The sequence below is a fragment of the Taudactylus pleione genome, unplaced genomic scaffold (assembly GCF_031769625.1).
Source record: "Taudactylus pleione unplaced genomic scaffold, aTauple2 ptg000007l, whole genome shotgun sequence".
NCBI classification, from domain to species: domain Eukaryota; kingdom Metazoa; phylum Chordata; class Amphibia; order Anura; family Myobatrachidae; genus Taudactylus; species Taudactylus pleione.
In genome coordinates this window covers 15,200,105-15,488,462 of record NW_028284410.1, presented here as the reverse complement: position 1 = coordinate 15,488,462, position 288,358 = coordinate 15,200,105, and the positions used below count along the sequence as shown (strand labels likewise).

Sequence of the window (288,358 nt, the reverse complement as noted above, 5' to 3'; positions counted from 1 at the left end):
CATCAACATCTTCTATCTTGTTATCTTCAGACGTCCAAGGGTCTCCACCCCTGATAGTACTTTATCTTGTCTACTCCAGACTGTATGGTGAACAACATGTTTTTCTGAAACTTCAACCTTATGTAACTTTTAAAATCACTCTTAAAGCGACATACACATAGATAGAGCATTTAATAACCTAATTAAGCATCCTACGCTAACATCACCAAGCACCCCGAGAACAGGCCCTGGTAAGAGACATCACCTATCGCCTCTCATCCTGGTGGTCACCCTCTGTACATGTGATTAGGTGTTGCATGCTGTGGGGACAGGGACATATAGATGTGTTACATGTTCTGTGAGATGGGGATGCATGGAATTAACAAGTGATTGAGGCATGTAGAGATGGGGTACATAGTAAATAAGACAAATAAAGGGGATTGAAGATTGTGGGCATGGGGTAGATATAGAGATCGATGAGGGTACAAGGACATATGGGGAGAAATCAGTGGTGTAGAGATGGGATTCATGTTCTGTGAGATTGGGGTGCATGAAATTATAGGGTGAACACAGTGAGTAAGTTGGGAGATGTGACATAAAATGGGGGAATCAGGGATATAGAGTTAGGGTATGTGTGACTAAAATGCAGATGCAGGGACATAGGAGGTTAAAGGTACGTTGAGATAGGGTCATAGTAAGTAAGACGGGAGCAGGGATGTAAGAGGAGATACAAGAGCGTAGAGATGGGAGACACGGCGAATAGGAAGGGAGTGTAGGAACTAGAGATGTGCGCTGATCCCCGTGTTTTGGTTTTGGATCTGAATCTCCCCTGATTTTGGATCTGGATTGGTTTTGCCAAAACCTCACTTTCGTGTTTTGTTTTCGGGTTTTGGATCTGGATTTTTTCTTAAAAAATAAAATAAATAGCTAAAATCACATAATTTTTTTTTTTTTGTTCCTACGCTATTAATAACCTCAATAACATTAATTTCTACTCATTTCCAGTCTATTCTGAACACCTCACAATATTGTTTTTAGGCCAAAAGGTTGCACCGAGGTAGCTGGATGACTATGCTAAGCGACACAAGTGGGCGGCACAAACATGTGGCCCATCTAGGAGTTTCACTGCAGTGGTAGACAGGAAGCCAATCAGTGTTATGGTGCCCATTTGCATGTAGCATGGACTCGGGAGATCCATGCTACATGCATCTGTGTGATTGACACAGACCTCGGATGGGTCAGTGAGACCCATCTGTGCTGCTGTGTATTTCATTTACACAGATGCACGCACGGACCAGGAGATCCATGCTACTTGCATCTGTGTCACTTGACACACAGCACTGACGGGTCCGTGAGACCCATCTGTGCTGCCTCGGTAAAAAAAAACCAAAAAACTGTGTTCAAAAGAAGAAAAAAATGGAGTGTCCCCCTCCAAAAAAAGAGCAACCAGCCCCGAGCTTTAGTGACCCAGTGCTGGGTGTGCTTAAATACAGGGGACAAGAGACGTAGGGGTCCCCCGTACTTAAGCACAATCAGCACCGGGCTAGTCAGAACCAGCCCTGGTTGCCAAAATACGGGGGACAAAAAAAGGAGGTGTCCCTCGTATTCTGCGCAGCCAGCACTGGGCTCTGATCCAGTCCTGGTTCTGGAAATACACGGGAAAAAATGAGTAGGGTTCCCCTGTATCTTCCAGAACCAGCACCTAACTTTTACTAGTGGGGGGCTGATGCCAGAGCCAGGGGAGCTCTTTCACCGGGCCCCCCAGCCGCAGCATCAGCCCTGACCACTAGTCAGCCCAGGCTGGGGATCCCTAGAGAGCTGGAGTCCCCCCCAATAAAGGGGTCCCCCTCCAAGGCACCCCAGGCCCAGGCTGATAGCCCGGGGCTATCCCCGCTGCCCCTGGTGGCAGTGGGTGGCAGGTTGATTGTGTGGTGTGTAATTTGGGAGTGCTGGGACATAAGCCTGGATACAAGGATGCAGAGATGTGGCTCATGGTAAGATCGGGTTGCAAGAACATAAGGGAATTTCTGGGTGTATAAATGGGATTTATAATGAGGGACAGATTGAAGAGGCAGTGACATGGGATTTATCCCAGGAATAGTCAGTTGCAGGAGGAGATAAGGACAGAGGGAAATAAGGCAGGGCTGTGACGTAAAACACATTGTGACAGTGAAATTAGCATGGCGCAGATGATGTTTCATTGTGTGATTCTCCAGCCATCTCTTAAAACAAATCAACTACATTTTCAGTGCCACAGGTTACAATGTTACTCTGCTGCTCTCTTCATGGAATATAGCCTTGTGTTGTATTCCATGGCAATAATATTAAACAACTCTGTCTATTGTTATAAAGACAGGTCTGAAAATCACAGCTGGGTGCGAGAAATAAAATAAATAACATTTATGACAAAAGATGCAAGAAGCCACGTACAAACCAATAATACAAGTAATCAGAAGGTGAGAAGGTGGAAAGCTACCCTTTATAGGCAATGCCCATTATTCAGACCTCCTCCAAGGCTAAGGAGGAGATCTAAAGCTGCAGATAAACATCTCTAGCAAAGGTGACCTATTGTAGAACAAGACAATGACCGCCTATTGTGCTCAGCTAAAACACCTGTCCAACAACATTCAGTATGAAAATGTAATAAAATAAGTCACAATGAGCTTATGTATGAGGATCATCATAATCAACTTCAACCTAAACCAACGCCATGTGTGAGCTGGTACTTGTGGTATTAAAATTGGGAGCTCAGAGTAATATACAATTAAATAGTGAGCCATTTGTTGGATACCAAACGAAAGAGTCCTTAAGGCTGAGTAAGTCAATGGATTATATATTGATTTATAGCTCAACCTGTTATATTTTCTTTCCATCATCTAATGGCTAACATAACTAACGTGTATAGAACATTAATGGTAGGAAGCTAGAATGCAAAAATCACTTTGTAACTGAGAGAAGCAATCGCCAGCTCTGAAGGGATGTGTATTTAATATGATACTACTGATTGAACTCTGTTTCACAGTTACAGAAAAACCTGTATAAATATCCCTCTAGCAATGCGATCTTTAATGAAAACCCAATTATGATTTACAAGAAGCAGTTCTCGTGTCAAAATAATGCTGAAGTAATATCTTCCACATCCAGAGGAAATGACAATAAATAAGATGGCAAATTTTTATCTTCTAATGGTACGTATCCACGTCCCGAATGTGAAATAAGAGCACGATTACAACATTCAACATTGTAATCGTGCTGTCATTTCACAGTCTGTGATGTGCCTACACTGAACGTTCAGTCGTTCCCTGTAGGCACATCCATCATCCCTGTAGATGCTGAACCTGACGTGATCGTCAGGTTGACCAGCATGTACGGGCAATGATAGATGTAAAAAATGACCAGCGGGCGCGCGCATCGCTGGTCGTTTTTGACATTTTCATGGCCAATTTGCGGATGATTAGCAAGCGATTGAACAATAACGATATCGTTATCGTTCAAACGGCCTGTTAAATCGCCTAGAGGATACACACCATTATGGTGCGTACACACTGGGCGATTTTACTGAGCTCAGTAATCATGCACAATTTGTGCACTATAATGTCGGAAACAACCAGCGATGTGCGCTCCCGCTGGTTGTTCCCGACATTGTCCATCGCCTGAACATGTAGGCCAATCTGCCGATAACAACAGATTGGCCATGTTCAGGAATGATGGAGGGTGCCTACGATTGAGGATCAGGAACGATGTCGTAATCGTACTGTTTTTCCTAATTGCCCAGAGTGTACGCACCATAAGTCTCAGTAGATATGCTTTAAAGGGCGGTGAGACCTTGACTATAAGTTAAAGAAACATAAAACCTTGTGTATGTATGTACCTGTGTATGTATGTGTGTGTATATATTAGGGGTGAGCGGGTTCGGTTTTACTCGGATTTACTCGGATCTTTAAACGGCATTTTATTGGCTATCGCCTATCATGTGTTTTGGATAGCCAATATAATAAATCCGAATTTGCGGTAAAGTGGCGATAAGAACCGAGTAAATCCGAGTAAAACCGAGCCTGCACATCCCTAGTATATATATATATATACCCTTTTATCAACGAGTTTTATCATAACGAGTGATAAAATTCTTTGCGTATGATAAACGGTGCTCCAGCCAATCAGCTCCCAACTGTCATTTTTCAAACATGAGAGTTGTAGCTGATTGGCTGGAGCACCACTTATCATATGCAATGAGTTTTAAAACTCGTTATGTATGATAACACTCATTGATAAATAGGCCTCTTAAAGGGATGTCCATCCACCTCGGTGCCTCCACTATAATAACAAATATTCAATCCGGTATAATGTAATGCACGTGGCGCTCAGAGGATTTATAAAATGAATACAGTTATATTTCAAAACATGGCAATATGTGTCATCCTAAAACATCAACTTATTATATAGATGTAGGAATAGGGTATTGATTAGCACTACAGCGCTACACCTAGAAAGTTTGTGAATTGTAATTTTGTTTTCTAATTTAAACAATTTTCAATGTCCTAGAAAACCTTCAGACAGACACGCGGCTGCTAATTTTCTCCTTATGGACTATTGTTCCGGTCTTGAAATATAAGTTATTGCAAAATGTGAAAAAAAGCACCATCTAGCGTACTACTTTAAGACAAATAAATATTGTGCTCATATAGGGGAAGATGTACTAAACCTTGGAGAGAGATAAAATGGAGAGAGATAAAGTACCAACCTATCAGCTTCTGTTATTTTTCAAACACAGCCTGTAAACTGACAGGAGCTGATTGGTTAGTACTTTATCTCTCTCCACTTTATATCTCTCCCATGCTTAGTACATCTACCCCATATACTGTTAAAACAGATACAACTGGTAATCAGTTAGCACACAAAAACACAAGGTACCGCAAGCCCCAAGGAATGAAGAAGTTTTCAACATACATCTACAGTAGGTTCATAAAGATTCCTTGACGATGTCGCTCTTCTTGTTAAAATTATACATTGACCAGTGCCCAACGTCACACCAACAGAGCATACCGTAATGCCGGAGATATAATTTTCTACCACCATCAACTTGGGAGTGGCCGGGGCACCTTTGTTATACCTGTTTAATGTGCTTGGAGTCACTTACCATCTGTAAAGGATCCTTTTAAAGGATAAGTAGCACATTATAGCCTCTAAGGAGGTAATTATTATTGACATGGGTGACCATCATTCAACCATTATTGAAATGGTTAAACACTACAAGCTGTCTTTTAACTATTTGTTATTGACTGTACATGACTCATCAGTCTCAATAACACCACATGTTTGAGCTTTGAGTCACCAAACTTAAAGGTCAGGGTGTTTAGACTGCAGGAGCAAGGCTTGTTTACTTGGCTTTATAAAAGGGTCATGTGCCCAAACCTGTCACTGTGTTATTGGAATGTCACAGTGCTGTACAGCTGTACAGTACTTAGCCCAAAAGAGATTGATACCTTATAATATTGACTGCTGCATATCTTCTATCACCTGTATCCAGTTATCTTTAATAAAGCCTACTCTGGATTGGAATCAATATGTGGACTAATTTTGCTCACATCAGCTATGTACCTACCAACGTGTATGCATCTACCAATGGTTATAACATCTAAAGGGAGGTTTCTGGTGATTGGGCATATTTCAATTTCATCCAAAAAATATAAATAATCATAGTGCAACTCTGCAAAACTGGTAAATAGTGCACAAATCTTTCAACAATATCACCATGTGCAAAAAATGTTGCGTATCATAATGTTTTGTAATTACAATAGTTGGAATTAGTTGCGTTTGAATAATTGAAATTAAAAATGAAACTGCTTACCTATGCTACTGGATATATTGACATCATTCCCGAAGTCTGGTACACCTCCCACTTTAAAAGAAGCGACACAAGTGTATGTCCCAAAGTCCATAAATTTTAAGTCAATTATATCCAAGCTTGTGGTGCCTGAGAGACATCAGGGTCTGTCTGAGTAATGACCATTCGTTCAGAACTTCGCAATGGCCTCCCATTTTTAAACCAACTGAATGAAAGCTCTTCTGATGGATCAGCTTCCACTTGGCATGATATTTTCACCTTTCGGCCAATCTGGATGTTGTCATCCTTATGGTGGGGCACCAGAGTTATCCAAATAACAACCTTTTTTTAAAGCTAAAAAAAAAAACATAAATCAATTAAATTAGAAAAGTGAAGCAATTAATCTCCTCAGTAAAGCTAAAAAAAGGCTTTATGGTGACTTATTTAATAACATATAGCTGTAAACAGTAGCAACCTATCAGATAATAGCTGCCATTTTTGAGGCAGAGATTAGAAAATCAAGGCTAATATCTGATTGGTTCTTAAGGTTAATAGCACAAATGTGCCTTATTCAGAGATGTATCCCGATGGTTAGCACACATCTCCGATTGTTAGAGGACTGTGCATGCGCAGCCCTCTAACTGTGATTCCGCTCACAGTGACTCCCAGCTCCAGTCTGATTGACAGGCTGCAGAGTTTGGGAGGCGGAGTGGGGGTGTTCCTGGGCAGCGTTCCCGGAAATGGGAATGTGTCATCCCCATTTTCCGGGAGAGACGAAGCCAGGGTCTGCGTTGGTGGACAAAGATTTTCTGGCCTCACAAGCTGCCAGGACCCGGTCAGGTTGAGGTAAGCTCCAGCAACCGCAGCCTGGCAAAAGGAGCAACCATCACAACCGATTGTCGCAATTGGTTGCGATGCTAATCTCAGACTGCAACCTCTCTCTCTGGGATCGCAGATGCAGAAAGGAGGTGTCCGTTTCCAACAGACACCTTCTGCTGTATTTGCATTTTAGATGGATGCAATTGCAGAGCCGCTTGTATGTGGCTCTGTAATTCAGTCCATCTCTGAATCATGTCTTAAGTTTGTAAATAATCAACAATAATATAATATTCCCAATGCAAACAAATGCAATAGTTTTCAAAAACCTGTACAATTCTATCTCAGTAGTCCCTTTAAGGCAACAGTAGCTTAAATGGAGTTTAAAATAATTTAGGAAATGTGCTCAGTAATTGCTGACCCTGCATGTTGCCTAATATACAGTCAGGGGCATTTTAAGAGAGGAGGTGGCCCGTGTGCACTCCTCATGCGGGGCCCCCTCCTCTCTCCCCAGTGGCTGGCAGCCGACTAATGCGGCTGGCCAGCCACCGGAGCACTAATAAACTCCGGGCACTAGAGTGTGCCTGGAGTCTACTGCGCATGCGCAGAACACCAGAAAAATGGCAGCGGTGGCCATTTTCCGGCGTTCTGTGCATGTTCAATAGACTCCGGGCACACTCTAGTGCACGGAGTCTACTGCGCATGCGCAGAACACCGGAGAAAGGCCGCGGCAGCCATTTTTCCAGTGTTATGAGCAGCAGTGACACCCGATGGGGTACCTCGGACAGGTAAGTTTAAAAAAAATATGGCTGCAGTGTGTGTGGTGCGGGGCCCCCCTGGACCCGGGGGCCCGTGTGCCCCGCACACACTGCACCCATTATAGATACGCCACTGTATAGAGTGCATCCGGAAAGTATTCACAGCGCTTCACTTTTTCCACATTTTGTTATGTTACAGCCTTATTCCAAAAATGGAATAAATAATTTTTTGTCCTCAAAATTCTAAACACAATACCCCATAATGATAACGTGTTAAAAGTTTTTTTGAGATGTTTGCAAATTTAATAAAGAAAAAAAAAAAGAAATCACATGTACATAAGTATTCACAGCCTTTGCTCAATACTTTGTTGATGCACCTTTGGCAGCAATTACAGTCTCAAGTCTTTTTGAATATGATGCCACAAGCTTGGCACACCTATATTTGGGCAGTGTCGCCCATTCTTGTTTGCTGCAACTCTCAAGCTCCATCAGGTTGGATGGGAAGCGTCAGTGCACAGCCATTTTCAGATCTCTCCAGAGATGTTCAATCAGATTCAAGTCTGGGCTCTAGCTGGGCCACTCAAGGACATTCACAGAGTTGTCCTGAAGCCACTTCTTTGATATCTTGGCTGTGTGCTTAGGGTCGTAATCCTGCTGAAAGATGAACCGTCATCCCAGTCTGAGGTCAAGAGCGCTCTGGAGCAGGTTTTCATCCAGGATGTCTCTGCACATTGCTGCATTGATCTTTCCCTCTATCCTGACTAGTCTCCCAGTTCCTGCTGCTAAAAAACATCCCTACAGCATGATGCTGCCACCACCATGCTTCACTGCAGGGATGGTATTGGCCTGGTGATGAGTGGTGCCTGGTTTCCTCCAAACATAACACCTGGCATTCACACCAAAGAGTTCAATCTTTGTCTCATCAGACCAGAGAATTTTGTTTCTCATGGTCTGAGAGTCCTTCAGGTGCATTTTGGCAAAGTCCAGGCGGGCTGCCATGTGCTTTTTACCAAAGAGTGGCTTCAGTCTGGCCACTCTACCTTACAGGCCTGATTGGTGCTTTGCTGCAGAGATGCTTGTCCTTCTGGAAGATTCTCCTCTCTCCACAGAGGAATGCTGTAGCTCTGACAGAGTGACCATCGGGTTCTTGGTCACCTCCCTGTCTAGGGCCTTCTCCCCCGATCGCTCAGTTTAGACGGCCAGCCAACTCTAGGAAGATTCCTGGTGGTTATGAACTTCTTCTATTTACATATGATGGAGGCCACTGTGCTCATTGGGACCTTCAAAGCAGCAGATATTTTCTGTACCCTTCCCCAGATTTGTGCCTGGAGACAATCCTGTCTCGTAGGTCTACAGACAATTCCTTGGACTTCATGCTCTGACACGCACTGTCAAGTGTGGGACATTACATAGACAGGTGTATGCCTTTCAAATTCATGTCCAATCAACTGAGTTTACCACAGGTGGACTCCAATTAAGCTGTAGGAACATCTCAAGGATGATCAGTGGAAAGAGGATGCACCTGAGCTCAATTTTGAGCTTCATGGCAAAGGCTGTGAATACTTATGTACATGTGATTTCTTAGTTTTTTTTAATTAAATTTGCAAAAATCTCAAAAAAACTTTTTACACGTTGTCATTATGGGGTATTGTGTGTAGAATGTTGAGGACAAAAATGAATTTATTCATTTTTGGAATAAGGCTGTAACATAACAAAATGTGGAAAAAGTGAAGCGCTGTGAATATTTTCCAGATGCACTGTAATTGCTGCTTTGGTGCTCATACAATTCAGGGAAATATGACTGTACTCTAGGGTTATTTTTCTAAAAAATTTCATATTTCAATAACCATTATTAGAAATAACAGTTTCTTTTCTTGCCAAATGCAAATAGTATTTTTAGATTCTATCAAGTACCCAAGCTCAGTATTCACTTGCATCATCTATTCATTCCAATAAGCAGACTAGCACAATTGCTTGATTCAACCCAGAATGATGCTTGATTTGAAAATACTAGGGGCTCTATTTACTAAAATCCGCATATTGAATGCAGATTGTAGTGTGATATTACCGACTGAATTCGCATTGCGAATTCAGGCAATATCACAGGGATATACTACAAATCCCTTGCAGGGACAGAGCTTGTGATAAAGCTCTGTGCCTGCGAATCCCATCCGCACACTAGTCACGGTATTTTCGTAAAAAATGCCGCCGCTGCTACCCCCCCCGGCGCTAAGCCCAGCCCCCTGGCACTAATCCCCACCCCCGTGATCGCAGACCCCCCTCCCCCCTTAATTACACTTACCTGTATGACCCGGGCCTCTGGTGATGTCCTCCATGCCTCCGGTCAGCTGATATCCCATACTGCACTGGTTCATGGAGTCAGGTAAGTAAATTTTTTTTTTACAGTGTATCAGCTTATGGTCTATTTAGACCACACAGCTGATTACTGGGACCGACTCACGGCTCTGCTCTACCCATTAGAGCACAGTAGGAGTCCGGTAACCGGGGCAGACCCTGGATAACGCCACCTCCAGGTGGCGTTATTATCAAAGGGCCTCCCTAGGTATTTTTTCACAATTTATTTTTAGTAACTACCAGACAGATCACATTTCCCATTACAATTATGGGAAATGCGATCTGTTTACTAAAAATAAGTGATACTTAGGGGTTGGAGTAGAATTTTATGAATTCTACTCAAATTGCCCTGTAATAACTGTAGGTGATACTAAAATAATGTGAAATGGGTGTGAAAACACCCTTTTTCACTTTATTTTAGTAAAAATAATGTTAATAAATAGAGCCCTAGGAGTACACAATCCATACAACTTACATTTATTTAAAAGTGGTTTTCACTAAAGGAGGAACAGTTCAAACATATAAATTTAGTAGATACAGTATGTTAGAGGTACATTTACTAGGCGTCAGCTTTGCGTTTCTGTATATCTAATAAAGCTCAAACCAATGGACAACCACAGAGAAACCATACTTTAGAATAGAAATGAAAATCGAATGACCATCAATGTTTTTACTGATACAGAAATAGGCACCCTGGATTTACAGTACTAAGGGTCGGGTTTTGAACTGCTGCATAACTACCACATAGTGGTTCCCTAAGGATTCCTGCCCTGAGCTGATCAGTCTAAAGGTGCCTACACACATAGCAATATTTTACATGATCTGGTCGATTCCGATGCATCGGAACGCTAGACTGTGTAAAATATGCCCAAATCATGAGTAAATAGTGAGTCCCCACTCAAGATGCGATGCGCGTCCCCGCAGGTCGCACATGGCATCTTCAGATCTGCCGTGCTGTAGGGCAGATCCGAAAATTTAAGTCACGATGCACTGGATAGTTTAGGAGGCACGATAGATTGTGTGCCAAATTGGCAGCTTTTCAGACCAAATTGTGCCCAAGACTGCCGGGGAGCTCCCGGGGAGAGTTCAGTGGGAATCGTACACATCTTGGGATCGTGAGCACATTGCCATGTGTGTAGGCACCATAAGGCTGGTTGACATTATCGCAGAGAGGGACCCTACACTACGTGTTTAGCTACTAAAGTATGACCAGCCCCAGCTGATTTAGCCTAGTGTTAGTTAGTAAAATATAGGTAGGCCCCATGCTGTCCCCCTTTCCCTATTTTATCAATACCAGCCTAGGCTTATAGGCTGAGGGGTATATTTACTATAGTGCAGGTTTTTAGAAGTGGAGTTGTTGCTCATAGCAACCAATCAGATACTACTTCATTTATCTAGCATATTCTAGAAATAATATCTACAATCTGATTGGTTGCTATGGGCACAACTCCACTTCTAAAAACCTGCACTGTAGTAAATATACCCTTTAGGGTTGGTTATCAATTTTTAGTTTTTTACATTTATATTTCAATTTTTTTTTACATAACACTAGGGGTGTGCACCGGCCACTTTTCGTGTTTTGTGTTTTGGATTTGGATCTTTCTTCGTGTTTTGGATCTAGATCGGTTTTGCCAAAACCATCCTTCCGTGTTTTTGTGTTCTGGGTTTTGTGTAGAGATGTGCGCCCGCCGACCCCCGTGTTTTGGTTCTGAATCTCCCCTGGTTTTGGATCTGGATTGGTTTTGTCAAAACCTCACCTCCGTATTAGACAAAATAAAGATACTTTATTTATTTATTTTTTTCATGTCCAGAACTTGGGCCCAGAGCACAGATTGATGATGACTGGAGTCGGGCAGCATTAGGTTGCGTTGCCGACTTGCTGTATCTTGTTCGGCTAAGCCTAACACGCACAGACACACAGACAATTATTAGAAAAAAAGAGACAAGATTTATGCATCGACATCACAACTGGAGTCGGGCAGCACTAAGTTGGCTGGATCTTGTGCGGTTAAGCCTAATACGCCCACACACACAGAAAAATATTACACAAAGACACTTTTATTGTTTTTTTTTTTATTTTATTTTTTTTAGTCCAGAACATGGGCCCAGATGGACGCAGCAGAGCCCAGATGTATTCTGCACCAGCCCAGATGGACACAGCAGACAGCACAGCCCGGAATGGATCAGCAGCACCAGCCCAGGACACAGCAGACAGCACAGCACCACCAGCCCAGGACACAGCAGACAGCACCATCCCAGAATGGATCAGCAGCACCAGCCCAGGACACAGCAGACAGCACAGCACCACCAGCCCAGGACACAGCAGACAGCACCAGCCCAGAATGGATCAGCAGTGCACCAGCCCAGGACACAGACAGCACAATACCAGCAACTCTCCCAGCCCTACACTACCCACCCTCACTGTTCAGTCTCCACACCCGGAGTGAAATGGCATCCGCTGCGTGGTCCCTATATACTACATTGATGATAGAGATGTAAGCTCGTGAACCGCGAGATTTCCGACTCTATGGTTTTGAGATCCGAGTCAGGTGGGAAACCCAGAGTCTGCTTGGATCCGACTCGGATCTGCTAAATTCGGGTGGGTTCGGATCTCTGAAATCCGAACCTGCTCATCTCTAGTTTTGTTTGGATCTGTATTGTTTTGGAAAAAAGCATAAAAACAGCTAAAATTACAGAATTTGTAGTTTTTTTGTTCCTATGCTATTAATAACCTCAATAACATTAATTTCCACTCATTTCCAGTCTATTCTGAACACCTCACAATATTGTTTTTAGGCCAAAAGGTTGCACCGAGGTAGCTGGATGACTATGCTAAGCGACACAAGTGGGCGGCACAAACATGTGGCCCATCTAGGAGTGACACTGCAGTGGCAGACAGGATGGCAGTTTGAAAAACTAGGCCCCAAACAGTACGTAATGCGAAGAAAAGAGGTGCAAATGGAATTGTCCTTGGGCCCTCCCACCCACCTTATGTTGTATAAACAGGACATGCACACTTTAACAAACCAATCATTTCAGCGCCAGGGTCTGCCACACGACTGTGGCTGAAATGATTGGCTTGTTTGGGCCCCCACAAAATAAGCTGCCAATTAATCTGCCCCTGCACAAACTGGCTCTACGGAGACAAGATGTTGTCCTCATCCTCCTCATTCACCGATTCCTCAACCTCTACAGTGTTGTGTATATCCTCATCCTCACAGAGTATTAATTCGTCCCCACTGGAATCCACCTCCACAGGTCCCTCTGTACTTTCTGGAGGCTGGTCTCCCTGGAAGTGTTGATAATTCAGTTTGATGAACATCACCTTCTCCACATTTTGTGGAAGCAACCTCCTACGGCTTTCGCTGACAAGGTTCCCGGCTGCACTAAACACTCTTTCGGAGTACACACTGGAGGGGCCTCCAAATTGCCTCTTTTTCCTGCCAGTACAAGTACGGACTGTCTGACATGCCTACTTGGATGCTGTCACCGATGTAATCCTCCACCATTCTGTCATTGGTGACAGTATCATATGCAGTGACAGTAGACATGTCAGAAATTATTGCCAGGTCCTTCAATTCGGACCAGATGTCCAAACTTCGTACTGTCTGCCCTGCATCACCACCAGCGGGTTGCTTAGGATACCTAAGTTGTTTCCTGGCAGCCCCAATTGCGGGAGAAAATGAAGGAGCTATTGATGTGTCACGTTCCGCTTCAGCTGACAGTGTTTTCACCAGCAGGACTTTGCACCTCTGCAGGCTTGTGTCGGCCGGAAAGAGAGACACGACATAGGCTTTAAACCTAGGATCGAGCATGGTGGCCAAAATGTAGTGGTCTAATTTCAACAGATTGACTACCCTCGAATCCTGGCAAAGCGAAAGAAGGGCTTCATCCACAAGTCCTACATACCGAGCAGAATCGCTCCATCTTAGCTCCTCCACTTTCTCCAGCTGCTTCTGAAAAAGACTGATGAGGGGAATGACCTGACAAGCTGGCAGTGTCTGAACTGACTTCACGTGTGGCAAGTTCGAAGGGCTGGAGAACTTGCACAAGCACGGAAATCATTCTCCACTGTGCTTGAGTCAGGTGCATACCCCCTCCTTTGCCTATGTCATAGGTGGATGTATAGGCTTGAATGGCCTTTTGCTGCTCCTCCATCCTCTGAAGTGCATAGAGGGTTTTGTTCCACCACGTCACAACCTCTTGCTTCAGGTGATGGCAGGGCAGGTTCAAGAGTTTGCTGGCGCTCCAGTCTTCGGCACGCAGTTGCTGAATGGTGAAAGTGGCCAGAAATTTTTCAGGCCACCCAAAGCGTCTCCTGCACGCCCCTGTTATTTTTCAGAAAATTCTGCGCCACCAAATTTATTGCGTGAGCAAAACATGGGACGTGCTGGAATTTGCCCAGATGTAATGCCCACACAGTATTGCTGGCGTTGTCAGATATCACAAACACCTCTTCATCCTGACTGTCGGTACCTATTCACTTTTACATACAGGGGTGTACAATATACATGGACACAATTGCCCCAGGGTTTCATAGACAGCCCCAGTATCTTCTCCCAGGCCTTACATGACTGATTACAATCTTTTCAACCTGCCAATGGATCTGTTCTAATACAATATGTATACGATTTATTGTTATGTTCTGATTCATTTATGTCATGTTTAAATTAGGGATGTGCAGGCTCGGATAGGTTCGAGTTTGCACGTGGAGTTCGGATTTTTGCCTCCAAAAAAACGGAACTCAGAACGAGGCAATACGTCATCTTACATGGACGAACATCATCATTCCTGGTCTTTTGTCCAGGAATGATGATGTTCGTCCATGTAAGATGACGTTTTGCCTCGTTCTGAGTTCCGTTTTTTTGGAGGCAAAAATCCGAACTCCACGTGCAAACTCGAACCTATCCGAGCCTGCACATCCCTAGTTTAAATGATACTAAACTTTTATTGCTTCATCTCTCGCAAACAGGACAGAAGGTTGCTAAGGACAAACTACAGCCATGCCAGTCCAGGGTTAAATACTTGGGACACTGCCTAAACCAGGGGTTACAACATCTGACAAATGACAGAATCCAAGCCATACAGAACATGACATTGTCGCAGAATCAACAGCAAATTTGTACCTTCTTGGGAATGTGTAGATACTGCAGAATGTGGATCCCAGGTTTTTCTCTTTTGGCCTTGCCATTACAGGACTTAGGCCCTCATTCAGAGCCTTTCTTTAAGAGCAGTACGCTCGTTGCGTTCCGATGTTGTGACACAGCGCATGCATCGGTGTTACACTGCGCATGTGCGTACGGCAGATTGCAAATTTTTTTTGTCTTGTTCGTCAAATAGCGTACAGGAAGTGACATGTCAAATGTGATTGACAGAACAGGGAGTTTTTGGGTGTTGACGGGGGTGGAGATGGAAAAACGCAGGCGTGGCGAGGCGCTTTTGGGGCGTACATACATTAACAAATGCGAACGTCAAATGTGTTCGTACCAACTCATACGTCACTGGATGATCCTCTTTCCCTTCAAAATGCTCGCACAGCTTAGGGTCTGGATTACTCGACCACATTGGCAATGGCCTTCTCCTCCGTCCCGGCACTCCACGATGTAGCATCGATTAATCACGGCTTGTCAGAAAAACAATTAGTGTTGGATTGAAAACCGGCTTGGTATGTGTTTGGAAATCAGTTTTTTGGGTTAGCACAAAACCGAACGCAGGTGGAAATCATAGCTGCTAATGTCAGGATTACACAATCAATTTGCATACATTTGTGGGGGTTTATTTTGGGCTCATTTTTTGGATTTTCCACTATTGTAACAATAATGCCATCATGTTTAGGTTTTTTGGCCCATTTTGTTTTTGCCAGGTGAATTTGCATCCTTAGGTCAAATTTTAAACGTTCCTTAAAGAGCCCTTTTTTTTCACCATGTAAAATGTTGTTGTTGAACGTTGTTGCCTTGTGGGCCCGGATTAAATGTAACCCATTTGGACAATAATGTCAGAATACAAAGTCGTACATTTGATGTAAATTTATTGCTATCCAAGTAAAAAATCATGCACATATTTTACACAAACATTTTTTGCAGTGTTCATTCCACAATATTTATTAATTGTGCAAACAAAAAATTTTAGGGAAACGTAAAGCAAAAAATTAAAAACAATTCACAAGAAAGGAGAGGGAAGTTTTGGCCAGAAAGGAATATGAGGCAAACACAGAAGGAGTGTGGGAAAAGTAGCCAATGCTGTCAACGTTTTTTCGCCCGTTTGGCTGGGGGAGGGAGGGTGCCAGACCGGGTCCGGGATGTCATCGGGCTGGCCTGTCCAGAGGCAGATGTTGTGGCCTCTGGACTAGGCACAGGGCTAGGCACATTTTGAGGATTGGCTGATGTTGTGCCAGAGGTGGAGGATCCTGATGTTCCGGCAGGAAGGGAGGTCGGCTCCACCATGTGCTGGCGAACGAGCTGCTCCAGGGCATTGGCGATGCGGATGTTGGCCCTGGTATTTTCCGCCAGGGCCTGACCAATGGTCACATTGGCCGCAGCATTTTGCTCCAGGGCCTCAGCCACCCGTACCAGACTGGCGTCCATCCTCTGCAGAATCTCCGTATGGAAATCCGATTTAAAATTGAGTTCTGTGAGGAGGGACACTGCCTGCGAGGGGGATTGCCCTGGACTGGCTTCTGCAGGGTCCTCAGCCGGATGTACTGGTTCCTCCCCTGCAGAGCCAGCAGAAATTCTGCGCCCAAGGCTCCCCTCTGGAGCAGACTCATCCGCCTGTGTCTCTGTTGGAAAAATGAGAAAAGAGGAACATTACAATCTACATATTGGCACAATAACATTTCAGAGTTGGTTACATCACAATATTTACCTGGGACAACATGAGGAGCCGCAAAGTCTGGCATGTCCGTATCCATGTTGGACACGATAAACACCTCCACAGCCTGCACACACCCCTGTGCCAGCTCTTCTAAATCATTTAACTCCAATGACACAGGGGTGGGACCCCCACCTGTCCCCCTTGCATGCCTAGCCCTGTCCACCATTTTTTGTTTCAGGCGATATTTGAAGACTTGCCATCTGTGGGTGAAAAAGGAACCATTATTTTTTATTTTATTTGGTTTTTGTTTTTAGGGTGGTCAAGTTTTTACTTACCGCCATTTGACAACCCGGGCTAGACGGACATAATCACCCACCCTATTGACAGCAACGGCTACCTCTTCCCACATTCTCCACTTCTGGCTTGCACTCATATTCCTGTCTGCCTGTGGCAGGATGTCCACACACTTCTGAACCAAAACCTCCATCTCCTTTCTTGTGAATTGTGGCTGCCTTTTCTTTTTGCCAGCTTTGCCCGGAATACTGGGCCCGGCAGCCTCTTCCATGTCATCCTCCTCACCTATTTGTGTAAATTTGGTGAATTGTCAACTTCACAACTTGCACAATATTATGTTTCTAATTAATCATTGAGTCTAAATGCCTGAAATACTTACCGCCAGACTGTTGTCCATTGTTTCCCTGGTCTGTAGCCATGTCTGAGCTCAAAACAAGAAATACACCAGAATATTTGGTTTGGCTCGTGACGTATTTATACATGCATCCTTATTTTTCGTCCGCATCATTGATTGTGCGTTCCTATGATCCCTCCTTAATTTGTGCGGGAAACTAAACACTATTTATGGCTTGGGGAGTCTCGAGTCGAGGTGGCGTTTTTTGATTGTTGGAGGTTACGTTGGTTGGAGTTGATTGTTGGCGGGTTTTGGAGTTTGCATTGGTTGAAGTAGTTTAGTTTTTTTATACTTGCATTTTTTATTTCCGTTCGCATTTTTCCTTTTGGATTTCTTTTTGGCGTTTCTTGTTTTGGTAAGTTTTTGGAAGTCTAACTTGGGTTGAATTTGTGTCTCCTTCTGTTTTTGAATTTTCTAACGTTTTTTTGGCGTCATTTCATCTCTCTTAGGTTTTTTTTGGGCTCTGCCCCAAAGACATTTTGATCGGGAATCGTATATATTATCTCTTGGTAAGTTCATTTGTTTAATTGTTTTGTAAATGTTCATGTTTGTCTTTACGCAACTTTGGGTGGCCTTACACTTGTACCCTTTGTTTTTCTAACTCAGAAATCTTTTTTTTTTTTTTTTTTTTGTAGCTGCGTATTTTTTAACTTGTATTTGCGAACTAATTAGCGCATTTTTATTCGTTTCTATTGTGACTTGTATTTGCGAACTAATTAGCGCATTTTTATTAGTTTCTATTGTGACTTGTATTTTCGAACTAATTAGCGCATTTTTATTAGTTTCTATTGTGACTTGTATTTGCGAACTAATTAGCGCATTTTGAAATGCTTATTCATCCCGTTAAATTGTTTGTGTTTTCTCTTTAGCATTTGTTGCTTACATTTGGCCAAAATTTGACGTAGTGTGCGCAATGTCGTTTTGCTCTTTGGGCAAATGTGTGTTTCTCCCCTTTAATGTTTTGTCTTGCACAAAATTTTGAAACAGAAATGCCCAGCATAAAATGATGTATATTTATGTTGTGATTATTTCCAGTTTGCACGTATCATGACAATACCCCGGCATGTAAGCATCAATGGATGGTATCATCAAGCTAAGTTATATTTTTTTTGGGGGGGGGGTTAAAAATCCTTACATTAAAATCTTGCCATTTCAGGTTGATCTGGGTCGGATTGTTCTGGCCATGCTCCAGGAAGCCGACCAACCTCAATCTCGTCCCAGGCGTAGGCATCTTAGGCATGCAAGGCCCCAGATATTTCGAACACGTGTCACCCTTTTTGGAATGCCCGATGATGAGGTTTTAAGATGCTACAGTCTTCCTCCCCAAATCATCATAGACACTCTCTCATTAATAGAGAGTGATCTTGAGCGGCAAATTGACAGTCCTACATCAATACCACCACTTACGCAATTTATGGCGGTGTTACATTTCTGTGCCTCAGGATCGTTTCAAACAACGGTGGGAATAGTGGCGGGCATCTCCCAATCCTCCTTTTCCAGGCACTTTTCAAGCACCTCCATCATTTTATTCAAATGCCTTTGGATATGGGTGCCCTTAGTATGGCCAAGGCCAATTTTTACCAAATAGCTGGCTTCCCACACATCATAGGGGTTGTGGATGGTACTCACATACCACTTCAGCCTCCAGCACGGCTGGAGGCAATATTTAGAAACCGGAAACACTATCACTCCCTGAATGTAATGGTGGTATTTGATGCCTCCCTCCAGATCCTGTCCCTGAATGCAAAATTACCAGGTAGTGCACATGACTCCTTCGTCATCCGGCAATCAGGGATCTGGCACAAATTAAACAACCTACAAGCTGGTGATGCGTGGCTTCTGGGTAAGTGGAGACCTTTAGTACATAACAATGTTACGCTTCATACAGAGTGATCCTGATGCTGTCTATTCTTTTTCACAGGAGACAGTGGCTACCCTTGCACGCCCTGGCTGCTCACTCCTTATTTGGCTCCCACACCAGGGCCACAAAGTGAGTTTAATGCCGCACTTACAGCCACCAGGCAAGTGGTGGAGCGCTGTATCGGCCTTTTAAAAGGCCGATTCAGATGCCTCCACCGCTCTGGTGGCGAGCTCATGTATTTGCCGGATATGGTTTCGAAAATTGTGGTCCTGTGTGGGATATTTCACAACATCGCCATAAGGAGTGGTGTCCCAATGCAGCCAGAGGATGCCTTACCTGAGGATGGCCCCCCCGAGGTTGGTCGGAGGTCAGTATGTGGGGGGGCCATACGCGATGATGTGGTGGCCAGATATTTTAGGTAATTATTGTCCAAACAACAGTGTTTAGACCCAATGTGGTACGGTTTGTTTGAGAACATCTAATTAATTTTTTATATTTTCTCCATCTTCTCCATCTTCTGTTTTTTTCCATAATCTTTGGCACTCCAACGATGACTACCTGTATGTGGAAATTTTGGGGATATATTATGGAACCCATATTGCAATGCCATATTTGGGGAATCATGTTGGCATGGTCCTTCATCAACCAGTTCTTGATTTGTTTTTTTTTTTTTTTTTTTTGGTATGTGTTGTATTTGTGATTATCACTGTGTGTTTTGTTTGTGAGTGACCACTTTGATTTTGGAGTTATGTTGTGAATAAATGTCTTGAGAGTGTAATTTTGTACCTTTTTTTGAATGTTACAAGCAAGTGTAACCAGGTTCACACACGTTACATTTGCCTAAGGGGTAATCCAGTAATGATGCAAGTTGAGCTAAAATGTAATATGTTTTCAGGGTCCAAACCAACACCCAAAGGAATCCTGTACAATCAGTTGGCTTCGTAATATCGGCCTAAGCAGTTTGCACCCCAACTAGGAACCTGTAAAATGTAGTAATATCTAATTGTGACTACACCAAAAAAGGGAAATGAGATTGTTACTGTTAGGTGTTTCTTGTGCCTGTTTTACATAAAAATACAACACACAATCTTAGTGACAAAAATTGCAAATCCTTGCAGGAAGAGTCTACTTATGTCAGGGTAAACAATCTCTGATTTTGAAATAACGAATGAGACAGAACGTTAATTTGTAAATATTAATTTATTTAAATATAGCAAAAAAAAAACTAGTCCCTAAGGAGGACCGACATATGGTCAAGGACCACCAGCAGACCGATTATATTGTCCCGCATACGGGCCACACAGGCGGCTAATTCAGCCCTACGCCTCTGTTCCTCTGTGGGTTAGAAAAGTGTGGGGATTAATACAACAATAATGAAACCACATTAAAAAACAAGCCAAAACAAACAAAACAACACAAATATTTCGAAACAAAGCATAATTACACCATTAAAACCCATCCCCCCAAAATGGTGTAGGCCAAAAATACAAGGCCAATAAACAAAATCCGACAGGTGTGATATGTGTATGGTGAAATCAGCAGGAACAGGTAAAGGCAATCTGAAAAATCACCAAAAGTATACCCAAAAACTCAAAAAAAGGGAACGACACATGATTACATACAAACAGTTTGTGGCGAAAAAGAAACAAAAACAAAAACATACCGGTAGAAAAAATGGCAGCTCCAGAAGGCCCTCCCTCGTCCTCCTCGGAGATGCCTCCATTCCCCAACGATCTGGGCGGGGTAATTTCAGAATCCGGGGAGGGGGTAATTTGAAGAGGGGTGGTTGGAGGAGAGGGGGAATTGGGACGGAGGGGAAGGAGCCCCGAAATTTCCGCCAAAGGGTCTTGGCAGGCTGGGGAGGAGTGGGAAATAGGGGAATTTGGGGTTGTGGAGGGTTGGCTGGGGGTTGGGGAGAGTGGGCGTGAGCGCCGTCTGGGATGACGATGACGCCGTAGTCTTCGCTGTGCCCCTAAAAGATGTGAAACAAATTGTGGTTAGTTTCAAGCCAAATCCGAGAAAAACACTATTTTATGACCCAAAAATACGAAAAACATGGCCATGCAGATATGAGTACAATGAATAAATAGGACATACATGAAAACATGGCCATGCAGATATGAGTACAATGCATAAATATGACATACATGAAAACATAGCCATGCAGATATGAGTACAATGAATAAATATGACATACATGAAAACATGGCCATGCAGATATGAGTACAATTAATAAATAGGACATACATGAAAAACATGGCCATGCAGATATGAGTACAATGAATAAATAGGACATACATGAAAACATGCACACGCAGTTAGAGCCACAAAGATAAACATGAAAACCACAGTCCCTAAAACTTACTTTCTGCGATCTGCATGCGAAAGCATGCCAGCAAGCGGGGCGTCCGCCGTTGCAGGTCTGACCACCTGCGCTCCAGCTGCCCGATCTGGCGGCGTGAGCCGAAGGAGCGCAGGCGGCCCCGTACCTCCGCATATGCGGAACGCTTTTCGTGATGGGTGGAGGCTGGCTGGTGATCCGCCTATCCATCACCTCCGTTAGCACCAGCAGCTCACGCCTGGTGAATGCGGAGGCTCTCATGATGGCAATGGTGTATTTGTTAAAAATCTTTCTTAATAAAGTGCCAAAAATAAATTTGATTGGCTAATGTATTTGGATAATTAACAGTACCAATTCTATTGGTTAGTGTATGAGTCATGTGTTCGACAGGGCCAGAAATCTCTGGAGAGTTATGATAGGCTTGATGCAGTGACATGCGTAAGCAAATTTAAATAAAGAAATGAACCCCGGGAAATATGCAGGGATAAAAACAAATAGAACAATTGTTTAATTGGGGCTAACATGTATTTTGACAAATAAAAGCGAATGTTTAAGCCGTACGTATTCAGCGGGTAAACACAAACACGGACAAGATTAAAGTTTATTGCATTGTGTTAAAAACAAAAAAAACACCAGTTAAGCTAATTGATACATTGATTGCCATGATACGATTGAGGGAGGTAGGCAGAATAAACGAGCAGTTAATCGAAATCTGACAGTCCCACTTCAGGGTTGTACTTGTGCGTGCGTTCCCTTCAAGCCATTTCGGGGATGTACGCTCGCTATTTGGCACGCTCGTTAGTTAGAGGAGGGGTCGGTTGAGTTTGGGGAGGATGTTTGGCTGCGTTCGAAAATACGAGCGAGTGCTTGAATTTACATATTTTTTTACGTACGCCGAACGTATGAACAGCCACTTGCGTCCGGGTCTGAATGAGGGCCTTAGTCTCTTCCTCAAAGCCCGATCGTGTCATACACACAGAGGAATCAGAGCAGGCTTTCCTTAATCTTAAGGATAGTCTGACAAGAGCACCTGCATTGGGAATACCCGATTATGAAAAACCTTTTGATTTGTATTGTACGGAAGCTGATGGTTGTGCAGCAGGTGTCCTCACACAAAAACCTGGTGATGCCAGTAGGCCCGTAGCATACTACAGTGCACAATTGGACACTGTGGGCCTGATTCAGAGCCGAACGCTCTGACTAGAGCGCTCGCTCTGAATCAGGGCCCTCCGCCATGAAAATGGAGTGTCCTCCTGGATGCTCGCATAGCTGTGGGTGACAACCCACAGCTTATGCGAGCGTCCATGATGATGGTCGCAATGGTCAAGACCATCGCGACCATCGTGCTTGCGACAGAGACCCTGCGGTAGGGTCTCCCTGCCGCAAGCCCAGGAGTGATTTTGGCTCTATCAGAGCCAAAATCACTCCCACTGACATCACTAGTGATGTCAGTGGGGCCGGCTTCAGACGATAGGCGTTCCCATGGGAACGCCTCCGTCTGGCAGCCACACCCCTGGCACGCCCACCAAAGGGGGCGTGCTGTCAATCAACATCGACAGCACGCCCCCTTTGGTGCGAGACCTGGAGCGATGGAGAGCCCGTCGCTATCTGGGTCTCACACATGCGCATGACGGAGCTCCCTCCATCGTGCGCATGCGCAGTGGGGCAACATCGACCACTTGCGAGTGTCCTGCGCTCGCAAGCGGGTCTGAATGACCACCTCTGGCAAGATCACTCCCAACGTGTTTAAGAAGTGTAGCAGCAACTGCTCTATTGGTCAGTAAGAGTGAGGATGTGGTACTAGGCCATGATATGATTGTCTATACTCCCCATGCTGTATCTGCTTTGCTAAATTCTGCCCAAACCAGACATGTCTCCTCAGCTAGATTCACAAAATGGGAACTAGCCTTAATAGCACCTGCAAACATCACCATCAAAAGGTGCAGTAGGGTAAATCCAGCTATGTATTTACCATATGTGCAACATGATGCACAAAGGGTGGAGAGAGGTGAGTCGCTGGCGAAAGGTGAGTTCTGCAGGTATAGTGATGCACATGATTGTATGGAATATCTGAATCAAACCTTTACTGCAAGACCTGACATACAGGATACACCTTTAGAAAATGTAGATGTGACATTTTACATGGATGGGAGTTGTCATAGACAAACTGACACTGGAGAGTTATGTACAGGTTATGCTGTGGTAAATGACGAGGTCGTCATGGAGGTCGAACCTTTAGGCGCACCATACTCAGCCCAAGTGGTGGAACTGGTGGCACTAAAGAGGGCGTGTGAATTAGCGGAAGGTAAATCTGCTAATGTCTACACTGACTCTAGGTACGCCTTCGGGGTAGTACACGATTTCGGTGCTCTATGGCGTCTGAGAAAATTTATGACAGCAGCAGGCACACCAGTTGCACATTCCAGACATATAAAAGGACTATTGACAGCAATCCAATTGCTGTCAAGACAGTGGCGGTAATTAAATGTAAAGCCCATACATGTGAGGATGATCCGGTGTCACTGGGCAACAACAGGGCAGACAAAGCTGCAAAATGGGCAGCAGGGTTAAAAATGAATGTACCAACTGAACAAATGATGACTTTTCAAACGATTGACATGCTGAAATTAATTGAGATGCAAAATATGTGTTCCGTTCAGGAAAAGGCAGTCTGGAAGTCCAAAGGATGTGGGCAAGAGTCTTCTGGACTCTGGAGAGATGGACAAGGTAAGTCAGTGGCTCCCAAGGTGTATTACCCAAGCCTGGCGGAGGCAGCGCATGGTTTGACTCATTTGGGAAAGCAAGGTATATGCAAATTGGTGAGAGCATACTGGTGCGCACCAGGTTTTTCTTCTCAAGCAGAGAAGAGAGCAATGTCCTGTCTGACCTGCTTGAGGAAAAACATTAGGAAAACGATCCCTACTGAACCATCCCACATTCCTCCGACTGAAGGACCTTTTCAGGTAATACAAATTAATTTCATCCAATTACCACCCTGCAGGAATCTCAAGTATGTATTAGTGTGCACTGATGTGTTTTCTAATTGGGTTGAGGCATACCCAGCTGCCACTAATACTGCTTTGTTTACTGCCAAGAAAATTTTTCAGGAGTTTGTATGCAGATACGGTATCCCTAAAATTATTGAGAGTGATAGGAATACTCATTTCACAAGTGATGTTTTCCAAAATATGTTGAAGCTGATGGGTATGAATAGTAGACTTCATACCCTCTACCGACCACAAGCCAGTGCCAAGGTAGAGAGGATGAACGGGACTATTAAAAACAAATTAAGTAAAATCATGTCGGAAACTGGACTAGGTTGGCCAGAAGCACTACCACTTGTCCTCCATAGTATCAGGACAACTGCTAGGCCTCCTCTTAATCTGTCCCCCTTTGAAATACTGTTTGGTAGACAACCTCATTTGATTATAAGTCCGAAGGAAGATTTGAAAGGTAACAACGAGGTAACTGTAAGGTATCTTATAACAATGAGTAACAGTTAAAACAGCAACAGCAGAAACGGGAAAAAGAGAAAGTAATATAGCGTAGTATGTTTTTATATAGAAGTAGTGAGACAGGACTACAAATAGCTGCGTACCATATTTTGCAGTAAAACAAGCATGTAGTAAATGTCACCAAAGTATCTCCCAGTATTCTTTTTCCTCATCAATATTCCTTGGAGGAGTAGAAACTGTGCACAGGCTTTGGGATGGACATATAATAGGTCCCCCGTCAGTGCATTTTATCAAAAGATTTATTTAACATCAGGAAACAGTTTAAAAGGGGATACAGCAAATGGGGAAAAAAGTAAATAAATAAATGCTTATCTTTCAAAATGGTACCCAGTCCTCATGGATATGAGTGTCCACTATCTAGAGAGCCTGGGTCAGGGTGCCTCAACGTGTTTCGTCCAGCATGGACTTCTTCAGGAGTGGTGTAGTGGCTGGGCATTGCCTGCTATTTATACTCTAGGCAAAGAGAAGTATGCCCTGCCAAACTGCGCCAAAAAACGGGACTTCTGCGCATGCGCAGTGTCCGGTGGCCATCTTGAATGACATCATAAATGATGTCAGTGCTAACTCGTTTTTAGCACTGTCCATGGAGCCACAAATAAGAAAAAGTGCTTTAATACACACACCAGCGGCTAATCTACTGGTCCAGCCGCGTGTGTGTATTTAATAACAGCTGCAGCGATGTATGGAAAAATCGCTGTTTAAAGCTGGCGGCGGCCATTTTGTTGGTTTGAAAAAACCTTGTACCAGCATGGTGAACGGTGTAGGAATTACAACAGTTTCTATATGTGCCTCCCACTTTTTAAGGGGACAAAAGTAATGGGACAAACTAAACAATCCTAAATTTAAATTTTCACTTTTTAATATTTTGTTGCAAATCCTTTGCAGGCAATTACGCCTGAAGTCTGGAACGCATAGACATCACCAGACGCTGGGTTTCATCCCTGGTGATGCTCTGCACAGCCTCTACTGCAAATGTCTTCAGTTCCTGCTTGTTCTTGGGGTATTTTCCCTTCAGTTTTGTCTTCATCAAGTGAAATGCATGCTCAATCGGATTCAGGTCAGGGGATTGACTTGGCCATTGCATAACATCCCACTTTTTAGCCTTAAAAAACTCTTTGGTTGCTTTTGCAGTATGCTTCAGGTCATTGTCCATCTGCACTGTGAAGCGCCATCAAATGAGTTCTGAAGCATTTGACTGAATATGAGCATATAATATTACCCGAAACACTTCAGAATTCATTCTGCTGGTTTTGTCAGCAGTCACATCATCAGTAAATACAAGGAAACCAGTTCCATTGGCAGCCATACATGCCCACGCTATGACACTACCACCACCGTGCTTCACTGATGAGGTGGTATGTTTTGGATCATGAGCAGTTCCTTTCCTTCTCCATACTCTTCTCTTCCCATCACTCTGGTACAAGTTGATCTTTGTCTCATCTGTCCATAGGATGTTGTTCCAGAAATGTAATGGCTTTTTTAGATGTTGTTTGGCAAACTCTAATCTGGTCTTCCTGTTTTTGTGGCTCATCAATGGTTTACATCTTGTGGTGAACCCTCTATATTCACTCTTGTGAAGTCTTCTCTTGATTGTTGACTTTGACACATATACACCTACCTCCTGGAGAGTGTTCTTGATTTGGCCTGGGTTTTTTTTTTTAATAAGCAAAGTCTCTTGTTTTATTTTAATAAGCAAGGCCTGGGGAATTTTTGTTTTAAGGCAGGTGGCTATTTACAAATTAAATACACCTGATGCCTAGGCCAAGCCCATGAAAAGTGGGCAGAGATATCTAAGACTGTTACAAGTGCAGGCCCACTATCTTCTTTACCATGGCAAAGAAACAGATAGAGAGGAATTAAGACTCCATGGGGTCCTGGACAAGATACCAGTCTGGGGTCCCCCTCCTCCAATACATCCTGATTACAATATATATATATGTGGAATTGTTGTATCCCAGAACTACCCCAATAAATCTGACAACCCCTCATACTCCCTCAATTAAAATCATGTTCCAGAATGACCCTCCTAAATCTGGCAGCCCCCCTTTTACCTTAATCATGTCCCATAACTGCCCTATACCTAACAACACCCCTATAGACCCTATACAACCCCCCCACACCCTTCTCCTTCAATTAATATCATGTTCCAACTGCCCTCCACATGATCGGTTCCCAGTCCCGTCCATCTTAGTTAAATTTATTTCAATGGCAACTATTGTTCTGGGCACACAGTGCCCCCTTCACCTAATCACATCATACACTGCCCCTTCCCCTAATCACATCCCACACAGTGCCCCCTCACCCTATTTATATCCCACACAGTGCCCCTTACCCTATTCACATCCCACACAGTGCATATTCCTCTATTCACATCATGCACAGTTCCCCCTTCCCCTATTCACATCATACACAGTGCCTCTTCCCCTATTCACATCACACACAGTGCCTCTTCCCCTATTCACATCATACACAGTGCCCCCTTCTATTCACGTCATACAGTGTCCCTTCCCCTATTCACATCCAACACAGTACCTCTTCCTCATTCACATCCCACACAGTGCCCCTTCCCCTATTCACATACCACAGTGCCCCTTCCCCCATTCACATCCCACATAGTGCCCCTTACCCTATTCACATCATACACAGTGCCCCTTATCCTATTCACATCATACACAGTGCCCCTTACTCTAGTCACATCATACACAGTGCCCTTCCCCTATTCACATCATACACAGTGCCCATTCTTCTATTCACATCTCACAGTACCCCTTCCCCTCTTCACATCCCACACAGTGCCCCTTCCCTATTCATATCCCACAGTGTCCCTTCCCCTATTAACATCAAACACAGTGCCATTTCCCCTATTTACATACCACACAGTGCCCCTTCCCCTAGCTATATCCAGCACTGTGCTCCCTCCCCCCGTGTTGTACTGCTCTGCCTCTCCACCTAACCCAGCAGCTCAAAGTAACCCCTCCCCACTGGTGGCTATGATGGTGCAGTGTGCACTGCACTAACCTTACTAGAACATCATCGGCTACCACTGGAAAGGTAAATTTCAAGTTCCCCTGATGTGCTGCTGGCTGCTGCTGCTCGGCAGTACTCGTGAGGCTGGCTGAGCATTGAGCACTTGGGTAGAGGCGTGGCTCTGAGCACTGGGGTGGGGGCGTGGCTGCTTGATGACACCGCACATGCTGCAGCAGCATGGAGAAATCTGGATCTAGACTTTACTTTTAGGGGGGGTCGGTTTCTGTGCACCAGACCCCCCCCACGGACCCCGCCAATAATATACCCCACAGAGGAGGCTCCCCCTAGCCCCCCATGTGCACCAGATCCTCCTCCTGACCCCTAATGATATGCCAATGACTTACGGCACTCTGCAAAAAATAGTGACAGACAGGAAAAGATGAGTATGCAACTCTTCAATTATCCAACCACACTGTCTGCCAGCTCAGCCCACACTCAGGCCAGTGTGCTCTTTAGCGTCACTTCTCACTGTCCTCACAGCGCATGACAAAAGCAGGATTGTTAGTGGGTGGTTTATATATATATATATATATATAAAAAAGAGGGGGACAAGGACGAGTGCCTGATAGTGTGGTAATTTTGACAATTGGTGATTAGAGGTATGGGGGTAGTAGCGGTGGTCGGTCGGCGCATGCTCTTAGTCGCGGTATTTTTTCTGAAAATACCGCGACTAGAGTGCGGATGGGATCCGCAGGGACAGAGCTTTATCGCAAGCTCTGTCCCTGCAAGGGATTTATAGTAAATCCCTGTGATATTACCTGAATTCGCAATGCGAATTCACTCGGTAATATCACACTACAATCCGCATTCAATATGCGGATTGTAGTAAATAGAGCCCATAGCATTCACAAAGCATACTTACAAACACACACAGAGCATACTTACACAGCCTGTGGGCTCTGCTGCTTGGACCTCCTCCTAGGTGCCGGGCTGCCGTGATTCGCCTTCTCCCATGTCGAACAGTTTTTTGAAGCTTTGCCCTCTCTGCAGGGAGACGCTGCTCAGCGTTGCCCTGGAAATTTGGGTGTGGTTACAGGGCAGGATGGGTCACACCCACTTCCCTGGGAGCTGTCACTCAACCTCAGCAGCGCAGAGGTTTCAGATTCCTTCCATGCTGGGGGGAAATTGCACAGTACAGTATAGTAACAGCAGCAGCTGTAAGTTCCCTGCCTGGATGTGATCGGTGCACGCAGACATCAGCTCCTGTGCACTTTAGTCGCATTTTTAAAAAGAAAAATAAGTCACAGGCTTTGCAAATAACTGGTAGATGCCCAGTAACACCACCCTGGCAATGGCTGGTGAAAGGATATGTGTTCAATGTAAGCATTATTTTGAAGCAAAGTTTTATAGATGACCCCTGATTTACTAATAAGTGACACCTCCCAGTGCCCTGCTCAGCAGGTGCAGAGATTTACCAATGCCGTCATGCATGCCCTCTGAAAGGACTTTAATTGCAGCACAAGCGCTGCCCGGACCCTGCCGGTAAAGCTGTCAGCGCTTCCGCTTCAGGTGGTATGACGTGGAAGTGCTGACAGTCTAACAGGCATTGGCCGGGCAGCTCTGATTATGGTGGGTTGCCTGTGGTCGGTGGAGAGACGGAGACAAGACTGTCTCATTCTCCAAGAAAAAAAATGTGGTCTGTCAGGGGAGAGAAACCCCCCTGGGCCCTGCATGTGCTCGGTATGCATAAAGGAGGACATGGGGGCCAGCCGCTGAAGAGACTATTACCTCAGTTGGCCCTCCCTCCCAACCCGGCGGCCGTGGAGTCTCACTAGCGCTGCGGGCACGGACTGCTGACAGGCAGCAGCACCAGCTGAGCCGGCTGAAACTGCTGTCAATAAGTGGATGGGGATTTTAGGAATCGGGGTTGTTTTTACTGGGGGCGATTGTCCTTATCACCCCCCCCCCCGGATCCGCCACTGTGTGGAGGCACGGAGCACTGACCTGGCCGGTGGCGACCTCCTGTGCCGGGCTTGCTACGGCACCCAGGGCACGTCCCACATTATGCCACTGCAAACAATTCCAAGAAACTTGTATCATTATGGGGGGAATTCAATAGTTTATTTGACCATGATCTCCCATCTACAGTGACGGTAGATCGGGGCACGATATTCAATTGTTTTGGGCACCCATGACTTTTCGCGTGAAACACCCAAATGCACCAGGTTACTTTATCCTCATAAAGCGTCTAAATCTGTCTAAAGTCCCGGTTTGGGTGCCCAAACTACAGATTTTCACACATTGTTGCTCGCCATCTCTGGAGGTTGTGTGCAGAAATGTGTGCTTTTGTGGCTCTTGCACCCGAATGGGGCAACAATTGAATTGCTCCGTTGGGTCACCATTATTTAAAGCCACGTTAAAATAAATTGTATTCCCCTATGATTTTAAGAACAGCAGAAGCAAAGAATCTGGGCCTGATTCAGAGCCGCTCGTAAGCGCGCACTCGTTCGCTCTGAGCGATGTTTGCACAACTGCACATGCGTATGGGTCGTAATGCACATGCACAAACCAGTCATTGCGGTCGGAAATTGAGGCTCGCAAAACAGCGAGCCGCTGCTAATTTGATCGACAGAATGTACCGTTTGTGGGTGGTAACAGGGGAAGGTGCTTGAAAACGGGGGAGTGGAGATCCGAACGCAGGCGTGCCGAACGGTCAAAAGGGCGTTTAATGGGAGTGCATAATTAGTAAAGGAGCGTCATCGACCACGTCACTTGGTTGTCTTTTAGCCTGAACTGCTCGCAGTGATTGCAGTAGGAAAAACATACCACAAGCACTGCGAGCAGTTCAGATGCCTTTCGATGTACCCGATTAATCTAATAAATACCGGAGATGACGTGTCATGCGAACGGCAAAGGGGCGTCTTTACAAAATAGCGAGCACATTTTTCGTTCGCTCGCTCAGACATAGAAGCGTCAACAAACAGCAATGAGCGAGCGCACAATTTAAATAGCCGGCCCCTTTTTTGGAACGACCGTCCGCATATAGCGTCCGGGTCTGAATCAGGCCCTCTACTACTCTGTGGCATAATGGAGTACTACTGTGTTGCATAACGTGAATGGGCTCTTTGTGGCATAACGTGAATGGGCTCGCACCCTGCGTATGCAAATCCAGCGCATGCCCAGCAAGGCAGGTGATCGCACGGCAAGGCATTATCATGCCCACTATGTCTTGGTGTGCGATCACTTAATGTATGCAGACGCCCACTTGCCATTCTTAAGACACCCACTTGCGCATGTCATCTTCTGGAAGTGCATGAAAACATTGGTACATCGAACACCATTGGATGCGATCGCATCGCTTTAGGTTGACTATACCCTCCCGCAAGCACTGCGATCACTTCAGAGTGAAATCCCACCAAGTGACGTGTACTATGACGCTGCCTTTTAATTATGCACACCTCTGAAATGACGTTGAAACACTCAGGTACGCCTGTGTTCACACCTCCACTCCCTCGTATCCAGTGGCCTGCCCCGTTACCACCCACAAACGGCTTCTCCTGTCACTCACTCTGCTGGGCAGTCTATGCGCAGCGACTGAATGCATCCCTATCTCTCGCACTGGTTCACGCACGTGCATTGCGATGCGTACGCATGCACAGAAAGCGACTATGGGCCAGATACGAGCGTTCACATTATAGGGAGCGAGTCTGAATCAGCTTCTCTGTGTGGCATAATGTGAATGGGACCTGTGTGGAATAACGTGAATGGGCTCTGTGTGGCATAACGTGAATGGGCTTTACTGTGTGGTATAATGTGAATAAAGGGCACTACTGTGTGACGTAATGTAAATAAGGTACACTGCTGTGCAGTGTAATGTGAAGACCATACCTGTATTTTTTGGAGCGTGCAGTCTCCCTGCTACACTTATGGGTGGCAGTGTCAAAATGTGTAGTTACGGCTCCTGGCACAGACTCCTCCCCTTACTATTCCTGACTCCTCCCACTTTTAAGTCTATGCTCTTACAAATATAATTAATATTAGAACAACACAGCAGTTGTAGAGGATTAGATAGCGTTCACTGTAGGTATTTTTTAGAGCAGGCGTGCTGAACACAGAGTGTGACACATCTGTGCACACCAAAGCAGAGCCGTAACTACACATTTTGACACTGCAACCCATAAGTGTAGCAGGGAGACTGCACGCTCCAAAAAATACAGGTATGGTCTTCACATTACACTGCACAGCAGTGTACCTTATTTACATTACGTCACACAGTAGTGCCCTTTATTCACATTATACCACACAGTAAAGCCCATTCACGTTATGCTACACAGAGCCCATTCACGTTATTCCACACAGGTCCCATTCACATTATGCCACACAGAGAAGCTGATTCAGACTCGCTCGCTATGATGTGAACGCTCGTATCTGGCCGATAGTCGCTTTCTGTGCATGCGTACGCATCGCAATGCACGTGCGTGAACCAGTGCGAGAGATAGGGATGCATTCAGTCGCTGTGCATAGACTGCCCAGCAGAGTGAGTGACAGGAGAAGCCGTTTGTGGGTGGTAACGGGGCAGGCCACTGGATACGAGGGAGTGGAGGTGTGAACACAGGCGTGCCTGAGTGCTTCAACGTCATTTCAGAGGTGTGCATAATTAAAAGGCAGCGTCATAGTACACGTCACTTGGTGGGATTTCACTCTGAAGTGATCGCAGTGCTTGCGCAAGGGTATAGTCAACCTCAAGCGATGCGATCGCATTTGATGGTGTTCGATGTACCAATGTTTTCATGCACTTCCAGAAGATGACATGCGCAAGTGGGTGTCTGAAGAATGGCAAGTGGGCATCTGCATACATTAAGTGATTGCACGCCAAGACATAGTGGGCATGCTAATGCCTTGCCGTGCGATCGTCTGCCTTGCTGGGCATGCGCTGGATTTGCATACGCAGGGTGCAAGCCCATTCACGTTATGCCACAAAGAGCCCATTCACATTATGCAACACAGTAGTACTCCATTATGCCATAGAGTAGTAGTACTCCTTCTAACACATTATGCCACTATGACACACACAGTAATGCGCCTAACACATTATGCCACACAGATTAATGCCCCTTCTAACACATTATTCCACACACATTAATGCCTCTTATAACATCTATGTCACACACAGTAATGCCCCTTCTAACACATTATGCCACACAGTACAGCCCCATGTACATTAGGCCATGCATAGTAATTCCTCTTATAACATTATCCCACAAAATAACATTATGCCACGTCCCCCTCCCTCGGTGTCCCGCCTCCAGCCGCTTGCCTCTCTCTTTTTACGCTTAGCAGCCTCAGTCTGTGCTTCCCTTGCATGCTAGATCAACAGGTCGCCAGGTGTTGGCCCGACATGCAGGTGTTGGCCCCAATATGCAGAATCCAGACACAACCGCTGTCATTCAAATTCGGTGCCGGTCACATGCCAATCAGAGCATGCGGACTGGCAGGTGCTGTTGATTGACTGCCAGTGCGGAAGCTCTGATTGGCTCGCGACTGGAGCCAGATTATAATGAAGGCTGTGCTGTGTTAAAAGGCGGCTGCATGCCCACTAAATTCATACTGATCCAGGAGCCCCCCCTTGGCGGCACTGGCTGGACTGGCCCATCTGCCTTTGGCCCTTCTGGCATTTGCCAGAACTGCCAGATGGCCAGTCCGGCCCTGCTGGTCATGTATTCCAAACGCTGAACCCACCAGACCCTGTTAATGGCTGATTGTAGGGAGGGAGGCATTAACTGTTTCCAATCCGCTGCAAGCTGACAGGTAGCAGCCGAAAGTATGTGCCTGATTAATTTGTTTTGATGATAAGTGGCAGCCGGAAAAGTTAGGGGTAGAAGAAAGAATTTGGGGTCTAGAGGGATCGGGACATGAATAATTGAGATGATCAAATTCTTAATATTTAGGCAAAAATTTGTGAGTTTTGGAAAGCTCCGCCAAATGTGGAAAAACGTGCCTTCTGACAAGCACCCACGCCAACATCTATCGGATGCGTCAGGGAACATCTTTTTTAGTCGGGAGGGGACCAAATACATCTGTAAAGATTTTATAGACTTTCTCTTTTATTCTGACGCATATGGAACTGGAGGCGGCTCTCTCCCCAATCTCCATCCAATCATCAGGGTTCAGGGTTTCACTCAGGTCCCGTTCCCAAGCCGCTTCGTGTGGGTCACGTGTGGAGTATAAAGGTGTAGAGAGTTCTAAATATAGAGCCGATATTAGGCCAGCAATCGGAGTCGGAGAACGATGAACAATGCGGTGTTTAACTATGTTATGAAAATTCCGTAATTTCAAATATTGGAAAAAATATTTTGATGGAATATGAAATTTAGACTGGAGTTCGGCAAATGAGGGAAAGGAGGAGTCACGGGTCAAATCATTGAGATATCTAATACCAGCCGTTTGCCAGGGAAGAAAAGCTAATGGAGTCATGCCAGGAGGAAACTCTGAGGAGTTAAATAGTGGGTTGATTGGGGTGGGAGAAGGAGAGAGGCTAAATTTACGGGTGACTGTGGGCCTGATTCAGAGCCGCTCGTAAGCGGCCGTTCGCTCGTTCCGAGCGATGTTCGCACATCTGCGCATGCGTACGGTTTGTAATACGCATGCGCGAACCAGTCAGTGCGGCCGAAAAACGTTTGTTCGCTATATAGCGAATGCCTGCTATTTTGAGTGACAGAGGAAGGCGTATGTGGGTGGTAACAGGGGATGGTGCTTGAAAACGGGGAGTGGAATTCAGAACGCAGGCGTGCTTAAAGATCAAAACGGGCGTTTTATGGGTGTGCGTAATTAATACAGCAGCGTCACTGACCACGTCACTTGCTTGTTTTAAAGTCAGAACTGCTCGCAATATAGCGGTAGGAAAAACCAGCCACAAGAATAGCGAGCAGTTCATACGCTGTTCGATGTACTCGATTAATCAAATAAATAGCGGACATGACGTATGGTGCGAGCGGCCAGGAGGCATCTTTTTCAAAATTACGACCGCAAGTTTTGTTCGGTCGGTCAGACTTATAGGCGTGAACAGACCGCAAAGAGCGAACGGATAATTTGAATAGCCACCCCTTTTTTGAGAACGAACGACCGCAAATAGCGTCCGGCTCTGAATCAAGGCCTGTGTCCCATATTGACAGCAAATGAGAGATAATAAGGTGGTCACGGACTCCTTTAGAGAATATATATCTTTTCAAGTCTGAGATTACTGGAGTGTACCATTTTTTCCCTTTTTCCACAACTGCATTTGGTATTTTTGCACAGCATTCTTTTGCACAGACACTATTGCACGTTCTTTAAAGTTTTGTGGAATTTCGCTGTACACACCATGGATCCCATGTCCTTTGTTAATATGGAGTTACCTAAAGGAGAGACCCTGAGTTTCACGGATGCACAAATTACAGCTATTCTATTTAACAATATATAAATGGGGTAACCAGGCGCTATTTGGTATATATAAACTAAGTTGTTTGTAAATAAAAATATACTAAAAAGCTGCTACCCTATAAATAGCTCTAATATTACTATTTGGCGGTAAACAGATGATATATGAGGTGAATCCTAGAATAATTCACCTCAGGGTGCGCTCATACGAACATCAGAAACAATATAATACTGTACATTAATATTTTTTATTTAAAATTAAATACATTAAAAAACATAAGAAATGTTGTTTATATATCAGAAAGATTGGTATATAAGACAATTAGCTCATATGCAACACAATTTATATCCTTTGTACTATATATAAGCAATCAAAATGTTCATTTGTGCAAATGGTTAAATTATCTCCTTCTAATGATACATTTATCCAGGGTAAACAAAGAGTCTCTAGTCCCAGCAAGGGTGAAGAAATTCCCAATTTTAAAGGGATTAAGTAGCCTCCATACAAATTTGACTTGTTAGTATATCCACTCCAGTAGTATGCACAATCTCCAACCCACACTATCTGCAGCTGGCCGAATACAGTCTGTGGCCGCTATTTCAAAAGACGGTGGTGGTATAGAAAACTCAGTCACAGTATAATTACCCAGTTCTCCTGATATTTGTTAAATGCAGGAGCGGTGCCGGTCCAAGTAGACACAAACACCTACTTGGCACCACTCCTATCACCTAGCTCAACTAAAATGTATCATAATTTGTCCCCCAATAAGCAAAAAGCCCTTAAATCACTATTGCAATATACAGATATAATCAACCGCCCTGCGGATAAGGTCGGAGCAATGGTGATTCAAAATATTGGCGATTACAAAATTGAATTGGATTTATAATTACAGGATGCTGATACATATGAAAAACGGTCACAGGACCCCACGCAAATATATCAGAAATAATTGGATATTATGTTTCGGAAGGCAGTATTAGATGGACAGTTAAGCCCTCATATTGTCAAAAAATTGGAACAACTTTTTCCGAAGGTCCCTGTGATATACACTGTCCCAAAAATCCACAAAAATTCAGAAAAACCTCCGGGCAGGCCCATAATATCGGCTAATGATTCTTTGTACCAGCCCATAGCGCAATATTTGGAACACCTCATCCAACCATACATAGTCATACAACCTACTTATCTAAAAGATACCACCATTTTGCTAAAATTAATCAACAACTTAAGTAGGGCACCAGACAAGGTAATCTTGTGTACATTAGACACTCAAAGTCTTTATACAGTTAAACCACATCAGGAAGGTTTGGATACGGTGGATACCTTTTTGCGCAATTGTTCCTTTGACAAATTGGACATAGATTTATTCATCAAACTGTTGGAACTAACTCTGAGGAGGAACTATTCAATAAACAAGTGGACGCACTATGGGTTCGAACGTGTCACCAGCTTTTGCTAATATTTACATGTTTGCACAAGAACAAAAATTATTTTTTTCTGACGCTTATATATATCAAGACATTCTACTATGCACTCGTTATATATAGACGATTTGTTGATCATTTGGAAAGGTGGGGTAGATAAACTAGTATCCATTATTTATAACATCAATACTAAACATTCCATCATTAAATTTACCTTTTAGTGTAGTGATCTCAATGTTCACTTTTTGGATGTTAATCTTACTGTCACCAATAACTACATAGTGACTTCAGTATACACTAAGGATACAGATAGGAATTCCCTTCTTGATTCCAGCAGTTTTCATCCGCCTGCTCTTAAAAGGGGCCTAGCCAAGTCTCAGATGATTCGAGTGGCCCGCATCACTAGTGACATTGAGAAAGTGGAGTCTGAGATTGACAAAATCATTCACAAATTTATAGAAAGAGGTTATGACCATACATTATTGTCCAAACAAAAAGCAGAAGTATTAAAATTACCGAGGAGTCAATTACTAGAGTCCCATAAAAAAACAGGCCTTAAGGTGCCCACACACTAGGCTATATTTTTACACGATCAGCCCGATTCCGACACTTCAGGACGACAGATCGTGTAAAATATGTTCTAATCGTGAGTGTCCACGCCGGTCATACATCGCATCTTTAGATCTTGCCTGCTGCAGGCGATATTCGCCAATCTCGGATCCGATGTGGTGCGGATCGTACTTGTGTTTGTACTCACGATACAATGCACGATCTATCGTCCAGTCAGTCACTTGACTGACATACCCCTGTACACGCCCAGTCTCCATTTTGTGGGGCATCGTGACTTCAAGGAGACGGACGTGATCATGGAAGCTGGAATTTGGTAAGTATATTTGTACAGAGCATCAATGTATATGCAGACCCTGTCCACCAAAGAATATGTGACCCACTGGCCACCTATGTGTTTAATGCATCGCCCACCCACTCTGCACCTATATGTGTTTAATGCATCGCCCACCCACTCTGCAACTATATGTGTTTAATGCATTGTCCACCCACTCAGCACCTATATGTGTTTAATGCATCACCCACCCACTCTGCACCTATATGTGTTTAATGCATTGCCCACCCACTTTGCACCTATATGTGTTTAATGCATCGCCCACCCACTCTGCACCTATATGTGTTTAATGCATCGCCCACCCACTCTGCACCTATGTGTTTAATGCATCGCCCACCCATCCACTGACCACCAATGTGTTTAATGCATCGCCCACCCACTCTGCACCTATACGTGTTTAATGCATCGCCAACCCACTCAGTACCTACATGTGTTTAATGCATCGCCCACCCACTCTGCACCTATGTGTTTAATGCATCGCCCCCCCACTCTGCACCAATATGTGTTTAATGCATCACCCACCCACTCTGCACCTATATGTGTTTAATGCATTGGCCACCCACCCACTGACCACCAATGTGATTAATGCATCGCCTACCCACTCAGCACCTATATGTGTTTAATGCATCACCCACCCACTCAGCAACTATATGTGTTTAATGCATCGCCCACCCACTCAGCACCTAAAGTCAGGTGCAAAAATAATGGGACATTGACAGAATTTTCATATTTTGACCTCTATTCACCACCACAATGGCTTTGAAATGAAACAAACAAGATGTGATTTAACTGCAGACTTTCAGATTTAATTTGAATGTAATTACATCCAAATAGCGTGAACGGTGTAGGAATTACAACGGTTTCTATATGTGCCTCCCACTTTTTAAGGGGCCAAAAGTAATGGAACAAACTAAATAATCCTAAATCTAACTTTCACTTTTTAATACTTTGTTGCAAATCCTTTGCAGGCAATTACAGCCTGAAGTCTGGAAGCATATACATCACCAGATGCTTGGTTTCATCCCTGGTGATGCTCTGCCAGGCCTCTACTGCAAATGTCTTCAGTTCCTGCTTGTTCTTAGGGCATTTTCCCTTCAGTTTTGTCTTCATCAAGTGAAATGCATGCTCAATCGGATTCAGGTCAGGGGATTGACTTGGCCATTGCATAACACTTCACTATTTAGCCTTAAAAAACTCTTTGGTTGCTTTTGCAGTATGCTTCGGGTTATTGTCCATCTGCACTATGAAGCGCCATCCAATGAGTTCTGAAGCATTTGACTGAATATGAGCATATAATATTGCCCGAAACACTTCAGAATTCATTCAGCTGCTTTTGTCAGCAGTCACATCATCAATAAATACAAGGGAACCAGTTCCATTAGCAGCCATACATGTCCACGCCATGACACTACCACCACCATGCTTCACTGATGAGGTGGTATGTTTTGGATCATGAGCAGTTCCTTTCCTTCTCCATACTCTTCCCATCACTCTGGTACAAGTTGATCTTTGTCTCATCTGTCCATAGGATGTTGTTCCAGAACTGTAAATGCTTTTTTAGATGTTGTTTGGCAAACTCTAATCTGGTCTTCATGTTTTTGTGGCTCACCAATGGTTTACATCTTGTGGTGAACCCTCTATATTCACTCTTGTGAAGTCTTCTCTTGATTGTTGACTTTGACACATATACACCTACCTCCTGGAGAGTGTTCTTGATTTGGCCAACTGTTGTGAAGGGGTTTTTCTTCACCAGGGAAATAAGTCTTCCGGGTCTTTTGGTGTTGCTGAGCTCTCCGGTGCGTAATTTCTTTTTAAGAATGTTCCAAACAGTTGATTTGGCCACACCTAAAGTTTTTGCTATCTCTCTGATGGGTTTGTTTTGATTTTTCAGCCTAATGATGGTTTGCTTCACTGATAGTGACAGCTCTTTGGATCTCATATTGAGAGTCGACAGCAACTGATTCCAAATGCAAATGTCACACCTAGAAACAACTCCAGACCTTTTACCTGCTTAATTGATAATGAAATAACGAGGGAATAGCCCACACCTGTCCATGAAATAGCTTTTGAGTTGATAGTCCCATTACTTTTGGCCCCTTAAAAAGTGGGAGGCACATATAGAAACCGTTGTAATTCCTACACCGTTCACCTGATTTGGATGTAATTACCCTCAAATTAAATCTGAAAGTCTGCAGTTAAAGGACATCTTGTTTGTTTCATTTCAAAGCCATTGTGGTGGTGAATAGAGGCCAAAATATGAAAATTCTGTCAATGTCCTAATATTTATGCACCTGACTGTATGTGTTTAATGCATTGCCCACCCACTCTGCACCTATATGTGCTTAATGCATCGCCCACCCACTCAGCACCTATGTGTTTAACTCTGCACCTATGTGTTTAATGCATCGCCCACCCACTCTGCACCTATATGTGTTTAATGTATCGCCCACCCACTCTGCACTATTTGTGTTTAATGCATTGCCCACTCTGCACCTATATGTGTTTAATGCATTGCACACCCACTCTGTACCTATATGTGTTTAATGCATTGCCCACCCACTCTGCACCTATATGTGTTTAATGCATCGCCCACCCACACAGCACCTATATGTGTTTAATGCATCGCCCACCCACTCAGCACCTATATGTGTTTAATGCATCGCCCACCCACTCTGCACCTATGTGTTTAATGCATCGCCCACCCACTCTGCACCTATATGTGTTTAATGCATCACCCACCAACTCAGCACCTATATGTGTTTAATGCATCGCCCACCCACTCTGCACCTATATGTGTTTAATGCATCGCCCACCCACTCTGCACCTATGTGTTTAATGCATCACCCACTCTGCACCTATATTTGTTTAATGCATCGCCCACCCACTCAGCACCAATGCGTTTTATGCATCGCCCACCCACTCAGCACCTATATGTGTTTAATGCATCGCCCACCCACTCTGCACCTATATGTGTTTAATGCATCGCCCACCCACTCTGCACCTATAAGTGTTTAATGCATCGCCCACCCACTCTGCACCTATATGTGTTTAATGCATCGCCCACCCACTCAGCACCTATATGTGTTTAATGCATCGCCCACCCACTCTGCACCTATATGTGTTTAATGCATTGCACACCCACTCTGCACCTATATGTGTTTAATGCATTGGCCACCCACTCTGCACCTATATGTGTTTAATGCATCGCCCACCCACTCAGCACCTATGTGTTTAATGCATCGCCCACCCACTCTGCACCTATATGTGTTTAATGCATCGCCCACCCTCTCAGCACTTATATGTATTTAATGCATCGTCCACCCACTCTGCACCTATATGTGTTTAATGCATCGCCCACCCACTCTGCACCTATATGTGTTTAATGCATCACCCACCCACTCTGCACCTGTATTTGTTTAATGCATTGCCCACCCACTGACCACCAATGCGTTTAATGCATTGCCCACCCACTCTGCACCTATGTGTTTAATGCATCGCCCACCCACTCAGCACCTATGTGTTTAATGCATCGCCCACCCACTCTGCACCTATATGTATTTAATGCATCGCCCACCCACTCTGCACCTATATGTGTTAAATGCATCGCCCACCCACTCTGCACCTATATGTGTTAAATGCATTGCCCACCCACTCTGCACCTATGTGTTTAATGCATCGCCCACCCACTGAGCACCTATATGTGTTTAATGCATCGCCCACCCACTCAGCACCCATGTGTTTAATGCATCGCCCACCCACTCTGCACCTATATGTGTTTAATGCATCGCCCACTCTGCACCTATATGTGTTTAATGCATTGCACACCCACTCTGCACCTATGTGTTTAATGCATCGCCCACCCACTCTGCACCTATATGTGTTTAATCCATTGCCCACCCACTCTGCACCTATGTGTGTTTAATGCATCGCCCACCGACTTTGCACCTATATGTGTTTAATGCATCGCCCACCCAATTTGCACCTATATGTGTATAATGCATCGCCCACCCACTCTGCACCTATATGTGTTTAATGCATCGCCCACTCTGCACCTATATGTGTTTAAAGCATTGCACACCCACTCTGCACCTATATGTGTTTAATGCATTGCCCACCCACTCTGCACCTATATGTGTGTTTAATGCATCGCCCACCCACTCACCACCTATATGTGTTTAATGCATCGCCCACCCACTTTGCACCTATATGTGTATAATGCATCGCATACCCACCCACTCAGCACCACTGACTCAAGTCAATTATTGGGTTTTTAAAAAAATATATATTTTAAAAAGCAAACAGGATTACCAAAATTTAAAACACCATAACAACATAACCAAACAACTTTTAAAATGTATATATATATATATATTTATATTAAAACATTGTATACGTCCATATTTTTACTTATTTTATTTTCCCAAACAGAAATGTCTATGAATCAGGAACGCGAGTTCATCACAGGCTTCCTGGGACGTTGGGAGGCAAAGGAGTGCCTATGGAGGATTAATAGTCGTGACTACTCCAATATTGCAAAGAAACTTATCGCGTTGGAGGAATTGGTTGAATACAGCCGGCAATTGTACCATGATGCAACACAGAAGTCAGTGCGCCTCAAAATCCAAAACCGTCGCACTGTGTTTATAAAAGAGCTGAAAAAGGTTGAGGATTCCAAGCGATCCGGAGCATCTGCTGATGATGTCTATCGCCCCACCCTATGATACTATTCTTTGATATCATTTTTAAAGGAGCAGGAACCACAACGTCAGTCCATTGTACTGATGGCTGAGGGAGAGAGAGAAGAGGAGGCGGAAGATGGTCCGAGTGCTTCGTCCCAGGCTGGTTTGGTAAGTAGTGTTTTTTCAATTTATCTGAGACATTCCTCCTGCCATGGCACTGCTCCTGGGCCATTAAAATAGGCCATATACTCCTCTCTCACCTATTTTGCTCGTGCAGTGCCTGTAGATTGCATTGTTGGTGCTGCCAATGATGAAATCAGGCCAATCACCTCCGGAAGCTCTGGGTCTTCTCGCATAGCTGTGCCTGATGCCATTTGTAGGGTGATTTTGTGGTGTAAAAAGTTATGGAGAACACAGCATGCCATTACAACCCAGTCTATCTTCTCCATACTCAGGTTATGCTGGTGTGTAACATGCATAACCGGTTACTGAGTATTCCAAAGGTATTTTCCACAATCCTGCATTCCCGAGAAAGCTGATAGTTATATATGCGCTTCTCAGATGTCAAGCCCCTTTGCGCATATGGCTTGATCATATTTTCATGTAATGCGAAGGCTTCGTCAGCCACAAAAACAAAGTTTAGCCAGTGCTCTGTTTCCTCCACTGACGGCAAGTTGAGAGTTTTGGAGGTGAGCCTCTCATAGAATGCAGTTTGCTTGAACGACCCACCATCCGAAGCATGGCCATTCTTGCCAACATCTACAAAAACAAACTGATAGTTGGCATTCACCACCACCATGAGAACGATACTGAAGTACCCCTTGTAGTTAAAATATTGTGATCCGCTGTTGGCAGGTTGGTTGATGTGGATGTGTTTGCCATCAATTGCACCCCCGCAGTTAGGGAAATTCTAGCGCTGTTCGAAGTCTTCAGCTATGGTTTTCCACTCCTCAACTGTATTAGGAAACTATGGGAAAATGAAAACAAAAACAAATGTTAAAACATTCACTTTTTTTATCTTTTTTCTTTCAATACAGACTCCAACTACATTTGGGGTCTACGCCCGATTTAAGCTGCATTGCGGACAGTGAGGGGGATGTGTGTTTATCCCAATGCACACCACCAACCACAACACCCCCAGAACGTACCCAGCAAAAAAGAAAACGCCCTGCGAAAAGGACACAAAACAAAGATAATGTGGACACATTTCTGCAACAAGCAGAAGAGCTGTTAAGAAGGCCCCAGATCATCTTGATAATTTTACCACTCATATTAATAGCACCATGCAGAAGATGAGTGATGAAACGCAAAATCAATTCCAGCGGCTCATGTATGAGTTGCTCATCAGGGCTTTGGGTAACAACCTATACCCAGCGACCTATATTGCCGACTCTGTACCCTTCCCACCTACCCCATCTGCCTCTGAGATGCCTCCATCCCAGGCGCAGCCTACTCCACCATCAGCTAACCCTCCCACCACAAGACAGACTATATATAGTGCCCTTTTAGAGGTGGATGATGACAATACAGGGTTTTACCAAATGTAATCTTTGATTTTTGTTGTTGTTGTTGCCTGCATTATCCACAAATTTTAACACTCCCAATACCTGCCCTATGGTATACGGTGGGGATTATGCTGATTGGTGGACATGGTCAATACCCACATGGCGCAAGGACAGACTGTTGGAAGACGGGGCCACAAACTGTCCTTGCGCCATGTGGGTATTGGCCTATTCAATCCGGCATCTGACCAACTGTTTATCCTAGAACACGCTAGGTGTTGGGACTGTTAAAATTTGGGGATAATGCAGTTTTTACATTATAAATGCTTTTACATTTTAAATTCATATAGCGACTTTCTTCAAAAGCACAATTGCTATGTTATGTAAGTTTATACTGCTGTCATAAAGACAGTTTTATCGCTTGCAGCCATAATGGCTGAAATTTTGACCCAGTTTTACACTGTTTATTCAGTCTTATTCTACATATGCAAAAAAATTAAAATAAAGTTTTTTTTCTTTCACAAGAAACAAATGTGTAGTGTTCTTTTTCCTTACCTTGCAATAGTGGTACTACAGCACTTTCACTACAGCCTTGCAGGTCTCCGGAATGATGACGCCCAAAGCCTGAGGGGATATGAGGGTCCCAAACTTCAAATCTTCCAGTGACCGACCTGTAGCCAGGTACCTCAGGGTAGCCACCAGTCTCTCCTTAGCAGGGATAGCCCTCCGCAGCCTTGTGTCCTGCTTCTGGATAAACGGGGTCACCAGACGCAGCGACTCCTGGAATGTGGCATCATCCATGTGCAGGTAGTTGCGATAATCATCCGGATTGTTCTCCCGAATCTCCATCAGCAGTGACATGTGAGAGTGACTCTCCCTCTGCAGCAGCCACTCATTAGTCCAGCATGCTCTCCTCCTATGCTGGGCCCTCTCCTTCATTGCCTTCAACCCAGCATAAGCAACCATCACTCTATACCAAGAGGGATCCATCAGCACAGTATACAGGATAGAATATATAGAATGCAGCAAAGAAAACACTTTGTAGAGCAAAGCAAAACAAAGTATAGCACAATAGCATTGTACAGTAGGAGTTATACACCAAGCCTCACTAGTCACAGAGCTGAAGTGCACTGACCTAAAATGGCGCCTGCATTATATACCCCTGACTTAAGCACGCCCATTATTAAAATTTTTGAGCAATCTCACCATTCATCGTGGTGTGCACACGATTTATCGTGTACGATCTCACAATTTAGTCATTGGACACGATAGCTCGTGAGATCGTTTGACAATTTGGAGAGTTTTTGGACAAAATCAGGTCCACGACTGCCGGGGAGAGTTCAAGGGAAATCGGACACGAGATTGGATCGTCACCAGATCTCCCTAGTGTGTGGGCACCTTTACAGTCACAAATTCCTTTTGTGTCGGAATACACTTTAACCAGCCCTGTTATCTCTAGAGCCACCAAATCCCTTTGGCCCATAGTGGCCACTGACAGTGACCTTCCTATCTTCCGCAATTGTAAACCCCTGATTAGCTTTAAAACACACATATACAGTATACATACAAAAGACACATATATACACACTAACACAAATATAAACACATACCTACAGTATACACATACATACACACTAACACATATACACACACATATACAGTATACACACTCATAAACACACACTAACACATTTACAGTATACACACACAAACACATATATACACACTAACATATATACACACATATACAGTATACGCACATAAACACATACATATACAGTATACACACATAAACACATACATACACACTAACACATACATACACATATACACTAACACTGTAACACATACACAGCATACACACACTAACACATACTGTATATACAATAACACGTACACATATACACATAAACACATACATACACATATATACACAATTAAACAGTACATATACAAACTTACTTTTATTCAGCTGTTGCTCAAATCCTTAGGCACTGTCCCCTCACGCCATAATGTCGCGATTCGCAGGTCATTTGGGGGCGGGGCTTGCCTATTTGGCTCCGCCCCTTTGGCTACGGTAGTAGCAGGGGGAATTGGCCCATCAGGGCGGGTTTCTAGCTACTCAGAACCCCCCCCCCCTGCGTGCTCTAGAGGTGGGGACCCCTCGTGTGTGGGGACCCCGGTACGACCTCCCCTGTTGCCCCTCCCCTTAATCCAGCCCTGGTTGCAGATAGAATCAAGATCATACAACCTACTTATCTAAAAGATACCACCACTTTGCTAAAATTAATCAACAACTTAGGTAGGGTATCAGACAACATAATCCTGTGTACATTAGATATTCAAAGTCTTTACACAGTTATACCACATCAGGAAGGTTTGGATATGGTGGATACCTATTTGCGCAGTTGTTCCTTTGACAAATTGGACATAGATTTATTCATCAAACTATTTCATACACAATTGTGTCTATTATCAACAAACAAGTGGATGCGCTATGGGTTCGAACTTGTTATCAGCATTTGCTAATATTTGCATGTTTGCACAAGAACAACATTTTTTTTTTCTGACCCTGATATATATCAAGACATTCTACTATACACTCGTTATATCAGGGATGGGGAACCTCAGGCCAGGGGCCGTATAAGGCCCCCGGAATCATTTGGTCTGGCCCTCCGAGCTTTTTTCTGCTAGTCTCATCTGGATAGCAGGGTGCCTAGAATTGCACCCTGCAGCCAGAACCTATGCAGTAGTGCCGCCTGGAGCATCCTTAGGACACTTCAGAAGGTCACACCGCTGCCATTACAGCTCCTCGGAGCATCCTCAGGATGCTCCGGGCATTGCTGTAATCACCAGCTATTGTGGCCCCGCCCCTTGTGACATCGCATGGAGGGGGCGTGGCCTGCATCAGGCCCGCAAATAATAATATATATATATATCAAAATGGCCCTCGACAGAAAAAAGGTTCACCACCCCTGCGTTATATAGACGATTTGTTGATCATTTGGAAAGGTGGGGTAGATAAACTAGTATCCATTATTAATAACATCAATACCAAACCTTCCACCATTAAATTTACCTTTCAGTGTAGTGATCTCAATGTTCACTTTTTGGATATTAATCTTACTGTCACCAATAACTACATAGTGACTTCAGTATACACTAAGGATACAGATAGGAATTCCCTTCTTGATTCTAGCAGTTTTCATCCGCCTGCTCTTAAAAGGGGCCTAGCCAAGTCTCAGATGATTCGAGTGGCCCGCATCACTAGTGACATTGAGAAAGTGGAGTCTGAGATTGACAAAATCATTCACAAATTTATAGAAAGAGGTTATGACCATACATTATTGTCCAAACAAAAAGCAGAAGTATTAAAATTACCGAGGAGTCAATTACTAGAGTCCCATAAAAAACAGGCCTTACAGTCACAAATTCCTTTTGTGTCGGAATATACTTTAGCCAGCCCAGTTATCTCTAGAGCCACCAAATCCCTTTGGCCCATAGTGGCCACTGACAGTGACCTTCCTATCTACCGCAATTGTAAACCCCTGATTAGATTTAAAAGAGGCTGAAATTTGAAGGATATGCTTGTCAAAACAAACACTACCCCACTTTTACTCAATAAGAAGGACACTATGTACAAAAAAAAGGCTGTTACAAATGTGTCAACTGCGGGTATCTAGAGGTGGGTTCCACCTTTAACCATCCTCATACAGGTAAAAAATACCAAACTAAACATGTGGTCTCGTGTTCCTCCAAATATGTTGTATACCTAATTACATGCCCGTGTGGCCTCAGTTACGTCGGTCAGACAACACGCATGTTCAAGGAGCGTATGGCCATGCATCGTTCCTCTATTAGGGCCGCAGTGTCTGGTAAGGAGTCTGACCAACCAGTAGCCAGACACTTTAGGGAGGCTCGTCACCCTCTTTCTTGTCTGCGGTATAATATAATAGACCATGTTCCACCATTTACTAGAGGAGGAGACCGGGCAAAAAGATTGTTGCAGGTAGAATCAAGGTGGATACACCTTTTAGATACTATCTCCCCCAAAGGTTTAAACGACAAAATTTCTTGGAATGCTTTTATTTAATGTGTCTTTTTTGTGATTCTATTAATATGTTTTGTTGGCAGTAGGTATTTATCTTTATCTTTATCAGGGGAAAGTTTCCCCTGCCAGTTCTTTCTGCTCTCTTCTTCTTCTTCCCTTTTGTTTAAAGAGTAGAGGCTGCCATGTTACTTATTTGTGTATGCAAATTTACTTTGAGCTATGGATCATGAATATAATTAGACTGATATATTGATTGTGTATAATGTTTCTTTGATGTATGTTTGTGCCTGTATATTATTCATATTATTCATTTTTACACATTGCATTGTATTTGATTGTACAGATGCCTTATGTACTTTTATGGCTATGTTCCTTCTCCTCCAGGGTGCCGCGCTGTATACGTTTGTCAGCTTTTTGATCCCCACTTGGCATTGTATTAGAAAACATCCAGGGTTCCCATGGTTACCCGCTCTCTGCCATAAGCCACAGCGCCGCGCCCTATGATGTCATACTTCGTGCGCCACTCTACAGGAGGAGGAAGCAACACCTGTAATAGTTCACTATGAGATTTTGTCTCCTTATTTAAGGTAAGCACATGCACCACTTATACGATTACACCCTGATGACAAGGCTTGCCGGGCCTTGAAACGTTGGCTAAATAAAGAATACTTGTTTATGAAGTCCGTGTGAGTGCCGCCTGTTCCGATTTGTATGGACATTGGATTAATATATGTATATATATATTTATATATATATATACATACATACATATAATATACACACAGTACATATACACATACATATATATACCCCAATAAACCGGCACTCGTCCCACTCAAAACAAGAGGGGGCTCCGGTGCCCTTAGACATAAATGGATATGCTAAACATGAGAGATACTGAAGCACTCGGAGACTTAAAAAAATGATTAAGTATTTTTAAATCATGTCAAATAATAAATCCGATGTTTTGGGGCACATACGTCCCTTTGTCAAGGTGCACCTTGACAAAGGAGCGTATGTGCCCCAAAACATTGGATCTATTTATTGACATGATTTAAATATACTTAATCATTTTTTTCAAGTCTCGGAGTGCCGCAGTATCTCTCATGTTCAGTGTATATATGTACTTAAGTAGAGATGTGCTGTGCGGTTCTCCAGAAACCCTAATCCACCCGAATTTATTGAATCTGGACAGATCCCTGTCTCGGTTTTGATCTTCTGAGGTGATCCGGACAGATCTGAGTCGCGGTTCTGATCTTCCCTTGGTTCAGAATTCAGTTTTTAAATCCAAATTTTGGATTTTGGGTTGCAAAATTACATGATGTTAGCCTTTTTAAAAACTTTTTCCAAAACCCTTGAGGACGGTTTTGCAAAACCAAACCAAGAAGATGAATCCAGATCCAAAACCAAAATACACGGGTCAGCGCACATCTGTAATATTAAGTCTCTGATCTATTATCATCAGCCCCCATGTGTAGGTAGTTTTTTTTTTTTTTTACACAAATGACATGAATTGTTCCATGCTGAGCACATGAGATATAATATATCTATATTATATAATATATACCCAAGTGCCGGTCGCTCCTGCGACTTCCACTTCCGTTTTGACCGCCTGACTCTACGGCAGTGCCACGAGAAGCCCAGGCAGCCTCCACTTGCCAGCCCCGCTTCCACCACACCAGGCCAGCCTGCACCCTGCACCCACAGATGGCCCTGCCCACAGGAACGCAGCGGACATTTTGGACGGCCCTCAATCGCCTCATGGTGGCCAGCGCAGTCCCTCCGGCCCCTCCCCTACCTGCACTGCTTTAAGAGCAAGGGGCCCCCTTCCTGCACTACAGGCCTCCCCACTGCTTTTTAGTCCCAGTGACTCCCCCTTAGTGTATTGTCCCCTGGGGGTCCCACATCACCGGGGCCGCAAGTGCACCACCCCCAACTTGCTCCCCACTGTTTCCCCCACACCTATGAGTGGGGGTTATACCACCTTGCCTTTGGGGGCATTTGGCAAGCAGCCTATTAATCCGGCCCCGCTTAATATTATTGTTTCACATCAGCTTGGCTGGTCTCTTTATTTCCCTGCCACCGGTCCGTCGCCCACACTTTGCAATTTTCTGCCCCTTACCGTTCGGCCCCCCCTCTGTACCACCAGCCACCATTCCCCACTCCTGTGCAATACGTCACGGCCGCCGCATACCCCGAATCTGACTCATATTTACAGGGGATGGCGGCTCACTACCAGTCATATCAGCTGTTTCTTCCCCGGCCACCCATCCCCATAGCTGTATATTCCCAAACCCCTCACATGCTTCAACCCCTTCTTACCCTTCCTTTCCCCCTTACCCCCGCAGCCACCAGTACCTGCTCCCCTTCCCCCACTGGCTACAGCATCCCCTGCTCCATCTCCTGCGGAGGGACTTTCTGTTCCACTTGTCTCACAAGATATTCCATCGAGCCCCCAGGTCACAGTTTCTGAGCATTCCAGGCCCGTTGATGATGTCAAGCGGGTAGAAGGTGTGGTGCCGATGTCAGGTTAAGTTGCGGTTGGTGCACCGCACAGCAAGGGCAGTTTATGGACACACAGGAGGCAGTGGCTGGTCCTTTGGTGTCTGGATCTGGTGAGCATGGTGTTATCCCATCACGCAGCACGCATTCCCCATCCTCGGATGATTCCAGCAATTCTTCCAGCTCATCTGAAAGGTCGCACAAGCTCATGTTTTATTTAGCACACAAAATTAAGTAAAAGCGGGGGGAGCCCTAAGAGATCTAGGACAGCGTCAGCCGCAAAAACGGCTATCCTTAGGGGTTTTACAATCTAAAGTTAGAGCGGATCAAGAAGGGTACATTTGTGGATAGGTTTGCAATTATGGCTGACGCAAAAAAAGCTTTTGATCTGGGGTAGTTGTGGAGGAAGCCCGTGGCAGTGGGTATGTATGTTTTTGCAGCATGCTACCTTGAGTCCAGACCCAGGGAGTATATGAATGTGCTGAAATATATGCACATGGCAGAGCTGTAACTAGACTTTTTGGTACCCTGTGCCAGAGAGAGCATTGGCGCCCCCCATTTTTTAAAAGGGACATAAGATAGCCACCTGAAAAAGGGGCATGGCCTCATGGGGAAGGGCCAGGGAAGAGATAGGGGAGGCTAGGAGATGCTGGGGATAAATGAAGAGGAAGCTATAAGTGAAAATTAAAATAAATAGGAAAATTGACAGGCCCAAACAGCGCTCCCTGCCCTGCGGTGCCCTGTACCAAGGCACTGGTCACACTACCCTAGTTACGGCCCTGGTACATGGCATCCACTCGTCAGCTAAAGGTACCGCTTGACGGCAATACGACAAGACATTTCAGAAAAAGCATTTAATAACTCACAGTGTAATAAAGGGGCAGGCTGTCGGTACAGACACATCTGCATGCTCTGTGGGAGCGGTCACCCAGCCAAAGAATGTTGCCGAGTTGGTGGTGCAGGAACAGCACAACGAGCAGCGTGGAGGTGTTAAGTAAAGTGCCTTTGCTGGCTGACTTAAGGGTGTTGAAGAGCTGGTTGAGACATAGGCCCTCATTCAGAGCCGCTCGTAAGCGGCCGTACGCTCGTAGTCATCCGATGTTGTTAAACCACGCATGCGTCGGTGTAACAGTGCACATGTGCATACGGCTGATTGCGATCATTTTTTCAGTCGTTCGTCGAATAGCGAACAGGAAGTGACATGTCAAATGTGATTGACAGAACTGTCCGTTTTGGGGCGGTGACGGGGGTGGAGATGGGAAAACGCAGGCGTGTCGAGGCGTTTTTTTGGCGTACATAAATTATCTGATGCGAACGGCCAATGTGAACGGAAAAAGTGTTACGTCACTGTCTGATCCACTTTCCATTAAAAGTGCTCGCTCAGCTTGTGGTCTGGTATTCTCTACCGCAATGACGATGGTCTCTTCGTTCTTCCCGTGGCTCATCGATGGTTTCCCGATTTATCAATTGAGGCCTCAAAAACAATCAGTTTTGAATTGCAAAAATGCTTGTAAGTTTGTTTAGCAAATAGGCTTTTTTTAGTAGCAAAAAACCGTACGCAGGTGAACTACTCAGCTGCTAATTTCTGTGTTAGACAATCAATTAGCTTACAAATTTATTTTCAATTTGCATGTTCTTGCCAAATTTGTTTTCTTCTTTTTTTAGGGCAACAATATTGTACGCATGTTTGTTGTTTTTCTTCATTTTTTAGGGGCCAAGAAAACAATCGTCCTTTGGTTTTTTGCTAAGTGTTAATTAAAACTCATAAATTGTTTTTAACCCTTGTTTTTTTTTTTCAAAAATAATGTTTACATTTCCGTTGTATTGTTTGTAATTTTGTTTGCGGGATTACCTTTTAACCAGTTTTGTAATAAATTAACAATAGAATTGTGCAGATTTTCAACATGAGTTTTTTTGCTCTTTTTAAAAAAAAAAATTTTTTTGGGAAATAATAAAAACTTGATAACGTAAAAAGAAATAACAAATGATTTTAGAAACACACAAACAAAATAAGTGGCATTTGAAATCCACAAACAAACACAATTAATAAAAAATTCACAAGAAAGGAGAGGGAGGTTTTCGGCATTAAGGAATATGGGGCAAACACAGAGAAGGATTGTGGGAAAATTAGCTAGTGCTGTCATCGCCTTTTGGCCCGTTTGGCCGGGGTAGGGAGGGAACCTGAACGGGTCCGGGATGTCCTTCTGCTGGCCTGGCCAGAGGCAGATGTTGTGGCCTCTGGACTAGGCATAGGGCTAGGCACATTTGGAGGGATGGCTGTTGTTGTGCCAGAGGTAGAGGGTCCTGATGTTCCGGCAGGAAGGGAGGCCGGCTCCAACATGTGCTGGCGAACGAGCTGCTCCAGGGCATTTGCTATTCGCACGTTGGCCCCAGTATTTTCCGCCAGGGCCTTAGCAATGGTCACGTTGGCCGCAGCACTTTGCTCCAGGGCGTCCACCACCCGTAGCAGATTGGCGTCCATCCTCACCAGAATCTCGGTCTGCTGATCTGTTTTAATATTGAGATCAGTGAGGAGGCCCACTGCCTGCGAGGGGGAATGCCCTGGATCTGTCTTCCACAGGGTCCCCAGCCGGATCTACTGCTTCCTCCCCTGCACAGCCAGCAGAAATTCTGCGGCCAAAGCTCCCCTCTGGAGCAGACTCATCCGCCTGTGTCTCTGTGAGAAAAAAGAGAAAAGAGTAACATTATAATCTAGATATTGTCCCAAACACATTTCTGAGTTGTTAACATTACAACATTTACCTGGGTCAACATGAGGAGCCGCAAAGTCTGGCATGTCGGTATCCATGTTCGACACGCCAAACACCTCCTCATCCTGCACACACCCCTGGGCCATCTCCTCCAAATCTGTGAGCTCCAGTGACACAGGGGTGGGACCCCCACCTGTCCCCCCTGCATGCCTAGCCCTATCAGCCATTTTTTGCTTAAGACGATATTTGAAGTCGCTCCATCTGTGGGGTAAAAAGATGGCATTATTCCTGCAGTATTTGGACCTTTACTAAAATGTAGTTTTTACGTACCGGCGTTTGACTTCCCGGGTTGAACGTTCAAACTCACCCACCCTATTGACACCACTGGCTATGTCATCCCACATTTTCCATTTCTGGCTTGCACCCATATTCCTTACTGCCTGTGGCAGGTTGTCATTGCACATTTGCACCAAAACCTCCATCTCCTTTCTTGTGAATTGTGGCTGCCTTTTTTTTTTTTGTTTAGTTGGCCTACTAGGCCCAGCAGCCTCTTCCATGGCATCCTGAACACCTTTTTTTAAAATGGGATTAAAATTTATAATGTAAAATGTTCCCAAAATTATTGTTACACATAATCCTTTTGCCCAAAAAAGAGAAATACTTACCTGGCGACCTCTTGGCCAGTGCTTTGCTGCTCTGTAGTCATTTTGGACTTTCAGGTCTCACTACAGCAGACCGATTTGGGTTTTCAGTGACGTTTTTATACATGCGTCAGCATTATTCGGCCGCATCATTGACTGTACGCTCCTATTGTCCATCCTTAAATTGAGCGGGAAAATAAAGACTATTTATGGCTTGCAGGTTTGGCGTTGGAGTGGTTTTGAAGTTTAGTGAGTAGAAGGAGGACATTTTCGGAGCATTTTTTTGTTTTTTTTCTAGCTTCTTTCTTTTCCGTTGGTTATTTTTAGGATTGTTTGGCTATTTTTTTGTGATTTGTTGAGTAAGTATTTTTAAAAACCACCGTAAAAAATCATAGTAAATAGTTTACAAATGTTTTTAATATTTTTTTTTTTGGTTTACAGTTATTTTGGCATTGCCCCAGTGAAGTTTTTGAACTTTGGGATATTTGACTGTTTTTGGTAAGTGTTTTTGTTTTCATGATTTTACAAATTAGATGTGTTGTTCTTAGCATATGTTTGGCAAAGTAATGTTGTTTATTTTCTGGGAACAATCATGTCTTACCACTAAATGTAGCGTACTATTTTGCAAACTAATGTGTCTTGATTTAACTGTAAAAGTAGCGTACTATTTTGTGAACTAATGTGTCTTGATTTAACTGTAAAAGTAGCGTACTATTTTGCATACTAATGTGTCTTGATTTAACTGTAAAAGTAGCGTACTATTTTGCGCAGGAATGTGTCTTGATTTAACTGTAAAAGTAGCGTACTATTTTGCGCAGTAATGTTTTTTTAATTTTTTCTTGTAAAATCATCTCTTACCACTAAATGTAGCATACTAGTTTCTTCACTAATTTATTTATTTATTTATTAACAGTTTCTTATATAGCGCAGCATATTCCGTTGCGCTTTACAATTGGAAACATTGATAGAACAAAACAGGGTAAGAACTGACAGACATAGAGGTAAGAGGGCCCTGCTTGCAAGCTTACAATCTATAGGGAAAATGTGTGCTCCCTTCTCTATTTTTTCTCCAAAATAATTTGTTTACAATCCTATTTTATAAAATTAATCTAAAACATATTTTCTACTTTGGAAATGTAGGTTGGTCTGCACATGACACGGCCCAGGCCTGTAAGCATCTTTGGATATCTTAGAAAAGATAAGTATATTTTTCTTAAGACATTTGTCTAAAACAATAACTACCTGGCTTACCATTTCAGGTTGATGTTGGTCGTATTATATTGGCCATGGTTCCAGAACCCGACCAACCTCAACTTCGTCCCAGGCGTAGGCCTCGTAGGCGTGCAATGCCCCAGATATATAGAACATGTGTCACCCTTTTTGGAATGCCAGATGATGAGGTATTAAGGCGATACCGTCTGCCGCCCCAAATCATCATAGACACTCTCTCATTAATAGAGAGTGATCTTGAACGGCAAATTGACAGTCCTACAGCAATACCACCACTTACTATCCCAATCCTCCTTTTCAAGGATCCTGAGGGCAGTGATGGAGGCCCTTTTCAAGCACCTCTATAATTTTATTCAAATGCCATTGGATATAGGTACCCTTAATGTGGCAAAGGCCAATTTTTACCAAATAGCTGGCTTCCCACACATCATAGGGGCACGCACATACCACTTCATCCTCCAGCAAGGCTGGAGGCTATTTTTAGGAACCGCAAGCACTTTCATTCACTGAATGTAATGGTGGTATGTGATGCCTCCCTCCAGATCCTGTCCCTGAATGCCAAATTCCCCGGCAGTGCACACGATTCCTTCGTCATCCGGCAATCAGGGATTTGGCACAAATTAAACAACCTACAAGCTGGTGATGCGTGGCTTCTGGGTAAGTTGACACCTTCTGTTGCAACCAATGCAAAGCTTGTTACACAATGGTCCTGATGTTTGTTTTCGTTTTTTCACAGGAGACAGTGGTTACCCTTGCACGCCCTGGCTGCTCACTCCTTATTTGGTTCCCACATCAGGGCCACAAAGTGAGTATAATTCCGCACTTACAGCCACCATGCAGGTGGTGGAGCGCTGTATCGGCCTTTTAAAAGGCCGATTCAGATGCCTCCACCGCTCTGGTGGCGAGCTCATGTATTTGCCGGCTATGGTTTCGAAAATTGTCGTCATGTGTGGGATATTTCACAACATCGCCATAAGGAGTGGTGTCCCAATGCAGCCAGAGGATGCCTTGCCTGAGGATGGCCCCCCCGAGGTTGGTCGGAGGTCAGTATGTGGGGGGGCCATACGCGATGACATTGTGGACAGATTTTTTAGGTAATTATTTTCAAAAATTCAGTTAATTGACACAATGTAAGCATGTAAGATTTTAATGGCCAATTTTAATTTGTGTTTAATATTTTTTTGTCTTTTATTCCATAAAATTAACCTAAAAAACGATGCCTACTACCTGATCCAAAAAATTTACTTCATGTGGACACATTGGATATAACTTATTTCTTCGCCTCATTTGTGGATTCATGTTGGCATGCTACTTCTTCAAACAGTTCTTGATTGTTGTTATTTTGTTCTTTTTGGTGTTGGTTGGATTTTTGTGTGTGTTTTCACTGTGTGAAATGATTGTGCAAATTCACTTTGTGTTTATTATTTGTGTGCATTAAATTTATTTTTAACGTTAAACAAACATTTCCTTGTTAAATTACAAGCAAGTGTAACCTGGTCCAAAAAAGGCAAACTTGCTTAATGGCTAATCCTGTAATGTGTTAAATTGTAAAGTATTTTACCCTGCTTTGTGGCTAAAAACAAACACCAAAGGTATTATGGTGAATCAGTATGTTTTCTAATCTAGCCCTAAGCAGGTTTTATTTAATTTTTACATTACCCACAAAAAAATTAAAAAAACATTTGCAGTTAATTCTACAAACCTATTGGTATTGTTAGGTGTTTAATGTGCCAGCTTACATACTTACTTGAGCTTTCTACAATCTAATTTACATCACTTAAAAACTCATGCTACAATAGTCGACTTATGTAAGGTTCAACAATCTAATATTTCCAGACAAGGAATGAGACTTTAATAAATCAAAATATATTTTATTTTAGAAAACATTTTTTTGGGGGAAAAACAAAAAATTAGTGGCGCAGGAGCACCAACATATGATCCAGGACCACTAGCATGCCTACTACATGGCCCCTCAACCTCTGCAAGCCAGCAAACATTTCTTGCATCCGCCTCTGGTCCTCTGTGGGTTAAAAAAATGTGTGGATTACTAAAATGACACCTTAATTTATATGTTACCAAACAACTTAAAGATCAGACTATACAAAAACAAAAGAAAAAAAAAAATAAGGACTACTACGCAAAAATACTACATTTGTTGGTACCGTAAACAAGAAAGACACAAGTATGAGTGTTTGGACATGTGTCATATGTGTAAGGGGAAAACATCCTAGACATTGTTTCACAAAGATAGATATCCAAAACATTAGAAAAACTTGACAATTTTGAACAGCACAGGCAAAAGGACAACATCAACCAAATACCAAAAATTTCTAAAGCAACCATAGTTTAAAAGGGAAACATACCGGTCATTATGCTGACTGGGCCAGGAGCCCCGAAATCGTCCTCCTCAGAGGTGGGCCAGTGCTGGTCGGATGGAGGAGGGGTGATTTGGGAGGAGGTTGAGGGTGAGGAAAAGAGAGGGGTGGGTGGAGGGGAGGGTGATGAAAAGAATTTGGAGGGATGGAAATGTGATGAGAGGGAGGGGCATCACGGTCTGCCAGGTCTGGGGTGGAGGGGGAATTTGCGGAAGGTTGGGGAAAGGATGTTTGGGAGGGGGTGGGGGATAGGGGACGAGCCCGACGTCATATACTTTGTTGACGTCGACGTCTGCGCTCAGCCCCTAAATGAGGTTGAAAAATGTAAAATATTACATATTTAATATTTTTAAAACAAAATTTACACACCAAAAAAAAAAGGGCTATATGGAAAACATGCACACGCAAGTATGTCCAAAATAAAGAAACAGGGCTATATGGAAAACATGCACACGCAGGTATGCTTACATTTTAAATATTAAAAAAAAAAAACACTTACTTTCCATTATTTGCTCCCGCAAATTGTCCAACAGGCGTGGGGATCGGCGCCAGAGATCGGACCACCGCCTTTCTAACTGTCCGATATTTCTGCGGAATCCGATCCTACGCAGGCGGCGCCGCACCTCCGCATAGGCGAGCCGCTTGCGGAGGTTAGTGATGGGGGCCGGATGCTCCGTGATTCTCCGGTCCATCACATCTGTGAGGACCAGGAGTTCGCGGCAACAAAAAGCTGTGGCTATCATGATGGCAATGATTTTTTTAACAAAAAACAGTTTTAATAAAGGTCCTAGAAAAAATTTGATTGGCTAATGTACTTTGTAAATGAACAGAAAGCATTGTATTGGTTATTGTATGAGTCATGTGACCTACACCCTCACAAATATAATGTGAGTTATGATAGGCTTGATGCAGTGACATGCGTAAGCTAATTTAAATATTAATAAAAAAGATGAAAAATCTGCACATAAAAAACGCAAAACAATAGTAGCATTCAAACAAACTTTTAATTTTGAACAACCGTCCCCTTGGTCCAACCGTACGCATTCTGCGGGGGCATTGACACATACTAACATTAAAAAAGTATATTGACATTGAAAAAAAAAAAAGATTGCAAAGATTTGAATACCAATTAAGCTAATTAATATAGTGATTGCCATTAATCGATTCAAGTATGTTTGCTGAATGAAATAGCAGGCAATCGAAAACTGACAAGGCCACTTCCGGAAGAGACTTGTGCGAGCGTTCCCTGCAACCAAAGAGGAGACGGACGGTCGCTATTATGAACGTTCGCTAGCTAGAGGAGGGGTTGGGAGACTATGGGGCGGAAGATTAGCTGCGAGCGAACATACGAGCGAGCGCTTGAATTTACATTTTCCCGCTCGTACGCCGAACGAGCGAACGGCCACTTGCGTCCGGGTCTGAATCAGGCCCATAATCTTATTAGGGAGGAAGCGGCCTTTTTGTTACATGGTTTTAGTGAGGGCTCTTGTTTACCTTTGACGCAACAGATCTCACTGGTATCTAAGAGGAATCTTTAATCGGCGTTGTAAGATTGAGGTTAGGTTGGGACAGCATCTCTCTTACACGGATGGAGGGTTGGTCAACGACACATTAGATCCGTCAGATTGCTGCGTTGATTACCAATCTTTTAAACAAACCCTGGAAATAGTACAAGGTTTCGGAAGAAGGGCTTTATTAGCTAAGGTGGATATCAATATGCCTTTCGGCTGTTGCCCCTTCACAATTACAGGAGGCACTACTTAAAAGGGTACAACTACAGGGGGCACAACTTGAAGGGGCACAACTACAGGGGCATTACATGAAGGGGCACAACTACAGGGGGCACAACTCATCGGGCACAACTACAGGGGGCACTACTTGAAGGGGCACAACTACACAGGGGCACTACTTGAAGGGGCACAACTACAGGAGGCACTACTTAAAAGGGTACAACTACAAGGGGCACTACTTGAAGGGGCACAACTACAGGGGCACTACATGAAGGGGCACAACTATAAGGGGCACTGCATATGGGCACAGCTACAGGGGGCACTGCATATTGGCACTACTTTAAGGAGCATTGCATAAGGGGTTCAACTACAGGGGGCACTACTTTAAGGGGCACAACTACAGGGGGCACTACTTTACTGCTACATCGGGCATTGCATAAAGGGCACTACTACAGGTGGCATTGCACAAGGGGCACTAGTATATGGGGCATTGCGTAAGGGGCACTGCTACAAGGGGCCCTGCATAAGGGGCACTGCTACAGGGGGCCCTGCATAATGGGCACTGCATAAGGGGGCCCTGCATAATGCCCTACAGGGGGCATTGCATAAGGGGATCTATTACAGGGGGCATTACATAAGGGGCACTAGTACAGGAGGAATTGCATACAACTACAGAGGACACTGTATAATGGGCACTAACTTGCTATACACAGTTTACAGGTTATAAACTATGGACCTGATTCAGAGCCGAACGCTCTGACCAGAGTGCTCGCTCTGATTCAGTGCCCTCCTACCTGAAAATGGAGCGGCCTCCTGGCCGCTCGCATAGCTGTGGGTGACCACCCACAGCATATGCGAGCGGCCAAAAAGATGGTCGCGATGGTCAAGACCATCTCGACCATCGGGCTTGCGACGAGACCCTGCGGTAGGGTCTCGTTGCCGCAAGCCCAGGAGTGATTTTGGCTCTATCAGAGCCAAAATCACTCCCACTGACATCATTACTGATGTCAGTGGGGCCGGCTTCAGATGGTAGGCGTTCCCATGGGAACGCCTCCGTCTGGCAGCCATGCCCCCGGCACGCCCACCAAAGGGGGCGTGCTGTCACTCACCATCGACAGCACGCCCCCTTTGGTGCAAGACCCCGAGCGACGGATTCCTCGTCGCTCGCCGGGTCTCGCGCATGCGCACGACGGAGCTCCCTCCGTTGTGCGCATGCGCATTCGCACAACATCGACCCGCTTGCGAGCGTCCTTTGCTCGCGAGCGGGTCTGAATGACCCCCTATGTTCCCAATAATCTGGTTCTGCACTGACATAAAAACTGCAACGTGTCTTGAGCTGAGGTAACAGACTGGCAGGAGTTTAGAGAAGGGTTGGTGAAGTAGATCTGTCAGGGTGGGATGTAATGGGCATTACTGTGTGGCATAATGTGCAATGGGCATTACTGTGTACACAATTTGCTATTAGGGGTATTACTTAGTGTGGCATGCTGTGTGGAATTATTGTTATAAGGGGCATAATGTATAAGGGGCATTACTGTGTGGCATAATGTATTGTATGTGGCATTACGGTGTTGCATAATGTGAAATAGGGGCATTACAGCGTGGCATAATTTGTTATAAGTGCATTACTGTGTGTCATTATGTGTTATACGTGGCATTATTGTGTGGCATTTGTAAAGGGCATTGCTGTGTGGCATAATGTGTTGTAAGCGGCATTCCAGTGTGGCATAATGTTTTATAGGGGCATTCCGGTGTGGCATAATGTGTTATATAGTGGCATTACTTAGTGTGTCATAATGTGTAAGGCAGAGGCTCAAGGCTTCCCAACAGTTCATGTTCTAGTGATATCCATGGTTGAGCACAGGTGGCTTCATTAGTACTCATTCAATTTGATTTAACCACATGTGCTTAACCATGTATATCACTAAAACCTGAACTGTTGGGGAGCCTTGAGGACCGCGTTTGGGAACCTCTGATATAAGGCACATTACTGTATCTTGAAACCAACACCTTAAATGTCGTCTTTGGGTGTGTTTGTATTTCGGGCTGGGGAAGGGGGGCGCCTCAAACTTTTTTGGCATGGGGGAGCATAATTTATAGTTACACCACTGCCGAGGGCGGAGTTTCGGACGGCCCCAGGGCAGTGGCAAAATGCAGGATTTCTAGAGGGTGGTTTCCAAATGCTTGATTTTAGAGCGAGTGCGGCCAGTCCATGAAGAGGGCAGAATTAGTACTCAACCAGTTTTAACATGCGTCATACAAAGTGTATTGTGTATCATAATTCAAGCATATACAGGACCAGCGATCACAATAAGCCATTAGATGCGTCAGCTCCTTCCTGAGCTGGATGTTTTTATTTTAGATGTGTGCACCATTCCAGACTATTAGAGCAAGTCCGGGAGCCTGGAGGACCAGCAGAAGAACCTAGCACTGCCCTGGACATATATGTACATACTGGGCTCTATAGTAGTGCATCCCTAATAGTGCATGTTTTCCAGATCTCCTAGTTGCTGCACAGTTTATTTATTACTGTCTGATATATGTTAAAAGATCCACAGGTGGTGCTAATTATTTCATTTGTGATACTGAGAAGAACATACAGCACTAGCAAAATTCTATTATATTACTATTTCTACTGTGGTCATGTGTGTGCTGGGGATGGGGGTTTCCAGGCAGACGGAAACCCACACTGCGTTTACCTATGCAGGGGTTGTGCGGGTTGGCGGGTAGGAAGAGTGGAGCAAATAGGCGATGCTGAGGGTGGCCGAATGGTTAAAGTGCTGGGCTTCAGAAAGCTGTCGGTGGTAACAGGAAAACGTTTTTTTTTCCTGTCAAAACTACTGCACTGCAGGATATCCTGTGGGCCTATTTTCAATGGGTAGCCTGGAACTACAGCTCCACCCGCCCCATTGTTAATCCGGCCCTGCGTGTGGGCCGATGTTGCTCAATGTTACCAATGTATGCGCAGGATTACGTATGTGCGAAAGCTGTAGTGGGCGTCTCCATGCTGGCTTTGGTCGTCTCTATACTAGCTTTGCGATTGCAGTCATTAGCAAATGTTCGCTGCAGACCTGCGTGCGTAATCGCAGCTGCGATCGCAATAGCAATCCGAAGTTAATCAGGCCCATAGATAGATAGATAGACACATATGTATAGTTAGCTTGAGAAAGGAGGAGGATTTCTCTAAAATGTCATTGCTGAGCCCTTTGTTCATAAGAGATTCATAAAATGAGTCTAATGGGCTGATTTATCAAGCTGGTTTTCACAAAATTCAATTGTAGTTTCTGCATAATTGTATCCCAACTTTGTACTAACAGCATAGTGCCAGAGATTTTCAAAGAAATCTCCTATAGAGGGCTAACTATTGCTACAGACCACAGTGTCCATTAATGTCAATGGGGACTACAGTCTGATCCCTATGTACTAAAGACTGAAAAATTAAGCTTTTATTTAAGCCATCTAAGGTGTAAACCATTTTTGCCTATGGAGGTGCATTTGCAGGAAGGGGATCTTACAATCTCTCCCTCGTAGCCTCCGTCCAGCTTCTGAATATGACAATGTGCACATGCTTGCACTTTTGTCCCTGGTGCATGCAATGCAGAATGTCGTTTGCACGGCATTCTGGGATGTTATTCCGGCAGTGATGTTGGTGGTCACAGACTGACACATCACTGCAGGGAGGACAGACATACATGAGAAAATCCATTTTACACATGTGCAGAAAGAATTTCCTATATAAATACCAGGGGACACAGCAGGATGGCACGTTGCATGGAATTTGACCGTGTCAGCTGAAGCCATGCGATGGCACAAGTAAAGTGTTTAATAAATAGGTCTTGATGACTACTTGTTTTCATTTGGCTTTCTCTCCTCCAGCCTCCCTCTATATAGATTTTCTATAAGATTATATGCATACAGTAATACAGTATATATATATGTTTTTTGACAAATTTCTGCTCGTCCGTGAGACTTTTCTCTCTCTCCCTAATATCTCTCCCACACACCATAAGATCACCCACACACCCACTAAGTAGAAGCATACAGATAAAAGACCATTCACTATACCTCCACATAACCACAAGACACATGTTACAACAATAAAAGGTGAAATGTTTGGACTTTGGTGGCTGGGGGTGCACCTTTAGGTGTGATATCATAGTTTTGGTGGGCTAGAGGGAGTGGGCATGGCTTTTGTGGGTGGGGCATGGTTTCAAACAGGTGCGCATGAGTGGATCTTTGACTGAATGGGGGCGGGGCTTAAAGGGCAGACGGCTGCAGAGCTTCAGATACCCTGTGGGGTGGTGAAGCTTTGAATTGGGGTGAAATGAGTGTGCTGGGCTCCAGACCGCATGGTGACAGGAACAATTTTTTTTTCCTGTCAACACTGTCTGTAGTGATCCTATGGGCCTATTTTCTTGGAGGAACCGGGAGCTGCAGCTCCACTCACCCCATTGTTAATCCGGCTCTTCCTTTAAGAAGGACATATGATATGATGCAGAGAGCTGTGGTGCTGTGTTATACTGCAGAATGTTTCAGTATAACTTTTTATTGGACCTACAGTACATTGGTGTCTAACAGTTAGGTGCAGGTGCACAGGTATTGTGGGTTTTCCATTGCAAATCCCATTCTTCCAATCTTCGGGAACAGTGGCAGATTTGCAATAGGCCATTAGGCACATAGTGGTGCTACATGCTTGGGGCAGCACAGCAGGCCGTGTCCTCCCACTTCCGAATTAGAGCAGTTGGGTGTATTTTTTTTGTAGACCTTATTATCTCACAGTCCACCTGATTTGGATGAGACGGATATTTCATGTAGGGGTGAAGCCAGCAGTGTTGTGATCATTATGTTTTTAAATTGAAAAGAAGGACAGCACAAATTTAGGTTTTGTTGGACGGCACCAGTCACCCCCGCCCCAGTCCTGTGTGTACTTACACTAAATTGCTGCATAAAGCTTGCCTCCCTCACCTGTGCAGAAAATGTGGCAGTGCCCTCTGCCAGTTTTCCTACCTGTGGTTAGATTACTCTCCAGAGGAACCCTCAGGATGTGCACAAATCTACATGCATATGGCGTTAATAAATGCCACTATGCATTCGATAAGTGTGCGGGATGTATCACAATCAAAATGTGGTGTTTGATACATCCTGCCCTAAATGCCATAGAAACACAATTACAGCCAGTACAGGGAGCAGGTGGCTGGTCTCACGGCCACTGACATCACAGGGTTCCATGAGTGACAGTTGGTGGTGAGTGACTGGAGCTGAGCAGCCAGAAGATGGAGCCCAATCACAGAGAGCGAGGAGACCAAAAAGAGGAGGAGGAGAAGGAGGTGATGAGAGGAGAGAAGAGGAGGAGAGATCCTGTGGCATCCAGCCAGCTCCTGTATCCCATTGCAGAAAATGTCACAGAGTTGAATATTGTTACCATCAATGAGCTTGGCGAGTATGAAGAAGTTACACCTGGTGGAGGAGAGGACAGGAGCAATGTCACCCCAGAGGGTCACCAGCGCAAAAGGGAGAAGACGAGTTCCCATCAGGCCGTGTCTGGCAAGAAGAAGAGGAAGCATCAGAGGAATGGAGAGACAGGACAGCGGAAGAAGAAGAAGGAGAAACATCATGAGGAGGATGCGCATGGGAAGAGGAAGAGATTACACCAAGATGTGGCCGAGGTCCAAGAGAAGAAGAAGGTCAGGAAGGACGGCGATTCCCCCCATGCATTGGACACACCAGGTAATGAGGGATACGTGGTTTTAAAAGAAAAGGTTCCTCCATAGTTTAGAACCTGCTCTCCTACTGCTACTAGTTATAGATCACACTGTAGCTGCTTATCTGTCATATTTTACTTAATATTTCCCTGGGCCACATTGTACTCACATAGAGGGAGGTATCGTGGCCGCCATAACTTGGATGAGGGATTGAAGCACATTGATTTAATGTGATTCAATGTCCCTATCAAACGGGCCTTAGAGGCCTGTAATCTCTAACAGAGACATTTAACTTATTAAACTAAATCCAGCACTAATTCTAAATTTTTGGAAGGTCATATTTATCTCTTAGAATTTACATAACCCATTTTAATGTTAATTTGTATGTATGATGTCCCTTTACTAATAGGCAGGTTCTCATGTACCTTATCACTGATAGCTCCTCGTCATCATTTTACCACAGTGTTGAATTCCTAAAATGGTTATTTATACTATAGCGTTATATACAGTTACTTATATCACTCAGGTAAATTAAATTGACATTTCCTGTTTTACTTTGCATGATAAAACCCAGCAATACCAGTAATAATATATTGGGTAACAAACGTTAACAGCAGAATATCAGTGAACAACATGGAGAAAGGGAGTGTGGGCTGTATTATATGTATATTACCGTCCTGATAATGTTTATTAATTGGGAGCACATTCAGTGGCGTAAGTTCATCCCAGAAGCCCGGATGCAAGTTATCATTCAGTGCCCCCCCCCCCTGAATATGTGACTATGGCTGCCGCCGGGGAGGAGTGTGATGGAGAGTTGTCGGTGAGGGGCAGTGTCAGATTGGGGCATGAAGGGCCACCAGGAGAATGCAGTCATAGGGGCCCACTAAGGAATTTGCAACTCTCTGAAAGGGGTGTGGCTAACCACCAGAGAGGAGTGGCCGGCCAGTAGTGTCATAGAATACTATATAATCAAACAATGGACAAATAATAAGCAGTAAAGGCCTGATTCTGAGTCACACACGATGCAGATGACATAGTTGAGCGATTATTTGATACTGTGCGTGCATGAAAATTTCAGAAAACCCATAAGGCGCATGTGTAACCCTGAGTGTACGCCCAAAGGTGCTATTGCAATCTGGACAAATTTCATAATTTAAAAGTCAAAATGTTTGAACTTTACATTTAGAATGCTATAGGGGACACTGATGGCTCTATTCATCATCACTTCATTTATGCAAAGCAGATGAAAATGATTATTCTCACCAACTTTTATATAACTTGTCAGTGCTATTCATTATAAGGTAATGCAGGAGATGATTACCTTTCACTACCAATCTGTCCCGCTGTACCCATATACTAATATGGGGACCTAAATTCATCAAGCTCCGAAAATACAAAATTTTCAGAGCTTGACTGCGGGAGCATTGACCGTCTTCAGATGGTGTTTGTTCCCATACTGCAGCTGCTTCACTATGGGAAGGATTCTAAGAAGTGAAGAGGGATCCATTCGCATCCCTCCGCCACTGCTCAGCTCCTACCACCGGAAATTGCGCAGGCGTAAACCCAAGTTCACACATGCACAGTAGCACTGCCAAATCAGACTCGGCAGTGCTAAGTATCACCTCTACTAAAGGGGACAGCTGATTTTCGGACCAGCTGCCTCCGCACCATGGTGCAATGTTGAATTGCTGACACTAGCATCGATATTTAACATAATGAATAGGTCCCTGAGAGAGGTGTAGGTGATAGTGACATATATAAGGGACACTGAGAGGTATAGAGGACAGTGATAGACAGTGGCGTAACTAGGGTCTTCGGAGCCCAGGGCAAGTTTCAGATTGGAGCACCCCACTACTAAGACAAGTATATCTTGCGCGCCTGTGGTGTGCGCCAAAAATATGGGTGTGTTCACCTACCAGAAGGGGCGTGGCTACTGAAAATGGGGCATGCCAACATGACACGGCACCCATATTTTGGCACATTCCTTTACATTCCATATGCACCTTACCTCTGCGGTGGTTTCTCACAATGTGGAACCTCTGAAGAAATGTATCCTCCCTGAGACGATGGCTTCTTCAGTCGGTATTCACTATTCATGTTGGTCACATCATCCGGAAGATGCCTGTTCGTGTGGGAATAATAACAAAGTCATCATCATACAACAGCGGTTCAACCAGACTCGTGCCTCCTGTGTAACTTCCTTTCCCCTGTGTCTCTCAGCCACACCATCATCTCACTGCATCATCTGTCAGCCACACCATAGCCTCCCCTCTGTGTCGTCTCTCAGCACACCATCACCGCCACCCTGTGTCAACTCTCACCACACCATCATCTCCCCCCTGCCTCATCTCTCAAAATACTGTCACCCCCCCGTGTCGTCTCTCAGTCACACCACCATCTTCCCCCCGCATTGTCTCTCAGCACAGACACACAGATACACACACACACTGACATATATATATATATATACACACACATTGATATATATATACATTGACACTTATTACACACACACACTGGCATATATATATATATATATATATATCTATACACATACACACGCACTGACATATACACACTGACACATATACACACACACACTGACATACACACACTGACTTATACACATACACACACACTGACATATACACATACAGTACATACTGATACATAAACACACACTCAGGGCCGTAGGGAGGGTGGTGCGGCCGGTGCCTTCGCACAGGGCGGAATCCTCTAGCGGCACTGGCCACGAACTGCCCGACTCCGGAGAGGTCTGCAGGAAGAGACCTGCAGTGCTGCGCGGCGCACACCAGCAATGCCGGTGAAGATCCCCGCCCTCCACCCACCTCCGAGAGGAAAAGGTAAGCGCTCAGGGGGAGGAGGGGGGCGGGGGGGAGCGAGAGGAGCGGAAGTGTAGCACAGGGCGCACTGCCGTCCTGCGACGGCGCTGCACATACTGACATATACACATACACACACTGACATATATTCGCACTGACACATATACACATACAATGACATATACACACTGACATATACACATACAGTACATACTGACACATATACACACACTGACACATATATACACACACACTAACATATACACAAACATACACACTGACATATAAACATACATACACACTGACATATACACATACAGTACATACTGACAATTAAACACACATTGACACACACACTGACATATACACATACACACACTGACATATATTCGCACTGACACATATACACATACACTGACATATACACACTGACATATACACATACAGTACATACTGACACATATACACACACTGACACATATATACACACACACTAACATATACACAAACATACACACTGACATATAAACATACATACACACTGACATATACACATACACACACATGCTGACACAGATACACACATACTGACACAGATACACACACTCAGTGACACAGATACGCACACACACGGTGACACAGATATACCCACGTTGACACAGATACACACACACGGTGACACAGATACACCCATGCTGACACAGATACACACATGCTGACACAGATACATATATGCTAACACAGATACACACGCTGACACATATATACACACGCTGATGCATATACACACATGCTGACACAGATATATACATGCTGACACAGATACACACATGCTGACACAGATACATACATGCTGACAATATACACACATGATGACAAAGATACATACATGGTGACACAGATACACACATGCTGACACAGATACATGCATGCTGACACAGATACACATGCTTACAGATATATATATATATATATATATATATATATATATACACGCTGATGCATATACACACATGCTGACACAGATACATACATGCTGACAGTGACACATATACACACATGGTGACACAGATACACACATGCTGACACAGATACACACATGGTAACACAGATACACACATGCTGACACAGATACACACATGCTGACAGATACATACATGCTGACACATATACACACATGCTGACAAAGATACATACATGGTGACACAGATACACACATGCTGACACAGATACACACATGCTGACAGATACATGCATGCTGACACAGATACACACGCTTACAGATATATATATATATATATACACACGCTGATGCATATACACACATGCTGACACAGATACATACATGCTGACAGTGACACATATACACACATGGTGACACAGATACACACATGCTGACACAGATACATATATGCTAACACAGATACACACGCTGACACATATATACACACGCTGATGCATATACACACATGCTGACACAGATATATACATGCTGACACAGATACATACATGCTGACACATATACACACATGCTGACAAAGATACATACATGGTGACACAGATACACACATGCTGACACAGATACATGCATGCTGACACAGATACACATGCTTACAGATATATATATATATATATATATATATATATATATATATATACACACGCTGATGCATATACACACATGCTGACACAGATACATACATGCTGACACAGATACACACATGCTGACACAGATACACACATGGTGACACAGATACACACATGCTGACACAGATACACACATGCTGACAGATACATACATGCTGACACATATACACACATGCTGACAAAGATACATACATGGTGACACAGATACACACATGCTGACAGATACATACATGCTGACACATATACACACACGCTGATGCATATCCACACATGCTGACACAGATACATACATGCTGACAGTGACACATATACACACATGGTGACACAGATACACACATGCTGACACAGATACACACATGCTGACACAGATACATACATGCTGACACATGTACACACATGCTGACACATATACACATGCTGATACAGATACACACACCCTGGCAAAGCCTAGTACACAGACACACACATACACCTTTTTCAAATGCAGCCAGCCTGAGACAAATACTGTAAATACTACAGATGGAAAAGTCTGAAAGTCATCCCCTCCCCCAATCCTCCCCGCAGCTTTCACTCTTCACCTGCGCCCGCGGCACCTTCCACTCCCTCCTTCTAACCCTCCCCCCCACCAATACTTACCAGTGGTGAAGTTGCAGAGCGCTGGGGAAGGAGAACTTTCACTATTCGTGTCACCCGGCGCCGGTAGCAGCTCTCAGCCTCTCAGGATCAGCATGCTGCAGAATGCCAGGTGGACTGCCTTGGAGGGGCTGCACGCTTCGGCTGCAGCTCCCCCTACAGTCAGCACCAGCAGCTTGCTGCTCTAGTCATTCACTACACTGTACTGTGTACAGTAGATTTCGTCAGACAAAGCGCAATTGTGGGGGGAAGCGGGGAGTGGGTGGTGCGGGTAACAATGCCCTGGCTGGCGTCCCCGTCTGCTGGCCTGCCACGGCACCCAGGGCACAAGCCCCGCTTGACCCCCCATAGTTACGCCACAGGTGATAGATACAGAAGGCACAGAATGATGTATATGGGACACAAGAGATATAGAGGGGGGTGATAGAAAATTTAAGACACAAAAAAACCCTTGACATTGAAAGAGTGATAGGTAACATAGAGGACACAGAGAGAGGTATATGGGACACTGAAAAAAATATAGGGGACACAGAGAGGTTTAGGGGACACTGACAAAAATATAAAGGACACAGAAAGGTATAGGGGACACTGAAAAAGGTATAGGGAACACTGAAAGTGGTATAATGGACACAGGCATAGGGAACATTGAGATATGTAAAGGGAACATAGAGATATGTATAGGAGACACAGGTATAAAGGACACAGGTATAGGAGACACTGATATATGTATAGGGGACAGATATGTATAGGGAACACAGAGGTATAAGGGACATAAGGAGGCATAAGGGATACAGGGCCTGATTCAGACCCGCTCGAGAGCGCCGAGCGCTCGCAAGCGGGTCGATGTTGCCCAAGTGCGCATGCGCACGATGGACCCGGGTCCGTCGTGCGCATGCGCGAGACCCGAATAACGACGGCCAAGCCGTCGTTATGGGTCTCACAACAAAGGGGGCTTGCTGTCGATGGTGATTGACAGCACGCCCCCTTTGGTGGGTGTGCCGGGGCGTGGCTGCCCAGACGGAGGTGTTCCCATGGGAACACCTACCGTCTGGGGCCGGCCCTACTGACATCACTAGTGATGTCAGTGGGAGTGCTTTTGGCTCTGATAGAGCCAAAAGCACTCTAGGGCTTGCGGCAGCGAGACCCTACCGCAGGGTCTTGTCGCAAGCACGATGGTCGCGATGGTCTTGACCATCGCGTCCATCATTTTGGCCACTCGCTATAGCTGCGGGTGGTCACCCACAGATATGCGAACGGCCAAGAGGCAGCTCCAAAACGGAGAAGGGACGGCCCTGATTCAGAGCGAGTGCTCTGTCAGAGCGTCCGGCTCTGAATCAGGGCCACAGAACACTGAGAGAAGTATAGGGGACACACAGGTATAGAGGATACAGATGCATACAGTACACTGAGATATGTATAGGGGAGACACAAATATAGAGGACACAGAGAGGTATAGGGACACTAAAATATGTATTGGGGAAATACAGGTATAGAGAATACAGATAGGCATAGGGTACACTGAGATAAGTATAGGGGATATATAGAGGCATATGGGATACTGATATAGTGGGCACAGAGAGATAAAAGAGACACTGAGGGGTATAGGGGACCCTGAAGGCATTATATTTATACAGGGGAGTCCGGGGCCAATGATGGGTTACAGTTGGATCAGTACTCACTGTAGTCAGCCAGGAAAACCACAGCCTCAGTCAGCTGGAAGCGCAGCAGACACAGCCCCACAAAGAATGAATAACTCCCATGAGGCTGCACTGCTGATGATCACCATGGGGCAGAGGAGCATGTGATGAACTCCTCCAATCAGAGCTTAGCACATGCTCCTTTCACCCACCTGCATTGCCCCGGTCCTCATTAGTAGGGATGGGCAGAACGATTCAGTACACTGAGTTGAGCCACAGGGCTCAACTCAGTGAAGTGTCTTGAGTCAGTGTCTCGAGACACGACTCTTTAGGTAGTGCAGTGCTGTAGCCAGCAGGGGAGCCAGCGACTCAGAGTGAGTCGCTGACAGCTCTGCCCCCTGCAGCCCAGCACTACAGCTCAGGGCTCTCACTGACTCTCCGCCCCCTACACTGCTGATCTGACTCAGAGGAGAAGTATAATCAGGTCGGATCAGCAGTGTAGGGGCGGAGCTGCCATTCACTAGCTACCACTGACAGAGAGGCTAGGGGAGGTGAGTGTCTCGACTCACCAAACACTGAGTGACTCGAATCATTCACTCATCTGAATGATTTGAGTCAGTGTGTTGAGACACTCACTCACTAGCCATCTCTACTCATTAGCCCACCTGCCACCTGTAGCCACCAGGTCAGGCAGACAGTACACAGGCAGCCTCTGACCTAGCCCCTCAGTCACTGGATGCGTCTCCTGCAGCAACCTGGGCTAAGCTCCTCCCCCCACTGACATCACCACTGATTCTGCTAAATGGAATCAGTGATGATGGAGCCTGCAGTATGCAACCCCCCCCCCCGCTTTAGAGCTGAAGTATCCACAGAGCCTGGCATGTAACGGAGCCACTGCTTACCTCTCCCGAGTCTCAGGCCATTCTCCCCGCATTGACAGTCAGTGACAGCCGCCGGTGCCTTGCAGTATCTGAGAGAACTGAGACAGTCTCGGCACTCGGCTCCTCAGGCGGGCAGGCACAGGGTCAGGGGCGGTCACATTCTACGTGACGTCCGTGACCTGAGACCACAGAGTACAGATGTGGAGGAGGAGCGCCGCTGATGCTGATCGGCGCTCTGCTCAGCCGCGGCTCCTCTGTTTTGGAAGTTGGAACTAACTACTCAGTAGGACATGGAAAGGCTGGGACTCGGGTGACAATGGAGGAGGTGCCCCCTTCAGCAGCAACTGACTCCATTGTCTCTGGGAGTTTGGCCACTGAGCACATTACACATCACAATGACAATTGATATGTTTCTGTAAGTTACTGTGAAATGGGGAGTTTTGTTTTTAGCATTAATATTATAGCACCACTAAACCTAAAATACAACTACTACTAATACCTTTAACTTATGTATATATTATGTATATATGAATATATATGTGTGTGTAAATGATATACGTAGAAACAAATCAAGCCTTGGAGAGAGATAAAGTGGATGGAGAGAAAGTACCAACCAACCAGCTCCTAACTGTCACTTTACAGGCTGTGTTGAAAAATGACAGTTATGAGCTGATTGGTTAGTACTTTGTGTATACACTTACCAATTGTCAGATAGGTCGGCGGACCCGTCGACCTAGTGTGTACCCAGCTTTAGTCTTAAATATTCTTTATAATGGGGCCTAAAATACAAAATGCTATAGGGCCCCTATGTCACAGCTGGTTACTGATTTGTATAATGTTAACTATCTGACTCTGCATTTATATAAAGAAAAAAATAATAACCTATTGTTATGTTACCCCATTAGGAGGAAGCGGAGTCTCCTCAGCCTGCCCTGGCAACAGAACCCCATTATCCATCAGGAGGTTCATTTTCCACAAAGAGCTCGGCCAGGGCAGCTTTGGGAAGGTAAGATTTGTGTCTTCTGTCTGGTTTGTCCTTATGTAACCATTATGCCTAACTATATATACACACAGCTATATTTACATATAACAAACCTGCCACCTTGACATTAGGTACATAATAGTCATTTATAAAAGTTTGTGTCCAAATCCCATTTGTGTCTATGTGAGCAGCCTATTTTATCGAAGTGAACAGTGAAAATGGTGTTTGCGAGGAGTGATATAGTTGTATTTTCTGCAGAAAGGACTTGGGCAGATTGGGGCCCCGTACTGACATCCCTGATGACATACCTATAGGACAAAGGTTGAACCAAACAGTACTTTAGGAGAATACAATTTAGTTGATGAAGGGGTAGTAGGTAGGCAGCTGAAGTGACACTATTACATTTTCCACATGCCTATTGTCAGTTCTGTATAAGTAGCCACCAGAGCCGGCCCTAGCCAATTCGGTGCCCTAGGCAAAATTTTGGCTGATGCCCCCTAGCATATATATATATATATATATATATATATATAAATATATATATACACACACGTAATAAAAGGCCGGCACCCCACCTTGCAGTTCCACCAGCCCCATTCCCCCAGACCTAGTGATTGTCTCAGCCCCATTCCCCCAGACCCAGTGTGTCTCTCGGCACCATTTCCCCACTGTGTCAGCCTCATTCTCCCCACAGCCCAGGGTATGTCAGCATCATTCTACCCTCCAGCATGTTTCCCAGCCCCAGTGTGTCAGCCTCTTTCCCCCCACCCCCAGCGTGTCTGCCTCTTTCTCCCCCCAAGCCCCAGAGTGTGTCTAAGCCTTGCCTTCCCCCTCCAGCCCCAGTGTATCTCAGCCTTCTCCCCTCAGCCCCAGTGCGTATCTCAGCCTCCCCCCCAGCCCCAGTACGTGTCTCAGCCTCCCCCCCAGCCCCAGTGCATGTCTCAGCCTCCCCCCCATCCCCAGTGCCTGTCTCAGCTTCCCCCCATCCCCAGTGCGTGTCAGCCTTCCCCCCCAGCTCCAGTGCATGTCTCAGCTTTCCCCTCCCCCAGCCCCAGTGCATGTCTCAACCTCCCCCCCAGCCCCAGTGCATGTCTCAGCCTCCCCCCCCCAGCCCCAGTGCATGTCTCAGCCTCCCCCCCATCCCCAGTGTGTGTCTCAGCCTTCTCCCCCCAGCCCCAGTACTTGTCTCAGCCTTCCCCCCCAGCCCCAGTGCATGTCTCAGCCTCCCCCCCATCCCCAGTGCGTGTCTCAACCTCCCCCCCAGCTCCAGTGCGTGTCTCAGCTTCCCCCCAAGCCCCAGTGCGTGTCTCAGCCTTCCCCCTCCCAGCCCCAGTGCATCTCAGCCTCCCCGCCCCAGAGCCGCCACTTACCTTGGCTGCTTCTTTTCAGCGGCTCCTCTCGATCCTCTCCTTCCAGCAGCCCGGCCCCTTGTTATGACACGGCGCGCATGACGTCACACGCGCCGTGTCATAACAAGGGACCGGGCCGCGGCGGGGGGTGGCTGTTATGTTGGTGGAGCCGGAGCGGCCGAAGCGGGTCCGCTCCGACTTCAACTATTTAAATAATGGGGACCGGGTCGGAATGAGCTTCTGTGCAGAAGCTCATTCTGACCGGCTGACAGGTACGCTGCCAGGTCGGAGCGGAGCTCCGATCGCGGCAGCGGCAGAGCCTTGAATGCCCCTAGGCATTCAAGTCGCCCTTAGGCATAAGCTTATTATGCCTATGCCTAGGGCTGGCTCTGCCTCCCCCATCCCCAGTGCATGTCTCTGCCACCCCCCCATTCCCAGTGCGTGTCTCAACCTCCCCCCCCAGCCCCAGTGCATGTCTCAGCCTCCCCCCCCAGCCCCAGTGCGTGTCTCAGCCTTCCCCCTCCCAGCCCCAGTGCGTCTCAGCCTCCCCGCCCCAGAGCCGCCACTTACCTTGGCTGCTTCTTTTCAGCGGCTCCTCTCGATCCTCTCCTTCCAGCAGCCCGGCCCCTTGTTATGACACGGCGCACATGATGTCACGCGCGCCGTGTCATAACAAGGGACCGGGCCGCGGTGGGGGGTGGCTGTTATGTTGGTGGAGCCGGAGTGGCCGAAGCGGGTCCGCTCCGACTTCAACTATTTAAATAATGGGGACCGGGTCAGAATGAGCTTCTGTGCAGAAGCTCATTCTGACCGGCTGACAGGTACGCTGCCAGGTCGGAGCGGAGCTCCGATCGTGGCAGCGGCAGAGCCTTGAATGCCCCTAGGCATTCAAGTCACCCTTAGGCATAAGCTTATTATGCCTATGCCTAGGGCCGGCTCTGCCTCCCCCATCCCCAGTGCATGTCTCTGCCTCCCCCAGCCCCAGTGCATGTCTCAGCCTCCCCCCCAGCCCCAGTGCATGCCTCAGCCTCCCCCCCAGCCCCAGTGCATGTCTCAGCCTTCCCCCCTCAGCCCCAGTGCATGTCTCAGCCTCCCCCCCCATCCCCAGTGCATGTCTCAGCCTCCCCCCCATCCCCAGTGTGTGTCTCAGCCTCCCCCCCATCCCCAGTGTGTGTCTCAGCCTTCTCCCCCAGCCCCAGTGCATGTCTCAGCCTCCCCCCCCAGCCCGAGGGCATGTCTCAGCCTCCCCCCCATCCCCAGTGCATGTCTCAGCCTTCCCCCCATCCCCAGTGTATGTCTCAGCCTCCCCCCCCAGCTCCAGAGCATGTCTCAGCTTCCCCCCCCAGCCCCAGTGCATGTCTCAGCCTCCCCCCCAGCCCCAGTGCATGTCTCAGCCTTCCCCCCAGCCCCAGTGCATGTCTCAGCCTCCCCCCATCCCCAGTGTGTGTCTCTGCCTTCTCCCCCCAGCCCCAGTGCGTGTCTCAGCCTCCCCCCCAGCCCCAGTGCATGTCTCAGCCTCCCCCCCATCCCCAGTGCGTGTCTCAGCCTTCCCTCCATCCCCAGTGCGTGTCTCAGCCTTCCCCCCCAGCTCCAGAGCGTGTCTCAGCTTCCCCCCCAGCCCCAGTGCATGTCTCAGCCTCCCCCCCAGCCCCAGTGCATGTCTCAGCCTTCCTCCCCAGCCCCAGTGCATGTCTCAGCCTCCCCATCCCCAGTGCATGTCTCAGCCTCTCCCCCATCCCCAGTGTGTGTCTCGGCCTTTTCTCCCCAGCCCCAGTGCGTGTCTCAGCCTCCCCCCCATCCCCAGTGCGTGTCTCAACCGTTCACCCCCATGCCCAGTGCGTGTCTCAGCCTTCCCATTCCCAGCCCCAGTGCGTCTCAGCCTCCCTGCCCCAGAGCCGCCACTTACCTTGGCTGCTACTTTTCCGCGGCTCCTCTCGATCCTCTCCTTCCAGCAGCCCGGCCCCTTGTTATGACACGGCGCGCATGACGTCACGCGCACCGTGTCATAACAAGGGGCCAGGCCGCGGTGGGGGGTGGCTGTTATGTTGGTGGAGCCAGAGCTGCCGAAGCGGGTCCGCTCCGACTTCAACTATTTAAATAATGGGGACCGGGTCGGAATGAGCTTCTGTGCAGAAGCTCATTCTGACCGGCTGACAGGTACGCTGCCAGGTCGGAGCGGAGCTCCGATCGCAGCAGCGGCAGAGCCTTGAATGCCCCTTGGCATTCAAGTCGCCCTTAAGCATAAGCTTATTATGCCTATGCCTAGGGCCGGCTCTGGTAGCCGCACTACAGAGACAGTTCCAGGACAAGGAAGCGGCAGCACCTGGCAAGTCACTGCCCAGAACAATTTGCACATTTACATTATGTAATCTAGTACTATGGAGAAAAATAATGCATTCATTGGAGTATCTATAAGGGGTGTAGGGCATACTTGCCTATTTTTGACAAAGCATTTCAGGGAGATTGTGAAAGCAACACCTATGAGTGCAGGGGTAAAGTGGACGTGTACTGTTATATCTGAGCGGCGTACCATAAAATTGACTTACATCCAAATGTAAACGAGCCTAAGATCTACTTGTTGATGAAAACACACTAAAGCTGCATACACACATAAAGATTTTCTGTCCAACCATCCAACTAGTTGATTGATTGGAATGAAAATCTGGTAATGTATGGGAGTAAACGATGATCAGCAATTTGCTCCTAAATGCCAGAAAACAGATAAATGGTCGTCAGACAAGTTTGTTAAATGTTTGATCTAAACAATTTGTTCAAACAACAGTTTTTGTCCATTTTCCGGCGTTTGGGAGCAAATTGCTGATTGTCATTTGCTGTCATACCTTACAAGATTTTCATTCCAAATAATCAACTACTTGGATGGTTGGACAGAAAATCTTTACATGTGTATGCACCTTAATACTTTTCAGAAAATTCATGAAGCCATAGGGATCATTGTGCCTTATAACCAAAGCAGGGAAATGATACTAATGATCCCATTTGAAATCTATTTCTGTTTTTTTCCCCAATATAACTACATAATGGGGGTAGGTGCAATCAGGGAGATTGCCTGACTCTTCAGGGAGACAGGGAGATTACTACTATTTCAGGGAGTCTCCCTGACAATGAGGGAGAGTTGGCAAGAATGGTATAGGGTGTGCAGTGCACACAGGGCCTGATTCAGACCCAGTCGCAAGCGCTGAGCGCTCGCAACTGGGTCTATGGTGGCCCAGAGCGCATGAGCACGACGGAGCTCCGGGTCTCATTCCAAAGGGGGCGTGCTGTCGATGTTGAGTGACAGCACGCCCCCTGTGGTGGGCGGGCCGGGGGAGTGGCTGCCCAAATGGAGGTGTTCCCATGTGAACGCCTCCGTCTGGGGCCGGCCCCACTGACATCATGAGTGATGTCAGTGGGAGAGATTTCGGCTCTGTTAGAGCCGAAATCTATCTGGGGCTTGCGGCAACGAAACCCTATCACAAGGGTCTCGTTGCAAGCCCAATGGTCGTGATGGTCTTGACCATCGCAACCATCTTCCTGGCCGCTCGCTATAGCTGTGGGTGGTCACCCACAGCTATGTGAGTGGCCAGGAGGCCGTTCTGAAAAAAAAAAAAAAGACCGTCCCTGATTCAGAGCGAGCACTCTGTCAGAGCGACCGGCTCTGAATCAGGGCCACAGGCCCTTGGGAACAGGGGGACCCATGCCGCACACCCTACACTCATATAATATTAATTATGTGGAAAAAGTTAGGAGAAAAAATGGCGCTGCCAAAAGATTTCAGGCTATCTGCACCTGAATGACCTCCCTCTAGGTCTAGCAGAAAATCATACAAAATACGGTAGGTGTCTTAGGGGCGCTATCTTTTGTGTGACAAGGGAAGTATTCAAGGCAAAATACTTATCTCCTGATGTTTTTAGACAGTATTTTATCCTTGTACTGTGGATGTTCTACTTGATGTCTCTCTTTATTTTCCTCTGACCCAGGTTGTTCATACATTTATGGAAATAGACATAATACAAGAAATATTGTTTTTTCAGACAAAATCTCAGACTTTTTTAACCAAATAATCTAAGAGGAAATATAATCCTTTTGTCCCCTTAAGGAATAGATATATCCCAAAATTATATATATGTTATTCAATTCGAGAGGGGTGAGTGAGTCATTTGTTCCCCTATTGATAATGGGGGATGCACCTAACTCACATATAAGAGGTGCGACCTCAAACTCGTACTGGTATCTTTAAGGGGAAAATACTGGTATATAGCCCATGAAATCTTCCAAACGGCAAAATGACACACCTACCTTACACATATATGGTGTAAGCAAAAGCTTGTAAAGGTTTCTTTACTTATATAGGTGTTGATACTATAACACAGGTGAAGAACTTGGTCTATGTAGGACAAGGTATTTACATGTACGTACCCATACTCACACTTTGTGCTGCATAGTAATTCCCATCTGGGTATCTTTACATTCCAACCAAAAAAATCTTGCAATCTGGACTCATATGCGTGACAAATACATTTATTATCTCATAAAAGTTCCAATAGAACACCACATAAAATGGATAAAAAATTATATCAAATATATAAAAGGTAATGGACATTTGCCAAAAAAATGCAGCAATGTGGAAAGGAATGGGAGCTGCACTTAGACAAAATAACAGAGAGGTATGTGCAAAAGTATATAGGTCCCGGCTCCTGTATATCGCATGGTGGTAGCAAAAAAAGGGCACATAGGCATTTTGAGATAAATAATCTCTTTATCAATCTGTTTTTTTGTCTAAGTGCAGCTCCCATTCCTTTGTACATTGCTGCATTTTTTGGCAAGTGGCCAGTACCTTTTATATATTTGATATAATTTTGTATCCATTTTATGTGGTGTTCTATGGAACTTTTATGAGATAATAAATGTATTTGTCACACATATGAGTCCGTTTTGAAGGTTTTTTTCCAGTTGGAATGTAAGGATACCCGGATGGGAATTACTATGCAGCACAAAGTGTGAGTATGGGTACACACATGCAAATACCTTGTCTTACTAAATTCCAGCTCTGCTCGTATGAGAGTGTTAGTCATATGTCTTTCCTCCTGACTCTCTAATGCCTCTCTGTCCTGCACAGGTGATACTGGCATCTGACACCGTGACCAGGAGACAGCTTGCAGTGAAGGTCATCAGGAAGAGGGAGGTGCTGCAAGAGGATGTGGTGAGAGAGGTGCTGGTGGAGCGAGAGGCCCTGCACGACGTCTCTGGATCGGCCTTTGTCATCCGAGGGCTTTTTGCCTTCCAGACTGAGGTACTTTCATGAATATTTCTATTAACCTTCTTGGTCTGGGAAATGGTGATGCTGTTCCTGGGCATCCTTATATGCTGGAGCGGATGCTATTCCTGCGCTTCCTGTCATCTATAATAATATGATGACTTTTATGTGCAAAACAATGTTATGTAGTACTTTTACAATGGTATCATACCACTACTATCTTACACACTGCATGAGCAATACACCACATTTGCTGGCCCTAATAAAACATCCAAACCTGTTTTATTAAGTTATATCTGATGCACACAATGCACAACCCACAGAAAATTTATATATTCTGTCTCTATCCATCTCATCAAGTGATTTACTAATTGTCATACCCAGTCATTATTACTGTGACAGTGAGCTATGTGCTATCTGTAGATGCTGATAAGCGGGAACAATAATATATTATATTATATTGGACTTGTGTCTGTTACTGACAGGAGCTTCTCTTCCTGGGGATGGAGTTTGCCTATGGAGGAGACCTGTTTGACCTTCTGGAGAGAAGAGGGTCCTTGGACCTACACACGGCAACGTAAGAGCTATAAATGGGGTGAAAGAAGACTGAATAGATGAGGGTCTGACTCACATAATGATATATAGAAGGTCCAGGGTTACAGGGCTTGGTGGATGCATTTTCTGATGTGTCTTTGGCAGCTGGGTCAGTTATCACCCACCCTGGAACATTGGGCCAGATTCAGAGGTGTTGGGAGTTGCATTTGTTATTGTGATTTGGTGTTTGGGTATGTGGCTGTGATAATATGCAAATTCCATTTTCTGCCTTCCCCTTGTGCACCAGCGTGTGACAGAGAGTAAATGTACTGAGGCGCCCACTTATAGTGTTTGTGGCCAGTGTAACTGCATCAGTAGTTCTGAGCCCTCTACCATCAGCTCACCATCACACCCACCATCGGCTCAACATCACACTCACCATCAGCTTACCATCGCACTCACCATCGGCTCACCATTGCATTCACCATCGGCTCACCATCGCACTCATCATCGGCTCACCATCTCATTCTCCATCGACACTTGCAGCAACCTATGGCCTGCTCAGTGTTTTCTTCTCATATTTCCTACACATGGCCCCTGTGGCTGTGGATGTACATTTGGGAACACAGCTGTGGTCACTGACATGCCCGTGTCACTCCCATATCACACCATAAGATGCTTTTATTATTTTACAAACACTTCAGGCCGTCTCCCATTCACCGCCCATGAACGCTCATGGTTGTGCGCCACCGGCTCTACTGCAAGCAACTCCATACACAACAGCGGTCTCTGTGAACGGGTTTTCAGGACTTTCCGTGCATGTGCAGTAGCAAATAATCACTAATTTCAGCAAACAACGGTATTGCGTCCACCTGTGAATCCGGCCTATTGTGAGGAAACAGCCATAGCTGACAGCTCTGTGACTAAAGTTGGTTACAGATTAGATGATGTGTACCCAGCACGACAATGCCGGCGATGGGACCCGGCATGTGGCAGGTGCATACACACTTGCCAATGCCAGGTCTGATGGGGGAGGGACGTGTCATGTTGCATTCTGCAGCATGGCACCTTTAGTGACATCCCCTGTCGGCCCTGCAGTAGGGCAGAAGGGTGATGTCGCTAACAACCCGCGAGAGCGCGCATATTATGGGTACACACTAGAAGATGTACCCGATATGTCGCTCTGATCCGTGGGATCGGACAACATATCATCTAGTGTGTACCCAGCATAATACACATTACAAAATGCAGTCACAGAAATAGCACCTGTACATTTTTCTTTATCATTTTTTGGTATTTGGTATTCTAGTCCCTAGTAGCCGGGGGCTTGTGCACAAGCCTCTTTCTTTTCTTCCCCTACATCACGGTGCTGCTCAGGTGGGCAGGGGAGTGGCAGTCCCCCTCAAGACAACTGGTAGGAGCCATCACTGGTTACCAGTGCTTTATGTGTTTATGTAGTGAGTCTAGTTACATAAGAATAGATACAGGTGTAATTCTGTAAGTAAACGCTTTCTGAGGTTGTTACATATGTTCCCTTTCTTTCTCTACCAGTTTCTATGCGGCTGAAATGGTTTGCGGATTGGAACATCTGCACTTTAAGGGCTTCATCCATCGGTAAGTACATTTCTTTTGTCATTGTAGTAGATAATTGTTCTCAATTCTGCCATTTTTATTATATTTCTTTGTACACTTGTATCACATGTACAATGGTGAGTACAGTAGACTGACCATACACGGATAGGGCCTGGTGCTGAGTTGGATGAAAATCTCCCGTATTTTGCTCTCTAAGGGGCCTATTATACAATTCATGATTTGTGGATACTTTATTACTGGAGCAATTCAGTATAGCTCCTGTGCACGGACAGCTGCTTTGAAAATCAGCTTTTCCCATGACCCCTAACACTTATATAGAGGTAGATGTTACTTATTGGAGGTGTCCAGGCCAACTGCACATGCGTGACCTGAGTTCCTGCTTGTACATAGTTCTTGCAGACAAACTTTCAGGCCCCTAATAATGAATGAATAAATAAAGAAAAAAACCTAGCGCCAATAGAATAGAAAAATCTGACAATAATTCAGCAGTCAAATAAGGTTATGTCAACCTTATTAATTGGAGTAGAGCAAAGAGAAAGACTGCACTCTAGAGTCTATGCCGGGACATCAGTTCAAAACATACAATAGAATAAAAACAGCATTTTATTGTAATAAGGCTATACGCCAATTCAAAAATTGTATACACAATAAATTACATGCAAGAGAGTTGATCAGACTCTCAGTATTAAGACAATAAATATATACACGAATGACACAAAGAGGTATAGTTAACCAATCTATATTGGAGTGTACCAATATAGAAACACTGAAAATGATGATACTAGTGACCCTGGAGATCCTTAGTAGTGAGAAAGGTCTCGTATATAAATGACCAGATAAGGTATGTCCAACCTTCTAAGGAAAGTCTCGTATAGAATTCAATACAGGGAGTATATCAAAGTAATAATAAAGATTCTTTCTCCTGAAGGTACTTTCTCAATATCTCAATGCTGTATATATCGCAGCTGATTGAAACACATTTATAATAAAAATATCAACATTCAGCCTCCTCCAACATATATATATATATATATACACACGGCTGTGTCTCTGTAAGCACAGCAATAGCCGTGGGGATGTAGAACTAGAGCCGTAGGTAGCAGGACAAGTTAATATAGGCCAGGTATGTACCATCGACGTGAGGTGATACCAGCTACCAGCCCACTCCAGAGTATGCCAAATACCTCATAGCAAATTCTCAGCAGCCGGGACACTGTAAGGTGAAAGACGTGAATGATGTTTTACACCTGTAGATGTTGCGCCAGATGACATCCGTCTCAGTGCAGCGCTGATGCAGACAATGCCAGACTGTGAGGTCCCTCGGCTCTAAATAGCAGCCGGGTGATGGTCGTGTCAGTGAAGTAGTGGTCATACAATGAATACGGAGGTGAGCAGGAGGTGAGCGTCCCAGCGGCTCAGTTAGTAGATACAATCTCCGCTATTTAAGCAGTAGGACTCCCGATGGACCGGAGGTTGGTCAGAGTAAGTTGCCAGCTTGTCTTTTTGGAGGCGTGCAGACGGACGCTGAATGTAGATAGCAGGTAAGGTCTCCAGGCACCGACAGGGAATGACAACGCGTTTCGGCTACTACTGTAGCCTTTTTCAAGTCAAGTGTTCCCCAGTGTCCAGAACTCAGGTAAAAATTAATTTCTATATTATCTTTTTATGTAGCGATATATTTTTTTATATTTATTTAATAATTATAATTTATCTTTATGCCTGGAGACCTTACCTGCTATCTACATTCAGCGTCCGTCTGCACGCCTCCAAAAAGACAAGCTGGCAACTGTTACTCTGACCAACCTCCGGTCCATCGGGAGTCCTACTGCTTAAATAGCGGAGATTGTATCTACTAACTGAGCCGCTGGGACGCTCACCTCCTGCTCACCTCCGTATTCATTGTATGACCGCTACTTCACTGACACGACCATCACCCGGCTGCTATTTAGAGCCGAGGGACCTCACGGTCTGGCATTGTCTGCATCAGCGCCGCACTGAGACGGATGTCATCTGGCGCAACATCTACAGGTGTAAAACATCATTCATGTCTTTCACCTTACAGTGTCCCGGCTGCTGAGAATTTGCTATGAGGTATTTGGCATACTCTGGAGTGGACTGGTAGCTGGTATCACCTCACGTCGATGGTACATACCTGGCCTATATTAACTTATCCTGCTACCTACGGCTCTAGTTCTACATCCCCACGGCTATTGCTGTGCTTACAGAGACACAGCCGTGTGTATATATATATATATATATATATATATGTTGGAGGAGGCTGAATGTTGATATTTTTATTATAAATGTGTTTCAATCAGCTGCAATATATACAGCATTGAGATATTGAGAAAGTACCTTCAGGAGAAAGAATCTTTATTATTACTTTGATATACTCCCTATATTTAATTCTATACGAGACTTTCCTTAGAAGGTTGGACATACCTTATCTGGTCATTTATATACGAGACCTTTCTCACTACTAAGGATCTCCAGGGTCACTAGTATCATCATTTTCAGTGTTTCTATATTGGTACACTCCAATATAGATTGGTTAACTATACCTCTTTGTGTCATTCGTGTATATATTTATTGTCTTAATACTGAGAGTCTGATCAACTCTCTTGCATGTAATTTATTGTGTATACAATTTTTGAATTGGCGTATAGCCTTATTACAATAAAATGTTGTTTTTATTCTATTGTATGTTTTGAACTGATGTCCCGGCATAGACTCTAGAGCGCAGTCTTTCTCTTTGCTCTACTCCAATTAATAAGGTTGACATAACCTTATTTGACTGCTGAATTATTGTCAGATTTTTCTATTCTATTGGCGCTAGGTTTTTTTCTTTATTTGTTCATATTAATTTGTCATCCTAGCTGCCTGTTTGATAGGAGGATCAATATGACTGAACTATCATGGGTAAAAGAGAGGAGGAATAGGAGAGAGGATTTTCTATCTAAATTTGATGTGGAAATTGATGTTATTGTGGATGATACTAAACCAGATATGAATCGTTGTTTTTTAGAATTGGAATCCCTGCTATTGATTGAAAGTAGGCATTGGTTAGACAGTGTTTTTCTATCCAAATATATAGAATTGGATAGAATACCTAAAGGTCTACAAATAAATAAATATCTTTCTATTAATGATGACCCTGAACTAACCAAGGAATGGGAATCTGCTCTCAAACAATGCTCTGTCTCCTTAATTAAATCACTAATAAACTATAGAGAAAGGAAAATAGAAAAAGTTACAAAAGAGATTGAACAGAGTCAGAAAGATTTACTAATTTTTAGGGATGACCCAGATTTCAATAGGAGAGAATCAGAACTGAGTCAAACACTAATATCATTTGAGAAAGAGCTTATAATAAAGAAAAAGAAAAAATTGTCGAGAGATGAAAATCATTTACAGCCATACCCAAGGAGATTTCCTAATAGATCATATCCTAGACAGAGGTTACCCTCTAATCATAGACCAAAATCACCACAAATACCTTCCTTTAGATCCAGATTCAATAGAAACAATACCAATACTAATTCTATTAATGATCCCATAGATTCAGATAGGAATGTCGCTGCTCCGTATAGATCACCTAAATCTGATCTAGGAGCAAGACCTAAAAATAGAACAGACCAAATACATCAACGGGATTTTCCCAATCGAGACAAAGATTGGAGGACATTTCCTTACCGCAACCGTTATCTACCCCTTCAAGAAAAAACCCCAAAAAGAACAAGAGAGTTAGGGGAAAGAGGGGAATGGGAAGGAGGAGATCTAAGACGCCCAAGGTTCCAGTAACACAAGCTGGTGCGTTTAATCTGTCGAATAGGACATTAAATGATAATGAAATATCCTTACTCTCCAAAGGTCTGAGTTTTGCCCCGAGTACGAATCCCAATCTATTCAATTTATTTTCTGAACTTAATCGTTATGTCAGGTCTTTATGTAAACAGCGCTATTTTTTCTCCAAGACTAAGAAAGTTAGATTGGAGGCAAGTGACAGTCCAATTCTCCTGGATACAAGTGACTTAGAATGTCTATCTATTTTGGAAATGTTACAAGTTGAGGGAGGATCAAGAGATGAAGAAATTGCAATATTTAATATAAAAGATACTCTACCCTCTATAGATAGGAATAAATTTAAAAATAAATCTAATTTTTTCCCACTTAGCCATAAAAGCTCTAATATACAACTATTCTACAAAAATACTCTTAAAGATTTTCAAACTTTATGTAACTCTAACTCAAATAGGGACCTTGGTAAGAGGAACCTGTCATAAGGTGAGAGATTAGCTTTGAGGACTCTTCAGGATGACGACTCCATTATTATCAAGCCCGCCAATAAGGGCGGTGGGGTCGTCATCCTGAATACTGAAGACTATATTAAAGAAGCCCTAACCCAACTTCAAGATGCTTGTTTCTATCAGATTTTGGGAAAGGATCCCACTTTAGGGTTCCAGAAAGAACTAAAAATTCTATTGGATGATGCCAAAGAGAGAGGTGTTATAAATAAAGATGAATTTTATTTTTTGTTTAATAATCACCCTATTACACCGGTGTTTTATTATTTACCCAAAATTCACAAGTCTTTAATTTCTCCACCAGGGCGTCCTATTATTTCAGGGATTAATTCACTTACTTCTAATTTATCATTTTTTGTTGACCATTTTTACAAAAGTATGTGGTTACTCAGAGGTCACATATCCGAGATACCTCTGACTTATTAAATAAATTAAGCACTATTACCTGGCGCCCAGGGTATGCCTTTCTTACCCTTGACGTCCAGGCTCTTTATACCAATATTCCACATGAAGCTGGGATTCTGGCAGTTGGAGAAATGTTCAACAAAGATAATACCATTTCCTATGCTCAACGAGATTTTTTGGTGAATTGTATTCGTTTTATTTTAACGCACAATAATTTTATGTTTGACTCCACCCACTATTTACAGATTCATGGAACGGCCATGGGCACCAGATTCGCTCTGAGCTTTGCCAACATATATATGGGTACATTTGAGGATAAATACATTTGGGATGGATCAGCCGGAGCGGGTCTGGTGTTCTATGGCCGTTACATCGATGATTTATTTTTGATTTGGGATGGGGATATTTTTTCTGCCACTGATTTCACCTCAGTTTTGAACACTAACACTTTTAATTTACGGTTCACCTCGCACTTTAGTCATGCTTCCATTGATTTCCTAGACGTCACGTTGTCGGTTGCAGATGATAAAATCATCTCTACTCTCTATACTAAACCAGTAGACTCAAGCTCTTATCTTCATTACCAGAGTGGACATTATCGTCCATGGATTGATAATATTCCTAAGAGTCAAATGGGGAGAGTTAGACGTAACTGTACGAGAGATGAGGATTTTCATCTTCATGCCGACAAATTAACTGAAAATTTTGTGATGAGAGGTTATCCTCTTGAACTAGTGGAGAATGCTAAAACTCATGCTGAAATGACCCATAAGTCTAGGTTGAAGGAGACTGGCCTTATGCTAATAATACTATTGTACCAACTAATACCTTGGACAATATAGCCGATATCTCTCTACCCTTAGAAACTAAATCTATGAAGAAAGATGTTCCTTTGGCCTTTATATCTCAATTCAATAATAAATCAAATAAAATTAAGTCAATCATTAATAAAAATTATAAAATATTATTGTGTGACTCAGTTCTCTCATCCAATATTGCCTCAAAACCCACTGTCATTTTTAAAAAGAATAGGAATTTAAAAAGTTTTTTAGCTCCAAGTACTTTTTCTAGAAATATCAAAGAGAATATACATATTAATACTTGGCTTCCGTTGAGACCAAATGGATGTTTTCCCTGCAATCGTATGAGATGTCTTACGTGTAAACATATTAATAAAAATAAGCAAATTGTATCAGCCATAACAGATATTACATTTGATATTACTAGTCACATTAATTGTGAATCTAGCTATATTATATATGCACTTAGTTGTGCTTGCTCTTTACAATATGTAGGCCGAACAACTAGGGCTCTCAAAGAACGGTTTCGTGAACATAGACTTAATGTCATTAAAGGTTTGGCGACACATAGTGTTTCCAGACATTTTTCTGAGGTCCATCAGAATAATCCAGCCTGTCTCAAGATTGCGGGGATAGAACACATAGGAATTACCAATAGGGGTGGTGATAGATTCAAAAGACTATGTGAAGCTGAATCCAAGTGGATTTTCAGACTTCAAACACTTTCTCCACATGGCCTCAACGAAGCACTTGAATTTTATGATTAGTATGTTTGTGTTTGTGTATGTACATGCATCTATATATATGTATACATGTTCTATATGTGGGTGCGGGTTAGACCGTAGCTGCTTTCTATGTACTGTCTGGTCAACCAAGCGACCATGGCCTACCCCCCACCCCCTTCCCCACTTGTTTTTGGTTCATTTGTTCTTGGTCTATTTACTAGACCTTGTTTGTGTATGAGTGGGCTATCATCTGTCCAACTTTCCTATTGGTATTTATCCATGTATTCATACACGCACATATATGTTTTTACATGTATGTGTGTATGTATGTATGTATTAATTTATATACGTTCGTTTGGGTCAGGTTGATTTTAGGATTGAGTTATTCCTATTTAATTATTCTTCTTTGACATCCGTCCAAGGATCTTTCCTCTCTTGCTATTTATTCTATTTTGTTTTATTTTATTTATTTTCTTTAATAGGTTTATATTGTATTAGTTCTAATTATCTTAATTATTGATTCTATTTTTATTATTATGATTATGATTATTATTATTATTATCATTATTATCACTATTTATTTATATTAGTTGTTTATTATTAATACCTAGATTCTTCAAGTCATATTTATGCCGGGACATCAGATCAACTTTAATACTATATAATATTATTATTAAAATATATAATTTCTATATTATCTTTTTATGTAGCGATATATTTTTTAATATTTATTTAATAATTATAATTTATCTTTATGTGTGTATATGTATGTACATATATATATATACATATGTATATGTGTATATATACGTTTATATCAATTCAATATTATAATATTGTATTAACTATTGGTATAGTAGAACTATATATTAGTCGGTTTGTGGTTTAATGGTTAATTTTTACCTGAGTTCTTTAGAAGCTGCTAATGATAGTATGAAATCCACTGGGAGTAACTACAAACCTGCAGAATTGAACTCTTAATGAGCTCTATGGACAAAACAGACCAGACTGAACTAATTAACTAATCAATTAGCTGTGTTCTAGGGCTATTTATACCATGTAATGGACACTGGGGAACACTTGACTTGAAAAAGGCTACAGTAGTAGCCGAAACGCGTTGTCATTCCCTGTCGGTGCCTGGAGACCTTACCTGCTATCTACATTCAGCGTCCGTCTGCACGCCTCCAAAAAGACAAGCTGGCAACTGTTACTCTGACCAACCTCCGGTCCATCGGGAGTCCTACTGCTTAAATAGCGGAGATTGTATCTACTAACTGAGCCGCTGGGACGCTCACCTCCTGCTCACCTCCGTATTCATTGTATGACCGCTACTTCACTGACACGACCATCACCCGGCTGCTATTTAGAGCCGAGGGACCTCACGGTCTGGCATTGTCTGCATCAGCGCCGCACTGAGACGGATGTCATCTGGCGCAACATCTACAGGTGTAAAACATCATTCACGTCTTTCACCTTACAGTGTCCCGGCTGCTGAGAATTTGCTATGAGGTATTTGGCATACTCTGGAGTGGGCTGGTAGCTGGTATCACCTCACGTCGATGGTACATACCTGGCCTATATTAACTTATCCTGCTACCTACGGCTCTAGTTCTACATCCCCACGGCTATTGCTGTGCTTACAGAGACACAGCCGTGTGTATATATATATATATATATATATATATATATATGTTGGAGGAGGCTGAATGTTGATATTTTTATTATAAATGTGTTTCAATCAGCTGCGATATATACAGCATTGAGATATTGAGAAAGTACCTTCAGGAGAAAGAATCTTTATTATTACTTTGATATACTCCCTATATTGAATTCTATACGAGACTTTCCTTAGAAGGTTGGACATACCTTATCTGGTCATTTATATACGAGACCTTTCTCACTACTAAGGATCTCCAGGGTCACTAGCATCATCATTTTCAGTGTTTCTATATTGGTACACTCCAATATAGATTGGTTAACTATACCTCTTTGTGTCATTCGTGTATATATTTATTGTCTTAATACTGAGAGTCTGATCAACTCTCTTGCATGTAATTTATTGTGTATACAATTTTTGAATTGGCGTATAGCCTTATTACAATAAAATGCTGTTTTTATTCTATTGTATGTTTTGAACTGATGTCCCGGCATAGACTCTAGTCTTTCTCTTTGCTCTACCCTAATAATGAATGGGCCTATAGAAAAAAATAAGTGGAAACTAGCGTTTATACATATGTAACTGGCCTGTTAGTAATGATGACCATATTCCCCATATGCAGAGTTATACTCATCTTGTGCTGTGTCCGCCTCCTGTGTGTGTGTATGTTTGCTTTGCTTCTAGTCACCATCATCAGTGCACACTTATACCTACCCTATACCAGGTGTAATAGATATGCCTGGAAACAGCCATCTATACGCTCATGTCTAGAGTAGCCTACAGCTGTAGTGACGCACCTTCTCTGAGCTTTGTCAGTATGAGAGCACCAGCTACAGCCACTTGCAGCTCTTCAGTCATAAGTGTAGATGCGATGGGAATGCATAGACTTTGCACTGCATGTACTTATGTATGCTCAGTATCAGAACATACACAGTGCATACCTATGTAAGATACAGATTTGTCCAGCTACTTCTTTGCTGCTTACGCGTGGTGCAAGGTGTGTGCCCGAGAGCAGATACGTGCAATGTGTTTGCACCCGCACTGCCTTAGGAATGCATGGTGTGATCGCAGTACACGCCATAGCGTAGCATAGCGAATGCAGCTGCAGATAATTGCATGGTGCATTGCGTGGGCACATTTGTAGCATGATCAGCAAAGATGTAGCAGGACACATCTGTATGCTCCACCAACAAGTGCTTATTAGCATTGCGGAATATTTGTGCGCTATATAAATATATAGATATCTGGTAATAAATAAATAAAATAAATAAATTATTCTCTGTATCAGCCCAATAACCCCTTTTATTCCTCTGATATGTTACATTGGTTTCAAATAAACCTATGCATCTATTGATAATGAGTAGGGATGTGCACCGGACTATTTTCACGGATTTGGATTTGGTTCTAATTCGTTGTCTGGATTTGGATTTGCCAACCCTGCAGTGACTGGTTTTGGATTTGAATTTGGATTTTTTTAGAAAAATGTACAAAAAAAATCTAAAATCACATAATTTGGGCTTTTTTTTGTTCCTGGAGTATTATTAACCTCAATAACATTAATTTACTGTCATTTATATAGATAGAGTTCACCTATAGGTACTGTAGCAGATAAATTATGGAATTAATCAATGGATTTTATAGTACCAGTGTAATTTGATTTGTCAATAATGAGCAGCTCTTATACCTCAGGCACAATACAATATACTGGTGGTTACTACAAATGAAAAGTAAGGACAATACTGGTGTAGATGGGTGATATGCAAAAATAACAATAATAATAATAATAATATATTTGATGCAACTACTGTAGTATACAAATTATAAACAAACAAGGTGGGGGAGTCAGATTGCCAAATGCAATAGAAATAGTTAACCAATTATACAGTCCTAAGTGAGTGTTTGAATCTAAGGTAAGTGAGTCCAGGTACTTACCAATGTAGGATCCTGTTTCTTGACGTGGGGGATTCCAAAAAGTTTTTAATGTTGTCACCCATATGGCTCTGCAGAAGCCATGTGGACCCCTACAGCGTGCACAGCACTCCAGACCGGTCAGCAGGGTCTGGTGCCTGCAGCCAGCGATGATAAGCTGTCCGGGCTCTATCCGCATTGTTAGCATGAGGCTGGTGGACAGGGGTCAAGTGAGCTAGCGGCACCCACCGCTAGCTGCAGCAAGGGTCAGCAGTCGCCAGCGGCCGGTCACTAACAGGAGCTGTCTGAAGCCGCACCTTGGAACCTTAAGTGGCTGGTTTGGCTTAGCGGGACTCGGCTAACTACCAGCGGTCTGCAGCAGGAGAAGCCGGCAAGGTCAGGGCAAAATTTGCAGCAGTGTGTCGGGGCCAGAGGGTAGGGGGCAGTGACAGCACTTAGATTCTGCAAGATTCAATCAGCGGCTGCCAGCATGCTAACAGGCCGCTGGTTGGCTGAGAGACTGCCATTCTCAGCCTACCAGCAGCCTGTTACCATGGTAGCGGCCGCTGATTGGATCCGATAGAGGAAGCTTTCCAAACCAAAACACAGCGATCCGACGACGGGATCTCTGTGTTCTGGCTTGTTTTCGGATCCCCTAAATTTGGAGGGGTTCGGATTTCCTATAATCCGAACCGCTCATCTCTAATAATAAGTTTGGCAAACACTGTGTAGTATCTATGTTTACAAATGGGGACATTTATTAAACACTACACATTAATAAAACAATAAATTAGAAGGGAGGAGAGGGACCGGGTTGGAAGAGAGAGGAGAGAGTAAGGAGACAGTAATGGAGTGATGGACAAGGAAAGGATTGCTACTAATTGGTGGCTGGTTTCACAGGAGGGGCCAGTCACCATGGAGCACATAAATGGCATGGACAGCCACAGCACCAATAATCCTGAATCAAGGTAACCAGATCCCAGGTCTCTTATAGGCACAGGTCTCTCTACAGCTCCAAAACTGGGGCCCCACTTGAAACAAGTGAGGGCCTCAACAGATTATAAAAACACTAATGGGCCAGTCTGACACTGCATCCGACCAGGAAAGCCAAGGGGAGAGCGGGTACTTTTTAACCGGGCACGGGCTTATTGGAGGAGCATAGTCGCAGCTCCATGATTTGGCCACACCCCCTCCCAGTACCCAACAATGCTGTCAGCAGCCCTGCATCTGAAATGCTTTCTATAATTCAAAGCCGCAGAGGCACCTGACAGAAGTCAACTACATCGGTGGGACTTCCAAGGAATGGACTCCCACTAAAGTACTTGCAAAAAAGTATATCTGGAACAATTGTTCGGCGCTGGCTTAATTAATTGTATATACACAACGATACTTAGACTCCTTGTGTCGTCTTGATACAAAAGTGTAGGTGTCCACTTTTAGGTCCCTTGTTCTGAACAAATGTTGTTAGTCAATATGTAGGTCACAAAGTCCGTATATGATGGATTGCTAGAGCATACCCCACTCACATGTGGTAGAAGTTAGAAAGGCATATAAAGGTATCTTTGCTTTTCCCTTTCATCCAAATATTACCCCAACAGGTACTTCAAAAGATAACAGGGTAGTAGTGTGTACCCCACTTACAAGTAGTTTAGATTCTATTTTCTTATCAAGGTTTCTTTTTCTTTTCAAAAGAAATCTTCTTAAAATTTTCCACCATCAAAAGTTCATCCTCCTCTCACATAGACATCAGATATGTAAAGAATAAGGAACGGACCATATGTCAGAATAAAAGTATATGATTTATTGAAAAAATATTATTAAAAAAGTGACAGGGAATTATTTCATTCTTGCAAAGCAAATGCTGGACAAAAGCTGGTATATATGGATTCAGGTACAGTATAGTGTAATATCCGAATTCTCCACCCAAACCGACTCAAATCAAATCAGTCCAGAACAAAAGAATTACAAGAAAAATCACTACATACCGTGTCCAAAAGGTCCCTCCACCAATGCGTTTTGATCAGCAAACGTGATCTTTTTCAAGGTGCATGGGACCTCACTAACCTAAATACCCTCTCCAATAAGGCTAATCATTAACAGCTGTGTAAAAAGACCATCCTATAACCTGTATAGGTCATCTCTATACTGGTTCCCTCTGTGTATGTATATAGTTCATCCAGATCGCAGACGCGATTCCCCACGTGCTTCCAGCACTGCCAATTTCCGGATTCGCTTCCGGAAGTGACGTCGCCGGCATCTTAAAGAACGGCATTACTTTCATCAAAACTGTCCCTCGTTCTCCTCCTGCGTCCGGTCACGCAATGCTTCCCCGTTCATCAGGAAAAAAGTCCTCGTTTGCTACAACAAAATGGCTGACTGCAATGTTCATATCACAGATCTTTTGTGGAATGGTCCCAAAATTTAATAGTCCGCCATTTGTTGTTGATATAAATATTGAGATTCCAATATTAGAGTTTGGTGATCTAAACAAAAAACCACCATGAGTAGCCATACATGTAAACAAATAATAAATTACTATAAATGAATTATAATAAATATAGTACAAATTATCAAAATAGATGTACAATACTAATGGATAAAATTATAAACAATTATAAAACAAAAGAGCAACATTACCAATGTACAATGTATTCATATATAAAAATGATGAAGATGTATATAAAAACAAATAGATACACACTAAAATATTAACATGGGATATGCAAACTACCTCAATTAAAATATAACTGCATTGAGACACATAGATAAAATAATAAAACACAATCCTCATAGTAAAAAAAAACATATAAAAGGCACAATATAAAATCTCATATGATTCAAAGGAACCATTTTACCTCAAAATCTTCATTGAGACCCCTGGGTGAAAGTATTTGGCAATTAAATATGTATTTAATTTCCTCTTTTGCCAAAAGAGACTTAGTATATTTGTATCTTTTTGAATTCTTTACTACTTTCATCCCATAAAAGTTTTTTATACCCTCTGTAGAGCACTGGTGTTCTTTTTTAAAATGTGCAGAGAGGGAGTGAGACTCAAGGCCCTTTCGTATATTTCGCAAATGTTCTCCAATTCTCACTTTTAAATGTCTAGATGTTCGCCCCAATATAACATTTTTCACATTTGCATTGAATGGCGTATACTACATTTTGTGTATTACACGTAATAAAATCTTTAACATGTTTTTTTATGCAATTAATCTCAATATTTACAGTCTTCTTATCTACATATGATTTTTTTATATTCCTGCATCCTATGCATAAGCCGCATCTATAAAAACCTATTGATTTTTTTAATAATATTTTTTCAATAAATCATATACTTTTATTCTGCCATATGGCCCGTTCCTTCTTCTTTACATATCTGATGTCTATGTGAGAGGAGATTGAACTTTTGATGGTGGAAAATTTTAAGGAGTTTTCTTTTGAAAAGAAAAAGAAACCTTGATGAGAACATAGAATCTAAACTAATTGTAAGTGGGGTACGCACTACTACCCTGTTATCTTTTGAAGTACCTTGGGGGAATATTTGGATGAAAGGGATAGGCAAAGATACCTTTATATGCCTTACTAACTTCTACCACATGTGAGTGGGGTATGCTCTAGCAATCCATCATATACGGACTTTGTGACCTACATATTGACTAACAACATTTGTTCAGAACAGTTTCTGATTGTCTTATTCCTTTTGTTTCCTTTTTTTTATATTGTGAAACCTGCCTAATATGAGCTGAAGCTCGAAGGGACCTAAAAGTGGACACCTACACTTTTGTATCAAGAAGACACAAGGAGTCTAAGTATCGTTGTGTATATACAATTAATTAAGCCAGCGCCGAACAATTGTTCCAGATATATTTTTTGCATGTTATTCTATTAGTGTGTGGTGAAGCTAGTTCTGGAACGGTGAACCAGGCTACAGGTTTTTTATGCGCATCTGTTAAGGGATCATATTTTATTGTTTAAAGTCCCACTAAAGTACTGTTTTACTTACATACTGGATTTAGTAAAATTGATTGATGGATAAACCCTTAAAGCGCTTTATTGCATATTGAAAGATGTAATTGCAAGTTATATCATGTGATTGTCCATTTTAACAGCATATTCTACTGACAGAATCAATCCTATATGTTGATAGAAATAGTTATAGGACAGAAAGTAAATGTAGAATCTTCTTTTTCAGAGACATCAAACCAGAGAACATCCTCATCGATGGCGCAGGCCATATTAAAATTGCAGATCTGGGCCTTGCATTAAACAACATGCATGGAGGTCTGGTCGCCTTTGGCTATGCAGGGACACCAGGCTATATTGCCCCCGAGGTGAGTTATAGAGGATGTCTTATATGATAATATTAATGCTAAATAGCAAGTACACTTCTACAGATAGTAATCATGTCTTACTCTGGGTGACCTAACCACAGTTATAGTGTATCAATGCAACATATCTCAGCTATTTACCTTGATAATATATACACAATAATGTACCACAAAATTGGGGTGCAATCTACTTTATATTTGATATGATAGCTAGAAAGAGAGACAGAGGGAGCATCAGACTTCTTGGTTTTCAAGGGACCAGAAAAAAGCTGTGTAACATTTGGTATTGTATAATGTAAAATGGCTGTAGGTAATTCATCACCATGGAGAATATTGCTGATCAGAATATGAGCAGTGTAATGTCATCACAGTTGTAACATTATTTCACAAATTCTGACTATGGGTATTGTCACTGTGGATGAATCATACATAACCCATATAAAATAAAAAAGGTCTAAAAATTCTCCAAACTTACAATAATATGGGGCCTATTCATCATAACTTAAAATTCTCCTAATTAAAGTTCTACTTAATTACCGGGGGAATTCATCATTCCTCCTCCCCACAACTATCTATTTTGAAAAGCTGTCATTTTTGCGATGACAACTTTTCGGGAAATAGACAGTTTTCCCTCTCTACACTACCTTACCGCAGCTGGAATCAGTGCTGTGCATACGCTGTTACATTCGTAAAACCAGCTCATGCGCAGCACTACCTTTAGCTGCGGTAATTTTGTGTGTGTGTGTCCAATCCCCCCTCCAAAAATGTCTCCCCTGTCCCGCACTTACCTGCCCGCTGCAGCGCCTCTGGCTCTGGTGTCTGCTCTGACACGTGTTCTCCCAGCAGACCACAGTACATTTTAGCTGCCGCCGGAGCCAGAGGACGGACCAGAGCGCTGGAGGAAGATGCCGGGGGACCTGTCCAGCTGGAAGCAGGTAAGTCTCGCCTGCTATTCGCCACCTCACAGTGGCGGATAGTAACTCCATCAAACTCCGAAACTACATAATTTTTGGAATTTGATGAATAGCATATTTGTATGTATGGGGAGTATGGAAATTAACGCAGGGGGACTTAACCAGGATATCAATGATATCTCCTGTGTTAAATTACTTCATGAATACTAAAATAATGGTATTTAAGGAAAATGTCTTTAAAAATATAGTAGTGCCCCCAGTAGTATTCCCCCCCTGTAGTGCCCCCAATAGTATTACCCCCCTTGTTGTGCCCCCCAGTAGTATTACCCCCTGTAGTGTCCCCAGTAGTATTCCCCCCCTAGTAATCCCCCCTTGTAGTGCTCCCAGTAGTATTACCCCCTGTAGTGTCCCCAGTAGTTGTCCCCCCCTAGTAATCCCCCCTTGTAGTGCCCCCCCTAGTAATCCCCCCTTGTAGTGCCCCCAGTAGTATTCCACCTTCCCCCGTCCCCCACAGTAGAGACGTAATGAAAATAAAAAAAAACCCACTTACCCGAAACCCGCTCCTGCTCCCGCTGCCGATACCAGCTCCTCCGTCCGCTGCTTTGCATTATGGGAGTGACGTCACGTCATGACGTCACTCCCATTACCCACTGCGGGAGCCGGAAGATGTCCGGCTCTGGCAGTGGGAGGAGCAGCAGCCGAGGAGAGTCTGTCTGACTCTCATCAGCTGCTAAAGCAAACCCACAGCTGCCGGTGCCGGCGGCTGTGAGTTTGTGCTGTGTAGCGCTGACCGTACTCCGTCCGATCAGCGCTACACACGCGGTGCAGCTGTGTCACAGAGACACAGTCTGCACCGCGGCCCACAGGAGTCTCATAGAGGTGGTTCTTACAGGTGAGTTGAGGCAGATGTCAGAAGGATATCTAAAAGGCCATGAGGGGGAGTATTTCATGAAGAGGTTTGAAATGTATAAAGGGTTGAGTTGTAGAGGGGTTGTCTGATGTTGAGGATGAGTAAGTAGAATTGGGTTCTGCAATTAGGATATAGCCACAGTAGGAATATGCAGAGTGGTGGAGTGTCAGAAGACATAAATCAGTTTTGCAGCAACAGCATTCAGTATGGATTGAAGTAAGAATAGATGGGTGATTTTTGTACTCACATTATATACATTGGAGTACACAGGAACCATGGGGTAATGAGATGAATGCAGGAGCTTGGACACTTCTGAGCTGCACCCCCTATACATCTCCTAGCCAGTAGCAAGCCAGTTATTTTTATAACCCAACTCTAGTATAGGAGAGAGTGGGTGAGATGCATCAACACCAAAAATGTGGTAAAATCTCTGAAAATGCCTTTTTGGAGGTTTGACCCCATTCCCCATATGCACCAAGTTCCAAAAAGCAAAACTTTCCAGAGTTTGTGCCCGATAAGTAACGCCATCTATAGTATGAACTTGGTATGAACTTACACCCCTGTATCTGAGAATGGTAAAATGTAAAGTGAAAGCTAATGTTATTACTGTATATACTGGAGTATAAGCCAAGTGTTTCAGCACATTTTTTGTGCTGAAAAAGCACCCCCTCGGCTTATACTCGAGTCATGCCCGCATGGTACGCAGCTGAGTAGCGTACCATGCGGGGCGCGGCGCAGAGTGTGTCTCTATGACACAGCTGCACCGCGTGTGTAGCGCTGACCGGACGGAGTTCGGTCAGCACTACACACTGCCAAACACACAGCCGCCGGCACCGGCAGCTGTGTGTTTGTTGTAATCAGCTTACTACGGGGGGCACTACCAGGGAAATTACTTCTGAGGGCACTACCAGGGGGGAATTACTACTGGGGGCACTACCAGCTGCTGCATTTCCCACCCTCGGCTTATACTCGAGTCATGCCCGCATGGTACGCAGCTGAGTAGCGTACCATGCGGGGCGCGGTGCAGAGTGTGTCTCTATGACACAGCTGCACCGCGTGTGTAGCACTGACCGGACGGAGTTCGGTCAGCACTACACACTGCCAAACACACAGCCGCCGGCACCGGCAGCTGTGTGTTTGTTGTAATCAGCTTACTACAGGGGGCACTACCAGGGAGAATTACTTCTGAGGGCACTACCAGGGGGGAATTACTACTGGGGGCACTACCAGCTGCTGCATTTCCCACCCTAGGCTTATACTCGAGTTAATAAGTTTTCCCAGTTTTTTGGAGTAAAATTAGGTACCTCGGCTTATATTCAGGTCGACTTATACTCGAGTATATACAGTACTTTACTTCTGGGTTCTGACTATCAGGAAACTTTCCAGCCCACCATGGAGGGATCAGATGTTTCTTTCCTTGCCAGGCCACTCTCATAGGGGAAAGTGGGGTGTCACCATCTTTAGAAGGCCTTAGCTAACGGATACAAGCTGTAAAAAGATGAGATTGGTATATAGCCCCTTAATGCTGTCCCCATAGAAAACTATCAGGATGCCTGCTTCAATTGCTCCTTCTTTACAGCCTTGTTCAAAAGGTGTGATAGTTACTTCTGGCCTAAATACAGTATGCGTATACAGTAATTTCTGTGTGTCTTAAGCACAGAGGGCCTGATTCAGAGGTGGACGCAATCTCATTGGTGACTGTGTCTTTGTACCCAATGGTACTGCACCATTAGATGCCACTATTGGTTGCACCATTTAAACTTGCACCAGCCCTATGCTAGGTGCAGATCATCTGCATCAGTATGGCCTCCAATGTGAGCGATTCAACATCTCTGTATGCAGCCACTTTTAGCAACACACCCATATCACACCAATAACACACCCATACCACTCCTAGCAGAGATAAACCCCAAGTGCAGGTTGGAGGTCACACCTCCGGCAGCTGTCAGGCTCCAATACAGGCCGGTTCATGGATCACTTTGGTTATCAGATCAGCAACATGAGCAACCCCCCCATGAGAGAGTGAGGACTGGGGCACCTCCAAGCCATTCGGCCCAGCGGGAATTGTTCCATGTTCCCGGTGTGCCAATACGCCCTTGGATTCCTGGATTATACCAGGGAAATATTACTCTTACACCAATGTGTGGTATATGTACAGAGTTTACTATTTAGACTTATATTTACATTATAGAGAATAACCTATAGTATGTAGTAAATTAAGTCTTTATTTTGGCAGATGGAAGATTTCCTTGGGTACAACAGTGCGGCAGACTGGTTTTCCTTTGGAATCGTACTGTTCCAAATGCTAACTGGAGAATCCCCGTTCCTGTGCAGGCTGCTTGACCTCCCGAGCTTTTCATTACATCCTGATGCGCAAGACATCATTGAAAAGGTGAGTGTGAGTAAGTGCTGAGTATGCTGCTCAGGTTACAAGATCACTCATTTAATATGAGAAACAGGAAATATAAGGGATAAATATAAATATAAACCTTTACAAAGAGTAACACCCTAAGGAGCTTATTCATCATAACTAAAAAAATCGATGGAGGTAGTTAGGTGTAGAACTCGCAGAATTCCTCTAGTACTACCTAAGTACCACTGGAATTCATCATTCATCCTCTGCATAAGTGTCTATTCCGAAAAGCTGTAATTTTTGCGATGACATCTTTTCAGAAAATAGATACTTTTCCCTCTCTACACTACCTTACCGCAGCTGTAATCTGTGCTGCGCATGCGCTGTTACAGTCACAAAACCGGTGCATGCGCAGCACTGATTACAGCTGCGGTAATTCTGTTGATGAATAGGCCCCTGAGTTAGCAAAATACACAAATAGAGGTGACACATATTTGTATAATACACCATTACAAACCCACAAAATAGTTATAAATTCTAACTACAACAAATTTACTAAGCACATATTAAATCACAACAATGGAATATGTTAGTGTGACAACATAGAGAGACAGTAATGGCAGGGTGACACGTTACATACCTGTGTATTCAGCATCATGGACCCTTGTATTTATATACCTACAAATAGCAAGCAGAGATAACAGTTGTCGACTGTACCAGTGCTGGTTTTACATGGATGCTGCACTTGTAAACACATAAAACATAGATTCACCAGACGCACTCTTATTATTGTTATTACCAGTTATTTATATAGCGCACACATATTCCGCAGCGCTTTACAGAGAATATTTTGGCCATTCACATCAGTCCCTGCCCCAGTGGAGCTTACAATCTATATTCCCTACCACATGCTCACACACACACACTAGGGTTAATTTTGATGGGAGACAATTAGCCTACCAGTATATTTTTGGAGTGTGGGAGGAAACCGGAGTACCCGGGGGAAACCCACGCAAACACAGGGAGAATATACAAACTCCACACAGTTAGGGCAGAGGTGGGAACTTGTCTCTTCACTGGAAGAAAGCTTGTGATCACAATAAACACAAGACAACAGCCCACCCACATGGCTGCAATACACTTTTCTTGTCTAGCATGTGCCACCCACAACAACCTGGCTACTCATACATACATCATGGCCCTATCTCTCGCTGACCAGGTGAACAAGAATCCAGGCTGGGTGTAGTGCTCTCCCTAACACACACTACCCCTATACTCCCAAACAAGGCATTTACACCAAGAATGCAGCAATAGTTACAAAGCAAAATTATAATGCAGTTACACATCCATGCAATAGTACAGTGGTAGAACCTTACCAACAGCCTACCTTTATTGTGGGCCTGACAGTGGGAGATGCAAAGCCTAGGTGACAAGGTTAATTAACATGCAGCATGTTCTATTTATGGGGCCCACCAGGGCTGCCATCAAAAACTGTGGGGCCCGGGACTGACAAAATAGGCAGGGCCCCCCTAGCCCTGCCTCAAACCCCCCCTCCCCTTGACATCACGCCGTGCCGGCTCACAAGAAAAACTTTATTGCGGCGTATTTATGTAGGAGGTGAAGTGGGAGGAAGGCCCTGGGCAGCTGAATGGGAAGTGACTTGACTCACTCTATTGTGCTGCAGAAGGGGGTGGGGGGATAGTGAGGGACTAGCTGGTAACTGGAAGCGAACACAAGCAACTGGCCCTGGCTTTGCTATGTGCCCCTGTGTGCCCAGGGAATAAAGCCCGACACCCTGGTGGTCTAGGGTGATAATGAGGAAGGGTTGTCCCACTGGGACCTTACCTGCTCTGCCGACCTTGGCGGGCACAGCGGGGTACCCTCTGTGCCAGCCCTTCCCCGCAAGGGTCAGCGCCGTTCCTCAGCTTGCCAAGCGCTGGATCCTCACTTGCCTCTGGGCAGTAGCTTGACTTTACTGTCTACTTGACTCCCGGCAGACTTAGCTTGAACAGCAAAAAAGCCGTTATAAAATATATGCCATCATAAACATATATTGTCTTGTCCCTTCCTATATCTGTATGTATGTGCCTCCCCCTATATGTTCTGCCTTCCCTTCTCTGTATCCCACTGTGCTCCATATCCCGCACTGTGCTCCCCTATCCCTCATGTCACCCACACTGTGCTCCCCTGTCCCTCATGTCACCCACACTGTGCTCCCCTGTCCCTCATGTCACCCACACTGTGCTCCCACTTCCCTAATGTCACCCTCACTAGGCTCCCTCATGTCACCCACACTGTGCTCCCCCTTCCCTCATGTAACCCACACTATGCTCCCTCATGTCACCCACACTGTGCTCCCCCTTCCCTCATGTCACCCACACTATGCTCCCTCATGTCACCCACACTGTGCTCCCCCTTCCCTCATGTCACCCACACTGTGCTCCCTCATGTCACCCACACTGTGCTCCCTCATGTCACCCACACTGTGCTCCCTCATGTCACCCACACTGTGCTCTCTCATGTCACCCACACTGTGCTCCCCCTTCCCTCATGTCACCCACACTGTGCTCCCTCATGTCACCCACACTGTGCTCCCCCTTCCCTCATGTCACCCACACTGTGCTCCCCCTTCCCTCATGTCACCCACACTGTGCTCCCCCTTCCCTCATGTCACCCACACTGTGCTCCCCCTTCTCTCATCTCACCCACACTGTGCTCCCTCATGTCTCCCACACTGTTCTCCCTCATGTCACCCACACTGTGCCCCCTCCTCTAACCCACACTGTGCCCCCTTTACCTCATCTCACCTATACTGTGCCCCCTCATGTCACCCACACTGTGCCCTCCTTACCTCATCTCACCTACAAAACCTACACTGTGCCCCCTCCTCTCACCCACACTGTGCCCAACCTTTAACAACGCTGGCCAGTCCTGCTCCCTGGCAGTTTGCTCCTCTGCTGTGCTGCTGTCATCATGATTCTTGCCTGACGCTGCTGTGGGTCCCTGAACACACTGCAATGACTGGGGTGGGGGCGGAGCTTCCTAATGACTCATCGGCTCTCAGTCTCAGTGATCAGTCTCCTCTCTGACTCAGCATCTCCCGGCAGATGCTAATGCTGGCTCAAGGCACAGCCTGCACGTGTGTACGGCCCAGCAGCCAGGCAGCCTCTTGGGGTAGTGGTGGGTGGCCGCAGTATGGTGGAAGGAGCGGGTCCCGGCAGTGCTGTAACTTTTTTCCAAATGGATGTGTGGGTCGGCTGCAGTGTAGGTAGGCAGAGCAGGAGGGCGGCCGGCACTCACTTTTACAGTGTGGTAGCAGGGGGGTAGGAGCGGGCCCCCCAAGTGTCCGGGCCCGGGACTCCAGTCCCTGCAGTCCCCCCCTGATGGCGGCCCTGGGGCCCACACATTAAACTTGGACCTAGTACCCACCCATCCATGAACCAATGACAACTTTTACAGGACCTAGTGCCCTTCCATACCCCAGACCTAGTGTCTGCCTATCAGTGTGCCTGAAAAATACCTAAAGGACTCATTGCCCTTTGCAACCTCGGACTGAATGCTCACCTATTAATGGGGGGTAAATCAATATGGTATACAATCGGGAAGCCGGCTGCCTTACTACCGGCAGCCGGCTTCCCGACTGTCATATCCCGGCGAGGGTGAAATGCCGGGCATCTATATCTAGACGCCAGTCATTTCCCCGACACCGGGAGACAGGCGCCTGGCATCCCGATCGAAGGGATGCCAGGCGCCGCGAGTGGACAGCCGCCAGGGGGAGGGTTAGTTTTAGGTCATCCAGGGGGGATTTAGGGTTAGGCACCCCCCCTGGAGGGTTAGGCTAGGGGGAGGGAGGGTTAGGGTTAGGCACCCCCCGGGGAGGACTTAGGGTTAGGCACCCACCGGGGGACTAAGGTTTAGGCAGCAGGGAAGGGGGGTTAGGGTTAGGCACTAAGAGGGGGGATTAGGGTTAGGCACAGGTGGGGAGGTTAGGGTTAGGCACCCCTAAGGAGGGTTAGGGGGGTTAGGTTAGATTAGTAGATACTTACCTTAGGACGATCGGGATTTCCAGCGCTGTCGGGCTTCCACTGCCGGGCTCTGCTGGTTTGTTGGGCTGCTGCTGCTGGGATTCGAACTCCTGGCCATGAGGCAGCCGGGATATCATACCGATTCCATCAATACTTATAGTGCTTGCTGTCCTTAGTCTTGTTGCCTACCTATCAGGGTCAATAGGATACAGGGCCTAATACCCATGGTTGCTCTGGCCTATTTCCCACCTTTCCAGGAGCCAGCTATTTGTTCCTACATGGCCTAATGCTCTCTGCACATCAGGCCTACTTCCCACCTAAGGGCCTTCAATAATACTACTGGCCCTAATGCCCACCTATTATGCTCCAGGACTAGTGCCTGATGGGGCCCACGGGCCTTGTGCCCAAACCCAGATGTGACACAATTGGATGTACCAGTCCTGTCATCTTTGACTGAGCCACACCTGGCTCCACCATGTTCGCCCACCCTGTGTTCACCTGAAGCGTGCTATTCCCCGCTGCCTTAGGGCTTTCAGTGGTCTTCATCTAAGGGGCAGCCACTGCTGCCTTAGGACTTCTGGGCTTCCTTCACAACCCTAGGGCTTCAAATGTCTTCCCCAACCTTCAACTCATGTACAGTGCCAGTTTAAGCTCTTTAGAAATGGCCACTGTTGCACCATGGTTTCCGACGGCTTCATCAACCCCTCTTCTGAGTGTAGGCTCGATTGTCCTCACCTGGTGGGCGGCAGCCTGTTTATAACTCTTGGTAATAGTTGCCGTCATCCAGGACTTTCGGGTTCTTCTTCCTAGGTCTTCAATCTTTGGGTGTTCTTCTACTCTCCCTCTCTGCCACCGGACTCCTCTATGGCACCTCATGCTGGCGATGAAGCGGCTCGCTGTAACCATATTGGATTAGTGACGCGGCTAGCCGTGATTGGCTTGCTTTGAGTGCCATTTCCGAATTGGTCTGCTGTGATTGACGGGACCTGATTCCTTACAGACTCAGACCATCTGCCATTCTCCACATGTCTGTTTTAGGCAGTGGGGATTCCAGGATCCAGACGCACTGCCATGCCTAAGGCTGCCACTGGTCCCCGATTTTGGCAACCAGGATCTTTCCAGATCCAGGTCTGTGTCTGCACCTGGTTTGCCAGCCGGACCCCGTTACACTGACATATAGATGTCTCCTCATACATCTAGCCTCATTACTACATACAGTGCAAGTCACCCATCGCTAATGAGCAGCTCTGAGAAATGTATTGTATAGTTTTTTTCCTTTACATTTTGCATTTTATTCACATTGCAGATACAGCGAATCACCACTTTTAGAGGGGTATTCAATATGAAACGTTAACTTCACTGTCGAAGTTAACATTTCATATCGGAGTTTTTACCTGCATTAAAGTATCGGGCGCGCTCCCGCTTATCCCCGTATTCAATATAAAATTAACGAAAACGGGAAACTCTGAAGTTGGATTTGCGTAAAGTTACGAATTTTTCCTTTAAAAAATTGTAAGACCCCCCTAAAATTGTAAAAACATGGGGGAACACTATGGGTACCCCCGTTTTAGCCTTTAAATGAAAGTCGGGGATTTAAATAGCCGCAGCAGGTGTTTTTTTCCCGACATTGAAGAAGTGTTGCAGAAGAGCACTTAGGTTATTTTTTTCGTTTTTTTAAGTGGTCCCATCAAATTTGGGGTACATGAAAATGGGTATTAGCATATTTTTAAGTCCCTAAAGTAAATTTTAAAAAATTCTGCAATTGTGCACCTGCCGCTATAAATCAATTCTAGAAAACACCTGTCGCATACTTGCAGAATAGCCCTGAACCAATTTCCCTATTGTTATACAATTTTTTTCCAATTTTTTTTTTCACCCCAATTTTTTAATTAATTTTTTGGGGTGTCCCTATTTTTTTTTAAACCTTTTTTTTGACACAGTTCTTTTTTAAATGTCATTCCCAGGGGTGCAGGCTATTTTTTTTAAGCCTGCACCCCTAAACCCCAATTCTGCACTTTTTTTCGACACCTATTCAATGGTGAAAAGTTATCCCCGTTTTTTATCAAAGACTTTTCAAAACTGCGATAAGTCTTTGAAATTGAATACGGTGTAAAAGTAAAACCTACAATAATGACATCATACCTCCGATATTAACGCAAAAATGATGTTATCGCTCCCATATTGAATACCCCTAATAGGGTACTAAAGACATTGGGCTGCAACTTTAACCGCACAGGAATTCCTTTTAAACACGTACAAAGTTGCAGATAAAGTACAACAGAACTTAGCGTGACAAAATGCGTATACAGAGTCAGACTCATTTACACACGATGTACAAATATTACATATCAAACTGATCAGTGTAATCTAGAAAAGTAGTTTTGCAGCTTCCAGTTGATTTATTTGTGTGACTAAGATGCACATTTTGAGGGAAAAAGATGCTGAGAAAGGCTGTTTGGCATGACTGAGGCCACAGTGTATGACAACGCTATACAATCGGGAAACCGACTGCCTTAATACCGGCAGCCGGCTTCCCGACTGTCATATCCCAGTGAGGATGAAATGCCGGGCGTCTATATCTAGACGCCTGTCATTTCCCCGACGCCGGGAGACAGGCGCCCGGCATCCCGATCAAAGGGATGCCGGGCGCCGCGAGCGGACAGCCGTGGGGGGGAGGGTTAGGTTTAGGGCACCCGGGGGGGACTTCGGGTTAGGCACCCCACTGGGAGGGTTAGGGTTAAGCTAGGGGAAGGGAGGGTTAGGGTTAGGCACCCCCGGCGGGGACTTAGGGTTAGGCACCCCCTGGGGGACTTCGGTTTAGGCAGCGGGGATTGGGGGGTTAGGGTTAGGCACTTAGAGGAGGGATTAGGGTTAGGCACTTGGGGGGGAGGTTAGGGGTAGGCACCCCTAAAGTGGGTTAGGGTTAGGGGGTCAGGTTAGGTTAGTTAATACTTACCTTAGTGACGATCGGGATTTCCAGCACTGTTGGACTTCCGCTGCCAGGAACTCTGCTTTTGTCGGCCTGCCGCTGCCGGCTTCTCGCCCATCGCTTCTCTGAGGCCCCCGCAAACCAGAATGTTTACCATCTAACATTCCCCCACAATGAAGGTAAGATCTTCTGTCCTGTCACTGTCTCTTTTTATTCTCTGATAACACCAAATTCACCCTATGTTCTCTATCACCCTGTGGGGACACTGGACCAGGGACATCCCAATAATACCCCTAATGGGTGGGTGCAGTTGCAAGTTGCAATATCTGTAGACTAGAATTTTATGTTTTAGATGTAGACAAATGTGTTATTCCCATGCTTGCCCCAGCCCGAATAGTGTAGTAAAATTATAGGGATATCATAGTAATAGTGTAAGGATAGTGCAGTTATACTGTAATTTTCAGAAAGGTTAGTAATAGTGTAGGGATAACATAGTAATAGTGTAAGAATAGGATAGTGACAGCGTAGGGATCGTGTAAGAATAGCATAGAGATAGAATAGTAATAGTATAAGAATACTAGTGTAGGGATAGAGTAAAAATAGTATAGTGATAGCATAGTAACAGTGTAGGGATAGTGTAATAATAGTATAGTGATAGCATAATAATAGTGTAAGAATACTAGTGTATGGATAGTTTAATAATAGTATAGTGATAGCATAGTGACAGTGTAGGTATAGTGTAAGAATAGCATAGGGATAGAATAGTAATAGTGTAAGAATACTAGTGTAGGGATAGTGTAATAATAGTGTAGTGATAGCATAGTAATAGTGTAAGAATACTAGTGTATGGATAGTTTAATAATAGTATGGTGATAGCATAGTGACAGTGTAGGTATAGTGTAAGAATAGCATAGGAATAGAATAGTAATAGTGTAAGAATTCTAGTGTAGGCATAGTGTAATGATAGTATAGTGATAGCATAGTAACAGTGTAAAGATAGTGTAAGAATAGCATAGGGATAGAATAGTAATAGTGTTAGAATAATAGTGTAGGGACAGTGTAATAATAGACTAGTGATAACATAGTAATAGTGTAGGGATAGTGTAAGAATAGCACAGGGATAGAATAGTAATAGTGTAAGAATTCTAGTGTAGGGATAGTGTAATAATAGTATAGTGATAGCATAGTATTAGTGTAGGGATAGTGTAAGAATAGCATAGGGATAGAATAGTAATAGTGTAAGAATACTAGTGTAGGGACAGTGTAATAATAGTATAGTGATAGAATAGTAACAGTGTAGGGATAGTGTAAGAATAGCATAGGGATAGAATAGTAATAGTGTAAGAATAATAGTGTAGGGACAGTGTAATAATAGTATAGTGATAACAGAGTAATAGTGTAGGGATAACATAGTAATAGTGTAAGAATAGGATAGTGACAGTGTAGGGATAGTGTAAGAATAGCATAGGGATAGAATAGTAATAGTGTAAGAATAATAGTGTAGGGATAGTGTAATAATAGTATAGTGATAGCATAGTAACAGTGTAGGTATAGTGTAAGAATAGCATAGGAATAGAATAGTAATAGTGTAAGAATTCTAGTGTAGGCATAGTGTAATGATAGTATAGTGATAGCATAGTAACAGTGTAAAGATAGTGTAAGAATAGCATAGGGATAGAATAGTAATAGTGTTAGAATAATAGTGTAGGGACAGTGTAATAATAGACTAGTGATAACATAGTAATAGTGTAGGGATAACATAGTAAAAGCGTAAGAATAGGATAGTGAGTGTAGGGATAGTGTAAGAATAGCACAGGGATAGAATAGTAATAGTGTAAGAATTCTAGTGTAGGGATAGTGTAATAATAGTATAGTGATAGCATAGTATTAGTGTAGGGATAGTGTAAGAATAGCATAGGGATAGAATAGTAATAGTGTAAGAATACTAGTGTAGGGACAGTGTAATAATAGTATAGTGATAGCATAGTAACAGTGTAGGGATAGTGTAAGAATAGCATAGGGATAGAATAGTAATAGTGTAAGAATAATAGTGTAGGGACAGTGTAATAATAGTATAGTGATAACAGAGTAATAGTGTAGGGATAACATAGTAATAGTGTAAGAATAGGATAGTGACAGTGTAGGGATAGTGTAAGAATAGCATAGGGATAGAATAGTAATAGTGTAAGAATAATAGTGTAGGGATAGTGTAATAATAGTAGTGATAGCATAGTAACAGTGTAGGGATAGTGTAATAATAGCATAGGGATAGAATAGTAATAGTGTAAGAATAATAGTGTAGGGACAGTGTAATAATAGAATAGTGATAACATAGTAACAGTGTAGGGATAGTGTAATAATAGTATAGTGATAGCATAGAAATAGTGTAGAGATAACATAGTAATAGTGTAAATAGAGGATAGTGACAGTGTAGGGATAGTGTAAGAATAGCATAGGGATAGAATAGTAATAGTGTAAGAATACTAGTGTATGGATAGTATTATAATAGTATAGTGATAGCATAGTAACAGTGTAGGCATAGTGTAAGAATAGCCTAGGGATAGAATAGTAATAGTGTAAGAATACTAGTGTAGGGATAGTGTAATAATAGTATAGTGATAGCATAGTAATAGTGTAGAGATAACATAGTAATAGTGTAAGAATAAGATAGTGACAGTGTAGGGATAGTGTAAGAATAGCTTAGGGATAGAATAGTATTAGTGTAAGAATACTAGTGTAGGGATAGTGTAATAATAGTATAGTGATAGCATAGTAACAGAGTAGGCATAGTGTAAGAATAGCATAGGGATAGAATAGTAATCGTGTAAGAATACTAGTGTAGGGACAGTGTAATAATAGTATAGTGATAGCATAGTAACAGTGTAGGGATAGTGTAAGAATAGCATAGGGATAGAATAGTAATAGTGTAAGAATACTAGTGTAGGGACAGTGTAATAATAGTATAGTGATAGCATAGTAACAGTGTAGGGATAGTGTAAGAATAGCATAGGGATAGAATAGTAATAGTGTAAGAATACTAGTGTAGGGATAGTGTAATAATAGTATAGTGATAGCATAGTAACAGTGTAGGGATAGTGTAATAATAGTATAATGATAGCATAGTAATAGTGTAGAGATAACATAGTAATAGTGTAAGAATAGGATAGTGACAGTGTAGGGATAGTGTAAGAATAGCATAGGAATAGAATATTAATAGTGTAAGAATACTAGTGTAGGGATAGTATAATAATAGTATAGTGATAGCATAGTAACAGTGTAGGCATAGTGTAAGAATAGCCTAGGGATAGAATAGTAATAGTGTAAGAATAATAGTGTAGGGACAGTGTAATAATAGTATAGTGATAGCATAGTAACAGTGTAGGTATAGTGTAAGAATAGCATAGGAATAGAATAGTAATAGTGTAAGAATTCTAGTGTAGGCATAGTGTAATGATAGTATAGTGATAGCATAGTAACAGTGTAAAGATAGTGTAAGAATAGCATAGGGATAGAATAGTAATAGTGTTAGAATAATAGTGTAGGGACAGTGTAATAATAGACTAGTGATAACATAGTAATAGTGTAGGGATAACATAGTAAAAGCGTAAGAATAGGATAGTGAGTGTAGGGATAGTGTAAGAATAGCACAGGGATAGAATAGTAATAGTGTAAGAATTCTAGTGTAGGGATAGTGTAATAATAGTATAGTGATAGCATAGTATTAGTGTAGGGATAGTGTAAGAATAGCATAGGGATAGAATAGTAATAGTGTAAGAATACTAGTGTAGGGACAGTGTAATAATAGTATAGTGATAGCATAGTAACAGTGTAGGGATAGTGTAAGAATAGCATAGGGATAGAATAGTAATAGTGTAAGAATAATAGTGTAGGGACAGTGTAATAATAGTATAGTGATAACAGAGTAATAGTGTAGGGATAACATAGTAATAGTGTAAGAATAGGATAGTGACAGTGTAGGGATAGTGTAAGAATAGCATAGGGATAGAATAGTAATAGTGTAAGAATAATAGTGTAGGGATAGTGTAATAATAGTATAGTGATAGCATAGTAACAGTGTAGGGATAGTGTAAAAATAGCATAGGGATAGAATAGTAATAGTGTAAGAATAATAGTGTAGGGACAGTGTAATAATAGAATAGTGATAACATAGTAACAGTGTAGGGATAGTGTAATAATAGTATAGTGATAGCATAGAAATAGTGTAGAGATAACATAGTAATAGTGTAAATAGAGGATAGTGACAGTGTAGGGATAGTGTAAGAATAGCATAGGGATAGAATAGTAATAGTGTAAGAATACTAGTGTATGGATAGTATTATAATAGTATAGTGATAGCATAGTAACAGTGTAGGCATAGTGTAAGAATAGCCTAGGGATAGAATAGTAATAGTGTAAGAATACTAGTGTAGGGATAGTGTAATAATAGTATAGTGATAGCATAGTAATAGTGTAGAGATAACATAGTAATAGTGTAAGAATAAGATAGTGACAGTGTAGGGATAGTGTAAGAATAGCTTAGGGATAGAATAGTATTAGTGTAAGAATACTAGTGTAGGGATAGTGTAATAATAGTATAGTGATAGCATAGTAACAGAGTAGGCATAGTGTAAGAATAGCATAGGGATAGAATAGTAATCGTGTAAGAATACTAGTGTAGGGACAGTGTAATAATAGTATAGTGATAGCATAGTAACAGTGTAGGGATAGTGTAAGAATAGCATAGGGATAGAATAGTAATAGTGTAAGAATACTAGTGTAGGGACAGTGTAATAATAGTATAGTGATAGCATAGTAACAGTGTAGGGATAGTGTAAGAATAGCATAGGGATAGAATAGTAATAGTGTAAGAATACTAGTGTAGGGATAGTGTAATAATAGTATAGTGATAGCATAGTAACAGTGTAGGGATAGTGTAATAATAGTATAATGATAGCATAGTAATAGTGTAGAGATAACATAGTAATAGTGTAAGAATAGGATAGTGACAGTGTAGGGATAGTGTAAGAATAGCATAGGAATAGAATATTAATAGTGTAAGAATACTAGTGTAGGGATAGTATAATAATAGTATAGTGATAGCATAGTAACAGTGTAGGCATAATGTAAGAATAGCCTAGGGATAGAATAGTAATAGTGTACGAATACTAGTGTAGGGATAGTGTAATAATAGTATAGTGATAGCATAGTAACAGTATAGGCATAGTGTAAGAATAGCCTAGGGATAGAATAGTAATAGTGTAAGAATACTAGTGTAGGGATAGTGTAATAACAGTATAGTGATGGCATAGTAATAGTGTAGAGATAACATAGTAATAGTGTAAGAATAGGATAGTAACAGTGTAGGCATAGTGTAAGAATAGCCTAGGGATAGAATAGTAATAGTGTAAGAATACTAGTATAGGGATAGTGTAAGAATAGCATAGGGATAGAATAGTAATAGTGTAAGAATAATAGTGTAGGGACAGTGTAATAATAGTATAGTGATAGCATAGTAATAGTGTAGGGATAACATAGTAATAGTGTAAGAGTAGGATAGTGACAGTGTAGGGATAGTGTAAGAATAGCCTAGGGATAGAATAGTAATAGTGTAAGAATACTAGTATAGGGATAATGTAAAAATAGCATAGGGATAGAATAGTAATAGTGTAAGAATACTAGTGTAGGGATAGTGTAATAATAGTATAGTGATAGCATAGTAACAGTGTATGGATAGTGTAAGAATAGTAATAGTGTAAGAATAATAGTGTAGGGACAGTGTAATAATAGTATAGTGATAACATAGTAATAGTGTAAGAATAGGATAGTGACAGCGTAGGGATAGTGTAAGAATAGCATAGGGATAGAATAGTAATAGTGTAAGAATAATAGTGTAGGGATAGATTAATAATAGTATAGTGATAGCATAGTAACAGTGTAGGGTTGGTGTAAGAATAGCCTAGGGATAGAATAGTATTAGTGTAAGAATAATAGTGTAGGGATAGTGTAATAATAGTATAGTGATAGCATAGTAATAGTGTAGGGATACTGTAGTAATACAATTGGGATAGCATAGTAATAGTACAAAGATAGTATAGTAACAGTGTAGGAATAGAGCAGTTATGCACAGTATAGGAATAGTGTAGTTATACTGTAGTTTAAGGATAGGCTAGTAATATAGCTATATAATGGAGGCCATTTTTACGCTGCCGCCTACCACCCCCCTCCCCCCAATCCCAACCTTAAAAAGACCCCCAAGTTATTAGATAAATCACTCTAGTACTTCCCTGCAGGAGAGTTATAGAAGAAATGCACCTAGATCTGCATTTCTAAGGCGTGTGATTGGCCGGCTATTGAGGGGCTAGGTGGAGGCCGGAATTTTAATTAAAATATCTTTCTAGAACTTCTCTGCAGGAAAGATTCAAGAGATGCACCTAGATCTGCATGTTTGGGGTCTGTGTATTTTAGCAGACTTTGCTCAGTGAAAAATGCCCACCAAGAAGCAGGTACCAACTGTTCAAAACACCTGCCCTTGGGCCCAGAACATACATGGTTACCACCTAGTAGTACAGCCTCCTGGAGAATGACCTTATAATGGCCAGACTATGCTTCGTTTATAGCTGCTTTAGCTGACAGCTAGATTGAATAAAATTGCAGGCTCCCCACTCCTAGTCGAGAGGGAAATCTCTCTCCTAAATCTGGGCCTCAGGTGCGTGTTACAGTGCTGTAGCCTAATGTCAGGTTAGTAGCATAGGGTCTTTCTGTTACTGCCTGCAAAGACAGTGACTCCATGCTCCCGGGACACACTCAATATATGAAGCGAAGGGACCAGGGGTTACACTTCCTAGGCCTTTGTGGATGTGTAGATGCCTGTGAGCAATGTTGAAAATGTCCCAAACAAATTAAAATAAAACAACACGATACCAGATGCATCTCAGTGCCAAACTGCACTACTGAGCTTTCTGCGGGGTGGGCTATGGAAATGGGAGGAGTTTGTAACACAGGGGTCTATTTACTAATCTTTGTTAGGAGATAAAGTGAACAGAGATAAGGTACCAGCCAATCAGCTCCTAACTCCCATTTTTCAAACACAGCCTGTGACATGACAGTTAGGAGCTGATTGGCTGGTACTTACCTCACTTCACTCTATCTCCATCCAAGGCTTAGTAAATAGACCCCACAGTTGCAAACTCCTGGCTGAACCCTGTTTTCCCCAAGTTCCACTGTCCCTAGAGGATGATAGCGAATAAATATCTAAGGCGTGTGATTGGCCGGCTATTGAGGGGCTAGGTGGAGGCCGGAATTTTTTTAATTTAAATATTTTTCTAGAACTACCCTGCAGGAAATATTCAAGAGATGCACCTGGATCTGTATGTTTGGGGGTCTGTGTATTTTAGCAGAGTTTCCTCAGTGAAAAAGCCCACCAAGAAGCAGGTACCAAACAAGAAACAGGTACCAACTGTTCAAAACACCTCCCCTAGGGCCCAAAACATACATGGTTACCACCTAGGAGAACAGCCTCCTGGAGAATGACCATATAATAGCCAGACTGTGCTTAGTTTGTAGCTGCTTTAGTCGACAGCGAGATTGACTAAAACTACAGGCTCCCCTCTCGCAGTCTAGAGGGAAGTCACTCTCAGGTGTGTGGTCCTGTGCTGTGGCCCAATTGCAGGTTAGTAGCATAGGGTCTTTCTGTTACTACCTGCAAAGGCAGAGACTGCATGTTCCCGGGACACAGTCCACTAGCAACGGAAAGAGCAGCACTGCCCAGAGCATCCTCTGGATGCTCCGTGCAGCTGTACTTACAGGCAGCAGGGTGCATGGCATTATAGAAGAGTCCAAGGATCCTCCGGATGGCACTGCCGCATTAATCCACTGCAATATGTGTGACGGCACCGGTTGCACTTTCCTAGTTATGGCCCTAAAGTGTGCTACTGAGTTCTCTGCAGGGTTATGGAAAGCGGAGGAGTTTCAAACATAGTTCTAAACTTCTGCCTGTGCCTCTATATCTCCAAGTTCCAGTGTCCCTAAAGGATGATAGTGAAATAATAACTAAGGCGTGTGATTGGCCGGCTATTGAGGGGCTAGGTGGAGGCCGGAATTTTAATTAAAATATTTTGTTTAAAACAGAAGACTTTATTTTGCACATCTAAAGCAATCAATCACCAGCTGTTCTAGTAGCACAGACCACCAATCATTCAATGCATTGTTTTTCAAAAGGGCCACTGAGAGATTACTTATGCTGGCATACACAGCCAGATAAAATGTCTGTCAGACCGACAGATATTTTATCTGGCCGGCTGCCAGCCGCAGATGTCGCCGGCATACACTGTGAGAGAAATCTCACAGTGTATCAGCCCGACATCCGCGCTCCGCCCCCGGGGGAGGAGACATTTCCCTGTTCATTCCGTAGGAAGGAACACAGGAAATGTCTGTCTGTCAGCCGCGCTGGGCACACACTGCCCGATGCGGCCGACAGTTACCGGGTAAATATCGCATCGGACGGGCATGCTGGACAATCCTGCATGCCCGACAGAGCAATATTTAACCCTCGGTCGCCCACACACACGCTACAATTATCGGGGCGATCCGCCAATATCAGGCGGATCGCCCCGATACTTGTAGTGTGTATGGCCAGCATAACTGTGTATTTCCACACTGAGAAAAAAAGAAAAGTAAAATATATATATATATATATATGTAGAAATACCAGAGTGTTTATTAAAAATCCATACAATGTACAGCGTACAGCGACGTTTTACATTGTATGGATTTTTAATAAACACTCCGGTGTTTGAATATACTTAGGAGTGCCTTTTTCTGCATTTATATTTTTGTATCCTGGCACCCTAATCTAAATTGTGGTCCTTGGAGTGCCTATTTATTTCGACATATTATATATATATATATATATATATATATATACACAGTATATATATTGCATAATGCGCATTGAACTGAGAGAAATAAGGATTAAGGGCACTACATAGCTTCTTCAATCCTCTGTACAATATGAAGCTAGTGACTACTTAGCAGCCTCTATCAGAACAGCTGTTACGCAGTCTCTATTGAACTTTTGACTGTCGACATTATGTCTACATACCCTATCAGGAGTGCTGTCTCTTCCCTCAGTTCTCCACAGGTCACCACGCTGACACACAATGGCATCACAGTGCTCTCCACTCAGCACCCTGCTGAGTCTCTCTTTGGCAGATTCCTGTCCCCTGGAATTGATCTTTTGTCTGTCTCCATCTGGTCCTATGTACTGGGCAGTGTTGCCACCTCATGGGCCCCTGGGTCCAGTGGGGCCCGCACCGCACACCCTGCACCCATACTTTCTAATACCTACCTCTCCAAAGTCCCATGTCAGCTGGAGAGGTGCTACACAGAACGCCATTTTCCCAGCATTCTGCGCACGTGCAGTAGGGAAATCGGTGGGAAAATGGCTGCTGCACCATTTTCCCGGTGTCCTGTGCATGCGCAGTAGACTCAGGGCACAGATTAGTGCCCAGAGTCTACTGAACCTCTCAGTGCGCCACCACCATCTTAGAGAGGAGGGGGCCCGAGATGATGAGTGAACATGGGCCCCCTCCTCTCTAAATACACCCATGAATGGCTTAGTGTAAAACCCTTGCGGTAAATGCACAAGTGTCTTTACCCATGGCTGGCATGCTGACTAGCACAGAGAGGGGAATATTAATCAATTATGCTTATAAAATATGTGTAATCTGCTATTTCTGAATGATTAAGTGCAGAATTAAGTGTTGATGGAATGTAGCAATGTATATATATATATATATTTATATTAGCATACAATCGGCGGCACTCAGATAATAATCTCACTCAGAAGCCAGTATATTCCAACGTTTCGATGGTTACTTTATTCTATCGTCATCAGGGATAAGCAATATACAAAATACACTCACCGTGAATACCCAACCACCATGTGTAGTGTCTCTGATGACGATGGAATAAAGTAACCATCGAAACGTTGGAATATACTGGCTCCTGAGTGAGATTATTATCTGAGTGCCGCCGATTGTATGCTGTATCTTTTGGGATCCAACTGGGGGCCTGATTCAGACCCGCTCGCGACGGAGGCGGCTCCATTGTGCGCATGCGCGAGACCCGAATAACGACGGCCAAGCCGTCGTTATGGGTCTCGCACCAAAGGGGGCGTGCTGTCGATGGTGATTGACAGCACGCCCCCTTTGGTGGGCGTGCCAGGGGCGTGGCTGCCCAGATGGAGGCGTTCCCATGGGAACGCCTACCGTCTGGGGCCGGCCCCACTGACATCACTAGTGATTTCAGTGGGAGTGCTTTTGGCTCTGACAGAGCCAAAAAATCACTCCAGGGCTTGCGGCAGCGAGACCCTACTGCAAGGGTCTCGTCGCAAGCCCGATGGTCGCGATGGTCTTGACCATCGCGACCATCATTTTGGCCGCTCGGTATAGCTGTGGGTGGTCACCCACAGTTATGCGAGCGGCCAGGAGGCCGCTCCAAAAGGTAGGAGGGATGGCCCTGAATCAGAGCGAGTGCTCTGTCAGAGCGTCCGGCTCTGAATCAGGGCCTGGGTTCCTTTACGGAGGGCACCGGGGTATTTACCTCTATTGACACGTGAGTGCCGGCTGTGACTGTTGAGATATATATATATATATATATTATAAGGGATTTCTCCATAGAGAATTCTGGAGGAGGGGGCAGGGGGTTCAAGGGGCTACACCTCAAAAGCTATAGGAGGTACGGATCTGAAATTTGGCATGGCCAGGTAGAACTGTTGCTCGGTGCTGCATGCCAAATTTCAGGGCAAAAATGAGGACATGGGAGTAATCTAAAGCTCCAACTGTCACTTTTTTCTGACATTGTCAATTAGGAACCCGTTTCTGCAGTAGTCTATGGGGGATTTTTGGGAAGGCAAAACTCAGGGTAGGGGGCGAATTTAGACTTGGGGTTTGTTTTATTAGGTAGCTATTGTGACAGGGTATGTGCTTTTGGGGTTCAGGTATATTAGAAAGTCACAGTTTTTTAACTATTACCTCAAGAATGCGCCATTATAAAGATAGGACTTTTCAACTTCTGGCGCAGCCACAGTAGGAGCTTCCAGCAGGTGTAGTCATAGTGGCTTCACTTGGGTGCAGCAAGATGGCCGCCGTTTGCGGGCGGTAGCGGGCAAAGCAGCGGCGGGGACCCGCATGCGGCGGTGGGGACCTCAGCGGCGGGTCGCGGGTGTTGGCAGGGGCGCGGGTGTTGGCGGCGGAAGGTCCGGCGGCAGCAGAGGGTCTGGCGGCGGCAGAGGGTCCGGCGATGGTGAGGGCGTTGGCTGCGGGCATGGACCCGAGAGGATTCAGACCCCGCCATCCATTATGCCGAATACGGCAGGGGTGCCCATTTCAAAAATGGCGCCTTAGCGCTATATCTGAAATTCAAAGATGGCCGCCGCTAGCCAATCACGGCTCGCGGTGGCCATCTTTACATTTTAAAATGTGCGCCGCTGCCGTTCTCGGCATAATGGCTGGCAGGGACTAGATCCTCTCGGATCTAGGCCGGCCGCCGACACCCGAACAGGCCCCGGTCCCGCAGCTGCCGCTGCCGATGATGTCGCAAACCGTAATCGGCTCGCGGCGGCCTTCTTTGATTTTCAGAGATGGCCGTCGGGAGCCAATCACGACTTGTGACGTCATTGGAGGTGGCGGCACCTGCAGAGGACCATAGAAGCCCTGGGGAGGTGGCAGCCACCCCCCAGGTGAAGACGCTGAAGCCCTGGCGGGTTAGCGCCCGCCAGGCGAAGACGCCGAAGCTATGGTGGGTTGGCGCCCACCGGGCGAAGACACTGGAAGTCCTAGTGGGTGGCGGCCATGCAAAAGAGCTGACGCAGGCTGCTGCCCACTAGGTGAGGAGGCCGAAGCCCTGGCGGGTTGGCGCCCGCCAGGTGAGAACACTAAAGCCCCGGCGGGTTGGCGCCCGCCGGGCGAAGACACCGGAAGTCCTAGTGGGCGGTGGCCACGAAAAAGAGCTATCACAGGCTGCCACCCGCAAGGCAAAGACACCAAAGCCCTGGCGGGTTGGCACCCGCCAAGCGAAGACGCTGGAAGTCCTAGTGGGTGGCAGCCACGAAGAAGAACCATCGAAGGCTGCTGCCCACTAGGTGAAGACGTCGAAGCCAGGCGAAAACACCAAAGCCCTGGCGGGTTGGCGCCCACCAGGCGAAGATGCCTAAGTCCTGGGGTGGTGGCGGCCATGCAAAAGAGTTTAAAGGCCGCCGTGCCCCAGGTTAAGACCTGTAAAATAAAATATTACAATATTAAAGTGTGTTGTGTTATTTTAATCTTATTTTTTTACAGGTGGACTACAGGTGGCAGTGGGCCCTAATGCCCAGCATGCTGGTACATGCAGGGAGGTGTGCTGGGACCTAAAGTTCACCTGCAAAAGAAAATATTCTTTAAAATGCACCACTAAACACAATCAACCCAGCACCCACCGCCCAGGGGTGCTGGTGATAGCCCCGGGCTGTCAGCCTGGGCCTGGGGTTCCCTGAGGAGGGGGAGACTTTCATTGGGGGGGTCCCCAGCTTCTCAGGGATCCCCAGCCTGGACTGACTAGCGGTCAGGGTTCATGCTGCGGCTGGGGGGCCCGGTGAAAGGGCTCCCTGGCTATGGCATCAGCCCCCATTAGAAATAGTCCGGTGCTGGTCCTAGAGAATACAGGGGGACCCTACTCAATTTTTCCCCCTGTATTCTAGAACCAGGACCGGATCAGAGCCCAGTGCTAGTTGCATAACTTACGAGGGACCCCTACGTCATTTGTCCCCCGTATTTTGGCAACCAGGGCTGGTTCTGACTAGCCCGGTGCTGGTTGTGCCTAAATATGGGGGAACTCTATGTCATTTGTTCCCTGCATTTAAGCACAACCATGACTGGCTGCCTGTGTTTAAAAAAAAAATGGTGTGGCCCCACCCCCCAGAAAACAACCAGTCCCGGGCTTTGGAGCCCCAGTACTGGTTGTGCTAAATACAGGCGACAAACGACGTAGGGGTCCCCTGTATTAAGCACAACCAGCACGAGGCTTTTGAGAACCTGTCATGGTTGCCAAAATATGGGGGACAAATGAAGTAGGGGTCCCCCGTATTTAGCGCAACCAGCACAGGGCTCTGAGCCGGTCCTGGTTCTGGAAATACAGGGGGAAAACTGCATAGGGCTCCCCCTGTATTTCCCAGAACCAGCACCTGACTCCGTCTAGTGGGGGGGTGATGCCACAGCCAGGGGAGCCCTTTCACCGGGTCCCCCAGCCGCAGCATCACCCCTGACCGCTAATTAGCCCAGGCCAGGGACCCCTGGGGAGTTGGGTACCCCCCCCAATAGAGGGGTCCCCCTCTTCAGGGCACCCCAGGCTGATAGTCCGAGGCTATCCCCGGCACCCCTTGGCGGTGGGTGCTGTGTTGATTATGTATAGTGTGGTGCATAACAAAATATAAATATTGTCTTTTGCAATAGTACTACAGGTCCCAGCAGGTATCCCCCGCATGCTGGTACTTGGAGAACCACAAGTAGCAGCAGGCGGGGTATTAAGGGCCTGCTGGCACCTATAGTACCCCTGCAAACTAAATATTCAAATAAAACACACAGACACAGTCTTCTAAATCTTTTATTTACTGGGACCTTCACCTGGAGTGCAGCGCCCAGGAAGCACTTTTGTGCAGCCGCCGCACATCCAGGGCTTCCCATCGTCTTCATTCTTCAGCTGGTCTATCCAGCTCCCCGGTAAAGTGTGGTGCATTTGAAAATATAAATATTGGCTTTTGCGGTGGAACTATAGTTCCCAGCAAGCCTGCCCTGCATGCCGGTACTTGGAGAACCACAAGTATCAGCATGCAGGGCATTACGGCCTTGCTGGTACCTTTAGTTCCACAGCAAAAACAATATTGAAAAAAACACACACACACACCGTAGAAAAGTATAATTTATTAAAACATACATGTACTCACACATGCACGCACTATCTCACATACTCATCTATGTATCCCTGGAGTCAATCTGTCCTCTTCTCCAGTAGACAATCCAATGTATTACCTGTGAAAAAAATTCCATATTCACCTCCTCCTATGCATGGAACAGGTCCTCTTCTAGGGTCTTGGCAAAAAAAAGAAAAAAAACGGAGATACCCGGAGCTGCCCGAATGACAGCTCCGCCGGGATTTTAGTACAGAAATCCTGATGCGGAGCGCTCATTGGCGAGCCTTCCGCCTATCAGCCAATGAGCAGTTCTCACCATTGAATTCAATGGTGAGAACCGAGGGTGCCCTTTTCAAAAATGGCGCCTCAGCGCCATTTTTGAAATTCAAAGATGGCCGCTGTGAGCCAATCATGGCTTACTCGCCGCCGCGAGCCAAGGTGAAGGTCCCGGTAAATAATTCAAAGATGGCCGCTGCGAGCCAAGGTGAAGGTCCCGGTAAATAATTCAAAGATGGCCGCTGCGAGCCAAAAGAGCTTACTCGCCGCCGCGCTCCAGGTGAAGGTCCCGGTAAATAAAAGATTTAGAAGACTGTGTCTGCGTGTTTTATTTGAATATTTCTTTTGTAGGGGTACTATAGGCACCAGCAGGCCCTTAATACCCCGCTTGCTGGTACTTGTGGTTTTCCAAGTACCAGCATGCGGGGGATGCCTGCTGGGACCTGTAGTACTATTGCAAAAGACAATATTTGTATTTTCTTATGCACCACACTAAACATAATGAACACGGCACCCACTGCCCAACTTTTAACATAGATGCGTAGATCTCACTGCTGCATTCATCCATCTGTGACTTATTGATTTGATTCTCTCAGGTGTATACGCACTACCAGTGAGCCCTCTGTCTCCCACTGATGCCCCCTTTGCTCTGCACCACTGCCACTGTTCTGCACCACTGCTGCTGCCGCTACCCCACACGCCTACATCCGTTTCGCACTCTGCACCTCCCAAACCAACCTCCTGTGTGCTGTCCCCTCTTCCACCTGCATTAGCGTACCATTTTGTTGCCCTTCTCCCCTGCAGGTAGCCTGGTTTGCTCATCCAAACCCTGATAGTTAATACATTTTAAAAAAGCTATGAAATTCCATAGACAAAAAACCTTACGGTTTCACATGTCCCATTATGGCTGCTTAGACATGATCTGAAATTTCACAAAACCTATTGATTTTCTGCCACTCGAACTTCAAAAAGCAATGACATTACGATCATTAAGGTTGACACCTTAATGGACGTGTTCCTTGCACAATACAGATATGGTATGACATCACACCCTGTGGTTAACGGCAGATTCAGCACTCTCACAGAATGAGATTGCTGTCACTCACAAAATGGTGGAGCTGCTAATTCACAGAACTGTGTGCTCATTGAGGTTGGGTCTCGGCAACCGCAAGCCCCAGGGAGCTTCCTGCTCTGATCGAGCAGGAAGCTCCCCAATGACATCACTGCTGATGTCAGTGCGGCCACCCACAAAACGGCATGCGTTCCTTAAGGTATGGTATGACATCACACCTTGTGGTTAACGGCAGATTCAGCACTCTCACAGAATGAGATTGCTGTCACTCACAAAATGGTGGAGCTGCTAATTCACAGAATTGTGTGCTCATTGAGGTTGGGTCTCGGCAACTGCAAGCCCCAGGGAGCTTCCTGCTCTGATATAGCAGGAAGCTCCCCAATGACATCACTGCTGATGTCAGTGCGGCCACCCACAAAACGGCATGCGTTCCTTAAGGAACGCCTCCGTTTGTGAAACCACCCCCCCTCCCCGCCTACTAAAAGGGGCGAGCTGTCGATCAACATCGACAGCCGCCCCGTTGTTAGCGAGCCCCGGAGCGAGAGAATTTCTCTCTCGCTCTGGGGCTGGCGCACGCGCAGGGCCTAAACATCGACCTGCTTGCGAGTGCTCAGCGCTTGCGAGCGGATCTGAATGAGGTCCTATATTTTTTATATATTGATAATATATATTTATATATTTATTTAATATCATACGGCACTTAGCACTGTTAGGCGCTCTATATCAATTCTATTTATTGAATATATGTATATATATATATATATACATATATATATATATATATATATATATATATATATAAATCAAGCCCTCGGTGTGCTATATAGACAAAGTGGTAAGCAGCTCATCCGATGAAATCCTTTCCAGCTGAGGCTCTAAATTGAGAACATACAGAGACAAAACAGGAAGGCCACTCTTATTGAGACATTGGAGCTCATTCAGACCCACTTGCAAGATGCGGTCTCTCGCTGGCAAAAAGGGTCCGAATATTTAAATGAAGTGCTTGCACTGCGTCGTGTAAAAACGCCCACTATGTTTTAGCGAGCTACGGCAAAGTGCGCTTGCAAGTGTCTAAAGACGCCCCCTTGCCACTCGCAACACACATCATCGGGGAAATGAAGGATTAATCGAGACAATCGAGAGCCTTCGGAGATGCTCGCAGACCTTGGGATTGCCTTAGCCTACCGCAAGCACACCGATCAGTGCTGGCTGAAATACATGCAGGTGACGTGTACAATGACGCTACTTTGCTAATTATGCACGCCCTTTAAACGGCGTTTTGGCAGCCTGACACGCCTGCTTTCGCACATCCACTCCCCCGTTCACAAGCACCTTCCCCTGTTACCACCCACAAACGGCACTATCTGTCACTCAAAGCAGCAACCTGTGCATGTGCAGAACATTTCCTGCATCATTGCATGCGGTGCCGGTGAAGTCTTCTTGACAGGCTGCGGCCATTTGGCTGAAGGGAGGGGGCAACACCAGACAGCATTCATTAAAACTGGGAGTACCGAGGCCAGGGTCTGCATCTTCCAATTTCCTGGCCCAGGCAGAGGAGTTCCAGTGGCCATTGTGAGTAAGCTTAGGCTTACTCAGATGGCCGATGGCTGCCTGATGGTGAACCGATACTGCATCCTGGGACTCAGCAGCAGATCACAGAAGACGGCAGGAGGCGTCTATTTGCACAAGACTCCTCCTACAGCATTAGCATATGTTAGCATCGCTGCTCCGTCAAAGGGTGCAGCAGCGATGCTAACAGCGTACAATTTTGAATCTGGCCCATAGTGTAGGACTTTGAATTTAATAAATAAAAATAGGGATTCAAAATCCATAGATCATTGAAAAATTCAATGAGCATATCAGTATCATAGCACCAGATCCAGAAATTGATATTATCCTCACCACAGACTTCACTCATGAGAGTGAGAGCTCCAAGTCCAGGCATCCTAAACTCAGGCTGGGGATGTCCAGAATGCTACACAGTACCATCCTCAGGTTCTGTGCATGGCTATTCACAGCAAAAAGACATGAAAGATCGCTGACGTATTAAAACACAGTGCTATAAGTGAAGTGATCTCTAATGCGATCACTTCACTTCTCCTATGGGACTCCAGCGCAGGACCGAGGTTGGGAACCACTACTCTAGGCAACAACGGCTAACGCCATGTGGTGGATCTTTTCTACGCAACATGAGTAGTAGTGCATGTAGGGGGGTTTCTGAGTACCCAATATGACACAATTCCATTAGAGTCAAGTCATTCAGCCCTGCCCCCTCCCGATTGACCTGTAAATTGCGGCATTATGCTGCTAGGGGGAGGGACCTAATGCAATTGTGCCAGCCTGCCAGGTCCTGTCTACAACCTACAGCTGCTGCAAGGTAAGTATATGTGCGTGTATACTGTATATGTATATATGTGTGTGTTATGTACGAATGTGACATATGTACTGTATATGTGACTATATATGTATGTGTATATTTGTATGTATAAAACGCAGAGGATATGCAATTGAAATGACCTGGGTCATTCTTTGATCAAACATTGTTTCCATGCCAATCACCATACTTACATACGTCACAAAGATATTTTGCCTTTATTATGGAATCATTCAACAAATAAAATTGGGTTTGGTATCTTTTGAAAACAAATTGGGATTTGGTACATTTTTACGTGAATCTTCAATTTAAAATACATGCAGAAGTAGTTCCATTACACTACAAAGAACGTTTGACTGTAACTATTATTTATTATGATACTTAGGCCCGTATTCAATTAGTTTCGCACCCATGATAAAGTTTAACCTGCCGGACTTTTCGCCTACATCATGTATTTTAGCTGCGGAAACTTATCACGCGCGTACTCGAGATTCGTGAAATTCAATTCCAAAAGACGCAAAAAGGGAGACACAAAGTCAGAACAGGTGAAATGTGCTGTCAGAGTCGGGGAAATCAGCTTGAACCCCCAAAAAGATGCAGAAACATTGGGGATCAATGTAGTAGTGCCCGATTAGCTATAATGAAACAGTTTGGGGTACTTAAGCAAGCAAGCACCTGCAATCCATAAAACACCTCAACCGTACTTGCAGACCCCCCAAAAGTCTATTTTTCTACTTTTTATGTTTGTACCCCCACTTTGTACTTTTTCACCCCCAGATTCAAACGACTTTTAAGGGGTGTTTCTTACTTTTTTTTAGGGATTTTTTGACGCATCTGTCCTTTGGGGGCCTGTTCCAAGGGTTCTGAGTGTTTCCCCACCTTTGCACCCCAAAACAAAAATGTTGCACTTCTTTTCTCCTGCTATTCAGAGGCGAATCTTTTTCGCCTATTACATTGCATTGACTTTCCGCGTACGTGAAAAGCTGATGGAATTGAATATGGAGATAAGTTTTCGCCTGGCGAAAAGTCCCAACCGCGAAACTTTTTCTCGGATCTCAGCTTTTTGCTTATAATTGAATACGGGCCTTAATAGCAAACATTCCCTTCTATATAGTTTATTTTTAAGTTAAAAGAAAGGTCACTCTTCAGTTAACATATTTTTTCTCTGCACAATGATATTATTCAGTCATCATAAACAACTGAGGTATTCTCATCATCATTTTCTTGTACTTGTGTATTACCCTCTGTGTTTGTAAAATGGCAAATTTTTTATATCTTTGTTCCCCATCATATCTTTCTTTTTAGCATCTTGCACATTACTCTTAAGCTGGGTACACACTAGACAATATCTTGAACAATTTGGCTGATTTCCAACACATCGGAACAACAAATCGTTCAAATTGTCCGGTGTGTATGCTCTATCGCGATGCCGATGCGCGTTCCCATGGGTCATTGGTCACATCTTCAGATCCTTTGTACATGCAGGAAGATCTGTCAATCTCGTTAACGATTCGCCACAGATCGTTTAGTGTGTACACACTACCGATCGTCAAATATCATTTCGACCTGGACGATGCGGGCACTTGATAGGCATTCCCTGGACTCTCCCCTGACCTCCTTCAGACCGGTGATTTTAGCATGAGCAAGTATGAATGACACAGATTCATGCATAGATCAGTGAGATCCATTTATGCACCTGATTGTGTAAATACAGAGGACAAAAGACGTAGGAGTCCCCTGTATTTTACACAACCAGCTCCGGGCTCAGTGAGCCAGTCCTGGTTTTGGAAATATAGGGGACAAAATTAATAGGAGTCCCCTGTATTTTCCATATCCAGCACCGAACTCTTTCTATCGGGGGTGTAATGCCACAGCCAGGGGAACTTTTTCACCAGGTCCCCTGGGCAAAGCATTATACTTGACCGCTAGTCAGGCCAGGCCAGGGATCCCTGGGGAGGTGGGGACCCGCCCAATAAAGAGGTTCCCCCTCTCCAGGTCACCTCAGGCCTGGATTGATAGCAAGGGCTATCCCCGGAACCTCTGACTGATGGGTTCCAGCTTGATTGTGTAAAGTGTAGTGTAAAAGATAGTTATAATAATATTGTCTTTGGCTGGAGAACTACAAGTCTCGCAAGCCTCCCACCACATTCTGGAACTTGGAGAACCACAAGTACCAGCATACGGGGGCATTAAGGACCCGCTGATACCTGTAGTTCACCTGCGAAAGAAATATTAAAATAAACACTAGGCACACACACTGTGAAAGTAAAGTTTTAGTAAAGCATACATGCACACTCACATCACATTCGCGTATACTCATCTATAATCCCTATAGTCATTCACGTCCCCTTCTCCGGTAGAATCCACATCACCTGTAAAAAAAAAATCCAGACTTACCTATTCCTAGCGTAGATCACGTCTTTTTCGGTCCATGTAGGCATCCACGTCCTCTAAAAAAAAAAACGCAATGTCCCGACCCATGAACATAAGTACCATCCTCTGAGGATGCCTGGGCTGAGCGTTCATTGGCTGAGAGGTGTGACTTTATGCTAATGCCACTACACAGCCCTTCCCTGGTGTATATTAAAATGTGCAAGGACTGAGACTCCCACTGTCAGTGTGTACAGGGGCTGCAATCATGTTATGCACGCTTTAGATGCCACCATAGGTCACATCATTAACACTTTCACCAGTCCTATGCTAGGTGTAGATTATGCACCTCAGTATGACCTCCAATGTGAGTAGTTCAGCGTCTCTGTACACAACCAATGTCATCAACACGCCCATGTCACTCCTATAACACTCCCATACTACGCTATATCTGCGTCTGATTAGTCAACCCCCTGTAACCGCCTAGGAATGCCAAACACATTTCAAATACACTCCTTCATGCATGCATCTGTACTGCAACTCTGTATGAACACTAATGGAACACATGCGCAAATCATTGTACAAGAAAAAAATAAACACATTGACCGGCAAAGGGAAAAAAAATAAATACATTGACCCCCGACAGGAAAAAAAAAAACACATTTCAAATACACTCCTTCATGCATGCATCTGCATCTGTACTGCAACTCTGTATGAACACCAATGGGACGCATGAGCAAATCATTATACAAGAAAAAAATAAACACATTGACCCGCAAAGGGAAAAAAAACCAAATACATTGACCCCCGACAGGAAAAAAAAAACACATTGACCCCCGACAGAAAATAAACACACACATTGGCCCCAACAGAAAACAATAAAATATATTTGTCCCTACTTAAAAAATAAACACATTGGTCTCAATAGTAAAAAAAACACCCTGACCCCAAGAAGAAAAATACAAACACATTGGTCTCAATAGGATAAAAAACACAGTGACCATGACAAGAAAACAACAAACACATTGACCCCCCCACAGGTAAAAAATAAAACACATTAGCCCCCACAGAAAACAAACAAACACATTGTGCCCCACAGTAAAGAACACAATGACCCCCAACAGGAAAAAATAACCCTTGTTGGCCTCCACAAGAAAAAAAACAAGATTGACAGTGTATGTACCAATATTGAAAGAACAGAAAAAGGACGTTTGGGGGCACACTTTTCGAGTTTTAGAAAATTGGTTAAAACTAAAACATAACTTTTATTCTCAATTGTTAAAAGGTGAGCGAAAATTGGATAAGAATCCTAACATAAACGTTTGCATACACAAATAATACAAAAAATTACCGGCAAAATATTTCCAGTATGAATCATCAATCAGCTTATCGCTGGAGAAAATCAAAATATATGTATCACAGTGAAGGCAGCAAATAATTTATAATGCATTCAATATTCAAATAGTTGTCAAATGGCAAATATTTATACAGGACAACCATAAAACATGGAAAAATCAAACATTGAATAATATCATAAATATGAGATTAAATAGCCTTGATCATTGTTGTATCACATCAAATCGCCATTTAAGGACATAAGAGATATGGGCTATAGGCCCCCATTTATCAACGAAGCATAACCCCTTGAGCGCTCACTAAAGGGGTTATGTCACCCTTTCTGGATGTAACAAACAGCAGTAATGTAAGATTGCCACTGTTTGTCAAGCATCGCTCTCACCATCTTTAGACCCGGCACTGCCTCTCTGGCTTCAGCAAAACCTTCCAGGCACTGCTGGGTCCTCGTGTCATGCACATGTGCAGACGGACTGTCGAGCATGCGCATACCACAGGAGCCCCATTGTTGGCAGTGTTAGGCTGCCAGCATCCCAGTGGAGAACATCGCAGAGGAGGAGAACTTTGTGGGACCTCGCCGGAGTAGTAAGTATTGGTAAATGGGGGCCATGAATTGCAAAATAACCTGAAATGACAATGAATGTCAATTGCAAATATACAACTTACTGTCTATAAAAAGTGACACAGTCAGAAAAAGTCTGAAAATTCAGCATAATATAGAGGTATGTATATATAGTATATGTTCCAGGGTACCATGTCTAAGGGTCTGGGGAATAGGGTGGTGAGTGTATGTCCCTGGGGAAGACGGAGAAGGGGTGTTTAGTATATGTCTCTTGGTACTATGTCTGAGGGGCTGGGAAGTACGGTGATAAGTGTACTTCAGTAGGGTAGCCAGGAGTAGGGTTCCCCAGTGTATGTCCCTGGGGAAGATGAGGAAGGGGGGGGTCGGGTGTTTAGCATATGTCCCTTGGTACTATGTTTGAGGGGCTGGGAAGTTCAGGGATAAGAGTACGTCAGTAGGGTAGCCAGGAGAGGGGGTGGTAGAGTGGGTAGTGTATGTCCCTGGGGAAGGGGGGGGGGTTGGGTGTTTAGTATATGTCTCTTGGGACTATGTCTGAGGGGCTGGGAAGTATGGTGATAGGTGTACGACAGTAGGGTAGCCAGGAGAGGGGGTGGTAGAGTGGGTAGTGTATGTCCCTGGGGAAGGGGGGGGGAGGGTTGGGTGTTTAGTATATGTCTCTTGGTACTATGTCTGAGGGGCTGGGAAGTACGGGGATAAGTGCACGTCAGTAGGGTGGCCAGGGAAGGGGGTGGTAGAGTGGGTAGTGTATGTCGCCGGGGAAGATGGGGGGGTTGGGTATTTAGTATATGTCTCTTGGTACTATGTCTGAGGGGCTGGGAAGTACGGTGATAAGTGTATGTCAGTAGAGTAGCCAGGAGAGGGGGTAGTAGAGTGGGTAGTGTATGTCCCTGGGCTGGGAAGTACTATATATCTAGAAGCCTGGGGGTAGGGCGGGTTACAGGTATGTTCCAGAGGTGAGGATGGGACTGGTTATCCTATCGCCCCCAACCAGAGTCAGCGCATAGAGCACAAGCTCCATACACTCTGCCACTGGGGACAGGATGGGAGTAGTAATAGCAGGAAACAGGGGACAGGATGGGGGGAACAGTGGGAAGCAGCTGGCAGGAATGATAGTAATAGCATGAAGCAGGGGGCTTCCTGACTACATCCCGGGGGAGGAGGTTGGGTATGTAATACCGCCGGGCTTCCGTTGAAATCCCGACGCCGGAAGGCCAGCAGATGAAGATCCCGACAGGGGAGGTAAGTAGGCTATCCCTCTCCCCCCCTAAACTTAACTCTCCCTTAGTGGTACCTAACCCTAACTTACCCCCTAATGCCTAACCCTAACCTCCCCCCAGGGGTGCCTAAACCTAACCGCCCCTCCCCGCACCCTATAATACAGGGGACCCCTACATCTTTTGTCCTCAGTATTTACACAACCAGAAAAGCAAATTATTGGGAGCGCAATAGATTCAAATACAAAGCATATTTATTAATAGTAGTGTTCTCTATAATATATCTCTAAAACAGATCAATGAATAGATAAATACATTAATTAGATCATTCTGGCAACATATTAATTTGTCACAATAGAAGTCAGAAACATAAAATAAAAATAAAACAATGAATATGCAAATGGAGTTATAGGTCTAAAGAGTCAGATTTTGATAGATTGACCTTTAATAAAACCTCCTTTGGGTTTTGCTAAATACACATGTGGTAATTAGCTAATTGTTGGTTTGAAAAGGGATTTGATATGGTTTGTCATTTGGATCTTTTAAATGTCTAGATATCCATATTAATCCTCCACAATGTAGCAAGCATGAATATTGTAACTGATATCCAATTTATCCGATACAGATAAAGTACCTGGGATCAGCGTTGTTCTGTCTGGGTACACTGAGTGGGGGGCAGTGTCCGGATTGCTCCTCCGACAATGAAAGCTGGCCGCTCTGTTGAATCTGAGTCCTGTAGAGAAAGAGTGAGGCTCTGGACCTCATTCAGAGTCGGTCGAAGCGGCCGCACAGTCGTACGCGAAAAGGGGCCGTATATGCAAATGATTCCCTCACAAGTTGCGTCCCTAAGTTCGGATCGGTAGCTGGCCGACCAAGGGGAGGAAGCGGTCGGAATACAAAAAAATACGCCCCCTTCTCGTACGCATTGCACGTCATCTCCGGGCATATAAGGATTAATCGAGACCATCGGCAACCATCGAAACTAGTCGTAGAGCTTAAGGTTGACCATACCCTCTCTTAAGCTCTACGATCATGTCAGTGTAAAAACCTCCCATATCACATGTGCCATGACGCTACTTTGTTAATTATGCACTCCCATAAACCGTATGCACTCCCACAAAACGCCGTCCGCATAATTAGGCACGCCTGCTTTCGGATCTCCACTCCCCCGTTTTCAAGCACCTTCCCCTGTTACCACCCACAAACGCCTCAATCTGTCACTCAAACTACTGACCTGGCTGTGTTCAAGGAGAGAGAAATTTCTGATCGTAGCGGCCAGTTTGCGCACGCGCATTGCGAACTTTACGCATGCGCAGTATAGTGAACATCGGTGGCGTACAACCGTGCGGCCGCTTCCACCGACTCTGAATGAGGTCCACTGTCTCTTGAGCGCTGCTACTCTGAACAATGGCAAATGTAAGTGAGTCGGTCAGCAGCCGTGTCAGGTCCCGCTACGTTGTGAGCACACTGAAAGGGTAGCGCTCGGATGATACAGTGTTGGAGCATCCGGGGTCCATGTAGCGCTAAGAATCTCCTGACTGCATCCACCAGTAAGGTTAGCCACCTCTTTTTTGGTTGAGCTGCCGTCTTTTTATTGTATCTTTCACCTATAACTACAGCGCCCATTTCTTTCTGTATTCCTTTACACGAGGACTGGCTCTGAAAAGTACGGTGCTGGTTGTGCTTTTAGGGGGGACTCCACATTATTTTATTTTAACACTTTACAAGCTTTTATTACACACAGATGCATGCCCGGATCTCACTGATCTGTGCATGCATCTAGTACAGCCCATTATTTACATTTTGCAGAAATCTTTAAGATGGTCGTCAGGTGTTTTGGTAAGCAAACGATATATCGTCATTGATCTAATGATTTGGAAATTGTTAACAAAGCACAATATATTGTTGGTCGTTGTTAAGATTGCACAGTGTGTATGTACTATATTGTTTGTCTAGGAGTTCAGGGGAAATCATTGACGACATTGCATCGTTTGCAAGTCTTCTAATGTATTCTAATGTGTACCCAGCTTTAAGGTGAGTAAGCAGCACCAGAAAGATATATCTGCAGATCAACTGATCTCCAGATATATCTGCAGATGACGGTTGTTCATACATACTGAACAACTACCACTGCGTTGCGACCCCCTTCCCGGTTAAATTTGCAGCAAGTGTACGGGCAGTCAGCTGACATTCTGTACACAGCATGATGAGCAGATATATCTGCAGGTATGGTAACAAAGCAGAATGAGTCTGCGCACTGAGCTCTCTTGTGATGGTGAGCCGCTAAAAACTTTTAGGTACCCTCACCTATATAGTAAAAATAGACAGAAAGAGGTGTCGTTGCGCTCAACCCTCATGAAATTTGTCCAATAATTGAGTGATAATGTAAATATTATTATTTAGATCCCATCCAGTAGTAGGAAGTCAGACAGATTTAAAAATATAAATATATAAATACCTGATATTAAACATACATATGTAGTACACGTTATAGTGGTGACATAACAAATTACAGAAAAAGAGGGTAGTAATAGCATATTAATATAGAGACATGCACTCTAGCTTGAGTATATTGTGTAGTAGTATGGAAGTATTCCAAAACAGATGTTATAAAAACAAAAGTAATTATTTCTAACATGCGCTAAACCAAAGCGAGCCAGAAAAGATGCACATGCAGAATGGTGTCAGTACCACCCAACTATGAGTGTGGGCCAAACTGATGGGTGGTTGTAATCCGGACTGCAGATGTCAATAATGGAATGGGTGACTGGATGAATAATGTCCAAAAGTGCTGTGTTACATGAATAATGAAGATAAGTTAAAAAGTCAATAGCGGCGTCCTGCTGTATGTAAATCAATCAAGATGGAGTACTTGACGGTGGTACCCGGGGTAATCTTCTTTGGGTCAGGGAGTACGGTGTGGACTGCTGGGGAGAGGTGGTCTCTCTACAGCGCTTGTGTCACTCACCGGCACAGGTGCCGGAAGATGCCTGATCGAACAAGCTATCTCCAGCAGTCCGTGCCGGGGTGTGCGTTGTGGTCTGAGGGGGAGACAACACGGCCCCACCGCTCGTTGGAGTAGTGTGCCGTGTGTCTCCTACCGTGGACAAGGGACTTACCTCTCTACCTAGAGGGCACCGCTCCTGCCCTGCCGGCAAGTTCTCCTTCCCACGATCGGAGGTGCTTGCTTCCTGGGGGTTCCGGGGGTTGGTCACGTGACTGCAGTGGTGCAGACAATGATGTCCTGATGGAAAATGTGGATACTTGACACTGGTTCCGGATTAGGGCAATGTGCACATTGATCTGCAGTCTTTGGAAATAGCAAACAAAGTGGATTTATAATATGAAGTTCGGTGAGCTCCAAAGCGTTTCAGCCTTTAAGGCCTTTTTCAAGGAGACAATGGCCCTCATTCAGAGCCGCTCGCTATTTGCGGTCGTTCGTTTTCTAAAAAGGGGTGGCTATTCAAATGAACCGTTCGCACTTTGCGGTCTGTTCACGCCTCTAAGTCTGAACGAGCGAGCAAAACATGCGAACGTAAATTTGAAAAATACGCCCCCTGGCCGCTCGCACCATACGTCATGTCCGCTATTTATTAGATTAATCGAGTACATCGACCAGCGTATGAACTGCTCGCTATTCTTGTGGTTGGTTTTTTCAACCACTATTTTGCGAGCAGTTCTGAGTTAAAAAAAAACAAGTGACGTAGTCAATGACGCTGCTGGATTAATTATGCACTCCCTTAAAACGCCCGTTTTGACCTTTAAGCACGCCTGCGATCGGATTTCCACTCCCCGTTTTCAAACACCTTCCCCTGTTACCACCCACAAACGCCTCATTCTGTCACTCAAATTAGCAGGCATTCGCTATTTTGCGAGCACATGAATTTCGACCGCACTGACTGGTTCGCGCATGCGTATAACAATCCGTACGCATGCGCAGTTGGGCAAACATCGCTCGGAGCGAACGAGCTGCCGCTTACGAGCGGCTCTGAATCAGGCCCAATGTCATGATTTAATTCATGGTATCTGTATAAGTAATCTGGGGGTGGTCCTAGCATATGTAAATCCTGCTATAATGATTGGTGGATCATATAGTCACTCTGGATTGGTGTAAATTACTGTCAATCATTCGTTCTGACAGGGTGGTAATGTGTATACCTGCATGGTACTATAGTTTGGTGGTAGATGTAGCTGCTATTAATTCAATGAATACCTGTTCACTTGTCCAATATAAAAAGACTATTAAGGAAAACATAATTTATTATAGATCATGACATGATTTGGTGTGAACTAATGTCTAACACTTAAGGTGCCGTGATTAATCATAAGTAAATCAAAAAATTCAAATAGTATTCTAATAGAAGAACCTGCAATATCTACTTACAACATAGCCTATATATGCTATGGGTTGATGTAAAGGAATGTATGGATCAGCACTGCCCTAACTATTTACATATAATCGATATAACCTCATTATCTTTGTTCAAACCCCTGGGTGCAAATGTCTTCAGTTCATGCATCCACTTGAGTTCTTGTTTGTTTATTTTATTAATAAAATCACCCCCTCTCCAGTTGGGTTTTATTTCTTGTATCCCTATGAATGTTAAGTGATTTGTGGTCACTATTGTGAAATTCCTTAAAATGTTTTGACAGGTTGTGGTCATCTAGACCTTTCTTTATATTGCGCATATGTTCGCTAATGCGGGTTTTCAGCGGTCTTATGGTACGGCCTATATATTGTTTCTTGCAACCGCATTCGAGTAGGTAAATCACTCTTTAGCTGTTGTATGTGAGTCTATCTTTTATTTCATATGACGTGCCTGTGTAGTGTGATCTGAAAGTATTTGTCGATTTCGTACTTCGTTTGGTAGTCTTCACACATCGGGGGCAGTTACCACAGTAGAAAAATTAATTTTTGGTCTTTCATTACTCATGGTGGTTTGTCGTTTAGTGGTGGGGACAATATGGTTATGTACCAACTTGGATCTGAGATCTGGTGCTTTTCTGTATACGATATTTGGAAAAGGGGATAAGTGATTCGCCAATACTTCGTCCTCTAGTACTATTGGCCAATGTTTCTTTACAATATTTTGTATGTCTTTATACTGTTTGGAGAAATTAGTTATGAAAAGGACTCTTTTATCTCCCTGAATGTTCCCCTTTTCCCTATATTTTAGAAGTGTGTCCCTCTCTAAGAGCTCTATTTATTAACATTATTTTTACTAAAATAAAGTGAAAAAGGGTGTTTTCACACCCTTTTCACATTATTTTAGTATCACCTATAGTTATTACATGACAATTGGAGTAGAATTCGTAAAATTCTACTCCAACCCCTGAGTATCACTTATTTTTAGTAAGCAGATCGCATTTCCCATAATTGTAATGGGAAATGTGATCCGACCAAAGTTACTAAAAATAAATTGTAAAAAAAGCCCTGTGATAACGCCACCTGGAGGTGGCGTTATGCAGGGTCTCCCCCGGTTACCGGACTCCTACTCTGCTCTAAAAGGCAGAGCAGAGCCTGGAGTCGGTCGCAGTGATCAGCTGTGTGGTCTAAACAGACCACACAGCAGGTCTCCCATGTCTCCCATGGTGAGCAGGTCTCCCATGGTGCACTCCAGCCAGGTCCCTGTGGGATATCAGCTGACCGGAGGCATGGAAGATATCACCGGAGCACCAATGAGTGCAGGTAAGTGCTATTAAAGGAGGGGGGGTCGCGGGGGGGTCCGCGATTGCGGGGGATGGGGCTTAACAATGGGGGCGGGGCTTAGCACCGGGGGGAGCAGCGGTGGACGGTCGGCGCATGCACAGGCACTTTGTCACGGTATTTTTTGCGAAAATACCGTGACTAGTGTGCGGAGGGGATTCGCAAAGACAGAGCTTTAACGCAAGCTCTGTCCCTGCAAAGCATTTGCAGTAAATCCCTGTGATATTGCCTGAATTCGCAATGCGAATTCGGTTGATAATATCACACTACAATCTGCATTCAATATGCGGATTGTAGTAAATAGAGCCCAAAGTATTTAAGAATTGGAAAAGAAGGATCTTGTTATTTCCAGTCTTTAGATATGAGAAACTTTACAGATTCTAGAACCAGTTTTTTAGTCTAATTAGATGAGAGAGTAAAATGTCCATGGATCTTTAGTTACTCATGGTATAGACTTTAAACTGATGATAAACTATACTGTGTTCCAAAAGGGAATGATAAATAAGAAAGCCTATCAGATATAGAATACACCTCTGTGAACACAATACAAAGTGTTCCTACAGGTTGTGAACATTATAGACAATTTCCCCATGTACCATCTGTAATATACTGTAGGTTAAATGCTGTTTATTTGATCTGTGTTGAAATAGTCCTGACAGCTTTACCCCGTCTCACCTCCTCCCCGGATGATTCATAAATTATACTTGCTGACTTTATATTTTTCCTTTGGGGAGAAGCCCCAAAGGGAGATGCTGCTGCTCCCTCATGGGCACAGGGTTGGGCACTTCACTTAATAAGTCCCCTTCCCTTCACAGCATAATGATGCAAGTCATGGGTCTATGAAGAGAGGGGACACAATGACGAGCTTCTCAGGTCATATTAGTACTGTCTCCTCCTCCTCATAGACCTGCTATTTGTACCATTATGATTACTGTCCCACCAGTTTCACTAGGAAGTTGGATGTGGGAGGACCATCTACTATTCTGAGGAACAAGGGTATCTCAAAGACGTTTTGGGAGAGTAGATAAGTATACTGTAAATTCTGGACCTCTAATACCTATAGGAGATATTAGATGTGTGCAGCAAATAAGCAGCATAGATAGATCTGGTACAATTTTTCAGGACCATTTCATACAAGCTTTCTTATTGGAGTGTCATAGTAAGTGAAAATGTTTCTCTTCTATCCCCATGGTATTTGAACACTAGACTTCAAGCTTAACTATTTACTCTTTACTGTTGATGCAAATCCATCTGTAGATGTAATCAGGTAATGTCACATCACTGAGCAGGCTTCATGATGGGTGATATAGCAGGTGTGGAGTGTAGTATGATGATACATGGCAGATGGCACACACAGCCCATCTAGACCGATGATGCCAAACCTGATTGTCCAGCACTGTTGGTCTCAGCATATAATGTCCCTGCCCTGCCTCCTCTCCATTCCTCTCATCCTCACCATCACATCGTTAGCCTCTGCCTGATTCACCTATCCATCCCATTATCCCCTGCTCGGGATTCCTTAACGCCATGTTCAGGGCAGTGTCTGCCTAAATCACGGCCTCTCTATGGCATGCCTGTCGCTAGTTGGAGCTCTCATCTTCATGGCAGACCCATTTTGCATTGCTCAGCTCTCACAAGTAGTATGTATTACATGTAAGCATGCCAAGCGGGCCATCCAAACTGTGGTCTGAATTGCTGCAGGGCAGGCTGCATTTGGACACCCCCTGATTTAATATAACAACTGTTTGCACAAGTAAGTAATAAGTAGGTATGAGTTATACACTAGGTGGACAAACCTTGCTGATTTCCCTTTTATTGTCCCAATTTTGACACTCTCAAATCCCATGTCCCGGGCAAATCCTCCTTGGGAAGCCTAAAGTTCCAGTTTTCTTCTAAGTGAGTGAAAGGAAATGTAACATCTACAGTATTCAGTGGTTTAAAAAATAAAAAAACAGGATGAAAGCAATGCCGTTTTTGGGATCAAATGGATATGCTGTAAAAATCCCAGAAACTGGCAACACTATTTGCAATAACATATAATTCACATTTTTTTTTAAATCTCTTTATTTAGAATAGTTGACATAATATGCAGAATAGTGAAATACTAGTGTAGTGTAAGCACAGCATGGTATCAAGAAAACACTGTACCATGGAAATAATTTATACATCAGAATTATTGCAGATTGTAAAAGGAAACCCGCACCAGGTACATATGATATATACAGGGGCAGATTGGGCCGCCGGGACGCCGGGCCGTTTCCCGCTGGGCCGGTCCCTTTGTTCCCCTTTTGTGGCCGCTACCCTTTGCTCACCCCTGCACCGCTGGCCGGGCTGCCGCGATCCTCCGATCGGGCAGCTCACTGAAGTAAAGAAAAAAAATGGCCCACGGGGAGCTGCTGCGCATGCCCAACTGCAGCAGCTCCTCCATAGGCCATTGCGGAGTCCGTCAGTAATCACTGACGGCTCCGCTTGCAGCCCGCCCTCAGCCGCTCTCCTCTCTCTGGCGGCTACATCAGCCCGCCCCCCTCTCCGGCATTTGCATCAGCCCGCCCCCCTCTCCGGCGTCTACAGCAGCAGCGGCAGCTGTCCCCTGCACAGTGCAGAACACACAGAGCACAGGGTCAGGAGGAGCCGCCATTCTGACAATAAGTAAGTAAACTAAACTTTATGTGTGTATATATATATATATATATATATATATATATATATGTATGTGTGTGTGAAAATCTACCTGCCTGTTTATGATAAGCTCAGCTACTGTGGCAAGAAAAGTAGTGTGTGTATATATATATATATATATTAGGGGTGTGCACCGGCCACTTTTCGTGTTTTGTGTTCTGGTTTTGGATCTGGATCTTTCTTCGTGTTTTGGATCTGGATTGGTTTTGCCAAAACCACCCTTCCGTGTTTTGGGTTCTGGGTTTTGTGTTTTGGATCTGTATTTTTAAAAAAAAAAGCATAAAAACAGGTAAAATCACAGAATTTGTGGGTTTTTCTGCTCCTATGCTATTATTAACCTCAATAACCTTAATTTCCACTCATTTCCAGTCTATTCTGAACACCTCACAATAGTGTTTTTATATCCAAAAGGTTGCACCGAGGTAGCTGGATGACTATGCTAAGAGATACGAGTGGGCGGCACAAACACGTGGTCCATCTAGGAGTGGCACTGCAGTGGCAGACAGGATGGCAGTTTGAAAAACTAGGCCCCAAACTGTACATAATGCAAAGAAAAAAAAGAGGTGCAAGATGGAATTGTCCTTGGGCCCTCCCACCCACCCTTATGTTGTATAAACAGGACATGCACACTTTAACAAACCAAACATTTCAGCGCCAGGGTCTGCCACATGACTGTGGCTGAAATGATTGGTTCGTTTGGGCCCCCACAAAACAAGCTGGCAATTAATCTGTCCCTGCACAAACTGGCTCTACGGAGGCAAGATGTCGTCCTCATCCTCCTCATCCACCGATTCCTCACCCTCTTCAGTGTTGTGTACATCCTCATTCTCACAGAGTATTAATTCGTCCCCGCTGGAACCCACAACCACAGGTCCCTCTGTACGTTCTGGAGGCTGGTCTCCCTGGAAGAGTTGATAATTCATTTTATGAACATCATCTTCTCCACATTTTGTGGAAGCAACCTCCTACGCCTTTCGCTGACAAGGTTCCCGGCTGCACTAAACACTCTTTCGGAGTACACACTGGAGGGGGGGCAACTCAGGTAAAATAGAGCCAGTTTGTACAGGGACCTCCAAATTGCTTCTTTTTCCTGCCAGTACAGGTACGGACTGTCTGACATGCCTACTTGGATGCTGTCACCGATGTAATCCTTTAACAGACAGACGCACGCTTGTCGCTGCTGCTTTGAGGATGCAAGTGCGGCTACAGCCCACACAATTCACAAAGACAGAAAAAAAAGAAGAATATTTTTATTGTTTGTGGAACGCACTTTGAGGGTTACACCACCCTTTAACAGACAGATGCACGCTTGTCGCTGCTGCTTTGAGGATGCAAGTGTGGCTACAGCCCACACAATTCACAAAGACAGAAAAAAGAAGAAGAATATTTTTATTGTTTGTGTAGCACACTTTGAGGGTGTCACCACCCTTTAACAGACAGACGCACGCTTGTCGCTGCTGCTTTGAGGATGCAAGTGCGGCTACATCGCACACAAGTCACAAACACATTAAAAAAATAGTTTTTTATTTTTTGGAGCACTTTGAGAGTTACACCACCCTTTAACAGACAGACGCATGCTTGTCGCTGCTGCTTTGAGGATGCAAGTGCGGCTACAGCCCACACAATTCACAAAGACAGAAAAAAAAAGAACAATATTTTTATTGTTTGTGTAGCACACTTTGAGGGTGTCACCACCCTTTAACAGACAGACGCACGCTTGTCGCTGCTGCTTTGAGGACAGTATCATATGCAGTGACAGTAGACTTGTCAGAAATTGTTGGCACGTCCTTCAGTCCGGACCAGATGTCCAAACCAGCCCTTGACTTATGACACAGGTGCACGCTTGGTGCTGCTACTATGTTGATGCACGTGCGGCTACATCGCACACAAGTCACAAACACATTAAAAAAATAGTTTTTTATTTTTTGGAGCACTTTGAGGGTTACACCACCCTTTAACAGACAGACACACTCTTGTCGCTGCTGCTTTGAGGATGCAAGTGCGGATACAGCCCACACAATTCACAAAGACAGAAAAAAGAAGAAGAATATTTTTATTGTTTGTGTAGCACACTTTGAGGGTGTCACCACCCTTTAACAGACAGACGCACGCTTGTCGCTGCTGCTTTGAGGATGCAAGTGCGGCTACATCGCACACAAGTCACAAACACATTAAAAAAATAGTTTTTTATTTTTTGGAGCACTTTGAGAGTTACACCACCCTTTAACAGACAGACGCATGCTTGTCGCTGCTGCTTTGAGGATGCAAGTGCGGCTACAGCCCACACAATTCACAAAGACAGAAAAAAAAAGAACAATATTTTTATTGTTTGTGTAGCACACTTTGAGGGTGTCACCACCCTTTAACAGACAGACGCACGCTTGTCGCTGCTGCTTTGAGGATGCAAGTGCGGCTACAGCCCACACAATTCACAAAGACAGAAAAAAAAAGAAGAATATTTTTATTGTTTGTGTAGCACACTTTGAGGGTGTCACCACCCTTTAACAGCCAGACGCACGCTTGTCGCTGCTGCTTTGAGGATGCAAGTGCGGCTACAGCCCACACAATTCACAAAGAGAAAAAAAAAGAACAATATTTTTATTGTTTGTGTAGCACACTTTGAGGGTGTCACCACCCTTTAACAGACAGACGCATGCTTGTCGCTGCTGCTTTAAGGATGCAAGTGCGGCTACAGCCCACACAATTCACAAAGACAGAAAAAAGAAGAAGAATATTTTTATTGTTTGTGTAGCACACTTTGAGGGTGTCACCACCCTTTAACAGACAGACGCACGCTTGTCACTGCTGCTTTGAGGATGCAAGTGCAGCTACAGCCCACACAATTCACAAAGACAGAAAAAAAAAGAAGAATATTTTTATTGTTTGTGTAGCACACTTTGAGGGTGTCACCACCCTTTAACAGACAGACGCACGCTTGTCGCTGCTGCTTTGAGGATGCAGGTGGAATCTAGATGGGATTTGGAACCGGGGACACACTACCTCCATCAATTGTCTAAATCCCACTGCACTAATGGCGGATACCGGACGCACGTCTAACACTAACATAGCAGTCAAGGCCTCAGTTATACGTTTTGCTTCAGGATGACTGCTGTCGTACTTCATCCTCATCGCTAGGGACTGTTGGAGCGTCAATTGTTTAGTAAAAGTAGTGATGTTCCTACTTCCTCTCTGGGATGATGAACAACTCCCAGCAGCAGCAACAGCACTAGGAGGAAGTGGTTCTTGATCTTTCCCTATTTTATTTTTATCGGAGAAAGTTTGGTCCTCCATTTATGTTATATTGATATATACGTGCGGCTAAAGCACACACAAACACAGAAAATATTTTTTTATTTTTGCTAGAGAGTAGTGCACTATGTGGGTTACACCACCCTTTAAGAAATGAGCCAGCCGGCTCTTTACTTATGGGACACAGGCGCACGCTTGGCGCTGCTCCTTTGTTGATGCACGTGCAGCCACAGTGTACACAAGTCACAAACACAGAAAATATATATTTTTTTGGTTTGGACTGGAGTGTACTTTGGGGGTTACAGCACCCTTTAACGGTCAAGCCAGCCGGCCCTTTACTTATGACACAGGCGCACGCTTGGCACTACTTTGTTGATGCACATGCGGCTACTGCGCACACATTTCACAAACACAGAAAATAATTTTTTTTTGGTTTGGACTGGAGTGTACTTTGGGGGTTACAGCACCCTTTAACGGTCAAGCCAGCTGGCCCTTTACTTATGACACAGGCGCACGCTTGGCACTACTTTGTTGATGCACGTGCGGCTACTGCGCACACAATTCACAAACACAGAAAATCATTTTTTTTGTGGTTTGGACTGGAGTGTACTTTGGGGGTTACAGCACCCTTTAACGGTCAAGCCAGCCGGCCCTTTACTTATGACACAGGCGCACGCTTGGCACTACTTTGTTGATGCACGTGCGGCTACTGCGCACACAATTCACAAACACAGAAAATATTTTTTTTTGTGGTTTGGACTGGAGTGTACTTTGGGGGTTACAGCACCCTTTAACGGTCAAGCCAGCCGGCCCTTTACTTATGACACAGGCGCACGCTTGGCACTACTTTGTTGATGCACGTGCGGCTACTGCGCACACAATTCACAAACACAGACAATATATATTTTTTTGGTTTGGACTGGAGTGTACTTTGGGGGTTACAGCACCCTTTAACGGTCAAGCCAGCCGGCCCTTTACTTATGACACAGGCGCACGCTTGGCACTACTTTGTTGATGCACATGCGGCTACTGCGCACACAATTCACCAACACAGAAAATAAATATTTTTTTGGTTTGGACTGGAGTATACTTTGGGGGTTACAGCACCCTTTAACGGTCAAGCCAGCCGGCCCTTTACTTATGACACAGGCGCACGCTTGGCACTACTTTGTTTGTGCACGTGCGGCTACTGCGCACACAATTCACAAACACAGAAAATAATTTTTTTTTTGGTTTGGACTGGAGTGTACTTTCGGGGGTTACAGCACCCTTTAACGGTCAAGCCAGCCGGCCCTTTACTTATGACACAGGCGCACGCTTGGCACTACTTTGTTGATGCACGTGCGGCTACTGCGCACACAATTCACAAACACAGAAAATAATTTTTTTTTTGGTTTGGACTGGAGTGTACTTTGGGGGTTACAGCACCCTTTAACGGTCAAGCCAGCCGGCCCTTTACTTATGACACAGACGCACGCTTGGCACTACTTTGTTGATGCACGTGTGGCTACTGCGCACACAATTCACAAACACAGAAAATAATTTTTTTTTTGGTTTGGACTGGAGTGTACTTTGGGGGTTACAGCACCCTTTAACGGTCAAGCCAGCCGGCCCTTTACTTATGACACAGGTGCACGCTTGGCACTACTTTGTTGATGCACGTGCGGCTACTGCGCACAGAATTCACAAACACAGAAAATATATATTTTTTTGGTTTGGACTGGAGTGTACTTTGGGGGTTACAGCACCCTATAACGGTGAAGCCAGCCGGCCCTTTACTTATGACACAGGCGCACGCTTGGCACTACTTTGTTGATGCACGTGCGGCTACTGCGCACACAATTCACAAACACAGAAAATATATATTTTTTTGGTTTGGACTGGAGTGTACTTTGGGGTTTACAGCACCCTTTAACGGTCAAGCCAGCCGGCCCTTTACTTATGACACAGGCGCACGCTTGGCACTACTTTGTTGATGCACGTGCGGCTACTGCGCACACAATTCACAAACACAGAAAATATATATTTTTTTGGTTTGGACTGGAGTATACTTTGTGGGTTACAGCACCCTTTAATGGTCAAGCCAGCCGGCCCTTTACTTATGACACAGGCGCACGCTTGGCACTACTTTGTTTGTGCACGTGCGGCTACTGCGCACACAATTCACAAACACAGAAAATATATATTTTTTTGGTTTGGACTGGAGTATACTTTGGGGGTTACAGCACCCTTTAACGGTCAAGCCAGCCGGCCCTTTACTTATGACACAGGCGCACGCTTGGCACTACTTTGTTGATGCACGTGCGGCTACTGCGCACAGAATTCACAAACACAGAAAATAATTTTTTTTTTGGTTTGGACTGGAGTGTACTTTGGGGGTTACAGCACCCTTTAACGGTCAAGCCAGCCGGCCCTTTACTTATGACACAGGCGCACGCTTGGCACTACTTTGTTGATGCACGTGCGGCTACTGCGCACACAATTCACAAACACAGAAAATAATTTTTTTTTTGGTTTGGACTGGAGTGTACTTTGGGGGTTACAGCACCCTTTAATGGTCAAGCCAGCCGGCCCTTTACTTATGACACAGGCGCACGCTTGGCACTACATTGTTGATGCACGTGCGGCTACTGCGCACACAATTCACAAACACAGAAAATATATATTTTTTTGGTTTGGACTGGAGTGTACTTTGGGGGTTACAGCACCCTTTAACGGTCAAGCCAGCCGGCCCTTTACTTATGACACAGGCGCACGCTTGGCACTACTTTGTTGATGCACGTGCGGCTACTGCGCACACAATTCACAAACACAGAAAATATATATTTTTTTGGTTTGGACTGGAGTGTACTTTGGGGGTTACAGCACCCTTTAACGGTCAAGCCAGCCGGCCCTTTACTTATGACACAGGCGCACGCTTGGCACTGCTTTGTTGATGCACGTGCGGCTACTGCGCACACAATTCACAAACACAGAAAATATATATTTTTTTCTTTTGGACTGGAGTATACTTTGGGGGTTACAGCACCCTTTAACGGTCAAGCCAGCCGGCCCTTTACTTATGACACAGGTGCACGCTTGGCACTACTTTGTTTGTGCACGTGCGGCTACTGCGCACACAATTCACAAACACAGAAAATAATTTTTTTTTTGGTTTGGACTGGAGTGTACTTTGGGGGTTACAGCACCCTTTAACGGTCAAGCCAGCCGGCCCTTTAGTTATGACTAGGGGTGAGCGGTTTCGGATTTCTGAAATCCGAACCCCCCCGAGCCCCCCCGATCCGAGTCCGATCCGAATCAGGCTCGACTTTTCCCGCCTGACTCGGATCTGAAATCGAGGCAAAACATCATCATCCCGCCTTCCGAGTCTCGCGGGTTTTGGATCCTATATAAGGTACCCGCGTCGGCGCCATTTTCTCACTCGGCTGTGGACAGTGAAGAGGGAGGGTGGGAGTTAGGGCTGTGTAGTGTAGTGTAGTGTAGTGCTGCTGTTGTCCACTACTTCAAAGTCCATAGGGGCTGGCTGTGTTGTGCTGCTGTTGTTAATAGGGGCTGTGTCCACTACTTCAAAGTCCATAGGGGCTGGCTGGACTGTGTTGTGCAGTCAGTTCTCCATAGGGGCTGTGTCCACTCCAAAGTCCTGTGCAGTGTCCCAGTCCTAAAGGGGTGCTGTAGTGTTGTCCAGGGGGTGCTCTGTCCATCAGGGGTGCTCCCCCCAAGTGCTAAAAAAATAATATATTTTCTGTGTTTGTGAATTGTGTGCGCAGTAGCCGCACGTGCATCAACAAAGTAGTGCCAAGCGTGCGCCTGTGTCATAAGTAAAGGGCCGGCTGGCTTGACCATTAAAGGGTGCTGTAACCCCCGAAAGTACACTCCAGTCCAAACCAAAAAAAAAATTATTTTCTGTGTTTGTGAATTGTGTGCGCAGTAGCCGCACGTGCATCAACAAAGTAGTGCCAAGCGTGCGCCTGTGTCATAAGTAAAGGGCTGGCTGGCTTGACCGTTAAGGGTGCTGTAACCCCCGAAAGTACACTCCACCAGTCCAAACCAAAAAAAAAATTATTTTCTGTGTTTGTGAATTGCGTGCGCAGTAGCCGCATGTGCATCAACAAAGTAGTGCCAAGCGTGCGCCTGTGTCATAAGTAAAGGGCTGGCTGGCTTGACCGTTAAGGGTGCTGTAACCCCCGAAAGTACACTCCAGTCCAAACCAAAAAAAAAATTATTTTCTGTGTTTGTGAATTGTGTGCGCAGTAGCCGCACGTGCATCAACAAAGTAGTGCCAAGCGTGCGCCTGTGTCATAAGTAAAGGGCCGGCTGGCTTGACCGTTAAGGGTGCTGTAACCCCCGAAAGTACACTCCAGTCCAAACCAAAAAGAAAATTATTTTCTGTGTTTGTGAATTGTGTGCGCAGTAGCCGCACTTGCATCAACAAAGTAGTGCCAAGCGTGCGCCTGTGTCATAAGTAAAGGGCCGGCTGGCTTGACCGTTAAGGGTGCTGTAACCCCCGAAAGTACACTCCAGTCCAAACCCAAAAAAAAATGATTTTCTGTGTTTGTGAATTGTGTGCGCAGTAGCCGCACGTGCATCAACAAAGTAGTGCCAAGCGTGCGCCTGTGTCATAAGTAAAGGGCCGGCTGGCTTGACCGTTAAAGGGTGCTGTAACCCCCAAAGTACACTCCAGTCCAAACCAAAAAAAAAATTATTTTCTGTGTTTGAGAATTGTGTGCGCAGTAGCCGCACGTGCATCAACAAAGTAGTGCCAAGCGTGCGCCTGTGTCATCATAAGTAAAGGGCCGGCTGGCTTGACCGTTAAAGGGTGCTGTAACCCCCGAAAGTACACTCCAGTCCAAACTAAAAAAAAAATTATTTTCTGTGTTTGTGAATTGTGTGCGCAGTAGCCGCACGTGCATCAACAAAGTAGTGCCAAGCGTGCGCCTGTGTCATAAGTAAAGGGCCGGCTGGCTTGACTGTTAAAGGGTGCTGTAACCCCCGAAAGTACAGTCCAGTCCAAACCCAAAAAAAAATTATTTTCTGTGTTTGTGAATTGTGTGCGCAGTAGCCGCACGTGCATCAACAAAGTAGTGCCAAGCGTGCGCCTGTGTCATAAGTAAAGGGCCGGCTGGCTTGACCGTTAAAGGGTGCTGTAACCCCCAAAGAACACTCCAGTCCAAACCAAAAAAAAAATTATTTTCTGTGTTTGTGAATTGTGTGCGCAGTAGCCGCACGTGCATCAACAAAGTAGTGCCAAGCGTGCGCCTGTGTCATAAGTAAAGGGCCGGCTGGCTTGACCGTTAAAGGGTGCTGTAACCCCCGAAAGTACAGTCCAGTCCTAACCAAAAAAAAAATTATTTTCTGTGTTTGTGAATTGTGTGCGCAGTAGCCGCACGTGCATCAACAAAGTAGTGCCAAGCGTGCGCCTGTGTCATAAGTAAAGGGCCGGCTGGCTTGACCATTAAAGGGTGCTGTAATCCCCGAAAGTACAGTCCAGTCCAAACCAAAAAAAAAATAATTTTCTGTGTTTGTGAATTGTGTGCGCAGTAGCCGCACGTGCATCAACAAAGTAGTGCCAAGCGTGCGCCTGTGTCATAAGTAAAGGGCCGGCTGGCTTGACAGTTAAAGGGTGCTGTAACCCCCGAAAGTACACTCCAGTCCAAACCAAAAAAAAATTATTTTCTGTGTTTGTGAATTGTGTGCGCAGTAGCCGCACGTGCATCAACAAAGTAGTGCCAAGCGTGCGCCTGTGTCTTAAGTAAAGGGCCGGCTGGCTTGACCGTTAAAGGGTTCTGTAACCCCCAAAGTACACTCCAAACCAAAAAAATATATATTTTCTGTGTTTGTGACTTGTGTACACTGTGGCTGCACGTGCATCAACAAAGGAGCAGCGCCAAGCGTGCGCCTGTGTCCCATAAGTAAAGAGCCGGCTGGCTCATTTCTTAAAGGGTGGTGTAACCCACAAAGTGCACTACTCTCCAGCAAAAATAAAAAAATATTTTCTGTGGTTGTGTGCGCTTTAGCCGCACGTCTATTATATATCAATATAACATAAATGGAGGACCAAACTTTCTCCGATAAAAATAAAATAGGGAAAGATCAAGAACCACTTCCTCCTAGTGCTGTTGCTGCTGCTGGGAGTTGTTCATCATCCCAGAGAGGAAGTAGGAACATCACTACTTTTACTAAACAATTGACCCTCCAACAGTCCCTAGCGATGAGGATGAAGTACGACAGCAGTCATCCTGAAGCAAAACGTATAACTGAGGCCTTGACTGCTATGTTGGTGTTAGACGTGCGTCCGGTATCCGACATTAGTGCAGTGGGATTTAGACAATTGATGGAGGTAGTGTGTCCTCGGTTCCAAATCCCGTCTAGATTCCACCTGCATCCTCAAAGCAGCAGCGACAAGCGTGCGTCTGTCTGTTAAAGGGTGTTGTAACTCTCAAAGTGCTCCAAAAAATCAAAAATTTTTTTTAATGTGTTTGTGACTTGTGTGCGATGTAGCCACACTTGCATCCTCAAAGCAGCAGCGACAAGCGTGCGTCTGTCTGTTAAAGGGTGGTGACATCCTCAAAGTGTGCTACACAAACAATTAAAATATTGTTCTTTTTTTTCTGTCTTTGCGAATTGTGTGGGCTGTAGCCGCACTTGCATCCTCAAAGCAGCAGCGACAAGCGTGCGTCTGTCTGTTAAAGGGTGTTGTAACTCTCAAAGTGCTCCAAAAAAGCAAAAATTTTTTTTTAATGTGTTTGTGACTTGTGTGCGATGTAGCCACACTTGCATCCTCAAAGCAGCAGCGACAAGCGTGCATCTGTCTGTTAAAGGGTGGTGACACCCTCAAAGTGTGCTACACAAACAATAAAAATATTCTTCTTTTTTCTGTCTTTGTGAATTGTGTGGGCTGTAGCCGCACCTGCATCCTTAAAGCAGCAGCGACAAGCGTGCGTCTGTCTGTTAAAGGGTGGTGACACCCTCAAAGTGTTCTACACAAACAATTAAAATATTGTTCTTTTTTTTCGGTCTTTGTGAAATGTGTGGGCTGTAGCCGCACCTGCATCCTTAAAGCAGCAGCAACAAGCGTGCGTCTGTCTGTTAAAGGGTGGTGTAACTCTCAAAGTGCTCCAAAAAATAAAAAACGATTTTTTTAATGTGTTTGTGACTTGTGTGCGATGTAGCCACACTTGCATCCTCAAAGCAGCAGCGACAAGCGTGCGTCTGTTTGTTAAAGGGTGGTGACACCCTCAAAGTGTGCTACACAAACAATAAAAATATTCTTTTTTCTGTCTTTGTGAATTGTGTGGGCTGTAGCCGCACCTGCATCCTTAAAGCAGCAGCGACAAGCGTGCGTCTGTCTGTTAAAGGGTGGTGACACCCTCAAAGTGTGCTACACAAACAATTAAAATATTGTTCTTTTTTTTTCGGTCTTTGTGAAATGTGTGGGCTGTAGCCGCACCTGCATCCTTAAAGCAGCAGCGACAAGCGTGCGTCTGTCTGTTAAAGGGTGGTGTAACTCTCAAAGTGCTCCAAAAAATAAAAAACTATTTTTTTAATGTGTTTGTGACTTGTGTGCGATGTAGCCGCACTTGCATCCTCAAAGCAGCAGCGACAAGCGTGCGTCTGTCTGTTAAAGGGTGGTGACACCCTCAAAGTGTGCTACACAAACAATAAAAATATTCTTCTTTTTTCTGTCTTTGTGAATTGTGTGGGCTGTAGCCGCACCTGCATCCTTAAAGCAGCAGCGACAAGCGTGCGTCTGTCTGTTAAAGGGTGGTGACACCCTCAAAGTGTGCTACACAAACAATTAAAATATTGTTCTTTTTTTTTCGGTCTTTGTGAAATGTGTGGGCTGTAGCCGCACCTGCATCCTTAAAGCAGCAGCGACAAGCGTGCGTCTGTCTGTTAAAGGGTGGTGACACCCTCAAAGTGTGCTACACAAACAATAAAAATATTCTTCTTCTTTTTTCTGTCTTTGTGAATTGTGTGGGCTGTAGCCCCACTTGCATCCTCAAAGCAGCAGCGACAAGCGTGCGTCTGTCTGTTAAAGGGTGGTGACACCCTCAAAGTGTGCTACACAAACAATAAAAATATTCTTCTTTTTTCTGTCTTTGTGAATTGTGTGGGCTGTAGCCGCACCTGCATCCTTAAAGCAGCAGCGACAAGCGTGCGTCTGTCTGTTAAAGGGTGGTGACACCCTCACAGTGTGCTACACAAACAATTAAAATATTGTTCTTTTTTTTTCGGTCTCTGTGAAATGTGTGGGCTGTAGCCGCACCTGCATCCTCAAAGCAGCAGCGACAAGCGTGCATCTGTCTGTTAAAGGGTGGTGTAACTCTCAAAGTGCTCCAAAAAATAAAAAACTATTTTTTAATGTGTTTGTGACTTGTGTGCGATGTAGCCGCACTTGCATCCTCAAAGCAGCAGCGACAAGCGTGCGTCTGTCTGTTAAAGGGTGGTGACACCCTCAAAGTGTGCTACACAAACAATAAAAATATTCTTCTTTTTTCTGTCTTTGTGAATTGTGTGGGCTGTAGCCGCACCTGCATCCTTAAAGCAGCAGCGACAAGCGTGCGTCTGTCTGTTAAAGGGTGGTGACACCCTCAAAGTGTTCTACACAAACAATTAAAATATTGTTCTTTTTTTTCGGTCTTTGTGAAATGTGTGGGCTGTAGCCGCACCTGCATCCTTAAAGCAGCAGCAACAAGCGTGCGTCTGTCTGTTAAAGGGTGGTGTAACTCTCAAAGTGCTCCAAAAAATAAAAAACGATTTTTTTAATGTGTTTGTGACTTGTGTGCGATGTAGCCACACTTGCATCCTCAAAGCAGCAGCGACAAGCGTGCGTCTGTTTGTTAAAGGGTGGTGACACCCTCAAAGTGTGCTACACAAACAATAAAAATATTCTTTTTTCTGTCTTTGTGAATTGTGTGGGCTGTAGCCGCACCTGCATCCTTAAAGCAGCAGCGACAAGCGTGCGTCTGTCTGTTAAAGGGTGGTGACACCCTCAAAGTGTGCTACACAAACAATTAAAATATTGTTCTTTTTTTTTCGGTCTTTGTGAAATGTGTGGGCTGTAGCCGCACCTGCATCCTTAAAGCAGCAGCGACAAGCGTGCGTCTGTCTGTTAAAGGGTGGTGTAACTCTCAAAGTGCTCCAAAAAATAAAAAACTATTTTTTTAATGTGTTTGTGACTTGTGTGCGATGTAGCCGCACTTGCATCCTCAAAGCAGCAGCGACAAGCGTGCGTCTGTCTGTTAAAGGGTGGTGACACCCTCAAAGTGTGCTACACAAACAATAAAAATATTCTTCTTTTTTCTGTCTTTGTGAATTGTGTGGGCTGTAGCCGCACCTGCATCCTTAAAGCAGCAGCGACAAGCGTGCGTCTGTCTGTTAAAGGGTGGTGACACCCTCAAAGTGTGCTACACAAACAATTAAAATATTGTTCTTTTTTTTTCGGTCTTTGTGAAATGTGTGGGCTGTAGCCGCACCTGCATCCTTAAAGCAGCAGCGACAAGCGTGCGTCTGTCTGTTAAAGGGTGGTGACACCCTCAAAGTGTGCTACACAAACAATAAAAATATTCTTCTTCTTTTTTCTGTCTTTGTGAATTGTGTGGGCTGTAGCCCCACTTGCATCCTCAAAGCAGCAGCGACAAGCGTGCGTCTGTCTGTTAAAGGGTGGTGTAACCCTCAAAGTGTGCTCCACAGACAATAAAAATATTCTTTTTTTTTTTCTGTCTTTGTGAATTGTGTGGGCTGTAGCCGCACTTGAATCCTCAAAGCAGCAGCGACAAGCGTGCGTCTGTCTGTTAAAGGATTACATCGGTGACAGCATCCAAGTAGGCATGTCAGACAGTCCGTACCTGTACTGGCAGGAAAAAGAAGCAATTTGGAGGTCCCTGTACAAACTGGCTCTATTTTACCTGAGTTGCCCCCCCTCCAGTGTGTACTCCGAAAGAGTGTTTAGTGCAGCCGGGAACCTTGTCAGCGAAAGGCGTAGGAGGTTGCTTCCACAAAATGTGGAGAAGATGATGTTCATAAAATTAATTATCAACTCTTCCAGGGAGACCAGCCTCCAGAACGTACAGAGGGACCTGTGGTTCCAGCAGGGACGAATTAATACTCTGTGAGGATGAGGATGTACACACTGAAGAGGGTGAGGAATCGGTGGATGAGGAGGATGAGGATGACATCTTGCCTCCGTAGAGCCAGTTTGTGCAGGGACAGATTAATTGCCAGCTTGTTTTGTGGGGGCCCAAACGAACCAATCATTTCAGCCACAGTTGTGTGGCAGACCCTGGCGCTGAAATGATTGGTTTGTTAAAGTGTGCATGTCCTGTTTATACAACATAAGGGTGGGTGGGAGGGCCCAAGGACAATTCCATCTTGCACCTCTTTTTTTTCTTTGCATTATGTACAGTTTGGGGCCTAGTTTTTCAATGCCATCCTGTCTGCCACTGCAGTTTCACGCCTAGATGGGTCACGTGTTTGTGCCGCCCACTCGTGTCGCTTAGCATAGTCATCCAGCTACCTCGGTGCAACCTTTTGGACATAAAAACACTATTGTGAGGTGTGAGGTATTCAGAATAGACTGGAAATGAGTGGAAATTAAGGTTATTGAGGTTAATAATAGCATAGGAGCAGAAAAACCTACAAATTCTGTGATTTTAGCTGTTTTTATGCTTTTTTTCAAAAAAATACAGATCCAAAACACAAAACCCAGAACCCAAAACACGGAAGGGTGGTTTTGGCAAAACCAATCCAGATCCAAAACACGAAGAAAGATCCAGATCCAAAACCAAAACACAAAACACGAAAAGTGGCCGGTGCACACCCCTAGTTATGACACAGGCGCACGCTTGGCACTACTTTGCTGATGCACGTGCGGCTACTGCGCACACAATTCACAAACAGAACATAATTTTTTTTTTGGTTTGGACTGAAGTGTACTTTGGGGGTTACAGCACCCTTTAACGGTCAAGCCAGCCGGCCCTTTACTTATGACACAGGCGCACGCTTGGCACTACTTTGTTGATGCACGTGCGGCTACTGCGCACACAATTCACAAACACAGAAAATAATTTTTTTTTTGGTTTGGACTGGAGTGTACTTTAGGGGTTACAGCACCCTTTAACGGTCAAGCCAGCCGGCCCTTTACTTATGACACAGGCGCACGCTTGGCACTACTTTGTTGATGCACGTGCGGCTTCAATTCACAAACACACAAAAAATATAATTTTTTTAGCACTTGGGGGGAGCACCCCTGATGGACAGAGCACCCCCTGGACAACACTACAGCACCCCTTTAGGACTGGGACACTGCACAGGACTTTGGAGTGGACACAGCCCCTATGGAGAACTGACTGCACAACACAGTCCAGCCAGCCCCTATGGACTTTGAAGTAGTGGACACAGTCCCTATTAACAACAGCAGCACAGCACAACACAGCCAGCCCCTATGGACTTTGAAGTAGTGGACAACAGCAGCACAGCGCAGCACAGCACAGCACAACACTACTCTGCACTACACTACACTACACAGCCCAGCCAGCCCTAACTCCCACCCTCCCTCTTCACAGTCCACAGCCGAGTGAGAAAATGGCGCCGACGCGGGTACCTTATATAGGTTCCAAAACCCGCGAGACTCGGAAGGCGGGATGATGACGTTTTGCCTCGATTTCAGATCCGAGTCAGGCGGGAAAAGTCGAGCCTGACTCGGATCTGACTCGGATCGGGGGGGCTCGGGGGGGTTCGGATTTCAGAAATCCGAACCCGCTCACCCCTAATATATATATATATATATATATATATATATATAAACACATACTACTTTTCTTGCCACAACAGCTAAGCTATTATATACTATATAAAAAAATATATATATATCTATATATATGACTATATATATATATATACATACATACATACATATATATACATATAAATACACACACACGTCCAGTGCCGCCCAGCCATTTGGTATATATATATATATATATATATATTAGGGATGTGCAGGCTCGGTTTTACTCGGATTTACTCGGTTCTTATCGCCACTTTACCGCAAATTCGGATTGATTATATTGGCTATCCAAAACACATGATAGGCGATAGCCAATAAAAAGATCCGAGTAAATCCGAGTAAAACCGAACCCGCTCACCCCTAATATATATATATACACATATACATACACACACATACACATGGCCCCCCTCCACAGACCCCGCCCCCTCAACAGACACGCCCCCATTAGGGCTGCTACCGGAAATTTCCCGGGCTGGTTTTCGATCCCAATCTGCCCCTGGATATATAGATAGATAAAGAGTGTTTCTATATCTATATATATGGTCCTACTACTTTATTAGACCATACATAATAGATATAGATAGGTGCCACCCATTGATTCAAAATAGTTAAACTTATAAATACATGAAGAGGAAAGGAATCAACTTAACTGTGGGTGCACTCAAAACTCATATAATAAAATATTTAAATTTTTATTAAGTAGGGCTTAATAATATTTAGTAGCCCTTATATTATCCAGGCTTCTTCATTTTGGAATAAATTCAGCAGAATAATATTTATATTTAATTGGAGTAATTCTTTTATATTACTTAAGTCTCATGTGACTTTGCAGGGACTTGAACACACATCATGTAATACAATATACTGACAAATAAAGACAGCACACAACCTGTTTTTTAAATCTATTTACTTTTTCACGTAATACATTTCTTTTTCTATCACGTTATTATTTTGTTTAATAAAATTTATTTTAAATATTTCGCTTTTTGAAGCCCTATTTGAAGGGCATACAAGTAATCGTGTAAATAAAACATAACACTGGTGCAATAAACAGCATCAACATAATAGAGTAGCCCGTGTAGTTTTTAATATACTTAATAAAAATTTAAATATTTTATTATATGAGTTTTGAGTGCACCCACAGTTAAGTTGATTCCTTTCCTCTTCATGTATTTATAAGTTTATACATCAGAATTGTCAATTAATTTTAATAAAACATTAATAACAAATCAAAAACAATTAGAATAAAACAGAAAATAAAAGCTAAAAAAAATAAAATTAAAAATATAAAAACAAAGAAAACAACAACAAAAAAAAGAAATAACAAAGAAAACGGGTAATGGTAGAACCATCATATAATTAACAATTTAATAGATTATCCAATGTTGGATTATGTTCTCCTTTGAAATTAAGAACACTGTTATCATGGCTTACAACCGTTAATTGGCAGACTTTGTATCTATTCTGTTCTATTCAGCACCAAAGTGGAAAGCAGTCCTCATACACCAGCACAAGGACCTACTAATTTTCTAATTCAACAAGCTCTGAAAATACATCATTTGCAAAATTTAGTGTAGTTAGACTCTGTCTCAGGTCATGTAATTAGCTCTGATTTTCTTGTAAATCACTGTTTCAGCTGTTAAATAAAATGACAATGAATGGAATGCATTGTTGAAATCTTTAATGTTGTTTTCTCTGGTAATAGTTGGCCCCATAAGAAGTTGTTCACGCTAATGTGTTATTACACAAAACAATGATGTTAGTATGGTATAAACTCTGTCCATGGGTCTGGTACACTTTGTGGCCAATGTAATGACAAAGAGTCTAGCAAAAGTATCATCTTACAGTATGCTGGCCAAAAGTCTCTTACACTTGTGGGCAGAAGCAGTACAAAGGGTTTAAGCAGAAGTGTGGTCTTACTGGAATTCAAAGGTCTGGTACACTTGCTGGCAAAGAGATAATGATATAGCCAGAGAATCAAGTCAGAAAACAATAACCAGGTCAGTACAGAGCTGCAGGGGCACATATGAACAGCTATCAGGTATGAGCTAATCTGGACAATCACATATAAATAATTGCTGGGTTCGGACATCCTCTATACACCTCAGAGCGTCCGGCTCTGAATGAGGGCCCTAGAGACCACAGTCTCTGCTGAAAATGGAATAGAAAAAAACAAAGTATACTGCGCTTAGCACTATAAATATACAATACGTGGATATAAAATATATAGAAGGTTTGCTATCTGTTAATAAACAGGAAGCTTAAAATAGATTGTAAAATTTAATACATATATAGCAAATATATCAACACTTAACATATACAAATAAAATAAGACAATAGAGAATCAAGATAAAAATACAAAAATATAGAAATGATATAGAATTGGATTGCAATCATAGATAGATAAATGGTACTGAGCCCATTTCTTAGTGAAAAAGCTTGAGATGTATAAGATATATATACAGTCAGGTGCATAAATATTGGCACATTGACAGAATTTTCATATTTTGACCTCTATTCACCACCACAATGGCTTTGAAATGAAACAAACAAGATGTGCTTCAACTGCAGACTTTCAGATTTAATTTGAGGGTAATTACATCCAAATCAGGTGAACGGTGTAGGAATTACAACGGTTTCTATATGTGCCTCCCACTTTTTAAGGGGCCAAAAGTAATGGGACAAACTAAACAATCCTAAATCTAACTTTCACTTTTTAATACTTTGCTGCAAATCCTTTGCAGGCAATTACAGCCTGAAGTCTGGAACGCATAGACATCACCTGACGCTGGGTTTCATCCCTGGTGATGCTCTGCCAGGCCTCTACTGCAAATGTATTCAGTTCCTGCTTGTTCTTGGGGCATTCTCCCTTCAGTTTTGTCTTCATCAAGTGAAATGCATGCTCAATCGGATTCAAGTCAGGGGATTGACTTGGCCATTGCATAACATTCCACTTTTTAGCCTTAAAAAACTCTTTGGTTGCTTTTGCAGTATGCTTCGGGTCATTGTCTATCTGCACTGTAAAGTGCCGTCCAATGAGTTCTGAAGCACCTGACTGTATATATATATATATATATGTATATATACACACACTGTATACAGGGCCGCAGCCCTTGCGATTGCACGGCTCAAACCTCCACACTAGTGTTCTGTGGCCAGTACTACTCTAGCAGTGCTGGGCTCTTCTTGGAGGCTCAGCAGTGTGCCCGGCTGTGAGCTATAGAGACGCGACGTGCGTGACCTAAGATGACACGTCGCGCCACCTGTCTGCCTGCACTCTTGTCCGCCTGCCTACCTGCTGCAGCTCTGACTGCTCAGCCCCAGCGGCCAACTGATGAGGGACAGCTCAGCAGAGCTGTCAACAGTTTCCTCTGTGGGGGAACAATGTTATTTCCTCTGTGGAGGAGCAATATGTTTCTTCAGTGGGGGGCCTAATAGTGTGCCGTAGAAAAGGAAACAGGAAAACAGCAGTTGGTTGTGCCTAATCCCATGGTTATGTTAATGTCATTTATTCATAATGTAGTCATTTAATTTGAGGCTACGCTCCTTATCATGAGTCAACACCCCCTTTTCAGGGTGCGGGCAAACTTACTATCTTACACTTGTTAGAGAGGAGGAAGGCATTTTGACTATTTGCACTGGGAGCCCTAGCCACTAGAAACGACCCTGATTGTGTGTGTGTGTGTGTGTGTGTGTGTGTGTGTATGTGTATACACAGAGAAATACTTGCCCCAGTGCCCGCACAGTGCAAATGTGTAAATAGTCCAAAGGTGCGGCACTCAGGTCATGACTGCAAAATCATTTAATGGAGACAGAAAATACAGCAACGTTTCAGTGCTCAACAGGCACCGTCATCAGGCTAAGGGATACAATAAACAAAACCATACCTTATATTAGTTCACTGCACCACGTGGACGCCATCTCCAGGGTTGGGACTGCTCACCCTGCTCGGCAGCGTTATGATGATGTAATCACACTGTGCGATGTGTCATCAGTGACAGCCCATCACCAAGGCAACAGAGTATAACTATGAAAAACAGATAAAATATTTCATGGGTCCGCATAATAATACAGATACACATTTACAGGACATCCTAAAGCATAACATATAACTAATAAAAACCTATCATCTTAGTAACACACTTCAGATATTAGATATTTAAACAACTTTTTTAGAAAATACTATACTAGGCATATGCAAATAAGTTCTGCAATAATTAATCATATTGTGCATATCGACTGAGATAATGAGAATACTAGTATATAAATGGATGTTGAACCTTACAATAAAGCATCATAAGAAATAATGTAAACATTAATTAGGATAGTAAACTTAATCATCTAAGAAACACCCACTAGAGACAATATAGGCGGTAGGTGCATAGTTCAGATAGGAGTAAATGACCAATTAAAGAAAATTATTCAAACCTAAATGTTCATTAAGGCCCTTGGGAACAAGGGTACCCAATTGATATATCCATTTGGTTTCAAGCTGTAGTAGTTTCAAACCCCTATTACCACCCCTAGATGAAAAAGGGACATGGTCTATCATTCTATACCTGAGTGTTGATAGCATATGGGGGACACTACTAAAATGTCGTGCAACAGGTTGGTCACTATTGCCAGAGACCAATGCAGCACGTATGGCGGATTGATGTGCCGCCATCCGTTCTTTAAAGGGGCGTTCAGTTTTGCCAATGTAGGATAAACCACAAGGGCAAATAAATTGGTACACTGTGTACCTGGTATTACAAGTAAGTCGGTGTTTGATGCTATATTGTTTGCCTGAATGTGGGTGATAAAAGTAGTCAGCAGGTAGCATAAAACCTCAAGTTGTACAGGAACAGCTGATACATCCCTTCTTGGCCATTAAGAAATTACTAATAGTACCCTTTTTTATAGTCAGCAATATCTGTTATAACAAGGTGATCTTGAAGGTTCCGACCTCGTTTATAACTGGGTAACAGCCTGACATTATCCATCTTTAAATCAGGGTCACTTTGAACAATTGGCCATAGTTTTTTACCAATATGATTGATGTTAGTACTAGCTGGATTAAAATGGGATACCCACGGTAATACTGTGGTTGGACTTTTGTTACTTCTACGTGCCAATGCTGTATTACGGTCCACATTGAGGGCTTTAAATTTAGCATTATTAAGATATTTAAGAACATAACCCCTATCAAGGAATTTCAATAGCATCATGTCCATTTGCTGTTCTGCTGTAGCTAAATCAGAATTAATCCTCCATATACGCAGAAACTGTGAGTACGGGAGACCCATCTTCAAAGGCTTAGGATGGAAACTGGACATATACAGTAAGTTATTACGATCCGTCGGTTTGGTGTACATGGAGGTAATTAAACGTCCCTCATTAAGCCTAATTTGTACATCAAGAAAATTAACTACTTCACTACTGATAGTGTAAGTAAATTTAACCGGATGATTCATGCTGTTGTGTATCTCAATTACAGTCTCAAATGCCTGTTTACTGCCACCCCATATGATGAAAAGATCATCAATGTAACGTTTGAAGTAAATAATGTTTTTAAAGATATTATGATCCAGAAAAAATATATCTCTCTACGTCAAACATGATGCATTAATATAGTCGTTGGCTGTGCGATGGGGCCACACTGGACCCCATCGCACAGCCAACGCACTGGAAATAGTATTGACCATTAAATATAAAGTAATTATTAATAAGAATGATGGAAAGCAACTCAATAACAAATTTGATGTTAGGGCCATCATACAAGGGGTGATCAGTAAGAAATCTCCTAATGGCCTGTAACCCCGCATCGTGCCGGATAACAGTGTATAGACTCGTAACATCAATGCTGCAAAGCCATACTTCTCCTTCTAATATAGGTAAGTCTTGGAGTTGTCTCAATAGTGTAGAGGTATCGAGAAGAATGTTAGCATGATCATGTATGCATGGTTGTAATAAACAATCAACATAGACAGCTATAGGTTGAAACAGTGATTTTGTGGCCGCAATAATAGGGCGGCCCGATGGTTTAATAAGTGTCTTATGTTGTATAAAGTACAGGTACCACTGGATAGAGTGGAAAAAGTGCTGTCATCAATTGTTCATCAATCAAACCACCACTAACTGCATATTGAAGGGTATTCCTGAGTGAATGCATAAACGGTTGAGTAGGGTCACAATCCAGTTTACGGTATGTAATACGATCAAATAATTGTAGCTCGATTTAATCAGTATAGTCAGTCAAATCTGAATAACTATAGCTCCTCCCTTATCCGCAGTTCTGAAAATAAGTTCTTTATTGTTAGTTGTTCAAGGCGATCCAATCCTGTTTAGAAAAATTACTTCTGGTAGGTGTTAAAGATTTAAGTGTAGTATAAACATTATGGTCTAATAGCCGCATGAAAGTCATGATGGTTGGATTAAAAGATTGGGGATCAAAAGTAAATCTGGGTTGCAATATAGCCAATTTAGGGGGGAGCAACTTCCTGGTATCAGATATAGAGGTTGATTTAGAGAAATAGTCTCTAAGTTTGAGTGACCCCAGGGGGTCCATCCACGTTTTTTGATCTGTGAGTGATGTCAGGTTCACTGGCTGAAGACGTAAATTCACAAGAAGATTCTGGTCATGATGCTTTCTAGGATGTCGGCGAAAAAAAAAGGTTTTCTGGAGTTATGTTGTTATTTATTTAATTTATCATACGAGTTAGTGCTGGTCTCAGCCTCTAGAGAAAGTTTGTGGATGGCATCAAATGCTGTAATTTTGTCCTTGACAATATTAATTTCTTTGGTAGATTGTTCGATTATAAGTAACGGACCGTACCACGTGTTATTTTATATGCATACTGAATACTGGCTCAAGACACTGCCTGCCTAAGGAGGCTCAATTTCTTCAAAGATCCCTCATTGCAAATAAAGCAAAGGTGATATATAGAGGTTGCAAAAAAACAAGGTGCACCAAAGTGACATAGACTTGTTTGTGGGGACCTCATAAAAAAACTCAGAGGCACGGCAAAAAATGAATTAAGAGTTACACTGATAATATAGAACATTTTTTTTAAGTGACCTAACACTGTAGACTCAGCTGATGACAGGAGTGCTAAAAAAGCATCTAAAATGTATTTACACTGTCAAAGCCTCCAAAGATTCAGTACAGTTTTCACAGTTGTTCTGGCCTCTCAGAGTAGCTCTGCCAAGCAGAAGGAGGGGAAGGGGGAGTAGGTGGCAGGGGAGATGAGTATAATAGATGGGAATATCCACACACAGGGCTGGATGTACTAACCATGTGGTGTACATCCCGCCAGTCACCGCACCGATACTAATCACATATATGATAACATATACTAGGAAAAAATGAGAGGCTTGGGCTCAATCAGTCAGAGGAGTCCAAAAGTCCTGGCGCTCTAAGTAAATATAAATAAAATATCTTATCCACTGCTGCTAGTCCATCGACCAGTAGCTCATCTGGTCTAAAAATATCTATACCACAAAACTCACAAATGGACTGCTTGATTGATCCTGAAAAAGCCCTCAGTTGTGGAGCGAAACTAGTCAATAAGGGAGAGACCATTTTGTTTCAATTTTTGGAACATCACAGCACAGGAAATTTTGGATCTTATTGGGTATTGTGCCTTATCAGCTATTGAGCACCCAGTCCATATATGGTTACAGCCCTATAGAAAGACTATAGCAATATCAAGGCTGGTTCACCACGCCCCCAACTACCTGTCGACAGAGACAAGCCATTTGTGGTGAGACTGCAAGCCACGCACAGCAGCAGGGTTTGCGGTAGAAGACGGAGGTGCATGCTTCATTCCCGGCTATACGAAGGTGACTGGGACTTGTCTTAAACCGCGACCGCATTTGGCTCTGCGTGCGGTAACATAAACACTGCCGGACTCAGTAAGTGAATAGGGAATTATCTGATGTAACTTTGGGCCTAATTCAGACCCGCTCGCGAGCGCTGAGCGGGTCGATGTTGGCCCAGTGCGCATGCGCACGACAGACCCGGCTCCGATGGCAAGCCGTCGCTATGGGTCTCGCTACAAAGGGGGCATGCTGTTGATGGTGAGTGACAGCACACCCCCTTTGGTGGGAGTGCCGGGGGGGTGGCTGGCCAGACGGAGGTGTTCCCATGGGAACGCCTACCGCCTGAGGCCGGCCCCACTGACATCACAAGTGATGTCAGTGGGAGTGCTTTTGGCTCTGATAGAGCCAAAAGCACTCCAGGGCTTGCGGCAACGAGACCCTACCACAATGGTCTCATCGCAAGCCCGATGGTCGCGATGGTCTTGACCATCGCGACCATCTTCCTGGCCGCTCGCACCCACAGCTATATGAGCGGCCAGGAGGCCGCTCTAAAATTAGGAAGGACGGCCCTGATTCAAAGCGAGCACTCTGTCAGAGCGTCCGGCTCTGAATCAGGGCCTTTGTCACACTGATCAATACGCTTAAACAGTAGCCCATATTCACGGGCATTATAATCAAGGCACATCCAGGTGTTGTATCCATTTCACTCGAATCATCTAATAATAATGGCTTTGAGCGATTAGTGACTGTGTATTTCCCATTTTATTATTGCTGGACACGAGGGAGCATCAACCTGCATTTGTGGATTATTCCCATTATATGGGTGAACAACGAAACACTAAGTTATACAATCTTTACAAGTTTGCAGTCATCGAGTGGATACTTATAGGATTATATCTCTCTTAAAGTGACCTTGTTTCTATTTTTTTTTAATTGTTGATTTTATTATTCAATTGTGTATATATGAGAGACTTTATCTGTTCCTGATGTGATGATACATTTTGAATATATTATGCTGTTTGAATGTTGTACTTTAATATTATTTTATTGCAATAAATAAGTGATACTGAGGAAGCCTTTTGTAGCCTATTGCTAATTCTATCAATCAAACATAAGTAAACATTTATTATTGGTTGTCGATCCTCAGCGCAGTCCATTTGTGGGTTTTGTGCTAACATATGCAATCAGTATCACAAAGGACCACAGTTTTAGCATGTCAGATATTGTGTTACAATTTTTTTCCCCAAGAAACAGTATCACACACACACCAGCCCCCTGTGCAGTCAGCTCCAATCCCCCCCCAGCCCTCTGTACATTCAGCTCCAACCCAGCCCCCTGTGCAGTCAGCTCCAACCTCCCCCCCCCCCAAACCCCCTGTGCAGCCGGCTCCAATCCCCCCCATCCCACCTCCCTGCAGTCGCTGCCGCTAGCACTTACCTGCTCAGTGCTGCTCCGTCATCTGGCTGCGCCGCTGCTTGTGGGAAGAGCTGCTGCTTTTTTTTTTTGGTAAGCTTCTGCACATGCGCATTGCGCAGAAGCTATAGACTAGAGCTGCCCGATTGGAGCTCAGCTTTGATTGTGGCAGCGGGTATGGGAGGGTGCAGGGCGGCTGCTGGCCACTGCCCTGGACGGCGGTGGACGGGCAGTGGCTGTTCGCAAACTGGGCTAACGGGTGGTCCTGTGCATCCCCGGACCACCCCCCAGTTTCGCCTATGCAAAGGACAGCTCTTGGGATAAGAGCTGCCCTTTGCAAAGCTGCCGCTGTCGGGTGACGGGGTCTGTGCAGGTCTCCTCTTCCTCCTAGCCCTGGCAGATTCCTGTTGGTGACCACTGCAGGAAATCCCGGGCTCCTCCTCCTCCCTGCACCTGGAAGAAGAAGAAGAGAAGGAGGGGGGGGGCCCAGGAGGAGTGCATAGGAGGCAACTGCGTGGTGGTGATGCAGCGGCAAAGCGGCGAGGAGCGGGATGCAGTAAGAAGTCCATAGGCGTCTGGGAAAACGTCTGCACTGGTTCATAAATTGCTTTTATATGTCAGATAAATCCCAAATTGAAAGTTACTTACATGTCATTATTTATATGGTAGATTGGGGGTGCTGCCGAGGACAATGTTGAAACACTATCACAACAAAAAAAGAAAAGAAATGTCCTCTTGATGGGCGCACTAAAGATAAGTATAAAATATAACCTTTATTTGATGAATTTAAAATCGAATTCCTGAAGTGAAATATAAAAGTGATAACATGTTATGAAAATAAAAACCTATTAAATAAATGTTGGTGTCATGTGATCTCAATTTATATTCTCTTATAATAAATTTTATTGGTTGGTCATACCTGAATCCACAGAATTAATGTATGTCTGCTTTAAACTCTGATGGTACAGATATAGTGGGCAACTATTTGAGACACTGTAAGATTGTATTGCGGGAAGACTGTTTATATTTATTGTGATGCACTAGTATCTATCTGGTAACAGTGTCCTAATTATAAACAGTGTTGGAAAATTGGTAACAAGATCATGTGTCTGTATGGACATGCTCATTACCACTAGGAGTCACTGTTGTATTGGTGATCCCTAATTTTCAGTTGCACTCATAAATGTTTCTATGGAGTGAGGGCCTCATTCAGAGGTGGTCGTTAGATGCAAGCGGTCGCTCTGAATCAGGGCGGCCGCTTGCATCCTAAACGCACGCCTCCTTGTTGAGCGTTACACCCACAGCTCTAACAACTGACATGGGTGATGGTCGCGATGGTCAAGACCATCACAACCATCGGGGCTTACGACCAGGCCCTGGGTAGGGTCTAGCCACTCGTAAGCCCCAGGGAGCTTCCTGCTCTGTTCGAGCAGGACGTTCCCCACTGACATCAGCAATGATGTCAGTGGGGCCGCCCCCAAACGGCAAGCGTTCCGACTGGAACGCCTCCGTTTGGCCGGGCACGCCCCCGGCCCACCAAGCAAATGGGGCGAGCTGTCACTCAACATCGACAGCTTGCCCCGTCTGCTACGAGACCCCTAACGACGGAGTGCCCGTCGTTAGCCGGGTCTCGCGCATGCGCACGATGGAGCCGGCTCCATCGTGCGCATGCGCTGTGGGGCCACATGTAGTCGGTTGTGAGTGCTCAGTGCTCACTACCGACTCTGAATGAGCTCCTGAATCTGTATTATTATTCCAGTTCACACCTAGAACTTTAGGTATAATATGTGAAGTAATTAAGGAATAAATTGGATTGGCATGTTTATAGTGTATACTTTGATACAAAAGTAAAATATGGTAAATATTTAAACAAAGACTACACTGATCTTATAGATAAATAGTTAGCTGCACCATAATGAGGTGTTGGTGTCCATATAATCCTCTGAATGTTGTGCGTTGCGTCAGGTCAGAGGCTGTAAGTATAATGATCTAAATAAGACCGATGGTTTATTAATTTGACCTCTTGTATTCATGTTAATATAGTAATATTGCAAATCTTTTGTCTGATTAAAAAACACTCATTGAATCAGGGATAAAGTTAAGTGAAGTGGCTGATAATATAGCTGATATTCCCATTACACGTTGCTACAGAACATAAGATTTGTACCAATCAATTAGAGCTGCGCTATTATATTGCAAAAGTGTATCAATATATAGACCTTCTGTCTTATCAGTAGGATAACACCTTGAATGGTAATTAATTGCACCTTATTGGTGTGTTAGTGTCCACATACTCCTTTGAGTTTTAAACATTGCACCAGTTCAAAAATCATAGGTATAGTTATCTGAATAAATTGATGATTTGACAGTAGAACCTAATATACTGGTGTCAGTATGATAATATTGCAGATCCTTATATATAACTCAGGATAGCACATTTTATCTAAGATGGAATCATGTAAATTGGCTAGTAATATATCTGACATACACACTGCATGTTGCATCATTACATTAACTTTGTATCATTCAATCCGGGTAGCGCTACTGTGTTGCAAGTTGCATCAGCGCATAGACTTTCTGTTTATGAATGCAGGCAGCACTACTGAACAGATAGAAATAGGTAAGACAATACTGAAATTATACACTCATTTGTGAGAGACACACAACGGAGTAGTAAAACTACTCCCACCTCCGACGTACGTTTCACTAATCAGGTTTTATCAAAGCAACCCGAGATTGCCGTGGAGCAAGTTAATATTGATACTGGACAGCTTATCATAGCCAACCCTTATAGTCACATGGTCTGACTGACCTATAGAGGGATCTGAGTTAAATGGCCAAACATCTTCTGTCTTTGGAGTCACATGTATTAGATCCAGTCAATCACATTATCTGGTCTGGATTTAATGAAGAAAGGGGGATTCTGAAGTGACGATCTACGTCATAAGAGCCTGTCAAATATTTAGACTGGGGAATATCTCAATAAAAATAAACATTTCATTAACTGATCATTTAGTATGTTATTAATAATGTGCATCCATATATTATGTACATCCTTAGCACATTATTTCAATATATAGTGTATGTACTGAAAAGTAATAGAATGATATAATAATATACTTCCAGAAGGATTATATATATGATTGAAAAAATATATACATATAAAAATTACTCAAAAAATATTGACCAATAATTAGTTAATTAGATTAGTGAATGATATCTCACATAATAAAATAAATAAAATAAATGTATAATCTCACATAATAAAAATAAATGTGAATAAATATGTTTTTTATATAAATTACAACCAAATTTAATAGAGGAAATCTTAAGGTTAATTAGTGAAGTAAGAATTAATAACATGGTGTATTATGATGGAGGTTGAGAAATCTCCAATATATGGCGATGATATTGTCCACAATATATGTGGTGAGAAAATATGTGAAAGAAGTGTTCAAAAATATAAACAAAAATGTGTCTAGGTGATAAAGTGTCATACGCTTAACAGTTTGTGCCATAATATGGTGTCAAATTAATGGTTTATGTTATGAAGATTATAGAGTCCTCATATTATTAACTACAAAGTGTTGTGGTGTAGAGAAAGTAAAAAATTGTGAAAATTATATGAATATACAGTATATATCTAAATATATATATATATACCTCCCAGAATGAACGGCACTCGGAGACAACAGAAAAAATAAGTGTTGAATCTAACGTTTTCGGGGACTCAGCCCCATCCTCAGGAACATACACACACACGTGTATGTCTTGGCGTGCGATCGCGATATGTATTTAGACACCCACCAGCCTTTCATAAGATGCCCACTTTCCATTTGTAAAACACGTAATCTCCAGGAAGTGTATGAAACTATCAGTAACATCGAGAACCATTGGACACATACGCAGCACTTGTGGCTGACCATACCCTACCACTAGCACTGCGAGTGCTGCTGTGTCTAATTTAGCCATGTGATGTGTAGGCTGACGCTATGTCTTAATTATATCTGCCCCTGAAACGGCGTTCAGACGCACAAATATGCCTGCGTTTGCACCACCACACCGCTGTTTCCATTGACCAACCCCTGTCACCACCCACAAATGGCTCATCCTGTCACTCATTCTAGCAAGGAGTCTGTGCACAAGGGGCGATCATTTCATCACATGCATCTTATATGCATGTGCAGATTGCAAATATCGACTGGCTATGTACCAATGCATCCTAGCGAGCGGGTCTGAATCGGAACCTTTTTTAATATATATCTAATAAAGATTAAAACTTTTTATTTAAATAAAAAAATAACCTCTGTTTGTGCGCCATACAGAAGACAAGCCTCTCCTTTCCCTTCTCATGTAATTACTATAACCTTTCAGGTGCACAAGTTAAAGCTTTATATGACAGCATATATATTTTTCACACAATATGGTTGAACAATTGGAACCTAGAGTAGAGTGCTAATCTTATGGATCAACTCTTGAAAAATGTTCACTGGGGAATTTTTGATGAGAGGTAACTTGGGACGTGTGGCGTAGTCAAGGTTATACCTCTTCAATCCCTCGCTAGCGTTCTCAGTTTCCTCCGTAATATGAATCATAGAAAGAAAAAACAAATGACAAAACAACCAATGTGTAGATCTGTTTTGTTCACACAGCAGTTTATAAGATGACAAGATCCTCTATATCCCACACAATGGACTCGCTAGTGGAGTGTGAGTTATATATCATGGACAATTAGTTCTCCCCTATATGTGCACCGTTCTTTTCAGTTTCCCACAGCCAAGATGGAGAAGTGGAAAAAGGAATAACAGGGGCCGTACCCCACTCACTCTGCAATAGACATAATCAAATGTATCAAGGTTTCTTTATGTACATGTGTGCCGTACTCATGTATAGGAAGGTGATATAATCATATCAAGGTATCTTTCATTGATGCAAAAGGAAAGATGGATGTCCACCAAAGTTCTTATTAAAAAAAATGTGTTATTCCATAAGAAACAATGGCTACTGAGTCCAGACAGTACAAGGTAACAGCACATCTTATACACTCTTTAATTTTCCGGATAAGAAAAAAATGTGCCTGTACCTTAACTGGGCTTCAGTGTAATCACCAATCATAAATCCATAGAAGTAAACACACACAAACCAACGCATTTGGACCCTAAGGGTCTTTATCAAGGTTAGTCACAGTGTGTCTCTTAGTTACCCGCAGGGAGACTGTCATTGGTAGAGGCGGAGCATACACAGTTTACTGAAATCAACTTCAGACTTGATGCCTCATAGTCTAGCCCGTGTTTAAAACAAGCCCCAAGTCTACTATGTGGCCTCTACAAACAAATGTGGAGGGTAAAAGTAGAAAAATAAGCCCTTACCTGCATCTATCGGCATTGTGTTCCAACTCCTGGAATGCAGACATTTCCGGCGGAACTTCCCGGCATTTCCCCGCTGACGGGGAGATCGAGCTCCAGTGTCAGGAAGATGTCAGGCTGTGTTCCAGCACTGGACCGCAGCTATTTCTGGCAACATTACCCAACAATTCCCTGTAGGGGGGGACATTAGGGCTCTAGTGTCTGGCGTAGGTGTACTCTATATAGATCGAAAAGATAGAGTAAATAGCCCTATATGTTACTTTATATAAAATAAGTCCCAGATCAATTAGATCAGGCTAAAATAATAAATAAACAAAACACTATAGCTCATATCAAATATTCTGTTGTAGAGAGATGGTATCATGGGAGATAACCATGCTACTTCTCCTTTCATAATATACAACAACAAATGTAAATAATTTAATACAATAAAAATAAAAAAAAGCTAAAATGGTAGCCCTATATCTCAAACAACGGTTCTAGACAACAGGATTTCGCCTTGAATTTACTTAATTTTACATAACAGTTGAACCCTTATATCAAGTATAAAATAATATTCGTGTTGGAATATATGAATACAAATTCCAAAAAGGTTCTATCTCTAACTTAGTATAAATATATATATAATTCATCATATTGAACCAGGAATTTATCCACTAAACTGAATAATATATATAAGGCTTCCTGTCCACAACCTAAAATAAATTGTTAAAAAATTCAGATGGAGACCTTTTTTGTAAACACATGTAAAATGGGTAGAGTTATTATAGTGAAAAATTAAAACCGGCATAATTATGGTAAACACCATTTTACTTCAAAGTCTAAATTAAGCCCAAAATAGCTCTTACTTCAGCTTAAGCCAGTCTCTCATCCTCATCATTTCTGCGCCAGGTATGTGGGACTGATATGATTCCACAAAAATATATATTTTTCAGATGCTTTTCAGTTTTTTAGTGGCTGCACAGATTTTACAGATTTCAGACATTGCTATCAGGCTGTAAATAAGCTTGGATCCTCAGACGGTAATTGTGATGCTGATAATGTATATATCATTATATATTATTACAGAAGCACTAAAATGTTAATAAACAAGGATTCAAAACAAATGAAGGAGGTACTTCAAAATATCAAAGTCTTGAAGTTTACGGGGACACCGCATAACGCTAGCAACCTGGCCAATGATGGGTCCAAAATACTAGCTTATACATATATTTATTGCATCATTTATTTTCACTAAGTAAGATATATCATTTATAATAAGCAACATTAATAAAGAGAGACACTTTTATTCCGATAAATACGTATTATACCAATACCCACCTTTTAAGGATAGATTGCTATTCATGGGCCAGTGCTGTGTAATTTCACCCAGGATAAAACTTGCTAGCCAGCCCTGCCAACAGAGAAGTGAAGCATTGCCATGCCATCCTATATTTACTCAGCTAGGACTAATAATCACTTACAGCTAATGCAATTCTTATGTACATAAATTACAAAATTGAGCACAGATTGTCTTCCAGACAATGGCATTAATGACACTGCATCCTTGCCATTAGGGGAAATACCACACATACCATGTTTTGCTCATGTGCTTACACTCACTGGACAGATATATCTGCATTTGGGATACAGTATGCCTTTTGTTCATTTTTGAAAATAGTTTGTTATTGTGGATAAACAAAAATATGATGCCTCTTATGAGGAAGGGTAAGTGGACAGAGCATTCCTTGCAGAGTTTGGGAAAGGTCTTATATTGCACCCACATGCAATTAAAGTGTTTCTAGAAATAGTGTTTTATAAGAAAATATAAAAAGTCGTAATTAAGGGGTTTAACCAAAAGTCTTAGTACATAAGGACTGATGGTCGACTTTTATTTTGCCAGGATAAACTTTCTAATGTCGGCCAGCAATCTCGTATATAGTTATGCAAAGTGTCTGTACATACTCACCTCAACAATATGGAAGAAGAGAGTGCAGCTGTGTTCACACACAGTGGTCAGATAGGCACAATTGTGCAATGTTATAAGAGCTGCTCCTATATATATATATATATATATATATATATATATATATATATATTTTGGCCTTCAAATGAAATGTTCAAGTCAGGGAGATCGGTGATGAAAATATAGTGACAGGGAGTTAAATTGAGAATAAATCCCTGGATATCTGACATGTCTGTTTTAAGTGTGTAAATTAACAAGGGTCTGAATGAAAGCAATGGTATCTATACCAAATTCTGTTTCCTTCTAAACCTTTAAATGTAAGTAATATGTAACTACAGTACCAATACTACCAAGCTCTAAGTTAACACACGTACCAATATACTAATATACAGGCTTATGCAATCTGTACATGATGTACTTGTCACTGTATCATGCATGCAGGGATGAGTTGTGCATTGCTAATTTAGAAGCAGAGCATAATGCATGAGTGGTATATCATTTTAGTGCACTGCTAATACATCACTTTTTGTTGGTAGGATTTATACAGCAAGTATCCAGCTCACAATATACAGTTAATAAAATATACTATACAGCCAGCTCCAACTCCATTTATAATAAAGAGCAACCTTACTTATGATTAACATGCAAGTATCACTCAATATACTCTACCAGTTAAAAGTCACATGCAAAGTCTCCTGAATGAATGAGAGGGACTTAAAACAGGGCCCATGGCCATCAGTTATTTAAAGAGACCACAAATGGGTGTGGACTGAATATGGTGTTTTGAAAAAACTTTTATGTACTAAATGACAGTATGCGCTGTGTGTCACATACAATGTGGTTATTTTTCCTGTAAGGACATCTTGTGGCCATTTATTAGTATTGCCTGTACTGTTACAGCACAAATGACAGTAGGCCATGGGAAGCACATGGGTCTTGTCCCTGCTTCTCCCAACTGAAGAATCTTCAGCCTAGAATCCTTAGATGCAAGACTATTGGTCAACAGGATGTTTTAGTGCATTTTGAAGCCACAAAAAAAGTATCATGGTAGGGAAAATACTAAGAAGGGGCAAACAGAGTAGAGAAAACAAAATGTTTAGCCTCACTATAGTCCTGCAGAGGATTCCCAGGGTGCAGCAGTTACATCAGAAAATGAGCCACTGTACATGAAGGTGTGCTGTCCCTTCCCTAGCCAACTGACTTGTGAAGCAGTTTTCTTTTCCACTCTTCCCAGAGAACATTTAGGGGTCTATTTATCAAGCAGTGAAATGTGTGGAGAAAGGAACCAGTGGAGAAGTTGCCCATAGCTACCAATCAGCTTTGAAGTAGCATCTATCAAGTACAGACTATAAAATAATAGGTAGGAGCTGATTGGTTGCTATGGGCAATTTCTCCAATGGTCCACTACTCCACACTTTTCACTGCTTGATAAATAGACCCCTAAGTCAGACAATGTTATGGATGAAAGGTGGATACAGCTCTGCAAATCAGCAGTCATTTTAGGGGAGGTACTGTAGTTATCACAGTTAGTTTTTTGGGCTGAGTGCATGGATTTGCAGAACAAGATGGTTGTGACTTGTCTTTGCCCGACCATTCCTGAATTCCTGAAGGCACTTCACGATCATCACTATTACATGAATTACTCATTTAGACTTTAGATTAAAATAAAAATACATTATTAATCAACTTTAATGGAGAAATGTTAGGGTCACATTGGTGTAGTAGATACTTCTACAATTCTTGCCTACAGAACATGATCTTTTACTCTTACAACTCACAGCTGAAATACGATGAAGGTATTCCAATGTCACAGGAAATCTCTTTTCCATGTGTGGTTTATGAAATCACAACTTGCAAGATGCATGAAAAAGTATTAGACAAAACCTGATCTCTTCCAGTGGTTGCAAAGTTTAAGTCCTTTTGCAAAGTGTATATACTCATGTCCTAATGCAGCTAGGAATACACATGCATCCTACATTAACAAAACGTTATCATCATTATACCATATAATCTGCTGAACTGCCCTTATACTTCCAGTCAGTTTCTTTTGTAAGCACTGTATTCCTGGCAAGGATATGACCACATTATAACACTGCTTACATTTGTTGTAACTTTATTATTGGATTACTCTATATACTATATATCTGTGATCACAACAGCATACAAATGTATAGAATTCATGTGATGAAAGACTTATATAGTTAGAGCATAAATTACTCACAATAGTGCAGTATCACAAATGAGTTTTTCACTCCATGTTTAAAGTGTTTTGTCTAATCACTCCAAATCCACAAGTGGCTAAATCACTCAGTAATAATGCTCTCCAATTCTACTGCATTATAGTTGTGTAACCCTGTTATACTATGTCCAACATAGTGCTAGCACTCAATGGACCTCATTCAGAGTCGGTCGTAAGCGGCCGCTCGGTCGTACACCTAACGACCGAGAAACTGAAAAAGGAAGCAATCGCACGGCCGGTCGGCCGCAACCAAAGTGACACCCATACATGAACATTGCACCTCCTCTAGCTAGCGAGTGATAGCAGCTAGCGATCGAGTCAATCGTCAGTCGTTGTCAGTCGCTGTATGTTAATTTTCTTCTAATGGTTGCGGCCGCTTGTGTTGTGTTGATGCCCACATGTCATTTTTCCATGCTCTATCGATCACCTTGTTACTAGCTTGTTGACAATTATTTAATTACTGTTCTAAAGTGTTGTTGTTTTTTTTTAATTTCTTTTTTTTTATTATTTGATTTAATAATGAAAAATATACATGATTAATCAAGGTATTGAAAAAGCAGAGGATATGAAAAACTGGTGCAGGCTAAATAATGCAAATTACACCAAAATAAAAAAAAAACCGCATATAATAAGCCATGCCCATGAAATGTATTTATTCTTATTATTCACTAATGCAAACACAGCTGAATCAATTACAAGCCAATTAGCAGTGTTATTAGCTTCAACAAACGATTATTAGCTGCTTGCATTGTGTGGCTCAAAATAGAAACATCAATCCTAACATCAATAACATTCGATAGTATCGATTGTACTCTTGGGCTTGCGAGAGCACGTACCCAAGCACAAGCTGTACGATCAGCCAGGCCTCGAACCTGCTCACAGAGTGACGTTTTACTACTTCCGGCCTTGTATGTCAGTCGTAGCAGGTAATTTATGTACGCCCCTAAAACGCCCTCAAAACGCTGAGGTACACTTGCGTTTTCAGACCACCACCCCCGTCAACACCCACAAATGGCTTTTCATGTCAATCAACTCTCAGAAGCCACTTCCTGCTCGTAAGCCGTATGATCTACAGCATTTTGGATCGCAAAGCCTTGTACGCACATGCGAACAACTAACCGTGCGCATGTGTGGTTTGGAAACATTGGATGCGTACGACCGAGCGTCTGCTTACGACCGACTCTGAATGAGGTCCTATGTGCCTGTGTATTGCTATCCATATCACAAGAGGTGCATGATAAACTTTCATAAATGTGACAGAACTTTTTCCTTTAGAGATTGACTATATCAACTTTAAATAAACTATAAGGCATACACAGTCCCATAATGTTAATAAAATAGTAACAAAATTGTTTTTGTAAAATAAAACAATAAAAGTTGATCCATTGACTTTTTATAATCAAGGTAATTTGCTACCAGCTATAAATCATGTTTTTTAATTAGAAGACATAAAAGTGTATATTATTAGGAAATTGTGTTATCAAACAATATGTTATTTAAAAGTTGAGATTAATATATTCAAATATCTTCAACCATATTACCTGTAAAAATACAATATAAAGTCAGTAAAATACCAATAAAAAATAAACTTGATCTAACTAAATAATGATATAATAAAGTACAGATGGCCACGTCGAATGGTGTCATTTGAGCCGCCAAACTGCCAAATAATTAGTAAATATAAAATCCATTACCCAGACTGATTGCAAATAGTTATACAATAGTTTACCTTGTACAATATACTAATTAATAATTTTGGTGGGTTTTGCCTTTACCACATATACAATTGTTAAATTTTGTATAAATAACATTTTCTCAGGACGACCATTATATTGACAATGTTTGCAGTCTATAAGAAATTACTGTCCACTAATTTTTTTCAAAGGGGATAAAGTTACTAACCAGCGCTTTGCAGAGCCCTTCATCTTTGGCTAATGGATTTAAATTAGGGGTGAGCGGGTTCGGATCTCTGAAATCCGAACCCCCCCGAGCCCCCCCGAACCGAGTCCGATCCGAGTCAGGCTCGACTTTTCCCGCCTGACTCGGATCTGAAATCGAGGCAAAACGTCATCATCCCGCCTTCCGAGTCTCGCGGGTTTTGGATCCTATATAAGATACCCGCGTTGGCGCCATTTTCTCACTCGGCTGTGGACAGTGAAGAGGGAGGGTGGGAGTTAGGGCTGGCTGGGCTGTGTAGTGTAGTGTAGTGCTGCTGTTGTCCACTACTTCAAAGTCCATAGGGGCTGGCTGTGTTGTGCTGTGCTGCTGTTGTTAATAGGGGCTGTGTCCACTACATCAAAGTCCATAGGGGCTGGCTGGACTGTGTTGTGCAGTCAGTTCTCCATAGGGGCTGTGTCCACTCCAAAGTCCTATGCAGTGTCCCAGTCCTAAAGGGGTGCTGTAGTGTTGTCCAGGGGGTGCTCTGTCCATCAGGGGTGCTCCCCCCAAGTGCTAAAAAAATAATATATTTTCTGTGTTTGTGAATTGTGTGCGCAGTAGCCGCACGTGCATCAACAAAGTAGTGCCAAGCGTTCACCTGTGTCATTAGTAATGGGACGGCTGGCTTGACCGTTAAAGGGTGCTGTAACCCCAAAGTACACTCCAGTCCAAACCAAAAAAAAAATTATTTTCTGTGTTTGTGAATTGTGTGCGCAGTAGCCGCACGTGCATCAACAAAGTAGTGCCAAGCGTGCGCCTGTGTCATAAGTAAAGGGCCGGCTGGCTTGACCATTAAAGGGTGCTGTAACCCCCAAAGTACACTCCAGTCCAAACCAAAAAAAATAATATTTTCTGTGTTTGTGAATTGTGTGCGCAGTAGCCGCACGTGCATCAACAAAGTAGTGCCAAGCGTGCGCCTGTGTCATAAGTAAAGGGCCGGCTGGCTTGACCGTTAAAGGGTGCTGTAACCCCAAAGTACACTCCAGTCCAAACCAAAAAAAAAATTATTTTCTGTGTTTGTGAATTGTGTGCGCAGTAGCCGCACGTGCATCAACAAAGTAGTGCCAAGCGTGCGCCTGTGTCATAAGTAAAGGGCCGGCTGGCTTGACCATTAAAGGGTGCTGTAACCCCCAAAGTACACTCCAGTCCAAACCAAAAAAAATAATATTTTCTGTGTTTGTGAATTGTGTGCGCAGTAGCCGCACGTGCATCAACAAAGTAGTGCCAAGCGTGCGCCTGTGTCATAAGTAAAGGGCCGGCTGGCTTGACCGTTAAAGGGTGCTGTAACCCCCAAAGTACACTCCAGTCCAAACCAAAAAAAAAATTATTTTCTGTGTTTGTGAATTGTGTGCGCAGTAGCCGCACGTGCATCAACAAAGTAGTGCCAAGCGTGCGCCTGTGTCATAAGTAAAGGGCCGGCTGGCTTGACCATTAAAGGGTGCTGTAACCCCCAAAGTACACTCCAGTCCAAACCAAAAAAAATAATATTTTCTGTGTTTGTGAATTGTGTGCGCAGTAGCCGCACGTGCATCAACAAAGTAGTGCCAAGCGTGCGCCTGTGTCATAAGTAAAGGTCCGGCTGGCTTGACCGTTAAAGGGTGCTGTAACCCCCAAAGTACACTCCAGTCCAAACCAAAAAAATATATATTTTCTGTGTTTGTGAATTGTGTGCGCAGTAGCCGCACGTGCATCAACAAAGTAGTGCCAAGCGTGCGCCTGTGTCATAAGTAAAGGGCCGGCTGGCTTGACCGTTAAAGGGTGCTGTAACCCCCAAAGTACACTCCAGTCCAAACCAAAAAAAAAAATATTTTCTGTGTTTGTGAATTGTGTGCGCAGTAGCCGCACGTGCATCAACAAAGTAGTGCCAAGCGTGCGCCTGTGTCATAAGTAAAGGGCCGGCTGGCTTGACCGTTAAAGGGTGCTGTAACCCGGGGGCGTGGCCTGGAAGCCGAGGAGGAAAGCTGCATGGAGTCGGGGCTCCGTTACGACTGAGCCTGCTGATCCAGTCCCTCCGGCCGTGCGCGGTGCTTCTTGGCTCTCCTACCGCCACAAGCCATCTCTGCCCCCAAGGCGGGTGTTCCCATTGCCTAGCGGGATCCTGGTTCCCGGACTCGGGCTGCCGGACCTCGCGGCCTACTGCAGACGCGGTGCGTGGTGCTGGATTCCGGCCCTCGCCTCCCGGCTCCTGCATCGCGCCTGGTCCACTGCCAAACCCCGCGACGCTGGCTCACAGACAGTCAGCGGGTGGGTGCGAGCAGCAAGGGGAACACACGGGGACGCCGCTGGACGGGTCCCCGCGACCGCATATCATAATTGCAGAAGGCAGACGCTGGCTCCTTTCAAGGTCCTTTTACAGACGGCGCCATTTTGCAGACACTGCATATACAGGAGACAAGGTACTGTGTGTTACCAGTTAAAGCCCTATACTGGAGAACGTACAGCTGCTTATAAACAGAAGTCTTGCAACTCTATACTTCTTTTGAATCCCCAGCTATAGCTGATGATAAATTTGGCAATATTTATGTACATATCCTTTACTCTGGGGAATAGTTACAGTGCCAGCTTCTACCACCAGATGGTGCTCCAGCCCTATTTTTCAAGTTACTTCACAATTATTTGAAATGTAAAGGATCTCCTGTCTGTGATCACAGCCATTTCTAAGCAACACACTCCTCAGTATTATCATAACCTGGTGAAAATTAAGACCAATCTCTACATGGATAAGTTCATGGCTCCACAGCCCACCCCCAAGGCAAATCGAGCCAGGGGTAGTAGCAAACGTACAGATCAACCTACAGACCCTGTGGAAAACATGCCACACACACATAGTTCCGAACCCGCTACTACCCATAACACAATGGGCCCGGTTCCTGCTCCTCTCTCATATGCAGAGATAGTTAGAGCCATTAAAGAAACAGTGGAACCACTACTGCAAAACCAAGCGGATAAATTCATGGGGGCACTGGCGGATATTAAGACGCAAATGTCCTCTGTCTCACAACAAGTGCGTGAAAATGAAAACAGGATCGGAGTCAACTTTCATGAACTTTCGGAACTAAAACAACAAGTTGCTACCATGTCGACCACACAACAACAATTACTATCCAAGGTAGACGATCTGGAAAATAGGTCCAGACGCAACAACCTGCGACTTCTGGGTCTTAAGGAAACGATTAAAGGCAACGATCTCACTAAATTTCTTCAAACCGATCTCCCTGAGCTACTCGGCATCTCGGCTGAACTGAATAATTTTGAGATAGAACGAGTACATAGATTAGGTCCTTTTCGCGATTCTAACATCTCACGCCCTAGAGCTGTTATCTTCAAGTGCTTACATTTTCGTCACAAGGATCTGATATGGTCAACTGCTCGACAGAAGGGCCCTCTTCAGTGGGATGGCCAACGTATCCTCTTGTTCCAGGACTACTCCGCGGAGGTTGCCAGAGCACGCAGAAATATGTCCCCTGTCTGCTCTCAGCTCATCCAATCAGGGACTCGCTTCGCGCTCTTATTCCCAGCTAGACTTCGCATTTTCTCACCTCAAGGCCCTAAAGATTTCACAGAAGTTGCTGACGCCCAGGCTTTCCTTAACGAAGTAAAAGAGTCCTCGGACCCCTCCACGATGGACCATAATGATTGATTACGGGAAGATGTCCCATACCTATTTTGATGCCTTTACCAGGTTTTACCCTTTTCTTCAAAAATATGTTTATAGTCTGATTTAGGATTATAATTACATATATACTTGTGACGTTGCTTTATAGTTATTATTAAGACTATTGTATTTTTTTTTTTTCCTTTTCAATAGGCTGAGATCAATGACTATAGTTTTGGTTATATGTTTGCATTTGATTCGCAATCTATGCATATCAGCGTCTTTCTTTATTTTCTTTTTATGTCTATGTCCATTTGTTTATTTGTTTCTTTATACTGTATGAATCACGAAGCTCATGCCCTTCATAGCTTATTTATGACTTATACTAGAGCCGACATTCATATTATTATGAACCTACCTAACACCAACCGGTATTATGGGGAGTATATTAACATTTATACTACACTTTTTTACTATTTGCATTACCTAATTTCCACACCTTGTGATGCATTCCCACCTTAGGTTTTGCACCTGGAATGTCAGGGGGATTCACTCACCAGTGAAAAGAAAGCGCATATTGACATATCTTAATAAGCTTAAATCCGATATCACTTATTTACAGGAGACTCATTTAACTCCCACAGAACACGCCAAGCTAAACACACTGCACCACCAGGTACTGGCGTCATCATCATTTGGTTCTAAGTCACGTGGAGTGGTAATCCTAATACGCAAGGGTATTCAATTCGATATTCACTCCTCTGATGTGGATCAAGAGGGCCGATACATTCTTATGGATGTCACGCTAGACGGCACTAGATATTGTTTGTGTAATGTCTATGGTCCCAATATATATGATAAATCTTTTTTCTTAGGATTGATTAACAAATTATATTCTTTTGCAGATTCTAAGATTATATTAGGGGGTGATTTCAATCTGGTCGCTTCCCCAACCTTAGATAGGAAAACTTTCTCTCATTCCTCCCCCAAACAACCAAAAATAGGTTTAAATTATATAGCCACAGAATTTAATTTATTAGATGTGTGGAGAATGAGACACCCCACTGATCTGGAATACACGTACTACTCAGCCACTCATAACGCCTTTTCTAGGCTTGATTATTTTTACTTATCTAACTCAATATCCCCAATGATTATCGATACATCGATTGAAACTATAGCTATTTCGGATCATGCGCCGGTGTGGGTGGATGTACAGGGGAAATTCCTTTTGGGTTCATACTCCCAATGGCGATTTCCGGCAAAATTAGCCTCATCCCTTAAATTTAAGTCAATGCTAGAGTCTGCTTGGGCCAATTACGAAATGAACAACCAAATACATAAAGATAACCCAGGTTTATATTGGCAAACTGCTAAGGCGGTGATTAGGGGGGAAATTATCTCCTTTATGACAAAATATAAGGCTGAACAGGACGCCACTTATAGATCTGCACAGACGGCCTTAACATCCGCATTTCAAGCTCTAAGAGCTTCATCCTCACCGGTGACTAGAGCCGCATATGGTGAGTGCAGGTTACACTTTGATCAAATCCTCACTCAAATGGATGATAAATATGTATACTCAGGTAAATTACATTTCTTTCGATACGGCAACAAACCTAGCCGACTCCTATCAAACATGCTGAGAGGTACCAAGCCACATAATAATATTGCAGCTCTCAAAGATGAAAGCTCTGCCATACAATTCAATGGCAAAGATATCGCGAATATCTTTTTCCGTTACTACCAAAACCTCTATTCCCAAGACCCAATAGATATCACTAAAAAGGAGGCTTTTTGGGAATCACACACCCTGCCACAGATTTCATCTGCACAGGCTGATATATTGATTGGCAAAATTACACATGAAGAGGTAGATCAGGCTGTTAAATCTCTCAAGACGTTCAAGGCCCCAGGCCCAGATGGTCTGAGTGGGGAGTTTTTCAAAATATTACGTCCCCAAATCACAGAGACTTTAACTAATGTATTTAACTCCATAATGGATAGTAAAATAATCCCTCACTATTTTAATTCGGCCATTATAAAAGTTCTGCCGAAGTCAGGCAGAGACCCCCTTTTGCCTTCATCATATAGACCCATTTCTCTACTTAACGTAGACTATAAATTATTGACAAAAATTTTAGCAGAGCGGTTGAAGTTGATTCTCCCGTCTATCATACACCCGGACCAAACCGGGTTTATTTGTGGCAGAAATTCTGTCACAAACATTAGGAAAGTCCTTACGGTGCTGCAGTCTCTGCATATGGGCGAGACGGGTGATCCCAGGTTCTTGTTGTCTTTAGACGCAGAAAAAGCGTTTGATCTGGTAACCTGGGATCACCTGTTTGAATCTCTGCGTCGGTTTGGTATGCCCGCCCTTTTTGTTGAGATCATACGATCCTTATATACTTCTCCCCTTACTCAGATTCTCACTAATAGATATTTATCACCTGTATTCTGTACACAGAGAGGGACGAGACAGGGTTGCCCGCTTTCTCCACTTTTGTTTGCAATTGCGCTAGAACCATTGGCAATAGCAATAAGACAGGAAACGGAGGTAAAGGGTATTACTATCAGAAACCAAACATGTAAATTGTCTTTATTTGCAGACGATATGATGCTTTTTATATCTGACCCCCTACGATCCATCCCTACACTTCTGGATCTAATTACCACATTTGGATCATTTGCAGGTTATCGCATCAATGTGAGTAAATCTGAGTTGCTCCCTATTGATGCAGCTACTTTTTTAGCTACACATCCCCACATAGCCTCTCTTTTCACAATTGCAACACATAAATTAAAATACTTAGGTATATTTATACCAGCTCAATTATCCTCTCTATATGCTTTTAATTTCTCTCCATTGCTAAATAGATTAAACTCCCAACTCCAGAATTGGAAAGATCTTAAACTCTCTCTACTCGGACGAGTAACTGTAATAAAGAGTGTGGTGTTCCCGAAACTAGCCTATCTTTTACAAACTTTACCCATTACTTTAACAAGAGTGGATGTACTGAAGTTTACGCAGATCTTTTTTAAATTCATTTGGCAGTACAAGAAACCCAGAATGCCGCGTTCCCGAGCTTACCTATTGAAAAAAAATGGAGGGCTGAGCATCCCAAGCATCTCTGCATTTGCAAAAGCTGCCATATTCCGATATATAACTGATTGGTTATTACATACCGATCACTATACTAATCCTGACTTGGAGGAAGCATTATTTCACCCATATGCCCCAGCAGCCTTGTTACACACCCCTAAAATACACATTCCTAAGATATTTCGTTCTAATATTTTATTCTGGGACACTTACACTACGTGGTTGAAGGTTAATACACATTTGGGGAAAAATCCTTTTTCATCCCCGTACATCCCCTTATGGGGTAATCCCTGTTTTCCCCCTTCACTTGACATTCCTCTTTTTAAAATGTGGAATCAAAAGGGAATCATGTCCATCAAAGATGTATTTGATCCGGGTGGCAATTTGCTCTCCTTTGTACAATTACAGGATAAATATGACATCCCTCGTACACAATTTTTTATGTTTCTACAAGTACGTCATTTCATTCAATCCTTAGATAATCCTTTATGGATCTCAATTAACACAGATACAATGGGTCGCATTCTACTCTTATGTCGCTCAACCAAATTCAGAATAGCTCATTTATATAAATACCTGATTGAAATTCCTATACATGCTTGGGCACCAGTTGCGGAAGCTTGGCACACAGAGATACCCGAATTATGTGACTTGGAGCCATTTGTTGCGAATCTGGATTGTGTTTTACCCTGCCTTAAGTCAGCGAGACTTCAAGAAATTCATCTTAGAATTTTAAATCGTACATATATGTCCCCGGCCCAACGGAGACATTTTGTGCCACTGGAGGAGGGAAATTGTGTGAAATGTGACTGCTCTAATGCCTCTCTCTCGCATAACCTCTGGTACTGCAGAAAGATCCATAGATTTTGGAATAAAATTTTGTGTTATCTAAATAATACGATACATCTTAAATTGTCCAAAAATGCGGCAGCTCTTATTTTCGCAGAATTTTCAATATGGGAGTCTGAGTCCTCCTTGGGCCCATGGAAACCTGCTCTGAGAGTCATGGTTACAGTAGCTAAACAACTTATCCTTAATTACTGGATCTCAAAATCAGCACCTACACTAATGGAATGGAAAACTGCGCTGCTGGAGGTAATTTATGCGGAGAGACGTATGGCTATCTTTAACATCGAAAGAGGGGTACGGATTTTTTCCAAAAAATGGGAACCATACATACAATGTCTACCGGTCCAGATTCAGAATAACATATGGAAAGTCTTTGATCACACGGAATGGTTTATGCTAAGAAATATCACTTAAAATGCCCCTATTTGTGCTATTTATATGTAGCTCTCTGTGAATCCCCCCAGACAAGGTATCTCTCACCTTCTGTCAGTGATTCCCCCTCTATTTCTATTTCACCTTTCTTTCTTCTTCTGTTTCTTTTATCATTTTATTCTAACTCTCCCCCCCTTTTTTCTAATATAATTCTGCATTGATGTAGATTATATTGACGCAACGATTGACTGATATACCGAAGTTGATGTGATAATTGGTTAACTCAAAATTCAATTGCTGCTTACACTGGCTCTATAAGTTGCATAGTTTGAGTGACATTGATTGTATATTTACTTGCATTTCTATACGGTGTACTATATTGATTTTTTTATACAGTATTTGTAATTTTGTAATTTTCTACATTATATTATATTCAAGTACTTTGTTTCTTTGTACTTTGACATAATTTCAATCTATATTTGTACTATTTTCCAAAAAAAGTTTGAAAAGATTAACAGTAGTTTGTATATTGTTTGTTCCAAGAAACAGACTAGTCGTTTATCAGACAATTTTATTTTCTCTAATTCTTGGATTGTGCAATGTATAACTGTTTTATTGCTGTTCAATAAAAAAAGATATTTAAAAAAAAAAAAAAGGGTGCTGTAACCCCAAAGTACACTCCAGTCCAAACCAAAAAAATAATTATTTTCTGTGTTTGTGAATTGTGTGCGCAGTAGCCGCACGTGCATCAACAAAGTAGTGCAAGCGTGCGCCTGTGTCATAAGTAAAGGGCCGGCTGGCTTGACCGTTAAAGGGTGCTGTAACCCCCAAAGTACACTCCAGTCCAAACCAAAAAAAAATTATTTTCTGTGTTTGTGAATTGTGTGCGCAGTAGCCGCACGTGCATCAACAAAGTAGTGCCAAGCGTGCGCCTGTGTCATAAGTAAAGGGCCGGCTGGCTTGACCGTTAAAGGGTGCTGTAAACCTCAAAGTACACTCCAGTCCAAACCAAAAAAAAAATAATTTTCTGTGTTTGTGAATTGTGTGCGCAGTAGCCGCACGTGCATCAACAAAGTAGTGCCAAGCGTGCGCCTGTGTCATAAGGAAAGGGCCGGCTGGCTTGACCGTTAAAGGGTGCTGTAACCCCCAAAGTACACTCCAGTCCAAACCAAAAAAATATATATTTTCTGTGTTTGTGAATTGTGTGCGCAGTAGCCGCACGTGCATCAACAAAGTAGTGCCAAGCGTGCGCCTGTGTCATAAGTAAAGGGCCGGCTGGCTTGACCGTTAAAGGGTGCTGTAACCCCCAAAGTACACTCCAGTCCAAACCAAAAAAAAATATATTTTCTGTGTTTGTGAATTGTGTGCGCAGTAGCCGCACGTGCATCAACAAAGTAGTGCCAAGCGTGCGCCTGTGTCATAAGTAAAGGGCCGGCTGGCTTGACCGTTAAAGGGTGCTGTAACCCCCAAAGTACACTCCAGTCCAAACAAAAAAAAAAATTATTTTCTGTGTTTGTGAATTGTGTGCGCAGTAGCCGCACGTGCATCAACAAAGTAGTGCCAAGCGTGCGCCTGTGTCATAAGTAAAGGGCCGGCTGGCTTGACCGTTAAAGGGTGCTGTAACCCCCAAAGTACACTCCAGTCCAAACCAAAAAAAAAATTATTTTCTGTGTTTGTGAATTGTGTGCGCAGTAGCCGCACGTGCATCAACAAAGTAGTGCCAAGCGTGCGCCTGTGTCATAAGTAAAGGGCCGGCTGGCTTGACCGTTAAAGGGTGCTGTAACCCCCAAAGTACACTCCAGTCCAAACCAAAAAAATATATATTTTCTGTGTTTGTGAATTGTGTGCGCAGTAGCCGCATGTGCATCAACAAAGTAGTGCCAAGCGTGCGCCTGTGTCATAAGTAAAGGGCCGGCTGGCTTGACCGTTAAAGGGTGCTGTAACCCCCAAAGTACACTCCAGTCCAAACCAAAAAAAAAAATATTTTCTGTGTTTGTGAATTGTGTGCGCAGTAGCCGCATGTGCATCAACAAAGGAGCAGCGCCAAGCATGCCCCTGTGTCCCATAAGTAAAGAGCCGGCTGGCTCATTTCTTAAAGGCTGGTGTAACCCACAAAGTGCACTACTCTCCAGCAAAAATAAAGAAATATTTTCTGTATATATCAAATCGATATAACATAAATGGAGGACCAAACTTTCTCCGATAAAAATAAAATAGAGAAAGATCAAGAACCACTTCCTCCTAGTGCTGAAGCTGCTGCCACTAGTCATGACATAGACGATAACATGCCATCAACGTCGTCTGCCAAGGCCGATGCCCAATGTCATAATAGAGGGCACATACAATCCCAAATGACAAAGTTCAGGAAAATGACCTTGAAAAAAACATTTAAATCAGCTGAAGAGAAACGTAAACTTGCCAATATGCCATTTACGACACGAGTGGCAAGGAACGGCTAAGGTCGATCCCTAGTATGTTCATGACTAGTGGTTCAGCTTCACATGACGATGGAAGCCCTCCTCCCACTAAAAAAATCAAAAGAGTTAAGCTGGCAAAAGCACAGCGAAGAACTGTGCTTTCTAAGAAGATATCACAAATCCCCAAGGAGAGTCCAAGTGTGGTGGTGGTTGCGATGCCTGACCTTCCCAGCACTGGACGGGAAGAGGTGGCTCTTTCCACCATTTGCACGCCCCCTGCAAGTGCTGAAAGGAGCACCTACAGTCCACTTGCTGATATGCAAATTGAAGATGTCACTGTTGAAGTACAACAGGATGAGGATGGTGTAGCTGGCGCTGAGGAGGAAGTTGGCGAGGAGGATTCTGATGGTGATGTGGTTTGTTTAAATCAGGCACCGGGGGAGACAGTTGTTGTCCGTGGGATGAAAAAGCCCATCACGGTCATGCCTGGGCAGAAGACCAAACATTCCACCTCTTTGGTCTGGCAATATTTCTATCCAAATCCGGACAACAACTGTCTTGCCATATGTACCTTATGTAAAGGTGGAATAAGTAGGGGTAGGGACGTTAACCACCTAGGAACATCCTCCCTTATACGGCACCTGCAGCACGTTCATAATAAGTTACTGTCAAGTTCAGAAACTTTGGCTAAGACCGTAAGCAGTCCAGGGACACCTAAATCCCGTTGTCCTGTTGTATCCAAGCGCCTGCAAACCACACCGTCAACTCCCTCCTCGTCAATTTCCTCCTTAGTCAGGATCGGAAGTAGTACTGCAGGCCATGTCACTGGCATGACTTTCTCTCCTATCCCGGATTCCTCCGGAGGATCCTGCATTGCTACGCCTCCTGCTGCCGCTGCTGCTGCTGCTGGGAGTCGTTCATCATCCCAGAGAGGAAGTAGGAACACCACTACTTTTACTGAACAATTGACCCTCCAACAGTCCTTAGCGAGGAGGATGAAGTACGACAGCAGTCATCCTGAAGCAAAACGTATAATTGAGGCCTTGACTGCTATGTTGGTGTTAGACGTGCGTCCGGTATCCGCCATTAGTGCAGTGGGATTTAGACAATTGCTGGAGGTAGTGTGTCCCCGGTTCCAAATCCCATCTAGATTCCACTTCACTAGGCAGGCGATACCGAGACTGTACAGAAACATCAGAAAAAGTGTCCTCAATGTCCTGAAAAATGCCGTTGTACCAAATGTCCACTTAACCACGGACATGTGGACAAGTGGAACAGGGCAGACTAAGGACTATATGACTGTGACAGCCCACTGGGTAGATGTATCACCTTACGCAGCAACAGCAGCAGCGTCACCAGTCGCAGCATCTCAGAAACGCCAGCTCGTTCCAAGGCAGGCTACGCTGTGTATCACTGGTTTCAGTAAGAGGCACACCGCCGACAACCTCTTAGAGAAACTGAGGGAAATCATCGCCCAGTGGCTTACCCCACTTAGACTCTCCTGGGGATTTGTGATATCTGACAACGCCACCAATATTGTGCGGGCATTACATCTGGGCAAATTCCAGCACATCCCATGTTTTGCTCACACAATAAACTTGGTGGTGCAGAATTTTCTGAAAAGCGACAGGGGCGTGCAGGAGATGCTTTGGGTGGCCCGAAAAATTTCAGGCCACTTTCGCCATTCAGCGACTGCGTGCCGAAGACTGGAGCGCCAGCAAACACTCTTGAACCTGCCCCGCCATCACCTGAAGCAAGAGGTTGTGACGCGGTGGAACTCAACCCTCTATATGCTTCAGAGGATGGAGGAGCAGCAAAAGGCCATTCAAGCCTATACATCCACCTATGACATAGGCAAAGGAGGGGGTATGCACCTGACTCAAGCGCAGTGGAGAATGATTTCCGTGTTGTGCAAGGTTCTCCAGCCCTTCGAACTTGCCACACGTGAAGTCAGTTCAGACACTGCCAGCTTGAGTCAGGTCATTCCCCTCATCAGGCTTTTGCAGAAGCAGCTGGAGAAAGTGAAGGAGGAGCTAAGACGGAGCGATTCCGCTCGGCATGTGGGACTTGTGGATGAAGCCCTTCATTCGCTTTGCCAGGATTCCAGGGTGGTCAATCTGTTGAAATCAGACCACTACATTTTGGCCACCGTGCTCGATCCTAGGTTTAAAGCCTATGTGGTGTCTCTCTTTCCATCCGACACAAGCCTGCAGAGGTTCAAAGACCTGCTGGTGAACACACTGTCAGCTGAAGCGGAACGTGACACGTCAACAGCTCCTTCTTCATTTTCTCCCGCAACTGGGGCTGCCAGGAAAAAACTTAGGTATCCTAAGCAACCCGCTGGCGGTGATGCAGGGCAGGCAGGACCAAGTTTGGACATCTGGTCCGGACTGAAGGACCTGGCAACAATTTCTGACATGTCTACTGTCACTGCATATGATACTGTCACCATTGACAGAATGGTGGAGGATTACATCGGTGACAGCATCCAAGTAGGCATGTCAGACAGACCATACCTGTACTGGCAGGAAAAAGAGGTAATTTGGAGGCCCCTGTACAAACTGGCTGTATTTTACCTGAGTTGCCCCCCCTCCAGTGTGTACTCCGAAAGAGTGTTTAGTGCAGCCGGGAACCTTGTCAGCGAAAGGCGTAGGAGGTTGCTTCCACAGAATGTGGAGAAGATGATGTTCATCAAAATGAATTATCAGCTCTTCCAGGGAGACCAGCCTCCAGAACGTACAGAGGGACCTGTGGTGGTGGATTCAAGTGGGGACGAGTTAATACTTTGTGAGGATGAGGATGTACACACTGAAGAGGGTGAGGAATCGGTGGATGAGGATGACATCTTGCCTCCGTAGAGCCAGTTTGTGCAGGGACACATTAATTGCCAGCTTGTTTTGTGGGGGCCCAAACGAACCAATCATTTCAGCCACAGTTGTGTGGCAGACCCTGGCGCTGAAATGACTGGTTTGTTAAAGTGTGCATGTCCTGTTTATACAACATAAGGGTGGGTGGGAGGGCCCAAGGACAATTCCATCTTGCACCTCTTTTTTTTCTTTGCACTATGTACAGTTTGGGGCCTAGTTTTTCAAACTGCCATCCTGTCTGCCACTGCAGTATCACGCCTAGATGGGTCACGTGTTTGTGCCGCCCACTCGTGTCGCTTAGCATAGTCATCCAGCTACCTCGGTGCAACCTTTTGGACATAAAAACACTATTGTGAGGTGTGAGGTATTCAGAATAGACTGGAAATGAGTGGAAATTAAGGTTATTGAGGTTAATAATAGCATAGGGGCAGAAAAACCTACAAATTCTGTGATTTTAGCTGTTTTTATGCTTTTTTAAAAAAAAATACAGATCCAAAACACAAAACCCAGAACCCAAAACACGGAAGGGTGGTTTTGGCAAAACCAATCCAGATCCAAAACACGAAGAAAGATCCAGATCCAAAACCAAAACACAAAACACGAAAAGTGGCCGGTGCACACCCCTAATTTAAATGAGCAATAATATTAAATACAAAACCAGGCATGTTGTATATTTAATATTATTATCCCTTTTAATGCAGCACCCGAAACAGCAGAAGACGCATTGACTTTGCAAAGTGCCACTTTATAAATTTAGCCGTAGCAATCATAACATTCTGAGAAAGGCATCATAACAAGATAGAAGAGTAGAACTATGTATTTTTTCTAATCAACTGCAAAGTTTAAATTACCACAGTAAAACAATAATTTGTTCCACTTGGTAGTTTAAAAGAGAACGGTCTGCAAATGATTTTTTACTTTTTAAATATTTTTGCAAAGGACTTTATATACACAAGTATGAGGCACAATGAGCTGAAATAAGTTTTCTCAATATTCAAAATGAATCTAATAGAAGAATCGTTTATATCTATTGCCTTGCATAAGGAAATCATATACAGTTACTTGTTTTCAATGCAGTGAATACCTTGGCTAAACTAGTAACTGTACAATTTCATACACTCCTTTAGGGCACTTAAGTAGCTGTTGATCAACCCGGGTTAAAAAACATCTTTCCAGTTACTACGTGCATCTGTTTTTCAGGATTCTGGTAGGAGGCCAACTTCACCTTTGACAGTGTTTTATTTGTTTTATGTTTTAAGGAAAGCTCAATATATTTAGAGCATTTTCCCCCGTTGTATTGGATTTGTATTTATGTTGTTCCCAATTTTGCTGTAATAAATGTGCCTTATTAATTAAGTGCTGTTTATGTAAGCAGTCCATATATATGGTATGAACAATTTGCCTTTGGACTAAGGCCCATGATATCTTGCTTTAAATCAATTACAAGACAATCTGCACTAGATTTTCCTACCTTTCTTTTCTTACATGTTTTAGTACAAACTCGGTATACCACATAATTTTTTGGAGATGAGAAATCCAAGATAAAGACATAATTGATACATATAAGCTAAGTATTTATTTAATTTACATTTCTAGCGAGTGCTAAGGTGGGATACCTTATTTTACCTTTTTATGTGTTGATATTGGAGAAGATAGATACCTTCTGCCTAGGTTATTTAACCTAAGCTGCCAGCTTGGCGCATAGATTAAACACCATCCTATTTGTTTGCTCCCATAACAAAAGTCTGCATTTAGTTGCATAGCAATGTAAAAATAATGAAAAATATCTTCTAATGGGTGTAGTATATTATGCCGAAATGGTCATAAAAACGACATGCTCACAATGTCGACATTGACCAGGCCGACACTGTTGAAATGTCGATTCGATTAGAATGTCAACAAAATGTCTGTGGTGCTCTACTGGTAACTTACCTGGTCCAGCAGCTCCAGCGATGCTGACAGATACTGTAAGTGACGAGGACTTCCGGCAGGTCCAGCGGCACTTGCGGTGGTGAGTAGGTCTAATCCCTAACCCCTTCCTCCTGTAGCCTAAACATTATTACTTACTCTTTCATGTAATGCACTTTACATAAGTGGTCTTGTTAGTTGCCAACTGAGTGATGAAATGTGTCTGTGGGTAAATTAGTTCAAATAGAGGTCCCAATTGGTTGACTGATGATTGCACACACAACTAGACATGACCAAAAGTTTGTGACACCCCTTCTAATTCATGCATTTGGCCATTTCAGAACATCCATTGTTAATAGGTGCATAAACTTAAGCATCTAGTCATGCAATGTGTCACACATTAGCAGTAGAACAGGGCATACAGAAGAGTTCAGTAACCTTCAAAACGGCACGGTCATAGGATGCCACCTTTCAACATGTCAGTTTGTCACATTTCTGCACAGCTAGAGCTGTCACAATCAATAATAAATAATGTTATTGTGAAGTCGGAACATCATAAACTCAGCCACAAGGTGACAGGCCATATAAGGTCACAGACCGGGGCCACCAAGTCCTGAAGTGTGTAGCACAGAGTATCAAACTTGGTTCTCAGGGCCTGTAACAGTTCATGTTTTCCAGACCTGTAGAGCTTTTAAAATGTGTTACTAATGAATATACCTGTGTAACAGCTAGGTGGTCTGGAAAACATGAACTGTTTGGAGTCATGAGGACAGAGATTGAGAAATACTGCACTGTAGTGCATAAAAAAGTCTATGTTTGCTTGCAACACTCACTACTAAGCTCCAAATCACTTCAGGAAGCAAGGTCAGCAAGAATTGTTCATTGGGGCTTCATGGATTGGGGATTGGCAGCTGCAAACCAGCCTCAGATCACCGTGTGCAACACCAAACTGAAGTGGTGTAAAGCACAGAGCCATTAGACTCTAAAGCAGTGCAAAGGTATTCTCTGGTGTAATGAATTGCGCTTCATCTGGAAAGTCTGATCGCTCTTCCTGCTGTAAAGTTTGATGGAGGAATAATAATGGTCTGGAGCTATTTTTCATGATTTGGTTCTGGCCCCTGAGTTCCATTGAAGGAAAATCTTAATGTTACGTCATACAATAAAATCCTGGAGAATTGTGCGCTTCCAACTTTGTGACAATAGATTGGGTAAAAGTGAGGTGCATCATAATACGGTTTCCTGATTTTGTTGTGGAAAAGCCTGCCTGGCCTGAATGAATGGGAATGCTGACTTGGGTGCCAGGCTTTATCACCCAACATCAGTGCCCGACCTCACATGGGCTCTTGTGGCTGAATGCGTGCAAATCCACACAGTCATGTTCCACATTAGTGTAAAGCCTTCCGAGAAGAGAGGAGGGGACAAACTCCTTATTATTGGCTATAACTTTGTGAGATGTTCAACAAGAATACAGTATAAGGGTGTGATGTCCGAGTGGCCAAATACTTCTGACCATGTAATGTATTCTTCACGGATTCATAATGTATATACATACAGTTAGTTAATAGCGGCAAAACTACAAAGAAAACAAACCAGATAAAAGGTCAACTGAAAAGCGATGACTCGCACCTCACATATACATCGTTAATGCTGACCCTTTTATATATAAATACTATGGGCTATTTCACACACAATGGATTTGTCCATCTGGCAAAAAAAATGACTATTTTTTCAGCTGTTTAATTTCAGTGGAAGTTACAAATACATTAGGGCTCTCACACTGCACAAACACGGCACGGTCACCGTATTACAGCTGTGATAACCACTGACTAGTGCGGTTGCTGTCAACGATCTTCAGTTTGACAGATTGAAAAGAGATTCAAACATACGGCAATAACATTACACATGGCAGAAAACCATTGCTTGTGAATGGGACTGATCCACAGGAAATAACCATGTGATTTATTCTGTCCAGACAAAACCGTTGTGTGTGAAATAGCCCTATAAGTATCCTTTGCTTCTAGCCACTGCTGGAGTACAACATAAGTGAGAACAATAAGGTTTAAGTTATGTTTTCTATTATTGACTGTATGACATAAAGAAGCAATTTAACACTCTTAACACTTCTTTTACTAAGGCATATAGGAATAGATGCAGTATAGATAGATTCTAGATATGTATAATGTAATAACTAATTGTAGCGATTATTACACCTCACATTAGCAGACAATGGTAAGTCACTGTCACTATCTGGTTGTAAGTATGGCACAGCATCTCATTTAAATGGACAGCAAGTAATTCAAGAAAAGAACGGAAATAAATAAATGTATAACCCTATCCAAGATATCATTAGTTTACACATTTATGTATGTCTAAAGCATAGTTTAGAATGTCACTGAGACAGTTAATATTACAATCCTACATACTGTATATGTCCTCACAATGTATCACTGCCTACTACGACTATTATTATGAATGATAAAGATACATAAAATCTAACCATACGCATGTGGATACTACGGAAGACTCCTTTGAATAGTAATAATAAAGATACATTGTTTATATACTGCTACATGAGAATCAAGTAGCGGCTATACTAAAATCCTCTACAAATACAACACCAATTGACAGAGATGCAGATTGTGAACTATAACTATTTAATAAAGGGATGTAATTGATTTACAATAGTCTGATTAATACAGATTAATTAAGTACAGTATCTAAGGTATTCTAGTGAGGAACAATAATATCACACTGTGACCATAGCAGTGTCGTGATACTCACTACATTACTAACCTGTGACAAACTCCCCCCGAGTAATACCAACAGAGGAATATTGGTTGTATGCTGCTATATGAATTCTGGGTAGTGGCTATATAACCCCTTATTATATATCTGTAGCCGAGACTGTAACTAATTGTAGATTTCCTCACTAAAAGGGTTTCAATGCATTTTGTATTTTGATATCGATGGCTACATTATAATCACTAATTAAATATGGACCCATTTTATTATTTGATTGTTGTTGCAGTAATCTAGTCACAAATATATCAGCATCTGAGGATCTTTATAGGACAAATTTATCATCAAGAACCCAGTAATTACATAACCTCCATATATGGAAATAAACTAACACAATAAAGATAGAGGTCACACGATAATATCAGACTTAACACACTGAAGACAAGACACATTTATTAATTTTCACATCCAATTTTTAATATTTTGCTTATTAAGGATACTGTATGTAATAAAAGTTATATTTTATTTTATTATTTTTGGGCAATAGCCTTTATTCTTGAATCCCAGCTCGTGAGTGAATTATATTAATATACAATGTGATTTTGTGAGTGCCCCTAAATAGGAACACATGTTCTTTTGTTTTTTGTAAATAAAAGATCACTTTAGAAATCTCTAGCATAAGTAGCGTCCAATACGCTAAATAGTATATGTGGGCAGCACTATTATTACACATCTGACCCCTTCTTTCTTGCCAGGTGTCTTGACAAGTAAAAGCAGCAGGATGGGGGCGTGACCTGGATAGGCATGGAGTAGGACACGAGTCTTACTGTACTCCAGCCTAGAAATTCTGCTGTTATATCCTGTGGCCACAGATGGATTATTTACTTACCCTTTCCTGAAGCTGGATCTTCCTCTGGTCTCTGGGGGTGACTTGGTGGAGCTCCGGTTGCTGTTTGTCTCTCCCTGCTGGGTTGTCCTTCCTCAGGACCTCTTCCTGGTGTGAACGCCGGGACTCCATCTTGGCTTCCTCCTGCTGATCTCTTCCGCTGCCTGTGAGAGTCTTCTGGGATTCTTGGATTCCCCAGATGCTATGTGGTCTACTGGGTCCTGCCGTTGTCCAGCTGCCAGTGGTTCTGTCTCCCTCGGTCCTTGTGGTACTGTTTCCCTGGGCAGATTGCCCACACCCCGCAACCATCTTGGAAGCTGTTCCTCATTCCTCCTTTGGTGTTCTGCATATTAGCCTCTTGAGTGGTGCTCACTGTCTTCTTGTGGCTGCTCCTGCTCTGGAATCTGGGCCCCTCGCCTCCTTCTGATTTATCCTGCTTATTGTTATCCTGGGAATCTCTTGCTGGTGTTCATTCAGATCTATCTGCTGTGGCTTAAATCGTGGTTAGGACTGTTTCTTCTCCTGGATACTCCTGAGGTTCTTGTTTTTCTGTGTCAATCTGATTTTCCATGTTTCTGTTCTGTGCATATCATGGATAGACTCCTTCAGGCTATTGGTGGCTTGTGACAGAGGTTGGAGGCTCAGGTGCTGAAATTACATGCTGAATTATCCTCCTTGCAACCAGATATGTCTCCAGTGTGGGTTGCGATGGCTGTGGCAGAGAGCTCTGCTTCCATCTTCCTAGATTGTAGTAATCTTGATGATGCCCGGCTGCCTCTGGAATCTTGGAAGGTCGCATGTCTGGATTCCACTGCCATCTTTGCAACAATGTGTTGCTCTGAATTTATTTTCTCCTCGATTTGTTGCTGGCTGAGCCTAATATATATCTTTGTGGCCCCCATTGCTGAGCGGTCCACTGGGAGCGTATATTGTAAAATCTTTCTATTGTGCAGGTGTTACAGTTCACTTTACAGCTGGCCTTACTGGGACTGGGAGGTCTACTTTAACATTAGCCAATTATTGGGGCTCAGGGTGGGATGACCCTCCTTGATCTACTTTACTGATTTATGCTTATGTTTTTGTTTTTTGTTGTGATTTAAGTGTATGTGTCATATTGCCATATCTTATTGTTTTTATATGTTTAGTCTTCATTTATATTTTCATGAATCCGTTAATTGTACTGTGAACTTCTGTTTGCATGATTTTGCATTTCTATTATATCCTGTAATGCACACCCTCAGGGTCTAATCCTGCTTGTTTAGGTTTAGAATCAGGTTAGGGTTTTATTCTCAGTTTCCTAGTAACCTCTTTCATCCTTGGCTGGATATACCATAGCCTTAAGGCACATGGGAAAAGCTGCCCCCTAATTCTTTGGGATGGGTGGTTGGGTGGGTAGGGTTTTAGAATAGTGTAGGGGGGTTGTTTGGGGATCCAGATATGCCATGAGCTGGGGTATCGTCATATACTGTAGGGTGGGGGGAATTCGGGGGTGGTAGTTAATGGCATTGGGAGACCATGACTAGTGTATATTTTGTTAGTTGATATAGTATAATAGGATTGGGGTAGCAGGCTCCTCTCCTGGGGAAGTTGAACACCTTCTAACACACAGCAGGCAGGAAAATAGCACACCAGTCCAGGGTTTTCATGCAAGCTAGCCATAGCCAGTTTTTTATTGTGCAGTAATAAAAATGAAAAACATAAATCCTAGCTCATCTGGGCACTAACTAGACAATAACTTCCCTCTCTCAAAAAGTAGTAGGGCCTACTGCCCTCACCACAAACACAGGCATATGCAGATTATTTGCAAGAAGTATAACACAATGGGGCAGATGTATGAAGCTCTGGAAAGTGATAAACAACCAATTAATCAGCTCTCCACTGTCATTTTTCAAACACAGCCTGTTACATGACAGTTAGCAGTCTTCAGGTCTGAGCCTATACTTCTATGGGACCCTTTTTGCTCCTCAATGTTGCACTGCGGTAGTGAAGCCCATTCTTAGGCGCACTCTGGGAAACTAAATATACACTCATCAGCTATAACATTAAAACCACTGGCAGGTGAAATGAATAACAATGTCTCGATGCCCAGGACACCTTTCAGAGGTCTTGTGGAGTCCATGCATTGACGGTTCAGAGCTGTTTTGGATGCAAGAACAGATGCATTTTGCTATGTAAAAAAAATCCCTGAAAGGAGACTTAACATGTACAAAATAAGGGGATCTTGTCTCACAGCGCTACAGCTACAGTCTTGTGGTCTGCCAGAGACCAATGTATCCCTTATTCCATAGGGGAATGCAGTGTTAGGGACACAAACTCCAGTCACCAGAGGGGGTGAGGCCAGCCACCACAGACAGACTTAGCCAACCATTAGTCAGCCTGCAAAGAACAGGGCCTGTTTATAAAGGAGCAGACAGGGGTGTGTTAGGAGAGCCCATTTTGATAGGCTGGATGGCTAATCTTAAGATAGGTACACATTTAACAATGTGTACCCAGCCAAGCTATCGTGTGACGGACCCAGCGGGGGTCCCAGCATCGGCAAGTGCATACACATTTGCCAATGTCGGGAGCGTCAGCATGGCAGTATGGCCCTCGCTGACTATGTCGCACGTTCAACCTGCATGCAGGTTCGATGGGCGATGTTGCACGGGAGCATGCATCGTCAGTGACATTGGGGGTACACACTAGGCAATGTTGCCAAATCGGATGACATATCGTCTAGTGTGTACCCAGCATTAGTGTAGTTTCCATAGAAATGAACCAAGCACCCACGTTCATCCATGCTTCTGCTCCACAAAGTTACTGACCCTCTAGTAGTATGACAATGTATAATATAAGTGCACGGACTGGAACCTGACCCCTGGAGGAGAGTGTGGGGCTCACCAGGGATCTCTGCTGTACACCTATGGGATGTTTATACTACATTAATTGCTTAATCAGACAACTTTTATTTCTAAATGTAATAGAGCTGCAGTAGAACATCAGGAATTATTTATTACGTGCTTAAGCTTCATGTTACATATATGCACATTTTATCTCTAGAAGTTTTGTGACAGTTTAAAGTTTCTCTTATATCCCTTTGTAGATCCCTCATCTAACTGCAAAGAAAAACATTAACGGTACATTGTACAAAGAAATAACTATTACCAGCAACATGTGTTGTGCACAGCTCATCTTCCAAGACAAAGAAGGGCAGCCCAATATTAGACAAATAAATCTTGGAGTAAAATGTGTGTGGGAAAAGTATATATAATTTTTCCCTTTACCTGAACTCAACATACATGTACATAGGACAGGACATTCACATTTTTAAACACCTCTTCCTTTAGTAAATATGTTCCCCATTATATATGGCACATAGAGGGTTGGTGCCCTCCATAGCTGCCCTTAACAGAAGCTCCAGTGTGGTTACTCACACTGGAGGACTAAAGTCAGCCCGCAGCTGTACAATAGGGCTTTATGGAACCTGATTTATAGACGTCTAGCTAAGCTATGGAGGGATTACCAGTATGCCAGTGTGCCTGCATACCAAATTTTTTTGAGTGATCATACACTAAATTTCAAGGAAGGAGGGGAGGGGGTCCCCATCTGTTATTCGTGGATGGCATAAATGGCTAACAACTCCTCCACCAATGGTAGTTCTTTAAAATTATTGCTACATTTTAATTGATAGAGCGCCACAAGTAGTCTGCAGCGCTGTACATACAGCAACAGTAGGACAGTACAGGGTACACAGAACATAACATTACAGTAACCAAAACACAAACAGAACACATGTAACAATTAGCGCCCTAATTCTCAGTACACAATACAGCTGTGAAGCAAGGTGAGCAGGGGAGCAATCTGTGAAATGTGGAACCTGTCTGCAGAGGTGACAGCATGGCTAGCAGGAGTAGGGCCACTGGAAGAGACAAATGGCTATGAGCGAGAGGAATTCCCGGCTAAATGGCCACTGACTAGATGACGATTGTCCCAGAAGTGCTAGAGAAAAGGGCTATAAGAACAGGACAGAGGACCCTTCATCTAGGAGATTTTTATACAGTGCATCCGGAAAGTATTCACAGTGCTTCACTTTTTCCACATTTTGTTATCTTACAGCCTTATTCCAAAATTGAATAAATTCATTTTTGTCCTCAAAATTCTACACACAATACCCCATAATGACAACGTGTAAAAAGTTTTTTTGAGATTTTTGCAAATTTAATAAAGAAAAGCCACTAAGAAATCACATTGCGTATCGCAGACGCCCCCCCCCCCGTCGCCTTCACCAAATGGTAGTTCCTGTCAATCACTCTGCGATGGGTTTGCGTAGTCACAGTCACATACTCATGCGCACAATGTAACAATCGTCTGATTTTGCTTCTGTAATAGCAGTGATACACATTATAAACACACAAGATTCCATGGTGAGGAAAGGGTGCTGTAAAATGCAATCCATTGGCTGAACATTACAATAAGTATGATGCAATTCCATTAAGAACAATTTTTGAAGCTTTTGAACTGAGACCAGGACTTTGTAATTGACAAATCCCAATATACAATGTTTCTGTGATGTTTCTTATCACCCCTTTGTCTAGCCCAGGGGTTCCCAACCACAGTCCTCAAGGCACACTAAAGGTGCCCACACACATCTGGCCAATTTCGACGAATCGTGACAACGAATCGGGTAAAAAAAGTACGAATCGTGAGTTTATACTCACAAGCACAATGCCGCTGCGCGTCCCCGCTCGTCGTACATCGCATCTTCTGATCTGCCGTGCTATAGGGCAGATTAGCCAACCATGAACACGATGGAAGCCGATCGTGAGGGTTTTTTCCCTCATGATGAATCGTACGATTCATCACACAATGCGGAATTTGACTGACAGAAGCCTGGACACGCCCCATCACCATCTTGTGCAGCATCGTGTATGGAGCAAGACAGTCGCACATCAGAAGCCTGCACACTGGATTCTTGTTTTGGACAATTTTTGGTGAGTATTGGTACAGTTTAAATACAGCCACACTGACCACCAATATGTGCTCCCCACTGCCCACCAATGAGTGCCCCAGGTAATAAATGCATGACCCAGCCACCGACCGCCGTATTGAGGCGGGCGGTGGCTGGATCATGCATTTAAGCTCCCACTGCCCACCAATGTGTGCCCCCAGGTAACAAATGCATGACCCAGCCACCGCCCACTGTATTGAGGCGGGCGGTGGCTGGGTCATGCATTTAAGCTCCCACTGCCCACCAATGTGTGACCCCAGGTAATAAATGCATGACCCAGCCACCGCCCGCCGTATTGAGGTGGGCGGTGGCTGGGTCATGCATTTAAGCTCCCACTGCCCACCAATGTGTGACCCCAGGTAATAAATGCATGACCCAGCCACCGCCCGCCGTATTGAGGCGGGCGGTGGCTGGGTCATGTATTTAAGCTCCCACTGCCCACCAATGTGTGCCCCCTTACCTAACCACTTCATGGGGCCACCTAATAATTAATTAGAAAACCAATCAATTTTTTTTTAAATTAATAGACAAAAATATTTAATCAAGATAAACAAATATATTCCAGGAAGATTATTCATATTGAAATAACATATTATATTAATAATAAACATGTTTAAAAATCAATTCAATACAGATAAAATAAAAATAAATTTTAAGTAATATAACAACAAAATAAATAAATAAACAGGGATTTTACAAAATAATCACCATACATTACAGTTAAAAACACACATTATTTAAAGCTGGGGGTCTTCTACCTTTCGGTCTCCAGCTGTTGTGGAGCTACAGATCCCAGGATGACCTGCCACCCACCTTTGAAATTGTTTTTAGGACATCCTGGGATCTGCAGTTCTACCACAACGATAGGCCCAAAGGTGGAAAACCCATACTGTCAAACAAAGAAAAACATTATATTACCAAGCAATGAACACATGACATTCCTGTAAAAGAAAACACGATTAGAATACCATAACAAACCATTAAAAACCTGTAAAAAAGAAAATATTAAAACATTAAAAATGTGAACTATAACAACATTACATTTAACAAAACTATATACACAAATATTTAAATGTCCTTTTTTTTCTTATTCATAGATAATGTCCATGGGTTCTGAACGAGAATTCATTACAGGATTCATTGAAATCCTGCACTCGAAAGATTGTCTGTGGAAGATCAGTTCTCAGAAGTACCACAATAAGTCGCACAAGTTGGCCGCACTAGAGGAACTTTTGGTGTATACGAAAATATACATATCTGATACAAACCTGAAAACTGTACGGCAAAAGATTCAAAATCTCAGGACAGTGTACATCAAAGAAAAAAAGAAGGTGGATGACTCCAAAAAATCAGGAGCGGGCACAGATGAAATATATAGTCCTGCACTGTGGTACTACCATATGATGTCATTCATCAGTGAACAAGAGCCTCAAAGGGAATCTATCGTCTTGATGGCTGAGCGTGAGGGAGATGAGGAGGTTGCAGAAGTCTTGGTAAGTAGTGACACATTTTAAACCAAAATCCTTAATGTTTTTGTTGTTAAATCCAAAATGTCCAATTTAGTCAGTAGTTCACAGACAGTCCTCCTGCCATGGAACAGCACCTGGTCCATTGAAATAGGTCATGTACTCCTCCCTCACTTCTTTGGCACGTGCGGTGGATGTTGTTGTAGTTGGTGGTGCAGACACAGATGTCAAATGTTCAATGTCCTCCAGGAGTCCTACATCTTCTGGTCTAGCTGGGACTGGTCCTCGTTGAGTAGATTTTCTTCACAGAAAGTTGTGCAGCACACAGCATGCCATCACGACCCAGTCTATCTTCTCCACACGAAGATTGATGGTGGTGTGGAAAATGCGGAAGCGGTTGCTCATTATTCCAAACGCATTTTCCACAATCCGCCATTCCCGGGATAGACGGTAGTTGTAGATCCTTTTCTCTCTGGTCAGGCCCCTGTGTGCAAATGGCTTCATCACATGTTCATGTAATGCAAAAGCCTCGTCTGCAACGAAAACGTAATTTAGGCCGTGCTTTGTCTGGTCCAGTGAGGGCAAGTTGAGGGTTTTGTTGGCGAGTCTCTGGTAGAAAGCCGTCTTTTTGAAGGACCCACCATCCGAAGCACGGCCATTCTTGCCGACATCCACAAACAGAAATGTGTCGTTGGTATTCACCACTGCCATGAGAACAATGCTGAAGAATCCTTTGTAGTTGTAGTAATATGATTCGGTGTTGGCAGGTGGGTTGATGCGATGTGTTTCCCATCGATAGCTCCTCCGCAGTTAGGGAAATTCCAACGTTGTTCAAAATCTTCCGCGATGCTGGTCCACTCCTCCACGGTGTTAGGAAAGTGTAAAAATATTAAAAAAGGGGTTAAAACATGACTATAATATTTTTTTATATCTTTTTTTCCTTTATAGACTCCAAACCAACACCCTGATTTATCATCCACACCAGACCTCAGTCTGCTCGGTGGTGACAGTGAGCCGGAGAATACCACACAAGTGGAAACTCCACTTCCTCCTGGACCCTCGTCTTCTCAACAACCCCAAAAAAAGAAAAAAAAAACAAGGGAGAAATGAGAATCTTATTGAACGTGAGGACAATTTTTTCCAAAACGCAGAACGGCTGCTGCAGAAACCCCCAGATGCAATAGATGATTTCACAGCTCATGTGAACAGCACATTGAGAAATATGGATACAGATATCCAAATAAATTTTCTAAGGTTAACCCACGACCTGTTGAGTTGCTGTATGAGCAAAAATCTCATAAATTCTACATACATTGCAGATCCAATGCTATTTTCCCCTGCCCCAAATAGGTATGTCCGTCCCCCCCCTGCCCAGTTAGATATTACTCCCCCATCAAGCACCCCAAGCACCAGCACGACCTTGCATAATGCTCTGCTGGATGCAGCGGATGAGTCGCCCCAGTATACAGAGATGTAAATTTTTTCTTGCTTTTAATGTCACCAAATTTTATGATTTCTAATAGGTGCTTGCTGCATGGGATAGGGTGGTGATGACGCCATTTGGACAAGGTCACTACACACATGGCACAAGTACACATTGCTGGAAGCCGGGGCCACAATGTGTACTTGTGCCATATGTGTATTGGCCTGGTCAAACTGGCGTCTGACCCACCCTATCACATACAGCCAGCTACCTATTGAGATTCATAAAATTTGGTGATAATGTTCTTTTGTGAACTTGTTACAAAAAAAGTATATTGCACACAGAATAGTGCACACTTTCAGTTGCCTGCAGGACAGTGCACATTGTACTAAATGAAGGCTATTTTTTGCTTTATGTTGAGTAAAAATTAAAAAAAAAAATTTCTTTAAACAAGAAACCAATGTGTGGTGTTTTTTTTTAACTTACCTTGCAATACTGGTACTGTAGCACTTTTATGATGGCTTTGCAGGTCTCCGGAATGATGACGCCCAAGGACTGAGGTGATTGAGTGTCCCAAACTTCAGGTCTTCAAATGACCTTCCTGTAGCCAGGTACCTCAGGGTAGCCACCAGTCTGTCTTCAGCAGGGATTGCCCTCCGCCACCTTGTGTCCTGTCTCTGGATGTGGGGGGTCACAAGATGCAGCAATTCTTGGAAGGTGGCGTGATCCATGCGCAGGTAGTTCCGATAGTCGTCCGGGTTGTTCTCCTTGATCTCCATCAGCAGGGACATGTGAGAGCGGGTATCCCTTTGTAGAAGCCATTCCTTGGTCCAGCATGCTCTCGTCCTTCTTTGCTGGGCCCTCTTCCTAATCTCCCGGACCCCAGCTTCATCGACCAACACTCTATACTGATAGGGACGCATCAGTACAGAATTCAGGAACAGGATAGAATGCAGGTAGGTAGCACACACTTGCAGGTAGAATAAACTTTGTAAAAGGCAAGCCAAATACAAAGAGCACAGTAGCAATGTACAGGATTCAGCAGGAATACACCTAGCCTCATCTAGTAGCAGAGCAGAATGTACACAGAGGGCCTAATTCAGAGACGGACGCTATTTGGGGCCGGCTATTTAAATTGAGCGCTCGCTCATTGTGGTTTGTTGACGCCTCTATGTCTGAGCGAGCGCATGAAAAATGCGCTCGCTATTTTGTAAAGACGCCCCTTTGCCATTCGCATCACACGTCATCTCCGGTATTTATTAGATTAATCGGGTACATCGAAAGGCATCTGAACCTGCTCGCAGTGCTTGTGGTAGGTTTATCCTACCACAATCACTGCGAGCAGTTCAGGCTAAAAGACAACCAAGTGACGTGGTCGATGACGCTCCTTTACAAATTATGCACTCCCATGAAACGCCCTTTTTACCATTAGGCACGCCTGCGTTCGGATCTCCACTCCCCCGTTTTCAAGCACCTTCCCCTGTTACCACCCACAAACGCCTCATTCTGTCAATCAAATTAGGAGCCCCTCGCTGTTTTGCGAGCACTCGATTTCCGACCGCAATGACTGGTCTACGCATGCGCATTATGACCCATACGCATGCGCAGTTGTACGAACATCGCTCACAGCGAACAAGTGGCCGCTTACGAGCGGCTCTGAATCAGGCCCAAAGTTTAAAGGGTGCCTGCTTTTTATACTTCCTAGATAGCCCCTCCCATTGTTATGGCTATTTAATTTTCCCACCAATAGTCAAGAGCCTGTTTTTTTTTTTTTTAACTCTCGATTTGTTATGGCCAATCTCACGATGCATACGATCTGATAGATCATGAGATCGTAAAAAAGATTGGGTGTCTTTTTTGCAAAATCGTGATCACGACGGCAAGGGAGCTCCCGTGAAAGTTCATGAGGAAATTGGCCAAAAAATCGTATCGTGAGCACATCGGTATGTGTGTGGGCACCATAACAGTGCAGGTGGTTTTGAGGATAGCCATACTGGAGCACAGGTGACTTAATTAGTACCTCAATTATTTTGATCTAACCATCTGTGCTCAAGCCTGGATATCACCAAAACCAGGACTGTTAGTGTGCCTTGAGGACCGAGGTTGGGAATCACTGATCTAGCCAAACACTAAGAAGAGAAACTAAATCAATGTAACCAGTAAATCCTTTGCTGACTCCAACCTTTTGTTACTTCTAATGCTGGGCATACACTGCCAGATAAAATGTCTGTCAGACCGACAGACATTTTATCTGGCAGCCTGCCAGCCGCTGATGTCGCCGGCATACACTGTGAGAGAAATCTCACAGTGTATAGCCCGACATCTGCGCTCCTCCCCCTGGGGAGGAGACATTTCCCTGTTCCTTCCGTAGGAAGGAACACAGGAAATGTCTGTCTGTCGGCTGCGCTGGGCATACACTGCCCGATGCGGCCGACAGTTTCCCGGGTAAATATCGCATCAGACGGGCATGCTGGATTGGGCAATATTTAACCCTCGGTCGCCCGCACACACGCTACAATTATCGCGGCGATCCGCCGATATCGGGCGGATCGTCCCGATAATTGCAGCGTGTATGGCCAGCATTAGCAGTTTCAGCACACATCAATATACAATAGGGAATAAAGTGTAGCATAAGCTGCCCTCATTTATGGCTCATTTACTTGCAGTTTTAGTGTTTTGTCAATAGCATATTTATTTTTAGATGTAGTTTTCTCACACTGAGCCAAATTTCTATTGATTGCGGACTGCTATTTCAGGCATGGTAAATGTGTCATTAAAACAATAATAATAATGCAGTGTGAACCAGAATATATATCCGGAATAAAAATCAATAAAACAGACCAATCTGGTGTAGATTAGGGGTGTGCACCGGCCACTTTTCGTGTTTTGTGTTTTGGTTTTGGATCTGGATCTTTCTTCGTGTTTTGGATCTGGATTGGTTTTGCCAAAACCACCCTTCCGTGTTTTGGGTTCTGGGTTTTGTGTTTTGGATCTGTATTTTTTTGAAAAAAAGCATAAAAACAGCTAAAATCACAGAATTTGTAGGTTTTTCTGCTCCTATGCTATTATTAACCTCAATAACCTTAATTTCCACTCATTTCCAGTCTATTCTGAACACCTCTCACATCACAATAGTGTTTTTATGTCCAAAAGGTTGCACCGAGGTAGCTGGATGACTATGCTAAGCGACACGAGTGGGCGGCACAAACACGTGACCCATCTAGGAGTGACACTGCAGTGGCAGACAGGATGGCAGTTAGAAAAACTAGGCCCCAAACTGTACATAATGCAAAGAAAAAAAAGAGGTGCAAGATGGAATTGTCCTTGGGCCCTCCCACCCACCCTTATGTTGTATAAACAGGACATGCACACTTTAACAAATCAATCATTTCAGCGCCAGGGTCTGCCACACAACTGTGGCTGAAATGATTGGTTCGTTTGGGCCCCCACAAAACAAGCTGGCAATTAATGTGTCCCTGCACAAACTGGCTCTACGGAGGCAAGATGTCATCCTCATCCTCCTCATCCACCGATTCCTCACCCTCTTCAGTGTGTACATCCTCATCCTCACAAAGTATTAACTCGTCCCCACTTGAATCCACCACCACAGGTCCCTCTGTACCTTCTGGAGGCTGGTCTCCCTGGAAGAGCTGATAATTCATTTTGATGAACATCATCTTCTCCACATTCTGTGGAAGCAACCTCCTACGCCTTTCGCTGACAAGGTTCCCGGCTGCACTAAACACTCTTTCGGAGTACACACTGGAGGGGGGGGCAACTCAGGTAAAATAGAGCCAGTTTGTACAGGGGCCTCCAAATTGCCTCTTTTTCCTGCCAGTATAGGTATGGACTGTCTGACATGCCTACTTGGATGCTGTCACCGATGTAATCCTCCACCATTCTGTCAATGGTGACAGTATCATATGCAGTGACAGTAGACATGTCAGAAATTGTTGCCAGGTCCTTCAGTCCGGACCAGATGTCCAAACTTGGTCCTGCCTGCCCTGCATCACCGCCAGCGGGTTGCTTAGGATACCTAAGTTTTTTCCTGGCAGCCCCAGTTGCGGGAGAAAATGAAGAAGGAGCCGTTGACGTGTTACGTTCCGCTTCAGCTGACAGTGTGTTCACCAGCAGGTCTTTGCACCTCTGCAGGCTTGTGTCGGCCGGAAAGAGAGACACCACATAGGCTTTAAACCTAGGATCGAGCACGGTGGCCAAAATGTAGTGGTCTGATTTCAACAGATTGACCACCCTGGAATCCTGGCAAAGCGAATGAAGGGCTTCATCCACAAGTCCCACATGCCGAGCGGAATCGCTCCGTCTTAGCTCCTCCTTCACTTTCTCCAGCTGCTTCTGCAAAAGCCTGATGAGGGGAATGACCTGACTCAAGCTGGCAGTGTCTGAACTGACTTCACGTGTGGCAAGTTCGAAGGGCTGGAGAACCTTGCACAACACGGAAATCATTCTCCACTGCGCTTGAGTCAGGTGCATACCCCCTCCTTTGCCTATGTCATAGGTGGATGTATAGGCTTGTATGGCCTTTTGCTGCTCCTCCATCCTCTGAAGCATATAGAGGGTTGAGTTCCACCACGTCACAACCTCTTGCTTCAGGTGATGGCGGGGCAGGTTCAAGAGTGTTTGCTGGCGCTCCAGTCTTCGGCACGCAGTCGCTGAATGGCGAAAGTGGCCAGAAATTTTTCGGGCCACCCAAAGCGTCTCCTGCACGCCCCTGTCGCTTTTCAGAAAATTCTGCACCACCAAGTTTATTGTGTGAGCAAAACATGGGACGTGCTGGAATTTGCCCAGATGTAATGCCCGCACAATATTGGTGGCGTTGTCAGATATCACAAATCCCCAGGAGAATCTAAGTGGGGTAAGCCACTGGGCGATGATTCCCCTCAGTTTCTCTAAGAGGTTGTTGGCGGTGTGCCTCTTACTGAAACCAATGATACACAGCGTAGCCTGCCTTGTAACGAGCTGGCGTTTCTGAGATGCTGCTACTGGTGACGCTGCTGCTGTTGCTGCGTAAGGTGATACATCTACCCAGTGGGCTGTCACAGTCATATAGTCCTTAGTCTGCCCTGTTCCACTTGTCCACATGTCCGTGGTTAAGTGGACATTGTGTACAACGGCATTTTTCAGGACACTGAGGACACTTTTTCTGACGTTTCTGTACAGTCTCGGTATCGCCTGCCTAGTGAAGTGGAATCTAGACGGGATTTGGAACACTACCTCCATCAATTGTCTAAATCCCACTGCACTAATGGCGGATACCGGATGCACGTCTAACACCAACATAGCAGTCAAGGCCTCAGTTATACGTTTTGCTTCAGGATGACTGCTGTCGTACTTCATCCTCCTCGCTAAGGACTGTTGGAGGGTCAATTGTTTAGTAAAAGTAGTGGTGTTCCTACTTCCTCTCTGGGATGATGAACGACTCCCAGCAGCAGCAACAGCAGCAGCGGCAGCAGTAGGCGTAGCAATGCAGGATCCTCCGGAGGAATCCCGGATAGGAGAGTCAGTCATGCCAGTGACATGGCCTGCAGGACTACTTCCGATCCTGACTAAGGAGGAAATTGACGAGGAGGGAGTTGACGGTGTGGTTTGCAGGCGCTTGGATACAACAGGACAACGGGATTTAGGTGTCCCTGGACTGCTTATGGTCTTAGCCAAAGTTTCTGAACTTGACAGTAACTTTTTATGAACGCGCTGCAGGTGCCGTATAAGGGAGGATGTTCCTAGGTGGTTGACGTCCCTACCCCTACTTATTTCACCTTTACATATGGTACATATGGCAAGACAGTTGTTGTCCGGATTTGGATAGAAATATTGCCAGACCAAAGAGGTGGAAAGTTTGGTCTTCTGCCCAGGCATGACCGTGATGGGCTTTTTCATCCCACGGACAACAACTGTCTCCCCCGGAGCCTGATTTAAACAAACCACATCACCATCAGAATCCTCCTCGCCAACTTCCTCCTCAGCGCCAGCTACACCAGTATCCTCATCCTGTTGTACTTCAACAGTGACATCTTCAATTTGCATATCAGCAAGTGGACTGTGGGTGCTCCTTTCAGCACTTGCAGGGGGCGTGCAAATGGTGGAAAGAGCCACCTCTTCCCGTCCAGTGCTGGGAAGGTCAGGCATCGCAACCACCACCACACTTGGACTCTCCTTGGGGATTTGTGATATCTTCTTAGAAAGCACAGTTCTTCGCTGTGCTTTTGCCAGCTTAACTCTTTTGATTTTTTTAGTGGGAGGAGGGCTTCCATCGTCATGTGAAGCTGAACCACTAGTCATGAACATACTAGGGATTGACCTTAGCCGTTCCTTGCCACTCCGTGTCGTAAATGGCATATTGGCAAGTTTACGTTTCTCTTCAGCTGATTTAAATGTCTTTTTCAAGGTCATTTTCCTGAACTTTGCCATTTGGGATTGTATGTGCCCTCTACTATGACATTGGGCATCGGCCTTGGCAGACGACGTTGATGGCATGTTATTGTCTATGTCATGACTAGTGGCAGCAGCTTCAGCACTAGGAGGAAGTGGTTCTTGATCTTTCTCTATTTTATTTTTATCGGAGAAAGTTTGGTCCTCCATTTATGTTATATCAATTTGATATATACGTGCGGCTAAACACAGAAAATAATTTTTTTTTTGGTTTGGACTGGAGTGTACTTTGGGGGTTACAGCACCCTTTAACGGTCAAGCCAGCCGGCCCTTTACTTATGACACAGGCGCACGCTTGGCACTACTTTGTTGATGCACGTGCGGCTATTGCGCACACAATTCACAAACACAGAAAATAATTTTTTTTTTGGTTTGGACTGGAGTGTACTTTCGGGGGTTACAGCACCCTTAACGGTCAAGCCAGCCGGCCCTTTACTTATGACACAGGCGCACGCTTGGCACTACATTGTTGATGCACGTGCGGCTACTGCGCACACAATTCACAAACACAGATAATAATTTTTTTTTGGGTTTGGACTGGAGTGTACTTTGGGGGTTACAGCACCCTTAACGGTCAAGCCAGCCGGCCCTTTACTTATGACACAGGCGCACGCTTGGCACTACTTTGTTGATGCACGTGCGGCTACTGCGCACACAATTCACAAACACAGAAAATAATTTTTTTTTTGGTTTGGACTGGAGTGTACTTTCGGGGGTTACAGCACCCTTAACGGTCAAGCCAGCCGGCCCTTTACTTATGACACAGGCGCACGCTTGGCACTACTTTGTTGATGCACGTGCGGATACTGCGCACACAATTCACAAACACAGAAAATAATTTTTTTTTTGGTTTGGACTGGAGTGTACTTTCGGGGGTTACAGCACCCTTTAACGGTCAAGCCAGCCGGCCCTTTACTTATGACACAGGCGCACGCTTGGCACTACTTTGTTGATGCACGTGTGGCTACTGCGCACACAATTCACAAACACAGAAAATAATTTTTTTTTTGGTTTGGACTGGAGTGTACTTTGGGGGTTACAGCACCCTTTAACGGTCAAGCCAGCCTGCCCTTTACTTATGACACAGGCGCATGCTTGGCACTACTTTGTTGATGCACGTGCGGCTACTGCGCACACAATTCACAAACACAGAAAATAATTTTTTTTTTGGTTTGGACTGGAGTGTACTTTCGGGGGTTACAGCACCCTTAACGGTCAAGCCAGCCGGCCCTTTACTTATGACACAGGCGCACGCTTGGCACTACTTTGTTGATGCACGTGCGGCTACTGCGCACACAATTCACAAACACAGAAAATAATTTTTTTTTTGGTTTGGACTGGAGTGTACTTTCGGGGGTTACAGCACCCTTAACGGTCAAGCCAGCCGGCCCTTTACTTATGACACAGGCGCACGCTTGGCACTACTTTGTTGATGCACGTGCGGCTACTGCGCACACAATTCACAAACACAGAAAATAATTTTTTTTTTGGTTTGGACTGGAGTGTACTTTGGGGGTTACAGCACCCTTTAATGGCCAAGCCAGCCGGCCCTTTACTTATGACACAGGCGCACGCTTGGCACTACTTTGTTGATGCACGTGCGGCTACTGCGCACACAATTCACAAACACAGAAAATTATTTTTTTTTTGGTTTGGACTGGAGTGTACTTTGGGGGTTACAGCACCCTTTAACGGTCAAGCCAGCCGGCCCTTTACTTATGACACAGGCGCACGCTTGGCACTACTTTGTTGATGCACGTGCGGCTACTGCGCACACAATTCACAAACACAGAAAATAATTTTTTTTGGGGTTTGGACTGGAGTGTACTTTCGGGGGTTACAGCACCCTTAACGGTCAAGCCAGCCGGCCCTTTACTTATGACACAGGCGCACGCTTGGCACTACTTTGTTGATGCACGTGCGGCTACTGCGCACACAATTCACAAACACAGAAAATAATTTTTTTTTGGGTTTGGACTGGAGTGTACTTTCGGGGGTTACAGCACCCTTTAACGGTCAAGCCAGCCGGCCCTTTACTTATGACACAGGCGCACGCTTGGCACTACTTGGTTGATGCACGTGCGGCTACTGCGCACACAATTCACAAACACAGAAAATAATTATTTTTTTGGTTTGGACTGGAGTGTACTTTGGGGGTTACAGCACCCTTTAACGGTCAAGCCAGCCGGCCCTTTACTTATGACACAGGCGCACGCTTGTCACTACTTTGTTGATGCACGTGCGGCTACTGCGCACACTATTCACAAACACAGAAAATATATTATTTTTTTAGCACTTGGGGGGAGCACCCCTGATGGACAGTGCACCCCCTGGACAACACTACAGCACCCCTTTAGGACTGGGACACTGCACAGGACTTTGGAGTGGACACAGCCCCTATGGAGAACTGACTGCACAACACAGTCCAGCCAGCCCCTATGGACTTTGAAGTAGTGGACACAGCCCCTATTAACAACAGCAGCACAGCACAACACAGCCAGCCCCTATGGACTTTGAAGTAGTGGACAACAGCAGCACTACACTACACTACACAGCCCTAACTCCCACCCTCCCTCTTCACTGTCCACAGCCGAGTGAGAAAATGGCGCCGACGCGGGTACCTTATATAGGATCCAAAACCCGCGAGACTCGGAAGGCGGGATGATGACGTTTTGCCTCGATTTCAGATCCGAGTCAGGCGGGAAAAGTCGAGCCTGACTCGGATCGGACTCGGATCGGGGGGGCTCGGGGGGGTTTGGATTTCAGAAATCCGAACCCGCTCACCCCTAGTGTAGATTTCAACGTTTCAGAGGCTCTCCCTCTTTTATCAAGACATCGCAACCATATAGAATACAAACACAAGTATAAATAGTTACCAACGTGCATCACCCTGCCATGGACCCCGTTCAAGCACCGATGATGTCATCACCAGCGGCCACACGCTGGCATCCCGGCAACCTGTAGGGGGCATGGCTTAACTTGCGTGCCCATCACCATAGAAACTGCATGGATAACAAATCAAACAGCACTATAAACATGATGCTGAAAGTACTAAGCAAGGAAAACATACTGAGCAGATATAAAGTGGCTATATAGTGGCTAATATGCACACTACAAATTGCAGATTACACAAAAATATAAAAGCTATATATAGACCTAAATGGGAGTAATGACTGAAACTATGACAGAGACAGCCTACAAAAATATGCCAATGCTTACATGCCAGAAAAATGTAAGTTAGAACTAAGGGGCAGGCAACCACAAGGGCCTGCCCCTTAGTTCTAACTTACACTCCTAAATTGCTAGGAGAGTAAAGACAAAGGCCCTGATTCAGAGCCGCTCGTAAGCGGCCGCTCGTTCGTTCTGACCGATGTTCGCACATCTGCCCATGCGTACGGATTTTAATACACATGCGCGAAAATCGTTTGTTCGCTATATAGCAAATGCCTGCTATTTTGAGTGACAGAAGGAGGCGTATGTTGGTGGTAACAGGGGAAGGTGCTTGAAAACGGGGGTGTGGAATTCGAACGCAGGCGTGCTTAAAGGTCAAAACGGGCGTTTTAAGGGAGTGCATAATTAATACAGCAGCGTCATTGACCACGTCACTTGTTTTTTTTTTACTCAGAACTGCTCGCAAAATAGCGGTTGAAAAAACCAGCCACAAAAAAAGCGAGCAGTTCATACGATGTTCGATGTACTCGATTAATCTAATAAATAGCGGACATGACGTATGCTGCGAGCGGCAAGGGGGCGTATTTTTCAAAATTACAACCGCAAATTTTGCACGCTCGTTCAGACTTAGAGGCATGAACAGACCGCAATTAGCGAACGGTTCATTTGAATAGCCACCCCTTGTTTTAGAACGAACGACCGCAAATAGCGAGCGGCTCTGAATCAGGGCCAAAGGCCAGACTGAGTGAGCTGAGATTTACAAAAAGCAGGAGAATGAGAGCATCTCGTTCAGGCCAGATGGATGTACCGTATTGAGGATGTGTATCCACCTGGCATCCTTCTGCAACAGAATGCGACCTCTGTCGCCACCTCTGAGATTGGGGGGAACCCAAACTATCATTTTGTAATGCAAAGTACTCAGGCCATGTTTGGCATCTCGAAAATGCCTGGTCACAGGTAGCTCAATACTTTACCCTCTTTGGTTGCTCTTATACTAGACCTGTGGAGTGCCATGCGCTCCTTGAGTTGTCTGGTGGTTTTACCTATATACAGGAGCCCGTACGGGCACCTGATATAGTACACCACAAATCTGCTGGAACAGGTCAGGGGGAACCTAATCTAAAACCTTTTACCTGACCTTGGGTGCACAAACATGTCTCCTACCTCTAGGAAGCTACACGTAATGCAACTAGTGCATCGATAATTCCCGGGTTTGCAGGTGAGGAAATTACTACTTTTAGGGACCTTTAGGGAGGAAATGCCGTTATGAACGACAAGATCTTTTATATTTTTGCCACGCCTATATGCAGGCATGATGGAGGAACTCTTGAGGACTTGTAAGGTATCATCACCCGCGACAATAGGCCAAAGTTCTTTTGCAGATTTCATTAATTTACTGCTGAGGGCTGTATAGTCCTGTGTCCAAACAATCCGCTGCTTCTTACTGTTGGTATTGGGATTCAATGCATCTGTTCTGCTAACTGAAAGTGTTTTAATTTTTGCCAATTTGAGGGTTTTGGGATAATGTATAATGGCATCATCCTTGTTGCTACAAATCCTCACAATGCGCAAAAATTGTGAGAACGGAAGACCTCTTTTGGATGCTGGAGTGTGATGACTAGTGGCATCGAGGTACTTGTTCCTATCCGTTACTTTAGTGTAAACTGAAGTCTCAATTTCTATATAAAAACGATATCTATAGACAATTATCTGATAATACGGTATACGAACAACTTACCTCAGATCCTACAATCAGATTTAAAGTGGAGCTTGATTCCATCCTTGATAAAGCTGTGACAGATGGCATCATCTCAAAGAAAACCAAGGACGCCCTGGTGGCGGACTTTCCAATAGTGCCTGTATTATATTCCATCACAAAATTACACAAGAATCCCTCAAATCCACCCGGAAGACCTATAATTGTGGCGAGGGATTCTTTGTATTAAGTAATATCCCAATTTTTGGATTTTTTCTTCAACCTGTAGTACAACAGAAACCAACGTGCCTAAAAGACACCACTGCCTTCCTACTGAAATTACAACTTTTGTCTCCATTGCCCACACAACATCTGATGGGCACCATTGATGTAGTGAGCCTATATACGTGCATCCCACACAATAGAGGATTGGAATCCATCAGACGCATTTGAGTAATAATGCAGCATATACAGATCCTGACATTGATTTTTTTTCTCACTCTCTTAAGCTTAACCTTATATGGGAACTACTTAAATTTTGACAGTAAGTTCTACAACCAACGCTCAGGATGTGCTGACCTCTTTATGATTCAAGTGGAGAGGGACATTTTTTTTCTCGGATCCCCAGATTGCGCAACACTTTTTTTTGTCGCTATGGTCAGACAGTCAACAATCATTTCTGGAGATGATGAGCAGCATCAATCAAAGAGATACAGCTGTGAAGTTCACGTTTGATTGTAGCTTTACAGAGGTACATTATTTGGATGTAGCAGTTAAGCTCAACACCCAATTAGAAATTGAGACTTCAGTTTACACTAAAGTAATAGATAGGAACAAGTACAGGTTGAGTCTCCCATATCCAAATATTCCAAAATACGGATTTTTTTGGGGCTTGACCGAGATAATGAAACCTTTGATTTCTGATGGTTCAATGTACACAAACTTTGTCTAAGGCACAAATTATTAAAAATATTGTATAAAATTACCTTCAGGCTGTGTGTATAGGGTATATATGAAACATAACTGAATTTTCTGTATGTACACAAACTTTGTTTGAGCCACAAAATTATTGAAAATATTGTATAAAATGACCTGCGGGCTGTGTGTATAGGTTGTATATAATACATAAATGCATTCTGTGTGTATATGTAGGTCCCATTCACAAGGTATTTCATTATGATATGCAAATATTTAAAAAAAACGGAATACTCCGTTATCCAATATACCCCTGGTCCCAAGCATTTTGGATATCGGAGACTCAACCTATACCTCGATGCCACTAGTCATCACCCTCCAGCATCCAAAAGAGGTCTTCCGTTCTCACAATTTTTGCGCATTGTGAGGATTTGTAGCAACAAGGATGATGCCATTATACAGATGGATCTAATAACTAGGGGTGTGCACCGGCCACTTTTCGTGTTTTGTGTTTTGGTTTTGGATCTGGATCTTTCTTCGTGTTTTGGATCTGGATTGGTTTTGCCAAAACCACCCTTCCGTGTTTTGGGTTCTGGGTTTTGTGTTTTGGATCTGTATTTTTTTTTAAAAAAAGCATAAAAACAGCTCAAATCACAGAATTTGTGGGTTTTTCTGCTCCTATGCAATTATTAACCTCAATAACCTTAATTTCCACTAATTTCCAGTCAATTCTGAACACCTCACACCTCACAATAGTGTTTTTATGTCCAAAAGGTTGCACCGAGATAGCTGGATGACTATGCTAAGCGACACGAGTGGGCAGCACAAACACGTGGCCCATCTAGGAGTGACACTGCAGTGGCAGACAGGATGGCAGTTTGAAAAACTAGGCCCCAAACAGTACATAATGCAAAGAAAAAAAAGAGGTGCAAGATGGAATTGTCCTTGGGCCCTCCCACCCACCCTTATGTTGTATAAACAGGACATGCACACTTTAGCAAACCAATCATTTCAGCGCCAGGGTCTTCCGAACGACTGTGGCTGAAATGATTGGTTCGTTTGGGCCCCCACAAAACAAGCTGGCAATTAATCTGTCCCTGCACAAACTGGCTCTACGGAGGCAAGATGTCGTCCTCATCCTCCTCATCCACCGATTCCTCACCCTCTTCAGTGTTGTGTACATCCTCATCCTCACAGAGTATTAATTCGTCCCCGCTGGAATCCACCACCACAGGTCACTCTGTACGTTCTGGAGGCTGGTCTCCCTGGAAGAGTTGATCATTCATTTTTATGAACATCATCTTCTCCACATTTTGTGGAAGCAACCTCCTACGCCTTTCACTGACAAGGTTCCCGGCTGCACTAAACACTCTTTCGGAGTACACACTGGAGGGGGGGCAACTCAGGTAAAATAGAGCCAGTTTGTACAGGGGCCTCCAAATTGCCTCTTTTTCCTGCCAGTACAGGTACGGACTGTCTGACATGCCTACTTGGATGCTGTCACCGATGTAATCCTTTAACAGACAGATGCACGAGTGTCGCTGCTGCTTTGAGGATGCAGGTGCGGCTACAGCCCACACAATTCACAAAGACAGAAAAAAAATAATTTTTTATTTTTTGTGGAGCGCACTTTGAGGGTTACACCACCCTTTAACAGACAGACGCACGCTTGTCGCTGCTGCTTTGAGGATGCAGGTGCGGCTACTGCGCATACATTTCACACACAAACACAGAAAAAAAGATTATTTTATTTTGGTTGGAGCGCACTTTGGGGGTTACACCACCCTTTAACAGACAGACGCATGCTTGTCGCTGCTGCTTTGAGGATGCAGGTGTGGCTACTGCGCATACATTTCACACACAAACACAGAAAAAAAGAAGATTATTTTATTTTGGTTGGAGAGCACTTTGGACGTTACATCACCCTTTAACAGACAGACGCATGCTTGTCGCTGCTGCTTTGAGGATGCAGGTGCGGCTACTGCGCATACATTTCACACACAAACACAGAAAAAAAGAAGATTACTTTATTTTGGTTGGAGCGCACTTTGGGGGTTACACCACCCTTTAACAGACAGACGCACACTTGTCGCTGCTGCTTTGAGGATGCAGGTGCGGCTACTGCGCATACATTTCACACACAAACACAGAAAAAAAGAAGATTATTTTATTTTAGTTGGAGCGCACTTTGGGGATTACACCACCCTTAACAGACAGACGCACACTTGTCGCTGCTGCTTTGAGGATGCAGGTGCGGCTACTGCGCATACATTTCACACACAAACATAGAAAAAAAGAAGGTTATTTTATTTTGGTTGGAGTGCAATTTGGACGTTACACCACCCTTTAACAGACAGACGAATGCTTGTCGCTGCTGCTTTGAGGATGCAGGTGCGGCTACAGCCCACACAATTCACAAAGACAGAAAAAAAAGAATTTTTTATTTTTTGTGGAGCGCACTTTGAGGGTTACACCACCCTTTAACAGACAGACACACTCTTGTCGCTGCTGCTTTGAGGATGCAGGTGCGGCTACTGCGCATACATTTCACAAAGACAGAAAAAATAAAGGATTTTTTTATTTTTTGTGGAGCGCACTTTGGGGGTTACAGCACCCTATAACAGACAAGCCATCCGGCCCTTTACTTATGACACAGGCGCACGCTTGGCGCTGCTCCTTTGTTGATGCACGTGCAGCCACAGTGCACACAATTCACAAACACAGAAAATTATTTTTTATTTTGTTTGGAGTGCACTTTGGGGGTTACAGCACCCTTTAACGGTCAAGGCAGCTGGCCCTTTACTTATGACACAGGCGCATGCTTGACAATACTTTGTTGATGCACGTGCAGCTACTGTGCACACAATTCACAAACACAAAAAAAAAAATATTTTTTTTTTGGAGTGCACTTTGGGGGTTACAGCCCCCTTTAACGGTCAAGCCAGCCGGCTCTTTACTTATAACACAGGCGCACGCTTGACGGTACTTTGTTGATGCACGTGCGGCTACTGTGCACACAATTCACAAACACAAAAAAATATATATTTTTATTTTTTTTGGAGTGCACTTTGGGGGTTACAGCACTCTTTAACAGACAAGCCAGCCAGCCCTTTACTTATGGGACACAAGCGCACGCTTGGCGATGCCCCTTTGTTGATGCACGTGCAGCCACAGTGCCCACAATTCACAAACAGAAAATAATGTTTTATTTTGTTTGGAGTGCACTTTGGGGGTTACAGCACCCTTTAACAATCAAGCCAGCTGGCCCTTTACTTATGACACAGGCGCACGGTTGGCGTTACTTTGTTGATGCACATGCGGCTACTGCGCACACAATTCACAAACACAGAAAAAAAATTTTTTTTTTGGAGTGCACTTTGTGGGAGCACCCTTGATGCACAGATCACCCCCTGGACAACACTACAGCACCCTTCTAGGACTACAGCCTTTATGGGACACTGCACAACACAGTCCAGCCAGCCCCTATAGACTTTGGAGTGGACACAGCCTCTATGACTGCAACTGACTGCACAACACAGCCCAGCCAGCCCCTATGACAGCAGCACAACACAGCCCAGCCCAGCCCCTATGGACAACAGCATCACAATACAGCCCAGTCAGCCCCTTTGGACTGAGTGGTCACAGCCCCTATGGACAACAGCAGCACAACACAGCCCAGCCAGCCCTAGCTCCCACCCTCCCTCTTCACTGTCCAAATGGCGCCGACGCGGGGACCTTTTATAGAATCCAAAACCCGCGAGATCCGGAAGGCGGGATGGTGACATTTTGCCTCGATTTCAGATCCGAGTCAGGCGGGAAAAGTCGAGCCTGACTCGGATACGACTCAGATCGGGGGGTTCGGGGGGTTCGGATTTCAGAAATCCGAACCCGCTCATCCCTACTAATAACGAACAAATTTCTTGCCAGAGGTTACCATCCCAAAACCCTCAAATTGGCAAAAATTAAAGCATTTTCAATTAGCAGAACAGATGCATTGAATCCCATTACCAACAGTAAGAATAAGAAGCAGTGGATTGTTTGGACACAGGACTATACAGCCCTCAGCAGTAAATTGATGAAATCTGCGAAAGAACTTTGGCCTATTGTCGCGGGTGATGATACCTTACAAGTTCTCAAGAGTTCCTCCATCATGCCTGCATATAGGCGTGGCAAAAATATAAAAGATATTGTTGTTCATAACGACATTTCCTCCCTAAAGGCCCCTAAAAGTAGTCATTTCCTCACCTGCAAAGCTGGTTATTATTGATGCACTGGTTGCACTACGTGTAGCTTCCTAGAGGTAGGAGACATGTTTGTGCACCCGAGGTCAGGTAAAAGGTTTTTGATTAGGTTCCCCCTGACCTGTTAAAGCAGATTTGCGGTGTACTATATCAGGTGCCCGTACGGGCTCCTGTATATAGGTAAAACCACCAGACAACTCAAGGAGCGCATGGCACTCCACAGGTCTAGTATAAGAGCAGCCATAGAGGGTAAAGTATCTGAGCAGCCTGTGGCCAGGCATTTTCGAGATGCCAAACATGGCCTGAGTACTTTGCATTACAAAATGATAGATTGGGTTCCTTCCAATCTCAGAGGTGGCGACAGAGGTCGCATTTTGTTGCAGAAGGATGCCAGGTGGATACACATCCTCAATACGGTACATCCATCTGGCCTGAACAAGATGCTCTCATTCTCCTGCTTTTTGTAAATCTCTGCTCACTCAGTCTGGCCTTTGTCTTTACTCTCCTAGCATTTTAGGAGTATGTTAATTTGCCCTTGTGGTTGCCTGCCCCTTAGTTCTAACTTACATTTTTCTGGCATGTAAGCATTGGCATATTTTTGTAGGCTGTCTCTGTCATAGTTTCAGTCATTACTCCCATTTAGGTCTATATACAGGTTTTATATTTTTGTGTAATCTGCTATTTGTAGTGTGCATATTAGCCACCATATAGCCACTTTATATCTGCTCAGTATGTTTTCCTTGCTTAGTACTTTCAGCATCATGTTTATAGCGCTGTTTCATTTGTTATCCATGCAGTTTCTATGGTGATGGGCACGCAAGTTAAGCCATGCCCCCTACAGGTTGCCGGGATGCCAGCGGGTGGCAGCTAGTGATGACATCATCGGTGCTTGAACGGGGTCCGTGGCAGCGAGATGCATGTTGGCGAGTAACTATTTATACTTGTGTTTGTATTCTATATGGTTGCGATGTCTTGATAAAAGAAGGAGAGCCTCTGAAACGTTGAAATCTATACCAGATTGGTCTGTTGTAGTGATTTTTATTCCAGAGTGCCATCCACTTTTTCGTTGTTATGGATATATATATATATATATATATATATATATTATGGGCCTTATTCATGTAATGCACCATAATTCCGAATGCCTACAGCGATCTTAAGACCTATGCAACTGTTCACCCATGTTCTAAGATGAAATTTATCTACGTGATCACAGGGGTGGTTTAAGAGAGGAGGGGGCCCGTGTGCAGACTACTTTGTGTGGGCCCACTCCTCTTTGTGGTGCAGAAGACTCTGGCATTGTGCAGATCTCTGGTTAAATGGCTCTGGAGACACCACAAGTGTGCATGCGCAAATCTACAGGTATTAAACATGGGTGCAGGGTACCCTTCATAGATATGCCAATGCCACGCTGTGTGTAGAAGAAGGAACCGAAAATGGCATTCACAATCCATACGCACAGCTCTACACATCCATGAAATGACCACTGGATGCTTCTCTTACCAGCAAATGCCCCATTGCTACCCAGTACCAACCAGTTATGCCCTTTTATGACATTTTTAATCTCACATTATGGATTGGATCTCAGTGCCCATGAATTAAAAATGAGCGTGTTAGAGTAAATCCTACACAATGATACTTAGCAGTAATCTATATATATAGAGGGGAGGAGAAAAAAATTACTTCTCCCTGGAAATATATACTTAATATTCCATTATTCTATATGATTTTCATATTCTGAAACTGCAACAATATGTTTATAAATTGCACTCGATATTAGAAGAGATAACTTAGAAGCACTAGCCACTGATCGGCATACAGAACAGGAAAAGAACCATAAGATCTCCATTGGCTTATTGCTAATCAAATACCTTAAACATCCTTACTTAACTTATCTATTAAATAAAGAGATGGACACCATAACAGCTTGGATAAAAGGTCACAGTTTTTATTTCTGAATTAATTAATTCACCTAACCAAGGTGGCCAGGAGACGCTGCATACTCAGTTCTAGCTTTCAAGTTGGAGACACACATGGGGAACGACTGAAATGCTCCCCCTAAAGACGCACTTACGTTGTGAAGGTCTCGCCTCTCTCCTGGGCCAGTCTACTCTGAGCGCTTCAGTACAAAAGCGTTCAGGTCCCCTCGTACGAGAAGGACAGACTCGTCATGTTACATCGAGGTCCAGCGCCCTCACAACGCTCTCTTGCGCCACAATAAAGCCACTGAGATGCAGCGTTCTCCCGCCATGCTGCGCCTTCCATGAATAAGGAAGATTAACACAACAAAATACAAACAGCAAAGCTTTGGGCGGGAGGGTGGGCTCCAGAATCAGCAAAGAGGCAGATCACATGCACAACCACCTCTTTTATACCTTTAGTCACAGGCAAACCCAGAAATCACAGCATTGGTCAGCTAAACCACCTGACCACCAAACCAACTTAATCTGCCTAGTAACAAGGCTGTCAAGACAGCCGATCAGCAAAAACCCCAGGCTTCTTATTTCACTCATGTTTAGGCAACCTTCGTTTTCTATTCACTCTGCTTAAACAGCTGCGTTACTGTAGGATACCTGCCCACCGAACAGACATCTTCCAGACTTCAGATTCGGTCAGGGTGAAACAGTAGTATAGTGTAATAAATAGAATAAATAGACTTATTCGGTAGAAAAAAAATATATAAATATATGATTAGACGGTTCGGTTCTCCAGAAATCTTAATCCACCCAAATTTTCGAGAATCAGGACAGATCTGAGCCACGGCTCAGATCTTCCCACTGTTCAGAATTCGTATTTTAAATCCTAATTTTGAGTTTTGGAATGGAAAACTTACATGATTTTAGCTGTTTTTAAAAACTCTAAATTTTTTTTAAAAAATTCCCTGATTCAAAACACTTGACAGTGGTTTTGCAAAACCAAAACATGAAGATAAGGTGAATACATTACATGGGAGGAACAGGCCCAAAGTATAATTGTGCCAAATTATCATATGTTTATACTGAATACAATGCTATACTTGGAACCAAAGCTTAAAATCCATGATACCTGTTTAATCATATTAAAATGCAATTTTAGTAATCAGTGATGAGTCAGGGCTGTTATATAATGGATTTACCATAGTCTTCCCACTGCATTACTAATTTAAACCATTTGTACCATATGATATTAGGAGAAGAGGCGAGGTTGAGTTTGAGACACCTATGGTTACCATTTTGTATTAGATCTTGGCTATAACCTTGTTGATGGTGAGAGATAAGGGGGATTACTAATAATAAGCTATTGCAGCCTTTGTTGCCTAGAACATGAGGCCACTTTTAAAATATTTTCTAGGCTACATTAAGTTCCCAATCTGCCGATATGTGTTACGTAGTGCTAAATAGGTGGCTGTATAATGTGTCTCATGTAGTCAGGGAATAGAATGTCTGGTGATGTCACTGCATTGTGATGTCACAGAATCAACTGACCAACTGCCAAAGCATAGGTCAGTGCTAGTCGTCGAGTTGAGGCGTAAGGAGAGTGCGACTGTAGTTGAGGGATGTTCCCTCAAATTAAGCCGAATGCTCACAGAATGTTGAGCGCTGTGAAGGGGAAATATGCATTTCCCTGGGGACGTCCAGGACAGGCAGCTGATGTCTTTCCAGGCGCTCAGACCTGTGACCAGGTGAGTCGTGATGATTTCATATTTTTCCCCTGTTGGTTTTATTTAATTCTCACAACAATATTTCTGCGACCTGGGCAGGATCTCACCCCATACCATAGATAGATGATAAATAGTGGCTGTAATGACTGTAGAGCATAGGCTTATGGCACTATAGTAATGCACCGTTACAGCATTATTGCAACATAAAGTACCTACAGTTGTGTCCACATACATCTATCCTCCGTTTGCTACAAATTGCGCTACACATTACGTGTGAGCCCTGTGTGACTTGGCAGTGCCGGACATCTTTTTGTGCGACTTTTCAACTTCAATTGCATCTTATTCGTACAGTGATGCAAATAGAACACACAAGATGTTCCTGCTGATTAAAATGATATGCGTCATGCCTATATTCTGTGCGCGTCTGCGACTGTGGCACTGTAACGTAGTGGCTGTGGCACTGTAACGTAGCGTTTCGCATGCAGATACACCCGCAGTCGCACACAGAATATAGGCATGCCACATATCATTTTAATCAGCAGGAACATCTTGTGTGTTCTGTTCGCATTGGTGTGCGAATAAGATGCATTTTTAAGGTAGAAAGTTGTACGAAAAGGCGCTCTGCGCTACTGAGTCACGCCACAGCATGGTGCGACTAGAAGGGCTGTTTAATGCGCAAGGAGGCTAGATGTATGTGGACACATCTGTATAAAGCGTCAGGTTACCTGGAATTCACAGATCTTCCAGCATGTACATAACATTTTTATGGTGGATGCTCAGTGTTTCTTAGGGTCTTGTTCTCTTCTGTTCACTTAAATCAATATACGGCACCCATGGACCTGACCCTAAGGGCGCATACACACAGGTGCTAGTTATGCACCCATGGTCCATCATTTTCAGATTCATGCTATCCATGCAGTGGTGAGGAGAAAAAAAAAATCACTTTTCCCTATACTTAATATTCCATTATTCTATATCAGACCTCGCCAAAAGGTAGATCACGATCTTCTGGTAGCTCACTGGGCATCTGCAGGTAGATCATGACCAATTGAAGCAAAATAAACAGCTTATGGTGCTTCAGAAGCCCAGCTCCCAGTAGCAGGGCTGGATTAACAATGGGGCGGGTGGAGCTGCCGCCCCAGGCCCCCAATGAAAATAGGCCCTCACTCCCACAGGATGCGCTAGTGACAGGATTCACAGGAACATTTCTGTTTTCCTTAAACAGCATCTCAATGGCTGTCCAAGGCCACGCCCATTTAAACACTGCTGGGTTGCCACCACACATCCTCCTGCCTGTCTACCGGAGGAGCAGGCAATCAGGGAAACCTGGGCATAAATACAAATGACAGCCCAGTGAAGGCTTCATAAGCCCTTCCTGAGCCGCATAGAGTCTCCGCGTCTCCTCCACGTGACATCACGCTGCGGACATTACCTAGATGCTGCCCCACTGCACCCAAAGGGTGCGGCATACTGCCGGCCTCCCACCCGCTTGCCCACCGGCGCCTGCCTGTCCATAGATTCAGTGACCAGCTACAGTTGAGCTGCATTCCGTGAAGATGGCCTGGGACTCTAATTCATCGAGAGTCAGACCTCATGCAGCTTACCCCACTGCTGGCATCGCGCTGCCTCTGCAAATGTCAAAAGGTATGCTATATACAGACTGGAGGATCAATTTTAGATAGTTCAGGTTTTGCTGCGTGTGTGTATTATATATATATATATTAGGGATGAGCGGGTTCGGTTCCCTGAGAACCGAACCCACCCGAACTTCGGGGATCCGGGGCGATCCGAGCCCAAGCTCGGATCTCCCTGTCTGCCCCGGATCCCTCTCCCGAGGCAAAACCTCGAGATCTGCTGTCGGATCTCGAGGTTTTGCCTCGAGCGGCCATTTAAAAAAAAATGCCTTTGCCTTTAATGGGCAAAGTGCTGATTGGCTGACAGAGCCGTCTGTCACGGCTCTCAGCCAATCAGCATTATGGTGCTCATTTGCATGTAGCACGGACTCGTGAGATCCGTGCTACATGCATCTGTGTGATTGACAGTGACACAGAGCACAGATGGGTCAGTGAGACCCGTCTGTGCTGCTGTGTATTTCAATGACACAGATGCACGCACGGACCAGGAGATCCGTGCTACTTGCATCTGTGTCATTGACACAGAGCACTAACGGGTCCGTGAGACCCGTCTGTGCTGCTGTGGTAAATAAAAAAAAAAAAACCTGTGTAAAAAGAGAAAAAAATGGCGTGCCCCCCCCAAAAAAAGAGCAACCAGCCCCGGGCATTAGTGACCCAGTGCTGGGTGTGCTTAAATACAAGGGACAAACGACATAGGGGTCCCCTGTACTTAAACACAACCAGCACCGGGCTAGTCAGAACCAGAGCTGGTTGCCAAAATACGGGGGACAAACGACGTAGGGGTCCCCCGTATTCTGCGCAACCAGCTCTGGGCTCTGATCCGGTCCTGGTTCTGGAAATACAGGGGAAAAAAATGAGTAGGGTTCCCCTGTATGTTCCAGAACCAGCACTGGACTTTTTCTAGCGGGGGGCTGATGCCACAGCCAGGGGAGCCCTTTCACCGGGCCCCCCAGCCGCAGCATCAGCCCTGACCGCTAGTCAGCCCAGGCCGGGGATCCCTGGAGAGCTGGGGACCCCCCCAATAAAGGGGTCACCCTCTCCAGGGCACCCCAGGCCCAGGCTGATAGCCCGGGGCTATCCCCGCCACCCCTGGTGGCGGTGGGTGGCGGGTTGATTGTGTGGTGTGGTGTAAATAAAGAATATCAAACATTGTCTTTACAAGTAGAACTGCAAGTCCCAGCAAGCCTGCCCCGCATGCTGGTACTTGGAGAACCACAAGTACCAGCATGCAGGGCATTAAGGGCCCACTAGTACCTGTAGTTCACCTGTAAAAAAATGTTTAAAAAAAACACAGGACACACACACCGTGACAGTATAAGTTTATTAAACATACATACACACACACACACATGTACACATACTCACCTATGTAACCTGTAGCATCGGTCCACTTGTCCGGTAAAGTATCCATAGGGGACCTGTGAAAAAAAACATACTCACCATCTCCTATGCGAGGTTCTGTCCTCTTCGTTCCAAAGTAGGCATCCCCGGACTTGGCAAAAAAAAAAAACGAAAACGCGATCCACGAACTTAGTACCGTTCTATAGAACGGTACTTCCCGAATGAGAGCTTAGCGGCGGGGTATCACCATGGAAACCCCGCTGCTAAGCGTTCATTGGCTGAGAGAGGTCATCTCCCGTCTCTCAGCCAATGAACGGCTCCCTCCATTGTAGTCAATGGTGGGAACCGCAGGGTAAACTTTAATAACCTTGCGGCTCCCAGCATTGACTACAATGGAGGGAGCCGTTCATTGGCTGAGAGAGACGGGAGATGGCCTCTCTCAGCCAATGAACGCTTAGCAGCGGGGTTTCCATGGTGATACCCCGCCGCTAAGCTCTCATTCGGGAAGTACCGTTCTATAGAACGGTACTAAGTTCGTGGATCGCGTTTTCGTTTTTTTTTTTTGCCAAGTCCGGGGATGCCTACTTTGGAACGAAGAGGACAGAACCTCGCATAGGAGATGGTGAGTATGTTTTTTTTCACAGGTCCCCTAGGGATACTTTACCGGACAAGTGGACCGATGCTACAGGGTTACATAGGTGAGTATGTGTACATGTGTGTGTGTGTATGTATGTTTAATAAACTTATACTGTCACGGTGTGTGTGTCCTGTGTTTTTTTAAACATTTTTTTTACAGGTGAACTACAGGTACTAGTGGGCCCTTAATGCCCTGCATGCTGGTACTTGTGGTTCTCCAAGTACCAGCATGCGGGGCAGGCTAGCTGGGACTTGCAGTTCTACTTGTAAAGACAATGTTTGATATTCTTTATTTACACCACACCACACAATCAACCCGCCACCCACCGCCACCAGGGGTGGCGGGGATAGCCCCGGGCTATCAGCCTGGGCCTGGGGTGCCCTGGAGAGGGTGACCCCTTTATTGGGGGGGTCCCCAGCTCTCCAGGGATCCCCGGCCTGGGCTGACTAGCGGTCAGGGTTGATGCTGCGGCTGGGGGGCCCGGTGAAAGGGCTCCCCTGGCTGTGGCATCAGCCCCCCGCTAGAAAAAGTCCAGTGCTGGTTCTGGAACATACAGGGGAACCCTACTCATTTTTTGTCCCCTATATTTCCAGAACCAGGACCGGATCAGAGCCCAGAGCTGGTTGCGCAGAATACAGGGGACCCCTACGTCGTTTGTCCCCCGTATTTTGGCAACCAGCGCTGGTTCTGACTAGCCCGGTGCTGGTTGTGCTTAAGTACAGGGGACCCCTACGTCGTTTGTCCCCTGTATTTAAGCACACCCAGCACTGGGTTACTAATGCCCGGGGCTGGTTGCTCTTTTTTGGGGGGGTGCACGCCATTTTTTTCTTTTTTTACACAGGTTTTTTTTTTTTTTTTTACCACAGCAGCACAGACGGGTCTCACGGACCTGTCATTGCTCTGTGCCAATCACACAGATGCATGTAGCACGGATCTCCCGGGTTCGTGCTACATGCAAATGGGCACCATAACGCTGATTGGCTTCCTGTCTGCCACTGCAGTGCCACTCCTAGATGGGCCACGTGTTTGTGCCGCCCCCTTGTGTCGCTTAGCATAGTCATCCAGCTTCCTCGGTACAACCTTTTGGCCTAAAAACAATATTGTGAGGTGTGAGGTGTTCAGAATAGAGTGGAAATGAGTGGAAATTAATGTTATTGGGGTTATTAATAGCGTAGGAACAAAAAAAGGCCCATTTATGTGATTTTAGCGGGTTTTTTTTATTTTTTAAGAAAAAATCCAGATCCAAAACACAAAACCCAGAACCCAAAACACGGAAGGGTGGTTTTGGCAAAACCAATCCAGATCCAAAACACGAAGAAAGATCCAGATCCAAAACCAAAACACAAAACACGAAAAGTGTCCGGTGCACACCCCTAATATATATATATATATATATATTGTGACACAGTCAGATTAGGAGGTCCCTCTCCTGGGTAGGGGACTCCTTCCTTACACACACACACAGCAGCAGGGAAGCAGCACACCAGTCTGGAAGCGAGTACAAGCTGGTCGGCGCCAGTCTTTATTGTACAATGTCAGAAATAACATAAAGAAAACATAAACATAAATCCTAGCCCTGTCGGGGCACTAACTTCACAGGTAGTTCCCTCACTACCAGAACCTGGCAGGGCCTAATGCCCTCGCCAGCAACAAAGCACAGCACAGTACTTAAAGATAGTTTTTCCAAGTGTCTCTGAGCAAACTCCCTGTCTGCTCTCCCAGGTGAGACACTCAGCCCTAAACACACTAGGCTTATATTGGCCACTCTCAGGTGGAAAACTAACAAGCCTGTTACCAGGCTAAGAGAACCAAAACCTGGAGTGGCCGTGGGTGGAGCCCTCCCTCTCCTCTCACCCCCAACCCCCAGGTCCCAAACCGGCTTTTCAAAAAGCCGAAACTCAAGCCTACTACACTGCAGACTTTCTCCTGGGGATTTAAAACACATAATACAGGAATCTGGGATAAATGTCCCTGTCACAGACCACTTTATCAGTGATCCTATCACATATCCCCCCCCTTGTTTCGACCTATTGGGCGGAACAACTGAAGCCCCCAAACAATGAACGCGTGACAACGCGTTTGCTTTAGACAACAGGCCCCCTGGCCTGTGTTCCACTGAAAATTTAAAAGTTTGTAACGCCAAGAACCACCTCGTAATTCTCGCACTACTGTCCTTATTTTCGGACATCCACTTCAAAGGGGCATGGTCAGTGATCAATTTGAACTTTCTTCCAACCAAGTAGTACCTGAGAGCCTCTAACGCCTACTTTATGGCCAACGCCTTCTCCACTGTGGCATCGGGTAGGCATCGAATTTTGAAACACTGTTCAACTTTCGGAAGTCATTGCAGAAACGCACACTCCCGTCGGGCTTTGGAATCAACCCAATGGGACTTGACCATTCACTATGTGATTCTTCAATAACCCCTAACTCTAGCATATTTTTAATTTCTTTCAACACCGATTCTCTTTGTGCTACTGGCAACCTATAGGGCTTTAGATTTACTGGAGGGGCTCGGTCGGCCGACAGTACCGTTCTATCTTTCCAGGGCTTTAACAGATTTATATGGTATATCTGTTCCGGCTTTCTTTTCCCCTGCTGGTAAACTTTGTAATTGACCTGTCCCACTCTTTCTAAGATTTCAAAGGGCCCTTGCCATTTAGCCAAAAGTTTATTTTCCACAGTGGGAACCAACACTAACACTCTGTCCCCAGGAGCAAAGCTGCGTAACCGAGCATTGCGGTTGTATACCCTCTGCTGTGCCTGTTGAGCCTGTTCCAGGTGCTCTCTCACTATCGGCACCTCTATAATAGGCAATGGAACTAGTGGACCCTTAAAATGTGGTCTGGGAGCATGATACTGACACTCAGGGCAGGATGCGCAAAAGTCAGACACCTCTTTATGAAGCCCGGGCCAGAAAAACCTCTGCATTATTCGCTCAGTGGTTTTCTCTACCCCTAGATGGCCTGCCGTTATATGACCATGGGCCCGATCCAACACTGTTCTTCTGTAGGCTTTGGGAACTATTAGTTGTTCCACAACATCTTCCCCCTTCTTAGTCGCCTGATATAACAAATCCTGACACATTACCATGTGGGGATAGGACAAAGGACTATCAGGGTCTACGGGTTTACCATCAACTACTTTTACATTCTCCCTGGCTTTTACCAAAGTAGGGTCTTTCAACTGCTCCACGGCAAAGACCTCTCTTCTGACCTCTAAATCACGCAGACGATCAACTGGCCCAACAACACTTCCCACCTCAATGGGAGGCACATCAGTTGGCGGGCCACCGTCACGCTCCGCATTCTCTAGTTCGCCAACCATAGTAGAAAAAGGGAATAACTCTGACTCAGAAGAAACTCCCTCCTCCACTACATCGACAACCTTCTCAAATGGACCGGGGTTGTTCACTTCTGGAACAAAACGACTTTCCCATAACTTCCAGAAGTGAGCAAAGTCTCTCCCCAATATTGCATCGTACATCAGACCATGCACCAAACCCACAGAAACTATAGCCGAACCACATGGTGTCTCGATGTTCACCTCGGCAGTAGCATAATATCGAGTATCCCCATGTATGCAGGTCACACCAACAGTTTTCCCTGTATGCCTCAAGGGGTTCACCAGCTCAGCTTTCATAAGTATCACCAAGCTACCAGAGTCTAACAGTTCCTCTACTCGGTTGCCACCTACAGTGAGTACACACATGTGCTTATCAGTCTCAGCCTGCCGGACAGCCGTACAGGCTGTCTGTGCAAAGAAAGACGCCCTGCGGTAGACATGAGCAGTATCACATTGCATAGGTTCAGTTGTAAGTGAACAATTAGCGGAAATATGGCCGAAGTCACCACACCGGAAACACTGAATCATATTAATGTCTAGTCGTTTATGGGGCAAGAACCTTCCTGGCCTGGCAGGCCTGTCTCCAGGTTCTACACCCTCAGTCTTAGGTACATCCCACCACCCAGCACCCTTCTCCCCTGGAACAGTCTTACCAGTGTCTGTGGGAGTTCGCCGGTGCGCCATCGGGGCTCGGTGGGGCATACTCCTCAGCTCCTCAGCCGCCGCGTACCTCTCCACCAGCTCGACCAACTGGTCCACTGACTTAGGGTCTGCATGGCTCACCCACTTGCGCAGAGTCACAGGTAACAATCGCAGGTACCGGTCCATCACGACCCTATCCACGATCTGTGGTCCCGTCAGCGTCTCGGGCTGTAGCCATTTTGAGGACAGATGGACGAAGTCATGCATCTGTGAACGTGGAGGCTTGTCCATATGGAACTCCCAGCGGTGGACCCGTTGGGCACGAACAAAGGTGGTGACTCCCAAGTGAGTTAGGATCTCCTGTTTTAGTTTTTTATAGTCCTTGGCATCAGCCAGGCATAAGTCAAAATAGGCCTTTTGTGGCTCCCCAGACAAAAAAGGTGCCACCAGACTTGCCCACTGCTCCTGGGGCCAACTCTCCCTTTTGACCGTTCTTTCAAATGCGGCGAGATAGGCCTCCACATCATCGCCCGAAGTCATCTTTTGGAGGAAGTGACTGGCTCGTATGGAGTGAATGGTGGTGGGAGGACCAGTAGTAACATCTCTGGGCCAGGCGACCAGGTGCTGTACCACCTCTTTTATGGCCTGGCAGGTTTCCTCGATGGCGACCTGTTGTTGCCTCTGGGCTGTCTCCAAGGCCAACAGTTGCACCCTGGTGGATTCCTGATGAGCTCTGGTAGATTCCTGCTGAGCTCTGGTAGATTCCTGCTGAAGTTTGTTTGTCTCCTGCTGAGCTGCTGTAGCTTGGAGCAAGGCCTTAATAATGTCCTCCATTTTGTCCTGGGGTGTAGGTTGGAAGCTGAACCTTGCCTTTCTGAGCATTGGCTGACGCCTCCTCTATGGGACTCCAAGGACACAGTGTTATTTCCACACTCACAAATTGGGCGTCTGTCCCTTTAATTTTTAAATGGAAAGTTTTCCTCTTGCTGCAACTTCAGTGTGTGTGGGTGCCTGCATTCTCCACCAAATTGTGACACAGTCAGATTAGGAGGTCCTTCTCCTGGGTAGGGGACTCCTTCCTTACACACACACACAGCAGCAGGGAAGTAGCACACCAGTCTGGAAGCGAGTACAAGCTGGTCGGCGCCAGTCTTTATTGTACAATGTCAGAAATAACATAAAGAAAACATAAACATAAATCCTAGCCCTGTCGGGGCACTAACTTCACAGGTAGTTCCCTCACTACCAGAACCTGGCAGGGCCTAATGCCCTCGCCAGCAACAAAGCACAGCACAGTACTTACAGATAGTTTTTCCAAGTGTCTCTGAGCAAACTCCCTGTCTGCTCTCCCAGGTGAGACACTCAGCCCTAAACACACTAGGCTTATATTGGCCACTCTCAGGTGGAAAACTAACAAGCCTGTTACCAGGCTAAGAGAACCAAAACCTGGAGTGGCCGTGGGTGGAGCCCTCCCTCTCCTCTCACCCACAACCCCCAGGTCCCAAACTGGCTTTTCAAAAAGCCGAAACTCAAGCCTGCTACACTGCAGACTTTCTCCTGGGGATTTAAAACACATAATACAGGAATCTGGGATAAATGTCCCTGTCACAGACCACTTTATCAGTGATCCTATCACAATATATATATATACACATTATATATATATATATATATATATACATACACACACAATTGTATATGCAAATTGGTCCTCTATTTTATTTAATAGCAGTCTACACATTTATAAATATAACTGTCTGCACAATATTTTGTGTCTGTATATGTATGTGTGTTTGTAAAAGTACCCGGCATATGGATCACCTGAGTCTGCCAATATGCTGGCCTACGCTATGCTCTGTCCAGCCCCCAATCTGACTGTTGCTTGGCCCATACCCTCCCTCCACCCCCAACTTTGCCTGCCACCCTACCGCTAAGTTCTGCCTGTGCCCCCGACCAGCCCTGACACTATACACTCTGCTCGCCACCCAACTGCTAAGTTCTGCCCATGCCCCCACTCAGCTGACATCCCCCACTCCACCGAAATGCTAAGTTCCTTCTGTGCCCGCGCTCAGCCCTGACACCGCCTATACACATGAGCTTCTGTATACTGGAGTGTGGAATGTATCAGTATAGCAGTAGTGGCACTCACAAAATAAACATGAGAATGTTGCAGAGGTTTCACCGACATTTCAAAATATAATACTTTTTTCGTCAGTGAAAACTCTGCAACTGTCTCATTTTTATTTTGTGAGCGCCACCACTGTTGAATTGAGATATATAATATTGCATCACTAAGGGGCCTATTCATCAACGGAGGCCTGGTGACCCCAGGTAATTAAAAATCCAACTGGCCGAGAATTGCAGAAGTAGATACTTAACTACTGGAGCAAAGTACTGGAGCAACTGTCCCCTCGATCCTAAACACTACTACCAACGTAGCAGTGTTACTTACCACTGCCCAATCCGGATGATTGCACATTGTTGACTTGACTTCATGCATGTGGACAGCTGCAGGTCTTGCAGTGCAGAGGCAGCAGAGCAATCTACTCAGATCCCTCTACGCAATCCTGCGCCTTGTTCCTATAGGAAGGAAAGGGGCTCTGGATATTAACGCCATCTGTAGATGGGGTTCCCACAAGTAAACTCTGAACACTCAGTTTTTGGAGTTTGCTGAATACTAGGTGGCCCCTAATAATGATTGGGCCCATTACAAAATTCATGTGGAAACTAGCATGTGTACAGTAATAGGCCTATAAGGGATCATGGATAGGCTCCTAAGTGACAGGTATGTTATTTAGTAGAGGGGTTTTATATTTATGTCTTCATTAAAAGCCTTTTTTTCATAATAGGATCACGTTAACAGGGGGTGTTCAGGGATAGATATTGGAAACCCACCATTGAATGGTGGCTGGGCTTCCGCCATTGAAACTTTTGATGCGATGGTAACTAACCATTGCATCAAAAATATTCAACGAAAAAAAATTACGATTCACAAAAGAACAAAAACCAATGTTTGTGCATGGGCGATAGCGACTCATGGCTGGTCTTGATGTTAAATAGCTGAATTCAGCAATATTTTAACATCGGATGGCCGTCGCTTCCACACCATTCAATGGCAGCTACCATTAGAAGAAAAACATTGATGGTGTTAAACTGTCAAGCATTGATGTCCATTCCTAGGATTCCTTTATTCATTTGTAGACTCTCAAATTACAGTACAGATATAAGCCAAGATGGGAGGGAGATTGAGGTTTTTGAAGGTAGGCACTAATCACACCCCATGAGACAGACCACTACCCACAACACTGGTCGCTACTCCCTCATCACTAGTCATACACCCATGGCACTGGTCAAACCCCCTGCGGTGACATACAATAGGCACCGCCCAGTATTGCAGCAAGCGGTGACATCATGACATCACCCATGCACTGTAAGGAGCCCGCCGCTGCTGCCTGGCTCCACAGAGCTGCTATCCCACTAGCACATAGGCTCCTCACAACGCCAAGCACATCCCTGGACTGATAGCAGCAAACTTTCTGCAAGTGCCGAAGCCGCTCACGTGGGAAGTGTGTGGGGCATGATTGTGTTATATTGATGCTGCCAGGGCTCTGTCTCCTCCTGCTGTAGACACCCCAAGCACCGGCTCCCCGCTGCACACACAGACACTGAGTGACTGGTTTATTTATTTTTAAATATGACAACCCCTTATATTTTTAAGCAGTGGAGATAATTAGTTTATTACAAGTTTATGGTATGGAGAGAATGTAGGAGATTGCAGGTTTGTGGCACCTCTGTACACCTCAAAATGACTGGATGTATTTTCTGTTATGTTTTATTTTTCGTGCTTGTCATTTTTGTTTAATAATACCAGTGGCAAACGAAGGATTTCTAGAGGGGGGTTTCCAAATGCTTGATTTTAGAGTGAGTGTGGCCAGTCCATGAAGAGGGTATAATTATCAATTAACCAGCTTTAATATGCATCATACAAAGTATATTGTGTGTCATAATTCCAGCATATAGAGGGCCAGCAATCACAGAAGCCATCAAATGTGGCAGTAGGTCCATCCTGCCTGTGCTGAATATATTTATTTTAGATGTGGGCACCATTCCAGAGTATTAGATCAAGTCCGGGAGTCTGGGGGAGCAGCAGAAGAACCTAGCACTAACCTGGACATATATGTACATATTGGGCTCTACAGCAGCATATCCCTAACAGTGCATGTTTTCCAGATCTTCTAGTTGGTGCACAGGTTATTTATTACTGACTGATACGTGTTAAAAGATCCAGAGGTGGTGCTAATTATTTAATTTGTGATACTGTGAAGAACATGCAGCACTAGTAAAATTCTATTACATTACTTTTTCTATTTCAGGCAGACGGAAACCCCCCCTGCGTTTGCCTATGAAAACTGTATTTTATGAATGTAAGAACTGTTTTATAATACTGTATTTTATGTATGTGAGAGCTGTTGTATAATAATACTGTATTTTATGTATGTGAGAGCTGTTGTATAATAATACTATATTATATGTATGTGAGAGCTGTTGTATAATAATACTGTATTTTATGTATATGAGAGCTGTTGTATAATAATACTGTATTTTATATATATGTGAGAGCTGTTTTATAATATTACTGTATTATATGAATGTGAGAGCTGTTGTATAATACTACTGTATTTTATGTATGTGAGAGCTGTTGTATAATAATACTGTATTTTATGTATGTGAGAGCTGTTGTATAATAATAATAATGTATTTTATGTATGTGAGAGCTGTTGTATGTATAATAATACTGTATTTTATGTATGTGAGAGCTGTTGGGAATAAAATCAGTGCGCCTGTGTGCAGCATAGTGTCTGTGAGCTTGATCAGAGGTGGACTCTGGACCTGATTCAGACCCACTCGCTCTGAGCAATTTTTGCCCATCTGCGCATGCGTATAATTCGCAGTGCGCGTGCGCAAGCCAGTCATTGCGATCTGATTTTGGTTGTTCATAAGCCACTATCAGGTCGCTGCTTTGATTGACAGATAGTGCTGTTTGTGGGTTGTAACAGGGGAAGGTGCATGTGAATGGAGGAGTGGATGTGCGAACGCAGGCGTGTAAGACCGCCAAAACACTGTTTAAAGGGCGTGCATAATTAGCAAAGTGGCGTCATTGTACACGTCACCTGCATGTATTTCAGCCAGCACTGATCGCTGTGCTTGCGGCTGGTTAAGGCAACCCCAAGGGCTGCGAGCAGCTCCGATGGTCCCGATTGATCCTACATTTCCCGGAGATGACGTGTGTTGCGAGTTGCAAGGGGGCGTCTTTAGACACTTGCGAGCGCACTTTGCCGTAGCTTGCTAAAACATAGTGAGCGTCCTTACGCGACGCAGTGCGAGCACTTCATTTAAATATCCATCCCCTTTTTGCAAGCGAGTGACGGCAACTTGCGAGCGGGTCTGAATGAGCTCCTCTGTGTATGCATGGCTGCCATTTCTTAAAGATTTACATCTGCAAAAATATGCAGTCACCATCTCTAATGGTGCATACACACGGTGAGGTTTGTCAGATGAACGATTTGAAAGATTTTACCAACGATTTGAACGATTTGAACTATGAACGATTTCTGACTGCATTAAAATGAATGGACTCGTCCAAGCCTGACTGCAAACACATCAGATGTCAGATATCGTTCTCTGACCATCGGGAACGCGCATCGTTCATCATTCAGACATGTCAGATATGTCAGATTTTCCTTCAGATATGAACAATTGAACGATTTTTAAAATCGTTATCGTTCAGATCTGAAGAAAAATCTGACCGTGTGTATGCACCATAATACCAGCGATCCCATAAGCAACTGCAATTGCCTTTGTACAGTTTGGGGATTTCGCAGGAACAAAATAAAAATGCTCAACAGTGCAAACATTGGCATAGCGTCCACCTTTGAATCAGTCCCATTGACGCTGGTAAATCACCGCTAAGTGAACAAAAAGTAGATCCCAGATCACAAAAGTCCGGCCACCCCTGTTCTATATGATTTTTAGATTCTGAAAATGTGACTATGGGCTCTATTTACTACAATCCGCATATTGAATGCATACTGTAGTGTGATATTACCGAGTGAATTCGCATTGCGAATTCAGGCTATATCACAGGGATTTACTAGCCTGCGATAAAGCTCTGTCCCTGCAAATCCCCTTCGGAGCCTTATCACGGTATTTTCGCAAAAAATACCGTGATTAAGTGCCCGCGCATGCGCCGACCAGTCGCCGCTGCTACCCCCCCGGCACTAAACCCCGCCCCCGGCACTAAGCCCTGCCCCCGCAATCACGGACCCCCACGCGAACCCCCCTCCCTTAATTATACTTACCTGCATGCTCCGGGCCTCCGGTGATGTTCTCCATTCCTCCGGTCAGGTGATCTCCCATACTGCACTGGGGCCCGATCACCTGATGACCGGGCAGCAGTGTACTATGGGAGACCAGCTGACCGGAGGGGAGTCATCACCGGAGGCCCGATCACTGGTCACTGGAGTCAGGTAAGTGAATTTTTTTTTTTACTATTTTTTTTTCTTTTTTTTACAGTAATCAGCTTGTGGTCTGTTTAGACCACACAGCTGATTACTGGGACCGACTCCCGGCTCTGCTCTCCCCGTTAGAGCAGGGCAGGAGGCCGGTAACCGGGGGAGACCCTGGATAACGCCCCCTCCAGGTGGCGTTATTATCATAGGGCTTTCTCCAATATTTTTTCACATTTTATTTTTAGTAACTCTGGTCGGATCACATTTCCCATTACAATTATGGGAAATGCGATCTGCTTTACTAAAAATAAGTGATACTTAGGGGTTAGAGTAGAATTTTACGAATTCTACTTCAATTGCCCTGTAATAACTATAGGTGATACTAAAATAATGTGAAAAGGGTGTGAAAACATCCTTTTTCACTTTATTTTAGTCAAAATAATGTTAATAAATAGAGCCCTTTATATTTATAAACTGCACATGATGTTAGAAAAGGTAAATTAGAAACACTTGTCACTGATCAGTATAGAGAACAGGAAAATAACCATTCACTCTGCTTATATAGCTGTGTTACTGTAGGAACTCCTAAAGCACATGAAGGCTTGAGCTTGCTATGAAAAGTGACATAAATACCTGCCCACCGAACAGACAGCTTCCAAATCAGAGTTCAGATTCAGTTAGGGTGCAAATTTAACATGTGGTAGTATAGTTTAATAAATAGAATTAAATAGATTTATTCAATAGAAAAAAATATATATAAATAATATATAATTAGACATGTGCGGTTCAATTCTCCAGATGTCCGAAACCACCAGAATTTTGAGAATCAGGACAAATACGAGTTGCGGTTCTGATCTTCCCATGGTTCACCATTGGGATTTTAAATCCGAATTTTCAGTTTTGGATTGCAAAAATTACATGATTTTAGCTGTTTTTAAAAACTATTCATCATTTTTTTACACTTGAGGGTGGTTTTCAAAACCAAAATAGAAGAAAAGGTGGATATAGGGGAGGAACAGGCCCAAAGTATAATTCTGCCAAATTATGAGATGTTTATACACAATACAATGCTTTATTGTACTTGGAGCCAAAGCTTAAAATCCATGATACCTGTTTAATCATATTAAAATGCAATTTGAGTAAAGAGAGATGGGTCAGGGCTATTGTATGGTGGATTTACCATAGTCTTCTCACTGCATTACTAATATGTCCCATTTGTACCATATGATATTAGGAGAAGAGGCTGAGGTAGAGTATGAGACACCTATGGTTACCATTTTGTATTAGATCTTGGCTATAACCTTGTTGATGGTGAGAGATAAGGGGGATTACTAATAATAAGCTATTGCAGCCTTTGTTGCCTAGAACATGAGGCCACTTTTAAAATATTTTCTAGGCTACATTAAGTTCCCAATCTGCCGATATGTGTTACGTAGTGCTAAATAGGTGGCTGTATAATGTGTCTCATGCAGTCAGGGAATAGAATGTCTGGTGATGTCACTGCATTGTGATGTCACGGAATCAGCTGACCAACTGCCAAAGCATAGGTCAGTGCTAGTCGTCGAGTTGAGGAGTAAGGAGAGTGCGACTGTGCTTGAGGGATGTTCCCTCAAATTAAGCCGAATGCTCACAGAATGTTGAGCGCTGCGAAGGGGAAATATGCATTTCCCTGGGGACATCCAAGACAGGCAGCTGATGTCTTTCCAGGCGCTCAGACCTGTGACCAGGTGAGTCATGATGATTTCATATTTTTCCCCTGTTGGTTTTATTTATTCCTCACAACAATATTTCTGTGATATGGGCAGGATCTCACTCCATAGATATATGATAAATGGTGACTGTAATGACTGTGGAGCATGGGCTGATGGCACTATAGTAATGCACCATTACAGCATTATTGCAGCATAAAGTTCCTATATAGTGTCAGGTTACCTGGAATTCACAGATCTGCCAGTATGTACATAGGATTTATATTGTGGATGCTCAGTGTTTGGTAGAGTCTAGTTCTCTTCTATTCACTTCATAGAGATTGAGGATAAAACAGAGAACATTCTCCTTTCAGGGTTGGGCCAGATAAGGGCCACAGGGGCCTGGAGCTGGGAAATATGCAGGGCCTATTGTTAGCACCCCAGCCACTGGAGGGGATGTGGCCAGCATCATTTACATGTAATTTCATTGGAATATGAGCATCTATGAATGCAGTAGTCACTTAGTAACAGTGCAGGTCACACTGCCCTAAGCTTTAATCAGTAAAAAGGGACATCATTATTTATCAATATTGTGGTTTTAATGAATGATAACATTATAGATACACACATGGCATAAAACTACATTTCTGGGTCAATTGTTAATACAGTAACTGAGGATCAGAATAATAGTAGGTGTGTCTTCTGCACTGCCACTAAATTCAGAGACAGAAAATAACAATTCTGCAGGAGTGATACATAAATATATAAATGGTTAAATGGCTGATTAACGTCATTCCCTCAGCGCTACTGGAGTTTGTGCTATTGTCAATTAATTTAGAAAATGTTACATTTGCAATTATCTCTATTATATTCACAATGGCATGCAAACTATTTGTTTAACTTTTACTCAATAAATTACTGTCCTGGGCCTAGCTGGCAGTGACAACACAATGTATATGTCAGCCTGAAACCATTCTTCTGCCAGAGCAGCCTCCCTGCTAGCTGAAAGTTGTATTCAACTTATAATCACATTGGTATATTTATGGGGTGCTGACCAGTGGCATCACAAGGAGGGTGCAGGGGGTGCGGGCCACACCCAGGTGTCACCCGCCCAGAGGGGTGACACCAAGGTGCAGACTGACACTCCCCCACAGTGGCAGAAGCTGGGTGCTGCACTGTAGTATTAAGTGCAGCACCCTGCTCCTAACATTGTGAAGGAGGCGGCACTGCAACGCAAGCAGTCAGCATCCCCTGCACCCCCCCAGTAATATTAAAAACGGGACCACAGGGGATCGGGCCACAAGGCCACGCCCCCTTCCCATGAGGCCACGCCCCTTCACACGAGGCGACGCCGCTATCAAAACGTCCCTCCCTGCACCGGGTGACACCACAGGGAGGGACGCCACTGGTGCTAACCACAATACTTATTTACAAGTCAGACTGTTCAGGAATCACAGCAAAAAGTCCAAGCACATCATTTGTGAGCCATGTTTTTACAATATTTTATTTTTTATGTTGCATCAAAAATGCCCATCTGTTATTCCAGGAGTCAGAATTCTGGTAACATTGGAAAATCACTAAAGACATATCAGTTAATTAGAAAGCAGGGGCCGATTTATAATGGGTGCAGGGTGTGCGGTTCACATGGGCCTCTAGGTCAAGGGTGGGTCACACCCTGCACTCATATTTTCTAATACTTACCTCTCTGAGGTCCCGAGTCTGGTGTCTCATCCCTGCACAAGATGCTGGAAATTGGCCGCAGCTGGCATTTTCCTGGCGTTTTTGTGCATGTGCAGTGAGGAAATTGCATGCGCAGTAGACTCTGGGCACAGACTAGTACCCAGAGTCTACTGCTGCGGTCAGCCGTCAGTCTGCTGCCGGCCACTGAAGAGAGAGGAGGGGGCCCTATATGGCCTCCTCCTCTCTTAATAAACCCCTGTTAGAAAGTAAAAGATATATATCTCTATATCTATCTATCTATCTATCTATGTATATATCTCTATCTATCTATCTATTTATTTTTACATATAGAGTCACCTATAGCAAATAAAAAATCAAACGCTAATAAGAATTTAAGTTCTGTAGCATAAAATAGTCAAACATTGCACATGACACTTTACAATGTGTGTAAATGACTTACAGTGGTAATTGTAAAATTACAATACATTTAGTTGAAATTGATGAATTTGTTTTAGGAGGGTTAGGGTCCTGGTCGGACCTCCCATTGGTGTACATTGGGCAGAACTTTTACCCAGGAGCCTGTTCTGAGCCTTCCACTGGATGGATTTGGACAAAAACTTCACAGAGTTGTAACATTGGATCCCAGAAGATATACAAGGGGGTTGAGGTCCCGGTCAAACCTCCTGTTGGTGTACACTGGGCAGAACTTTGATCCGGGGACACTGGGTCGAACTTTGGCACAGGGAGCCTATTCTGGGCTTCCACTGGATGGATTTGAATGAAAACTTCACAGAGGGGTGGCAATTGATCTGGGATGCCAAATGGAGTGGTTGGGGTCCTGGTTGGACCTCCCAGCGGAGTGCGCCGGGCAGAACTTTGATCTATGGAGCCTATTCTGGGTCTTCCACTGGATGGATTTGGACAACATCACATAATAAAACTGAATAACTTAAAGTTTTAAGCCCGGGCAATGCCAGGCATTTCAGCTAGTATATGGTGTGTGTGTGTGTGTGTGTGTGTGTGTATGTATATATATATATATATATATATATATCCTTCATAGGTTAATATGCATATTTTCTGATATGAGTGTATTAATCCCTGTATTATATTATTAAATATTATCTTCTGTTGTTTTGTTGAGCTTCTCCTCACTGTATTATCTCTGTTATACTGTATATGTTGTTATTATAATATTGTATGTTCTTATCACTTATTATGCTGGGTCCTGTATGTTTCTTTGCTTACAGCTGCCCCCAGTTCCTGATGTTCCACGTAAATGTACTGGAAGAAGCCCAGACGCTGGAGGCCGGAATTCTGCCTATTATTATAACATCCATCTGATGACTTTGCCTAAATTGTCTGGTAAATACAGTTTTAATCTTCTGTTTCCAGGCACCATTTATATAGACCAGTGCTGTCTGGTTAGTGCGATTTGTGTGTGTGCTCGCAGGCCAAATACTATTTAATAAGACAAAACCATACAATAGAGTTTATGGAGGCGGTCAGAGAAAATTGGTCCGCATTTGCCAGTTGTAGAGCCCTGATCTACCCTAAGCTTGTGTAGATCCCAGAATGTTGCATGTTCCACCAGCCTTTTGTATATAGTCAGAAGCTACAGGGACTCTGGTACCCAAACATTCACCCAAAGATCTAGGTCATAATTGTTGATATGAGTATACTTTTTGTGCTGTATACGGTTATTAAATAGTTGACACCAGCGGTTTGGTAGACACTCCAGCTGGACAGACTTAACCAGGAGCTTGTAATTATTGTAGTGCACAGTTTCAGTACAGCCGTACTCTCAGTTATGTATACAGGCAGCAGTGATGGAGCAGAGCATACAGCGTGTGATGTTCTGGGTTGTTTGTGGATCCGGGGTGGTAGCAGGAGCGATCACAGAAGCAGATTTGAAAATAAAACTAGGATCTTTAATAAGTGCTTGAGTAGACATATAATGTGGCAGTAAATAAAAGTCCAGGAATATATAAATGTGCACAAGAGTTCTGTGGTGGGAGCAAAAGGGTTAATGTCCAAGTAGAAACAATTAGAGCTGTCCAGGTGTGCAGGTAGTGAAACTGAAAATAATCAAGCCAGGTTTGCAGATAGTGAACTGAAAATAAACAAGCCAGGTTTGCAGGTAGTGAACTGAAGCGCAGGATGTCAGCAGGCTCAGGCACTCAGGTATGGGCAAGGGTGATGGAGGAAGCGGGGTAGTCCAGTGGGAGTTAGGAGCTGACAGGCAGACTGGCAGACAGCGAATTCACAGGAAAGCACAGAGAACTCCCTCTCAGCTAGGCTGAGATACACGTTGCACTGGCAAAGAAGGAAGGCACTGACCCTTCCTAAATACCCCATGCCGTGCTGTTACTGGCCGGAGGGAACATGTGACTCACCAGGATTGGCCAGCCGCATCACATGGCCAGAAGGCAAGATGGTGGCGCCCATGCCAAATGGAACGGAGACACCGCCAGGCCTTACCAGCGCAGAGTGACAACAGGCCCGCACAACAACGCGCGCAGCCAAAGCCCCCCGCCAGACACCAGCTCCGCCACCAGACAGCCCGCGCCACAATGACCTCACAGGTAACACTCGCCTAGCGCCATGCTGAAATACCCTGGCCGTGACAGTACCCCCCCCTTTTGGGGTGGCCTCAGGACACTTACCAGGCTTCTCCGGATGGGCAGAATGGAATCTCCTGATGAGCGTGGGAGCGTGGACATCACGAGCATTGGTCCAGCAACGTTCCTCTGGACCGTAACCTTTCCAGTCCAGCAAATACTGTAGATGACCTCTGCATAGACGAGAGTCCAAGATCTGGGCGACCTCAAACTCAACTCCTCTCTCCGTCTGGACTCGAGGAGAAGCAGGTAGAGCACTATGGAATTTATTCAGGACCAGGGGCTTCAATAAGGAAATATGGAAGGAATTAGAGATTTTTAGGTATGGGGGTAACTGTAGATGATAGGCCACTGGATTAATGACTTCTGTTATGGAGAAGGGACCGATGAAGCGTGGTGCAAATTTCATAGAAGGAACCCTCAGATGAAGATTCCGGGTGGATAACCAGACCTGGCTTCCAACTTGCATGCGTGGAACTATTCTACGCTTCTTATCGGCCTGGGTCTTATAGCGAGAGGATGCCTTCAACAAATCAGACCGTACTTGAGTCCAGATGGCAGCAAAATTCCGCACCGTGTCCTTCACGGCCGGAACATCAAAAACAGGCAGGCTTCGAAATTCGGGAACACGAGGATGAAGGCCATATACAACCTGAAATGGCGTTTGGTTAGTTGATGAGTGGTAGGAAGCATTATGTGCAAACTCAGCCCACGGCAGCAAGGCAGCCCAATTGTCCTGGGAAGATGACATAAAAATTCTTAAGAAAGTCTCTAGATCTTGATTAACTCTCTCGGTGGAGCCGTTGCTTTGCGGATGGTAGGCCGTGGAAAAGTTTAACTTCACTTGAAGAACAGAACACAAAGCCCTCCAGAATTTTGCAGTAAACTGCACACCACGGTCAGAGACAATTTCAGCAGGAAGGCCATGTAGACGAAATATGTGTTGGACAAACAACTGTGCCAGGTCAGGGGCAGAAGGTAACTTCTTCAACGGTATATAGTGGACCATCTTAGAAAATCGGTCTATTACAACCCAGATAGTGTTGAAACCTTGAGAGACTGGCAGGTCTGTGACGAAATCCATGGAGAGATGCGTCCATGGACGTGATGGAGTAGGTAATGGAAGCAATTCCCCAGCTGGAGCTTGTCGTGATGATTTATGCTGGGCACAGGAGGAGCAGGAAGAGATGAACTCCATTATATCTGCCTTCATAGAAGGCCACCAATAGTGTCTTTTCAGGAACTCCAAGGTCCTCCGAGTGCCTGAGTGCCCTGCGAAGCGAGAGGAATGTGCCCAAGTGAGAAGCTGCTTCCTTAATTCCGGGGCCACAAATGATTTTCCCGTAGGAGGCTGAACTTGTAATGAGGCAAAAACTCTTGATTCCAAGACAGGGGTATTGCTTTGATTTTCAGATTGATCATCACAGAGGAGAGATCTCGATAGGGCATCAGCCTTCTGATTAAGTGCTCCAGACCGGAAGGTCAGGGTGAACTGAAATCTGGCAAAGAATATTGCCCAGCGGGCCAAACGAGGACTCACACATTGGAGGTTTTTGAGAAATAGGAGATTTCTATGGTCCGTAAATACAGTAAATGGAAACTTGGAGCCTTCTAGCAAATATCTCCATTCCTTCAACGCCAACTTTACAGCTAGAAGTTCTTGCTCACCTATGGTGTAGTTCCTTTCGGCAGGTGAGAATTTTTTAGAAAAGAACCCACACGGATGGACTCGGTTGTCCTCATAACGTTGAGACAAGACTGCTCCCACAGCTTCAGATGATGCGTCCACTTCCAACAAAAAAGGCCTGTCCAGATCTGGTTGTCAAAGAACTGGTGCTGAGATAAAGGCCTGTTTTAGAAGATGAAAGGCAGACTCTGCCTCAGGTGACCATTGGGCAGAATTAGCACCTTTGCGGGTCAAGGCTGTAATGGGAGCCAGCAGTGTAGAAAATCCCTTAATGAAGCGTCTATAATAATTGGCGAAGCCCAACAATCTCTGGATGGCCTTCAGTGTCTGAGGTCGGGTCCAATCCAGAATTGCTTGTACCTTCTTGGGGTCCATTTCTAAACTGGAGCCAGATATTACATAGCCGAGAAAAGGTACACTGGGCACTCCAAAGACGCACTTCTCCAGTTTGCAGTAAAGGTGGTTTTCTCTCAAACGGGTCAGAACTTCTTTAACATGTTCTTGATGTTTAGCCACAGAGGGTGAAAAAATAAGTATGTCATCCAGATAGACAACAACCGAAACATATAACAGATCCCGGAAAATCTCATTAACGAAACTCTGAAAGACAGCAGGGGCGTTGCACAATCCAAAAGGCATTACTAAATACTCGAAATGTGCATCTCTGGTATTAAAAGCGGTCTTCCATTCATCGCCAGCTCGGATACGAATGAGGTTGTAAGCCCCTCTTAGATCTAATTTAGAAAAAATGACAGAGCCCTTGACCCTATCAAACAACTCAGTAATCAGGGGAAGAGGGTATCGATTTTTTGCAGTAATGTCATTAAGGCCTCGATAATCGATACATGGTCTTAGACCACCGTCCTTCTTGCCAACGAAGAAAAACCCAGCTCCGGCAGGTGAAGTAGAGGGGCGGATGAACCCCTTTGCCAGGTTGTCCCGGATGTACTCGGTCATGGCTTGAGTCTCAGGCAAGGACAGAGGATAGGTACGACCACAAGGTGGCATCTTATCAGGTATCAATTCAATTGGACAGTCCCATTCCCTATGAGGGGGTAAGATATTTGCTTGTTGTTCAGAGAAAACATCGGCGAACATCTGATATTCCTTGGGAATGGCAGAAGACACTAATGAAACTGTCTTTCTCACAGGTCGAATTTTTGGAAGACAGGATTTCTGACAGTCCATACCCCATGACAGAATCTGCATAGAACTCCAATCAATCCTGGGATTATGTTTACGTAAACAGGGTAGACCAAGAACAATTTCTTGAGAGGCCTCTGATATCACCAGGAATTTTAAGGACTCAGAATGAAGTGCCCCAATTCGGACCAATACAGGTTGAGTCTCTTTGGTGACTATCCCGTTAGTCAGAGGGCGTCCGTCTATCGAGGTCAGAGAGATAGCATGGTTGAGAGACAAACAAGGTATCTGAAATTTATCTATGAAACTAGACGTTATGAAATTTCAGGCTGCTCCTGAGTCGATTAAAGCAGTAGCAAAGACAGGTTTGGGTTTAAGATCCAAGGCTAGGGTAATCGTGAAATCTTTAATTTTTGGAGACGGGTTCATAACTCCTAACTTGATGTCTCCAGGGTCAGTTAGGATTTGGCATTTCCCGGTTTACGGGGGCAGGAGATCAGCAGGTGACCAGACTCTCCGCAGTACAGACAGAGGTTCTTTTGCATCCTTCTCTGACGTTCTTCTTTGGAGAGGTGTGTATGATTCACCTGCATAGGCTCCTCTTCAGTAGGAGAAGGAATGGGACGGGTAGAAATGGAGGGGGTAAATGACCTTTGCCGGTCAGTTCTGTTTTTTTCAGCCTGACGTTCCCTGAAGCGTAGGTCAACTTTGATACACAATGAAATCATGTCGTTCAGATTAGTAGGAAGCTCTGGAGTGACTAGATCATCCTTTAGTCGGTCTGACAACCCATGCCAGAAGGCCGAGGTGAGGGCTTCCTCATTCCATTTGAGCTCTGATGCTAAAATTTGAAATTGCACGGCATATTGACTGACAGGACGGATCCCTTGTCTCAGTGTCATGATGTTTGATGATGCTGATACAGTACGCCCAGGTTCATCGAAAATCCTCCTGAAGGATAACACAAAGCCTGCGTAATTATCCAGCAGTGGATCTGAGCGCTCCCAGAGTGGGGAAGCCCATTCCAAGGCCTGGCCGGATAACAGAGAGACTATATAAGCCACTTTAGTTCTTGCAGTTGGAAAGTTGTCAGGCTGCAGGGTAAAATGTATGTCACACTGATTTAGGAATCCTCGGCAGAGTTTAGGATTGCCGTCAAATTTATTTGGTAAAGGAAGATGTAAGCGGGGAGATGATCTGCCTCCTGTATTCCCAGACGCTGATGCGGATGTAGATGCTGGTTCTTCAGGGGTAGAAAAGGAAGTTTGCAAACTATCCTGTCGCTTGGACATCTCTTGCAAAAATTGAGCCATCTGATGCTGCATGTTTTCCAGATTTTCTAAACGACCAGAAATGCACCGAAACAAATCCACTCCTGACTCCTGATCCATGGCCGGCTCCATGGGGCCAGTGCAAACTGTGATGTTCTGGGTTGTTTGTGGACCCGGGGTGGTAGCAGGAGCGATCACAGAAGCAGATTTGAAAATAAAACTAGGATCTTTAATAAGTGCTTGAGTAGACATATAATGTGGCAGTAAATAAAAGTCCAGGAATATATAAATGTGCACAAGAGTTCTGTGGTGGGAGCAAAAGGGTTAATGTCCAAGTAGAAACAATTAGAGCTGTCCAGGTGTGCAGGTAGTGAAACTGAAAATAATCAAGCCAGGTTTGCAGATAGTGAACTGAAAATAAACAAGCCAGGTTTGCAGGTAGTGAACTGAAGCGCAGGATGTCAGCAGGCTCAGGCACTCAGGTATGGGCAAGGGTGATGGAGGAAGCGGGGTAGTCCAGTGGGAGCTAGGAGCTGACAGGCAGACTGGCAGACAGCGAATTCACAGGAACAGGAAAGCACAGAGAACTCCCTCTCAGCTAGGCTGAGATACACGTTGCACTGGCAAAGAAGGAAGGCACTGACCCTTCCTAAATACCCCATGCCGTGCTGTTACTGGCCGGAGGGAACATGTGACTCACCAGGATTGGCCAGCCGCATCACATGGCCAGAAGGTAAGATGGCGGCGCCCATGCCAAATGGAACGGAGACGCCGCCAGGCCTTACCAGCGCAGAGTGACAACAGGCCCGCACAACAACGCGCGCAGCCAAAGCCCCCCGCCAGACACCAGCTCCGCCACCAGACAGCCCGCGCCACAATGACCTCACAGGTAACACTCGCCTAGCGCCATGCTGAAATACCCTGACCGTGACACAGCGGACCATCCAGTCATGTATGTAGGCAGGAACACAGGATTTAGCAGGGTCCCCCACAGAGCTAAGTAGTAAACGACTGTGTACTACTGTGGTGCTCAAATGCAGTGAGTCAAAATGTTTTTGCGCATGTGCAGACTAAAGAATTGCAGCCATCTTTGTAAAGGTTCAGATGATTCATGTAGTGGAGCATCATAGAGGTGGTAAAGTAGCACACTCCTTATGTACCAACAATAGTGTGGTTTACTTACAATCTGTGTTTTTTTACTTTTTCCACTTTTTTAATGTATTTAATTTTAATTTATTAAATGTAAAATACATGTGTGTTTGTCAATTCCCTGTATATATTACATCTGCAGAGATATATAACCCAGTACGACCATCAGGACAGACAGAAATGAAGTGGTCAAAACCTGCGCCTCCGAAGGCTAAGCTCAGCTTTCCAGGCACTCAGACCTGTGACCAGGTTAGTCGTGATGATTTCATGTTTTTCCCCTATTGGTTTTATTTATTCCTCACAACAATATTGCTGTGACCTGGGCAGGATCTCAACACATAGATATATGATAAATAGTGGCTGTAACGACTGTAGAGCATTGGCTGATGGCACTATAGTAATGTACCATAGTAATGCAACAGGGAGGGTGGTGGCGGCTTAAGTGGGCAGAGCGGGGGCGTGTCCGCACGATCGAGTTATCCCTCCCCCACGAGCCGCCCACTTTCACATGCAGGTGTGGGGAGTCACGGGGGGCCAGTGAACAATGCGGGGGACTTGCCTACTCTTGCGGAAAGTGGCACCCAATTTTCAGTAGGCTCCTGACAGTCCCGGGAGAGTAGGCAAGTATGGTATATGAGCATCTATGAATGCAGTAGTCACTTAGTAACTCAGTGCCAGGTCACACTGCCCTCAGCTTTAATCAGTAAAAAGGGACATCATTATTTATCAATTTTGTGGAATTAATGAGTGATAACATTACAGATACACACGTGGCATAAAACTACATTTCTGGTTCAATTGTTAACAGGGCTGCTATTAGAAATTGTGTGGCCCGGGACTGACAAATAGGCAGGCCCATGGGCCCCCTTTCCCCTTCCCTCGCTTATGGTTCGTACACACGGTATGATAAAATTTTACGATATGAACGATAACGATATTGTTCATATTGTTAACGTTCAGATCGTTATTTTTTTTGTGCCTTCCAACCCCCAAATGACCAGAGATGCGCGGGTACATCGACTGTGCATGCAGGCCAACCAGGGTGATATCGACCAGGTTACTTAGGAATCCGGGATCGTTGATCGCGGGTCGCTGGCCGTCATTGGTGGGTTGGTGGTATTCTGGATGATCAATATTCTAAGTGTGGGCTGTGCATTGGGGGTAGGAGCGGGTGCGGGCCCCCCCCGTTCTGCCAGTGTCCAGACCTGGGACTCCAGTCCCGGCATTCCCCCCCTGATGGCGGCCCTGATTATTACTACAGTAACTGAGGATCAGATTAATAGTAGGTGTATCTTTTATTGTGCCTACTTAAATGGCTGATTAACGTCATTCCCTCAGCTCTACTGGAGTTTGTGCTATTGTTAATTTATTTAGAAAATGTTACCTTTGCAATTATCTCTATTATATTCACAATGGGATACAAACTATTTGTTTAACTTTTATTCAACAATTTCTGTCCTGGGACTAGCTGACTGACAACACAATGTATATGTCAGCCCGAAACCATTCTTCTGCCAGAGCAGCCTCCCTGCTGGCTGAAAGTTGTATTCAGCTTATGATGGTGCTGACTACAATACTTATTTACAAGTCAGACTGTTCAGAACAGCAAAAAGTCCAAACACATCATTTGTGAGCCATGTTTTTACAAAATTTACTTTTATTTTGCATCAAAAAAACAAAAAAAATGCCCATCTGTTATTCTAGGAGTCAGAACTTTGATCCAGGGAGCCTTTTCTGGGCTTTCCACTGGATGGATTTGAACAACATCACGCCGGGTACTTCAGCTAGTATATATATATATATACCTGAGTGTCGCCGCAATTGAATTCTGTATATATATATATATATATATATATATATATATATATACACAGAATTCAATTGCGGCGACTCTTGGGTACATAATAATCAGCAGAGGAGCAGGTTAGCCTTTTGGAATTTGTATATGTATTGCTTTATGGGTTAATGTGCACCTTTTCTGATATGAGTGTGTTAATCCCTGTGTTATATTATTTCATATTACTATATCTGTGTACTGTTACTCATCTCTGTTATACTGTATATGTTGTTATAATATTGTTTGTTCTGATCACTTATTACGCTGGGTCCTGTATGTTTCTTTGCTTGCAGCTGCCTGCTTTTCCTAATGTTCCCCATAAATGTACTGGAAGAAGCCCAGTTGCTGAAGGCCGGAATTCTGCCTATTTTAACATCCAGATGGAGAGTTTGATTACATCATCTGGTAAATACATTTTTATTCTTCTGTCTCTGGGCACCATTTATATAGCCCATTGCGGCCTGGGTAGTGGGTCTCATGTGTGTGCTCGCAGGCCAAAAGCTATTTAATAAGACAAAACTATACAATAGAGTTTATGGAGGCTGTCAGAGAACGTTGGTCTGCAGAGGTGTGGAAGGCAGCATCTGCCAGTTGTATAGCCCTGATTTACACTAAGCTTGTGTAGATCCCAGAATGTTGTATGTTCCGCCGGTGGCTCCCAGAATGTTGCATGTTCCACCATCCTTTTGTATATATTCAGAAGCTACAGGGACTTTGGTACCCAAACATTCGCCCAAAGATCTAGGTCATAATTGTTGATATGTGTATACTATTTTTTGTGCTGTACACGATTAATAAATAGTAGACACCAATGGTTTGGTAGACACTCCAGCTGGACAGACTTAATCAGGAGCTTGTAATTATTGTAGTGCAGTTTCAGTACAGCCGTACTCACTGTTATGTATACAGGCAGCGGTGATGGAGCAGAGCATGCAATGTACCATCTGGTCATGTATGTAGGCAGGAGCACAGGATTTAGCAGGGTCCCCCACAGAGCTAAGTAGTAAAGGACTGTACTACTGTGGTGCTCAAACGCAGTGAGTCAAAATGGTTTCATGTAATGGAGCATCATGGAGGACGCGCAGTAGCACACTCTATATGTACCAACAATTAGTGATGTGCAGTGAGGTGAGGCAGAGCCTTTCCTGTCATACTTAGGTATACTCCAGTGTTTTTACCATAAAAATTCTAAAAATACATGTAAGAAAATATTTATATTACCTTCTTTATATTATTCTAATCATTTATACAGTCAAAACTCTGGAGTAAAAACTGTATGGCAGGTGAGGCACTGCCTCCCCTATCTACCTTTTCCGCACATCCCTGGTCAAAATACACCAAATTTCCAGCACTATATACTGCTGCACCTTTGTATAATGCCCACATGACCCCTCGGGTTCATATATGTATCTGTAAATCTACGCTGATACTAGCCAAAGCCTCCTCAGCCATTTACCTCACCGCATGTCACTGCCAAAAATAGTGTGGTTTCCTTAAAATCTGTGTTTATTTTCTTTTCCATTTTTTTATGTATTTATTTTTCATTTATTATATGTAAAATACATGTGTGTTTGTCAATTCCCTGTGTATATTATATCTGCAGAGATATATAACCCAGTACGACCATCAGGACAGACAGAAATGAAGTGGTCCAAACCTGAGCCTCCAAAGGCTAAGCTTAGCTTTCCAGGCACTCAGACCTGTGACCAGGTGAGTGGTGATGAATTCATGTTTTCCTCAGCCTCTACTGGATTTTGTGCTATTGTCAGTTCATTTAGAAAATTTTATATTTGCAATTATCTCTATTATATCCACCATGGGATAAAAACTATTTGTTTAACTGTTATTCAACAATTTTCCCCATTCTACCAACTTCACTAGGAAGTGGGTAATATTCGGGAGAAGTGCCTGCTTTCCCGGGGGAGCGGTGTGTTACCTGAGATATCGGGAGCCTCCCGCAAGTCCTGGGAGGGTAGACAAGTATGCAATGATATGTTTATGGGGTGCTGACCACAAAACTTATTTACAAGTCACAGCAAAAAGTTCATATACATCATTTGTGAGCCATGTTTTTTTACTATATTTTACTTTTTATGTTGCATCAAAAACATATTAAATAAATGCCCATCTGCTACTCCAGGGGTCAGAATTCAGGTAACATTAGAAAATCACTAAGTATATATCTGTTAGTTAGAAAGTAATATCTATCTATCTATCTATCTATCTATCTATCTATCTATCTATCTACCTATCTACCTATCTGTCTAGAGAGTCACCTATACCAAATACAAAATCAAATGCTAATAAGAATTTAAGTTCTGTAGTGTAAAATACTCAAACAGTGCACATGACACTTTACAATGTATGTAAATGACTTACAGTAGTAATTATTAAATGACAATACATTTAGTTGAAATTGATGAGTTTGCCAGGTTTTAGGGGGTTAGGGTCCCGGTCTGACCTCCCTTGGTGTAGGTTGGGCAGAACCTTTACCCAGGAGCCTGTTCTGAGCCTTCCACTGGATGGATTTGGACAAAAACTTCATAGAGTGGTAACATAAGGGGATATAGTCAGCACACAGGTATGCGGGATGCAGACTGTAAAAATACCGGTGCCGGAATCCCAACAGCGTCGGGATCCTGGCTCCAGAATCTATACCACCGTCACCCTGAAGGTAAGTATCAGGGGTTAGGGGGGGGGTTAGGTGTAGAGTGCGGGGAAGGGGAGTTTAGGTTTAGACACTAGGGGGAGGTTAGGTTCAGGCACCAGGGAGGGAGGGTTAGGGGTAAGGGTTAGTGGTAGAATACTTACCTAAAGTATCAGGATTCTGACTGTCGGGATGCTGCTGTTGGTATTCTGGCCGTCGGCATCCCGGCCACCAGGATCCCATACGCAACCCCCCAGAAGACATATTAGGTGGTTGAATTCCCGGTCAGACCTCCTGTTGGTGTACGCTGGGCAGAACTTTGACCCAGGGAGGCTTGACGGAACTTTGACCCAGGGAGTCTGTTCTGGGCCTTCCACTAGATGGATTTGGACAATATCACATAATATAACTTAATAACCTGAAGATTTAAACCTGGGTGATGCCAGGAACTTCAGGTAGTATATATAATATACAGTTATATACAGTTATATATATATATATATATATTTCTTCATCCCTGTATTATATTATTACATATTAGTTTCTATTGTTCTATTGAGCTGCTCTTCACTTCATCATCTATTATACTGTGTGTGTTTTTATTATTATATTGTATGTTACTTATTATGCTGGGTTCTGTATGTTACTGTTTGCAGCTGCCCACAATTCCTAATGTTCCCCGTAAAAGTACTGGAAGAATCCCAGATGTTGAGGACATGAATTCTCCTTATTATAACATCCAACTGGAGACTTTGCCTACATTGTCTGGTAAATAGTTTTTTTTCTTCTGTTTCCGGGCACCATTTATATAGCCCAGTGCTGCCTGGTTAGTGGGTCTCATGTGTGTGCTTGCAGACCAAATAATGTTTAATAAGATAAACACATACAATAGTGTTTATGGAGGCTGTCAGAGAATGTTGGTCCGCAGAGGTGTGGAAGGCAGCATCTGCGAGTTGTACAGCCCTGATCTACCCTAAGCTTGCGTAGATCTCAGAATGTTGTATGTTCCGCCATTGGTTCCCAGAATGTTGTATGTTCCGCCATTGGTTCCCAGAATGTCATATGTTCCACCACCATTTTGTATATATTCAGAAGCTACAGGGACTTTGGTACCCAAACATTCGCCCAAAGATCTAGGTCATAATTGTTGATATGTTTATGCTATTTTGTGCTATACACGGTTATTAAAGAGTAGACACCAGCAGTTTGGTAGGCACTCCAGTCGGAGAGACTTAACCAGGAGCTTGTAATTATTGTAGTGCACAATTTCAGTACAGCCGTACTCACAGTTATGTATACAGGCAGCACTGATGGAGAAGGGCATACAGTGGACCATCCTGTCATGTATGTAGACAGGAGCACAGTAGTGTTCAAAAGCAGTGAGTTAAGATGGAGTCGTGCATGTGCAAACTAAAGAATGGCAGCCATCTTGTTAAAGGATCAGATGCTTCATGTAGTGGAGCATCATGGCGGAGGCGCAGTAGCACACTCCATATACCAACAATAGTGGGGTTCCTTACAATCTGTGTTTATTTACTTTTTCCACTTTTTTATGTAATTATTTTTCATTTATTATATATAAAATACATGAGACATTTGCCAATTCCCTGTATGTATTACATCTGCAGAGATATATAACCCAGTACGACTAAGACCATCAGGACAGACAGAAATTAAGTGGTCCAAACCTACAACTCCAAAGGCTAATATGACGAAAGACCGTATGTTTTTGAAACATTTTCGACTTCTGCCCTTTGAAAACAATTTTTTTTTTAAATCCTATATTTTGTGTTGAGATTTATTCCAGGGGTAATCCACTCTGCCCCTCCATACATTTATTATCTAATTGTGGTACCAGCCAGTAACATACTGTATTTGTTTTTATTGTCTACACTAGAGTATCCCAATCTCCGCCATTACAGTCTAGGTTTTAAGAATATCCATGCTTGAGCACAGATGAGTTAATGAGTACCTCAGTCAATTTGATTTAACCATCTGGACTCAAGCAGAGATATCCCTAAAAACAGGACTGTAATGGCAGAGTTTGGGAAACTCTGGTCTACTCTGAATTAAATGGCTTAGCAGAAAGTCAGTGAGCCTCACCATAACAGAGCTATGGGCAGCAAATATTATTTTCTCCAAGCATATCCTCCCGCGGAATACCCAATGCTGGTTTTATTTTTTTATGAACATTTAAAGATCTATGATGTACAACAGAGGTTTCCAATCACGGCCCTCAAGGCTCCCCAACAGTTCAGTTTTAGAGATATCCATGGTTGAGCACAGGTGATTTAATTAGTACCTCAGTCAATTTGATTTAATTACCTGTGCTTAATCATGGATATCTCTAAAACATGAACTGTTGGGGAGCCTTGAGGACCGCGTTTGGGAACCTCTGATGTACAGTGTTACCACTTGCACATAGTGTGGAGTACATATTCTATAATAATAATAATAATAATAATAATATTAATACGGTCAGTGGGCAAATGCTTTCAGTTGACTACATACGTATTTACCCTGACCCCCTTACATGTGACAGGAGCAAGCAGCTGGTCACATCGTAAGGATGTGCTGCCAAGTTCCTTGCCAGACTACAAAAGTGCCACTCGGTAGCACTAGTGCCCCATCGCCCCTGCACTCCCTGGGTGGCGGAACTGGTTGCTCACCCCTCCATATGGCCCTTTTGCTGTGAGACTACATATTAGATACTAGATATTATGCCACCACCCCTAAATAGAGTATCAAGTCTAAAAAAAACTCCTCAGATAAAAACTGCAGAAACAGTGAATTTGCAATAATTATATTCTGACTTCTTTTGTGAGAACATCCAGTCACAGTATAACAATATGAGTGCCCGTGTAATTCTAGCCAATAGGGAGGATCACATGGCTGGGGGAGAGTAGAGCAGGCCCCCTTCCCCAGTGATGTGCATGGGACGAGGGACATGATGACACAGCCTCCCTGCTGTGATTGTTGTATATAATAATATTTATCACACATCTAAGTACAGCAACTTTACCTACTTAGATGCCTGCAAACATGATGTCACTGAGTAACTGAAAGCTTTGTGAGCTGACATCTCCTGCAATTCTCTGCATAGCAGAGGATGAATCTCACGGTAGGTATTACATGGTTTTCTAATAAGCACCTGAGCTATCTGGGTAAGAGAGAGGCCTCCTGTGAGACCTGACAGCATAGCCCATCTTCCTACAGATAACTGTACATGTACATGTAACTGCTGCTTGTGAGCACTGACCCTGCATTCTCTGACCTGTTTTATGTATTGTTCTTAGCACCAAAAAGCTCCAACAAAGTCCAATTGTCTGCTCGTCATTGCATAGAGGTCACTCGCCAATCTATGCCTAGAGAGGTGCCCAGACCGGACCCATCTCTCAATGATGCATTTAATATGCTTTCCAGCAACGACTGGTAAGCGAGGGACAGGGGAAGGGTCAGTGTTGCTGCTTGTTGCCTTCTTTATTTTATGCTATTCTATTACCTGGGGGTAAATTTACTAAGATGGGAGTTCTGCCCATAGCAACCAATCAGATTCCAGGCATTATCTTCTAGAAGGTGCTAGATAAATGAGAAGTAGAATCTGATTGGTTGCTATGGGCAACAACACTTCTTAATAGAACTCCCATCTTAGTAAATTTACCCCTTAGTGTCAGTCCAATTCTGTGATTATAAATTATGCTGGGTACACACTTAGCGATGAGTACCCAGCACCGACGTCGAGTGCAGCAGGACCTAGCGGGGGTTCTGGCATCGGCAAGTGCATACACATTGGCGATGCTGGCAGCAACGGAGCAACAGCGTGGGTTTTGCGGCATTTGGCAGCATGGCCCCCGCTGACAATGCAGGTCCGATGGGCGATGTAGCTGACAACACGTGGGAGCGTGCATCATCAGCGACATAACCGGTACGCACAGGCCGATGTGCCCGATATGTCGTCCGATCCTCTGTGTGTACCCGGCTTTAGTGTCAGATAGCACATAATTTCTGTACTGACAACTCTACTGTGCCTGTATTTCTGGGAACTCTGAACTATACAATGTAAAGAAAAATGTATAATAAATTGAATAATTAAAAATAAATATAAAAAAGCAGAGTTGTAATTAAAGAGTATACAACAATCCTTTGCAATGAACAGTAATTAAATAAATACATACATAGGGGCCCATTTATTAATTAGTGGGGTTTAGACCTGATAATTATTTCATATCACTGCTTATAATGGCAATAAGAAATTATCGCATTAGCGATCACTTTACTTTCAGTTTCTGGGGCCGGCAGCGCTACTGCACATTTGCAGTTTGCTGGTAAATTCAGCAATTAAGCACCCTATAGAAAACCTATGGAGGCTGCTTTTCTGATCTGAGACAGAGGACTCCGATGTCTGCTGCGTTCCCCTGTACATACATTTGGGGGATACTTAATATATGCTGGTATATCCACAAATATTATTTGATAAATAGGCCCCATAGTCATCTAGAACAGGGATTCTCATTTCCGGTCCCCTTAGATAATATTCCGAGAATTTCTCTTGGTGGGAGATGGTGGGATACTTGCTGAAGTAGGCAAATGGATCAAAGGAGAATTCCCCCCCAAATAAAGAAAGTGAAACTAAGGAAGTGACACATTTTGTGCTCTCTTCAGACACACCGATGCCTCTGCAGTCCAACCAGGAAATCCTGTGTTTCTCAGTGGAACTGTTAGGGCACACTTGCCTACCCTCGCGATTCGGACGTGAGTCTCTCGAAAACCGGGTGCTGTACCCGACCCCCTGGAAAAGTTGATAAACCTCCTGGTGGCTTCCAACTACTCTGATGATGTGATTCACTCTGAATCACGTCATCATGACCTTGCATCCTGCGTCACAAGGCTAGTAATCTCAACCATGCACCCCGCTCCGTCTGCAAATGCCGGGTAATATGTCCGGCCATGCCCACCTATGCTGGCCACTGCCCCCAGCTATGCCGACCTGGCTGCTCCTTCCCAGATTTTGTCATATATTATATACTTTCCTACTTTTGCATTTTCCTCTCTGAAAGGCCCAGAGACGAAATGAGGCTGACCAATTTGGGGATGGGGCTTGTTGATTCACATCATTTTAGCCCCACCCCTCCCTAAAGACCTCAAATTATCTCCTCACCCACTCTCCTAGGGGTCCTGGGGGACTACCCGAAAAATCGGGAGTCTCCCACGCCTTCCAGGAGAGTAGATAAGTATGATTATACAATTCCACCCAAGACTGAGGTTTTCAGATCCAGCTGTAATAATCCACTAATTCACATGCACATGGTGAAGAAAATACTTAAAACATGACCTGTTGGTGGAGTTATGTACTGTATGTGAGAAAGCTGGATGGAGATGGCTTTCCACCAAATTCAGCTCTTATTATTTTATTTTAATATTTGTTTACATTGAATAATTATTTGTCTGTCACTTAGCAATGGGCCCGATTCAGATTTAGGAATAGAGTCATGTATAGCAAGTAACTGTTTACCTGGACAAACCATGTAGCATTGCAAGGGGTGCAAATATTTTTTTTTTGCGGGTAAATACTGGCTGCTTCTGCATGTAGTCCACAAATGCTGGAATAGATTTAATGCTGTACTGAAAAACCACTACACTTCCTGGCGCTGATGTTAGATTAATAGTATAATTAAATATCACCAGCTGCAAGTAAGAGGTCTAGTTAGGACCTAGGGGTATACAGAAAAAACTAAAAAGGATCTTATATACTGCGCATAGTGGTATAGAGTAATCACAATCAAAATGTAACATATTAGAATTGAGAGTGAATGCATCATTTAAAATGCATATAGAGCTGTTAAATCAACACTCCTGTGTGGAAATAGTCAGTGTTCCCAGCTCATTTATACCCCTTTTACACCGAAGCTAAAACCCGGGTTATTGAAGGGTTAACCCGGGCAGCTCCTTGGTTTAAAAGGGGTGAGGGTTGGATCGCCCGGCAATCCAACCCAGGTAACTAGCAGGGTTTAAGACGGGAGTAACCCGTGAAACCCTGCTGTGTGTACGGCGCGCTCCGGGTCTTGATGACCTGTAGTGCGCCGCAAGCCGGCCGTTTGGTCCGGCTTCAGTGGCGCTTGGAGATGACGTCATCTCCAAGCGTCCACTTTCACGCCGGAAAAGCCGGGTCTATGCAGACCCGACTGCGTTGTGAGCGGCGCCGACTCGGGAATATCCTGAGTCAGCGCCGGTTAAATTCCGGGTCTGATCCGGATAGGAACCCTGTTCCAACTCCGGGTCAGACCCGGAATTTTGGTGGAAAAGGGGTATGTCAGTGTTCCCAGCACTTAATGAGCTGGGAACACTGACTATTTCCACACAGGAGTGTTGATTTAACAACTCTGTATGCATTTTAAATGATCCATTCGCTCTCAGGGTCTCATTCAGACCCGCTCGCGAGCGCAGGACGCTCGCAAGCGGGTCGATGGTACCCAATTGCGCATGCGCATGATGGAGGGAGCTCCGTCGTGCGCATGCGCGAGACTCGGATAGCGACAGCCAAGCTGTCGCTCTGGGTCTCGCACCAAAGGGGGCGTGCTGTCGATGGTGAGTGACAGCACGCCCCCTTTGGTGGGCGTGCCGGGGGCGTGGCTGCCAGATGGAGGCATTCCCATGGGAACGCCTACCGTCTGGGTCCGGCCCCACTGACATCACTAGTGATGTCAGTGGGAGTGATTTTGGCTCTGATAGAGCCAAAATCACTCCAGGGCTTGCGTCAGCGAGACCCTACCGCAGGGTCTCGTCGCAAGCCCGATGGTTGCAATGGTCTTGTCATCATGGACGCTTGCATAAACTGTGGGTGGTAACCCACAGCTATGCGAGCGTCCAAAAGGCCGCTCCAAATTTAACTAGGACGGCCCTGATTCAGAGCGAGCGCTCTGGTCAGAGCGTCTGGCTCTGAATCAGGGCCTCAGTTCTATATGGCCATTTCGGTATATTAAGATCAATACTGTCCTTTTATGAAGTATGCTACTATATTAATTGTGATTTTATTTTTTGATTTTACACTATTTAGGTACTTATGTGAATAAAACTATTTTTGCTCATTATATACAAGCCTCCTGTATTCTAATAGAAAGCAAACACTAATATATGTTACATTTTGATTGTGATTACTCTATACCACTATGCGCAGTATATAAGATCCTTTTTAGATTTTTCACAAATGCTGGACAGATTTATTTTTACACTGCTATTTAAATATCAGTTTGGACAGAGCCCTCCCAAATCTCAAATTCTTGGCACAATTTACATCTGCCCGACCTGCAGTGCAGCATGGTTTTGCCAGGATGCACAGTTACTTGCTATATCTTGCTCTATTCCCATATCTGAATCAGGCCCAATAACACAAGGGCCGTATACTGTAGGTGCTCCGCAGGTGCCTTTGCCAGGGGCTGCAACTGTACTATGCTGCCTGGTGTTAACATGAGAAATACCATAACACTGCACAATGACCTGTGACCAGGACTTCTCAGGATCTGCTGTTTAATTGTTTTCAGGGAGAAAAAGATTAAGGGCATCAATCTGGTGAGGTCACTGTCCAAGTCCCATCCCACAGTTGTCCTGGAGAGACTTCACGCCCTCAGCGTTGTGCTGACAAAAGAGGTAAATATATTCTACATATATATTTGGAGGACTAACAGTTGTGTGAGGTCCTTAGTGTTTGCTACAGTATTTGTAACACAACTACATTACATCCTTCTGGGTCTCATTGTCCATCGCTCTCCTAGATCTACTCCATGAATAAGACTTAGGGGGAGATGTATTAACGGCAAAATGCGGTAAAACCCCCGAAAATGCAGTTTTCGGGGGTTTTACCGCATTCCCCGTATGTATTAAGCAGCAGAATGTGCTGCATTCCTCTGCTTCACGTCGCTAGGTAACGCCACCTTCAGGTGGCGTTACCCAATAGAAGCCTATGGGCTTTTTAGCGCGATGCCCGGGGCTGGGAGGGATCCGATCGGATCCCTCCCATGAGCCCCCGCGGCCCGCGGCCTTCTGCGCATGCGCAGAAGGACTTCTGGGTGTTCAACCCGGAAGTCCTTCTACCTGGCAGCATCGCAAAGGACAGCTCTCATCGAGAGAGCTGTCCTTTGCGAAATCCTTGGTACATACCGCGGTAATGAACCGCGGTATGTACGCGAAGTCGGGGGGGATGTACCGCAACGGCGATGTTGCCGTTAATACATCTCCCCCTTAGTTTATAGTCAGACTGCTCATCAGTATAATAACAGGCAAAACCATGATGCCTATTATTATATATCCTGATACCATCAGAATTGTCATAAAGTTGCATGATGAACAGTATAAAAGGGTTTGGTACGGCATCCTGACAGTAAGAATACCGATGGTCAGTATGCCGGCAGTAGAATCCCAACTGTGAAAATGACAGCAATTTTCAGTAAGTATTCTAGGGATAAACCTAACCCCAACCCTAACCCACCCCTCCCACAGCCTAGCCTTAACAGCCACTCCCCCCGCAGCCTAAACCAAACCCTCCCCTTCGTAACCCTAATCCTCCCTTGTCGCAGCCTAACCCTCCCTTCCTGCTGTCTAACCCTAATACTTACCATTTGAAGTTGTCTGCATTTTGTCCCGTCGGGATCCTGCGGCCGATAGTGAACGTCGGGATTGTGACTGTTGACACGCCGACTACGTCCCATTTAATATAAGACAAAATAGAACCATTTTTGTTCTTCAATTAAAATCTCCATTTTACAAGGTCTGCGTGTGGGAGGGGAAGGTTACAAGCAGGGCTGCCAAGACATCCAGCACAACCCTTTTTTGATTAGGGGGCGTTGCCATTACTGGGGGTGTGGCCATGCCCCAGTCGGAATAATATGTATTGAACCTAATGTGACAAGGATGTTATTGTTCCTCCACCCAGCTAAGATATGCTGACCTCAGCCCAATCTCTGCACTCATTTGTTATATGTTGGGTAGGTATGGTTGCATTTACGAATGGGTAGACAAGTTGCAGGCACAAAGCAGCACTGATTATTTACTGTTGATGAAATAAATACTTTGCCGTTTTAAGTAATCCCGTATTGCTCAAAATCAGTAGCTACATAACCGACTGGCCACTTTCACCTTGATAGATCCGACATTGGAAATCAACTAGATTGCTGTATTTGCTGGGGGAGTGCATATATATATATATATATATATATATAAAATAAAGAATGATGACGCACTATCACAAGAGCTGCTGGTGAAGGGGTTGTCAGTCACAGTGATATATACGAAAATACAAAAAATAAAGAAACCAGTGCTAAAGTATAAAACAATTACAGATGGATGGTTGAAATAAAAGATACCAATTGGTAATTTATTAAGCTTAAATCAGTACTTCACTGCATGCAATGAATTAAAAAACCATACATATAATGTCTCAATAAACATACAAACACTCAAGACATGACATGAACGGAGAATGATGAATATTATATGTCCACTACTACTACTATGTGTTTTGGATCCCCGAAATTTGGGTGGGTCCGGTTTCCGGAGAACTGGACCCGCTCATCTCTAGTTTCATCCCAATCGGTGCATGGGTGTCCGAATGCATAACTGGACAGACAAACAGACCAATTAATTTTTATATATAAGATGTATGTTTTATCAAACTATGTAAATTGTTACTAGCACTTTTTCTTTAGCAGTAACTAAGGGGGTCATTCAGACCCGGTCGTTAGCGCCGATGCGCTCGGACCGGGTCGATGGCCCTCCACAGAGCATGCGCACGATGGCGCCAGCGCCGTCGTGCGCATGCGTGAGACCCGCTACGACCGACAGCGCCGGTCGTAGCGGGTCTCGATCCAAAGGGGGCGAGCTGTTGATGTTGATTGACAGCTCGCCCCGTTTGGAAGGCGGGCCGGGGGGGTGGCAGCCCAAACGGGGGCGTTCCCATGGGAACGCCTACCGTTTGGGGGCGGCCCCACTGACATCACTAGTGATGTCAGTGGAGAGCTTCCGGCTCAGACAGAGCCGAAAGCTCTCCGGGAGTTACGACAAGGGAGACCCTACCCTAGGGTCTCGTCGTAAGCCCCGATGGTCGCGATGGTCTTGACCATCGCGACCATCACCTTAGGCGGTCGTAAGGCTGTGGGTGTTAACCCACAGCCTTACCACCGCAAAGGAGGACGTCTTGAAAATTCAAGAGGTCCTCCCCTCATTCAGACCGACCGCACGCTCTGTGCGACCGGCTCTGAATGAGGTCCTAAGTTTCTTTAAGTCTCATTATTAAATCCGAGGAGTGCTGCCTGCTTTTCAAGAACATATATATATATATATATATATATATATAAATAAGTGTGGTGGCGCTCAAATAAAAAATAATAAATCAAAAAGTGTATAATAATTGATAAACATAAGTGATACTTCTCATGTGAATAAATGAGTGGCTGCTAATTACACAGTACAAACATGTGCTGGTGTACACATTAAAGAACGAAATAGACAACGTGGAGTGTAACATAAGCGCCTAACTGTATCAGATTAATTAGTGATATAGTAACACGTGCAGTATTAAAGAAAAAAATCGACACCACTTATCTGGTAGTGAAAGCTTCGGTCACATGACCACCATGGGAATAAATAATATGTAGAAGAAAGAAAAAATTCAACATAGTGTATACTGTTTTCAGTGATTCATAAATATTGCTGGACACAGCTTCATTAGGAACATATCAGTCCCAAAAAAACATCCACTTCACAATATATGAAGATTAAAAGACATTTAATTACACCGAAAACAGACAATGGCTAAAAAACAAACGTACAAGATGTATGACAAAAAAAGGCTTATCTGTCCATAAAATGGTACTCAGGTACTGTAGTACCAACGCGTTTCGTCTATCAGACTTCATCAAGGGGATACACTTTGTGTACTTTGTTGTTTTAATTAGATGCTCTGCATTAATGGATCTCTTGCACTTGACACTTTAAATAAGAGGTTCTGTGATTAATGGTTTCTGTGCACCTGTCACTTTAAATAAGAAATTCTGTATTAAATAGATTTCGTGCACATGCCACTTTAAATTATTTTTTAATTATTTATATAATTCTATTTTGAAGTCTAATTATGGTTTTCCTCATTTCTATAGTTGAAAACACACATCTGCTGTGATTTAAGATGTTGTAACGTAATATCGGAGTTCTCTAAAACATCTAAGTGTGTGGAACAAAAGACCAGGTTCTACTCATCTTTAAGAATGGATATGCAGAATGGTGCAATTTGGTCTTGAAGAAAATGGCTGCTATCACTGAAAGCGCTGTTAGTGAAAGACTTGGTCCTGATCTATCCCAAAATGGTAGCGCGCATTGGTGTATATGGATCTCCAAGAAAATGGCCACGTCTCTTTATAAAGAAACAAATAGAGACTACTTTACACTGGGACTTGTTTTATTTATGTATAGAAACAGAGATGTTGTTTTTTAACAAGTCTTTGTGCTTTGTTCTATAAGGAATCTGAGGTTCTATACAATAGCGCTTTTCCGGAAGTGACGTCGATCCGGTAGTGACGTCATATGACGATGCGTTCCAGCAATGTCTGGCTTGCCGGATATGACGGCCATTTGCATTCCACAGTAGCGCTAGATAGTTTTTAGAGCCTCTAACCTTTTTAATAGTTGGCATATGTTTAGGTAAGTTAGTTTAGATAGCGATTTTCATCCCCATACTAATTCTATGCAGTGTACTGATAGATTAAAGGTATTTATTTTATTTAGAATTTTTTCTCAGGATGTGACATCATCATTAAGCACCCTAATTGGTATTTCTCTATAATTGAGAGGTATAGGTATAAATACAGCCTCCAGCTCATTATTGCTATCCCCTTGATGAAGTCTGATAGACGAAACGCGTTGGAGCTACAGTACCTGAGTACCATTTTATGGACAGATAAGCCTTTTTTTGTCATACATCTTGTACGTTTGTTTTTTAGCCATTGCCTGTTTTCTGTGTAAATAAAAGTCTTTTAATCTTCATATATTGTGAAGTGGATGTTTTTTTGGGACTGATATGTTCCTAATGAAGCTGTGTCCAGCAATATTTATGAATCACTGAAAACAGTATACACTATGTTGAATTTTTTCTTTCTTCTAGATATTATTTATTCCCATGGTGGTCATGTGACCGAAGCTTTCACTACCAGATAAGTAGTGTTGATTTTTTTCTTTAATACTGCACATGTTACTATATCACTAATTCATTTGATACAGTTAGGCGGTTATGTTACACACCACGTTGTCTATATATATATATATATATATATATATATACATAGATTACATTTATTTATTACAGCATTGTTTGGTGTATTATATAAAAATATAAAATTCTCGTTTGATATTTGGGGGTTTATGCAGAGCTGAATGTAAGTGTGGTTGCGGAGCATACTGTATATTCCATGTGTATGTTCTGTAGTAACACCTTCTATTTTATACATTGTAGGTGAAGAACCTGTGCTCCCAAGTGTCCCGGGCTGCCATTGGCTGTGTAGCTGACCTGTTCATACAGCTGGGGAAGGCCATGGATAGAGAGGTGGAGCATTGTGCACGTGTCCTGCTCTCCAGGGCAGACGATTCCAACTTGTTTATACGGGAGGAGGTGGACCGTGCACTACAGGCCATGGTGGACAATGTAACATCTGTCAGGTCTCTCACAGCCCTCATAAATGGAGGACTCAGGTAATGTTACACGTTGTGATTAGCACTTTATAGTCACTTTATAGTCTACATCTAGATTATATTATTCAGAATTACTCATTTTATTTTCTATATTTAGTACTTGGTCATTTGTCATGTTGGTGCTGATATCTGTTCATGTTCTATCTGTAGCCATTTGAACGCTGCCATCCGGAGTTGCGCAGCCAAACATTTCTGTCATCTGGTGGAGAGAATGGGACAAAAGCGTGTCTTATCCGGACCAAAGACCATCACGGAGAGAGCTGTACCTGCAATAGCTAGGTGTGCTCAGGATGGCTCTCAGGACACCAGGTGAGTAGTCGGCTCTACTCCCGGGAAAGGGAAATAACTGATATTATGCAGCCCATGCTCTGTGGTGATGTGATCAGTTCTACAAATCATTCTCACAAGGTTCAACAAGAGAGATTCCGCCTCTCGTATTTCACCTTGGAAGCTTTGGTTTCAGCTGTATGCCGTCCCATTCTCTCTCCCCCGTATCTCTCTCACTCTTTCTCCTACTCCCCCTCCACTCGATAACACAGGAACCCATGTTTTCAGGATCTCTTTGTTGGGCTGATAGACTCATTCATTCTGGCATGCTCATTCATGTTACACGCTCATCCTGATGGGCTAATGTAGAGAACATTGAGCACAGCCAGTGCTGGGATGGGACTGCTCAGAGATGTTATAGAGTAGTTATAATTATCCAATCTCCCTTATTTAGCCTAATGTATGACAGGGCAGTGTTTGCCGGTTACACAGTCATAGAGGGCAGCCCTTAGCCCCCGCTGCATAATGTACACGAGAATAAGGAGCAAATGTAAAGGAAAATATCATAAAGGATTTATTGTCTGTAGGTGATGGTCCAGGCCTGAGCCTTCATATGCTTACTGTATATCAGGTTACATCCCTGGTCTCAGAATGGCTTATTGCATATTTACACGTTTTTCTGTTGTAGGTTCTATGGCAGAAAGATGTTGCACCACCTTAAATCCCACCCGGATTTTGAGAACTCTCTGCAAACCTATGTCCCCAGCAAAGATTTGCCATACATAAAGAATATAATAAAACATATGTAGATTTTTTTCTATAACTTGTGGTTTAATGTGTTGTTTTGGTAAGTATAGGTTTGTTACAAGTGCATAGGTGGAGTAATGGGCACACAGGACTTTTTGTTAGTTACTTCTACATCAAGCACTTGGGTAGGATAAATGTATAATATATTCATCCTCTCATCAGCCACAGGTAATTAATCTACTACATCTCTGCACCAGTTACCGTTACTGTGCTCACATGTGCAGTCTATATTTAGCTAATGTTAGGACAGGGCCGGCCCGACCATTACGCTGGGTACGCAGCTGCATAGATTGCCATAGTGAGGAGGGTGCTGCCATCACGTAGACCGACAGTGGACATGACGGGGTGGCCGGCAGGCGCAAAGTCCTAGGGGGCCAAGTCTGCGTATACCTTTCTGTCAGGGAAGGAGCGATAACGGCGCTCCAGCATACTTTACTCACATGAGGCAGCTCCTTCCTGCTGCTTCTCTCTATGGTAAGACACCCCGAGGATTAGAGGAGCGTGTGGTGAGCTCTGATTGGAGGAGCCATGTACACATGCTTCTCTGACTCGGGTGGAGGTGGAGCTACACTGTATTGTTCTTCAACTCCTCAGTCCAGGGTTCAGGCAGCATGGAGGAACTACTAGAAGCTCCACATCAAGGTGAGAGGGGGTGTGACTACAGGGGAACATATTGCTTATGTCCTTCACTCTCTGTCTGTGACCCTGCCTGGATGTGTGTATGTGTGTGTGTATGTCTCTATGTAACCCTGTATGTCTCTATATGTAAACCTGTGTGTGTGTGTATGTCTCTATATGTAAACGTGTGTGTGTGTGTAGGTCTCTATATATAAACCTGTGTGTGTGTGCTTGTGTAGGTCTCTATCTGTAAACTTGTGTGTTTGTGTATGTTTGTGTATGAGAGAGAGAGAGAATGGGTGGCTGCTGTGTGTGTGACAATGTCTGGCTGCTGTGTGTGTGACAATGGCTGCTGTGTGTGTGAGACAATGGCTGCTGTGTGTGTGACAATGTCTGGCTGCTGTGTGTGTGAGACAATGGCTGCTGTGTGTGTGACAATATCTGGCTGCTGTGTGTGTGACAATGGCTGCTGTGTGTGTGACAATGTCTGGCTGCTGTGTGTGTGAGACAATGGCTGCTGTGTGTGTGACAATGGCTGCTGTGTGTGTGACAATGGCTGCTGTGTGCGTGACAATGGCTTCTGTGTGTGTGAGACAATGGCTGCTGTGTGTGTGACAATGTCTGGCTGCTGTGTGTGTGAGACAATGGCTGCTGTGTGTGTGACAATGTCTGGCTGGGAGGCCCCTCTGTTTGCCTGACCCTTCCCCAAGGTAAGGTACCAGGGGTAGGGCTAGGATTAGGGTTAAGAATGGATATGCAGAATGGTGCAATTTGGTCTTGAAGAAAATGGCTGCTATCACTGAAAGCGCTGTTAGTGAAAAACTTGGTCCTGATCTATTCCAAAATGGTAGCGCGCATTGGTGTATATGGATCTCCAAGAAAATGGCCACGTCTCTTTATAAAGAAACAAATAGAGACTACTTTACACTGGGACTTGTTTATTTATGTATAGAAACGGAGATGTTGTTTTTTAATAAGTCTTTGTGCTTTGTTCTATAAGGAATCTGAGGTTCTATACAATAGCGCTTTTCCGGAAGTGACGTCGATCCGGAAGTGATGTCATATGACGATGCGTTCCAGCAATGTCTGGCTTGCCGGATATGACGGCCATTTGCGTTCCACAGTAGCGCTAGATAGTTTTTATAGCCTCTAACCTTTTTAATAGTTGGCATATGTTTAGGTAAGTTAGTTTATATAGCGATTTTCATCCCCATACTAATTCTATGCAGTGTACTGATAGATTAAAGGTATTTATTTTATTTAGAATTTTTTCTCAGGATGTGACATCATCATTAAGCACCCTAATTGGTATTTCTCTATAATTGAGAGGTATAGGTATAAATACAGCCTCCAACTCATTATTGCTATCCCCTTGATGAAGTTTGATAGACGAAACGCGTTGGGCCTACAGTACCTGACTACCATTTTATGGACAGATAAGCCTTTTTTTGTCATACATCTTGTATGTTTGTTTTTTAGCCATTGTCTGTTTTCTGTGTAATTAAATGTCTTTTAATCTTCATATATTGTGAAGTGGATGTTTTTTTGGGACTGATATGTTCCTAATGAAGCTGTGTCCAGCAATATTTATGAATCACTGAAAACAGTATACACTATGTTGAATTTTTTCTTTCTTCTAGATATTATTTATTCCCATGGTGGTCATGTGACCGAAGCTTTCACTACCAGATAAGTAGTGTTGATTTTTTTCTTTAATACTGCACATGTTACTATATCACTAATTCATTTGATACAGTTAGGCGGTTATGTTACACACCACGTTGTCTATATATATATATATATATATATATATATATAGATTACATTTATTTATTACAGCATTGTTTGGTGTATTATATAAAAATATAAAATTCTCGTTTGATATTTGGGGGTTTATGCAGAGCTGAATGTAAGTGTGGTTGCGGAGCATACTGTATATTCCATGTGTATGTTCTGTAGTAACACCTTCTATTTTATACATTGTAGGTGAAGAACCTGTGCTCCCAAGTGTCCCGGGCTGCCATTGGCTGTGTAGCTGACCTGTTCATACAGCTGGGGAAGGCCATGGATAGAGAGGTGGAGCATTGTGCACGTGTCCTGCTCTCCAGGGCAGACGATTCCAACTTGTTTATACGGGAGGACGTGGACCGTGCACTACAGGCCATGGTGGACAATGTAACATCTGTCAGGTCTCTCACAGCCCTCATAAATGGAGGACTCAGGTAATGTTACACGTTGTGATTAGCACTTTATAGTCTACATCTAGATTATATTATTCAGAATTACTCATTTTATTTTCTATATTTAGTACTTGGTCATTTGTCATGTTGGTGCTGATATCTGTTCATGTTCTATCTGTAGCCATTTGAACGCTGCCATCCGGAGTTGCGCAGCCAAACATTTCTGTCATCTGGTGGAGAGAATGGGACAAAAGCGCGTCTTATCCGGACCAAAGACCATCACGGAGAGAGCTGTACCTGCAATAGCTAGGTGTGCTCAGGATGGCTCTCAGGACACCAGGTGAGTAGTCGGCTCTACTCCCGGGAAAGGGAAATAACTGATATTATGCAGCCCATGCTCTGTGGTGATGTGATCAGTTCTACAAATCATTCTCACAAGGTTCAACAAGAGAGATTCCGCCTCTCGTATTTCACCTTGGAAGCTTTGGTTTCAGCTGTATGCCGTCCCATTCTCTCTCCCCCGTATCTCTCTCACTCTTTCTCCTACTCCCCCTCCACTCGATAACACAGGAACCCATGTTTTCAGGATCTCTTTGTTGGGCTGATAGACTCATTCATTCTGGCATGCTCATTCATGTTACACGCTCATCCTGATGGGCTAATGTAGAGAACATTGAGCACAGCCAGTGCTGGGATGGGACTGCTCAGAGATGTTATAGAGTAGTTATAATTATCCAATCTCCCTTATTTAGCCTAATGTATGACAGGGCAGTGTTTGCCGGTTACACAGTCATAGAGGGCAGCCCTTAGCCCCCGCTGCATAATGTACACGAGAATAAGGAGCAAATGTAAAGGAAAATATCATAAAGGATTTATTGTCTGTAGGTGATGGTCCAGGCCTGAGCCTTCATATGCTTACTGTATATCAGGTTACATCCCTGGTCTCAGAATGGCTTATTGCATATTTACACGTTTTTCTGTTGTAGGTTCTATGGCAGAAAGATGTTGCACCACCTTAAATCCCACCCGGATTTTGAGAACTCTCTGCAAACCTATGTCCCCAGCAAAGATTTGCCATACATAAAGAATATAATAAAACATATGTAGATTTTTTTCTATAACTTGTGGTTTAATGTGTTGTTTTGGTAAGTATAGGTTTGTTACAAGTGCATAGGTGGAGTAATGGGCACACAGGACTTTTTGTTAGTTACTTCTACATCAAGCACTTGGGTAGGATAAATGTATAATATATTCATCCTCTCATCAGCCACAGGTAATTAATCTACTACATCTCTGCACCAGTTACCGTTACTGTGCTCACATGTGCAGTCTATATTTAGCTAATGTTAGGACAGGGCCGGCCCGACCATTACGCTGGGTACGCAGCTGCATAGATTGCCATAGTGAGGAGGGTGCTGCCATCACGTAGACCGACAGTGGACATGACGGGGTGGCCGGCAGGCGCAAAGTCCTAGGGGGCCAAGTCTGCGTATACCTTTCTGTCAGGGAAGGAGCGATAACGGCGCTCCAGCATACTTTACTCACATGAGGCAGCTCCTTCCTGCTGCTTCTCTCTATGGTAAGACACCCCGAGGATTAGAGGAGCGTGTGGTGAGCTCTGATTGGAGGAGCCATGTACACATGCTTCTCTGACTCGGGTGGAGGTGGAGCTACACTGTATTGTTCTTCAACTCCTCAGTCCAGGGTTCAGGCAGCATGGAGGAACTACTAGAAGCTCCACATCAAGGTGAGAGGGGGTGTGACTACAGAGGAACATATTGCTTATGTCCTTCACTCTCTGTCTGTGACCCTGCCTGGATGTGTGTATGTGTGTGTGTATGTCTCTATGTAACCCTGTATGTCTCTATATGTAAACCTGTGTGTGTGTGTGTATGTCTCTATATGTAAACGTGTGTGTGTGTGTAGGTCTCTATATATAAACCTGTGTGTGTGTGCTTGTGTAGGTCTCTATCTGTAAACTTGTGTGTTTGTGTATGTTTGTGTATGAGAGAGAGAGAGAATGGGTGGCTGCTGTGTGTGTGACAATGTCTGGCTGCTGTGTGTGTGACAATGGCTGCTGTGTGTGTGAGACAATGGCTGCTGTGTGTGTGACAATGTCTGGCTGCTGTGTGTGTGAGACAATGGCTGCTGTGTGTGTGACAATGTCTGGCTGCTGTGTGTGTGACAATGGCTGCTGTGTGTGTGACAATGTCTGGCTGCTGTGTGTGTGAGACAATGGCTGCTGTGTGTGTGACAATGGCTGCTGTGTGTGTGACAATGGCTGCTGTGTGCGTGACAATGGCTTCTGTGTGTGTGAGACAATGGCTGCTGTGTGTGTGACAATGTCTGGCTGCTGTGTGTGTGAGACAATGGCTGCTGTGTGTGTGACAATGTCTGGCTGGGAGGCCCCTCTGTTTGCCTGACCCTTCCCCAAGGTAAGGTACCAGGGGTAGGGCTAGGATTAGGGTTAAGAATGGATATGCAGAATGGTGCAATTTGGTCTTGAAGAAAATGGCTGCTATCACTGAAAGCGCTGTTAGTGAAAAACTTGGTCCTGATCTATTCCAAAATGGTAGCGCGCATTGGTGTATATGGATCTCCAAGAAAATGGCCACGTCTCTTTATAAAGAAACAAATAGAGACTACTTTACACTGGGACTTGTTTATTTATGTATAGAAACGGAGATGTTGTTTTTTAATAAGTCTTTGTGCTTTGTTCTATAAGGAATCTGAGGTTCTATACAATAGCGCTTTTCCGGAAGTGACGTCGATCCGGAAGTGATGTCATATGACGATGCGTTCCAGCAATGTCTGGCTTGCCGGATATGACGGCCATTTGCGTTCCACAGTAGCGCTAGATAGTTTTTATAGCCTCTAACCTTTTTAATAGTTGGCATATGTTTAGGTAAGTTAGTTTATATAGCGATTTTCATCCCCATACTAATTCTATGCAGTGTACTGATAGATTAAAGGTATTTATTTTATTTAGAATTTTTTCTCAGGATGTGACATCATCATTAAGCACCCTAATTGGTACTTCTCTATAATTGAGAGGTATAGGTATAAATACAGCCTCCAACTCATTATTGCTATCCCCTTGATGAAGTTTGATAGACGAAACGCGTTGGGCCTACAGTACCTGACTACCATTTTATGGACAGATAAGCCTTTTTTTGTCATACATCTTGTATGTTTGTTTTTTAGCCATTGTCTGTTTTCTGTGTAATTAAATGTCTTTTAATCTTCATATATTGTGAAGTGGATGTTTTTTTGGGACTGATATGTTCCTAATGAAGCTGTGTCCAGCAATATTTATGAATCACTGAAAACAGTATACACTATGTTGAATTTTTTCTTTCTTCTAGATATTATTTATTCCCATGGTGGTCATGTGACCGAAGCTTTCACTACCAGATAAGTAGTGTCGATTTTTTTCTTTAATACTGCACATGTTACTATATCACTAATTCATTTGATACAGTTAGGCGGTTATGTTACACTCCACGTTGTCTATATATATATATATATATATATATAGATTACATTTATTTATTACAGCATTGTTTGGTGTATTATATAAAAATATAAAATTCTCATTTGATATTTGGGGGTTTATGCAGAGCTGAATGTAAGTGTGGTTGCGGAGCATACCGTATATTCCATGTGTATGTTCTGTAGTAACACCTTCTATTTTATACATTGTAGGTGAAGAACCTGTGCTCCCAAGTGTCCCGGGCTGCCATTGGCTGTGTAGCTGACCTGTTCATACAGCTGGGGAAGGCCATGGATAGAGAGGTGGAGCATTGTACACGTGTCCTGCTCTCCAGGGCGGGAGACTCCAACTTGTTTATACGGGAGGAGGTGGACCGTGCACTACAGGCCATGGTGGACAATGTCATATCTGTCAGATCTCTCACAGCCCTCATAAATGGAGGACTCGGGTAATGTTACATGTTGTGATTAGCACTTTATAGTCACTTTATAGTCTACATCTAGATTATATTATGTAGAATTACTCATTTGTTTTTCTATATTTAGTACTTGGTCATTTGCCATGTTGGTGCTGATATCTGTTCATGTTCTATCTATAGCCATTTGAACGCTGCCATCCGGAGTTGCACAGCCAAACATTTCTGTCATCTGGTGGAGAGAATGGGACAAAAGCGCATCTTATCCGGACCAAAGACCATCACGGAGAGAGCTGTACCTGCAATAGCTAGGTGTGCTCAGGATGGCTCTCAGGACACCAGGTGAGTAGTCGGCTCTACTCCCGGAAAGGGAAATAACTGATATTATGCAGCCCATGCTCTGTGGTGATGTGATCAGTTCTACAAATCATTCTCACAAGGTTCAACAAGAGAGATTCCGCGCCCTCATATTTCACCTTGGAGGCTTTGGTTTCAGCTGTATGCCATCCCGTGCTCTCTCCCCCGTATCTCTCTCACTCTTTCTCCTACTCCCCCTCCACTCAATAACACAGGAACCCATGCTTTCAGGATCTCTTTGTTGGGCTGATAGACTCATTCATTCTGGCATGCTCATTCCTGTTACACGCTCATCCTGATGGGCTATTGTAGAGAACATTGAGCACAGCCAGTGCTGGGATGGGACTGCTCAGAGATGTTATAGAGTAGTTATAATTATCCGATCTCCCTTATTTAGCCTAATGTATGACAGGGCAGTGTTTGCCGGTTACACAGTCATAGAGGGCAGCCCTTAGCCCCCGCTGCATAATGTACACGAGAATAAGGAGCAAATGTAAAGGAAAATATCATAAAGGATTTATTGTCTGTAGGTGATGGTCCAGGCCTGAGCCTTCATATGCTTACTGTATATCAGGTTACATCCCTGGTCTCAGAATGGCTTATTGCATATTTACACGTTTTTCTGTTGTAGGTTCTATGGCAGAAAGATGTTGCACCACCTTAAATCCCACCCGGATTTTGAGAACTCTCTGCAAACCTATGTCCCCAGCAAAGATTTGCCATACATAAAGAATATAATAAAACATCTGTAGATTTTTTCTATAACTTGTGGTTTAATGTGTTGTTTTGGTAAGTATGGGTTTGTTACAAGAGCAAAGGTAGAGTAATGGGCACACAGGACTTTTTGTTAGTTACTTCTACATCAAGCACTTGGGTAGGATAAATGTATAATATATTCATCCTCTCATCAGCCACAGGTAATTATTCAACTACATCTTTGCACCAGTTACCGTTACTGTGCTCACATGTGCTGTCTATATTTAGCTAATGTTAGGACAGGGCCGGCCCGACCATTACGCTGGGTACGCAGCTGCATAGATTGCCACAGTGAGGAGGGCGCTGCCATCACGTAGACTGACAGTGGACATGATGGGGTGGCCGTCAGGCACAAAGTCCTAGGGGGCCAAGACTGCGTATACCTTTCTGTCAGGGAAGGAGCGATAACGGCGCTCCAGCATACTTTACTCACATGAGGCAGCTCCTTCCTGCTGCTTCTCTCTATGGTAAGACACCCCGGGGATTAGAGGAGCGTGTGGTGAGCTCTGATTGGAGGAGCCATGTACACATGCTTCTCTGACTCGGGCAGAGGTGGAGCTACACTGTATTGTTCTTCAACTCCTCAGTCCAGGGTTCAGGCAGCATGGAGGAACTACTAGAAGCTCCACATCAATGTGAGAGGGGGTGTGACTACAGAGGAACATATTGCTTATGTCCTTCACTCTCTGTGTGTGACCCTGCCTGGATGTGTGTATGTGTGTGTGTATGTCTCTATGTAACCCTGTATATCTCTATATGTAAACGTGTGTGTGTGTAGGTCTCTATATGTAAACCTGTGTGTGTGTATGTCTCTATATGTAAACGTGTGTGTGTGTAGGTCTCTATATATAAACCTGTGTGTGTGTGCTTGTGTAGGTCTCTATCTGTAAACTTGTGTGTTTGTGTATGTGTGTGTGAGAGAGAGAGAATGGGTGGCTGCTGTGTGTGTGACAATGTCTGGCTGCTGTGTGTGTGACAATGTCTGGCTGGGAGGCCCCTCTGTTTGCCTGACCCTTCCCCAAGGTAAGGTACCAGGGGTAGGGCTAGGATTAGGGTTAAGAATGGATATGCAGAATGGTGCAATTTGGTCTTGAAGAAAATGGCTGCTATCACTGAAAGCGCTGTTAGTGAAAAACTTGGTCCTGATCTATTCCAAAATGGTAGCGCGCATTGGTGTATATGGATCTCCAAGAAAATGGCCACGTCTCTTTATAAAGAAACAAATAGAGACTACTTTACACTGGGACTTGTTTATTTATGTATAGAAACGGAGATGTTGTTTTTTAATAAGTCTTTGTGCTTTGTTCTATAAGGAATCTGAGGTTCTATACAATAGCGCTTTTCCGGAAGTGACGTCGATCCGGAAGTGACGTCATATGACGATGCGTTCCAGCAATGTCTGGCTTGCCGGATATGACGGCCATTTGCGTTCCACAGTAGCGCTAGATAGTTTTTATAGCCTCTAACCTTTTTAATAGTTGGCATATGTTTAGGTAAGTTAGTTTAGATAGCGATTTTCATCCCCATACTAATTCTATGCAGTGTACTGATAGATTAAAGGTATTTATTTTATTTAGAATTTTTTCTCAGGATGTGACATCATCATTAAGCACCCTAATTGGTATTTCTCTATAATTGAGAGGTATAGGTATAAATACAGCCTCCAACTCATTATTGCTATCCCCTTGATGAAGTTTGATAGACGAAACGCGTTGGGCCTACAGTACCTGACTACCATTTTATGGACAGATAAGCCTTTTTTTGTCATACATCTTGTATGTTTGTTTTTTAGCCATTGTCTGTTTTCTGTGTAATTAAATGTCTTTTAATCTTCATATATTGTGAAGTGGATGTTTTTTTGGGACTGATATGTTCCTAATGAAGCTGTGTCCAGCAATATTTATGAATCACTGAAAACAGTATACACTATGTTGAATTTTTTCTTTCTTCTAGATATTATTTATTCCCATGGTGGTCATGTGACCGAAGCTTTCACTACCAGATAAGTAGTGTCGATTTTTTTCTTTAATACTGCACATGTTACTATATCACTAATTCATTTGATACAGTTAGGCGGTTATGTTACACTCCACGTTGTCTATATATATATATATATATATATATATATATATAGATTACATTTATTTATTACAGCATTGTTTGGTGTATTATATAAAAATATAAAATTCTCGTTTGATATTTGGGGGTTTATGCAGAGCTGAATGTAAGTGTGGTTGCGGAGCATACTGTATATTCCATGTGTATGTTCTGTAGTAACACCTTCTATTTTATACATTGTAGGTGAAGAACCTGTGCTCCCAAGTGTCCCGGGCTGCCATTGGCTGTGTAGCTGACCTGTTCATACAGCTGGGGAAGGCCATGGATAGAGAGGTGGAGCATTGTGCACGTGTCCTGCTCTCCAGGGCAGACGATTCCAACTTGTTTATACGGGAGGAGGTGGACCGTGCACTACAGGCCATGGTGGACAATGTAACATCTGTCAGGTCTCTCACAGCCCTCATAAATGGAGGACTCAGGTAATGTTACACGTTGTGATTAGCACTTTATAGTCACTTTATAGTCTACATCTAGATTATATTATTCAGAATTACTCATTTTATTTTCTATATTTAGTACTTGGTCATTTGTCATGTTGGTGCTGATATCTGTTCATGTTCTATCTGTAGCCATTTGAACGCTGCCATCCGGAGTTGCGCAGCCAAACATTTCTGTCATCTGGTGGAGAGAATGGGACAAAAGCGCGTCTTATCCGGACCAAAGACCATCACGGAGAGAGCTGTACCTGCAATAGCTAGGTGTGCTCAGGATGGCTCTCAGGACACCAGGTGAGTAGTCGGCTCTACTCCCGGGAAAGGGAAATAACTGATATTATGCAGCCCATGCTCTGTGATGTGATCAGTTCTACAAATCATTCTCACAAGGTTCAACAAGAGAGATTCCGCCTCTCGTATTTCACCTTGGAAGCTTTGGTTTCAGCTGTATGCCGTCCCATTCTCTCTCCCCCGTATCTCTCTCACTCTTTCTCCTACTCCCCCTCCACTCGATAACACAGGAACCCATGTTTTCAGGATCTCTTTGTTGGGCTGATAGACTCATTCATTCTGGCATGCTCATTCATGTTACACGCTCATCCTGATGGGCTAATGTAGAGAACATTGAGCACAGCCAGTGCTGGGATGGGACTGCTCAGAGATGTTATAGAGTAGTTATAATTATCCAATCTCCCTTATTTAGCCTAATGTATGACAGGGCAGTGTTTGCCGGTTACACAGTCATAGAGGGCAGCCCTTAGCCCCCGCTGCATAATGTACACGAGAATAAGGAGCAAATGTAAAGGAAAATATCATAAAGGATTTATTGTCTGTAGGTGATGGTCCAGGCCTGAGCCTTCATATGCTTACTGTATATCAGGTTACATCCCTGGTCTCAGAATGGCTTATTGCATATTTACACGTTTTTCTGTTGTAGGTTCTATGGCAGAAAGATGTTGCACCACCTTAAATCCCACCCGGATTTTGAGAACTCTCTGCAAACCTATGTCCCCAGCAAAGATTTGCCATACATAAAGAATATAATAAAACATATGTAGATTTTTTTCTATAACTTGTGGTTTAATGTGTTGTTTTGGTAAGTATAGGTTTGTTACAAGTGCATAGGTGGAGTAATGGGCACACAGGACTTTTTGTTAGTTACTTCTACATCAAGCACTTGGGTAGGATAAATGTATAATATATTCATCCTCTCATCAGCCACAGGTAATTAATCTACTACATCTCTGCACCAGTTACCGTTACTGTGCTCACATGTGCAGTCTATATTTAGCTAATGTTAGGACAGGGCCGGCCCGACCATTACGCTGGGTACGCAGCTGCATAGATTGCCATAGTGAGGAGGGTGCTGCCATCACGTAGACCGACAGTGGACATGACGGGGTGGCCGGCAGGCGCAAAGTCCTAGGGGGCCAAGTCTGCGTATACCTTTCTGTCAGGGAAGGAGCGATAACGGCGCTCCAGCATACTTTACTCACATGAGGCAGCTCCTTCCTGCTGCTTCTCTCTATGGTAAGACACCCCGAGGATTAGAGGAGCGTGTGGTGAGCTCTGATTGGAGGAGCCATGTACACATGCTTCTCTGACTCGGGTGGAGGTGGAGCTACACTGTATTGTTCTTCAACTCCTCAGTCCAGGGTTCAGGCAGCATGGAGGAACTACTAGAAGCTCCACATCAAGGTGAGAGGGGGTGTGACTACAGGGGAACATATTGCTTATGTCCTTCACTCTCTGTCTGTGACCCTGCCTGGATGTGTGTATGTGTGTGTGTATGTCTCTATGTAACCCTGTATGTCTCTATATGTAAACCTGTGTGTGTGTGTGTGTATGTCTCTATATGTAAACGTGTGTGTGTGTAGGTCTCTATATATAAACCTGTGTGTGTGTGCTTGTGTAGGTCTCTATCTGTAAACTTGTGTGTTTGTGTATGTTTGTGTATGAGAGAGAGAGAGAATGGGTGGCTGCTGTGTGTGTGACAATGTCTGGCTGCTGTGTGTGTGACAATGGCTGCTGTGTGTGTGAGACAATGGCTGCTGTGTGTGTGACAATGTCTGGCTGCTGTGTGTGTGAGACAATGGCTGCTGTGTGTGTGACAATATCTGGCTGCTGTGTGTGTGACAATGGCTGCTGTGTGTGTGACAATGTCTGGCTGCTGTGTGTGTGAGACAATGGCTGCTGTGTGTGTGACAATGGCTGCTGTGTGTGTGACAATGGCTGCTGTGTGCGTGACAATGGCTTCTGTGTGTGTGAGACAATGGCTGCTGTGTGTGTGACAATGTCTGGCTGCTGTGTGTGTGAGACAATGGCTGCTGTGTGTGTGACAATGTCTGGCTGGGAGGCCCCTCTGTTTGCCTGACCCTTCCCCAAGGTAAGGTACCAGGGGTAGGGCTAGGATTAGGGTTAAGAATGGATATGCAGAATGGTGCAATTTGGTCTTGAAGAAAATGGCTGCTATCACTGAAAGCGCTGTTAGTGAAAAACTTGGTCCTGATCTATTCCAAAATGGTAGCGCGCATTGGTGTATATGGATCTCCAAGAAAATGGCCACGTCTCTTTATAAAGAAACAAATAGAGACTACTTTACACTGGGACTTGTTTATTTATGTATAGAAACGGAGATGTTGTTTTTTAATAAGTCTTTGTGCTTTGTTCTATAAGGAATCTGAGGTTCTATACAATAGCGCTTTTCCGGAAGTGACGTCGATCCGGAAGTGATGTCATATGACGATGCGTTCCAGCAATGTCTGGCTTGCCGGATATGACGGCCATTTGCGTTCCACAGTAGCGCTAGATAGTTTTTATAGCCTCTAACCTTTTTAATAGTTGGCATATGTTTAGGTAAGTTAGTTTATATAGCGATTTTCATCCCCATACTAATTCTATGCAGTGTACTGATAGATTAAAGGTATTTATTTTATTTAGAATTTTTTCTCAGGATGTGACATCATCATTAAGCACCCTAATTGGTATTTCTCTATAATTGAGAGGTATAGGTATAAATACAGCCTCCAACTCATTATTGCTATCCCCTTGATGAAGTTTGATAGACGAAACGCGTTGGGCCTACAGTACCTGACTACCATTTTATGGACAGATAAGCCTTTTTTTGTCATACATCTTGTATGTTTGTTTTTTAGCCATTGTCTGTTTTCTGTGTAATTAAATGTCTTTTAATCTTCATATATTGTGAAGTGGATGTTTTTTTGGGACTGATATGTTCCTAATGAAGCTGTGTCCAGCAATATTTATGAATCACTGAAAACAGTATACACTATGTTGAATTTTTTCTTTCTTCTAGATATTATTTATTCCCATGGTGGTCATGTGACCGAAGCTTTCACTACCAGATAAGTAGTGTTGATTTTTTTCTTTAATACTGCACATGTTACTATATCACTAATTCATTTGATACAGTTAGGCGGTTATGTTACACACCACGTTGTCTATATATATATATATATATATAGATTACATTTATTTATTACAGCATTGTTTGGTGTATTATATAAAATTCTCGTTTGATATTTGGGGGTTTATGCAGAGCTGAATGTAAGTGTGGTTGCGGAGCATACTGTATATTCCATGTGTATGTTCTGTAGTAACACCTTCTATTTTATACATTGTAGGTGAAGAACCTGTGCTCCCAAGTGTCCCGGGCTGCCATTGGCTGTGTAGCTGACCTGTTCATACAGCTGGGGAAGGCCATGGATAGAGAGGTGGAGCATTGTGCACGTGTCCTGCTCTCCAGGGCAGACGATTCCAACTTGTTTATACGGGAGGAGGTGGACCGTGCACTACAGGCCATGGTGGACAATGTAACATCTGTCAGGTCTCTCACAGCCCTCATAAATGGAGGACTCAGGTAATGTTACACGTTGTGATTAGCACTTTATAGTCTACATCTAGATTATATTATTCAGAATTACTCATTTTATTTTCTATATTTAGTACTTGGTCATTTGTCATGTTGGTGCTGATATCTGTTCATGTTCTATCTATAGCCATTTGAACGCTGCCATCCGGAGTTGCACAGCCAAACATTTCTGTCATCTGGTGGAGAGAATGGGACAAAAGCGCATCTTATCCGGACCAAAGACCATCACGGAGAGAGCTGTACCTGCAATAGCTAGGTGTGCTCAGGATGGCTCTCAGGACACCAGGTGAGTAGTCGGCTCTACTCCCGGAAAGGGAAATAACTGATATTATGCAGCCCATGCTCTGTGGTGATGTGATCAGTTCTACAAATCATTCTCACAAGGTTCAACAAGAGAGATTCCGCGCCCTCATATTTCACCTTGGAGGCTTTGGTTTCAGCTGTATGCCATCCCGTGCTCTCTCCCCCGTATCTCTCTCACTCTTTCTCCTACTCCCCCTCCACTCAATAACACAGGAACCCATGCTTTCAGGATCTCTTTGTTGGGCTGATAGACTCATTCATTCTGGCATGCTCATTCCTGTTACACGCTCATCCTGATGGGCTATTGTAGAGAACATTGAGCACAGCCAGTGCTGGGATGGGACTGCTCAGAGATGTTATAGAGTAGTTATAATTATCCGATCTCCCTTATTTAGCCTAATGTATGACAGGGCAGTGTTTGCCGGTTACACAGTCATAGAGGGCAGCCCTTAGCCCCCGCTGCATAATGTACACGAGAATAAGGAGCAAATGTAAAGGAAAATATCATAAAGGATTTATTGTCTGTAGGTGATGGTCCAGGCCTGAGCCTTCATATGCTTACTGTATATCAGGTTACATCCCTGGTCTCAGAATGGCTTATTGCATATTTACACGTTTTTCTGTTGTAGGTTCTATGGCAGAAAGATGTTGCACCACCTTAAATCCCACCCGGATTTTGAGAACTCTCTGCAAACCTATGTCCCCAGCAAAGATTTGCCATACATAAAGAATATAATAAAACATCTGTAGATTTTTTCTATAACTTGTGGTTTAATGTGTTGTTTTGGTAAGTATGGGTTTGTTACAAGAGCAAAGGTAGAGTAATGGGCACACAGGACTTTTTGTTAGTTACTTCTACATCAAGCACTTGGGTAGGATAAATGTATAATATATTCATCCTCTCATCAGCCACAGGTAATTATTCAACTACATCTTTGCACCAGTTACCGTTACTGTGCTCACATGTGCTGTCTATATTTAGCTAATGTTAGGACAGGGCCGGCCCGACCATTACGCTGGGTACGCAGCTGCATAGATTGCCACAGTGAGGAGGGCGCTGCCATCACGTAGACTGACAGTGGACATGATGGGGTGGCCGTCAGGCGCAAAGTCCTAGGGGGCCAAGACTGCGTATACCTTTCTGTCAGGGAAGGAGCGATAACGGCGCTCCAGCATACTTTACTCACATGAGGCAGCTCCTTCCTGCTGCTTCTCTCTATGGTAAGACACCCCGGGGATTAGAGGAGCGTGTGGTGAGCTCTGATTGGAGGAGCCATGTACACATGCTTCTCTGACTCGGGCAGAGGTGGAGCTACACTGTATTGTTCTTCAACTCCTCAGTCCAGGGTTCAGGCAGCATGGAGGAACTACTAGAAGCTCCACATCAATGTGAGAGGGGGTGTGACTACAGAGGAACATATTGCTTATGTCCTTCACTCTCTGTGTGTGACCCTGCCTGGATGTGTGTATGTGTGTGTGTATGTCTCTATGTAACCCTGTATATCTCTATATGTAAACGTGTGTGTGTGTAGGTCTCTATATGTAAACCTGTGTGTGTGTATGTCTCTATATGTAAACGTGTGTGTGTGTAGGTCTCTATATATAAACCTGTGTGTGTGTGCTTGTGTAGGTCTCTATCTGTAAACTTGTGTGTTTGTGTATGTGTGTGTGAGAGAGAGAGAATGGGTGGCTGCTGTGTGTGTGACAATGTCTGGCTGCTGTGTGTGTGACAATGTCTGGCTGGGAGGCCCCTCTGTTTGCCTGACCCTTCCCCAAGGTAAGGTACCAGGGGTAGGGCTAGGATTAGGGTTAAGAATGGATATGCAGAATGGTGCAATTTGGTCTTGAAGAAAATGGCTGCTATCACTGAAAGCGCTGTTAGTGAAAAACTTGGTCCTGATCTATTCCAAAATGGTAGCGCGCATTGGTGTATATGGATCTCCAAGAAAATGGCCACGTCTCTTTATAAAGAAACAAATAGAGACTACTTTACACTGGGACTTGTTTATTTATGTATAGAAACGGAGATGTTGTTTTTTAATAAGTCTTTGTGCTTTGTTCTATAAGGAATCTGAGGTTCTATACAATAGCGCTTTTCCGGAAGTGACGTCGATCCGGAAGTGATGTCATATGACGATGCGTTCCAGCAATGTCTGGCTTGCCGGATATGACGGCCATTTGCGTTCCACAGTAGCGCTAGATAGTTTTTATAGCCTCTAACCTTTTTAATAGTTGGCATATGTTTAGGTAAGTTAGTTTATATAGCGATTTTCATCCCCATACTAATTCTATGCAGTGTACTGATAGATTAAAGGTATTTATTTTATTTAGAATTTTTTCTCAGGATGTGACATCATCATTAAGCACCCTAATTGGTATTTCTCTATAATTGAGAGGTATAGGTATAAATACAGCCTCCAACTCATTATTGCTATCCCCTTGATGAAGTTTGATAGACGAAACGCGTTGGGCCTACAGTACCTGACTACCATTTTATGGACAGATAAGCCTTTTTTTGTCATACATCTTGTATGTTTGTTTTTTAGCCATTGTCTGTTTTCTGTGTAATTAAATGTCTTTTAATCTTCATATATTGTGAAGTGGATGTTTTTTTGGGACTGATATGTTCCTAATGAAGCTGTGTCCAGCAATATTTATGAATCACTGAAAACAGTATACACTATGTTGAATTTTTTCTTTCTTCTAGATATTATTTATTCCCATGGTGGTCATGTGACCGAAGCTTTCACTACCAGATAAGTAGTGTTGATTTTTTTCTTTAATACTGCACATGTTACTATATCACTAATTCATTTGATACAGTTAGGCGGTTATGTTACACACCACGTTGTCTATATATATATATATATATATATATATAGATTACATTTATTTACTACAGCATTGTTTGGTGTATTATATAAAAATATTAAATTCTCATTTGATATTTGGGGGTTTATGCAGAGCTGAATGTAAGTGTGGTTGCGGAGCATACCGTATATTCCATGTGTATGTTCTGTAGTAACACCTTCTATTTTATACATTGTAGGTGAAGAACCTGTGCTCCCAAGTGTCCCGGGCTGCCATTGGCTGTGTAGCTGACCTGTTCATACAGCTGGGGAAGGCCATGGATAGAGAGGTGGAGCATTGTACACGTGTCCTGCTCTCCAGGGCGGGAGACTCCAACTTGTTTATACGGGAGGAGGTGGACCGTGCACTACAGGCCATGGTGGACAATGTCATATCTGTCAGATCTCTCACAGCCCTCATAAATGGAGGACTCGGGTAATGTTACATGTTGTGATTAGCACTTTATAGTCACTTTATAGTCTACATCTAGATTATATTATGTAGAATTACTCATTTGTTTTTCTATATTTAGTACTTGGTCATTTGCCATGTTGGTGCTGATATCTGTTCATGTTCTATCTATAGCCATTTGAACGCTGCCATCCGGAGTTGCACAGCCAAACATTTCTGTCATCTGGTGGAGAGAATGGGACAAAAGCGCATCTTATCCGGACCAAAGACCATCACGGAGAGAGCTGTACCTGCAATAGCTAGGTGTGCTCAGGATGGCTCTCAGGACACCAGGTGAGTAGTCGGCTCTACTCCCGGAAAGGGAAATAACTGATATTATGCAGCCCATGCTCTGTGGTGATGTGATCAGTTCTACAAATCATTCTCACAAGGTTCAACAAGAGAGATTCCGCGCCCTCATATTTCACCTTGGAGGCTTTGGTTTCAGCTGTATGCCATCCCGTGCTCTCTCCCCCGTATCTCTCTCACTCTTTCTCCTACTCCCCCTCCACTCAATAACACAGGAACCCATGCTTTCAGGATCTCTTTGTTGGGCTGATAGACTCATTCATTCTGGCATGCTCATTCCTGTTACACGCTCATCCTGATGGGCTATTGTAGAGAACATTGAGCACAGCCAGTGCTGGGATGGGACTGCTCAGAGATGTTATAGAGTAGTTATAATTATCCGATCTCCCTTATTTAGCCTAATGTATGACAGGGCAGTGTTTGCCGGTTACACAGTCATAGAGGGCAGCCCTTAGCCCCCGCTGCATAATGTACACGAGAATAAGGAGCAAATGTAAAGGAAAATATCATAAAGGATTTATTGTCTGTAGGTGATGGTCCAGGCCTGAGCCTTCATATGCTTACTGTATATCAGGTTACATCCCTGGTCTCAGAATGGCTTATTGCATATTTACACGTTTTTCTGTTGTAGGTTCTATGGCAGAAAGATGTTGCACCACCTTAAATCCCACCCGGATTTTGAGAACTCTCTGCAAACCTATGTCCCCAGCAAAGATTTGCCATACATAAAGAATATAATAAAACATCTGTAGATTTTTTCTATAACTTGTGGTTTAATGTGTTGTTTTGGTAAGTATGGGTTTGTTACAAGAGCAAAGGTAGAGTAATGGGCACACAGGACTTTTTGTTAGTTACTTCTACATCAAGCACTTGGGTAGGATAAATGTATAATATATTCATCCTCTCATCAGCCACAGGTAATTATTCAACTACATCTTTGCACCAGTTACCGTTACTGTGCTCACATGTGCTGTCTATATTTAGCTAATGTTAGGACAAGGCCGGCCCGACCATTACGCTGGGTACGCAGCTGCATAGATTGCCACAGTGAGGAGGGCGCTGCCATCACGTAGACTGACAGTGGACATGATGGGGTGGCCGTCAGGCGCAAAGTCCTAGGGGGCCAAGACTGCGTATACCTTTCTGTCAGGGAAGGAGCGATAACGGCGCTCCAGCATACTTTACTCACATGAGGCAGCTCCTTCCTGCTGCTTCTCTCTATGGTAAGACACCCCGGGGATTAGAGGAGCGTGTGGTGAGCTCTGATTGGAGGAGCCATGTACACATGCTTCTCTGACTCGGGCAGAGGTGGAGCTACACTGTATTGTTCTTCAACTCCTCAGTCCAGGGTTCAGGCAGCATGGAGGAACTACTAGAAGCTCCACATCAATGTGAGAGGGGGTGTGACTACAGAGGAACATATTGCTTATGTCCTTCACTCTCTGTGTGTGACCCTGCCTGGATGTGTGTATGTGTGTGTGTATGTCTCTATGTAACCCTGTATATCTCTATATGTAAACGTGTGTGTGTGTAGGTCTCTATATGTAAACCTGTGTGTGTGTATGTCTCTATATGTAAACGTGTGTGTGTGTAGGTCTCTATATATAAACCTGTGTGTGTGTGCTTGTGTAGGTCTCTATCTGTAAACTTGTGTGTTTGTGTATGTGTGTGTGAGAGAGAGAGAATGGGTGGCTGCTGTGTGTGTGACAATGTCTGGCTGCTGTGTGTGTGACAATGTCTGGCTGGGAGGCCCCTCTGTTTGCCTGACCCTTCCCCAAGGTAAGGTACCAGGGGTAGGGCTAGGATTAGGGTTAAGAATGGATATGCAGAATGGTGCAATTTGGTCTTGAAGAAAATGGCTGCTATCACTGAAAGCGCTGTTAGTGAAAAACTTGGTCCTGATCTATTCCAAAATGGTAGCGCGCATTGGTGTATATGGATCTCCAAGAAAATGGCCACGTCTCTTTATAAAGAAACAAATAGAGACTACTTTACACTGGGACTTGTTTATTTATGTATAGAAACGGAGATGTTGTTTTTTAATAAGTCTTTGTGCTTTGTTCTATAAGGAATCTGAGGTTCTATACAATAGCGCTTTTCCGGAAGTGACGTCGATCCGGAAGTGACGTCATATGACGATGCGTTCCAGCAATGTCTGGCTTGCCGGATATGACGGCCATTTGCGTTCCACAGTAGCGCTAGATAGTTTTTATAGCCTCTAACCTTTTTAATAGTTGGCATATGTTTAGGTAAGTTAGTTTAGATAGCGATTTTCATCCCCATACTAATTCTATGCAGTGTACTGATAGATTAAAGGTATTTATTTTATTTAGAATTTTTTCTCAGGATGTGACATCATCATTAAGCACCCTAATTGGTATTTCTCTATAATTGAGAGGTATAGGTATAAATACAGCCTCCAACTCATTATTGCTATCCCCTTGATGAAGTTTGATAGACGAAACGCGTTGGGCCTACAGTACCTGACTACCATTTTATGGACAGATAAGCCTTTTTTTGTCATACATCTTGTATGTTTGTTTTTTAGCCATTGTCTGTTTTCTGTGTAATTAAATGTCTTTTAATCTTCATATATTGTGAAGTGGATGTTTTTTTGGGACTGATATGTTCCTAATGAAGCTGTGTCCAGCAATATTTATGAATCACTGAAAACAGTATACACTATGTTGAATTTTTTCTTTCTTCTAGATATTATTTATTCCCATGGTGGTCATGTGACCGAAGCTTTCACTACCAGATAAGTAGTGTCGATTTTTTTCTTTAATACTGCACATGTTACTATATCACTAATTCATTTGATACAGTTAGGCGGTTATGTTACACTCCACGTTGTCTATATATATATATATATATATATATAGATTACATTTATTTATTACAGCATTGTTTGGTGTATTATATAAAAATATTAAATTCTCATTTGATATTTGGGGGTTTATGCAGAGCTGAATGTAAGTGTGGTTGCGGAGCATACCGTATATTCCATGTGTATGTTCTGTAGTAACACCTTCTATTTTATACATTGTAGGTGAAGAACCTGTGCTCCCAAGTGTCCCGGGCTGCCATTGGCTGTGTAGCTGACCTGTTCATACAGCTGGGGAAGGCCATGGATAGAGAGGTGGAGCATTGTACACGTGTCCTGCTCTCCAGGGCGGGAGACTCCAACTTGTTTATACGGGAGGAGGTGGACCGTGCACTACAGGCCATGGTGGACAATGTCATATCTGTCAGATCTCTCACAGCCCTCATAAATGGAGGACTCGGGTAATGTTACATGTTGTGATTAGCACTTTATAGTCACTTTATAGTCTACATCTAGATTATATTATGTAGAATTACTCATTTGTTTTTCTATATTTAGTACTTGGTCATTTGCCATGTTGGTGCTGATATCTGTTCATGTTCTATCTATAGCCATTTGAACGCTGCCATCCGGAGTTGCACAGCCAAACATTTCTGTCATCTGGTGGAGAGAATGGGACAAAAGCGCATCTTATCCGGACCAAAGACCATCACGGAGAGAGCTGTACCTGCAATAGCTAGGTGTGCTCAGGATGGCTCTCAGGACACCAGGTGAGTAGTCGGCTCTACTCCCGGAAAGGGAAATAACTGATATTATGCAGCCCATGCTCTGTGGTGATGTGATCAGTTCTACAAATCATTCTCACAAGGTTCAACAAGAGAGATTCCGCGCCCTCATATTTCACCTTGGAGGCTTTGGTTTCAGCTGTATGCCATCCCGTGCTCTCTCCCCCGTATCTCTCTCACTCTTTCTCCTACTCCCCCTCCACTCAATAACACAGGAACCCATGCTTTCAGGATCTCTTTGTTGGGCTGATAGACTCATTCATTCTGGCATGCTCATTCCTGTTACACGCTCATCCTGATGGGCTATTGTAGAGAACATTGAGCACAGCCAGTGCTGGGATGGGACTGCTCAGAGATGTTATAGAGTAGTTATAATTATCCGATCTCCCTTATTTAGCCTAATGTATGACAGGGCAGTGTTTGCCGGTTACACAGTCATAGAGGGCAGCCCTTAGCCCCCGCTGCATAATGTACACGAGAATAAGGAGCAAATGTAAAGGAAAATATCATAAAGGATTTATTGTCTGTAGGTGATGGTCCAGGCCTGAGCCTTCATATGCTTACTGTATATCAGGTTACATCCCTGGTCTCAGAATGGCTTATTGTATATTTACACGTTTTTCTGTTGTAGGTTCTATGGCAGAAAGATGTTGCACCACCTTAAATCCCACCCGGATTTTGAGAACTCTCTGCAAACCTATGTCCCCAGCAAAGATTTGCCATACATAAAGAATATAATAAAACATCTGTAGATTTTTTCTATAACTTGTGGTTTAATGTGTTGTTTTGGTAAGTATGGGTTTGTTACAAGAGCAAAGGTAGAGTAATGGGCACACAGGACTTTTTGTTAGTTACTTCTACATCAAGCACTTGGGTAGGATAAATGTATAATATATTCATCCTCTCATCAGCCACAGGTAATTATTCAACTACATCTTTGCACCAGTTACCGTTACTGTGCTCACATGTGCTGTCTATATTTAGCTAATGTTAGGACAGGGCCGGCCCGACCATTATGCTGGGTACGCAGCTGCATAGATTGCCACAGTGAGGAGGGCGCTGCCATCACGTAGACTGACAGTGGACATGATGGGGTGGCCGTCAGGCGCAAAGTCCTAGGGGGCCAAGACTGCGTATACCTTTCTGTCAGGGAAGGAGCGATAACGGCGCTCCAGCATACTTTACTCACATGAGGCAGCTCCTTCCTGCTGCTTCTCTCTATGGTAAGACACCCCGGGGATTAGAGGAGCGTGTGGTGAGCTCTGATTGGAGGAGCCATGTACACATGCTTCTCTGACTCGGGCAGAGGTGGAGCTACACTGTATTGTTCTTCAACTCCTCAGTCCAGGGTTCAGGCAGCATGGAGGAACTACTAGAAGCTCCACATCAATGTGAGAGGGGGTGTGACTACAGAGGAACATATTGCTTATGTCCTTCACTCTCTGTGTGTGACCCTGCCTGGATGTGTGCATGTGTGTGTGTATGTCTCTATGTAACCCTGTATATCT

General features: G+C 43.9%; 8 protein-coding genes across 8 annotated transcripts; all 8 read left to right on the top strand.

Annotated features, from left to right (window-relative positions):
- Window positions 1-64,353: 64,353 nt before the first annotated feature.
- LOC148542913 (protein kinase C delta type-like) lies at window positions 64,354-172,421 on the top strand. The gene is made up of 8 exons (XM_088460598.1): window positions 64,354-64,807; window positions 73,329-73,429; window positions 79,871-80,044; window positions 80,494-80,585; window positions 82,094-82,156; window positions 96,130-96,268; window positions 100,326-100,481; window positions 172,314-172,421. Exons 1-8 carry the CDS (start codon window positions 64,354-64,356, stop codon window positions 172,419-172,421), a joined length of 1,287 nt encoding a protein of 428 aa, XP_088316724.1.
- A 73,622-nt stretch (window positions 172,422-246,043) lies between these two features.
- On the top strand, window positions 246,044-265,150 carry LOC148542912 (TOG array regulator of axonemal microtubules protein 1-like). The gene is made up of 11 exons (XM_088460547.1): window positions 246,044-246,112; window positions 246,922-247,028; window positions 248,910-249,021; window positions 250,220-250,326; window positions 251,920-252,031; window positions 252,892-252,984; window positions 254,560-254,695; window positions 258,802-258,907; window positions 263,757-263,992; window positions 264,143-264,301; window positions 264,948-265,150. Exons 2-11 carry the CDS (start codon window positions 246,960-246,962, stop codon window positions 265,066-265,068), a joined length of 1,251 nt encoding a protein of 416 aa, XP_088316673.1. The 5' UTR covers window positions 246,044-246,112; window positions 246,922-246,959; the 3' UTR covers window positions 265,069-265,150.
- A 527-nt stretch (window positions 265,151-265,677) lies between these two features.
- On the top strand, window positions 265,678-269,053 carry LOC148542911 (TOG array regulator of axonemal microtubules protein 1-like). Its single transcript, XM_088460597.1, has 5 exons — window positions 265,678-265,708; window positions 267,586-267,593; window positions 267,671-267,906; window positions 268,046-268,204; window positions 268,851-269,053. The coding sequence occupies exons 1-5, from the start codon at window positions 265,678-265,680 to the stop codon at window positions 268,969-268,971; spliced, it is 555 nt and encodes a 184-aa protein (XP_088316723.1). The 3' UTR covers window positions 268,972-269,053.
- A 527-nt stretch (window positions 269,054-269,580) lies between these two features.
- Window positions 269,581-272,881, top strand: LOC148542910 (TOG array regulator of axonemal microtubules protein 1-like). The gene is made up of 5 exons (XM_088460595.1): window positions 269,581-269,611; window positions 271,485-271,492; window positions 271,570-271,805; window positions 271,956-272,114; window positions 272,761-272,881. Exons 1-5 carry the CDS (start codon window positions 269,581-269,583, stop codon window positions 272,879-272,881), a joined length of 555 nt encoding a protein of 184 aa, XP_088316721.1.
- Window positions 272,882-272,955: 74 nt separating this feature from the next.
- LOC148542909 (TOG array regulator of axonemal microtubules protein 1-like) lies at window positions 272,956-276,577 on the top strand. Its single transcript, XM_088460594.1, has 4 exons — window positions 272,956-273,003; window positions 275,187-275,422; window positions 275,573-275,731; window positions 276,375-276,577. Exons 1-4 carry the CDS (start codon window positions 272,956-272,958, stop codon window positions 276,493-276,495), a joined length of 564 nt encoding a protein of 187 aa, XP_088316720.1. The 3' UTR covers window positions 276,496-276,577.
- Window positions 276,578-277,104: 527 nt separating this feature from the next.
- Window positions 277,105-280,382, top strand: LOC148542908 (TOG array regulator of axonemal microtubules protein 1-like). Its single transcript, XM_088460593.1, has 5 exons — window positions 277,105-277,135; window positions 278,997-279,004; window positions 279,082-279,317; window positions 279,457-279,615; window positions 280,262-280,382. The coding sequence occupies exons 1-5, from the start codon at window positions 277,105-277,107 to the stop codon at window positions 280,380-280,382; spliced, it is 555 nt and encodes a 184-aa protein (XP_088316719.1).
- Window positions 280,383-280,456: 74 nt separating this feature from the next.
- Window positions 280,457-283,993, top strand: LOC148542907 (TOG array regulator of axonemal microtubules protein 1-like). Its single transcript, XM_088460592.1, has 4 exons — window positions 280,457-280,504; window positions 282,682-282,917; window positions 283,068-283,226; window positions 283,873-283,993. The coding sequence occupies exons 1-4, from the start codon at window positions 280,457-280,459 to the stop codon at window positions 283,991-283,993; spliced, it is 564 nt and encodes a 187-aa protein (XP_088316718.1).
- Window positions 283,994-284,067: 74 nt separating this feature from the next.
- Window positions 284,068-287,602, top strand: LOC148542906 (TOG array regulator of axonemal microtubules protein 1-like). The gene is made up of 4 exons (XM_088460591.1): window positions 284,068-284,115; window positions 286,291-286,526; window positions 286,677-286,835; window positions 287,482-287,602. Exons 1-4 carry the CDS (start codon window positions 284,068-284,070, stop codon window positions 287,600-287,602), a joined length of 564 nt encoding a protein of 187 aa, XP_088316717.1.
- The last annotated feature ends 756 nt before the right edge of the window (window positions 287,603-288,358 follow it).

Coding starts and splice junctions, on each gene's coding strand:
- LOC148542906 (XM_088460591.1), top strand. CDS start 284,068: ATGGGCACACAGGACTTTTTGTTAGTTACTTCTACATCAAGCACTTGG. Junction 286,527..286,676: donor CTCATAAATGGAGGACTCGG/GTAATGTTACAT, acceptor TTCTATCTATAG/CCATTTGAACGCTGCCATCC. Junction 286,836..287,481: donor GATGGCTCTCAGGACACCAG/GTGAGTAGTCGG, acceptor TTTCTGTTGTAG/GTTCTATGGCAGAAAGATGT.
- LOC148542912 (XM_088460547.1), top strand. CDS start 246,960: ATGAAGTGGTCAAAACCTGCGCCTCCGAAGGCTAAGCTCAGCTTTCCA. Junction 249,022..250,219: donor GAGTTTGATTACATCATCTG/GTAAATACATTT, acceptor TTATATCTGCAG/AGATATATAACCCAGTACGA. Junction 264,302..264,947: donor GATGGCTCTCAGGACACCAG/GTGAGTAGTCGG, acceptor TTTCTGTTGTAG/GTTCTATGGCAGAAAGATGT.
- LOC148542911 (XM_088460597.1), top strand. CDS start 265,678: ATGGAGGAACTACTAGAAGCTCCACATCAAG. Junction 267,907..268,045: donor CTCATAAATGGAGGACTCAG/GTAATGTTACAC, acceptor TTCTATCTGTAG/CCATTTGAACGCTGCCATCC. Junction 268,205..268,850: donor GATGGCTCTCAGGACACCAG/GTGAGTAGTCGG, acceptor TTTCTGTTGTAG/GTTCTATGGCAGAAAGATGT.
- LOC148542908 (XM_088460593.1), top strand. CDS start 277,105: ATGGAGGAACTACTAGAAGCTCCACATCAAG. Junction 279,318..279,456: donor CTCATAAATGGAGGACTCAG/GTAATGTTACAC, acceptor TTCTATCTATAG/CCATTTGAACGCTGCCATCC. Junction 279,616..280,261: donor GATGGCTCTCAGGACACCAG/GTGAGTAGTCGG, acceptor TTTCTGTTGTAG/GTTCTATGGCAGAAAGATGT.
- LOC148542907 (XM_088460592.1), top strand. CDS start 280,457: ATGGGCACACAGGACTTTTTGTTAGTTACTTCTACATCAAGCACTTGG. Junction 280,505..282,681: donor CTTCTACATCAAGCACTTGG/GTAGGATAAATG, acceptor TATACATTGTAG/GTGAAGAACCTGTGCTCCCA. Junction 283,227..283,872: donor GATGGCTCTCAGGACACCAG/GTGAGTAGTCGG, acceptor TTTCTGTTGTAG/GTTCTATGGCAGAAAGATGT.
- LOC148542913 (XM_088460598.1), top strand. CDS start 64,354: ATGGAGCCCAATCACAGAGAGCGAGGAGACCAAAAAGAGGAGGAGGAG. Junction 64,808..73,328: donor CCATGCATTGGACACACCAG/GTAATGAGGGAT, acceptor TTACCCCATTAG/GAGGAAGCGGAGTCTCCTCA. Junction 73,430..79,870: donor GCCAGGGCAGCTTTGGGAAG/GTAAGATTTGTG, acceptor TGTCCTGCACAG/GTGATACTGGCATCTGACAC.
- LOC148542909 (XM_088460594.1), top strand. CDS start 272,956: ATGGGCACACAGGACTTTTTGTTAGTTACTTCTACATCAAGCACTTGG. Junction 275,423..275,572: donor CTCATAAATGGAGGACTCAG/GTAATGTTACAC, acceptor TTCTATCTGTAG/CCATTTGAACGCTGCCATCC. Junction 275,732..276,374: donor GATGGCTCTCAGGACACCAG/GTGAGTAGTCGG, acceptor TTTCTGTTGTAG/GTTCTATGGCAGAAAGATGT.
- LOC148542910 (XM_088460595.1), top strand. CDS start 269,581: ATGGAGGAACTACTAGAAGCTCCACATCAAG. Junction 271,806..271,955: donor CTCATAAATGGAGGACTCGG/GTAATGTTACAT, acceptor TTCTATCTATAG/CCATTTGAACGCTGCCATCC. Junction 272,115..272,760: donor GATGGCTCTCAGGACACCAG/GTGAGTAGTCGG, acceptor TTTCTGTTGTAG/GTTCTATGGCAGAAAGATGT.